Source organism: Channa argus, chromosome 6 (assembly GCF_033026475.1).
Source record: "Channa argus isolate prfri chromosome 6, Channa argus male v1.0, whole genome shotgun sequence".
Taxonomy (NCBI): Eukaryota; Metazoa; Chordata; class Actinopteri; order Anabantiformes; family Channidae; genus Channa; species Channa argus.
In genome coordinates this window covers 17271201-17559558 of record NC_090202.1, presented here as the reverse complement: position 1 = coordinate 17559558, position 288358 = coordinate 17271201, and the positions used below count along the sequence as shown (strand labels likewise).

General features: G+C 38.2%; 11 protein-coding genes across 42 annotated transcripts in view; 7 read left to right on the top strand and 4 right to left on the bottom strand.

The window, feature by feature from the left end:
• The window catches only part of tbrg1 (transforming growth factor beta regulator 1), a 6997-nt gene extending 4812 nt beyond the window's left edge, over positions 1-2185 (top strand). For 7 of the 8 annotated variants that reach the window (XM_067507752.1, XM_067507748.1, XM_067507750.1 and 4 more), the window contains 4 exons: positions 175-272; positions 469-579; positions 940-1085; positions 1730-2185. In XM_067507752.1, coding sequence (XP_067363853.1) covers positions 175-272; positions 469-579; positions 940-1085; positions 1730-1818 — 444 coding nt within the window. In that variant the 3' untranslated portion in view covers positions 1819-2185. The remainder of the gene's footprint in view (positions 1-174; positions 273-468; positions 580-939; positions 1086-1729) is intronic. The other variant, XM_067507753.1, reaches the window with a different exon arrangement.
• A 341-nt stretch (positions 2186-2526) lies between these two features.
• siae (sialic acid acetylesterase) lies at positions 2527-7885 on the bottom strand. Its single transcript, XM_067507754.1, has 10 exons — positions 7683-7885; positions 7304-7465; positions 6769-6923; positions 6263-6401; positions 4859-5027; positions 4662-4747; positions 4454-4587; positions 4159-4313; positions 3447-3633; positions 2527-3241 (listed from the first exon to the last, which is right to left on the bottom strand). The coding sequence occupies exons 1-10, from the start codon at positions 7735-7737 to the stop codon at positions 2975-2977; spliced, it is 1509 nt and encodes a 502-aa protein (XP_067363855.1). The 5' UTR covers positions 7738-7885; the 3' UTR covers positions 2527-2974.
• Positions 7886-82434: 74549 nt separating this feature from the next.
• On the top strand, positions 82435-154227 carry b3gat1a (beta-1,3-glucuronyltransferase 1 (glucuronosyltransferase P) a). Of its 7 annotated transcripts, none has more exons than XM_067508661.1 (10): positions 82444-83080; positions 116841-117054; positions 121467-121493; positions 136339-136512; positions 139365-139507; positions 141429-141500; positions 141606-142117; positions 147378-147674; positions 150664-150764; positions 151053-154227. In XM_067508661.1, exons 5-9 carry the CDS (start codon positions 139396-139398, stop codon positions 150748-150750), a joined length of 1080 nt encoding a protein of 359 aa, XP_067364762.1. In that variant the 5' UTR covers positions 82444-83080; positions 116841-117054; positions 121467-121493; positions 136339-136512; positions 139365-139395; the 3' UTR covers positions 150751-150764; positions 151053-154227. The 7 variants fall into 7 exon arrangements, with proteins under 7 accessions (XP_067364764.1, XP_067364765.1, XP_067364766.1 ...); XM_067508660.1 differs by lacking the exon at positions 121467-121493 and adding an exon at positions 116021-116062; XM_067508663.1 differs by lacking the exon at positions 121467-121493 and having other exon boundaries at positions 82435-83080; positions 136339-136508.
• LOC137129462 (beta-galactosidase-1-like protein 2) lies at positions 153976-174050 on the bottom strand. Of its 3 annotated transcripts, none has more exons than XM_067508649.1 (19): positions 173915-174050; positions 172961-173146; positions 172620-172688; positions 171974-172069; positions 170222-170330; positions 169790-169882; positions 169535-169616; positions 168769-168833; positions 168320-168404; positions 164438-164581; positions 163686-163766; positions 161894-162000; positions 160208-160354; positions 159750-159830; positions 159282-159360; positions 159044-159131; positions 157496-157610; positions 156948-157064; positions 153976-156161 (listed from the first exon to the last, which is right to left on the bottom strand). In XM_067508649.1, exons 1-19 carry the CDS (start codon positions 174016-174018, stop codon positions 156075-156077), a joined length of 1935 nt encoding a protein of 644 aa, XP_067364750.1. In that variant the 5' UTR covers positions 174019-174050; the 3' UTR covers positions 153976-156074. The 3 variants fall into 3 exon arrangements, with proteins under 3 accessions (XP_067364750.1, XP_067364751.1, XP_067364752.1); XM_067508650.1 differs by having other exon boundaries at positions 159759-159830; XM_067508651.1 differs by lacking the exon at positions 172961-173146 and having other exon boundaries at positions 173915-174049.
• Positions 174051-174192: 142 nt separating this feature from the next.
• Positions 174193-182840, top strand: glb1l2 (galactosidase beta 1 like 2). Of its 7 annotated transcripts, none has more exons than XM_067508646.1 (21): positions 174193-174331; positions 175188-175229; positions 175484-175661; positions 175838-175906; positions 176021-176116; positions 176208-176316; positions 176443-176535; positions 176636-176717; positions 176964-177028; positions 177145-177229; positions 177492-177629; positions 177765-177845; positions 177990-178096; positions 178314-178361; positions 178603-178749; positions 178864-178935; positions 179361-179439; positions 179641-179728; positions 179978-180092; positions 182033-182149; positions 182271-182840. In XM_067508646.1, the coding sequence occupies exons 3-21, from the start codon at positions 175498-175500 to the stop codon at positions 182379-182381; spliced, it is 1866 nt and encodes a 621-aa protein (XP_067364747.1). In that variant the 5' UTR covers positions 174193-174331; positions 175188-175229; positions 175484-175497; the 3' UTR covers positions 182382-182840. The 7 variants fall into 7 exon arrangements, with proteins under 7 accessions (XP_067364747.1, XP_067364745.1, XP_067364746.1 ...); XM_067508644.1 differs by having other exon boundaries at positions 175188-175246; XM_067508645.1 differs by having other exon boundaries at positions 174203-174331; positions 175185-175229.
• A 72-nt stretch (positions 182841-182912) lies between these two features.
• Positions 182913-188839, top strand: ilvbl (ilvB (bacterial acetolactate synthase)-like). The gene is made up of 14 exons (XM_067508652.1): positions 182913-183283; positions 183728-183929; positions 184094-184221; positions 184403-184653; positions 184884-184983; positions 185142-185239; positions 185426-185562; positions 185870-186004; positions 186245-186359; positions 186571-186740; positions 186945-187015; positions 187100-187171; positions 187683-187788; positions 187955-188839. Exons 1-14 carry the CDS (start codon positions 183170-183172, stop codon positions 188131-188133), a joined length of 1878 nt encoding a protein of 625 aa, XP_067364753.1. The 5' UTR covers positions 182913-183169; the 3' UTR covers positions 188134-188839.
• An 832-nt stretch (positions 188840-189671) lies between these two features.
• fam118b (family with sequence similarity 118 member B) lies at positions 189672-199394 on the top strand. Of its 6 annotated transcripts, none has more exons than XM_067508657.1 (7): positions 189672-189993; positions 191490-191579; positions 191834-192086; positions 195987-196214; positions 196991-197119; positions 197305-197602; positions 198546-199394. In XM_067508657.1, the coding sequence occupies exons 2-7, from the start codon at positions 191497-191499 to the stop codon at positions 198614-198616; spliced, it is 1062 nt and encodes a 353-aa protein (XP_067364758.1). In that variant the 5' UTR covers positions 189672-189993; positions 191490-191496; the 3' UTR covers positions 198617-199394. The 6 variants fall into 6 exon arrangements, with proteins under 6 accessions (XP_067364758.1, XP_067364755.1, XP_067364756.1 ...); XM_067508654.1 differs by having other exon boundaries at positions 191774-192086; XM_067508655.1 differs by lacking the exon at positions 189672-189993 and adding an exon at positions 190533-190706 and having other exon boundaries at positions 191774-192086.
• Positions 199395-199994: 600 nt separating this feature from the next.
• Positions 199995-209073, bottom strand: srpra (SRP receptor subunit alpha). The gene is made up of 15 exons (XM_067508647.1): positions 208944-209073; positions 208700-208837; positions 208311-208394; positions 208027-208190; positions 207772-207932; positions 207511-207667; positions 204420-204570; positions 204210-204328; positions 203948-204069; positions 203775-203861; positions 203467-203639; positions 202940-203153; positions 202558-202721; positions 200987-201085; positions 199995-200818 (listed from the first exon to the last, which is right to left on the bottom strand). Exons 2-15 carry the CDS (start codon positions 208820-208822, stop codon positions 200690-200692), a joined length of 1947 nt encoding a protein of 648 aa, XP_067364748.1. The 5' UTR covers positions 208823-208837; positions 208944-209073; the 3' UTR covers positions 199995-200689.
• Positions 209074-209856: 783 nt separating this feature from the next.
• Positions 209857-213698, top strand: tirap (toll-interleukin 1 receptor (TIR) domain containing adaptor protein). Its single transcript, XM_067508753.1, has 3 exons — positions 209857-210100; positions 210436-211059; positions 211200-213698. The coding sequence occupies exons 1-3, from the start codon at positions 210094-210096 to the stop codon at positions 211262-211264; spliced, it is 696 nt and encodes a 231-aa protein (XP_067364854.1). The 5' UTR covers positions 209857-210093; the 3' UTR covers positions 211265-213698.
• Positions 213699-217222: 3524 nt separating this feature from the next.
• Positions 217223-239242, top strand: st3gal4 (ST3 beta-galactoside alpha-2,3-sialyltransferase 4). Of its 6 annotated transcripts, none has more exons than XM_067506767.1 (13): positions 217223-217628; positions 222798-222865; positions 224765-224793; positions 226155-226226; positions 227324-227405; positions 227726-227806; positions 229033-229130; positions 229577-229640; positions 229998-230093; positions 231752-231941; positions 232419-232544; positions 236736-236888; positions 237346-239242. In XM_067506767.1, exons 4-13 carry the CDS (start codon positions 226205-226207, stop codon positions 237475-237477), a joined length of 1044 nt encoding a protein of 347 aa, XP_067362868.1. In that variant the 5' UTR covers positions 217223-217628; positions 222798-222865; positions 224765-224793; positions 226155-226204; the 3' UTR covers positions 237478-239242. The 6 variants fall into 6 exon arrangements, with proteins under 6 accessions (XP_067362868.1, XP_067362867.1, XP_067362872.1 ...); XM_067506766.1 differs by having other exon boundaries at positions 224765-224798; XM_067506771.1 differs by lacking the exon at positions 224765-224793 and having other exon boundaries at positions 236739-236888.
• Positions 239243-268202: 28960 nt separating this feature from the next.
• kcnj5 (potassium inwardly rectifying channel subfamily J member 5) lies at positions 268203-286841 on the bottom strand. Its single transcript, XM_067506764.1, has 4 exons — positions 286444-286841; positions 277633-277715; positions 274349-275222; positions 268203-268814 (listed from the first exon to the last, which is right to left on the bottom strand). The coding sequence occupies exons 2-4, from the start codon at positions 277693-277695 to the stop codon at positions 268429-268431; spliced, it is 1323 nt and encodes a 440-aa protein (XP_067362865.1). The 5' UTR covers positions 277696-277715; positions 286444-286841; the 3' UTR covers positions 268203-268428.
• Positions 286842-288358: the final 1517 nt, after the last annotated feature.

The following is a 288358-nucleotide window of genomic DNA, read 5'->3' as shown; positions in this document are numbered from 1 at the left end:
ATCCAGACATCTTAACTGCCTAAAATCCTTCACCGATTTGGAGGAACAGGATAGTCAAGTGCAGAGTCTCCATCTGTCCTGCCGGCCCCCCTGGAAAATAATGTCCTGAAAAGAGTAGGGATCCTGCTTTGATGACAAATGTGTATCATGTTTGGTTTTTTTTTTCCCTCCAAGTTTGAGATTGTACCTGAAGAAGATCCTCAGAATGCAATTGTGGCCTCTTCTGCCCTGACTTGCCACTCCAATCTACTGAAGGCCATCGCATCTGTCAGGTACCAGTTCTCAGAACAAAAGCTTGCTTTGACTCTTCATATTCTGAATAAATAAACTATGATATTTTTTTGTTCTCAGTTAGCTCAGCAAATGTAAACTCTACGAAATATCATGCAGTTACTTTTACAAAACTACAGCAGCTTTGTTTTATATCACTTTAAATACATTTACTTATTCATTATGTCCTTCTCCTAGTTCCAAGTCTGTGGCACCTATCGTGCCATCAGGAGCTGACTTCTTTGGCTTCTCTCACCCCACCATCCAGAATCTCATCCAGAGTTGTCCCGGAGCACGGAAATGTAGCAAGTAAATTCACTCTGATTGCTTAATATGAAATATGAATTGCAATGCACAACACACAAACTCACACGCACTGTTAACGATTGTATGTTGTGGATCACTGAAGAATAGAGATAACATTCCTCCCAGTTTTCTACAAAGGAAAAAAAAAAAACCTGCCTACCTTTTGTGTGAGCTAAAACTGCATATCTTCCTGAATCATCCAAAAAGAAATGCAAATCAAAATATTTGTAGTCTGTTTGAAATTCTTTGCAAACCTTCACTATGTTTTGTGAGGTGGGTTTAAAGTGAGGGTGTATATTTTTGGTCAGTATATGCTACATTCATAGTCGTAGTATTTATTCATTTTTTTACTTGTTTATTTAGCTACAGATGGATCCGTTTTGAGGTATGTCGACCTGGTGATGGCCAAGTTCCTCACAGTCTATCAGAAGACGATGCCTCTGTCAACTTTGACGCCTATCAAAGACACCAGGGATTTGATGAGAACATCAAGACGGAGCACATAACAGGTTGTTAAAATACAGTTGTGATCACAAATTTTACACTCTTCATCCAGTCCTTAAATGGGAATTAAACCCCAATTAAAGTGTTGATTTGATCCACATCCAAATCTTGATGGTTTAGTGCAAAGTATTTAAATTACATAATGTGTTATAAATATGCATAGAGAGTGACCTTTAGTGGTTGAAATGTTAGGACTATTGCACAGAACTTTTGCTATGTGGCATATTGATCTAGTGGCAGGTAACGTGTTGTGGCAGTTATTTGTGTCATAAAACCAAGAAATTTAACTTATTCTGCTAAGTGTGGTGAAATATTCACCCAGAGTTCTCCCAGAAGTTTGTTGATGGGTACCAAAAGTGACTGCTAAGGAACAAATAAAACAAATCAAACAAATCTTCAGTGTATTGCTACTGTATGTATTTTTCTATACTGGTACTTCAGTGACTCTATTAACCATATATATTGTTCCTCTGGGCTTCTACTGTAAATAATTTAAATGTAAACTAAATTTCCTTAAAACTTTTGAGTACGCTTTTAAAAGTGTATGTCCAAAAGCCCAAGTACTCTTTTTGGGCTTTTTCTAACGCAGACATTGTGATTACTTTAGTATCACACTGAAATTTCTTCTACTCTGTCTGTCGTTCCTCAGGACAAACACCTCAGTCTCCAAGCTCATCTCATCAGCACCACCTGACCTCTCCAACCATGATGCCCTCTACCTCATATTTCAGCTCCTGATTGTCTGACTGTAATCTATATAAACTTTCAGGCTTACATTTTTCCTTATTTTAAAATATATACTTCCTTAAATTATCCATGAACTGGTGGTAAATGATAAACGTATGCTATTCATTGTATGCCATCTTCTAGCAAGCCCCAGACAGCAATATTGGGGATGTCTTTTAGCATGGTGAATGCTAATATCCTGGTTGTGACTAATGAATTAGCTCCTTGCTTTATGTGCCAAAATTAACATAAATCCACATTTTCCACAGTGTATGTGTATACAGACAACTGTGCTGGATTTTATAGTCAATAGACACAGACAATGTATACAGTATAATTGCATTGTGTGGAATATGCAGAAATAAAAACTGTAAAGGGGTTATTATGCTTTATTTGATACAGAATGTACTTCATGGCACATTACTGCATCAGTATTCAACAATTAATAACCTATTTAAAGATGTAGTTATAACACACTGCAGTTAACACAGCTTTCCAATTGAACCTGTATGCCATGTTTGAATTAATAATTCAGCTGCATTTTTTTGTTTTACCAGTGCATCAGCGTTGGTTTTGAATATAACGTGTAGTTAAAAGTTGTTGAATGGTCATTTGCAAATTATGCAAGCTGAACTGACTTGTTTTGCAAACTTCAAAATTAGAATTGTTAAAATAAAAACACATTTGTCATTCATTTCTACAGTCACACAGTCCTGTTAGTGATGTTCAGCAGTTTATTTAAAATATGGCAGAAGTATTTCTAAAATTCATTCAACAATTTTCAGTGTTCAGACTGTTCTACTGAAGAAATTCTTGGCCTGACAGACCAGAACTGGTAATTATTCCGCTTATAAAACATATCTGCCTGTGTGTGGGATTTCTTACTTACACACATTGTATAATATTAAAACTATCCAAACAATGCAAAAATCTAAACAAAATATCCCATCTTTATATATCTTAAGGATTGTTTTAAAAACAAAAAACAAATGTTTTTTTTTTTTCAATGTACTAGCGCCTTTTTATCTTATTTCCCAGCAGTACACTTAACTTGCTCACCATCTTTAAAGTGTCACTGGTTGACTTATTTAGCTTGCAGTCTGAAATATCTGCCTAGATACCTGTCTAATCAGGATCTTTCAGTGTAAAGAACCACACAGATTCCTATTCAGTAGCTTGTCCAAACACTTCCTCTGATTGGATACCGGTTGCTAATAAAAGGAGGCGCAGGTAAAACCTTGCTGGCGCTGTAGAGGGGGCAGGCTTTAAAGTCACAGGGCCAGTCTTTCCATGCATATCGGAGGGCAGCTACTTCTGTAGTTGGTGGACACATATTGGCAGACAAGTGGACAGTGGCTGGACCCCATTGTATGATGGGAGCGGGAATCCAAAGTGATTTAGGGTCACATGGAGCTTTAATCTCTGAACAACAGGTCTAGATTAAAAACAAAACAAACCCTTTATTTATTTAACCATTTAAGAAACAAACAAAAAACTAAAGTACTGTAACTGACTTTATTAATTTATTAAACAATAAATTACTAGGCTGACCCAAAACATGTATACTGTTTTTTTAAATAGATATTTTATGTTAGAATTGTTAAAGCAAGCAGGTAAATGTACCCTGCTACCAGCCTTACCTCAAAGATGTCTTTAGATGGTGTGACAGAAAGTTCCTGGTCGTAGGTAATGTTCACATATATTCCTGTATAGAGGATTTGGGAGGGGAAAGGTCCCAGGAAAGGAACAGCCTTTTCATTATAAGCCACTGCCCTCGCTCCCAAAGTCAGTCTGTATGCTACATCTTGCTTGTCTCTGGGATGGATTCTAAAACAACAACAAACAAAAATAATTACAGTAAGTACAGGGAAAAACAAAAAGATGCCCAAATACAAAAGCAGGTCACAATATGACATTTACATTTCTATAATGAAGACGTAACTGCAGTTTTGTTACATCAAAAAAATCTGTTGATGTTACTGTAGTATGCCAGGGACCTAATGAGTCTTGGCAGGATATCCAGGGAGGAAGTCCATAAAAAGCTTTATCATTTATTTGCTTTTGTTTTTTAAAAACAAAGTGGATGCTAGTGCCGAGGGATGAAACAGGAATGATCTAATAAAAAACAATCTTTTCATAAAGCTACAGTGCCTTGGAGAAGTATTTCTAACAATTTTCACAGAAAAAGAGATACATTGAGAAGAGCTGTCTCATGCAATTCTTGGCAGTGTCATGCATATTTCTGCATTTTCTGAAAGGCTAAGTCTGAATCACAACCAGGGGTAAAACATAATACATTTTGGTATTATTAAGATTTTACAAGCTATGAGTACTGATAAAGAGGACCCTTACGTGCCATACGGTGATTTTTTATCGGGTAAATCAATAGCAACGGCCATAAAGGTTCGATGCATCCTGTGGTTTGGGACAAAGCCAATGTCTGCAGTCTGGTGCCAGCGGATGTTTGGAAATCCATCATCCAAAGAGCCTTTTTTGTAGGTTGATAGCTGCAAAGAAATATGTATTAGATCTAGAATAACGTACAGTAAGTGTTATATGCAAAGGCTTTCTGCATTTTATCTATATAGTGCCATAGAAGGAGAATCAACTACTGTATAATTAACATTAAAACATTAAAATAGGACACCTGGACGAATCCAAAAGGGAAGTCCATAGCTGTTTGGCCCCCTGAGCCTTGGTGAAATGCCATCCTCCAGTCATTAATCATAGCAGGGAATGAGCAGTTGTACTTGTCCTGATGATAGTCTGCATTTGCCTCACCTGTAAGTGTGAAAAGCCTGATAGTTTTATCTATGGCTACATGGAACATCGGATACCTGAGGAGGTGGCCTTACCTTGGTACCAGATGGCTCCTTTGAGAGTCATGTTGAGCAGTGGGTGGATCATTGCATTCCACAAGACAGAATTGTTTTCTTGAGGACTACAACATGTAAAAATTTGTAACAGTGCAGGTACAGTAGTGCATGAAGAACAGTGCTTCATGTAGCAAAATTAGAAACGCTTGTTAAAGCAATTGCCATGCGTATCAGACCTGTCTCTCGTTGGCTCTAATCCACACTGCTGCAGTGCTCTTGAAGATGACCAGGCTTCAACAGGTGTGCCCCCCCAACAGGACTCCACCAGTCCAATGGGGTACTTCAGATTCTCATACATGTATCGCCCAAAGAGCCAGCACACAGCAGAAAAATCAGCCACACTTCCTGGAAATATACCTGCCTGTTAATTAATCTATCAATAGGGTGAATGTAGATAGTAATACACACTAAAACAACAATAGTGTGTAGTTTAAAGTATACATTTTACCATATGTGTTACAAATGGCTGATACAGTTGTACAATTAAATAAATTGGTTTGCATTGTCTTTTGTGGAAATGGCAAAAAGATTAAAACAAAGAATTCTTTTTTCTACCAAGATAATATTTAATGCACATTTACCAAATTATCAACTCTTGATGCTTAAAGAGAGACTTCCCCAAATTTCAGCTTGCTTTCCATGGCTTTAGTTTAGTAAATGTACATCAATGCTTTTAAACTTCCCTCTGACTTCCCAATATTAAAATATTTCTCCAATTATAGCTGAAAAACACCCCCAGATGACATCACCCGGAGGAGTTTGTCATCATTAGGAGTTCAGATAATGTCATTCGGGGGAGCTCTGGAAAAGAGGGTTGATCATGATTACAAACTGTGTAGTGTAAGCAAAAAGACGACAAATTTGAACTCAAGGTTCTGCCAGGTGTCATCTGTCATCTTTTTTAGCTAGAAGTAAAGAGATATTTTCATATAGGGGAGTCAATGGTAAGTTTAATGGCATTTATGTACATGTACTACCCCAAACTAGAACAATAAGAAGCAAGTTCAAAATCAGTGAAGGCATCCTTTATTGACTGATATCAGGTGAGCTAAATTGGACTTGCATTTGCACAAATCTGTAAGTGGGTAGATCTCCAGGGGGCAGTTTCAAGCAGTTTGCCAAAAGCATTAAAAACCATGGTATCAGGAAAACAGCTTTAAGAGGATGCCAAAATTAAATATATAAACCTTCATATAGTTGGAGAGGGATATAGCAGTATGTCAAACTATTTAGAGACCATAATCCAGAAATGGTGGACATTTCGAGACTAAGAATTGGAAAACCATGGAAATAACTAAAAGACCCTGGGCAAGACACTGAATTTCCTACCATCATTCAAATGTGGATCCTTGAACATGACAATGATCCAAAGCAAAGGCTACAGAAATAGTTTGAAATGAATAAGGTGAATGTTTTACCATGGCCTTCCCAGTCTCCAGACTTAATATCAATAAAAACTTTTGAAGAAGGATGTGTGTGATAGACAATCAAGAAATCTGGTAAACAATAAACCAAATTGAAACCTTAATCTATAAGTTTTTACTATTTCATAAATAAACAAATACACTTTGTTCACTTACTTGCTTTGGGCACAGACCAGGGAAGCTCCACTTGAATCAGATCAGTCAGCTCAGTTTCACTCAGTTTTAAGGCGGCCATAAAAATCCTGACATGAGGATACTTTGCTGCAAGGGCCAGCTCCTCTGATGCATTGAAAACCTATTGGAGTATGAATAAATGCATTAATAAATGAGAGGTCTATAAACAATTAAATATGAATATATACATACATTGCATAGAAAAAAGAAAGTTCTCTTTTAGTACAATGTTTCTTGTCACTTATCTATCTATGCAAACTTTCTGACCAATGCACCTTTTCAGCTTTTAGAGTCCGATCCTTTGCTCAATGTCATGGATGCTGTCGATCACGTTTCTAGCCCTGATATTGTGCTTAGAGGACAATTCTTTGGTCTCAAACCAGAAATAAAGTAAACTTATCTAAACATATTAATTAAAGATTTCCCTGCAGACAGTCTTATTGCACATTATGTTATCGTAAACAAATGTATGAGAAAAACAAATCTACCTGAGATGTATTAAAGCACATGTTGCTCTGTCCTCCACACAACCAAACATCCCCAAACAGCACATCTGTCAGAGTGACTGTGCTGTTCTGGACAGCTGCTGTCACATTATAAGGACCACCAGCCTCTACTGGGTCAAGGGTGACTCGCCAGATACCTAAATATGCAATAATGTAAATGAAAATGAATTAATAAATACATCAGGGCAATACACAATAAATAAAGAAATATTTATATATACTTCTATGCTAAATGGAGAACATAGTGATTATTTAAGAAGGGGTAATATAAAAGGCAAATAAAAAAAAAACATGATGAAAAAAACATGTTGCTACTGCAGAAAATGGCGACAGACAAATTTAGAAACCCCTGTATTCAGGCCGCACAAATTAATATCCTGTTGGTGGTTATACAGCTCAAATACAAAACTGGCGTGAAATGTCTGCTCCTGTCAGCATCAACTCATGTGATCTCTGCTTCCGCACCCTGAGGATTTAAAGATAAAATTCCAATCTGAACACAATTGGCTGTACTTACCTTTTGTGACAGTGACTGGGGAAGTTTTCTGTTTTATTGGTCCTAACAAGGACACGATGACCTGTGTGCCCTCAGGACCATAGCCCCACAACACGGATCTCTCCGGGGATTTCTGCAGCACCATGTGGTCTTCATAATATGAAGCAAAGTGCAAGGACGCATCTACAAAGCCAAAATATTTTTTTTGCTTCTTCTTTTTCACATCTAAACATTTCTTAAAATGCAAAATCAAATATGTGATAATGAAAAACAAATGCCAACACATACTCATGCATGTGCACTTTGTTTGGACTTTAGGTTTATGTATAATATTACATACGTCCAACATAAGTCCAACACAGTGCAGTTTTACACAGCACACACGGGGAAGTCTACTCACCAGAGAAGTGAAAATAAGCTAAAAGTATAAAAACGATACAGCGTGTTGTTGCCATTACAAAAAGAAACCAGTGTTAATAAAAATCTGAACTTTGACAGACTGTGTGACAAACAAAAAACTTCACAAAACGTCAACCCTGCGAAATTACGTTTTTTTGCCAAACGTGCAGTGAAGATCCATGGAGAACCCTACGGATTGGCGACGTCCCGTTACGACACCCAGAGGCGCTACAGGCGGCGAACCTTCAAAATAAAAGCATTGAAGTCAAATATTACAAACCTAGGCTGTAGAAAATCAAGCCCCTTCACTGGGGCAGATTGGGGACAAACTCCACACTCCTCAAATAAATTCAACCATTAAACTTAACTAAAATGACTCATATTTTTTGTTCTTGAAAACAACAAAATACTACATCAAAATCACCAATAGCCTACGGACAACCACAACATCAATTATACTTATTCCCTCTAAAGATTTTATTAGGCTAAAATAATTACACAATTTCTCAAATCTCCCCCTACCATCCCCAAACCAGATTTCTACTGTGCATCCCTAAGAAGGCCAAAGTAATTAGCTTCCATAGGCTTAAACAACAGCATGAAAAATGAAAGCAGGTGTAACATTAATTATCCAACAGTTTTCCAGCCAGGTGTTTAACCATTGAAGCATTTTATGCAAGACAAATTGACACCCTATGTTTTGTCGGCATGTTATGTAACACAAAACCTATATTTAGATGAAAGATGGAAGGTGAATGGGAAGCTAACATAAATCAGTCAGAAAACAAAAAACTTCGACAGAAATATGTTAATTAACAGATTTATTGATAGATATAGGGTGGCAGCATGTACATTAATATAGATAAAGGGCTATATGAAAACATTTTCCTTTTACATTTGATAATTTGGCCCACCATAACATTTGCACATCTCTTCAGAGGCCAGTGATGACAGCTGAAATTTAAAGTAGCAGATTTAACTAATGGCTTAGGGTATATTTGTTTGATATCCCACTGTAACTCTATCACCATGGATGTACATCAAACTTGATGAAAAGACATGATGAAAGATGTGATGAAAAGGAAACAGAATGCAGATTAGTTCAAGGTGGATTTGTGCTTGATAGAAACATGAATGACAAAATGTACAAATGGAATGTAACTGTTTTTATTTCATTGGCAATTTAATTTTAATATTTACAAAAAACTTGATCTTGAATGCTCATACGGAAATAAATGTTATTTGTTTCTGTTGAACTTTCAGTATTACGTGACAAATTAAACAGCCAAAAAGATCCTCACAGTTGAACCAACACCCTTCTAAAACAGTTTTTTTTTTTTTACAAAAAACAAACATAATCTCTTTCATTCACAATTGATGTATTGCAAGATTGCAGAACAGACTTCATTAGTTTAAGCTTGATCAACCCACTATAGTTGCTAAATACTAGGTAGCCTACTGAGATAAAACTATTATGCTCCTTATGTGTACAATGACATAATGTCACAGTTCACTTAAGATTAATCAGTGCATCACACGCGTCACTCTATTTACAATGATAAATAATAACTTGCAGAACGCCTGCACCTTAACATGGCAGTAAGTAATATAACACATCAAGAAGACAAATGGCAGTGGCAAACAGTGTTTTCTCCATAAACATTGTTTCTACATAAAAGAAACAGCACCTTGTCATGTGCTATGCCAATTAAAGCAACGTCCATATCTTTCTTAAGTTACAAATGAACGCATTGCACATGTACACATACAACACAGCATAAACCAATTGTACGCGTCCAAAAATGTTTCAGTGAAATAAAAAACAAATGATTTGTCATTATTATCTCCTCCAGATAAGTAGTTTGCTCATGTTTTTCAACTTATGTGCATTTCCTTAAAAAATAAATTTTTTTATATTACCACTCTAATTCAGAGTCCAAGCCAAGCTAGATTAAATTGCCAAAATGGAGCTGAAAATGTCTATCCTCCCTCCAGTGATCCAGTGGAATAAGCCATGGTCTTTTCCATCACGTTTTACAGCTAATTTCACGTGGTGAATTGAGAGATGCAAATATGTTTGTGGTTCCATGCATGAACCAAGATTTATGAGACCTGTCTAGGGCACTCAGAGGTCTCTTAACACATCAGCTCCCATCCATCATGTGATAAATCCTTAGAATTAGTGCCCCCCTTTAAGTCACTCAGCAGCTATTAGGTGCATGAGATGAGCCCAAGCATCATCTGTAATATCCCACACTGCGTTGTGCTTTTACACTTTTACACTTGCTGCCACCTAAATCAGAGTACACATGAGACTCCATTGCCCCATTTACACTATGCCAAAAAAACCTGCTGAAGAGGAAATGTTCATGTTACTTTAAATTCCCTCTCAAGGGCCCTAATGTTTAATGTGCAAACAGAAAATGCTAACCAAAATTAAAGCAATATAATTATCGTATTAGATCTTCTTCATGGCTCCCACTTTTATTCACAAAGTGATACGATGCTTCTTTCTTTCAGGGCAGCTTGTATTTTATTTTCGAGTTTTTTTGCATGTGTTGTCAATAAATACATGCCGCCTTGCCTCTTTGTAACATTTAGATATGGTTTAAATTTTTCTCTTTTAGTATAATCCAGGAGGTTGGCTACTGGATAAGGTTTTAATTGCTACTAGTATAGAAAAGAAGATGAACATATCTTATTAATCCACTCTTGGCAGAAATAGTCTCAATGGATGCAGTGCCTTGAATCTAGAGCAGATTGGTAGAGAGCTCTGCAAAAAGGTATCTGAGTCTGCCCTAGATAAAAATCCTGAATTTTCTGGTGAAGAGAGGTGGTAGCGTTGTGATATGATAAAATCCAATGTGGGATGAAGACGGCGATAGAAGAATAGGGGCGGGAATGAATCTGAGCTAATGAAACATCCACAAAAAGCTTTTAACACACACAGCTTTGTTAGTGTCTTGCATGTCTTTAGAATGTTATGAATATATATATATATATATATATATATATATATATATATATATATATATATATATATATATATATATATATATATATATATATATTGCAAACAAATACTGATGCTCAAACTGTGCACAGATGTCAACTTCACATAGTGTCAACCAAATGGACAACATGAAACTGACAGCAAAGCAAAATGCAAATGTCATAATGTTATTAATTACATATTTTGTTTCAGTAGCAAGCCATTAGATCATAAAACAAATCCCACACTGGGGGGCAAAAGCATAGGAGTAACAATCCAGGCTGAGTGTCACTCTAATAAATGGCTTTATCTGGCTCATCAGCTATTGTGATTTTTGCTGACAAATAACATAAATAATATACTATACATTTTCAGGCAGCAGTGAAAGTAATTTAATGGCATTGTTGTATTTCAAAAGTTTATTACTGTACTTATTCTTAATGCTGATATCAAATGAGTAACAATGCTGCACTACTTTTAACACAGCTAGTCGAAAAACAAAGCGCAAGTGTTTTTTAAAAAAAGAAAGTTTGTTTTGTATGTTAACTGTCCAGACGTGTTGCCAAGCAACTCGCCCTCCTTTTCCTATGAGAAGATAAGACTATATTGTCAGAGGATTAGATGCCATGTACAGAGATAGACAATACACAGAACTTTAATCAATCCACATGCAATTAGCTGCACATTTCCTGGGAATCATTAATTTGTCTTAAATACCTGCTGGTCTACACTATACTCTAAATAAAATGTGAATGAGTATCAAGCCGTAAATTAAAATACAAAATAAAGTGTGGATGGAGGTGTGATTTTGGGAACATACAGATATGAAAAAAAGTTTTTCATTCAACATGTGTCAAGATTAAATATCAAATCATACTTTTCCTCTGTTGTGTGCTTATGTCTTGTAGTGCAGCCCCTTACACGGCAACCAATGATTTACTGTATGTGCACCTGTCAATCATGGGCAGCATTAAATTTCTCCCATGGTGACTCCTGTCTACCACATCCTAAAATTACCAAGTGGATTTAGTACTTTAGTGGTTGGTGCACCTCCAGTATGAGAGTATACAGACTGGAAATTAAAGCAATGTGTCAGTTTATCAGTAGCAAATTCTTTTGTCCTTTTATGGAAAACCAACATAACAGTAGGCTGCATCAAATATAATGGCAGTTACACAATTCAGTGCGTTTCGCCTCGAATATTTTTATTTCTCCTCTGATGCAGCATTGTCATAAAATGCTGTAAAGCCTCATGAAACTGCTGTTTACTTTTTAAAAGGTTCCCCCTGTTTACAATTTGACACATGGGGGGTGGTATAATGAACAGGGTCAGAATGGATGCTGGACATGCTACAGATCAGCAGGTGGCACTATCATGACAGTAAACTAAGCATGGCCCTGTGTGTTCTGACAGTATGTGGTAACGGATTTACGTTGAGGAAGTATGCAGCACTGGGGGACCTGATATGTTTGCCTTTCAGTTTATCTTACACATTTTAGACCTTTATAACCCTCTTTATAATGGCTTGAATAAGCTCCTATGGTTAACAATGTGAAATCACTTAGACTTGATTGTTGAATATGGCAAAAGATCTTGAAGCACTGTACTATGAACACTTATTATTTTATTTTCTTCTTGCTTGGCTTCTTATATGAATACATTTGTTTATAAAAAAAACAAAGCAGCATGATGTGTAATGAATAAACTAAAACAATTAGATATTTTTTAAATATTATCACAAATGGCATGTACTAAAGTGAACTAAAGCTTGGACACACCTTCTAATTAAATGGTTTTGCTTTTTTCTATTATTTGTTTTGTTTACATTTTAGATTGTTAAAGTAGCCACATTTTGCATTCATAACACTTTTGCACCCTCCCTGCTTGCTCTCATGCATGTGGGCATAGTTACTTCACAGAAACATTTCTTATTACATGGAAAACTATACAATAATTACCAGGAAAGATGATTTTTGCAAACACACCAACTGTCAATTACAAAATTACACACTATCAATTAGTTGAGACTTTACATTTATGAGATTGCTTTGTAACTAATTCAATATTTATTACACACGTATAGCTGCAGATAGTTATATTCTCTGTTTCCATGAATATTGAGGATGAATAATTAGCTTGAGCACACGTGCACACATCACAAAATCGTGGTTAGCTTATACTGCAGCAGAATGACAATTACAAAATGCATACCACAAATTTTCGTCTCAAGTAGAGTGGCTTTTTCAGCTTATCAGCAGTAATCATAATATGTCTTGGGCTTATTGACCTGTCAGGTGAGCAGAGTTTGCAGTTTACAGTGAAAATAAAAATATGCCACAATTCCCAATTCAATACAGCAGAACAGCTACCAACTGAGATCAGCAGGAATAATTGCCTCCAACTCAAATCCTTGATGAGTTAAAGGCAATAAAGTCCCATTGTGCCAGAGGTCAGGCACAAAAAGAAATTAGCTGAGTATTTCCAATTTTACCTTAGACTTTAACTCCCTCTATTAAAAGTCAGGGTCATATATAGCTCTGCCCCCTTTGCAGTTTCTTCTTGCTTGAACACTCAAAAGGCTGGTGGAGCAGTTTTCTTTACATTTAATCAACATGAGGAAGGTGTTAACAGTGTAGTCCAAAGAAAACACAATACTTTGACTAGCATTGCCTGGACACCTCTCAAAATTAATGGTCTGTGAACATGCAGTTCTTTTATAAAGCAAATGCACTTACTGAAATCTGGTCAAACTCTGTCATCCTTGCACCCCAACAGAATGCCAAAGTGCAAAACTGCATCTAGGACTAGGAATTACATCTAGGGATTAGCAATGACCCTAAACAGTGAAAACCACTGGATTTCAACTGTGTTTAGTTAGGGTTATGCACAAAGACATCAGGGTTAGGCAGTAAAATAACGTAGTTAAGTGATGGTAAAGTCTCATGGTTTGGCTTCAATTCACTGATTTGTCAGTTTGACATTGGACTCAAATACTAGTCACCTGTAGGAAAGTCCTCTGTTTTGTTGACCCATCCTTCCCCTGGGAAGGTTTTCTGTATCTGAGCACTGACTGACTGTGTGATGTGCACTGTGGCCCCTACACACCACAGAAATATGTTTATGTTGGTTGTTTTTCTTGCTTGTAAAACCAACCTACTACACACAGTGGTATTTTATGGGGGCATATGTCTAACAAAGATTGATAAAAGTGGTATTCACACACACTTATTATGATAATGGTGTTTACCTGCTAAACTGGGCTGTCAGTCAAATAAACATTACATTAAAACCACAGTCATTCCAACAACCCTTGTGCCTTTTGATTTCATAACTTAATATTATTATTTTATTATTATTTCTTGTTATTTATTTAGTTCCATTTGGTCTCTCAATGGTAGAATGCAGTACATGTTTTGACAATTTATGTCCCAGTTAGTCTCTAATTTGGTGGCCTTATTAACAGAAGCGTGTACAGCTTCCAAAGAAATAGCCTGAACACCAAATCCATGCTGTACATATTACATATTATACTTTGACTATACAATAATAAATGGCTCCTCTAATGTGTAGATGTTTAACTTCAGAGACCTTTCAGGTTCTGAATCCATCTAATGATGTGGAAGTGGAGAAACAAAACAGTACATACTGGTTAGATATTATACTGGATTCACCTTGAATTATAAAGATGAGAACAGTAACGTGCACACACACAGACACACACACACACACACACACACACACACACACACACACACACACACACACACACACACACACACACACACACACACACACACACACACACTTCCAAACAACGGGCAGACTTACTTTATCTGTTATGAAAAGTATCAAAATGCTATAGTTGCATCCTCAGTGTTCACTGTTTACAACTCATTAGACAAACATGTTCATGTGGAAAAGTATTAGAAACAATTATTTTCTGGGGTTTTTTTTATCATGGACTTTTTATATCACAAAAGACGGTGTGTGTTGGTGTAAATATGTACCATGACAATAGTCTTCCAATGATTCACAAATGTTTTTTAAATTGCTTATACTGATACAAAGAAAAACAGCTTTGCATGTATCCAGAAGTTACACAATGCAGGGAAACACACTGAATATTTAGTTTAGCATACTGGCTGTAAGAATAATGAATGCATTTCCCTTACAGATCTTTGGTTTGATTGCTTTGAACTAAATTGAAATGAAACTTTAATTTTGCTCTTTCCAGCCTTAGTTTGTGGTTTCCAAAGATTGCCTCTTTATTGCTTTAAACTTATCAGGCTCAAATTATGAAAAGAGCTTCAGCCACAGAGCTGCTCAAAAACTCTACAAAGTCAGGAATTTAGATGTTGTGACACATGAATAAGAAGTATGTAGTAGTATGTATGTTAGTTTTGTGAAGAAGTGGATGAAGAACAAATCACACAGACTGAAGGTTCTGCCATTTTAAAGATCCAGTAGAATGGTAATTATTAATTTGTGGTAATTAGAATTAAACTAACATGGCAATTTCTATGTGCTTTTGTATGTTTCACTGGTTTAGTTTACAACTCTGATACTACGTACTGTACATTTAATCACAATCTAGCAGTAACAAAACATAACAATTATATTTTACCGCTTCATATTCACAGCGGAAAGGTTGCCCTCATAGGTATAAACTTTCTTATCTGCATATGCCAGTCGATTTTATATTATCTGTACCACTGGGTTCCTGCATGTAGAGCATGACCAGGACAACGGGCATCTCAAACACTATCTTTAGCCTCTTATCTCCCTGGCTTGTGCTGTTTAGCAGCAATTATGCACTCACCTGTCAAAATTTGACAGCCTATAGTTTACGATGCGGCTGTATTAAACACTGATTGACTTACAACAGTCCCTCCTGTTGTTTACCAGCTGATGTTTTTCTAACATATTAAACCAATCAAACACTAAAGCTTTCCACTAACAGCCAATGATGGCACACTTGAGCGTTCTGTAAACTCTCTCAGAGCCTGTCTAATTTTTCAGGTTATCTTTGGCACTTTGACACTCAGACTTATTTGGCTGTCTACAGTGCAGGGGCAAGTATGGCTCATTTAATCATATTTAAGTCAGAAATATAATTTGCCTGTCCATTGGGTAAAATATGGCAAAAATGCATACCTGCCCTTAGCAAGTGTGTATGGAAATGGATGATGAAGAAAACCAGACCCCTGCACAAATCTCAGTAATGTTTTAGATTACAGCCGCAACTTACTGTGTACCTAAACAGTATTTACAGAGTACATGTTTGTAGCAAAGGTGTCTATACTATACTTAAAAATACATATTTGTAGATTGCATGGGGATTGGGAAGACCAATGCCATTATATATACTTGCACACAAATATCCTAGAAGTATTTTGTAACATATGGGGTGTGTGAATTACTTGATAGGTTTAAGATACCTGCCTAAGAAAGATTTTTCCTTTGCAGGCAACACAATAAGAAATAAGCCTGGGGAGCTAGCACTGAGTGTCCAGTTCAGGGACACACGTGGTGTTTGGACTGAGATTTGAACTGGGAGACTTCTCCATCACAGCATGATACTCTACACATTGATCCTCCATGCTGCTTACTAATTTTTAAGTTGCTAGGATGTTACACATCAAAAATTACCCTGTAAATATAGCCTAATTACATATTACTGTAAGTCACAGGCTGTGATCTAAAGTGTTACCCAAATCGCTCCCTTCTGTTGTTTATTAAAGACAGATAAAGCTAAATCTGAGCACATCTAAGCACATTTTAATCATTTGTCTATAATGACAAATCTCTGGAAGCTGGTGAGCCTTATTGAGACTATAGGTTTGCTGATGAAGCGAACTGCTTTCATGGTCATTAATTTATCAAACTGTGATGCAAACAAATCCATGTGTAAATGGGACATTTCAGAATTGGGCATGTTTGTCAAACTGTTTCCCAGACAGGTCTTAAATTAAAACAGGAGTAGGCCCTAATCCAGAATGGTGGTTCTCTGGACCCTTCCACTCTCCTTCAAGCAACTGTACCCACACCTTTCCCAGCCTTTGCTCAAATTATTATTACATCACATACATAACAGGCCCCTTCTCAGATTACCCTACTGCTTAAGAGGCCTCCTTGATCCCTCCCTTGTGGAGAATTATTGACCTGTCTCTCTTCTTCCATTCCCTGCCAAGACCCTTCAACTAGGACTCTTCCACCAACTGTTGGATTTCTTTTTTACAGAACATCATTGTTGATGACAATCAGTCTGGCTTGAAGAGTGGTCACTCCACAGACACAGCACTTTGTTGGCTCAACGTGGCTTCTGTCCTAATCCTACATGATCTATCTGCGACTCTCACAGTTTCACAATTGGTGTGCTACAGGGCCCAGTCCTTGGTCCTGGTTTGTGGGCTCTGGTATCATCCACTCACAGGGGTTTTCATTCCGATGCCATTGACACAGCTCTTCCTGTCCTTTCCTTGCGATGACTCAAATGTCCCATCACAAATTTTTGCCTGTCTCTCTGACATCTCTGCTTGGATGAGAGAGAGACATCTTTAACTCAACCTCTCCAAGACAGAAGTTCTAGTCTTCCCAGACAGACCGTCAATAGAGCACAGCATAAAACACAGCAGCAGCATCAAGGTAGGATCTTCAGTGACTGTTCCCACTACATCTGTGAGAAATAAGGCGTTCATCATTGTTGACAAACTGAGCTTTACTGACCACATCTCCGCTGTCTCTACAGCATGCAGATTTACTATCTACAGAAAAACCGGACACTATCTTTCTTAATTTGCACACTTTTAATCCCGTTTTAGCCAAACTTAAAGAAGTGAGCTACTCTTGATCTTTCACTGTAATAACCAGCTGTTGATAGAATACAAGTGGCTAAATGAGGCAGATGCTATGATGACAAGGAAAATGACAAAAACAAAAACACTGTCTGCTAGCATCTGTATCAATACTGACCACCAGGTTAAATGAATGCGGACAACTACTACAGAGGCTCATTAAGAGATCCTCTAGTGTTCCACAGTTGTATACAAGGACTGCGCTGTTGTGAATCACTGAATGACTCACATTTAACTTTTTATTGTGGATCTAAAGTGTACATTCACAAGAGTCTCTAGAGTTAAATGAACATTAACACTCAACAAGCTTTGATCATACAGTATATAAAATGTAGAAGCTGAGGGTTCTGATGAATGATAAGCTACTAGCCTTATCACTGAATAACTAACTAACCTTTCGGCTTATCCCGTGAGTTCGGGGTCGCCACAGCAGATCATTGTCCGCATGTTGATTTGGCACAGTTTTTACGCCGGATGCCCTTCCTGACGCAACCCTCCCCAATTTCTACCGGGCTTGGACCGGCACTGCATCGCTGGGGAGGGGGAATGGGCTGTTAGGGGTTCAGGGTCTTGCCCAGGGACACTTCGACATATAGCCAGGGCCGGGGATCGAACCGGGGATCGAACCACTCACCCACTCACCATGTGGTCCGTAAGCAACTGCCTTTACCAACTGAGCTATAGCCGCCCCGTTCTGATGAATGATAAGAAATTTTTGATAATGTGGTAATCCACTTGGACTGTAAGATCAATGGTTCAAATGAAGAGAGTGTTGTGTAATTGTTTCCACACTATTTATTTAAAGTAACATGTTTGTTCAACATTAGGAAACAAATATTACAATGTAATAATGATGTAATAATGTTTACATTTGATTGAATTGATTACCTCTGGATTGCATCAGAGGGAACCTTTAAATTCACAGTGGTTTGAGGGGAATGCTTTAGCTCTGTTTTTTAAGTATTAGCAACAAAAATTAAGACAAAATCTATAAAGAGATATTGATTCTCAGTGAGATGAGCATTGCTATCAAAACCTCTTTATTATAAAGGAAGTCAATGGATTAAATATTGTTATCATGTTATGGATTGCTTTTGATACTTTTAAAACCAAGTGTAACTTCAATAAACCAGGGGTCCATGTTGTAACTCATATTATAGTATCCTGTTTATATTCTTCACGAACGAGGTTTGTTGTCAGTGTATGTGGATACACAAAACAGACACATCAACACACAAAAATAAATGACACGATGTAGAAGAAAAGAATTAGAAGTTAATCTACTCATGGTGTCAAGTTTTGTATAAAGACGGCCCCAAATGAAGAGGCTGCGAGAGGGAGTAAAATACTAAAGGGGTTTATTTAAGGAAAAAAGCTCAAGAGTTAAGAAAGAGTTAACGCTCCTAAAAGGAGGGTACAAAATAAAACACAACAGGTAACAGAACACACTGAACTATGCAGAACAAGAATATTAAACAGAGTTCAAAAAACAAAAGTCAGGAATCTAAAACACATGTCAGGTAAACGAGGGAGCAATTTGTACTGTCCGGGAGTAAGATGGAGGTTCTGGCAGGGGACTGTGGGGAGAGCTAAGTATAAATGAACCAGGGAACAGGTGAAACAGTCAGATGATGGCTGATGGAGTTAAACATGAGGCAGGAAGCAGATAAAAGGGGCTGCAAAATAAAAGGAAGTGGGACTGAGGGCTAGATCATGAGACATGGTCTAAATAATAATATTGAACCTGAGTGAAAGTTTGCCTTCTGACTGTCTGACGTTGACAAAACCATCATACATTTCAAACCTGAAACACGCACTACATAATTCTGTGTGGCAAGAAATCTTTAGAAGTCAGTTGAGTCAAATGACCTTAATCTGTGCAATAACTTAAAGACTGAAACGCTTAAATTGCTGGTTATTCAAGCTCATAAAGAAGTGCTCAGACATTTGATTCCCTGTTCACTGACACTTTGCCTGTCTGACCAAAACAATGAATTGTAATTCTTGGAATTTATTGCCAACATATAAAAACCCTGAAGGCCCATTACTTTAAAAATATTGACTGACAAGTTAAATTAAGTAAGGGCTGGTTTCTAGGTTGGTACTGAGTGGAGCATAAAATTGTAACAAATGGCTTAATAAATGAACTTGTATTATAACAGCTGACGCTTTTTGCCAGTACACTACTGCTAATCTATGGAATTGATAGTGTGTTTAGTAAACCTAAAAATGTATGATTATAATTATTATTATCATAATAATTATGTCATCAGTCATCTTGATCTGCTTCATTGGACTGCACACCAATACTAAGACTATCACTTGTAAATGAAACATAAACTTCTGAACTTAACAAACAATTGCCTTCATACTGTACATTTCCTGATGTAAGTTTTTTAAGGAATTTAAAATTTGAAAGTCATCCAGTGAGTGAGTAGTGACCTTTATTTCTTCCCCATTCACCAATAAATTGTTACTGCTTGAAAATCTCAGCTTTACATTTAATTTAAATACGTGTTTCTAAAATCCACACTGTTATATACTGTATAAGTGAAAACACATCGGAAGGCCTTTGTTTTTGCCGATTGTGGGTTTAGATGTGACTGAGATGTTTCCTTGAGTTTCACTGTGACTGGAGTATCAAATGCTGCCATGTAATATTTAAGAGCAACACCAAGAAAAATCCAAAATTATTTACCCACAGTAACTATTCATTATTTTGATGAATATTTCCGCATTAATTTAGATTTCCAGCATTAGACAGGAAGGATATGTTAGAGACAATGCCTTACATCTTTTATTATTCAAATAAGGTCTACATTATTTTTATTATCAAAATATTACAAAAACGTTTATAGCTGCCTAAAGGTGTGGGTTTTGTGTTTTGCATTTGTTTTACCCTATCATGTCACTTTTTGTATGTGTGCATGTTGTGTATCATATTTCCCCAGGTTGTGTTCAAAGTGGAGGATTATTATTAGATGCAATATCAAAAACTGAGCACAATGGCCGTATAATGGCCGGCCAAACTGAGTGATTTAGAGAGAAGGGCCTTATTCAGGAAGTTGACCAACAACCCGATGGTCACTCTGAAAGGGCTCCAGCATTTCTCTGTGTAGAGGAGAACCTTCCAGAAGAACAGCCATCTCTGCAGCAGTCCACCAATCAGGCGTATGTGGTAGAGTGGCATGACGGAAACCAGTCCTCAGTAAAATGCACATGACATCCCACCTGAAGGACTCTGAGTCCATGAGAAACAAAATTCTCTGGTCTGATGAAACAAAGATTGAACTCTTTGGCCTGAATGTAAAGTGTCATGTCTGAAGGAAACCAGGCACCGCCCACCACCTGCCCAATACCATCCATACAGTAAAGCATGGTGGTGGCAGCATCATGGCAGCATCATGCTTTCATCTGCAGGGACTGGGAGACTAGTCAGGAAATGATGAATGCAGCAATGTACAGAGACATCCTTAATGAAAACCTTCTCCAGAACGCTCTGGACCTTAGACTGGGGCGACTGTTCATCTTTCAACAGGTCAAAGACCCTAAGCACACAGCCAAAATAACAAAGGAGTGGCTACGGAACAACTCTGTGAAGGTTCTTGAGTGGCCTAGCCAGAGCCCAGACTTGAACCCAATTGAACATCTCTGGAGAGATCTGAAAATGGCTGTGTACTTACGCTCTCCATCCAACCTGATGAGAGGTACTGTAAAGAATGATATAAGAACAAAAATAGGTGTGCCAAGCTTGTAGCATCATACTCAAAAAGACTTGAGGCTCTGCTGCTTCAACAAAGTATTAAGCAAAGGCAGTAAATACTTGTACAATGTACAGGTGATTTCTTTTCATTTTTTATTTTTAATAATTTTGCAAAACTTTCAACCAAACTTCTTTCATGTTGTCATTAAGGGGTATTGTTTGTAAAACTTTGAGGAAAATAATGAATTTGATGGATTCTGGAATAAGGCTGTAACATAACAAAATGTGGAAAAAGTTAAGTGTTGGAAATACTTTCTGGATGCAATGTATCTCCCATCTATCTGCCTGCATAGGTAGTGCATTGCCCCTGGAAAAATATCTTCCAGATGCAAGTTTCCCAGAGAAGCAGTCACAGCACTATGTTAAATGATAGCTACTTTACCAGAAATACAGAGAATATGATGCAGCAGATTCTATTTTCAGCCTCAGCTCATGGGCCCAAAATGCTGGGAGGGGTGGCTGCAGGTAGAACAGCTCGGTTAAACACTTGGCCGGTATCCATCGACTCAGTTTAACTAATCAGTGTGCTGGGTAATGAGGACAGATTATATTGTGGTCCCTTAACACAACACAGTGATTTCAATATTTCACCTATGTGTAATGGAAAAACTGCAGAACACAGCAATGGGATGTTGTGTCAGCAAACCAGAGAAAGTGAATAACAGCAGAAACAGGGACAATTTAGAACGAGGAGAGAGTGGTCAATGGATGACAGAGCAGACTAAGAATAGGAGACAACAGGACGAGGTGATAAAGAACAGGACAGTAGAAGGGAAGGCAGGAGAGTAGGAGAGGGCATGAGTGTGGAGAACTGACACAGAATTGGACAGGATGAGGTGGGAGAGAACAGGACTGAGTCATCGTGGTAATAGAGAGCGGGAGAGAGTGCAGCCGAACCATGCTGACTCACTCAAATGCACTTTCATACCACACTGGAATGTCATAGCACACTCCAGGGAGAGGATTATCAGTCCAAGGTTAGAAAATAGACACTGCTCTTCTTTTGTCTATGGATCAGCTTCAGGTCAGCCCCCTTGTTAGAGTCCACAATCATGTTTAGAAGTGCTGGTGTAAACTTTCTCTAAATCATGATTTTCAGTCAAAGCCCTGCACCCCAAAGTTCTTATTAAAATGTCAAGTTATCAATGTGTGGCACAAATTCTGCTTACAATGACAATGGTGGTAAATTCACCCCTCAAATTTATTACTAACTATTTGTGACCTTAATTATAAAATTCTGTATGATATTCCTGTCAACACTAAGCTGCAGTATTCACACGTGTTCTTTACTAAGTTATAACATTTTGCTCATTATTATTTTAAGTTTTACCTAATATTGTCCTCACAGCTTGGAAAAACAAACACATTCTATCTTGAAACACATTTTTCAAAATAAAAAATCAGTGTTTGGAATGTTTACAGGAGGACCAGCTAGGCCCTGCTCCTTTACTGTGTCACCTACCTGCTCTGTGACTGAGGTTAAAAAAGCTGAAATTGTTTTAAATTTGACTTTATGAAACTTTTATTGCTGACAGTGTCAAACACATTATTACAAGTGTTTTTAATGCTTCGTTACAAAGGTCATGTTTGTTAGAAAGCATTAGAAAGAAATTCTAACACAAAGTTACCAGATGAGAACAAGTTTAGCCAGATGTTTAACATGCTGAAAGTAACAAAAACCTTTTTGTTACGGCATCAGTTTTAAACATTTTAGCAATCCTCTACCAACTCTCTTCAAGTATGAATTAATTTAATTTCTCTTAAGAACATTTTAGTAAAAGTTTATAACCTCTAGTTTAGATTTAAATCAGTGAAAAAGTTATAAAATAATCTACATGAAAATATGTTCACTAATATATTATAAATAATAAATTATTGTGTCTGTTTATCTAAGTTAATTGCTATTTTGTGACATGCCTCAGCTAAAGGGAATCCTTATAACAACAACAACAACAAAAGAACCTTCTAAAAACTTTTTGGTAAAATCTGGTAAATTAAAGTTTAATCTGTACATTTGATTTGACCATTATTCTGTGCTCAAATATGCATATCGTTAATTTTTTTTGTTTTGTGATCTTTTTTACAACCACTTAATTCAATATAATCAATAAAAGATAATAGGAAAACAAAAGTTTGTGAATGTTTGTTGCAACTGTTACCCACAAAATGACAAAACCTTTTTTTTTAATATATCATCATTTCACCCATTTTGAACTCAAAATTAATCATGTTTTCATCTTTATGGTTGTTTCATAACTTAAGTTGTAACTTCTACAAGTTCTCAAATGCCAGTACCAGTATTCAATTTCTTCATCCTTATTCATTTCATGTATATCGCTCCTGTTGCTAAAAAAGACACTAAAATTGGAGTTTAAAGGTCTCAACTGTCATGACGCAATCCAATAAATTGATACAAGCTGCTGATCTCTCTTACATTTTAAAAGATAACAACAATCTACAGGATAAAAGTAGTGAAACCAGATTTTTTTAAAGCCCTGATTTAGATGCATCTGTGTGCACTAGTTACAAGGATATTTTCATAATATTTCTGCAAGCTCAGTTGGACCATCACTACTTCCCTAATGAGCTGCTAATGAGTGTGAAACAGAGTGTGGAGTGCCAGATGGAGTGCCCCTTTAACCTAATAACTCATAATTGTGGTTCATACTGTAAATTACTGCATCACATAAACTGATGGTAATTGTCAGTGAGATGCCTTAAGGGCTGTTCTACCCCACTTTGTCAATTAGCATACCTGATTTCATAACTAGATTCTCTTTGATGCAATCAATTTGGTGTCAGTATGCTGTTTTTACATAGACTAATATCAAAGGCCTTGGAGAGAAGCACACATTTGTGACATTAGAAGGATGACTGACTATAAAGTAGCCCAGTTTATTACAATCCATGCAGGTGCATAACCAAATGTAGGCCATAAAAGCTTTTGCAGATCAATCGACCACAGGTCTGTGGCCATTCCACTTAGCTTGTCTACAACTACCTCCATCTACATACCTACCATTTGCTGTTTTCTTCCATGACCTGATTATTAACCTGTTAACCTAGTGTTGCCATGACTTCTGTTTATGTTGTAGAAAAACTTTCATTTTCTTGTCTTTCAGTGATGACTAACCTAAGAGATACACAAAGTACAATAAACAAGACCACATCTCACACGACAATACTGTACACTTAATATGATTGCAGTTCAGGTTGCTTGCAATGTTTGCTGTGGTATCTGGAAACACTACTGGACTGGAAACTGTAGACAGGGGAAACAATAGTACCCACATAATTTCGTATGCTATACATCAAAAGATTCTTGGTTGGGCAACTGTATTTTAATAAACAATAAAAAACAGGTACTAGGTATGTATGTGTGTGGATAGTGTTATGTATTATATGTATGAGATTGTATTAATGTTGGGACCAAATAGAGCTAAGTAGACAATTATATATTGCACAGACTTACTGTTCCTCCCCATCCTCTACCATTCTGCCTTGTTCCTGTTCCCGCTTCCCCCAAATGTGTGGTTGTACAGATTGATGGCACAAGGACCAAAGGAGTTTTTCAGTACGTTTGTGTTATTTGTGGGGAGCAGCAGTCTCTCACTAAACCGGCTCCCCTTTGCACTAATGACTGTATGCAGAGGGCGACTGTCATTCTCCATAATGGCCGGCAGTTTGTCCAAAGTCCTCTTCTCTCCAACTGTCACCAGTGAACCCAGCTTCAGACCGACCACAGAGCCAGATGAAATTATCCAGCCTTTAGGAGTCTCTCTTGGATGGGCTGCCTCTCCAGCACACTGGAGTGTACAAATGTTTCCACAGGTACAGCTGTTTGTGGAAATGCATTTGATTGTGTTTCAAGCTGCTGTACTTAATTGCCCTTCAGGGATAAACAAACTTGTATTGAAATTTGAAACTGAAATTGAACTGAAGTGTGATCTAGAAAATCTGCATTCATTATGACTTTGTTAATGCATGCTGACATTTTTTTTTCAATAGTACAGCACATAGTTACATGCTACTAAGATATGAGCTATAATAACTGTTGGAGTTCACATAAGGAAATCAGTGTACTCCTACTTAGCTCTTGTTTTATGTCACTTGCAGCCATTGACAGTCATGGTGTAAGTCATAATAAGTCATATTAAACTTAAGATTTAAGTCAATTATGGTTCTTTATTCAGAATACAAAACTATCTTTTGGAGAAATCAAAAAGGAAATTAAGCAAATTATGATGAGGGGGCGATGGGTGAAGCTAGCAGGAAAGAAAGTAGTGACTGAGATCTTCAGAAAAACATAAGCAGAGTTTCTAGGGTGTGTTGGTTAGTGTGGCTAGTTCTGGCTAATCTATAGATCCAGTGGACCAGCTGATCCAAAAAATAATTACGGGACATTAATGCTGGTGTTTAATATCTGGGACAAGAAGGCAGAACACGGATTAAATTAAAGGATACAGTGATCTAAAAAGGACTGAGTAAATCATGCTACAACCATGTTAGCATACGTTTTCTTTGATGTGATTGATTTCAAACCAAATGTGGTCAGATAGCTAGTGCTTTTAGTAATTTTTAGTGTGTGTCTTAGTCTGTAACTTTACATTTAGTACTTCCTAAAGTATCATTGGGATTCAAACTGAAGAAGTGAAAATATGTTTTTTTAAGTCTTGACTTAACATTGACAGTCCTGCAATTTGTATTTTCTTTCAGTCTAAATCTTTTCTATACTTGTCTCCTTTCAACTGTCAGCAGCTGTTTCAGGACCAAATTTACTGACAGTGAAGTAATTGGTTGCCACAGCTATTCTACATTTATGCACTGAAATATAAATATCCAATCTCAAAAATAGTATTGCTCCTAATCCATGGAACACAAAAAAGTTGAAAACAACAAATGTAAAAACAAATAAAACCATAAAGACAAGGCATTATTTTGAAATACCGTGGGTGGTGTTATCACTTTTTGGTTCCGACCTGGGAGCTTATCTGGAATCTGTGAGGTCATCTTGTTGGTAACACCAGTGAGCAGGTTGCTTTCTAAATGTCGTTCATCTGGTTTTGTCTTTTTAGCTGTAAAGAGCTCATTTGTCATTAAATTTGCCTCGCATTATCTTGGAAAAAAAAGCGGGGCACTTGTGTTTCCAGTCAAGCAGATGCTGTTAATGTCACATGAAACATATTTATCTGTTTGTGAGTGCCTCCAACCAAGTCACTGCAAACCTTTGATAAACCTTTAATGGCCTTTGTGTTGGTGTGTCTGCAATTGCTCGGGAGCATCAACATATTCACCTGCATTAAGGAGCCTTTACTTTGACCGATAACCTGCCTGCTGTCTGAATAGTTTATGCCATTCAGCCTTCTCAAAATCCCCTCTCTCTGCCATTCTCATTGCCTGTTCATTTAGCTTCTGATTAAGATCAACACATGGAAGCTATTAATGCTACGCAATAATAACAAGGAGAAGAAATTAAGATTCAAGGACAGGGGACAATTAGGGATACAAACAAGGGCAACATCTGACTTTGCTGTTACTTGGTTTAATGCAGGCACAGCTTTCTGTTTTGAAATATGTATTAGAATTAAATGCAATTAACTTATGTTAAATATAAAGCTAACTCTTAGCACTTGACTTTCACATTACATACCATATTAGAGCTTACCTTTCATTGTTACATCGTGATGGATTTGTCTGACTTGGACATGAGCAACATCTTCTCCACATGTCAAGTTGACACATTTTCCATTTCTGTCCGTGTTACAACCAGTCAAAAACTCGATAGAGTTATTTTCCACGTCTGCCTTAGCAGGATGAGGTTATATGGCCAAACATTTGATGTAGGTTGTTTTGATTGTGTGATTGCTTGTCTGGTTTGTACTGTTGGACGTGAGTATACACATTGTTGTAATATAAGTCATACATTATCAAAACCAATTATACCTGAAAGTTGTGCTGGAATTGATCTCAGCCATCACTATATGTGAAAGGTGTAGTACACCGTGGACAGGTCACTAGTCTAATGTTTCTAAGGGCTGAAATTTGGAGACATACAGTGAAGCCGATCACTTAAACTCACACTGACAAATGTACAGGCAACTTTAGAGTCACCAATTAAGCTAAGTGCATGTCTTAGGACTGTGCTAAGAAACCAGACTACCTTGATGTAATCCATGGGGAGAACATGCAAACTCAACACAGAAACAACCAGCCTTAACATCCAACCTTAAGGCCCATTAAGGTTAGGTCATAAAACGCATGCACTCAAAGTACACACTCAAACTATTTATTTATAACAATTTATTTCAACTTCAGATTAGGCATATGAAAGTTCAACAGCAGAAACCTACTATCTTGTCACCCTGGCAGGGGACCTGTGGTGGCCAATCAGAGTGGTGAATGAAATTTAAAATGAAAAGAAATATCATTATAGAATTGCTATATTATTAGCAAACCTTGTTTGTGGGTTAAGAACCCCTTTTATAAATGCGTCAAACTCTACAGATGGCAAAATAAAGAAACCCTCAGCACAACCTTATCCTGTGTCCTCAAAGCACTTTTAAAAAGCAAACACATTAAGCATGAAAGAAATGAGAAAACACCCATCACTTTCAAGAAAGGCAGGAGTGACGAGGTGATCAATACAAGAAAAACGACATTGGGGCAGGGCCTTTAGATCACGCTCGTTTTGACAAATGAACCCAGCTTTGTGAAACAGACAGCAAAAAACAAATACTCACCTCTGCCTCCAGGATCACAACTTTAGAAGTAAGTGACAGTCCTCGGAATGAGCGGAGACAAAAGAAAAGAACAAAAGATAAATGTGTTAGTGCATGGAAGACAAAGCATGGTGTGCTTGCAGCCAAAAGTAACTCTAGAAACGAGGTGGTAACATAAGTGAGAAATGTTTTAAAATGCCCGATCTACAGCACAGAATGAGTCCACAGTGGGCAGAAAAAAGCAGTCTTCTGCTGGGCCATGGTTGTTTGTTTTCATTAAGGAAACCAAAGAAAAACAACCACTACTTCAACCTTGTCATTATCTGACTATCTTTGGCTGTAAAAGAGACACACACAATAGAATTGGTTGTTTGAGTTGTTGAAAGATCCTCAAGCAGGTTGGCCACCATCTTTGCTGCCTCTTTTTTTGACAGCCAAATTAAAAACAAATAAAAACAGCTTGTCAGTAAGACAACATTACTAAGCTGCCTAATTTCATTCCTCGAATCTAATCTCTTCGGGTATTTTGCAGCAATTCAGTGATCCTTCACAGGCCGAACAATAAACATTGGTGCTGTCACTCGAGGAATGTGACTCTCAAAGCAGTGCCACACTCAGGTGATTGACTCAGAACAAACTGCATTACTTCGGAGCTAAACAGTGTTGACAAACAGCGCAGGCTTCCAGGTGGTGGAGACATGGACATAAACCTAATCTAATCATCAACCAGTCCCTTGGCTTGTCCATGACAAAATTAGTACAGTGACACTGAATGTAATGTGCTGATAGGCTTATTTGTCACTTTAATGAGTTTGGACGCAGGAAATGTCTGCACAGCTTTTATTGCCTACAGCTCTCTTGTTGATGCTTAAATCTTTTATTTCTCTCTTGTGCCTCCTTGGAGATTTCAAAGATGTATGTTGCATAATAGGTCCATATCAATTTCTAAAGAAGTTAAAGTGAGGGGTTTGTTACTGGTCAACAAATACGTTTCATCCACAACGAAAGAAATAACAGACAGATTGGCCATCTAAAGCAATAAATGAATAAATCACTTACCGATTTGATTTATACTGGATAAAAGCTCTTTAACATGTTCAAGTTTTTAATTGTCTGCCTCTTAAGCATCTGTGACTGATACCCAGAGGGCCAGCAAACACCTCCTATCTTCCAACAACACCGTCTCATAATGGACTTTTAATGGGTTTTATGGAGTAATGAATTTACTGTAATTGTTGCCTTGGGTGGCAAGAAAACAGCAGCACAGAACAGGAACTTTTCAACTGGTCCCCGATCACCGTCACATTCATATTCTGACTTTTCCAAATGACACGCAGCAGTGTATAGAGAAATCATTCTGCCTGGTTACTGCACGTGGGGTATAGAGTATATTTACTGCACATTATCAATGATCAATACAGAACTATGAAATAGTGAAATGTGGCTGGTCGTTAATTTGGAAGATAAACTTGACAATACAATTAAATTAATTTTCTTTTTTAATGGCACAGTAATGGAGTCACTGGCAGTACCAAATGATCTGTTGATCTTTCTTAATTTTCTGTAAATTGCAAATGAGTTCATCATTTTTCCCATTGTTTTAATCAGCTACACTCGAGATTTTCTTATGAGATCACATTATAATTTGCTTTCATGCTTTTTTAAACTTAATGCATTGAGAGGCTACCTTTATTTTGCAATCACACTCACACATTCACACCTGGAGCAGGTGACATTATGGGCCTCACTCAAGGGAATGACATTGGTGTTAATGATTAGCTCTTATATGTCACATGAACGTACTGTATCAGCCACACAGGGATAAGCAGACACACACATAACAATTCAGGCTATTTGAAAAAAGTAGTTGTAGCTTCTTATCCTTCAAATCTTTCAAAAGTCTTTGCAATGGAGTTGGAGGGCACCATAATGTTTCCTATTAGTGTCCTCCACCAGGTTTGCTATTGGGTTGCTGTTGTTTTCTACACTGAGTGTGTTAATCCATGTGGCAGGACAGATGCTGTGAGAGCTGATTAGACTGTATACCCCCAGTGCCAACATAATACAGTCTACTGACCCTAAAGGGGTTGAAATGGTCACCTGGTTTGGCTTCAGTAGCAGGTTTTCGCCACAGATAAACTCACCGGAGATTAAACCCATCTCTGGATTACTCAGTCCGTAATGCACAAATATTATACTTTCATAAAGCACTGCTGCAGCCGTGTTTTAATATACTGCACATAGTTTTGCTGCATTGCCGAGGACGAGAAAAAAGAAAATCATTAAGGCATGTTTGCAATGATGATGTACAACCTAGTATTTAAAAATCTGATATTTTACTGAAATTGTTTGTGGCCACTTTTTGCTTAGGGTATAAAGTTTGGAGTTTCCTGAAATTACACTGAAGTGTAATTGTTCTCTTCACTGAGAACATATTGCAGTGATCAGAACATAATGCAGCGTAGAGTGAACAAGAGAGAAACTCCACTGGGAGAATTACAAGTATACTGCGTGACGAGGCTTTGATGGTGTTTAATAATAAAATATAAGACTTCCACTGAGGGCAAGGATACTGGAGTGGGTGTGCTCTGAAATGCAATTGAAAATTTAGAGTTTAATTCAGAGCTCAGGCGACTAGCTGTGCACCCATTTGGTTAATGGGGAAAAGGACTTTATTTTCTAGCTGGCTGCTTTGTTTTCACAAAACACATAAATGAAAGCAGAAAGTTTTATCACTGTAGCAGGTGTTGCATTGTCAGGACATGTAACCAAAGTCCAAATTGGACTTATACATACAGTGAATACAATGCAATATATCATAATAAGAGGTAACAGCAGCTGGAACTGGACTTTTGCATTTAGTGCTAAGCATCCATATTACCAAATTTGTCCTTAGTAGATAATTAAAAATGTTACAACGTACCCCTTAGCTACTGCCCAACCACACATCTTCCATGTGCATGATTGTATTCAATTCCAAAATCAGTGGGGCCCATTTAGTTCCCAATTTGCATTACACTGTAGCTGCACACACAATTTTAAATTCTCTTATTCAGCTGGCCCTTTTTCATCTGCAGTAATAAAATTCATGTCAACACAAGCACTGGTCCCTGCGAGGGTCAGGGTGGGATGAGCATATAGATAAATTTGACATAACCTAAAAGTTTCTTTTAATGAAAGCAAGCACCATACTTTGTTTATGACATCACGTCTTGTTGGCACCCAAAAGAAAATGGATGCTTTGAAGTTCTAAACTCCAGCTTATTTTAAGTTATACTTTAAATTGAGGTTTTTATACCTGCAGGAGAACAGATTTCTAGTACAGGTTCAGTTGCGTAGCATTCTGTACAGAACTGAAGTAAGTAAGTAAGTTGTGGTGGTTTGAGATAATGGATGGATGGACTTATTCAGGACTTTACCAGCCTCTGCTAAGCTCCACAATTGAACAACAAATGCAGTACTCTCTGCCATTTGAAAAGCATGATGTCATAACATTTGTGGAAAACCTTCTCTGACAGCGTAACTGACAAAATGATCATAATATCCCAGCCCTCCCAAACTAATTAAAATACGTGTTGTCTTTTGTGCTGCCTTCAATGACTTCAGTGACAGCGTCTCATACTAATCAATCTTTGATAAGTAATTATAAAGTCAGGAGGAAAATGTGATTTTGCATGCTCCACTTTGTAGGCTTCTGGTGTTAGGACAACAAACTTTCAGTGACAGACAGTGCTGCATGTATGTTAATGCACACGTTTAAAATAATAACTCTTAGGAAAATAACAGATGTTAGCTGTTTTCACATTTACTTTATGTTAATATACATGTGAATATTGTAAAATTGAAGATACAGAGGCTTTTAATTCTCACATTGCCACATACAGCATGTGATCACATTAAAATGGTGACAAATTTTTTTTTTGCACATTATTTTTAAAGTTGTGAGAGAAAAGACTTAAGAAACTAACAGAACATTCCAGTCAGCTCGAACATTATTACCACATGATTTGGAAGTCAGTATGGTAAAAATATGCTGTACTGTCAAAGGTATCAGAACACACAGTACATTGCCGTTTGCTGTGTATGGGGCTGCACAGCCACAGTTTGTTCACAGTGCCAATGCCGCCTGTTATTTGGCACCGTCCGTGACGGTGACCAAAAGACCCCACGCTCCAAACTTTTAATATATGGAGTACTGTACTGTAGGTGCATTTTTGCAAGAAAGCAACCTTGTTAATTAATTCGTGTGAGCTGTGGGTGGGAGCAAACATGAGAAAATGTGAGAAAACTGAAAACACAAACAGCTTTTTAAATTAGTTCACTTTTAAATTCTGGTTCAGTCTTGAACAACTTCAGCAGCTATAGCACCACAATAAAGTGCTGTGATTTGCACTTGCAGCCTCCCAGCAAGTTTAATAAATGGGCACATTTTCAAAACAACATTGGGCATTATAAAACAGACAATGTGTGTTACAATGTCTGATGAATATCTTATGGAAGACAAGGCCTAACATACTTACTCTTGGTATCTTTGTTGGTGCCTGGTAAAAAATGTATGCCTTACCCACCTGTGCTGTGGCCTGCATTTGAATCCAACTGCCAATTCACTACAACAGATTTGTCATCAACATTAAACTACTCCTTATTTTTGGTGCTGACGCTGTATCTTTACACCTTTGATAAAGCCAGCAGAACCAAACCAGGGCGGAGAGGCATTTCTTAGGGGGTATTTCTTGAAATCTGGGGCACACCCTTTGGTGGAGCATGGTCATGGAGCATGAAAAAAGTCAGGAATCTTGACAGCGTCCAAACGATAAGGTGAGTACAATTCAATGCATTCTAATGGACTGAGACACTCACAGTACTATCTGGATGTGAACTAGCAACACTATACCAATAATGGCTCAAACAATAACTTACCTGTAATCACTTGAATAGAAGAACGACTTCCTATCTGAACCAATTCTAATCTAGACAAACGCATTTGTTTCACTTACTGTGGAGACAGCGAACTATAAGCAGAACAACCGTGCCATGAACTCACAGGATGACAAGAGACTCACTGAAGCATCACAATATGTGTCAACAAAAGATAAGCACAATATGGAACTTTTCTGTTTACCTTTTGCTTATTCTTCTTTTCTAATATTATTGATAAAAACTGGCACAACCAGCCAGCAGCTTTTTAAGAAATTACTACTTTAGAGTAGAGCTTGTTAATATTGATTAGATTACAGACTGGCTCACCAATTTCCTGTGGTCCTTCATATATAAACTTGATTACTACACAGCAGTCATCATCTAGTTTGATTGGATCAGTTCCCTCCACCCACCCTGGCCCTCCTCTCTGTTCTCTATCAGGCCGATTGATTTCTTTGTCTCCACATCCGCTGGACCTCTCTGTGTGCCTCAGACCAGAAAGCAATGTATTAAGTGCTTGTTTGGATCAATCTAATGTGCAGTGATAGCACATTCACAAACTGCTGAGTGGCCAGCAAAACTCATTAATTTACCACAGACTGTTTTCTAAAGATCTCAGTGCTTCATTATGTATGTGTAACATTCACAAACTGGACACCTGTAAAGCCACAGATGCAGTTTCAATGCTGGGAGAAAATGTAGATGTCTAAAAGGAAATTAAGTAGAATTAAACGAAACATTTTCTTTTGGTTCAATTCAGGAATAGAAAAAAACAGGAATAAAAATGTATCTGTTGGCCCAACTCAGACACAGTTCACATAACATAATTAGAAATAAAATGTAGAACAATCTGTGGACACATGCATAAAAGACCAATCACATTATCATGGGAAAATCTCATGGGTTTTGCATGATTTGTTGTCAGCAGTGCAGTAACTCTGCAGACATGCAGTACAATTTCTTGCTTCTTGGTACACATGTTGTCAACATCTTGTTCTTTTCAGCCCCTACCTTCTTATCATGAGACCATAAAATTAATTTCCTGTCAGATCATTTAACACCATTTGATGCACCATCCAAAAAAAAAAATTCACACAGAAATTCACACAGAAAGTATCCAAGTATCCAGATGTGAACAAGTAAGCAGAGTTTGTGCGCTGCTTTACCTTTTGGTATAATTCATCATAATTCATAATTTTCAAACGATTCCTCAGATGAAGTGCTTTAAAAGCACTGTGCTGCTGTTATGGAAATTCTGGAAAGCCTCTAATGAGACTCTAATCACCCGGTCACCAGGTCAGTATTGTAAAACAGAATTTGTTTTCTGTGCTTTACCTTTTTAAATAACATCAATTTTGGCAGTTTATGTGGTGGAAGTTTAGTTAGATTCTGAATGAGCCCCAGTCAATATCTATCCATCAAGCACAATATCTTGGGCACAAATGATCAGGAGTGTGATAAAAGCAGGTCATTGCTTTGATGATGCTTTGATGAATGTTGGGAATTGAACCAACTGGACTGAAATTAGTTTAATTGCTGTACTTAACAGATAATATCCCATCCTTTGCTGATTGGCTATCATCAAAACCTAATGAAACAATCATCAGATCTACCTCAGAGTGTTTACTGTTCTACTGACCTGAAAGAGTGCATATAGAATTTGAATGCTTTTCATCATGTGACATGCTTGTTGTATATTATATTTTAAAGACAAAAAAATAGCCCTTTTTCAATCCATAAAAAAATGACTCACTTTTGAGGTTCATTTTTGTCCAAAGAGACACATTTGTTTCAAGTAAACACAAAACAACTATGCTACCAAAAAAAAAAAAAAAAAAACACATCAGTTTGTTCTTTTGATCCTGCTGTGCAACTATGTACAGTTAGCATAATATAATTTGACATTATACAAAGACAAAAGTGGGGGTTTTGTTGTACTATAATACTCTCTGAACCTTTAGGTTATAATGATTGAACCTGAACTGAGAACTACATGTTTCTTACAACATTTGGCAGGTGTCTCATGAGATGTATGCAAAATACCAACATTTTTAACACTGAATCTCTTAAAAGGCAACATGCAATTCTCAAAATAAGGCTTTCACAACCTCTTGAACAGACCTTAATTTCAGCTTTTTTTTAAAAGATTATTATGGTGTCTGAACCAGTTTAGCACCTGCATATGAAGATGAGAAGATTTATGTGCTGTGGCAGCAGTGACGACAATGACCTGGGGGCTCATTTATCAGGTGGAAACATGTTATCCGATAATACAGTATATACAACCTAACTGGGGAAGCTGTGCTCGGTGGTTAATAAAAGGTCTACTGTTGCCTAGTATAGCTTTTAAATGCTCAATTATATACTTTGGTGAGACAAAAAGGGAAATATTCATTTTTTGCCATGGTAACAAAGACAGTATTACCCTAGAGACTGTCAATAGTTGGCCCTGAATGAAGAATGTATCTGCAAGTGAAAATAGCACTATACACATTCAGGACACAATTATCCTCTGTGTCTCTCCTGAAACAGAGGAGCACTTTATCACTTTATCTGTCTCAAAAAGACTTTTTTGGTATTTATTGGAGGTGAAATAGCTTTATTATTTCACACATGCTGTGGGTGAAACAAAAAGCTTGTACTTCATTTCACAGATAAAGCTGACTGATTTTTGCTAATTCCAAAATTCTTTTAGTTCCTGATGCAACCCCTATCAAGATTTTGGTTCATGTGCAGATTAACCACTTCTTTCTGTGTTAGACATACATAAAAGCAGGCTTCTTTTTTCCAGCGTAGAACCGCCTATTTTATGTGTGCTGAAATGTGTTAGGTGTAGGTAGACCTGCAGTAATTAGATCAACAGTAGTTAGCTCGAATTGTTTTAAAATAGGAACCTCAAAAGGGGAACACGACTGGATACTTAAGAAACAGAATTGATCTTACAGTGTAGAACTAGTTAACCCCACCCTGCGGTAAAATGTAAGGTCACACAGTTATGTTGTTCTAATATAATCAAGTTTGTATATCAACCTAGAGACTTGGCAAGACACAGAACAACCTATAACCCCACAAACTAAAGTAGTTACAGAAGCTAATGAGCCTTTTTACAGGATAAGTTATTGCTGTACACTTATAGACATTTGCATTGGGACACTTGCCGTCTCTGCTAGAGGAGAAAAACAGACTTATCCATTCATTACATGTTATCACATAATGCTCTGACATGCAACACAAGTACCTTGACATGAGATTCATTTATTCCACAATGAGCTCTTAAGGTCACATGGTAGTAATGTGAGTCTCAAGAGTCATAGTGTTAGCTGGTTTGATTAAACCTCAAAGACATGTCAGGATGACATTAGTGGCCTCACAGTCCCATTCATCGGCTCACTAATGGTTGGTTTAGTTTGAAATACATGATCTGCTTTACTCTGCTTTCAAACCACATATATTTATCATTTCTGTTCACTGTCTTATGTCAATTATAAGGAGTGATTTGCTGCATTTACTTTCTTATTCATTTCTCATGTGCTCACTGTTTATATATGAACCTATTCATTTGTACTCTGGAGATTTATGCACAGATCACTTTACCTTAACTTTGATAATGGTTCTGAGGTGGTACTTTTTAAGTTAAAAATATATTGTTTATTATTGCTACCAGTCTAATGGGCACAATTATAAACAAACCCCATTTCCACAAAAGTTTGAACATTGTCTAACATGTAAATACAAAGACAGTGCCATGATTAACACATGATATTTGATTGCATTAAAGTAGTATAAAGACAAATGTTGAAACTTTTAAATTGTTTTTGAATATATTTTTATGGTGAATTTTATGCCACCAACAGGTCTGGGGATCCTTTACAAAATGTATTCAGCTCTTGAGAACATTTTTCAGCTTGAAATTGCAAAGAATTTGGGGATCTCATCATCTACGGTAAACAATATGAATTCAGAGAGACCTGTGTATTCAAGGATCAAGGACTCAAAACAATATTGAATGTCCGTGATCTTTTGGGCCATCGGGTAGGACTGCATAAAAAACAAACATTCTGTAATGGAAATCACTGCATGGACTCAGGTATAGCTCTGAGAGCACAGTTTGTCACAGTTAAAAGTCCAACTTTGCAAAGAAACAACAATTTTCAGGCAAAATACACAAGACCCACAAATGCTAATGCCTTATTTGAGATAATTCAAAATAGACTCAGGTGAAGTGAAAATATTTAAAGAGGAGAGCGACCATCTGACTTATTATCAATGCATAGATCGAAAGCCTCCATCTGTGATGCTATGGTATTGCAATAACATGGCCCCAGTGAGGGGAGAATGCATCACTCAGTCACCACCTGCAGCAGCTAGAGCAAGCTAAACTTTGTCACACTTTATTTTCAATTCAATTCAATTCAATTCAACTTTATTTATATAGCGCCAATTTACAACAAAGTCATCTCAAGGCACTTTACAGAATAAAGTCCAGACTACACAAGTATGTAGAAGCAACCCAACAAATCCCCCTTGAGCAAGCCCTAGGCAACAGTGGAGAGGAAAAACTCCCTTTAATGGGAGAAACCTCCAGCAGAACCAGGCTCAGGGTGGGCGGCCATCTGCCTTGACCGGTTGGGGTGAGTGGAAAGTGGAGAAAGAAAAGAAAAGAGCAACGAAAAGCAACAACGAAAAGCAACAACAAAACAACAAAAAAGCAACAACAAAACAACAAAAAGCAACAACAAAAAGCAACAACAAAACAACAAGAAAAGCAACAACAAAACAACAAAAAAGCAACAACAAAGCATCGTGCAGGTTGTAGGATATAGAATTAATGGTATACAGTAGTGACAAGTAAATGTATAGAGAAAAGCTAGTTCAGGTTGAGTGAGCAGTTTAACTATAAGCTTTATCAAAAAGGAAGGTTTTAAGCCTAGTCTTAAAAGTAGAGAGGGTGTCTGCTCCCCGAATTTGGATTGGAAGCTGGTTCCACAGGAGAGGAGCTTGATAGCTAAAGGCTCTGCCTCCCATTCTACTTTTGCAAACTCTGGGAACCACAAGTAGGCCTGTATTTTGGGATCGAAGTGGTCTAATCGGGCGATACAGAACTATGAGATCTTTTAAATATGATGGAGCTTGACCATTAAGAGCTTTGTATGTAAGGAGGAGGGTTTTGAACTCTATTCTAGATTTTATGGGAAGCCAATGAAGAGAAGCTAGTGAAGGTGAAATATGATCTCTCTTTCCTAATCCAGTCAGCACTCTTGCTGCAGCATTTTGGATTAATTGAAGGCTTTTTAGAGAGTTATTAGGACACCCCAGAAGTAGGGAATTACAGTAGTCCAACCTAGAAGTAACAAATGCATGGACCAGTTTTTCGGCATCACTTTGAGACAGGATGCTTCTAATTTTAGCAATGTTCCGTAGGTGGAAGAAGGCTGTTCTAGAGATTTGTCTTATATGTGACGTAAATGCCAAATCCTGGTCAAAAATAACTCCAAGGTTCCTCACCGCAGTACTGGAGGCCAAAGTTATGTCATCTAAAGTAACTATATTGTTAGACAGCATATTTCTCATGTTTTTAGGCCCAAAGAGGATGATTTCAGTTTTGTCTGAATTTAGAAGTAGGAAATTGTAGGACATCCAGGTCTTTATGTCTTTTAGACATGCTTCAAGTTTGACTAATTGGTTAGTATCTTCTGGTTTCACAGATAAATAGAGCTGGGTATCATCTGCATAGCAGTGGAAGTTTATGGAATGTTTCCTAATAATTTTGCCTAAAGGTGACATGTACAGATTAAAAAGTATTGGTCCTAACACAGAGCCCTGTGGAACTCCATAGCTAACTTTGGTGCATAAAGAAGAGTCATCATTAACATGAACAAGTTGGAATCTGTCTGACAGATAAGATTTAAACCAATGTAATGTGGTTCCTTTAATCCCAAATCTATGTTCTAGTCTCTGTAATAAAATGTTGTGGTCAATGGTGTCAAATGCGGCACTAAGGTCTAGTAAGACGAGTACGGACACAAGTCCATTATCTGAAGCGAGGAGAAGATCATTGGAGACTTTTACTAGTGCTGTTTCTGTACTGTGATGAACTCTAAATCCTGACTGAAAGTCTTCATACAAATTATTCCTGTAAAGGTGATCACATAATTTTTTTGCAACTACTTTTTCCAGGATTTTAGAAATAAACGGGAGATTTGATATTGGTCTATAGTTGGCTAAATCACCTGGATCAAGACAGGGTTTTTTAAGTAATGGTTTGATTACAGCAACTTTATAAGCCTTTGGTACATAGCCAGTTTCTAAAGATAAGTTAATCAAATCTAATATGAATGTGTCTATTAAAGGTAGAACATCTTTAAGCAATTTGGTTGGAACAGGGTCTAAAAGACATGTTGTTAGTTTTGAGGAGGCGATAGTTGAACTTAGCTCAGTGAGATCTATGGGTGAAAAACAGTCTAAGATGGATTGGGGCCTTATTGAGGATTCTAGAGCTGTTGTACATGAAGATCTATCTGTAATATTTGTAGGGAGGATCTGGTGAACCTTTTCCCTAATGGCTGCAATTTTATCAGTAAAGAAAGTCATAAAGTCATTGCTGCTCAAAGTTAAGGGTATACTAGGCTCAACAGAACTATGGCTCTTAGTCAGCCTGGCTACAGTGCTGAACAGAAACCGGGGGTTGTTCTTGTTTTCCTCTATTAGTGCGGAATAATATGCTGTTCTGGCATCACGGAGAGCTTTTTTGTACACTTTTAAACTGTTTTTCCAGGCTAACCGGGATTCTTCTAAATTAGTGGAACGCCACTTCCTCTCTAATTTTCGTGACGCCTGCTTTAAGCTGTGCATTTGTGAATTGTACCATGGAGGTCGCCTCCTCTGATTCACTGCCTTCTTTTTCAGAGGGGCAACTGTATCTAGTATCATACGCAATGAGGCTGCAGAATCGTCAACTAAGTAATCAATTTGTACAGGAGTAAGATGGCTACTCACCATAGCATTGACACATGGTGGTGAAAAAGATGAAGAAATAATTTCTTTAAATGTATTCACAGCATTTTCAGATAAACATCTGCTGTAGTGGAATTTTTTCCTAACTGCTGTATAGTCCGTTATTGTAAATTCAAATGTTATTAGAAAATGGTCAGACAAAAGAGAGTTATGAGGAAATACTATTAAATTATCAGTTTCAATGCCATATGTAAGTACAAGGTCTAATGTGTGACTAAAACAGTGAGTGGGTTTATTTACATTTTGGGAAAAACCAATTGAATCTAGTAATGAATTAAACGCAGTGCTCAGGCAGTTACTGTCAGCATCTACATGAATGTTAAAGTCACCCACTATAATGACTTTATCTGTACTAAGCACTAAATCAGATAGAAAATCAGAAAATTCAATCAAAAACTCTGAATAAGGGACTGGAGGACGGTACACGATAACAAATAATAGTGGTTTTTGAGTTTTCCAGTTTGCGTGTGAAAGGCTAAGAGTAAGACTCTCAAATGAGTTATAACTATGTTTAGGTCTAGGAATTATTGATAAGCTAGAGTGAAATATTGCTGCTACTCCTCCACCTCGGCCTGTGCATCTAGGAACATGATAATTAATATGACTTGGGGGGGTTGACTCATTTAAACTGACATATTCTTCCTGCTGCAACCAGGTTTCAGTGAGACAAAGTAAATCAATTTGATGATCATTTATTAAGTCATTTACTAACAGAGATTTAGAAGAGAGAGATCTAATATTTAATAATCCACATTTAATAGTTTTGGGTTTTGGTTCAGTATGAGCATTAGTCTTAACTTGTATTAGATTTTTATGATTAACTCCCCTTGTGTTCATTTTTGGTTTAAAAAGTTTAATTGGTCGTGGAGCAGACATAGTCTCTATAGGGCAAATAGCAGTGTGGTTAAGATCATAACATTCAGCAAAATAATAATATTCCCTGTGTGAAAAATTAGAGTCCATAACAGCTGCATTTTGTCTGTTGGTAACGTCAGATTCTATAAATATCTCGGACTGTTTATACCTGTGGATGTTGTCGGGTGTTGGAGCGGAGGATGCAGGAGAGGTGAGCACATCAGAGCCACAGGTGTTTTCAATGGTCAGTCAGTCTCCGGAGACTGAGATGCTGTGGACAATGTTCTCAGTCAACATCCGTGATCCCAGAAAGTTCGGGTGCAGTCCATCTTGCTTGAAGTACTGAGGACGATCCCAGAAAAGATTGAAATTGTCTACGTAGAAGAGTCCGTGTGCGGAGACTTGTGGTTGAAGCCATGTGTGCAGGCTGAGGAGTCTGGAGAACCAGCCAACACCGCGACCCAGCGTGGGAATTGGGCCGGAAATGAAGAACCGTCTGTCGTGGAAACTCTCCAGTGAGTTGAAAAATGACACGAAGTCACGTTTCAGCAACTCAGACTGTTGGCGTTTGGTGTCATTTGTGCCAACGTGTATCACTACTTTTGTTGCTGTAGGATGTCTTTCAATCAGGTTTGGAATTTTCTCCGCTATGTCAGTGACTGTGGCTCCAGGAAAGCAAAACGTTTTAGCTGATTTTAAGCGGACGTCTCTAACGATGGAGTCGCCAATAATTAGCATGGTCGGACCGGGAGGACGGTGCGGTGGAGAGGTGCGCCGAGGAGGAGCATGTGGATTCCTCTCTGGAGGCATGGTGTTGGTGGCGGTGGCACGTCTGGTCTGGCGAGGCCCCGGCAGCAGGCCCCGACCGCGCTGCCCGCGGGAGGTGGAGCAGTGTGGTATCTCACGAGGCAGGGAGTCACAGGGAACCGCCGCCGGGGAAGTCGGACTTTCCAGCTCTTCAAGAACAGTGTAACGGTTCTCCATCTGGACCGGGGAAGGTGGTCCAATGGATTGGTTGACAAGATTAGCTGCAGCAGGTGTCGTCCGATGTCTCCTTTTAGCCGTAATCCAGGCCTCCTGTGTCAGCGGCGAGGAGCAGGCCCGTGTCGGGACAGGCCGTTGGTCATCCGACAGGGCCAGAAGGCCGCGGGTTGGCATCGCTATTCCAGCAGTAGCAACAGGGCCAGACCACGGCAGCGTGTCATCGGTGTCCTGGGTCACTGAACAAACAGCTGGGTGGATAGAAACTGTTTGTTCCATGTAGCTCGAGGTATTAAGAGCTGCGAGGTGCTTCGCTTGTGTGGCGGCAACGTTGGAAAACCCCAAGATAAGTTCATTTTTTTTTCTTAGTTCGTTTTCCAAAAGTGTGATGGTTTCTTGCAACTGCGTGAAAACGTGTACACAGTTTGAACAGACCGCCATTTCGAAACTACGGAAATGACGTCACAGTATCTGTTGTTTAGTAAGATAAACAACTAGTCGACGAAGTGTATTTCTGACATCCAAATTAACCCTGTCAAGTAGCTAAGAGTTAATGTTATGTTTTTATAAATAGGACTCACAGTTAGTGTGGTAACATATATAGTAGGAATTGAGTAGGCAGGTGAAGGCAAACGCTTTGTCTACCATATGTCCAAATTAATGTACATATGGCTATTTCCTTAAGGACGTATGTTCTAGTGAATCAGAAAAAAAGTAGAAAAAAACGTAGCTGTTCAATTAGGTCTAGCACCATATACTGTATATGCTTGAAGCAGTATTAATGTTGGCCATTAGTGAAAGCTCTTTGAAAGTCAAATACAGATGACATAGGCAAGGAAAATAAAATCTAATCAAATGATTTTAAAGTGTTCTAAAAAAAATCTCCTTTAAGAGTTTATGCAGTAAATAAATGATTCACCTGACTAATGTGATGCTCCAGACAGCAGAAGCACACAGGATATGTTTGCAAATGCTATTTCAGCCTGTTCCAAAGAAGGCCAGGGCTTTTAGCAGCTATAAAAGACAGAAAATGATCAACCGTGGAGCTATAACACTGTATGTCACATCATCCTGCACACAGAGATTTGTACCCATCAACTGTGCATGTAATTTCTGGCCAGTCACATCTTGTTCAAACATGAAGTGACTTTCAGAGGTCACTGAAGAGATCTGGGCAATAATATTCATGGTGATACGGACTGACCGTCATTGCCTGATGAGGGGAAAATAGTCTGCACCCTCTGCCTTTTCCGATCTGTGCCAATCATAGGAAATTACAAGCGAGGTACGCCTGCAACAGTGGAAATTGAATAGAAGTGTGTTTTGATTGAATATGCCCATCCCAATTATGTTGTACCTCTCAGGCATCCGAGTTCTCATTACTTCACCTCCCCATCAGAGTGTGTTTCTTCATCAGGGAAAGTAAGTCGAGTGTCACAGTGAACCCTTGAATTTCATTAGGGTCCTTAATTTTTGCTCATCCAATTTCCAAGCCAGTGGTTTTGTGTTTCCAAAATGGAAATGTAGTAGTCAGATAGTGGGTGGTTTACCCTACCAGGCTCATTGATCCTTGATCCAGTTTGTCTTCAGCTGTGAGTCCAGTCATGCAAAATCAGTTTGTTGCTATAGGTGCACCATGGAAATAAATATTGAGCAGCAAATTAATAAATTAATATATTATTTTTCTGTATTTTTTATGTACTTTCTATTTGAATATGTATTAGTGTACACATACGGTGTTACAACATGTCTCATTGGGACCGTCTTTCTATAGTAAAATAAAAAAAAGTGATGAACCCTGACACACTGAATGCTGAATACTGAATAACTGAAATGTGGGTTCTTTAATACATGTGTTCATACTGCATGTAAAGTCATGTTGCATAAGTCATGATGTATAAAGTTGGACCCTGGGTGTCCATTAGATTATGTAAACAGTGGGAATGTAGAAAAGTAACTCAGATTAGATTTTTAATTTAAACATTTTCCTCCATAATTATTACACACTGAGTCAAGTTAAAGTGGCATGGTCTTCCTATATTTAAAAGCAAATATTTAAGTAAGTAAGTGATTTTGATTTTTAAAAAGTCCTTGAGGTTGGTCACATATCTAAGGCGTGTGTTTCCTGTTATGAAAGGGAAACTGTCTCAGTGGTACAGGACCTGTAACATCCCTTCAGTACATAATGAGGAGAGGAAAAAGCATCATTCAGACCTCTCTGCCCTCCATTCAGGACATTTTTCACAAATGCTGCATCTGCGAAGTCTCTTGTATTATCAAGCACCACTCTCACTCTTCCCGCTGCCTCTTTGTTCCTCTGCCATCTGGTCTGAGGATTCACAGACAGGATGAGCAACAGTTTCTATGCCAGGCTTTCAAACTCCTGTGTCCCTTCAGTGTCCGATGTAAGTATTTTTTAGAGTCCTTTCTGTTCCTGTTTGTTTTTTCCTTTATGCTCTGCATGTCATTTTATTTACTTGGTTTAATCACAGTTCATTTATGTGCCTTTTTTAACATGTGCATCAAGATCCTCTGTAAGAAACATATTTTTTAAATTTATAATATACAAAATCTGTTTTTAGGTTTCTTAATGATAAGAAAGTTCTACCAAATGTGCAAGTTGCAAAGAATGTAGATGTAAACATTTTTGCTAATTGTTAAGTATTTAATTTGGGAAAAACTGTGGTCTTGGTAAAATGTTACAATCAAAAGTGACTAGAAGCAAGAAGCACAACATATTTACTTATTTGATTGTCTTTTACAAACCCTAACTATGGTTCTACTGTTGTTAACCTAACCACACATGAGAATCAGTACTTTTTCCCCGGAAGAGTTGAGGTATAAAATGAAAATAAACAAAATCTTTTAAATAGATTTTCATAATTTAGTGTCCGGCAAAAGTACAGTGCCGCTCCAAGCCCAGTAGAAATTGGGGAGGGTTGCGTCAGGATGGGCATCCGGAGTAAAAACTGCCAAATCGACATGTGGACAATGATCCGCTGTGGTTACCATGAACTCATGGGATAAACCGAAAGGACAAAAAAATAAGATAAAATAAGTGTCCAGCAAAAGTACAAAGCTGGCACTGCCTTTTGAAGTGGAGTGTCATTTACCTACCACCTAGTATGTACTATCTAAAGTCCAGCATTTATATTTCCATGCTAATGACAAGAATGACAGCCTGTGTTATCAAACAGGATAGGAGCTCATCCAACAATAAGTACAGTAAATACTGAGTGGGAAGTAAGATTGTGTGGCACTGCTGAGTACAGGTGACATGATGGGATTAAAACTGTGAAAACATAATCCTCAACAACAATTATTATGAAAAAAACATTGTTATTAAATATAAATGCTAAAACATTCAATTAAAATGTAAATGCTGCTTTGTTTAGCTCCTCTTTTATAATAGAAACAGCCACTGAAGGGTCAACTGTCGAACATGCAAAACTGATAACAGTGATTCCTTAATTGTCATTCACATAAAAAGTACACAAATGTGTGAAATGACAGAAATTGTGATTCAATTACCCATAGTGGGCAAACTTTTTCTCAGTATGGGTAAAAGAACTAATGGAATGGAGCCAGCAAATGGAGTATAGCTTCTACTTACTGGCCAAATTGGTCTGGTTTAGAACTTAATCTGTCAGCACCAAGTGGCGATCCTAGAGTCCGTTGGGGCCCTAGGCAAAACTTTATGCATCATAAAGATGCTATGCTTAAGATATGGAAAATACAGTGTACAATAAAATACACAACACACTGCACTGCACATAGTACAATAATTTACACCGTAGTGATTTGTAGTATACTTGTCCAAATTTCTTTGCATCTTCTTTCATCTAAATTTCATAACTTAGCATTCATAGCTTGACATTTAGCTTAGCAGGTCACAGCTCTCATCAGTTACATGCAGAAAAAGTATTGTCTGAGTTAGCTGATCATTTGGAGCCTGCTAGCTAAGCTCCCCAGTAAAAAACCTCAAATATCAAGTAAAAAACCTCAGTTTCCATACTGATTCTTGTGCACTCTCCAACATGAAAAGGAAACAGACTGAAGAAGAATATGTACTGATTGTAATGCAGTGGTGGGGTTTTATTGCACATGACAGTTACTGCTGTGGCCATCTGTAGCACCAGTAGACTACCGCTGATTTATCACATGTAACAGTGTTGTATTTCTAACTCAAACTTCTGCATTACACATCAGAAAGAATGTTGATTATTGACTTACAGTGTTCACGTTTAGACTGACTGTGGCTGCTTCACAGTACAGAATAAAAAATACAATTAACAACATTGACAGACAAACAATGGCTGTAAACAAACAAAACAAAAAAGACAGGGAAACAATGGCTTTAAATAAAAGAAGAAACACCATCACTCAAACTGTGTTTTGATCGAAGTGTAGAGACAATCAAAGTAAGAAGTAAGACAATCAAAATGCCAAAATGATCTGCAAATATATGCTGCGGTTGCCATACAAAGATATTGCCTTTGCCAAAATGTCCCATAAAGATTACGGTGACGTGTATGGATGTGCGATATTTCAACAAATACTGGATTTAAAGAAACTTTGTGTTCCATTTTCCCACCATGATGCTGGCCTTTCATTGCCAACATGAGGTCATCTGTTTAATTTGTTTAATGCATTGGTGCAAATATCTACAAGTCCAATGATAGTTTTTTCTTAACTGTACCTTGTGCTTTGTGCTAATTAGCATGTTTTAGTGTATGCTAATTTTCTAAACTAAGATATTAGTGACACAATAAACATTATATCTCAGCATATTAGCACTGTCATTTTGAGCCTGTGAGCATTTAGACCGAAGAACTATTGTGTCTAATTGCAGCCTCACTGAGTCACAATCATGGGTGTAGACTCTTAAATTCTTATTTTTGCAGGGACCCAAAGTGGTCTTGAAATTATTTCAAGCTAGATGTTTAAATTAAGCTGTGAGTAAACACTACATTTTCTTCACATGAGGTTGTAAGTGACCTATTTGAAACAAGTACTTTGGTATTTGGTGTATATATCATACTGTAATACAGTAGAGCATGGTACTTGTTTCTTTAGGTGTATTTCTGCTTATTTTACTTAAATAGATATTTTTGTATCATGTTTGATAATTAACCCACCAAATTGATCTCCTACCTAATCGTGATTGTGCTTTATGTGCTTGTTTTGTTAAGTTTAAACAGTTTGTAAAAAGAATGAAGTGCTACAGTATTTTTCAAAATCTCATCTTTAGTGAGTGTTTACTATTGGACACTGTATTACAGTTAAATACATTATATGCGGAACCTGCTTATTATCTTGATATTAGAAATGCTCATTAGTGACAATGGGATAATGCTGCAGTTCATCAGGGCAGATTGTCCTTAACGTGAGAACTGTTAAATGAGAATTTAAGATGTGTATTTTAAAAACTGTACGTATCAGTGTTGGACTTTAAATGTCTACAGTGAACACAGCCTCTTGTGTAGCCATATAGCTTTTTGAAGCATTTTATTTGTATCAAACTTCCACACAAGTGACATTACCTTGTAATCTGTCTGTTGCATTTTTTCCCCCAGTGTGGACAACAGTGGAGCAGAATCTCAAATTGCTTATTGACTCATGTACCATACATTTACACCATCATGCATTTCAGGCCACTTTGGTGGTTTTCAGCTGTCAGGAGAGGGTGAGGCTCAGTGATTTGCAGAGTTGAAGTCTCATTTAAATCAAGAAAACCATATAGTAACTTCCTCCCACCAGGGGATGAGTCACTAGTATGGATGTTAGTCTCCTTATGGCCAAAGCCAAATAACTGCAGGGCTGTCTGATGTGTATTACTTTAAGGTTTGCACAAAATGGCAGTTTCATGGTATCAAATTAATGGAGTGAGTGAACCACCTTGGTCTCCCATTGATTCCAATAAGACAAAGCAGTCAAGTGAGAAAAGTAACACAGCTGGCTCCATAAACACACTGAAGAGGGAGTTTCAGCCTTCTTACCTGAGAGATGTTCAGTGTTTACCAAACCCAGCAATAATGTAAAGAATAGCAATCAATTTACAATGAAATGATGACAAAGTTAAACAATTACTGTTCATTATAACCAATTAAGTTACAGAATGCAGTGAACAATAAAAATTAACTGTTACTACACAAAATATATATATATTATAAATTATATCCTCAGCTTAGTTATACACTCAAAGACACTGTGCTCTTGTGGTTTTCATGCATGCTAGAGGGCTTGTTGTGCTGTATACCTGTAAAAGCATACACTCTTTACACACAATTTAAGCAGTAATTTTTCAACATGGTTGAAAGCGCTTACCAAATTCCCTATGTAATTTTTCTAATATTTAGAAAGAAATATACTGCAAATGTGACTAATTGTGACATTAGATAGAAATAACAGGAAATGTGGCAATTCTGGAGAGAATGTAAAGGCCTTTAATGAAATAACTGATGCCAGCTGGCAAAGGGTGTGAATTGTGCAGGACACTGCCAGATTCATCCTCCTGTAGCTATGATGAATAGAAAGTCTCTGCCTGCTCCACCACAGGCAGCTGGTGGTGTTTTGAGAACATGCAGGCTGAGTAGTAAATGTTTCATAGTCCCATTTAATGAGGAGAATGTTTTATCCCCCAGCACTGCAGTTGTCATCACCATGTTTCATCCGAAACAATGTCAGATAAGTAACAGAAAAAAGTTAAATTAAGTCTGAATGAACTATGCTGTAAGAACAATCTGACCACACTGCAAAACATTGGAATTTATTGCCACAGAGTCATAATCAGGGGGGCATTTCTTAGATGTCCTGCTGACTTGGCTGGATCCACATCAGAACTGTAATCTTTGAGCTTATTTCTCAAAGGGAAGTGTTAAAATAAAACAAATATGGCAAAAATAAGTTTTAAAAGGGGACATCCCTAGAAATGTCAAATGGTTCTTTGGACAGATCACTTCTCAGGAAGAAATCTTTAACAGCAACTTCCAAAAATGAATATCCGCTGAATTCTGGTGAGTTTAGTGCAGTAAAGTATAAACAACAGGTACAAAGTATATCAACTGAAGAGCCAATCAAACCGTATTCATATTAAAAGGTTCCTCACAATTGTTTCATTGTTTCTTCTGCCACAAGCTATTTTTTAACATTGCAGCAAATGAATACAGCGAGGTTGCATACCCTTATGACCTTAAAGCTACAAATGTATTTTTTTTTCTATGGAAACTTTTGTGTAGAGGTGCTTTTTCATGTCTCTGCACTGGCAGCAGTTCAGAGACATTTGTTTAAAAAGAAAATGAATGAGGCTTGCTAAAGTATGTTTTGCAGCATTTTTATTTATTGTAATTTAATTGTGACCGATAGTCTACCTGAAGGGCTGTGAGGAGTGTGGCGGAGAGAAGCAGAGAGAGGGAGGGGTGGGCAGAACAGAGTGGATTGATTTCATGTCTAATTTGTTATAGTAAGAACTTATTAAATGCTTTGTTAAACCTACATAAAATTAGTATGTTTGCTTAATAATGGAGCCAGCAAAGATAATGAGACACACTTTAGGATTTTTTTTTATCCTCAAATGTGACTTTCCAACCTGCAATCCTAAGAACACAATAGATTTCTGCCTTCCACCTACACAACTAAAATCAGCTTTCACTGTGAGGTTGCAGGGAGGTAAAACGAAATGGTTCAATTGCTCAGTGTACATGGGAGCTAAATAAAAATGTCTTTTTACTGTAATTGGTCTTCTTCTCATTGTACATCACCATTTCAGTCATAACCAGTCATAGGCACAAGACTTGACTGATCACTGGCATCCTTGTAGCAGTTTTTTCTTACATTTAAATTGGTTGCTACAGTACAAGCAAAGAAGTGATTAAAAAAATGTATGTTTGCCTTTACAAGTGTATGTATACAGGCTCCTCAGTACTTTGAGTCTGTAGTTTAGTCCTTGTAAGTCTGCTGCATGCTGCTATAATTATTATTCAGCCTGACAGATCTGTATCTGTTTTCACTATGAGACTCCATGATGCCATGATGCTGTGTGCTAAAGCACACAACATGGGCTGTAGCAGAAACTACAGTTTTAAAAATATGTATCAAATAATGATCTGCTAATACAACCCCAATTCAAAACAGTTGTAAACGTGTGTAAAATTTAAAAAATAACAGAAAACAATGATTTTAAACCCATATTTTAATTACAAAGGAACATAAACAACATAGACATTTTACCATTTCATGGAAAATATTAGCTCAAAACAAGAAGGCTGGAAAAGCAATTGCCACAAATCAAAAACAAATGGAGGAGCATTTGACAGCTAATGAGGTTATTTGTCAACAGGTCAGTAACATGTCATGGTTAAAAGGAGCCTTTCAGAGAGGCAGAGCCTCTCGAAGGTAAAGATGGGGTGAGGTTTACCAATCTGTGACAAACTGCATCTAAAAATTGTGGAACAATTTCAGAAAAATGTTCTTCAACATGAAATTGGGAAGACTTCAAAGATCCCACCATCTACGGTATATAATATTATCAAAAGATTTAGAAAATCAAGAGGAATCTCTGTGCACAAAGGAAAAATTCAAAGGTCAAAACTGGAAGCACGTCATCTTTGGCAGCTCAAGTGGCACTGCATAAAAAACAGGCATGATTCTCTACTGGACATCACTGCATGGACTCAGGAACACTTCTACAAATCACTGTCTGTGAACACAGTTCACTGTGCCACCCACAAATGTAAGTTAAAGTGTTATCAAGCAAAGAAGAAGCCAAATGTGAACACGATACTGAGCAGCACAGAGTTCTCTCGGCCAAAGCTCATTTAAAATGGTTTTGAGCCAAAATGGAAAACTTTTCTGTGGTCAGATAAATAAAAATTTGAATTTGTTTTTGGAATCTATGGACGCCATGTCCTGCGGACTAAAGAGGAGAGGGACCAGCTTGTTATCAGCAGACAGTTCAAAAGCCTGCATCTCTGGTGGTATGGGGGTGCGTTAGTGCCTACGGTGTGGGCAGCTTACACACCTGGAAAGGCACCATCAATGCTGAAAAGTACATAGAGGGTTTAGAGCAACATATGCTCCCATGCAGAAAATGTCTCTTTCAGGGAAGGCCTTGCATATTTCAGCAAGACAATACTTAACCACATGCTGCATCCATCACAATAGCATGGAGAAGAGTCCAGGTGCTGAACTGACCTGCCTGCAGTCAAGACATTTCACCAGTAGAAAACATTTGGCGCATCATAAAATAATCTGCAACAAAAGTCCAGGATTGTTGAGCCGCTAGAGTCCTGCATCATAAAAAATGGGACAACATTCCTCTCCTAAAACTGCAGCACCTGGTCTCCTCACTTCCCAGACATTTACAGACATTTGTTAAAAGAAGTGAAGATGCTACACAATGCTAAACATCACCCTGTTACCACTTTTCTGAGATGTGTTGCTGCCATCAAATTCAAAATGAGCTAATATTTTCCGTAAAATGGTAAAATGTCTGAGATTCAACATCTGATATGCTGTTTATGTGTTATTGTGAATAAAATATGGGTTATATGGTATGGTAATATGAGATTTTCAAATCATTGCATTCTGTTCTTATTTACGTTTTACACATCCTTCCCACCTTTATTGGAATTGGAGTTGCATAATAATGATTCATTTAACATCAATGCCGAGGAGGATGCAAGATGTTGGGCCAAGAGGACAATATCACCAGTGTGCTTAAACTCACATAATTGACAACATCAGTTAAAAACATATTCAATTAATTTTCCAGGAGAGTTGTTTGTTCTTTATATTGATCTTTTTGACATTGAGGATGGAGGGTATATTATCTATAAGCTAATATACTACGAGCAATCAGCAATACATTTCTTTAGTGCCAAAATTCAGTATTTGCACTCTGCTTGCAAATATAATAAAGATGCTTCTGTGATGTTTCTGGAAATCAAGCACACAATTCTTGTACCATGAATGCTCCTTCAAATGACAGCAAATTGACTGGAGGAAACTCATTGATGTGTATGTTGATAGTCTGCCAATGCAGAGGTCAGCAAACACAAATTATGTCACTGCTACATGACAAGATGCTCAATCAAAAACCAATCTAGCCATTTTTGTTGAATGGCTTTAGGAATACTGAATACTGAATTGTGAACTGTAGGAGTCATTCGATCATGAAAGAGCCCAACTAAGCTCGAGGGGAATACAGCATGCCCCTGCACACTCTCTATGCTGTTCCAAATGAACTGAAAACTTTCCTTTTAGTGATGTTCATGGGTGCATAATGAAAACCATCTTCATCACATGGAACAAGAAGTTCAGTGGACTGAATATACAGCCAATAAAGCCAGAGCACAAGTATAGGATATGAATTATGAATCATGAAAGAAAACATCTGTGTTTTGTCATAAGAAAAAAAGGCTACTTTGGTAGACTTTCCTCCTCACAAATATCTAGAAAACTTGTAGGGCTTTTACTCGCTCTGCCTCGTTCATTGTTGTGTCTTAATAAATGAAAGTAATCTTGTTGAAGCAGGAGAACGCTTCAGACATTCCATCACCCTACTGAATATTTTGTTAGGGTTTCCAGTGTTAGCATGCAGGAGCTAATGATGAGTCAAGCCTGTGCTAAGCCTCCTCCATCCACCCCAAAATATTTTTTATTTTCTTCGGGTGTCCAGGGGATAATAAAGGAGCATCATTACAGGCCCACAAGCTCAGATCAGCACTGGAGAGCTTAGTGGTACTGACCCACCATCCTTTGCTCCTTTTTTATAATTTTAACGTGTGTGTGTTAAGATAAAAAAATCGTTATTAGATTACAAAACATTAGAAGGATGAGATAAGCAATGAGTTAAAAGCCGCTTTCTGTCTCTGTCTAAATGTCAGAGTAAGAGCACCTTAAAATGTACCTGAGGATATCTTTCATGGAATGCATAAAAAAAAGAAAAAAAAAAACCCACATCTTTCTCAGTACCCTGGTACCAGAGTTTGATGGCACGGGGGAAAAAAAAAGAAAATGGAGTGTGAACAATTTACAAACAGCCACCATCTGTCAAGTTTCCCAGCCTCAGGCCGTTCTTCAGCAAGAAGTGATGGGACCTCAGACACTTGGTCTTGTCGTGTATAACAGTTTTTTCTTGAGGCTCTTAGCCAGTCACATCCTCTTGCTTGCGAATTTCTAAACTCTCATTTGTTCTTCTGTTCTTTTTCTCTCTGCAGCCCTCCGGACTGTAATAATATTCAGGGCCTTGTGGTCCTTGTCGGAAACAATCCACTTTGAAACTTCACTTTGCAGTCCTGTCACTGAGTTTTTACACTTTCTCCAGGAGTTGAATGAGAGGAGTGCTGGTGCCACACTGACTGGCCATGAACCCTCACTTACTTGCTGTGTTGGAGATGTGAGCAGCACTGGCGGTTCAGGGCCATGCACACTGAATTTCCATTTTGTGTCAGAAAGATTAAGATCATTGAAGATGATGTTGGCACAAAACCATTTTGTGGCAGACTTAGCATATAAATGGGAAAAAAAAGATTAAATCGCCAGCAACTAAAGAGTTCATTGTAACTGCCTGAAAGGCTATGCTACACAGCATACACAAGAGGAGAGGCAGCTTTTATTATTAAACCTGAAGATATTATGCTGCCAAGCAATTAAAACAGAAACCCTGTGCTTCCTGTTGGTGAATGTCACTGCTGCAGACATCTGAGAGGCTGGTGTTCCCACTGTCAAACTTTTGTTGCATTTTGCAGTCTTCAAAAGCAAAGTTATTTTAAAACAGAATACCTACAGAAAAGTGTACAATGATAAAATATTAAGAACCTCTAAAGTACCCAGAGCATAAACTGTACCTTCATCAAGTTTGCACTTATTTAAGTGTTAGAAAATAAGCCGCAAGGAAAAAAAATGAAATAAGATCTAAATCTTTTTCTAAATCAGTATCTGTATAAAATATACTGTATAGTGATTATTAGCTTATAAAACAATATATATTTGTAGCAAATGCAAATACTGGTATGCTTTTACTGTGACACAAATGTATTTAGAAAGATATTATATTAAAACTGTGCCCCACTACCACTACTGTGGTAGTGGGGCTACCAAAGACTGAGCCTGTCTGGCTAAAATTAGATAGATGAGTACAACAAAAGAGTGAAGTGTACTGTATATGTTTTGAACAAATGTAAATGTATCCACATTCTGTTTTCCATTAACACCTCTACCTCCTGAATATAGTTTGCAATAATGCCCTCACCCCAAATGAAGGGAAAGCTTTTATTGGTACATGAACAAATTCTTAGGAAGAAAAGACTGCACTGGAACAATAAAATCTCATTGAACCTTCCTGGTCTAATTATTTAAGGTGCTAACTATAAACCATCACCGTTCTTTCTTTATCAGACCAATATATATAAAATAAAATGCAGTCACTGAAATCTTCAAAGTTAAAACTGAGATCTAAAATTATTTTTGGTAGTGTTGTTTGGTAATGCTGGGCATCAAAAGCAGCAGCAAATTGGATATATATTCAGATGGGTAAAAGAATACTGTGTCATTTTAGACCTTTTAATGTAAAGCATTAATAATGTGGCATGTCTACCACACGAGACAGCAAGGAAATCTGCAGCATTAGATGGCATATGATTGCACCTCTCAGGAATGTCACCATAATCATCACTGTGCCTTACTGTTGCTTGAAAATGCCAATATTGTATTGCCTCAGAAGATTTCACCTTTGTTGTTTTTAGAAGGCATTTGAAGTCGCTCCTGTCTCTCCCACCTGTAGACAGATCAGTGGGGAATTTATTGGCACTTTAAAACAGCAGTAGGCAGGTCAGTGTGTCTCTCTTTGATGTGCAGATATTTTGCCTGCTCATGCTCCAGCTCCCTTTGTGTATGTGTGCATCTGCGTGTATGTGTGCAAGGCCTGGCTAGAAACTGTCACTAGAGGCTGTGCCTAAGACACCGTTTCCATGGTAATTCTCCAATTTGATGACAGGAATGAAAGACATGTTAAGAGATTGAATGTTTCTGTAAGGGCAGAAACACACATGTTAGTCTCACTCTGGAGACCAACAAAGAGAGATTGTGTGTGTGCGTATGTGTTTTTCCAAATTCAATAACGGTAGTCATTTGAATTTTTTCCTGTACATTTAAAAGATAACCTATGCACAGTTTTTGTTAGCAGTAATGCTAAGACATTATTTAGAAGCCCTTTATAATTATGTGTTAATAGGTTGGCTGATATAATATCAGTGATCTGTGTAATATAGTTAAGAATAATGTCATTTCAGTGCTCAGTATATCTATTGAGTCTGTTTCTGTAATTGATAAATAAAATAAAATCCCTTTCAGCAATATGGCCAAATCCCCCCAAAATCTAAATGCGATCAATAAATATTGACAGGGCATGAATATTTATTCCTTTGACTAAGGCTTGGTTGAAATATATTTGCATTAGATAGTGGGTTTGTGTGGCTCAAGGACTGAATCAATTCCTTTACAACTTAAAAATGAAAACTTAAAATATACGAGAATAGGTGAGAGGTAAAGGCAACAAAGAAAATAGGTATTTAGTGCATTTCCAACTTAAAAACAGCTAAAAACGCATAAAATATACTAATACCAAAGATACTAACACACATATTTAAGTCATATTGTTGAATATAGGAATCTGAACTAAAAGCTAAAAGCCCACACCTACAGTGTAGGACACCATTTGAAATTACTTATAACCTGAAAAAAGAAGCCTGGAAGCTGAAACTTATTGTCATGTCAGGTGAACTTCCTGACAGCATGGAAATTTAAATCGCTCTGGATATGAGTATAAATATGCAAGAGGAAATGTAAATTTGCTATGCTAATTTGAGATCTGCGAAGCTGCTGTCTGTACTTTGAAGAAACCTGAGGTTCAACTGACTTTTAAAACCTGAGCTTAGGCTGCAGACTGTTTACTTCCTGATACTTCATGTGAGCTCATAAAGCTCCATCTCATATTATTGTGTTTCATATGGCGCAGCTAAATCAAAGACCATGACACAAATGTGGTGAGTATGTAGACAAGCAATACTCATATACCGGGGCCAACATTTGGAGCTAATTTGTCACAATAATTATTTTTATGCATATTTTATAGTCCAAATGTAAACAAGATGTGCAATGCAAATTAAATTCATAATTGGATCTGAATATTTTTGGTAAAAAGTCTTAATTCAAAATTGTAAATTGTTGTGCACAAAGTCATTCCCATTCACAAAACTTGTTTTGCAATTACAAACCTTAATGTACGCATTGTAAATCTTGAATTTTATGGATCTCATTCTGTGGATACAAATCCTCACACATGGAACTTGTTTCCATTGTCTTCCTGTGGGGGAAGAAAATTCACGTGTATCAAGTAATCACATAGCTGCCCCTCCAGCCTCTGACCATTCAATTTAAGCAAGATGGCGCTAACAGAATGCTAATTCCATAACCCTTTAAGATGTTTAAATAGTTAAATACAGACTTGGCTGCACAGTAGCTGTAGTGTTCCCTTGAGGTCCTGCTAGCATCTATTATCTCGATCTTGCTTGCATAGAAAGGCCAGAGGTTAAATGTCAAAGCATTGATTGGCGCGGTGGATGTATAGATGAGCTGATACATTAAAATTTTTCCCCCACCCACAGGAAGACAAAAAAGATCTTTATCCAGAGGATGAGATCCACAAATGCACATTTCATTATGTGTTCAAATGTGTACATTAAGATTTGTACTTGCAAAATGAGTTTTAACTTTGCATACAAATTTACAAATGTGAATTTAGGCTTTTTGCACACAAATTCAGATGTAAATTATATTTGACTTCCACAAAATCTTATTTACGTTGTAAATCATAAAGCAAATGCAATCAATTATTCCGTCTTATTGGCTCCATACAAACTGAGCTTGTAGGCTGCAGAAGTCTGAGTCAGCCTCCAATTTCTATAGGGTAATTTAGGGCATTATAAGTGCTGTGTTGGATAAAGTTGCACACAAATCAGACCCAGTGTGTTAAAATGAGTGTTGTTTAGAGGCACACAGCTACACCCCATGTCAAACGTAACTAAAAGGAGGTCATTCTCAAGCTATAATTACTTCACTTTGCTCAGAGACCTCTGGGTAGTGAACAGCGAGAACCTTCAGTTTTCCAGCTTTTGTGAAAATGTGCATTTTCTAAAATTGTAGCCTTGGTAGTCATTATGCTGTATTTTAGTGATTGTTTTGAAGTGTGCTAGTGTCTCAAGGGCATTTACACATTATATATAATACAAAAATACCTAAGGTAAAATGTAATGCAGTGTATTAAAGCATAACACAGGGCTGATTTCAATTTTATGCAGAGGAAACAGACTAAATGTGCGGTTTATTAAGAGGCTGACAAATTGGGGAGGAAAACAAACATGGCTGGATTGGATTTAGATTCAAGAACACTGATGGAGATATAGATTATGATATCTCCATAATATTAGGTTCTTTGAGATGAGCTTATTTATTAATCTGTTCTGCACCTTAGTAGCGAACAACTTTAGCCAGTGTTTGTCTCTGCTCTGCCACAGGTCAAAAGTAAAAATGCACAACTTTTTAAAGGTGAATTTGTACAACTGACAAAAAAGATTTGTATTTTATTATTGTATTTATACATTAGAAATGCCATGACACATACTAGATTCAGCTTCTCATTTGTGGAGATTCAGTACTTTCTCAGATTTTGTACATTGTATAAATATGCATAAATATGCTCAAACTCATAACTAATTTGGCAAGATGCCATATAAGAGTTGATGTTTGATGTTTTTTGATGTTAACTGACCTATCACGTAATGGCACAATTAATTTGTAGATACATAATGAAAAAATCTTAGCCCCAAAATGGCCTTTAAATTTGCACAACAAATGTGTCTTGTATTTTGTTGATCGGTCTGTATTACTGTGCATTCTTTACTGCAAATATTCCTAATCCTCTTCTATGTGGGCAACTCTTTACTACAGGGAAAATCTGCCATCGCTTATGTTCCCAAGGGGTATCACTGCTGGGAAATGCCTTTGTGTGTACCTCGATAAGCAGCAGCCAACAAAAATCATCTGTTCTTTATCTTATGGTAATACATTTACATTACTAAACAGTATTTCTACTTGTTAAATCTGTGGAATATCTTGGTATTACCATATCAAAGTTGGATATGGTAATTTGTAGGGCAGATGACACATTCAGCACTCGATCTATCACACAAGCGAAACAAGTCTCCTCTTGGGCTTCAGTCCCTAAAGGATGTCTGACTATATTTTTGCCGTCTAGTCCCTGTCTACTACTGGATACACTTAGAGTTCCTCTATGCTATAGAGGAGAAATATGGCCACTGATGAGGAGGGAATTTTAGGAATAAAGTTAACATTTACAGGAAAAATATCAATATTCAAGAAAAAGTTTTATTATTTTGAGATATATCCTGTTGAGATGTGTGCAATGTTTGTTTTGTAATGTTATAATGCAACTCTCAAAGTATTACTGTTTCCTGACAGTGAAACACGTTTTAGATGTAAAGAATTAAGTATTTCATAATTTAGCAACCAAATGAGCAGTAAAATACAGGGAGATTCATGTCTTAAATTCAGGAGCAGGAGCACACAAAAACACTCCCCATCCGCTCCATCAACTATAAATGCCCACCTGTCATGATCGTCAGAATGTTTTGGTTTTTCGTACTCCATCTAGCCTCCCCTGTTTAACTTTGTTTTTTCCCATTCTTTTGTCTCCATACGGGCCACAGGGGTCTGCTGTGCATGGAACAATAGCAGAGCCTCCCCAAAGCCTTTACCGGAGTCGCACTTGTCCTGGCCCATGGTTCCATCATCAGATGTTACTCACACATTTTATCCTCAATAAACTCTTTCTTTTGATTTGAGTGCGTGGTCCTTGCTCGTGAAAATACATTATGACAGTATTGATAAATTAATTTGAATGAGCTTATATCTCAACTTAATCACATTTGTTACTGTAATTCAAGGAACTGTTTTTGTTTGTACTAAAACCTGTACACTGCTAGGTCTGGACAATAAAAAACTCCATTGCTAGTATGTTTTTTAATGTTGTGAGAACAACAAAGTCCATTTATACTGGAGGGGTAAAGATCTAAATGATACATGTATTTTCTGTGGGTATAAATATCGTGCTTGTGAACAGACCCATTATTCTTGGTTGCTTGTGTAATGTTCATGATGCAGTCTTGCTCGTGTAATAACATACTGACCTAAAGCTGTGGGTTTTGAAACGGTCAATCATTTATCATTGTCTGACCTCAGTGAGTCTGAACACAGTCTGACACAGTTATGCATGGATTCCTTTTGATGCTCTTTCCCTCTTAGTCTAAAAAGTTTAAAACATTTAACTGTGTAGTATGTTTTGCTGACTTTTATACGAGTCTATTTTTTTTCGTAATTCCACCATAGGTCACGACTGCCGGCTTTTTATTTTTTAGCCTTTAATGCCTTATATAGTTCTAGCAAACATGGCATCTAATTAGCTGTCAGGACTTTGCCAGAGTGAAATGATGGATAATGTGGAAAGGTTGCATTAATAAAACCCAGCCAAGCAGAGTAAAGGGTAGACTTGGGAACAGGGACGTCTTGGCTCTAGGGTACTATTGCATGCAGTGGGGCTTTGCAGATTGAGGGGTGTGCGTTTCAAGTTTAAATGGAGTCGGTGGTTGTGTGAAAGAATACTTGCTCACTGTTGGGGTGCAGCGATTGGGGAAGAGTTTAACAGCAGTGTGCAGTCACTGTCATGCTGCAGAGTCATCTGTGATTTAGGGTAATTGGTTCATAATTTGCCAGCTGGTACATGTTTAATTTGATAAATTATGTTTCCAACCCCTGAAATCAGAGTTGACTAAAATATTTCTTTCCCATCAAAATGTTTGCATCTTTCCAACACTGTAGATATTTAAGCACCCAAATGGGTAATAGCCTGTATAGCTTTTGATACACCTTGCAATTTTATACAATTTACACAAAAATTTGACATCTTTGTTTGAAGAGGAACTCAGTAAATGAATCCACACACGGCACTCATAACAAATAACTTCAAATGTTTGGGGTCATTGTTGGGTCATTGGATTTGACACTAAATAATGTCAATACAATGTTCTGAAGGTGCTTTGCAACCGTAAGGCTCCTTTGGATGCATTTCGTAGCACCAAGCTTAACTGTAAACAAGAACAAATAAAATCAGGATACAGTAGGAAAATATTTCACCGTCTCTGCTGAGACAATGAAGTTTACAGCCACAAATTGAAAAAAAAAAACAGCTTTTGAAAGGAGCAGATATTTGCTGCTCACTCCTACATGGATGTGCGTTTGTGTGTGTGTGAGTGTGTTGCTTTTGAGGAGAAATGGGTGCAGCTGGGTTTGATAACAGTGCTACCCGTGCCCCTGGAGCTGTCACAGACCCAGCTTTCATTTAACATGCCCTTTCCCGTGTGGATCACTCTGTTTCATTTCACCAAGCTTGACGCCCACATATAGTATTTTCTTCTCACCCTTTTCGCTTTTTGTGTCTCCCCTTACTTCCCCTCTATGTTCTCCCCTGTGTGATGTTGCACCCGCCCCCTCCTCACCACCACCACTGCCACTACCATCAGCACTGCCACCAAGTCTGGTTCACTGTCAGGTCCATCTGCTGCTTTCTTGCCTTACCCTGTGTATTTCAGCTCCCACCATAACAACATACGGAAAGAGGGTTAGAAATGATTTAAGTTGTTGTGGAGGATAAACTCAGGGAAAATTGACAACTGGAATGAATTCCCTAAAAGATCAACTGTTGATAAAGTTTAACAAGGACAGTAAAAACTGAGAAGATCTGGTTAATGTCGCCAACTGTAACAACTAATATTACTGTTACGCTACTAAGGGCTGTGATGCCAAATAGTACTGAGAGGAAAGATGGTTATAGGATGTTATGGTACAATTATTAAACATTAAAAGGCATTTTATCACACTTCAGTGTAGTGAAATCCATTTCAATGATAAAGTTGTAAAAGCATAATCCATCTTTTATCTGTGGATGTGTTCTGTACCTCTATAGTAAATTATCATCTCCTCTGACATGAACATACATATACGAGGTCATCTTACTGTATGATGGGCCTCCATCTTTTGTAACGTTTCATAGGCAGTAGTGACCTTTTAGCTGCATCAATAAATCCCATCTTCACAGGAAATATTTAGCCTGTCCCCAAGGTGTCTAAAATGGCAGCTTTGTCGAGTTCTTTGGTGTTACATACTGGCGGTAAAGGTACTCCTTTGACGGAGTATTTCATGATTAGCAGGCACAATGAGAGGGCCCTTGGGCTAGTGTTTCTCTTGCTGGGAAATCACAGAATTCTGTTAAAAGGCAGAAAATCACTACAAAGACACGAAAAATTATCTAAAAAAGACAAAATGAACATAAAGAGAAAAAAAAGCACAGACACACACAAAAAGTGACCATGAGAGACGAAAGCCCCCCAAAATAAATAGACATTGACCAATAAGTTATTTATGTTTCTTTCAGTCTGGGGGTTGTATGTAAGGAGATAGGGATCCTTTTATCTGTCTGTGCCCAGGGACCCATTTCTCACATTATATTCATGGGAGTTAGGGACAATACAATAAATAAAGTGATTTGCTCTGCATGCAAGTTTTTAAAGCGTAGCTGATCTGTACTAGAAATTTAAAAAAGTGAGTCACTAAATACGTAAAAGTGAAGGTGAATAAACATGCAGCAACAGCAACAATAGCAATAGAACTTTGCAACATAGTGAAATGTTTATTCCACTATTTTCAGATATTGCACTAAAATAATGCATTAAAAGCTACTAGTAGCTTTTAAGAGTCCATTATAGGATTTTTCTTATAGGTAAAATTAATGAGAAACTATGGTTGTGATCTTTGGTAAACAACACATTTGGTAAACAAACAATTACAATAATGTACAAAAGATATTTAATATTTAATCCTACAAATAACACTTCAGCCAAATTTAGTTTACTCATCTAACATTTTGCAGCATTAATTTTTACTTTTTGGCATTTGGAGTACATTTTCTCCTTATTTTAAAACAAATTATTCTTTATTGGTGTTGGTAGTATTGAATTCACTTACACTGTCACATGACAACTGACCAAATGCTGTTCACCCCTCCCTCCAGATGTTGAGCCATATGTGCGGTATCACCAAAGCAGAGATAAAACCTTGGGATTTTACAGTATTAAACTTGTTTTATCTCAGCTTTGCTGGGAGATTAAGGTCCACAGAAGAACCCCACCATCTGTTTTCTTGGCCAGAAAATGGAGGACACTTTCCCACCTCTTTATGGATGAAGGGATATGTCTCAGAACAACTGTAGAGCTCACACTTAGGTATGATTCATGGATCAGGAGGTGTTGCATGCTCAGAAATAGTTATGCTAAGCATTTATGTACGGGGCAATATGTGCACAATCCGATTCTCCAACTTTTAACCCGTTTACAGAACAGAATAGATGAGTCTCGGGGCTGCTATTTACAAAGATAGATTTAGAATTTCAATAATCAATCAACAAAGTTAAATAATCAAACATAATAAGCCATATGTTGATCCATTTTGTCCTATGTTCTCTCTGCATGCTTTGATTTTATATATATATATATATATATATATATATATATATATATATATATATATATATATATATATATATATATATATATATATATATATAGGCTTTTACAGTCTTCTGACTCATGTTGATTTGAGGACAGTCATATTATGAAATGTGTTCATTGTGCTGTGCTTGTAGAAACAAAACCCAAACTTGCAACTTTGCAAAAAGATGGCAAAGCGGATGCCAATGAGGTAACACTGATTAAATATTCATCATGTTCCCTCAGATCCCCTGTCTGGTACTATTCCAAAAAAATGATGCTTTTGAGCCCAGAAAAAGCTCCTTGATATTCCTGTTACAACACTGAGCACAGGGCTGTGACATCATTGACTTTCACATACATAAATAAACAGAAACAGATTATTTTTATGTTTGACATATCTGTGGCATTCTGACTAGTTTCACATTTATCTCTTTAAAGCAAATCATGGGTGTGCATTTGTAGGTCATATGTCACAGTCCCTGATCACCTAAAAAAGTGAGAAAAATAAAACTTCTGCAGAGCTCAGTTTCCAGCCTCACCAAAAAGTGTGTTTTTACTCACTCACTGAAGGCTTTTCCATTCATTATAACCCATTGACACGACCATACTCTAAGCCGCAGCCACATTTAAGCTGCTGATTGATGAGTCCACTGTCTCTTTTCTATTCAGTTATCTTTTGAGCAATATTCACAGCAAATTAACCTGGAAAACAATTATTCTCAATGGTAGCAAGGTGAAGAAGTGAATGACCAGAAAATGAGTTATATTTTTCTTTATTTTTATCCCTTCAGTATATGAAAGGATCTTGGTCATCAGTGACGATTACCTTGTAAGAGAAAGGACAAACTTCGAGAATGGAAGTCATGGACAGGGCAAAGTGAAGGCCCAAGGCTTTGGTGGGATGATATACACTCCACAGTCAGTAAACACTGTAACTACACAGTTATGTGTTACTAGGTTGGTTGAATTCTTGAATTCTGGACATCAAAGGCCACTGAGTTTGTTTTAATTAAAGTAAACTGTCTAATTCTGCCAAGATTTGCCTTTTATGGCATAAAAGGATCTCACATCACTATTGTTTTTTAGCATTTAATTTTTCTGTTAACGATAAGTGTAAAGGTTGCAGCTGTAGTCTAGTTTAACATTTGCTGTCATGTAAACTTTTACACCTACCAAAATGGCCCTTTTCGCTTCCTCTTATACCAACAAGAGGTTCACAATTCTGCCTTTTAGCGAAATGTGTCATTAGCTTTTTGAAGGATTATCAATAAAATATGGTAAACGCATTTATATTTCTTAAGATGAATAATGACCATTTTTGAGATGCCTGACTACAAAGACATTAGATGGAAAATTTGGATTAATATATTGACATCCCAACATCATTCCTTTTTGGATGTTACTTTATTTTCATACGGTCTTCCTCATGTTTCCAACTAATTTCTTGTTTTAGCAATACAGTTAAAACATTTCAAACATTTCAGAACTTTCACTGAAATTTTTTTATGTCTTCGCTACAGTTTGTGCAGCCATGGGAATCTGCATCCTGACTAAACAGTGAGCTTTGCTAACTTGAACATGTCATGTTTTTTTTTTAACTATCTTATGATAATGTTTGTCTTCCTTATTTTAATCAGCCCTCTATAGTCAGATGTTGTGTGTCATGAAGGTGTCCAGTCCACAGCAGCCATCTGCTATCCTCAGGGTGCTCATACGGAAGTGATTTACTCCATCTTTAAGTGCAGATGGCAACACTGGAAACAAATATATGCTAACAAGAAATGCCTGTGATAGTTTACACTTCTTTAAATGACTTGAATTATTACTTGTTTGTGCCTGACAGGAAGAAAAGAAAGAAAAAAAGAGAAAGTAATAAAAATAAATAAATAAATAGAGGGGTTAAAACAAGGAGAGTTGGCACTAATGCACTAAAAGACACAACACTTACCTGTGATGTGGCTCTGGCACATGACCTCTGTTGCAGTTAGGAAAAGAATAGTACATCAAAACTAAAGCGGTAAGGTTGAGCAATTAGGCATAGTTAAGAAAATATTTGTCTTTTTATATCATTATATTTATATAACACCCTATTTTTTTTTTGGGGGGGGGGAATCTAAGCACCTACGGGTCCAAGCACCATGAGTGCCCTATTTCCTTATTATTGTTATTATTATTATTAATATTATTATTATTATGGGGGCGCCTGTAGCTCAGTTGGTAAGGCAGTCATCCACAGACCACAGGTTGGTTCGATAGCCAGTCCCAGCAATAATTCTAAGTGTCTCTGGGCGAGACACTGAATCCCCTGCAGCCCATTCCCCTCCCCAGCTGTGCAGGGCTGGTCCAAGCCCGGTAGAGATTGGGGAGGGTTGCGTCAGGAAGGGCATCCGCCATGAAAAAACAGTGCCAAGTCAACATGCGGACAATGATCTGCTGTGGTGACCCTGAACTTAGGGCATGAGCCGAAAGGCCCAAGAAAAATAAATAAATAAATAAATTAATTAATTAAAAAAAGAAAAAAAAAATATATAATTATGTAACTGGCATCTGCCAAATGACTAAATGTAAATGTAGGTGAGAGCAGGTAACAACATTCAGTATTTTCCTAAATTATAAAAAAAATATATTTACAATGTAATACTTATGTTTTATACAAACAACCTACACATTGCTGTTAAACACTTGATCTTCGTCTCTAGCATCTACTGTTTTTGTGTAATTTCTCTGAAAATGACAGGAGGTGCAATGTTACAACCAACCGCATGGGTGGGGTTAATACTGACCGTCACACCATAAGTTATTACATTGCTAGAAATGACTGATAATTTAGTGCAAAGCAACTTATTTTTGTATTATTTAATGTTGTATGAAACATATTTTTCAAACATATTGCATGATTCAGTATAATATTCATCAATGTGACTAACAAATGAATAATGGATACACACACAGGCATTACATTAAATATGAAAACTGATACGAGACTGTGCCAAACAATGGCACTGTATTTTTCGTCCACAGTGTACAACAGCTAACTAAGAAACATCAGAATAACCTGTAGCTTTCTCTTCCAAGTTACATATTCATTTTATACAACTAACTGCCACTGTGTGAATCAGTGCTATTTTAAAGGCAACAACATGGTAATCAGCGTAACATAAGGTTGGATTTTGTGATTTAGACACACCCTTCAGTAACTGAAAAATACTTATGTGGAAAAAACATTCATGCCATAATGTCATAACACTGACAAAACTTTCAGATTTTTGGCTGAAGACAGTGGCTAGTGAATGTGTTAATTTGGTGAGAACCACAGGCTGCTTGATGCGTGTAACAACATAAGAAGTCTGTCTTAGCTTCTGCCCTGCGTTAAGTTTTTCCCTGCACCGCCCTAAATGTGAATGCAAATGCTCTGAATTGTACCAGTGTGCTTGAACCCTGCTAATACTTGCTTGCAGGTCTAATTGTTATTGTTTTCTTTAACATAATAGAGATGAGCTGTGGGGGAAAAGGATGAATCTGTGTCTATTAGTGTTATCTAGATGTATTTTTTTTCTGAGGGATGTGTGTAAATCTCATTTCCACTAAGGGGCATATCTGGTTGGGTGCAGAAATTAAACGACTTGAACTCTGGCTCTTTTCAATGGGATGCTCTGAGAGCTCAAAGACAAATTCAAATCTTTCCCTGCTCATTCCTCCATTCAAATCCAAGCACTGAAGTCATGATGCTAGCTCCTCAGAAACATGCAAATTAGACTGCACTGGCTCATATAATCTGATAAACATCCTCTACTGAATACCAAGTGCCTAAACGCAATTTTTGCAGGAAATTATAGTGCTGATGAGCAGGAGATATGTCGTTATAAATGGAGGTATAAAAGCCCATCAGGGATCTGCAGTCACAGTCTTATTGTCTTTGAAAAATATGCTCATTGTGGCACATCCCCCTATTGCTGAATTACGAAAAACTATTTTACCCTCTAATTAGCCAAATATTCTAACCTAGATACGATCAACTGGATTTGGAAACAGAAGACGATACGCTTGCGGGCAGCACGTCTCTGAGGGCTATCTTATCGGTGAAAGCAGAATCCCAGTAGAGGCGACCCACAATCAGCTTTCTCTCTTCCCCAGACGGATCATAACCAAACTGTGCTGTCTGCTGAAATCCAACCACCAAAGTCCTTGAAAGCACAGCAGGAACCAGGAAAAGGATTTAAAGCCTAAAATTAGCTTTAGCTAATCACATCACTTGATGCAGTGCTAAATGAAAAATGGAGAAGTCGTGGGCCTTGGTGATCATTCTTTTTAAAACAAGGGAGGAAAATATTTCAGTTTGAGCATTTGCATCTTCAGCACAAACTACTTTTTATCTCTTGTTTTCACCTTGAGAGTAATGGTGATGCTGTTCTTGGTGGTATCGATCTGGTCAGAGATGCAGATCACATTTTGAAGGAGTGGCTGTTTGGATAAGGGCTGCATGGCTGATAAGTGTGACTGTTGGCTGACATTGGCTGTGCAGCAGTAGATGAACTCATTAGACTAATGAACGAGGAGGCAGCAGTGAACGATGCTTTAGGAGGAGAGGAGAGAAAATAAAAGGGCAGGACAGACTGACCTCTTTGGAACAAGGTCCAGCAAAGTAAGAATATGGCAAAAGACTTAGTTTAGATAATCCACAAGGAGGTGGAAGACCAATGCAATCAAAAAATATGCATGACCATGATCGGGGGAAAAGGTCTAATATAGTCAGCTCAAGTTGAGTATCAAATCTGAACATGAGCCTGTGGACAAATTGGGCTTCAAAAACTAAGGGTGATGAAAAGCAATATACAGCAGAAGCACAGAGTTGAAAGGGGTACCGCTAGGAAACTGGAACAAAGGGATGCAGAAAGTAACCAACTTGAAAATAAAGAGAGAGGATGATATAAGTAAAATGAGTGCTACTCTACAGTAAGAGAGTTCCCCAAATTTAACGTATGCAGTGTGGGATGTGACAGAATAATTTCCTATTTTAGTTGAGATGCTTATTCATTAATTAAATTATTCAAATATTAGTTTTTTTTACATTTTAGATTATTACACTTCAGACATACAATTTGTATTGGATGACAAAAATAATCCAGAGGCAGATCTTATAGCTTAGGGACATCTAGTAGTCAACATTACACTGTGACATAGCATTTCAATACACATCATGCGACATGTCACATTAAGAAAGTCTATATTTTATAGGAAGACGTATAGGTATGAAAGTTTGCATCCCTTTATTTTGAAGTGGAAAAATCAACGCATATTTAGCTAGTACATATATTTTTTCATAATCAGAAGTGAAATAAACATTTTTATTTTACCGTTTTTGACTTTTCTAAATAAAGGTATGCAACCTTTACACCCAACTGTAATTACCAGCCCCAACATCTTTATTTAGTGCCTTACCCAGACTTAAGCTAACAAAGTACACTGCTTAGGGCAATGAACGAGTGTAAAAATGGGGTCCATTTTTTTTAAATGATGCGAAAAGGGGTGCAGTTTCAGATGGCTGCCTCTGTACGTGGATCCTCTGTTTAAACAAGTGGTTCAATGGGCCGTACAGTATATTGACCTCTGTGAGCATTAAAGTTTGAGGACTTTTGGGAACAAAGCAAGCTACTTCCCAACGTTTCATAAGCAAAGCAAAGTGCTAAAAAAACATATCCAACAAAGTGTACTGTACTCATACTATGATGTAGAAGTAAAGAATGAAAGTCCAAAATTACCAATTAAATAGGCAGATTAAACACATTACATTACATTAACAACAGGAAGAGATGTCTCCGACACCTACGTACACAGTACGTGTATATTCACAGACTGTATAAAGGCACTTTGAGGCTTTGAACAAAGGTGAGCTAAAGGAGTCCTGAGAAGTTTCACAGGGTGTCCTGCCAGAGGCCTGCATGGAAATTGCTTCCACTGGGCAAAAAAGATTGTTAGTCCCCAACTAAAAAGGCATAGACTGCTGGGGAAAAATGCAGCAGAGACAGAAGGAGAAATGAGGGTCAATGAAAACATCCTATCATATCATTTCTGGTTCAGCAGCAAAACTGCACTTTACCCCAATTTTACTAAAAGAAGTAATAGCAATAAGTTGTCTTAATTTTTGGTATAGTTTTTGTTCAGCCTTTACATTAAAAAATGTTCCACTTTTTGGCTGAATGAAAAACAACCCAGCTTGGCAGACAAACGAGAAGACGTTCAAACACAAGATTTGCACTGGCAACCACTCAGACTAATGCCTAGATTCATTAGGTTGGCACACTCCACTGCTCGGATTAAGTATCATTGTTTTTCTCCTAGCATGCTAACCAGTGCATTCTCCTCTGTACTAAACACAATCATTTGGCAATAGCCGGGGAAAATGTCCATAAACAATTTTTGGCATGAGGTGAAAGGTAAAGTACACAAGTGATAAAACAAATGTGATATTAATAAACAACAATGGTGTTACTGGTGATATCATTCTCTGTCAACCCAGCAATGTCCCTCAAGTCCTTTAAAGAAAAATAGCCAGTGTTTGTACTATTTTCTACAGTAAAGTCCTTCACTGAAGTAATATTGCTATAGAGAAATACATCAACCCCTTATGTTACCCCATATAGAAGATGTGTAACATCTGGAAAACTAAAGGCCTCTGTTGCAGTGGCTGCTGCAGAATCTGCACCAGCCGAATCTGCACCAGCCAGAAGACAGATGTCTCCTAGCTGGAAGACAATGTCTTTAAAATGAACATTGTATATTCTGACAGTTTGCTTAAGGCCAATGGGATAAGAAAAATGTTCTTATGACAAATTAAACTACACTGGAGCTTTTAGGATTGAGTGTTGAAGAACTTTATGCTATCCAATGTAAAGCATGGTAGTGACAGTTTTATGATTTGTTCCTGCTTTGCTGTCGCTGGACCAGGATGGCTTCCCATCAAGTATAAAGCTCTAAACTTTGACCTGTTGTTTCACTAAAGAATGGTTCAAGCAGAATAAACCGTGTTTTCAAATGGCTGGCACATCCTGACCTTATTATTTAGAAATGCTGTGAAAAGACCTGAAGCAGGCAGTTCATACAAGCACGACAAACAACAGCCCTGAGATTAAGCTGCTCTGTAAAAAGGATTGGGATCAAATCACTGTCTATCTTTTAAATTATCATTTGATACCTTTGTTTTCATTTTAAATGTCATTTGTTGTTGTGTTCTTTTTGTTATGAAAAAGCTCATCCACAAATGTTCCTCATTACAGTCATAGTTTAGCTTAACAGAAAGTTGAACAAAATAAAAAAACCTTTTTACCCAGAGATGAAAGACATGTATGTATTACTGTTCATTTGAGTTAAAAAACAACCCTGCAAGGACACTCAGAGGTACAGTACCAGTCAATTGAAGTTAATAAGTTGCATGATGTGAAGTGATTTCTAGAAAATGCATCAAAATATAGAAACATGTTGCCAAAGCAAAGACATTTCCCCAGGTTTTGGACACATAGAAATTTAAAAAAAAGGTGCTAAATGGCTGGATAAATTATTTTTTTGATGTTGTGTCCATGTTTTCACCTACCATGTGATAGGTGGTGTGAATGTTTTGTTACATTGAACTTTCACCATACAGTAGACATGCAATTGCGATTTGATCAGTGGCAAATGAAGAAGCAGAGAAATCAATGCAACAATAACCTCACCTTCAATTCTTGACCACATCAATATTAGTCTGAGATGGTTTTCCTTTACACGATTTATTGAAGCAATTCAGCCCCTTATGAGTGAGGAAATGTGGTTTGTCCTTAAGCCCCATTCATCACAAGGTGTGCACAGGGCTCTTCACCATCAGCCCCACAAAATCCCAACTACTCTCTTTTATTGTTGTATTTGTTTAGCATTTATATATCAACAATGTGATGAGCTCATCCCAGTGGAGCAACCTTTAATACCTTCACTGTATTCTTGAGCCATGAGAGAGCAATACTCATTTATTTTCATGGTTTTCCAGCTGGTCTGACCATTTGAAGTCAGTTTTGTTTTTCTCTAGCGTACACCTCACATTTCACCAGCACCATTTTGTTTTGTTTGTCACATGTGGTTGTCTTCCCGTTTCCCCTGCGTCTTTTATTAAACACTGGCATATTATATTGTAGACGCACAACTGCTGCAAACATCTGTGGAGTATGAATAAACAAAAAGTTAGACAGCTGCATGTTGATTTGTTTACCTGGACAGCAAAGTGTTTGAATGCTGACTTGGCACCACTGAGGTTTGGAATAGAGATTCAGACAAAATGCACAAGTGCAAACACAAGAGCGTGTCCACACAAAGACACACACACACACACACACACACACACACACACACACACACACACACACACACACACAGACACACACACACACACACACACACACAAACAGACACACACGCACACATTGGGCAATGTCAAAATAATTTCCAGGTCAATTATATGGCAGCAACAATATTTGTGGGTACAAAAAAGCTGAATCTGTCCTGCTCCCTGCCTAAAATAACATCCAAATTAGGTGCTTTACATATAGTGCCAGACCTGTGCCCACTGTTCTCCATTTCATTTGAAATTCAGTAAAATAATATGTTACAGTAAAAAATAAAAATAAAAATTGCCAGAAAATTGTTCATCTGACAGTGATTATGTAACATTATGAAACCGTTAATCCATCAATGTGTTAGTAACATTTTACTGTTAAATCTGGTTGAGGTGAGTCTAGCCCACCTTCTGTGTTTTGGGCAAATTTAACTGATGTAGTTTTTTTTTCTCTCAAAAACGAAGTTAATTTAATCTCATTGTAATGAGGTTTCAAGGCTTTTTCCACACAAGACATCTGAACACGCAAATTAAATTTTGAGCATTTACAGTAAATGAGGAGTGTGTTATTTAATTTTGGTACAACTGTGGTGTTCCAGGCCAAAAATTACCTGCCATTAGAAATTAATGGATGAGACTAAGATAAGTTTATTTAAAAAAGTCTGGCCATATGCTAATTTGTCAGAGGGTCACAGTTTCTCTTCTAGACTCCTAGACCTTCACACATACACACACATACACGTAAATGGTGAAATGACCATGTGTCAGCCTAAAAATTATCTGATGTGGTAAATTCAGACAAAAAACAGGGAGAATTCTTCAAGAGGAGGCTACTTGTAAGTTATACTGATGCTAGGTTGATCCATGCCATGCCCAAGCGCATTTAACCTCCAAATTCCATTTTGTTTTACTGGTGTGATTGCTCCTTCTTGTGCTTGCAGATGGTTTACTTATCTAGGTAGGTTCAAGAACATTACATCCAGATTATAATACAGCAGAAGATGTTATTTGAGTTCAGTTGGACATTAACAAAATCACATAACAAAATGTTGTTATGTGATAAGAGTGAGCCCACTAGCATGTGGAGCAGGTACTGAATAAACCATAGATATGGTGCTGATAACAACTGATACTGACCGTTGAATGACATAATAACATCTAAAGTGGCTGCCTAAACCTGGGAAACAGATTTAGCAACAGCTAGCAAACAGATTTGTTCAGTGCAGAGATAAAGAACAGCTCTCTGCCTCACCGAAGCTGCTGGCTGACCAACAGTAGAAAATACTTTGATGTGGATCAAGAAACTGCAGGAAGAGGGCCTCATCACATCGCCAAAGATAGATAATAAAAGATGATGAACAAGGAATTAATTAGTTATTAACTTTCATGCATACAGGTATATTACACAATTATGTCAACATGTATGTTGATACTCTTTTATGTGGAGTTTGTTTCATCGCACTTTCAAACACAAAATAAGTTTTGTTTAAAGATGCAGTATTTAAAGGTCCACACAGCAAACTTCTTTATGTGAAACTTGATGTCAGTGATGTATCATATTTAAAGTACAGAAAAATGCATCTTTTATTTAAATGCTGAAACATGGACATCTCCCTCTGAAGAATTGATCCTAACATCAATAAGCTGCATTGAATTACCTATTTAACCTTGCTACCCTTGCCATCAGCAAACCCACAGGAAAAAAGAAGCACTGCATCAAACTGATTCACATTCACAGTTAAGTCACATTCACATTTAACATCTGGGAGCTGCATTTATTAAAACATAATCTTACAGTGTTGGCAGAAGATGCAAGTTAGATGTCTTGCCCTTATGCATTCTCCTCATAAATATTTTCAGTTTGTGCAGGGCTTTAGCCTAAAAGTCACTAGATACATAGTTAATGCAACTTTTTATAGCCTTCCACTGTTCAAGCTGAAAAACACACAAACACAGTTTAAGCTGTTAGGAAAATAGTTTAACTTCTGAGGTCATTATTACTGCACTTACAATATTACTGCAGTAATCCCAAACTATTTAGGGGCAGAGAAGTGATTAAATACGTTGGATAGAGTCCTCCAGTCATACACTAGCAATGGACATAATACATCTGGACATGGTGCTTTTCCATCAGTGGCATTTACCAAGGATCTGAAGTGAGATTAGCTTTTGTTGCTTAATAAAAGAAAATACTGGTTTCCAAGTTTCCAAGTTTTAAAATGTTATTTTCTTAAATAGGCCAGCTCCTTATTGAATAACTAACTAGTTTCAAGGTAGAGTAGCTGAGGATTTTTCTTTTCCTGCATTTTCTCATAGCACTTACTTTAAACCTGCCTTGCAAGTTAATCATGTGCTTTTAAGGCAAAACAATAATCTCCATTATGCATAAGATGAATGTCATTTTACTCTACTGTTGATGTTAAATGCTACATATAATTTTCTGGTCTCATTGGAAACTAAAACATACTGTATAGTGAATTAATTTAAATATTAGAAAGAGGCAATTTAATACATTAAAGAGCAAAATATACTAAATAGAATTACTAATAATTTTTAATTACTTTCTCACTGTATTGATAATTGTAATGAATCAGGTAAAGCTGACATGTTCCTTTTATCAACAGTTAAAGGGAAGGCAAGTTTAAATGAATGCATATACTCCTATTGTACCACATACTGTAAAAACATATACACATATACATACAGAATGTTATTGTTGTCAGAATTAGACTAAATTATTTTGGTTCTTCGGATAAGCAAGTGTTCATTTGCTGTAACTTTAATATGTCTGTTTTTTCCAAGGACTACATAACCCTATAGCTCTCAGGATGGAAGCATCACAGTTAATTATTAAAATACAAAACATAGCTTTGCTGACAAAATCAGAAGGAAAAATACTGCCTTTTTTATCTATTAAAGGGAGCATTGTTATGGAGTGGAAAATCCCCAATAAATAGATATCAGAAAAGAATGATGTGTGGTGGATATTTTTTAGAAAAGCAGGCCTAGGGTCACTGAATAGATCATCTTATATCTGGACCAAATGTGTTGTTGAGTTCAGTTTTGACTGACTCATTTTGCCTGTTTACAGCTGCACTTCCAAACCACCGGCTCTGGATAATAATATTTCTTTTGGACTCACCACTAACCATTTACCAACGTATAGGGCTTAAACTACATGGAGTATTTAACGGACAAAAACAACATGGTTATGTTCTAAATCCTTTGACCGCTGTGATTATTCGATAAATATGTTTTTTGAAGAGTGGTAGTTCTCTGCATGACAATGAAGATAGTGGTTGTGAGTTAATATGAATGAATGATTCATAGGGTTTGATTCATGAGCAGTTGCACAGAAACCTGTCAGGTAATATGGATGGGTTAAGTATGTTGTCAAAATGACATTTGGATTAAATATGCGGAACTTCCTGTCACATTGTCTCATGACTTGTTGAGAATTTATGCTTTCTGGAAACCCAGTTCCTAGTTAAGTTTCCAAGTTTTTATCCGCTTAAGGGTTGAAATGTGCCAACTATTCTTGGCAATTTTTAAAATGGGCTACCTGTGGCAGAGTGCTTGTTTGTACATACAAAACAAATAGTACTGTCTCAAACTCAAACTGTTGAGCTGTCGTAGCTAAATGCTAAAGCCCCACTTTTATTATGATAACGGATCAAACTTTAACTGCAGAGCTTCATGCTCAGTGGTGGATGAAGTACTCAAAAACTGTACAGCTACACTAGCAGACTGTAAATGCAACAAGGACCACTATCATTGACTAAAGAGTGGATCATAAGGACAGATAAGTGTAATCAGTGAAATGTCAAATAATAGATCTAATTTTAAGTGGCTTAAACACTTATATCACAATATGTTTTGCAATGTCAGATTTGTTCCAATATCATACAGCCCTACTGAGGGTTTACAAGCAGCTATTGAAAAAAAGCAACACAGAAAATGAGAATAAAATCCATTTTGTCATGTATTATCCATAGTACATCAAGGACTTCTATAGGGAGAAGGTGATATTTCCTTAATGCAGTGATCTAAATCTGAATCGGGGAAACTGTCATGATTTGGCTCTTTGAATGCTCTTCCTTTTCAGGACTTTTATTTTGTAGCCCTTTCCCCACTTCCTGTTTCCAGTTTCTCCACCAGCTTCACCTTTCATAACTGTTTCACCCATTCCCCTGCCTGTTTAGACCCAGCTCTCCCATCTTCTCCCTCATGAAACTCTGTGCCTTTTGGCTTTGCCTGAGTCTTGTTTTTTTTTTTTTTCTGTTTAGGTTTGGTTTATTGAGTTCCCTATCTTCTCTGTAACACGCTCAGTTTGATTAATTGTTTAATCCTGCTTTTGAACATTTGTTTATATGCACACGCTCTGTTTTGGCTCTTCCTCTGAAACCTTCCCTTTTAGTGTCTCCACTTGTGTCTTGACCTGGTTGGTTGTTAGTGCTTAGCATTTGCCATTTTATTTGGTTAATTTGGTTATTTACTTTTGGTTAGTTACTTTTTAAAATGTTATTACTGCTCCCAGCCTACATTTACTACCCATCTTGTGTATTAGTTTTCACGCTATAGTTATTTAGTAGCTCTAATCTCATGTGCCTTTCGTTGTGAGTATTCTTGTTCTGTTTATTCACAATTTCCAGTCTCAGTTCATAGTGTGTGAATTTGTCTGAGCCATTAGTTTCACCAGTCCAGTTAGCTCATACCCAGTTGCCTTGTCCACTCCTCATGGTTCACCAAACTCCCACTAGTTGTACACGTGCCATATTTAACTGCTTAATTCATCAGCTCTGTCCTGGTTAAAGTCTCTTTACCTTCATAGTACCGTACAGTGTTTGTGTCTTCTGTAAAGTCCTGAGTCTCTTGCCCTCTTGTCTGTATTGGTTTTCTTCCTAGCAGTGAATTTGTATAGGTACTTTTCACTATCACATTACCTCTCACCTGATAGGAAACATTCAACTCTAATCTTGTTAGAACAATTAACATAAATCAATAACTGGTACACTGCCCCTTCTGTTATTACAATCATTGGAAATCTATTTCCTGCAGAGCTGGACAAAGACTGAGCCTCAGCATCAACAGTTCTATTGGTCAAATAAATTTGGCATCAGCCTAACACGTCATCAGCCATTAAAGGAGCGATTTCTCAGCTTCCTTCCATCAAAAAGATCATGTTGTGGAGACTAGCTGCCTCTATCCAGCATTTGATTGTTAGTCCTGTAGGTGGGTCACACATTGGTGTGACTCAAGTCACAGTGTAAAATGCAGCCACTACTTCAACATATAATAATATCTCAACCAGAATCTTTCATCCAGAAAACTGCTGAAATGAAATAGCCTTTAGCAGGTGTGAAGGTACATATCTGGACTGTAGATACAGGAATAACAGACAAATGCAGCATTTTTGTCTGAACTAGAGTGTCAGGAGCTCAGCCTTCTTAGAGATGCAGGAGTGTCAATCTGTGATTTTGTAGCTGTCTAAGGATTTGCCCTTGAATCGCAGGCATCAGACAGCTGTTTGTTGATCCGTCTGAATCGCTTGTACACCCAGGACCCTGTCCAACTCATGGCCTAATTCAATGTAAATACAGTCCCTCCTCAGCCTCCCTGCTGTTGCCAAAGACAGCTGTTCATCGGCCGGACTTGGCCTCCGGCCATCCCTCTCTGAGCTTTTGAAAACACTGTAAACTACTTGTCTTCAAAAAATGAATCAGGATGATTCAGGTTATTTTCAGCATGAATCTTATTTTTATTTGTTATGTTTCTTCATTTAATCATGGTCAAAATGCAGTAGTGGATTAGTACTTTTTAAAATAGAATATAACATGGATGGTAACACATGAATATCAAAGATAGGTCTAACTTGTAACTTACTTGCTTTTCCTGAAATCTTATTTTATTACTACAGATGCTCTATTTATTCCTTTTCAGTGTCAAAGGTAGTCATTACCTAAAGGTTATGTTCAGTCATTCACCTGGACATCACAGCTACACATACAGTAGAACGAAGTGTGAAATTAATTTTTGTGTGAATTAATAAAACAAAAGAAATCAGTGATTAAATAAAGATTTTCAAGAGACATTATTGAAATGCTTTATTAAATGTTTTATAAAATACATTTCAGTAATGTACTGTGGGGATTTTGTGTCAGTGAATGTGTGCAACCACCCTAATACTTTGCTGCCAAGTTCCAACACCACACACCCCTTTGACATCATTTCTTACATAATGGTAAAGTAAACATGATGACTGTGGCTCCCACAGATGCACTACACCCATCTGAACACACAGTATAACAGAGGCTCAGTGATTCTCGTACCCAGGATAAAAAATAAGATGAGACATTATACATTTAAGGCTCTTTCATTTGCTGCTGCTGCTACGGATGAAGCTATTCACAAAATAGAGAAAATAGCAGTAATTTCTTTTAAACACAACACTAACATCATTCAAATGAGGGTTAACTCTTATTTCCACAGCTGCTCTCTAAATTTGGCTCTAGAAATGCTGCTCATCTGTTATGAAGTAACAGGCCCGTTGCACCTTTACTCTCTATCAGTCTTGGCGACTACCTGTGGGGGTCACCAAGCAACACACTCACCTCCAAGTAATGATACAGCCCAAGGCCGTAGACTCAGGGAAGCTATAATGCAGGCTGTTATTGTGCCAGCCACCTGCCCATTGATCAGTTTAATGGTCTTTATAACCATCACATACAAGCCAGGACCATTCATTCACATCAGGGAGGGTTTATTGCAAAGGTGTCTGGCTCTGCGACATGTATGAGTCAGACATTTTGGGAAACAGTCACAAGCTACTTTAGTTTTTGTTTTTGTTTTACTGCTCAGAATCATGAATATTTACTCTCTCGTAATAGCTCCTAGAAATAGGTTAACGCTGTCTGACACAGTCCTGACACGACCCTTTTCTATTCTCATTGCTCTGTAGAAGTGTGTGCCTCTAGGCCATCCCGCAACACATGAAAAACACAATTGTACAACAGCATTGTGCACCGTGGACTGAATCTTAACAAAATTTGACAACTAAAGTTTTCTTTTTTTTACCAAACAATGATTTATTAGAAAGACAAACAGTGTGATTGTCAATACTCTATACTTAAAATTTAGGACACTTAAAAGAATTTATTTCTTTTTGATCCATCTTGGCAGTGTTTGTTGGATGTTTCCAATAAGCTGAAGTAAAAAAAAATAAAAAATACACGACATTGTTAAAAATAAAAGCTTGTCTTTCAAGCATTTAGGTAAATGTTGGAATATTTTTTTTTGTGAACATAATACTCAGTGGGGTGTACTGTATGATCAACACAAGAACAAACAAAATCAGTAATGTGGATTTGATTGGTCAAGATAAAAAAAAAAGAAAAATGTTTTGACAAAATTAATTATCATAATATACCACATAGCAAACAAGTGACATTGTTATGTAAATAAATAATTCAGAGCACATTTCTAAAATAAATTGCTGAAGCTGAAATAGCAGACAACATCAGCCTGTGTCTGGCGAACACTTTAAATGAAATATGCTTTATTTCTGCATCACTGTCTGATGGATATGTTCATTTCAAAATTTATTTTTTAGTGCTTTGAAATACATAACTACACTTATCATCCTCCGAAGAAATGCATTTGTGCAACAATTCTCAAAGTGAGTGTAGTTGGCCTGGCAAAGTAGAGTTCCACTGTGTGGATGATGCTCCCCACTTCAAAGTCTGTGAGAATATTAGATATCAGTGGACCCCCAATGAGGCCGGCGGGGCCTGCCCACCAGGCCTGGCTCCAGCACCGGCCGCATATCAGGGGCCCTACCATCTGTTGCTCTTACACTGTGTGTGTGGGTGTGTGTATGTGTGTGCTGGTCTATCTAACTCCCATCTCTATCATCTGCTGAACCCCAATTCATCTCTTTTTCCCTCTTATTAGGCCTGAAAATATGCAGCAGATGGCTTGTGGGGGAAAAAATCATACTCCTCCAAAACGGCAAAAGGCACTGCTCAGAGCCATGGTAGAGTTCTGAAAGATTTAAGAGATGGCATACTTAAAACACACGCTCATATAAAGACCTCCCTGGTTCGGGCTTAACTTGTGAAAAGAACTTGCTTCTACCCAGAAAGGATTGATAGCAGATAAATCAATTTTATTCTTGACAAACACACATGGCCTTAACTCTGTTGTCTACATGCTATGTCAGAACAGGGTACGTGTGTAATCAAGCTGTGATTGCAAACTGAATGGTTAAAATAAATTAACTTAGTGTTTCACACAATCATGTTGGTACAGATTCAAATCAAACACACTACAAGTCTCAGTCGCACTGATGGTTCATTGGTCTCCAGTAGACCTGAGCTGCATATGGTAGTATGGAAACTGAAGAGAAGCCATGCAGAGATGAATTTGTCTGTGTGGCAACAGTCTTTTTGCCAGTTTGTCATTTTAGGTCACCTCTGTCGAGCAGTGAAATTTGGGGGACAAGTCTGAACTGCAGGATGGCCAGTAAAGCACTTTACCATGGAACCATTCTGTAAAACAAGTATGCATAGTGTGAAAGAGATGTTATCTGGTAGGCAACATACACTGTATTGCTCCAAAACCTGTAGATACAGTATCATTCAGAATTATCGTGACCTTTTCAGATATGAAAATGACCCAACATATCAAATTATGACTCGTCAGACCACACGGGAATTCGACACTTGGTCCAGGCCGCTCTGAAATGAGCTCAGAGAAGGCCTTTCTTGGTATTGTTAATTAATTTTTCTTCACATGGTCAGGTTTTAGCAATTACCAGTGTTCACTGACTGATCCCATGTAGTGATTTCCACTACAGAATTGTTTTAATGCAGTTCTGCCTGAGGGCTCAAAGACTACAGACAGAACTGTCTCCATATTCTATGAATCTTTAAAAAAAAAATAAATTATATACCCTAGATGAGGAAACCCCTAAATAATTTGCCCTTTTACACTAAGAAACATTTGAACTGCGTCAATGCCCATATAATACGAAAAATCCTAAAAGGAAGCATTTCATGTTTCCTACGTAAATATTTGTGTTCACAAATTAGAGTGTTGAGATTGTTTTGATTATTTTGTTCTAGACAAAGGTCTGCAAACTGACCCTGTGGTCCGTGAACGAGCGACTTACCAACTAAGCTTCACACAGAACAGTGTGAAGACATAAGGGTAATTTATGGGTTTTACAACCTTTGCTTTATATTACACTTTGTTAAAAGTTTATTATAACAAGGATTATAAACATGTTTGATTAGTGTTTTGACATAAACCAGATCAATCAACGGCTTCTCCCTTCAGGGCTCACCACAGCAGAATGTGTTCAGCACATTAATTTTGGCAGATACCCTTCCTGCCTTAACCCTCCCATTGTATTTGGGCTCAGGACCGGCACCAGGGTTGTCCTTGGTGGCTGGGCGGATGGGATGGGATTCAAACCTGCAGCCTTCGCGCATCCCAACCCAATGCTCTTCTACTGAGCCACCAGCCCCCATACATAAACCAGATATGACACACAATATTGATAAAGATTTATTTGTTTCTGTTGCATAGCGCCAGGCCAGTTGGGTATTTAGAGACTTTATTCCAAATTTCCAGCTTCACATTACGAAAGTTAAACAATACACAGAACCCTGAAAAGACTGCAGGCTTTTAGCATGTCATGCTAAAACCAGGTGGGCAATAAAAAGTGAAAAACACTAAATCCTTTGCCATATAAATTTAGACGGAATCCTCTTTAGATTAAGAAGTGTGTTATACCATTTAGCTCCAGAATTTAAAATCTCCTTAAAAATATAAAAATGAAAATAAGTTTTTGCATAAAGATTTAGCTTTTGAATGTAACTCACCTAAATCATCACTGCTGCAGCCAATTGGTTTCCAGAGTCAAAGAAATAGTTAAACATAGATCACCTATGTGCAGTAAATGTCTTTAAAGGATTGTAGTATATATACCTGGAAGAACACCCGAGTCATTCCAGTCAACTCTATGAAAATATTATTGAAAAGCTAAAGGAAAAGAACATTTGCTAGTCAGTAAATATAGAGTTTAGTTAATTCTACATTGAGAAATGGAAGGACTATCGCACATGCATAAATCAACCTGGATGTGGTTGTCCTCAAAGTGGATTGCGTAAGAGGAATAACGGAGGCCACCAAGACACCCATGACTCCTAAAGGAATTACAAATTTGTGCTGCAGTGATGAAACAGTCTTTTTTTTCATACATCTATATACCCACTATAAATAGAACCAGGTAGTTGCAGCCAGATGTGATTCTAAACACTTCCTTGATAACTTTTTGTTTGTTTGTTTTACTTGCTATGAAGACGCCCTAGAATACTTATTCAGTTGTTCTGTCAAAGGCTCGTGTCACACCGTTAAGTTTTTTTATTCAGTACATGGAGTCATCAGAGGCCAGGCCGAATGACGAACTAAAGCTCAAAATACCTCATGACACTTTGCAGCGAAATGTAGCACACAGTCCCCAGACCATCGGAGGGCTTTTCTTCAGGTTATCCAGGCTTACAGACACACACACACCATCATATTAGTGACTCTGCTCTTAGCAGCAATTTAGTGATTTCAATTCCCTCTTGGCTGCTGCCTGTTTTTTTCCATCATCCTATAAGGGCAAAATGCAAAGTACTGTGTGAGGTTTAGTATAACAGACAGAATTAAAAACACAAATGTGTAGCAATGTCTGTGTATGAGTAGATTTTCATGCATGTGTCCAGAATCATGGCTCCCTCGGGCAGGATGACCTCTCTGTGTTTCATCCTTCCCCTGGCTCAGCTCCTCTGACAGCCGAGCCTGGTCTCCAGGCTCAGAAGTTGAGCTGGCCGAGAGGATACGGTTTTGACCCTCACACCAGACGCTGTCTCACCTCCACAACAGACAGGCTCTTTATTCAGTGACGCCTGAAATTAGGTGCTGTACTCTTTAGGACGATGGAAATGTTGTGGTGAAACCGGCATCTGCGTAGTTGCTGCCAATAATTGACGCTGTGGCAGCATCTGGAGGTTTTAACATCTATTATCCCAAGCAAAGCATTATTTTTCAGTGCATGCAAAATCTTGTTCATTCCATCCAATTTCTGCAGTATGCTTCTCAGTGTGCTATTGTGCAGTCAGCATGCATAAGGGATTGCGTTATCTGTGACACAATTGCAGCTCTTCCAGAATTAATCCACTGCTGCCAAATCTAACATATGCTCTTCTGTTATACTGTAATTTTGCATAGGTCCAAGCTGTTGTCTTCGTCAGTGAGAAAGGATGTCTACTGTGAGGTCATGTGTGCACCTGCAAACTGCAAAGGCTAGAGCTTGTACAGTATGGCTGTTACTTACATTTACAGTAGTTATCTGACTGGAGAGATTTTATACAATGAGAAAACAGGAAGGAAACAGCTCAGTTTACTGGACTTCCTCTTTCTTTCTGTCTGTGACTATATCTTTTTCATCTTCTTTGCTTCATCTCCTGCCTTCCTTTTCTTTTATTCCCTACTCTCGCTACAAACACATCCCCTTTCCTACTCTCTCCATCCCCCTCTTTTCTTTCAGTGCTGCAGCCCACCCTGCTCCAAGCTTTAATGGTACATGCCATTAGAAAGCCCATCTTTGGAAGGGAGGAGGGGAGGGTGGTCTCAATCTCAGCTAAGAGGCTACTTTAGTCCCCAACATAAGCACATTCACAGATGTCTCTGCACGAGTGCAGCCGTCTCACGACAGAGCAGCCAGCTTCTGCGTGAAGCAACGAGCCACGGACAGAAGAAGAGAGGAACAGAGGGACACAAAGAGAGGTAGAGAGGGGAAGGGAGGGAGGGAGAGCAAGAGAGAGAAGAGGTGAAGAGCCACGGAGCAAAATACATACATCGCTGCCACTCTGACGTCTCCCCTCATGCGCCTGTTTCAGCGTGCTTGAGCACAAGAACAGAAGAGAGGCAAAGGAGGAAAATAAATCCTGGGAGCTTGTGTCCTCTCTTTGTTTTGTATTTTCTTCTGTTTTTTATCTCCATCGTCCAAGGCATGAACACGGGTGTCAGCTGGCACAGCAGAATAAAAGAAAGGGATGCTTTGAATGCTGCCTCTATTTCAACAAGGGACAAGGAAGAGGAAGGGGGGGACAACACACAGCAGGCACAAAAACAGGATTTCTAGAATGAATGGGAGTCCTTCTGCCGCATGCACTGGGAATAGCGGGCTCACATTGAAGTCTCTGAATGAGGTAAATAAAATGATAACACTTTATTATCCTTCTTTCCTGTCTGATTGGCCAGCAGTGTCAGATATAGATCTGTGAAACACTTGAAAGCATAAACATAAGCTTGACAGAGATTAAGCAATTTCTATGCTGATCAGGTTTGGAACAGCAGCGAGGCGATTGATATCTTTGTCCCCAGGTCGCTACGTACAGTACCACAATAGAAGTGTTGTGTGCTGCAGAGAGGGTTTGGAAGCTGGAGGTTGAAGAAATGTCGGTGCCCGATAAAAATTATTTCTGATAATTTTCATGATGAGATTTGGGGTACAGAGAAATCAGAGGGGTAAAAAGAGATTTTCTCTTTTGACTGACCGACAAAGCTGCTGCTACAATTTAGACCCAGTGAATCCAGCTGATAAATGTAAATTAAATCCACTTTTTCATAAAATATGAATTTGCTCTCGTATGCTGTACTTTGAAAGTCCTGTGGAAGAAATAAAATGTTTGAAGACAATCTGAAGAAAAAGAGGGGTTGAAGGAAAGAACAAAATGCAGTGCATGTTTTCTGAAGCCAAGTCTGACAGAGAACTTTCACTGGTGACCCTAGGGAGCGGTACACTACCTTCCAGACAGAAAATAACAACTTGTCCAAAGAAGTGAACAAAAAAGGGCATTGACTTGGGAAAAGAGAAGCTTCAGCTGGAGTTAAGTGGGCTGTACATTCCCATTTCTGACACCTATCTAAGTGGTTAAATTTTAGAGGATGTAGTAATAGTGGTTGTTTCTTTTACTGGCACAGGTGCATAAGACACTCTGCTACTTGATTCTGAAAAAAAGTGCATTGTTTTGACTCACATGAACCTCTTTGATGTTGATGGGATAGTTTGTCTGTGTAGATCATTTGGAGGTTTATTGTATATTTGGAAAAATACAGGAGTAAGTGACCACAAAAGGTGTAGTAGTCTTACTGTGCATGGAAACCTCGCATTGGTAATATCAACGCTGCAGTTTTTAGTTCTTAATTATATAGTACGCATTTCTGTAGTTTGCAGGGACTCTGAGTTGTCTCAGTGGAAATTCTTGCACAGTGTGTTTACAGTGCCAGAGGTCTGGGATCAAAGCCCGAAGGCTTTGCTCATTTCTCAAGACAAATCAACCTGACTGTCCCTGGAAGTTCTGACTGGTCCAGTCACGCCCATGATGACATCAGTGATGCTGGGAAAATATGCTTTTTCTCAAGTTTACATTTTTCACAATCAAGCCACTGTGTCTGAAAAACACAGCAAATGAAGAAATAACAAACCTGGCAAACTTGGTGATAACATTTTTATTTATATAAAAATAACATTAAAATAATTATTTGTCAGTTGTATCCAGTGAGCTTTACCGTGCTGTTTTTGAATTTGTGATGTTCTCCGGTATAATGAGCCTCCATGGCTCCATGTGGAATACAATGAAATGTACAATAGTGTCTTATGGTATCAGATTAAACAGAAATGAAGACTTGTGCTCCTCCCTTTGTCAGTTGTAGAATCCATACGGTACATGATGGCAGCAGCACCTGGTGCCCATTCCTCGGCCTGTACAGTATATGCTTCCATGAAATAAAGCTGTGCGTGTTCCCAGCTGTTTCCCACCTGGGTGTTAGCATGCCTCCATAACACTGCCCTCACTGACCATGTATATATTTAGTTTCTGCTCAGTCTGGCAATGTCAGCAAATAGGATCCAGATCTCATTTATGGAAGCGGACAGGTTGTCATTTCATTCTGTGTTCAGGGTTGCCCCAGACGCCATGGCCATACAATACACAAAGTGCTGAGAGGCCTAAAATATACATACGATGTGAATACAGCTCTGTCAGTGTAACTCGTTGGTTGTGTTCAGAAATAGATAGAAAAGAATAGAATCCAATAGAATATAATGGGGCACATAATATAAATTGTCATTCCTATTCTTTATTGTTTGTTTTTGGCAAACATTCATTAATGCTTTACCAATGTGTTATAAAGTTGTGGATCACAATTTTACTTTGGTGAGCATTTTTTGTGTTTAATCTGTTAGAAAAAGCCATGTTAACATTCTGGGAAAAGGTCAAATACATTGTAACTCGAGAGCTTGGAATGGAGGAATCTGACTGTGGAGATTTTTAGTCCTCCAGGTCCTAGTTATCGCAAAGGTGCTACTGAAGGGTAACTGAGCTTACATGAAGCCCTTTAAAATGTTTTGCCTCTCTTCCAAAAGGCTTCTTCAGTTCTGGAGTTGAGTGCTTTCAGAGACAAAGCATCCCATTGAAGAAGTAGAATAATCAGAACAATAATAATTTGAAACATGTATAAAGCAAGAAAGCTGCACATATTGTCTTTGTCACAGAAAATTTGTTAACGCACCAAAAACTAAATAAAAATAAAACAAAACAGCACAAGTCTTATAAAACTAAATCATTATCTGCTTTAAAGTGGTACCAATATTTACCTTTTCATTTGGAGTATAAAATATTTACTTGGGTTCCCCTGCTTGTTTTTTTTTTTCAGAAGCATATAGACTGTTGCCCATAAAGTTGGAATAAAATATTTTTTACCTCTTCTAATGACATTTTTGTGACAATGTGATTTATTCATCATGGATACATTTACTAAACTTACTTTGCTAAACTTAGTTTGACACCATCATCTTTCCTATTATGCTGAACTAGAGTTTCAGATTATCTTCTAACAATTCAAATCTAAATTGTTTAACAGTGTAGAGGACAAAGTCACACAACATTAGGTTTGTAGCTCGTTGAACTTGGTGCTCCATATTAATAATACTCACAGTTTAGATTTGCTGAGTTTTATTGAGAAATTTCATATTATGAAAAAACAGGAGCTTTCAGATGGATTGAGGGGAGGTGAGGGCCTTCCAGTTCCTACAAAATGTGAAACTCCTGCCTAAAACATGATTTATACGCGGTTTATAAAGAGTGCTGTTGTGATGTCACTCTAACCTGAAATCAGGAACCACAGAATAAATCCATTCCTGCCCTGTGCCACTCTGACTGCGTAACTTCTGTAGTTAGGGTCTGCATTGCAGTCAAGAGCAGAGCAATATTGTTTCTTTCTCGTATTCAGCTAAACGAATAAAGTGTATGTGTGCTAAGGTTATGTTAGTTTCATCCAGGTACATTTAAAAAATGCTTGTCAATGTGTTAAAAAAATTAGACATGATGCTCTGATGGACAATTGCAGACATGATCAACTATTAATGTATTTTGTACTACTTTGCTGCAAATGAAAAATGTTTTCCTGTGACAGATGTACACTGTGGCCCTTAGAGGCCTTTAGACTGTTGACTTAAGCATCAGCAACACCTCGGTGTACAGAAGTTAACGCTGAATTTCCTGTTTCCACTGCTCACACTTAAATTGTGGTGAAGCCTATGTCTAGGAAAGAGGCGCTAACTGTCTATCACATTTGGCTGTGTGAGGTGACAGAGGCAAAAGAAAGTTGAACCAATAGCATTAAAGGTTGAGGCATAATCAACATGTATGCTATAAATAGAAGTTTTTTTCACACATTGAGTTGAGCTTACGAGCATATGAGCCTCAAAGCCACTCATTGCTTTTCTCTATGCTTTGTAGTGCTCCTTTCTTGCAAGAAATAAAATACATAAATACATTTGGATCGATCCAGCCTCTTTATTGATTTCACCCAAGATGTTTTCAGTTTTGACCCGAAAATGTTTGTCTTCTCTTAATGTCTAAGATTTGCAACAACTTTCTTTTCCTTCCTGAGACACTGATTGCATGTAATTACTGTCTTACGCTATAAACATCTCCAAAGGCAGTTATTACTGAGATAAAGATGCTGCGTAAGACAAGAATTTGCATTAGCAGTTATGTCTTATTCTGATGGACTGGGTATGAACTCGGAACCACACTTCCAGCCAATCACAGTAGTTACTTATGAATAATGTTAATTTTATTTAAATAGCTTGCTAAAGAGCTGCTGGAGGACAACGGGGAATCCTGGCTCTTAAGAAAGACAGATTTAGAGAATTCTAAACAACTTTTGGTGAATAATGTGTCACAGATACAAATAAATTCTACTCTGTATTTATAGAAAAATTTTATAAAGGTCATAATGCCACCTCTTAAAGCATGGGCCCCATTAACATCCAAATGATTTCAAAGCGGTGACTCATTTCTTTGTAGACACTTTGTGTAATTTGGTAACCTGAGAAATATTGAATGATGTTTGTTTTTCTGTGCACAAATGTGCATTGGAATAAAACCATTTGGGAGCCATTTGGGCATTTATAGTTTGCCGACATAATAGGATTATGCTTACAAATTTATGTTTTTATTTATTATTTGCTATCGAAACAGGTTCAAACTTTCCCTCCAGACATCAGTAATTCAGTTTACTGTCGTGCTATTTGTTTAATTAGACTTCCAATCTGCAAAATCAAATGTTTCTCACCGACAGATGCGTTTTACACCTCATTGCGCTGTGTAATAATGTGTATGAAGCCTGACAAGATGGAGATTATATTTAGGCAAAATGTTTTGAAAGCTATTGACAAGGCTGGGGAGGCTTTAAAACAGAGGGCTGTGTGTGGGTGTGTGTAAAGCATGTCTACCTACACTGAGAGCTCACTGATACAGGCTTTTGAACCCCTCTCCACTGGGCGAAATGCATCTGTGTTTGATGTCAGTTCAGCATGTGCTATAGGCTTCTCTTTGAAGGTAACTGAGCTTTACTGCAGATTCGGCCATGGAGCTGTCCACCCTTCGGCAACAGAGGGGTTAAGCAGTAGACATGAGAATAAAACACAAACTTTGTCAAAAACAATAGATACTCTATATGGTTAAATAACTCAGAGGACGAAGTGTATGCAGCACAGTATCCACTTATGTGCATAACTGGAAGAAGTTATATGCAGTCTGCTCTGACATATTTCTATTGTAAATATGAGCCCTTAATCTAAAGAACCACTCTGTGCATCACAGCAGAGATGGAAATGCAGTATCTGCAGTGATTTCTGGTGGGGCAGTTATGGTAGATCTTCACTCTAATTACACGGAGCAATGCGACAAGTGTAAAATAAAAGTATTGTATTCTTTAGTTGCTGCAATGCCCAAACAGTTCCGGTATTTAATTTATGTACTTTGAAAAGTACCAAAACTTTAAATTGGAACTCTTACATTAGCTGTCACATCCTGTCGCGTTAGCTGGTGCCACCTTGTGAGGAACGTGGTCTGTGTATCTGTGCCTGCTACAATGGCTAGAATATTTTACCAGCAAAACTTTTGTTTGCTGTTTGTTGTCAAAAAAGTTCATTTTGTTTCAATTTAATGGAGCTGGAAAGACATTATGAAATCAAAATAGCAATCAACGTTATTTGGACACCAATAAATATGCCATCAGTTTTCCAGAGGCTCAGTGTAAGATCTGCTAACTTGTAAGCCAAGGGGAACTGCTAGATTAAAGTCGTAATTAGAAAAGGAAAGGCAGAACACCTCTACTGATCTACAATGACACCAGCAAACTTCAACTCACCAACAGAAAGCCAGGAGAATCCTCACAGGATGGCTCCTGAATCCACTAACAGTTGACACTGCACAGTCTCTTTACCTAAAGGAGCGCAATATTGTAATTAACCTGCTTGTTACAAAGGCTTCATGCTTTTTAGCAGGAAATGCAGTAGAAATCACTGTGACTAGTGGTGTCAACAGCTGAACTTTAAATGTAATGAAAATGTGTGATGCTTTGACTGTGGCTCTGGGGAGTCCCAAAAGCCTGGGCTTGAAATATACTGGCCACAAGCCGTTTTAAATGAACATCTTAGAACCAAAGTTATAACAAACTGAAGACTAAGAACAATATGTTGGGCCTAGCAGCAGTGTTGTTGTACCTCAGTGGATTACACTCCATGGGGCACTTAAAATCTGTCTGGCTGCCCATTAAGATAGCCACTATCCAGGCTCATTAATGTCCTGCTGGGGAATTAGAATAAACTGTGCTCCACAGACTAGAGCTGGCAGAGGCTCGCTGCCTTCTCTCCAGCACCTTTTCTCCCTCGGGGGACAGCAGTTGTTTCTTGCCCAGGGTACATCAGAGCAGCTTGGAGTGACCAGCAATGCAGAATAATTAGATGCTCAACTGCTCCAAACTGTGGAAGTTGTTGAATCCATTCTGACTTGTTTCAGCAATTTTAGCAAAGGTTGCCAAATGTAATCAGACATCTCCACTCACTTACATGAAAAATCCAACTTGAAAACAGGGCATTGTAGGAGGAAGTGGTGAAGCAATAGGAGTTGCAATTGAGTTCATTAAAATCAAAAGAATAGGATGATTGATGTGTCATTAGAGCTGGATTTAATTTTTTTTTTTCCATTTTGCCCACATAGTGCTGAAATTACTAAGTGGAAATATGTAGCCGTGTCTCGATTTCCCAGATTTTCCTTTAAAGTAATGTAGAAAGTACAATACAATTATTAGCAATTTATTCACGTATCTATCTATCTATCTATCTATCTATCTATCTATCTATCTATCTATCTATCTATCTATCTATATATATGTCTATATATATATAGATATATATCTATATATATCTATATCTATATATATCTATATATTTGGGGGTTTTTTTGTTGTTTTTTTTTCCCTGGCATGCTGCACCGACCAATAACTTGAATAAATACTAGTCAAACAGCACTGACTGCAAACTACAATGTTGTTACTTAAAATCTTTGTTCATGTCCAAAGTATCAACGCTTGGTTGGGATTGTATTTTTGGCCTGGCTTCATTTATTCTGAGATGAAAGCTAATATGTTTAACAGTAAAGTTATTGTTCTACAGCAGTTAGCAGCTACACTACTTATTCTTATTCCAGTTCTTGAGGGAAAGAAATACTGAAAAAAACAAAAAACTAAACAAACAATACAAAACCAAAACAAATCAGAAAATGTGTTTTGCATCTGCTGAACAACTCGGTCAATAAAATGAAAAGCATAATTTTCTTTCTCAAAGGGATCTGTTGCTAAGGCTCGTTCTGGTTCAATCTAGTTCTGTCTTGTACTGGTTCTGTCACTAATGCCACACAAAGTTGCCCCTCTACTTAATGATTTTTTTTTTTTTTAATCCCATTATGTATAATTGTGGTTATCCACAGCCCCTGGGGAAAACACTGCTGTGTTAGAAAAAAAGAGCTATTAGGGACAGCTGGCAATGTGGTATCAGTTGTTTTCACATTCATCAGGCCTGCTGGAGATTAGGAGATGGAGCAAAGATGCTACTGGAGGCGTATGGTGTGTGCAGTCACATCGCGTACAGTATATCCACATAGACACACAGTCACGAAGACACACACTGACTACGCCATCTACAGCCAAACACAATAAGCAAATCCCCTGACCTGGCCCTCAAGCTTTACCTTCCTTTCTGTCAAACCATATTTGGCCACAAGACCAGAGAGGAAAACACTTCCTTTCTCTCTCTTCCCTTTTGTTGCCCATTGTCTAATATTTTTTTGAGTGTTACAATTACATAACATAAGAGCAGGAAGAGCCCAGCTCTGTCCTTCATGGCGAAAATGAGCTTAACCTATAATCAGCGTGGTGGAATCAGTGCAGCTTGTGCATTAGCAGACAGGTCGGAGGGGGGGAGATGCTTGAGATCTGACTGTGAGGCCATACTGTCCTGTATGTTCTGCCTGACTGTAGTAGTCTAAGGTCAGGGGGTGAGATGATTATTTCACATAATGACAGAGGTCCTCCCTTATCATCACCCTCTTCACTTATCATGGATGTGACCTGACAGAGGCAGTGACACTGTGGGTGAGGTCTTTCTTAATTTGAAGGTAATGCCATGTAATATGATGTCAAACATCGATGCTGACATGAGAAATATAACAATTTGACCAAGTACCTTTAAACATTATATGCAATTATGTGTTCACACTGAAACCATATCTGCGCCTCAGAGAAAAACATGGTATTTTCAATTATTTGTGTCTGCCTGAAGGTCATTACTGATGCATACTTACACATTCAAAAGTAAGAGTCTATTCACAGCTAAGACTACCACAAATGATCTTGGCAGTAAATCTTCCACAGCGTTTATGTTTTTGTTTGTTAGTTTTTTTATTCTGTCCAATAAACGTGCAATTTCTTCCACAAATCTCTGTTATAATTACTCACAGATTAGGCAACTACGAAGGCAAACACAGCACCAAAAAAAAAAAAGTTGTGGTTTTGAGGCACAAACAAGCTCTCCCAATTACCCTCTTGAGAAAATCTTTGAGGCTTTATCGTAAATCCCTCAGCTTTAATGATAACTAAGTGTCCATCCACCTCTGTAGAGGGAAAGGATCACATTATAAACATGTTGGGAGATCATTTTACCAACCTCTCAAAAACAATGGCCAGTGAAAAGATTACCATACTCCACAGCATAGTAGTGTAGTAAGTGTTGTTTAATACAAACTATTTTATATTTAAATCTATCTATACACAACCAATAAACAAGGCTGTTCTTCTGGAATATAAAACCCTGTAGAAGCAGAAAAAATGACCAAGTTGGTTGTGTATGGATAGATTTAAATATAAATATATGTAGACATAAGCCTACAAACATGTTGGGCAACGTGTAGTGGCTGTAGCAAACTTTGCATTAACTTTGCATACACAGAAAACACTTGCAATGATGAGGTGGTAGGATGGGTCAGCAAAGTAGAGGACTAATGTGGAGCTTAAATCCAGTGTAAAACAGCTTTCTCTTTTATGTTGTAACCCTTTACATGACAAAGCACAACTTTTCTATTTGCAGCTTTTATTTTTTTCTGTTTACAACAAAAAATAAAGTTATGCCAGCTTCCATTCTGGCACCATAGTAAGAGATGTTTTAGTACACGGCTTCAGTTTAAACTGAAACCAGCCTCCCTGTGTGGGAGCTGTACTTTTCAGCAGAAACAAACAAATATGGGTTTTAAGGTTGAGGTATTGCATAAAACACACAGGGATTGGCATACTGGATTAGCTACTGATTGACATACCCAATTACCGAAAGCCAAAAAGTGAGGTGGACAGCAGAGGGACACGCTGCTTATTGCTTTGTTCCCACAAAGTGTGTTGTCAGTAGAAATGTATTTTTACAAATATAACAAACATATAAACATATAAAAAATTCATTATGAAATCCCATTTCTGCAGTTCTTGATAACTTTATTAATTGGTGTAGTAACACACAGAGAAACAGACCTTTGTCAGTCAGACTTAAGCCTGTGCCTTATCCGACCTGGAATATTCACAGTAGGTGGCTTTTCATTGACTGAGTCCATTGAGATGTTGAAAGGGGCCCATCATACTCCTCTTGAACTGTATGATGGTGATTGCTGTGAACCTGTTGTAAAAAGCACATCATTGACTTAAACCCCATTTCACAGTGAGGGAAAATTGGAGAGACGGTTTTTGCTGTTGCATTACTTACAAAAGGCCTCTAATTTCAGAAAAAGGTACAAAAGCACAATGTCTAGTGTATACTTAAAACGAACGCTCACGTGAGTGTGACCAGATGCTATGTTATGTTTTCCACTGGCTTATCACATTGATTGAATGAGTTGCTAAGGATGCTCATGGGATGTAAACTATGTTATAATGAGTGATGGATCCAAATACAACTGTACACCATCCGCCTCTGCAACTCACTCCAGCAGTGTTGTGTAACCTTAAGTTCTGGACCAAGTAAATAGCTGACGAGTGCAAAATCAGAAGAAATTCCAAGGGTAGTGCATCATGGTTGCCCATTTCTAAATGCTTTTCTAGATCTGAGACCAATCTGATTTACTAATCTACCTCACGAAAACACAATTAAAGCCATGACTTTTTTTTTCATGCTCCGATGTTGAACTCATTTTCTTCCATGGTGCAATGATCCTCGTCACACGGTATGAAATAGGATTGGCACACTGTCGGTCTGGTTTGCCTTTTCAGAGTTACTAGAGGTAATGTAGGCAGCAGTTGTGACTTTTTTGACTGAGTGAGATGAATAAACATTCATTTGCAGCAGGGAATTAAATATAAATTATTAATAAGTGTTTTTCCTTCTGTGTCATATTAACATATTTCCCGACTAACAATAACAACACAGCAAATCATAATAAAGAGCAAATGCCTACATCAAAGCATTCATACTGTAGGCCATGTTTAATATGTCCAACCTGAACTTAATTGTGTTTAAACTGTTTAAGGTGTGTGACTGACTAGGTGTGAGGCAGCAGAATTTAATGTGCAAAAGAACCATCTCAGCATTAATTTTTTCAGTTCAGAGCTGCCAATCTGAGTCATGCTGAGGAGTGAAAGATGACAGGCTTTCGCTGTCTTGTCATTACTGTTCTTGTTGTTGCTTGTATGACATTTCATGTGCAGTGGGTGCCAATTACCTCTCACTTATAGTGCTGCATCTCTGAATCACACGGGCACACTGACAATGAAGGCAAAGTGTTCCTGTTTCCCTCATGGATCCTGAGAAGTTGTCACTAATGTTCCATTAAAACCAATGCACTCATTTCTGTTTTTACTAAACTTCAGCTAACAAGAAAAAATGTTCTCTGACAAACCCTGTCGATCCCTCCAGCACCTAAAGAGAGGAAGCCTCTTGGATGTGGCTTGTTATGAGTGGTCTTCAGAAATCCCCCTCAATTTCCAAACTGATTTAACGTCAAAAGTTTCAAAGGACACAGTGACCTGTTGGAGCATACCATGCACATTTATTGCCTTACTACTTTGAACTTTAATTAATCGTTTTCTAAGAGCAGTGAGCAGCAAGTCTGACCTGCCTTGCACCAACATTAATTTACTAATCTTCTCAGCTATAAGAATTAATTACCGTGAACAAACTGTAAAATACAGATACAAAAAAAGAGCTTAAACTGTTCATGCTCATAATCTTTTCATAAGTGATGTGTCTGTGCACCAAAAAACTTGGCAAATTATTATTTTAATTATAATGCTTTTTTTAAACTCTATTGATGTACAACTCCAATTAAAAAAAGTTGGGACAATGTGTAAAATGTAAAATTTAACAACAGAATGCAATGATTTGCAAATCTCATCAACCCATATTTTTTCACAATAGAACATAAACAGCATATTAGATGTTGAAGCTGAGGCATTTTAACATTTCATGGAAATATTAGCATGTTTTGAATTTGATGGCAGTAACACATCCCAGAAAAGTTGGAACAGGTCGATGTTTACCATTGTGTAGCATCCCCTCTTCTTTTAACAACTGTCTGTAAACATCTGGGAAGTAAGGAGACCCGTTTCCTGTTGTCCCATTCTTGTCTGATGCAGGATTCTAGCTGCTTAACAGTCCTGGGCTTTTGTTGCTGGATGTTTTGTTGATGCACTAAATGTTTTCTATTGGGGAAAGGTCTGAACTGCAGGCAGGCCAGTTCAGCACCCAGACTCTTCTCCTGCAAAGCCATGCTGTTGCAGTATGTGGTTTAGCGTCGTCTGGATGACGTCTGGATGGGAGCATATGTTTCTTTAAAACCTCTATGTACTTTTCCGCATTGATGAAGCCTTTCCAGAAGTGTAAGCTGCCCACGCCGTAAGCACTAATGCACTCCCATACTATCAAAGATGCAGGCTTTTAAACTGTCTGCTGATAACACGCTCGATGGTCTCTCTCCTCTTTAGTGTTCCTGAGCCCATGCAGTGATGTCCAGTAGAGAATCAGGCCTGTTTTTATGCAGTGCAGCCTCAGGGCCTGAAGATCACATGCATCCAGTTTTGACCTTCTGCCTTGTCCCTTGTGCACAGAGATTCCTCCTGATTCTCTGAATCTTTTGATATTTTATACTGTAGATGGTGGGATCTTCACAGTCTTTCCATTTTTACATTGAAGAACATTTTTCTGAAATTGTTCCACAATTTTTAGATGCAGTTTGTCACAGATTGGTGAACCTCTGCCCAGCTTCACATTCGAGAGGCTCTGCCTCTCTGAAATGCTCCTTTTATACCCAGTCATGTTACTGACTGATTCGTTTTTTATTTGCAGCCTTCTTTTTTTTCCAGCCTTCTTCTTTTCCATCTTCCAATTTTTTTGAGATGTGCTGCTGTCATCAAATTCAAAATGAGTTAATATTTTACATGAAAGGGTAAAATTTCCCAATTTCAACATCTGATATGTTGTTTTTGTTCTATTGTGAATAAAATATGGATTGATGTGATTTGCAAATCATTGCATTTTGTTTTTAAATTCAGTTTTACACATCATCCCAAGTTCTTTTGAATTGGGGTTGTATATTTTACAACTTTATCAAATGAAGTACTATCGCTGACAGATGCCCACCTTCAGTCTTCTACTCTTAATGCTAACCAACAGGTTTGATATGCAGTTTGCACAGTCCTGAGGGCTGCAGCATGATGCCCCTCGGGCTACACTGACTGAGTCTGTACATACCATCTGACTACAGATATCATAGCTTTGAATATTATCACTCTGAGGACATGTGATAATTTTTAGAGGATAAGTTGGGCACTAAATTGTGCTTTCATGGTATGCAATCTGTAGTCTGTGTCAAATGGTGCATTAGTGCCTCTTCACAGCATGTTCATTTTACTGTGAGGTAATGTGTCACATTGAAATGCATGAAATTTTCTCTAATGAGAATAAGGCATCTCCTCTTGAAGCATGCTCATGCAGGATTACATACATTTCAGCTGCTGTATACAAAAATCTATGCAAACCTTTAGTCTAGGGTGTAAATTTTTGCCATTTGCAATTTGGAATAACAAAGACTGAACTCAACAATTAAGTTGAATATTTTTAATAATCAAAGGTTTATCACCAGTAATTAAATATATTTGCCTTAAAGGCTTTTGCAACCCATGCAGTATACAAGAAACTGTCTTTACACCGATAAATCAGGTATTGCTGAGCAACTGACAAAGACTTCCTTTTTCAGGACTTCAAACTTAAAACGCAATCACATAACCAATAACTATTACTTACTTGATAATGTGATAGTAACTTCTCTGTTAGAAGAGTTTTTTTTTGAATGGCTCAGTCTTCAACAGAAAAGTGCACAGTGGGACTTATTATGTTCCTTATCTCCAAACTCTAGTACAGTTTGAAAGCATTTCAAGAATGAATCGGTATTGTAGTCATTTTCTTCCCATGAGGGGCTCAAGTGAATGTCTTGTTTATGTCTGCCTCATATTTATGAAGTAAAGACGGAATGGAGCAAAAGTGTGTTGCCAGAGACACTTCTTGCAAATTACTACTGTGAGATGCTGCTGAGTAGATAAAGTGGTAGTTCTATTAAATACCATCTAGGCATGTTAGACTGTGTAATAATTGTTTGTGCTGCCTGGTGATGCACATGTGTGATTAGGTGATTTGCTGAAAGCGGTGTATGGTTTTTAAAGTGGCTAAGGCAGCATGAGCTACTTAGGCTTGGGTGGAGTCCCCGCTGTAGCTAGTCACAGTGTGATGGAGTTTGACACTCTGAAATCTGTCATCTTCATATATTGGAAGTCATGTACAGAACAAGTTGACTTAAACCAGGACTATTTTCCTATTTTAGTATAATGAAAGCCTCCTTTTGCTTTCAGTTAGCAGTCAAGTTTGGTATGACATTACCTCATTAAATGTGGATAAATGGATGTTACCTCAAGCTTTTTGGGATATAATTAATAGAATAAAAGAAGAAATGAAAGCAGGTCATTGTTGTAGGCCACACAGACAATGAACACCTTGTTCATTACTTTTCTGACAATTGCAGAGAAAAGTCTTTGTAATCAAGTGTGCAGGTGTGTGTGTATAAGTGTGTGCTATTACAACAGGATTATTTGAATGAATGCCAAAAGACGGTTTTCAGTTACATGCAGCTCAGTGTAGCATCATGAGTAAAGATAACTGTAGACAGAACAATGTTCACACTGATAGAATACGAGTTGCGTTATAATATGCAGTGGGTTGGAGCCTCGAAACAAATGCCCTTGTGTGATTGATTACATGCTACAAGGTAATGAGATAAACAGAGCCCGAATCGATTCAGTCAGGGAGGAATCATGCCAGAGGGGTACAGGCAGCCACGTGCAATGGCTGCATTGACACACTGATATTAAAATAAAAAAATAAAAATAAAAAATAAAAAATAAATAACAGAGACCAAACTATGCTTTTGGCTGAAAACAGAGCTGTGTCCTCTTCTGCAGCACAGAGCTGCTTCGCCCACCACTGCAATCAGGGTCAATGCTGCTCAAATCAAACAGCAATGAGATCTGACAAGTTGGGTACTTACTGCTTAACAATCACTGCTAAAAAAAGGAAATCTTTTTCTAGTCAAAGACAAACAAGACAGGGGCTGTGTAGCAGGCAGTCCTGCCGTGACAGATGGGCCTGGAGAAGAACCTTTTACTATAGTTGGTAACAAAGCAAATCACACTGTGAGTATGTATGAGTATCATACTAGATGATGCCCAGGCACTATTTGCAGTCCTTGGCTCACTGGCTGATCACATAATCACTAATACTCTAAGTGCTGGACGCCATGTGTGATGCTGAGCATGTCTAAGGAGCATGTGTTGAATCAAGATAAATGGGGGGCAGATTAAAGCACAAAAGTGAATATCTGTCATTTTGTTCTTTAGCCAATCAATATTGTAACCTTTTTTTTTTTACTGTTTTAACCATTTTGCTACTTCATTGTCACATAATATGCAATGTTGTTATTTTGTTAGAGTTTACACATGATGTTTTTGTGCAGGGTCTTTGTACTAATCACTTTTGTTACTGTAGTCTCATCTTACTGTAAGCCCATTACAGGTTTAGGCAGTGATTTAAACCTGCAGTATTAGGCATTCTTAAATTGCAGTATAAAATTTAGCAAAATACAAACAAGGTGCACCGTGTCAAATTTGTTTTACTGTTTCATTTCATTCATTAAAAGCTTGTTGGCAGGAAGGCAACACAGGAGCAGTGGGGCCACAGAAAGAGGCCAGTTTGTTTTTTTTATGATTCCAGATTTGCCTTGTGAGGATGACATTTCCCTTTGCTGCAGAGGAAATAATGTGTGTAACTATGTTTGCCATGTTTACACATTAGTCTTAATTTTTAACAATGTTTTTCACACAATTAAATATACAAGCACAAACAATGTTCAGTCTCTGGCTGAAAATAGGGCTGAATAAAAGGGAAATGTAAAACATTATGAAACCCATGTTGCCTTTTGTTCAACAGTGCTGACATGTAGTCAGGTTGAGTGGAGTGGAATCAGGTTTTTAACATTTGTAATGAACTCTAAGAGTCCATTTGTCAGAAAAATTCTAAACAACATGCATGTTCATAGCGGTAAACACTGGTCTTCTAACAACATCCTCCTGACAATAATCAAACAGCATTTGAGGAAAATTACTTTCAAATAACACAGAAATCGTCGGAGATCCTCGGATCATTGGCTGTACAACATGTTCACCGCAATCATAGGTGATTTAGGATAATTTCCCATTATTAATAGGTACTGTCCAAACGGGGGAACCAACCTGCTCAGTTCAAATACAGAGAGAGAAAACAAGGTTTTACACAATGTACAAAGCAGAGAAAAGTGTTAAAAATCAATATGACCCCAGCCACTTCACACTGCAAATGAAAAGCACACATGCCACAATAATGGATATGGATTTCTGGGTGTGTGTCTCATTGTTTTATTTCTATGCACTGCTAAAATCTTCATACAAAATGGTCCAAAGGATTATAGTGCACTGGGCAGGGAGTATATTTCTTAATACTGTGACTTCCATAACAAGATGTGAAATCAGAGGTTAGGGGGCACAGAGTGCTTTGTTTGGGTTAGGCATTGTGTTTTGAGTGGACCTTTCCTTTAAGCAAGCACAGCTTCATAAACAGTATATGCATTACATAAAAGACTAGAGCTGCCTGCTGTTATTCCTCAGTACTGAACGACTGTCACAGGCCAATTTAGGTCAGCGAAGACTGTAGATGATCTTTAAACTTGTGGTCAAAAGGTGGATGAGATGTAGCAAGAGAGCCAAACACACTGGCTACAAGGCAGCGAGGAATAAAGTGAGAAACAGCAACACCACAGTATTTACCATGCTGAGAGGAACAGGATAGCAGCCTTGAGATGTCTGTCATTGTTTGTAATCAGTACGACACCCGCTCTGCATCTGGCTTCCTGGTGCGTCTTTGCGTGTGTGGGCCTTTCACGGCTTTATGTGTGTCTCTGAGGGTCACGCCGTTGTATCAGATATATTTGTCTGGTGAACAAGTTATGTGATATTTCTCTACGATGCTGTTACCACGGTGACAGCCTGTGGTTGTCATAGAAGTTCATAAAAAGAAATATAGTCAGGTAATTTTTTATCCTCCTTAGATCCTACAATGGCTAATTTTGTAGATACAGTATTTTTACATATTCTTAGCTCATCCTTAAATATTCGCCCAGGAGCAACAATAATGTACAATATATGCTCCAACTATGGGCCTTGAGTAAGAGTGACTGATGATACACAGACAGAATACATATCTATCAGTCAGATTGGAGCATATTTATTAGCTAATTGATATTTATGACACCTGGCTGGCTATAAATATTGGTCACACCTGCCCTAGTTGAAACATGGCTGTTGTCGCTGCTGCTGAGAGAATAATAATGAGTTTATAACGTGCATGAACTGGGCAATTTTAAATCTTTGTACAGAGACTCATTGTAACTTTTAGACATAACACATCTTCTCTAGTCACTGCATCTGGTTGAATGTGATGTGATGAATGTGGCATTAACCAAATCAACACTATTTCAAAAGTCAAATCCCCCTGCATTTTAGAGAGAAACCTCAATTTTGAGCATTGTGGCATCATAAGAAGAAATGTAATACTACTTTTCCCACACCACTTCTTCCCTAGTTCTTCTGTTCATTTTCAAAATCTCATCAACTTGAAATACATGAAGGAATTAGCTTTTGTGGTTTATTCCGTGGTTACAGAGAAAAGACTCACAGGAGAGCTGCCTTCTGGACGTCAGTACATCTTTACATTTTATGACTTCATCCATCTTTAGTGATTTCATTTAGAAATGTGTTGTGTTGTCTGTTAGGGAAAAAATAGCAGATTCACCGGTTTTCATGGTGATTTTCTGTGTGTACATTATTGTTATCTTTTAGTTATCCAGGAGACGGTCCTATCAGTGCAGCTGGTCTATTCAACAGAAAAACTATAGAAGGACAATGTAAATACTACAAACCTTATATCACAAACAAACACCCAGCTCAAAGCATATAATAACCTTACGATACGTGAAGTAATACAAGCTGAGATTTAATAAAAGCTAAACCTCTCACAGGCTCAGGTGCAAAGTGAAGAACAGTATAAAAGGGATTTTCAAAAACATTTCAACAATTTGTGCCTCATCTTGCAAATATCATAGAAGTTTCAAAGTCAGTTTCTTCAGAATAAAATTATCAAATCAGATTCCCTCAGTCCATAATTTTAACATTAAAACTCCATGTGTTACAATGTGATGACATTGTCCATCTGAGCCAGTGGCCAACTTTCTGCTACTATTACAATTGGCTGCAGCTGCCTAAATGAAGCTATCCTGACATTCTGACTGAGTCTTCTGCGTTGGATTTATCTGACCAATGTGTCATGAGAGGTTACTGAGGCCGTGCCAGGACTAGTGGCATGCTTCATCAAACAAAGAGGTAAATCTAAGAAGATTTAAGTCATTCAAATGAAGACGAAATGCGTTCTCTTAAAGTGTGGCTGTTAAGTACACAAACGTGATAAGTGCATTGTGCCTGATGTCACTTCGTATAAATCGATGATAAAGCAGCAGGCAGGGTGAAATGCTATATACAAAATGGTTTGTGAAAAATGGTTTTCAAAAAAAGGATTTCAAAAACAAGTCAAGTCATCACTAGAGACAAACAAGAACATTCTGCTTTGATAACCACCAAATCAATACGGTTCTTTTCACAGTTTTTTTTTATTGTTGACAGACAAAGATTACCTGTATGGCTGAGACCTCATTCGGATCCGGCCAACAGAATACTTATCAGCAAGGCTGGAGTCACAAATTATGGGTTAAGAATGTTTCTTATGCAGCTATAGTAGCACTTTGTTGTGTCAGAAACCAGGATTCAGTTTTGTTCATGTGTAAGTTGAACTACGTCTGTGAACTTTGTGCATATGAGTCACTCGCTATTGCAATATAGCATTTTGTTTTACATAAATATGGGTTTTATGTCCAAGAATATGCTTTAATGCTTTCTGACATATTTAATCACTGATGACTCATATTTAAATAAGCTACTTCTTTGCCCAATAGTTGTTTCTATTCATCGTCATTAGGTTTGTGTAACCTCTTCATTTAACAATTGTGTAATTATGAGTCACTAACACCTACATAAAGGTGATAAAAAAATAAGTAGGTATAGAATAGACAGTGAAATGCACACCTACATCCCAATCAAGACAATAAAAACTAACAAGCCTTTAAAGCCGTTATTTACTCGGGGGAAATGATTGAATTTAAGCATGTTGTGTGAGCATGGCAGGAGAGGATGTGGCATTATCAAAACTCGCAGATAGCATAGAGGAAGGAGAGACACAAAGACTGTGGCTCATATTAGCTCACACCGCACGTAGGCTGAGATACAAACACTGAGTTTTCTCACAGCTGAATTATGACAAGAAATGCTAAGTCAAATCAATTTTCCCAAGGTAACATGTTGAGGTTAAAAGAAGCCGTTCACAATGTCTTTATTCTGTGAACTGTGTCTTTAGACCACCTGAGCAGCTTCTTGTTTTGTTTTGTTTTTTCACATACCTATACCTACATCCACCCATCCAAAGAAACCAACAGTCTAAACGTATCTGTATGGGCCTCCATTCTGCCTGAAGGCACTGAGTTCGATTCAAGACAGTGTTAACTGTGGAGCCCCACTCACACTGCTACTAGCTGGAGGTCATAGTGACCACGCAGGTGTTTTCCCACATGGCATCACTGTGACAGGGGTACACTAGGTCACAATGTAATTGCAACTTCCATGTTAGGAAGACAAAGCTGAAGAAGGGGGGTGTGCTGACAGGATGGATGGAGTGACAACATGCCCACACTCTTTTACTGTTAATTAAAGTTGGAAAAGAAGGCACTGAAAGACAGAGTGGGAAGAAGGGGAGATAGAAAGAGATGGGGACAAAAGGAGAGAGGTAGAGAACCTGCTGAAATAGTAATCTTATTTCCAGATGAACCTTTGCTAGTGTGTGAGAGGTTAATACAATGTCATGCAGGGAGATGGACAGCCTCATTTGGGAGATATAGAGGTAAGATGGTATCTCACTTCATCTGGGTAAAGAAGGCAATGTGTAGCTAATTGCCGATGCTTAAAAAACAAAAGAAAGCTTATGCATTTCAACTTGAAAATGAAGTGGGATCCACAGTAATCCTCTGTTTGAGAAGTTTCATAAACAAGCTTATGAAAATAAATATATTTTTTTCACTGCTTTTTTTTATTAGCGCATTGCCATGTGGTCTACAGATTATGGTGCATTAATCCAAATTACATTTACAGTACGGGCACTAATTTCCCAAAGGTGTGAGGCACAAGCAGCTGAGCTGGGATGTTCTGCAAACTCCAACTCGGAATGAGGAGAAAAGGAGTAAAGATGAGAGCTTCATTTGTGCTCCTGTGTTCCTGTGAGATCAGACTGTATGTGTTAGGATTTCTGAGACAAATATCAGCTCTGTGCCTGCAGTGTGTAGAGTTGACTTCTCTTTAACACACGAAGAAAGGTTGAGCAGGTCCAGTGTGTCTGCACAGGCCTGAAAAAGTTTGAGCTGTCAGAAAGTTTCCATTCAGTAAACATAAGCCTAATGGATTCTGTTTTATTATTTATTTACTTTACTGAGAACTTATGTTGCTTCATAGTTATTTTGAGCGACTTTGCCCTAAGAAAATCAATTCCACTCAACACCTGACAAAACGAATAGATGTAGAGCTGCTGCACAATCTGAAAAAGAATTAATTTTTTTTTTCACAATATGTATACAACTGATATGCTCTTAAAATCCTATAGCTAAAAAAATCTGCTGTCCTGCAACAAAGGAATCAGGAATTAAAAAGTGGCAAGTGGGATGGTTTTCCATGTGACATTTTGAATTCCCACTGGATATCATACAAGTGGAGCCTTGAGTCAGTCGTGACATAGGCAAGGGCAGTCTGCATTTTGTTTCATCTCAGACAAACACATGGAAATCTAAGCAGGTGAGCATTGATAAATGTATCGCTTGGGCTGGCATGGCCTTTGTAGAAGCCCAAAAAGAAAGCATTGGAGAAGTAGCTGATAAGAACAGTGAGCAGGCCCCAGTATAGATGAATGTAGATATGGTTTAAAATAAAATAAAGTGCAAAATACAAGTACTAAAATAGTCCTACTTTAGCCAGAACACAAGCTGAATCTTTTACGAGTTCTCACTGATGTCAGACTGTGTGTCAGAACTCTATGGACCTGGAGAGGCTGCCCGGTAAAGTGTTGTCACCTTTTAATTCTGTACACCCACAAAAGCTGATGGATGACAGCATAAGGACAGAAGCTCCCGCTCCATTCATCAAAACCAGACAACCTCTTCGGGGCCCAGTGGCCCCGCTGACAAATGAGGACCCGAACCCCTGCTGGGGGGTCAGAGGGAGCTTTAAAGGAAGTCCCAGCTTGACAACAAAAGTCAGATACAGCTCATTTTTGATCCACATATAGTCTCCTGGTTGAGTATTATGCCCAGACTTCATAACATTCCTCTAAATGTTTTGTCTTGAGCACTGAATTGCATGACATATTGCTCTTTGGACTTTAATCTGGGTTCCGTAAGGCCACAAATTTGTATTTAAAAGACTGCATCGAGAATGAGACAGATGCACCTGAATAAGGCTGCGGAGACCACTGTAGTCGTAAATCACATTTTGAATTTGGAAACTCAAGGAGGCAGGCTGCAGAGAGAAGTGATTCTATTTGAAGCCCCTTTCAACTGGAGGCTTCAATGCATATTGTTAGGAGTCTGTTGAAATGAAAGCAGAGTGTGCAGGTCAGAGAGGAGAAAAGACACATTAACTTGAACATCTTAGCCAAGAAACAGGGATAATGCAGATTGCTGTCAAAGCTTTGATACACCCTCTGAAAAATGTCTGCCTTTCAAAACAACCGTATTCACCTATTACTCTATGTGTGTGTACACTAAATGGTTACTGAATTCAACTCCAGTGGAGCCACATTAACAAGTTTACTTAAAAAATGAATTGAATATATTTTTACACCCCCAGAAGCCAGCTCACTGTATTGAATTAACTGCTCAGCCTTGATAAAAAGTCTATTCTTAACATTTATCCAACAGCTTCACAAAGCCCATAAATATATTTAGCTAAAAAAGTGACCATTCAGGGGAATTTATGGCTTTGACAAATGTGACTCTCCACAGAAATCAGGGTGCAGTGTATACTACAAAACAGTAACAGTAGGAGCAGTCCAGGTGTCACATTCTGCGAGTCTTCAGCACAGCTTTATTTAGCTGAGAGAATGGGACTGAAGACTGAACTGTGAGATGTTCAGTTTAATCCTTTGTGTGGGGACAAGCTTTAACTCCAAGTGATGGGCTCCGGTTCTCAGTATTAGAGAGAGCGTATCATTTATCATACATCTTTGGTCTCATCAGTGCTGCATCTGGATTAGAAACTGAGACCTATAGCAGCACAGAATACTCAACACTATGTTATCACTTTAGGTGACTGTTTTTATTTTTCAAGGGCACTTTGGCTGTGATTGATGAAAGAGCAGTCTGTTTATTCATCGTCCCTACTATAATTATTACTGCTAGTCTCATCATTCATTTTTAGTCAAATTATTTATTATTCTGGCCTTTTACATTTTAAAACATCTAAACTAAAGGTTTCCATTGTTGGGGCATTTTATTAAGTCCCGTTTATCTCTTTTTCTTGACAGTTATCTCGATATATTCACAGTGTGACAGCATTTCCATGATGACTCCTGACAGCTAATTGCTCATCCAAGCCTGCATCTATTGCATTTATATAAGTTATCATCTCAAGAAGCATTTCTTTTATTTATTTAGTTTCAAACCAATACAGCCACCACTGTATTGCTGAGCGTTCCAGGTAATATGTTGCCTACTTTCACCTCCAGCAGACACAATTTTTGTTTATGTTTGACAGCCTGGGCAGTTTTTCTGAACACATTTTCTTTTTTCTTTTTTTTAGTTTGCTATAAAGAGATTTTAATAGTGATTAATCAGAGCAGCTCAGATTCACAGTAAATGCAAAATGTTAACAATGAGATGAAAGAGACTACAAAGTTCCAAAGAGCTGCTGGCTCATAACTCTTTCTTATTTTGGCACTAAGAATGTCCCTTTCACATAAAGTCAATTTACTTACTGTCATTATTTAAAGGATTGATTAATGGAAGTTTAAATTTGGATTTGAGGGTTAAAAAATGTGTTAGCTTCACAAAGCCTGAGCTGATCAGTCCAATTTTACACGTCAAAATAGAGCAACAGAAGGGCATACGCTTGCATGTACATACACACTTTGTGTCGGCTTAATTATGAAGTGACTTTCAATCTGACTTTCATTTTCCAGCTTAAACCATCAATGCTCCAAATGCAAAGAAATCCATAAAGCCCTTAAACTTCCCAGGATAATTCTTATCACCAGTGGCTCTTTGATGTGTATAAGTTGTGGTTTAGAGGACTTTTTTACCCTCTGCATTTCTTTTATGAAGATTGATTTACAAATCTTGTTTGGTTTGATGTTTGCACAAGTTATTGATTTTTGCTGAGCACTCAGGATGGTAAATAATCACCGTGAATGTATTTCCTTTGATGCAAGTTTAGCTGTGTTTACTGCAGCAGAGCTGTTTAATTACACATTGTGTTTAATGCTCAAAGCAGAGCAGTCTGACATGGAATTATATTGACTGAAAATATTGGTTGGCTTTATTGTTTAAATAATTATTAAGAAACTGCAATATTATTAATAATGCATTGAAGTGCATTTGTCTTTTACCTATCTGACCATACAGGTTTGCGTTTTTCAATAAACTGAAAACAGCAGATAATGATTGTTCTGGACTCAATCTAAAGTACTAAACATGCTCAAGTTTTTTAATACTTTGTAAATACTGTAGCAGTGCTTTTACAAGGCAGCAGGTGGCGGAGTGGTTAGCATGGCAGCCTCACAGGTTGAAGGTCCCCGGTTCAAATCTATCTGCCCAGTGTGGCCCAAAGTTTTCATGTTCTACAAGACATCCTTGTTAGGTTAACTGGTGACTCTAAATTGCCCATAGTGTGAATGGTTGAGATGGACATGTGACCTACTGGGTGTACCCCAGCTCTTGCTCAGTGACAGCTGGGATACTCTGCAGATCCACATAATCCTGAACTAGATAATGGATGCATGGATGGTTGGATGGATGCCTCAAATTTATAGTTGCATTCAACCAAGAAGACATTTGACAGAGACAGGTTTGAAATCAAAACTAATAACTGCACTAGCTTCGAAACCTCAGCCTATCAGTTGTTTTCAAAATCATGGTAAAACATTCAAATTAGGTTTTCCAAACCTTGTAAATATGCATTTGACAACAGAAAACCTCAGTTGCAAGGAATTTAAAGTACATTTCCCAAGCGTGGATGCTAATAAATGTTCCTGCTGTGTGCTGCAGACACAGAGATGTCAGAAATGCTGCAGGCCATATCTGCCCCTTTGAGATCAGATAAAAGACTAATCCTCAAACCTCCATGCCCTTCAATTCAATGTCAGTCACTCACACCGAGGCCAGTTTTTCTGCAGCAACACTGGAGAATACCAGGTCTCACACCCACCTCTACAGTACTGTACATCTTATCAGTCACTTTATACTCCCTTCTCATTTTGTTTTTTTTTGTTTTTTTGCCCAGGGCAAAAGTTATGCATGGTTGGGTGTCTGTAGGGAGGCTCAGTGTGACAGGTCAGTTCCCAAATAGAGTTTAGCCTACTACTACATGTATCAACATTAGTACAGGAGACTTAATGTATCTCCACAAATACACACATATTGTGCACTATGTGCCACAAAAGAAAAATAAGTTTGATGGGAAATGCATAAGGACATACCTTAGGTAATTGGATTCTGCTTGATAATCAAAACCTGGAATCTCACCTACCATTAATCTGATCATTGAAATGTGTAGATCTGAGGATTTATCTTTCCTAACATCTACGCTTGGCTAATAGTATCCATACCTCAGAATTATATTTAACGACACACACCTTCTTTTTCATCCCAGTCAGCAAATAGACCACAGTTCTTGTTTGTAATGTGATGTGCAGTGTTGGCATATCCCTCCCTTCATTAGAGCCCCTGTCTCACAAAATGCTTGCAATTAGAATGAGGGTGTTCTTAACGTCAGGAAAAGTCATCCAGCAAGTGAGACAGAGGCAGCTTCGTTCCTGTGGACTGAGCTGACATACTGAAGCTCTGCAGCAATTAAGTGGAAAGAACAAAGAAATGGATACCGAGTCATTGTCCTTTGCAGGCTCTCCAGCAAAGACCAGCAAAGGAGAAGCATTTCTGGGCTCAAATGAGGCTTTGTCTCCTGGATGGATCACTTTGAGCTCACAGTCCAGAAATTTCCCATCTGACAAAAACCTTTATGTTAATGCCATGAGCAAAGTTCTGGTAGTCCTGGGAGTGTATCAACAGTGCATTTTTTATGATTTGTTTAAAGATTATAAAGAGTAGAAGACTTTGACAGGTTTGCAAAATACTTTTTACAAGACTTTCAGCAAATAGAGCCTGAGGGGAGCTTAAATGTGCTGGGTTCTGCATTTTTAAATATTTTGGGGTGAAGCTTCTCCCAGTACTGTTGAATCAGCTATAATCTTTCAGTTTCGGTCTGGATTTAAGCACGTCCTTTCTGCAGAGTATGATGTTTTACTTGCTCCTCCATCAGTGGATAGAAAACCTGTCCTTCCCGAGTGACCATACTACTCTATCAAATCGAGATGAAATGTCACTGTAACTGTCAATGTGTTCAGCTCCAAACACCCACTGTAGTCACCAGGCCTGGCACTGTGTTGTTGTCACTATGGAGGAAGTATCATGTAATAGGAATGCAGAGGTCGAAATCCCCTGATTGAATGTGAAGTTAGTACCTGAAAGTTCACCAAGTGAAGCAGACAGTGCTCTGTCAGGACTGCTGAGGGCTGATGGGGGAGGATGCCTCATCATTTGTCTCCGTTCTGATCGGACCTGTCAGTAGAGATTCATATAGTGAGAAACACGCTGTCTGCTCATGCAGTTTTTGTCACAAGTGCTGCTTCTATACCGAAACTTGACATAAGTTAATAATACTAAGATGTATAGGCAGATAGGACCTGCATGTTGCTGCAGTCGAGCTCTACGTAAAGCTCATTGTTATATTTAAAGCAGGTGCAGGAGTCATAATTTCCTTACACTGCTGCTTGTCAGCGGATGCCGTGAGGGAACTGTTAACCATGTCTTTATCCAAACATGGCAGGTTGTCCAAGCTATGCAGCAGCACTGATCCAACAAGGACACCCATGTTCTTCTTAATGCCTCCTCTCTCACTAAGATTACTCAAAGCCCCAGTTTTATAGGTAGTGGAGCCCTTCAATTTCCCCAAGTCCCTGTAATTATGCAGACTAGGAGTATGAACCGTGTAAATGTGTTCAACAGCAGAAGGTATATTACCGTTTTAGGTTGCCAAGGAGATTACCTCAGGGAGCAATGCATAATTGCAACTTGCACAGGATTCAATTGTTCAAGAATGTTAGAAGTAGTTTCTTATTGTTTTCTTGTCTGACAGTCTAAACACAGCTGGGGCTGCAGGTTCAGTGCTGCTGTGGAGTAAAACATCTAGGTAATATGATCCATGATTGGAGGTCAGCTCCAGTGAAGAGTTGTCAAACACCAACAGCAGCTATAAGTGTGTACTTGAAATGTTTGGCTAAATAAGATGCATTTATTCACATCATCAAATTTGCTGTATTTATTCACACTTCCCAGAAATCTATACAAAATAGAAAAAATTATTTAAGAGGAAATGTTGATAAATGGATGTAACCATAGAAATCAGGAGTATGCTTCATACAGGCCTCTAGAAAGCCATTCACCTGCATTCATAAGTTACCTTTGTCATTGTTATACAAACTATCTTTTCATCTTGTAAATAACACCTATGTTTTTTTAAGTCAGAGCGTATATTTAAAATAAAATTGTATTTATTTAAAAAATAATTATAGTTTCTACTCATCACTTAAATTAAATTTGGTTGCTTTCTTCCCAAATGTGGTGAAAAGCAAGGCATGCTGGGAAATGCAATGAATTCGTTTAACTAAGCAACTTGCTCCTTATTCCTTCCTTGCACCCCTATCATTGATACAGTAAATTAATTAATTATTATTAATTAACAGCTTTTTTTCCTAAAATTCAACATTTTATCAATACGAAGGTTTTCTTCTTTTAAGCAAGTAGTTACTGTAGAAGTATAAATCAGTGGATTTATACAAAAAAAACAGCAGAGCCAGGAACAAGAAAACTGAGCACAGGGTCCATAGGATGAGCTTCTAACAAGATGCCACCAAGATGCCATCAAGCATACCCATAGCGGCAAGTGGGCACGGCCAAAGCTGCTGCTGTAGCCGCAGTCACAGCCAGTCATAGCCCATCTGCTGCTGTAGTCATAGTCATGGCTACAGATTAGTTTGACATTTATTATTGTTGTAAAAGAAAAGTTACAAATCATGCACATGCTCACACAGGCAACACAGTTAGCAAACCACCATTACTAATGTACATAGAATAACATGCCTACAGTATTATACAGAGAAATGGCAATGCATAATCTTCTGACTGGAAGTACAGTTAAGACATTAATTAAAAAGCAAATACAGCAGTAAGTTAATAACCTTTTGACCCCACTTATACTAAAAATAAATATATATTTAAGCTCTATTTAGTTGTGCAATTGAGCGGCTTATTATATAGCGGCAAGGACGGGGAGACCTCTTCAATGTAGTGCAGGTGGCACATGAAGCAGCTTGTCTGATTTCAGGCTGATCTTCATCAGATGGTAAATAAAAGATTACATCTTAAGTGATTATTAATGCTTTAGTGAACATCTGAATTTCCATCTAGTGCCATCTTCAGAACAAAAAAAAAATGAATTTGCTGTTCTTTACAACAACCACTGTGCACTTTTTAATATGCAATAGAAAATGTTAGAGTGATGCCCAGTTCTGAACTCTTGGATGCAAAATCCAGACTTTTAGAGTATTTGGAAAGAAAAAGAAGAACTAAACTGTGAAATTCGTCAGCTTTCATGTGATGCATTTGGCAACAGCTCCTTTTTTTTGATCCAGTACCTTGTGAGAAAAAAACAAAACACCAACAAAAAAGATGGTTAGTCAGATTTCATGGGACAGAATTATTCAGAATGTTCATTTTGGCTCGAGAAAGCACTGGCCAGTTGTATCATTTAGATAAATACACTTTTTAGTTATATTAAAATAAAAAAGCATACATTAATAACATCCTTCTAAATGTAACATTAATGTTACATTGAAGAAAATTGATAACAAATTATTACAAAATACTTTTTATAAAAATCAGTATTGTCATAACATAATTAACAATAATTGAACTCCATTAAAACAAATGTGATGTTTGCTAAAGTGCTGATTTTTGCAGACACAAGCAAATAGTACAGTAAATGCATATGTTATATGTCACTGAAAAACATTAGATGAAATAAAGTGACAAATATTATTGGCAGCATAGTCATTGTCAAGACTCAATGTCTTTCTACAGAAACAACCCTGGTTGTGATAATAGCAGATCATAAATATTCAGTACAGACAGGGGACTAAAGTGAGAGCCTGGAGCATGTTGTCATCTCCACAGTTAGCCAGAGTGTCAGGTGACCATTCTCTGACCATTCTGCAAGGGTAATGCCTTAAACCAAACAAGAGGGAATGCTGCGGAGGTCAAACAGAAGCTGTTACCTACCTACTAGCCAAGAGGAAAAATGATCCCCTCATTGCCTGATTCTCTGGGATCAATTGAACCCTTGCAGAAGCTTAAAATGACCCTGGGAGGTTGAGCGACAGCTGTGAAGATGAAAGGCATCTAGTGAAAGGTTGTAGTTGCTTCGCTTTGGAAGTGAGTGCGCTATTAGTTTAATGGTACTCAGAACATCAACACTGGCCTGTCATGTCTGCCACTCCAAGGGTAAAAGACTATAGGGATGTACTGCAATACACAGCAGCTGTGAGGCACATTGCAGACAGTTTCTATTCACACATGTTCAGCACAGTATTCTCCATATTTTTGTGTTGTTAAAACAATACAAAATTCTTGAAAAATTCTAATAAATGTAGAAGTAAACAACAGTAGCTCTTGTCAGTATTTGAAACAATATTTCAAAGTAGGGCAGTGTTCCAATAGGACCCAACCAGGACCTATTATGCGTTTGTACCAAAGAGACAGACTGAGATTCTGCTGTTTTACCCAGCAGCACCCTCAGGCAGCTCATGTTATTCCTGTATGGCTTCACAGCTCTGGCTCAGACTGGAAATTCTTCACAGGGATCAGTGTATTCCACAAATGGTGTGTGTGTGTGGTAGAGGGGAGAGAGGTAATATTATAGGAGGATTGCCTATAAAGCCACAACCTTCTCATGTCCTCTGTCTCTGTCAGAAGTTCTCCCTGTGGGGGATCAGCAGGTAATGTCAAAGGGAGGCTCTTCAAAAGTATTTGCCAAACTCTTGGAGGATGAGCGATGATCTTAGAATCCACTGCCATGCAAAAAAGTCCATCTGAACAAGTAATTGAACCTTTCACTCAACAGTATGAAAAACAAAGTCACCAGTGGGGTAAGAAAATGAAAATTGTATGGATTTGAAATTTGACAGTACAGATAAGATGGCTCTGTACATGGAGACGTGTTGGTGCACTCAGACCCACGTGATTCGATGCAGCCACACTGTTGCTGGTCACAGAGTTGACACTCTACAAAATGGCCTGGTATTTCCAGAGAAATGGCTGTCACTTGAGCAGTTTATTTATATTTAATAAATTAAGGTTGATGGAGAGTCTGTTGGAATCTGCTGAGGACTGTGCATGTTTTCATCAATTTTAACATGAAATAAGTAGAATGATATATATGAGAAGGTTGACAGAGTGAGGCAGATTGTACAGTATGTGTTGTATTGCAAAATATCACTGTGAACCGACATTTTTGTAGTTAAAAGCTTTTTTAAAAATTTGCTTTGGTTGTTGTTGCCAGCATGTTGGAGTCACCAGGTCCCTCTTAATATAAAAGGTAATGTGCGCTCTGACAGTGATAAGAGTAGGACATTTCCACAAGGTAAATAAAGTTCTTTTTGATTTAACCTGTGCCAAGAATTTCTAACATGCCATCAATCCAGGTTGCTGTGTGTCACCATGGCAACCAATAGTCAGGCTGAGCTCAGCACACTACAGTTTTGGTCCTAGGAAAACTATAAACAGGAGGACAAACAAAAGAGCTGTGATGAGAAAATGCAGCACAGTAATGACACTGGGCTGTGTATTGCCACGCATATGCAAATTATCTTGCTTGTGTGAAGTCTCTGCAGCATCCATCATCCACATCTCATGTTATTTCATTGTGTCACTGCGCACAGTGCGTGATTAAATTGTATACCACATAGAATGTATGAGGCCGTCAGGAGATTATTGCTGTAAAACCTTTCAAATAAATCACCTCAGAGATAATTACATCACATCATCACTATTAAGCCTCTGACATTTCCTTTATTCTTTAATGTGAGTCTAATGAAAGGCTAACATTAAATTCAACATGCTTCTACCCAGCTGATAATTGACTAAATGGGTAATTATGATTTAACTGGATGGCTGTGAGTTCTGGGGGCTCAAGGTTGACCTGCATGCCTGATGATTGTTCTTGTAAAAGGACATCTTGTGCACTGCGGCTTGGCCTTCATTGAGCTGTCAGGAGCTGTGGGGGATGCAGCACTGTCAGGCTGCCTGCCCACGTCCACCATTCATGGGATCGATCATGCCACCGCCTCGCAGAGAAACCCAGCCACCACAGCTCCTCCAATTACTGATGATGGGCTACATCTTTCGATCAGAATAGGCATCAGAGCCATACGGCGCCTTTCAGAGCCAGGCACAGAGTGAGGAGAGAGATAGAACGGATGGAGTGGCAAGCTTGCCATGGCAAGTGAGAGGCACAAAAAGAACGAGAGAATAAGAAGGGATGTGGTGACAAGCGTGTGCAGCTGGTGAAACCTTCCATGTTCAACTGCCAAGACGGATGCTGAACTTAGACCCGCATGTGCATTATTAATATTGACCACTTACATGAGAATAAAGAAGCATTTACTCACCAACTGACATGCCTGAATTAATCATAGAGCTGTACTCAAAGGCATGATGAATTCTCTTTCATGACAAACCTGGAAAATTTCACTTAAATGACAGATGTCTTGAGAATAAAAGGCCACCCGCTCTGTCATTATCTCTGGCAATATCTGATGCACCATCAAAGATTCAGCAGGGGACAGGTTGTTTTTACTTTTTTTCCTCTCTCAGCAGGGCATTTTCCACTCACTGAAAATTATTCCTCATCAGTTATCAAACAAACTGCACAAAAAAAAAAAATAGAGTAAAAGGGACAACCTTTACTTTAAAAAAGGGATGTACGGAACGAGAGATGGGATTATTGTATGTCTGTGGGATTTCTGCAGGGAATCCAACAAAAGCCTGACCCTTGGCAAAGATGTAAAGATATATTTAAACAACACAGTGACCATAGTGAATTCTGCTGAAAATACGCTTCAATTGTCCTTTCTCATAATGCAGTGATTGTCTTTCTTGCAAATGAGGCAAATTAGTCTGTGTCTGCACTGTATATTGTTAAGGGTCCATATATTTTAACAGTGTGTACATGTTTTGTCCGCTGCTGCCCTATATATAAATCCCAATGGGTCCATCAGGTGGAAGAGAAGTAGAAAGGATTGTCCCTGCAGGGTTCTCTCAGCATCTCCTCTAGACTCTATGTGAATATGGAATGTACATAGTTGCCCATAAAGATGGAATACAGTATTTGTTCTCTTCTTCTCATAAAGTTATTGTGACAATGTGATTTTCTCAAAACTTTATTGATCAATCATTTCCAAACATCACATGTCATATCACAGTGAACATTAAAATACAAAAATACAAAACACACTTTCAGACTTAAAGTGTAAAAGTGCATGGGGCTCCATCTCTCCAACTGACAATTTACATTACCAGCTTTCAAATCAATCATTACCGCTGTTGTTTCTGGTCTCTCTCTCTCTCTCTGCTTCCTTCACCCAATTCTCATGTAACATGTTCAGCCTACATTAGAGCCAGGGTGTGAAATTGTGTGCAAACTCATACAAAATTACTTGTATATTGGTGTGTGTGTGTGTGTGTGTCTGTGTGTGTGCGTGCGTGTGTGTACCTGTAAGTGTTTGTTGTCTGGTCAGAAACATATGACCGAGAGCTGTCTGTTGCAGTCCACTCACTTTGAAGTCTGGGCTTTGTGCTGTGACCACATCATGTCCTGTTGGTGAATGAAACACTTTTGTATCCAGAATGTGAAATTTACATAACCCAAAACAAATATTAAATTAAACTTTTGAGTTTTATCTATTGTATTTGAACTCAAGATAAAATGAAAAAACTAAAGTTTGGTGTGTACATTGCAACTGCCAATTCACCAATATAAATTTAGAGTTTTTATTGGTACTTAGGGGGGGTTTGATTGAATTTTATTTCTTAAGTATTATGAAATGATGGACCTGCTCCTTTCTATTGCTTTATGTGATGTAACAGCAGTCCTTGAGGAAGCCTTTTGAAGCTAATTTTAATGTTGCTTTTGGGAACAAATAAACACAGTTTTCACATAGACCCCTTCTCCTAAATCAGGTTTTGGGATCTGGCTTTCTCTTTCAAAGAGCCATTGTCTTGTCGGTGGTGGGGGTAGGGACAACAAGAGTGCCAACCAATGACAGCTATAGCTCATGAATAATAATGTTATACATGTAAATGAATCCTAAACAGCCAGTTTTATTGCACAGTAGACATACATGGCAGCATAGTGACTGGTTTTATGTCTGAGCTTGTAGCTTGGTAGCTTGGCATAGAATGGTGATTCTATAGGAATAGCTTCTTCTAGTTCTTTGGCCTCAATAGGAGACCAGCTCATACTAATCATCATATGAAGTAGAATCAGTGTTAGAAAATTAATTATTATTTTCTGCTATGCAGAAGGTTATGCAGATGAAAGAATAGATATGACACACAAGATGCACTTTACGTGCAACTTTAACTATTCATTGTAACCTCAATTTACAAGAATATCTTCAATATGCATAGTTACAGTATGTCTTGTTCTAAAACACAAGAGATCCACAAGTCTCACTCTGAAATTATGACAAATTATGATACTTACATTCCTCCAAAAGAACACATTCTTGTATGTGTACCATAAGCACAGTATGGCATTGCCCTCATTAAAATCTATGTGTGACCCTCCAGCTTGTTTTCCCTAACTTCACTCTGTGCCTATGTTTCGAGCTTGGTACTCTTGTTGTTTTAACTTGGTACCCCAGAGCATGTTTTAAATACTGGGGCTCAGGTCGAGTATCTACGAGTCAGCTGCATCTACAGAATGGGCATTCCCTGTGGTTTTGAGATAATTACCTTCTTCCCTTATGACAACCCTATTGAATTTAGATTAGGCTAATAACAAACCTGTGACATCGTGTGCCCTTTGCATTGCATCTTGTCAATAGGCTGTTAATGTGCCCGACCCTTGTCTCATTTTTCCTTGCGTAGCATCAGCTGGTCCCTCTCTGCATCCACGGCGGCTGCCCACAGGCGAGTACAACCAACATTGTGGCAGATGAGGCCGACAGAGGAAGTCTCATCAATAATGGAAAGCGGTAGCTGGGGGTGTCATGCAGAGGAATTGTGGTGGAGTGAGTGAGAAGTGCAGCTGGTGCATTTGTCTCATTTCTTCCAAATGGACATTTTGAAATAAAACTCCCCAGAGAGCATGGATAAAGGGAGGGTGGCTATTAATAGCTGATAGGCTGAATAAGCTGTTGTGTTTTGGATATGCGTCTGCCCATGTTTTATCATTTGTGGACATTTTTCTTTACTGCCATTGTTTCCCCATGGAGCAGGACAGATGAGCTAATTAATAGCACAGGGAATATATAAACATAAATGCACTTTTTTTCTTATTTTATTTTAAAGACCGTGCGGGTGGTTGTCATACTGTATGACAACATTTTCAAATAGTCCAAAGATTATCCAGCTGAAGTCAGCTACATACAGTGTAGTCCTTGAAGGCACACCCTATTAAAGCAAAAAAATAAAACTCTCATCAATTTACTGTGTGTCAAGAAGTGTACAATTTAATGTCAGAGCCTACGGAGAAATAAGTTCTCCCTATAATTAGCTTTTCTGACAGCTGTCCAGATGCAACCAGAAATTCCATCACTGAGACACTAAGAATGACCCAGTGGTTGTTAGTGTGGCAGCGTCTCCTCCCAGCTGCCATCCTGCTCATTCTCTTTCTTCAATACCCCTCATTGTATTAGGAAGAGGAGGCCCATTCTTACTCACATCTCTTGTGCTCTTGTCTCTCCAGGGACGAGCCCTGAGGACGTGAAACTTGTTGGGAGAGTTTGGATGTCGCTGGAGACAAAGCTCCAACTGCGATTGACCACCTTCAGCTGTCCACATCTCTGCTCTACCAAAGGCCTGGCACAAAGGGTTGTAAAGCTACCTGACCACACGGACACAACCAGGAAAGGAATAGTCTGGAGGACGGGTTTCCTGCTGCAGACAGGCAAAGACGGCTTGTGAGTATCCTATTGTTCTCATTGTTGTGGGTGAACATATTTCCATACAGCTGATTCTTTTGTTAGGAGCAGTGGATTTCTATCTAGACATTTTTATATCAGGATATGCTTTAATCTCTGTGTAAACTATCTGATGCACAGCCAGGCTGACCTTGACAGTCTTTCTTTTTTACTGTCACTTACATCCCATCTGAACAAATAGGCAGCTCTCTCTCGCTCTCCTCTTTTTTTTTTTTTGTACCAGGCAGCTAAATTTAAAACTCTCTGAGCATCAAAGGATGTGGTTAAAGGCAAAAGGAGGATGCAGCTGATAGAACTTCCACCCACTATCTTTCTTTCTCCCATTTTCACTCTATCATGGTTGTCTTCGTACTTTCTACCTGCTCAGTAGATGTTTCTTTTATACAAGAAAATCCAGTAGAGAAATTAGGTGGAGGACAGGGGCAAAATGATCTGACAGATCCACTTACCTGCACTGTCTGTGACCCCCCCCCCCCCCCCCCCCCCCTCCCCGGCCTCTGATATTATTAGAGAATGATATATACTGTATGTAGGCATAGCACACAGGAGCATGGAGAGAGAGGTTGAAGTGGGCAAGGAAGTGGACGTGTGAGAGCTCACAAGCCGATAGTGCTGAAGTCAAAACTGAGGAAATAATCTTAAGGTGTAGAGGCAGCAAATAATGAAATAGTGAGGTGAGGAAGAGAGGAAGAGCAGGAGAGGTTTGGCTGTTATAACGCTGGTAGGCTTTGTTGTCTCTTTACTGAAAACAGTATCTTGATATTCTCATATTGCCTCTCGCCCTGGGGCAAACAAACCCAGCTGAAGCAAGGCACGTTAGCACACAGATCTATAGGACCTACATAACCCCTCAGTGCCCGGGGGCCACTTCACCAGTCGATAGCAGAGCTCCACACTGAACTACTGTACATATTAATTTTCCATGTTTGATAATCAGATTAAGAATTTATTTCCAAGAAAAAATCCACTAAAAAAATCACCACCAGTAGTAAGACAGTAGTAAACAGCATAACGGTGAACGATGCCTTTGTTAAAAAGCAGAAAATAAATATAGTTCTTAGATGGTCTGTGACAGAGGATGGCTTAGTGGCTTTCTCACCGAAGGATATTTCACTCACTTTTCCTCTAGCACCATCCATAGTTCAAAGTTTTATCCTGTGAAGTGTACACTATTTCATTAACACTGTTGTCCTTAATAATGTCATGAAGGTGAGTGTTGGCCCGCACCGGTGTATGAGTGTGTGTGTGATTGTGAGTGTGAATGGGTAAATAAGAAGCAGTGTAAAGCGCTTTAAGTGCCAATAGGTAGAAAAGCACTATATAAGTGCAGACCATTTACCATTTACAAGGGTCAGCATGGCCTCTCTGATAATATACAGTATACTGATTATATTGACAAAAGGGAAAACGTGTACAATGGTTAAGAAAAATAAGGTTAATAATGATACATAAGCATTTATTAGTTCATGATATTTGCATAAAACCCGCATAATATTTTTAAATAAACTACTGTGCTGTTAATTATACAGCTGATTGATGTTTAATTAATGTATTGGCACAACGTTTTGTACAGAAATTCGTGCTTTCCACACGGTGAAACCTAAAATCTGGTAATCGCCTGATTTTCCTTTAGCACTGGATGTTTGTGATTTTAGGTAAAACATCACCACATCACTGGAAAGAGGGCCATAAAATTTAGTTCATACATTTGTGTCAAAACATTTGTTCAATGGTTTGATTTATGACTGAATCCATGCAAAGAATGACTTTCAGTTTCATGATAATTAGCAAGCTGTAGCTTGCTAAAAGGCTACATTAACAGGATGAACACTAAACGCTATACTGTACCTGCTTAGCATGTGCAAGTTAGCATTATTCTTTTTAGTAATGTAGATGTTTGCATTTGACTTCACAGAGCTAAAGCTGTAGACTCTTAGCAGTATGTTCAGAGCTCACTACACATCCTGCATTAAATGTGTACATTGAAGCAAATATTTGTCCAAATGAAAATGTTTAAACTGCGATCAATTTAAAAAATAAATGTCATATGTACACAGTCATAAGAGATGTTGGACAAAGTAATGGCAATGCCTTGCAGGGATGTGCACTCTAGTGCACGGCAAGAAGTCTTGTATTTCTAAGGTGTGCTTTTGTTGAGACTGGCAGAGCAGCATTGATTCAGTCCAGTGGTCATGTTCGAGGATGCAGCTTGTGATGTTGTTTACGTAACTGGGCTGCACTGTATTGCAACTGTATTGCGTTACAATAAATGTTCCTGCATGCAATATTGCCATTGGCACCCGTGGTTTCGGCAGCTGCCAGACAAACTACTTGCCTCATGTCTTACATGTGAGACAAGGCACAATAACGTAACATATTCATGATCATAGTTTTATTTACAACCAAGCATAGAGCAAATAGCATATGTTGTGTAATCATTTAGATAGCACAAACCCCTTTAATTGGTGTGAGCTGAATTAGCACTGACTAATCAACATAGCAGCCTCTCATCAGATTTATAGACAGCCATGATTGCTGCCAGGGTGAAATTAACTCTTTCAGTCTACTGGGAAATATTGAAAGATGTCTGCCTGAAACACATCCCACTCTTACACACAGACACACAGTAGCACACGAACATACACACACATGCAGATGAGACTTGTCTGTTCCTTCTGGCTATTTCTGTAGAGCTGTCACACATGCTGCGTCTTGGAGCACCAGGAGACTGGGGTTGACTTGAATTAAACTGAGAGGATGTCCTTTCTAGATCTGCAGAGGACCACAGAGACACATCCGCCCCCAGAGAGTGCCAGTCAAAAAGGAAGAGAGAGAGAGAGAGAGAGAGAAGGGGGGGGGGGGGGGGGGGGGGGGGGGGGGGGGGGATGGGGGGGGGGGGGGGAGTGAAAGAGAGAGAGATGAATGGATGAAAAAAGAAAAGAACTTGAAGATGGGGTGGAGAAGGGAAGGAAGTTAATAAAAAAGAGGCAGGCAAGGACTGCCGGCAAGAGAGGGATAGTAGATGAGGTGGAGAAGAAGGAGGACACTAGAATAAGTAGAAGAAAATACAATTGTGTGTGTGTGTGTGAGGGGGTGCATGCATGACAGAGTTTGACAGAGAAAAAAAGAGGATGAGAGAGAAAGCTCAGAGAAGCTAAGGCCACCTGACACACCTAGAATATAATTTCCTCTTTCCTCTGCTCTGGTCAAAAAAAATCCTACAGACAAGGTTAAATACACGTACGTAGAATAATAAATATGTGTTTGTACGTTATTTTGTACTGTATTACTGTAATAGCATATTATTAGATGAGTTAGTTGTTTAAATTCTGCAAACTAAGTGTGTTAACTCACTCTATATAAAAACATTAAGATGATGAAATAAATAATTGTGAATAAACTAATCAGCAATCACAGCTTTGCTGCACTGGCAGACAAGCAATCAATCAAACTTCTTAACATCACTTGGGCTTTTAGGAATTGCAATACCCATTCCTCACCAAAGTCTGATGCTTTAGCTCAAAGAATAAATCAATAAACTGAGGAAATAAAGTCAATATCCTAAAAATAAAAATACACAGGGGCAAAAATAACATGTAACAAAACCTGTAATTGTGAACATATGCAGGGAGAACAACATTTCATAAAACTGCCTTAAATCTAAAAAGTCCAAATAATACCCTAAAATTATTAAAATTAAAGAAAATGTGTAAAGTTAACAGCCACAAATCTTTTTTTAATTTATTTTTTTATTACATATTTTAAAATAAAAAGATAGAATGTAACACAGTGCTTAATAATGACAGTAATTTCTTTCATTTTGGATGTCTTGTATCTATGTATAGGCTGAATACGGTTTAAACTACACTACAATAGGGTGTAGTATAAACCAATGTCTCACTTCTACCTTATACAATTTCAGCACTTTTTACAATATCAGCACCTGCTCATATTATGGCTATGGACAGTTTGAAACTATAAAGTATCAGGATATTGGTAACAAACACCATTGTCAGCAATTATAGGTAATAAAAGACCATCTGCATATTGAAAAGAGAACATTCTGATGTTGCACTCTGTGCTGGATGTAAAAACAACAACATTACTGTATGTGATAATCTGCCTCAATCTTAATCACAGCTGCAGCATTCAGACATAGCTCCCAAATAGAGGAACCCTGTAGCACTGTCTAAACAGTAAAGCATGTACCAGGCAGTGCACTGTATGTTTAGAATCAATTACAGTAATACATTAATTCCTGACCTGAGCCTGATTTGGAATAGACCATCATTTTCTGTATCACACTTCCAAGCATTAATTTTAACTGCATGTCTTTTCTGTTACTGTCCTGTGTCACTCCTTTGCCCTGGATCACTGGATGACAAACACAGTACAGACCGAAGAGCAACATAAAATAAGTGAGAGAATACGTCCCACAACACACACACACACACACAAAACATTCTTTGTATTTTCTCCTTATATCTGCAAACTAGGCAATACTTGAATTCCGAGTCTGGATTTCAGCTCGGTAATACAGGATGAGCTTGTTACTTCTAATAAAGGAAAGACATTGCTCATCGCTGTCGTTCCCCTAAATCTATGGTAAGCCCTTTGCAACATTTCTTTTGCCGTTTGTCGTACAAGCTCTTTGTTCTGTAATGACACACACCTACTATGCAGAAATTCTACAGGCAGTTATTTCTCATTTCAGTTTCATTTCATTTCACGGCATTAGCTGTGGAATTATTCTTAGATTAATGCTGAAAGTGCAAGCATGACACACATTCATTGTATGTGATTACTTACATGGAGGGGAAATGAGCAGTTCAAAGATAATAACGCATACATTTGGTGGTTTTTAGCAAGCAGTTAAATGCATCAATATTTACTTGTTTAACCCACTACACGATAATTACATTTGTGCCTCTGGCAGGTTCGCGTCCTAAAATGCAAGCATATAAATGGCTGACCTAAAATTTTATGGTGAGAAACCAGCTGCCATGAAAATGCTTTGTGAATGAGTTTTTATGTTTCTTATCTTAGTTGTTTCTAAGTGGTTTTTAGACCGAGGGAGACCTTTGAACTTGTAATTAAATCTCCAACTAATTGCTAACTTCAAAAAAATCCTTAGCCACTTTTGCAATATGCAAAACAGAAGACATTCAAAAAACATTATCAAATGTTTAAATGTTTCTAATATATGTAACTACTGTGTGCAACAGTACCTTTCAAAATCTCTGAATTTGGATGCAACATGCTAAGCACATATACAAACATGCAGATTTCACAGACATGCATAATATTGGATTGTAAGGTTAGAAAGAGTAGTTGTGCCATGATGTAACTGTTTGCAATTTTATTGCTATCATGAGAGATGTTTCTTAACAATTCCCTCCTAAAAACTGAATAATTCAGTGCACAGCAACCTGGTTTTAAAGTTTAAATCATTCACAGAGGAGGTGTAGAGTACAGGTACTGTAACAAATGCACTACATGCAGGATGCATGCAAACAGAATGGAAATCTTTTGGAGTCTTTTAGCTCAAAAAGGGCCAAAAAATATGCACCCTTCCAATTTAAACTAACATGACCCAAATACTGGTTCCACAGCAGTTTGAGATTTATCCACGAGTCAGTTGGGTGCAACGCTCCATGGTACCTGCACATAGTGAGCTCCTGCAAGATTAGATAAGTAGAATTGTACTACGGCTCAGCCAGTTCCTAGGGAATTAGGAAAGCTGGGGTTGAGTTGTCTGATGAAACCCACAGACAAATAGGCAACCTACAGCCATAAGCGCACACACAAAAAACACAAACACAATTGCATCCTTTCAAAGACACAGACACACACAAAGGAACACCAAAATACAACTGGAGGATTTAAACAACACAAATCCCCATAAAGTCCATCAGTGCATGAATGTGTGACATTAGACAGTCTAGGTCAATCCCAACTAGCACCAGTTGACAGGACAACAGTCTTAACTAAAGCAAAACCAGATTAGCATCATCTCATTGTCTTGTACTGCAGTTGTACAGCCTTGACAACCCCCTTCAGGCAAGCTTTGTGCTCTATTTTTCTGGCCCAGTATAGGACCAGAGTGTGTGATGTTTAGGCTTTGGTACAAAAAGAACAAAAGTATTTTTACTAAAAAGAGTATTTTTTTTTGGTAGCACATTTGTGTGTACAAACACGTACAAAGCACAGCTACTTAAAGTCTCACCAGGTTAAATTTGAGATGATGATGCAATTAATTGTGATTGAATGCAGCCATGGTAAGACACTTTGAAAGTAGCCGTTTATTGTACAGTAAATACAAAACTGCATAGAATGTATTTTTTCAGAGGGTGCAATATGGCCTGACAATTTTATTTAGGAAGTGATTTTTGTTGGTCATCAAGAACAAAAGTGTGCCAGCATGTTGCTGCCAGAACAGCTGTAAAATGAAAAATGTGACGTTAATAACACTCTAGCAGAGTATAGCATGTGGTGCACATTCAAGGTAAACAAGTCATCATAGCTAAAACAGCTTGTCACTGAAATCCAAAATGACTCGTGCAGTATGGATGCGTTGCTCCTCTGGCTGTAAAACTGCTTGGTAAATGGACCACTGGGAAAGACAATTTTTTCTTACAGTTTGTTCTTGTATTAATAATTTTGAATTGAATGATTATGGGAAAGTAATGATGTACAGCATTTGTTTAAAGCCCAAAAAGCGCACCACCTTATCCCAAGGCTAACCCACGACTAAGACCCTCGTTTCCATGGTGACAATCAGTGACATTTACTGACTAGTGTTTCTATGGTAACAATAGGTGACCTGCTGACTAGTGGTACCAGATGACAAAAGGGCAAAATATAGATAATAAATTCCACAGCAGTTGCAATGGCATAAAAGTAAAGAGACTTTTAATTTTCTAACATAGACTGCAGTAAAACATTTGAAATATTTTTAATTTTCAAAAAAAAAAATGTTCCTGAAAAGAAGAACTGAACTGTACCATTTTAAGAAGATATACGATCAACAGCCACTTTATTGCTAGTACCGGTCTGGACCCTATTTTGTCTTCAGAACTGGCTTACTTCTTGGAGTATAGCGTTACCCAGGTGCTGGAAACATTTCTTTGACATTTTGGTCCATATTGGCATCACACAGTTGCAGCAGATTTGTTGGCTGCACATCCATAAATGTCTGCCAGATTCTGGTCCTGTCATCCAATGGTTACAGCAGAAATACAGACTCATCAGACCAGGAAACATTTTTTAAATTTTTCTATTGTCCAACTTTGGTGAGGCCTTTTTCACCTCTGTTTCCTGTTTTAGGTGACAGGAGTGGCACTTGGTTTGTGCTCTGATGTTGTAGTTTGGCATGTTGTGCGTTCAGAAATGCTTCTGCATACTTCGGTTGTAACGAGTGGTTGTTTGAGTTTCTGTTACCGTCTATCAGCTCAAACCAGTCTGGCCATTCTACTCTGACCCCTGGCATCAACAAAGCATTTTTACCCAGAGAATTGCCGCTCACTGACAAATTTCTCTTTTTCAGACCAATCTCTGTAAACCCTAGAGATGATTGTGTGTGAAAATCCCAGTAGATCAGCAGTTTCTGAAATACTCAGACCAACCAATCTGGCACAACAATCAAGCCACGTTCAAAGTCACTTAAATCACCTTTCTTCCACGTTCTGATGCTCAGTTTGAACTTCAGCAGACTGGGTTGACCATGTCTACATGCCTAAATGCTGCCATGTGATTGGCTGGTTAGATATATGTGTTAACGCATAGTTGAACCTAATAGTAAGAATAACACCTTATAAAGGTGCAGGTGAGTGTAGATTATATGTTTTTTTATTGTTATAGTCACTGACACATTTTCACAGTATGAATATAAATCAAACATGCTCTGCAAAAGGAAAGGCTTAAGAAAAGTTGTGATTTACCCAGAATGCAAATTAGTCTTAGTTACTATAGCCCAAATATAAATATGTAACTTTTGGCAAGGCATGAATTTTGATTTGAATATGAAGTCTTGTTAGTTATTGAATATTTGTGAGACCATCCCCTGATCTCCAATGTGATAGTCAAAAGCTACGTTGGTGTTTTATTTTTTGTCCGGCGAGGACAGGAGCTCTCCGTCAGGAGTGCGAAGCATACACATCCACATTAAACCCATCTTAAAAGAACATTTACTGTACTGTATCAGACCAAGTAATATTGAGCTTTACTAAACATCATGTAAAATAGAAATGGTAGGCAGGCTTTGTGATGCTAAATTATACTAACATAGCTGCTGGATTTCCAGGCAGGAGAGAACATGCCATCCATCATGTATGGTGCCTCTGGGCCAATCAGTAACACATTGTTTTGGTTGGTAATTACTGCGGCCCCCTGCGAGGGCAAATCATTATAGTTTTGAAAATATTCCTGGAACCTAATGCATAATTTTCTTCTAGTTTTCAGTGTCTGTAAATTGTGTGTGCGTGCACAAACAAACGGATGAGTCGATGAAGATTAATAGTTGTCCTCTGTCCTCTGATTTTATCATAAAACATAATCCAAGCAAGGAGGTTGATAATAAACAGTGACGTGAATGTATGCAGTTAGGTTTACAAATTCAAACACACACACACTTAAAATATGTACACAGACACAAATAGTGGGAAGATTTATGAAGCTGCTTTCTCATGTAGGATTACAATCTGGACACACAAATGAACTGTATGTTTGAGTGGGCTTTCAGTTCCTAGTTCTGCCCTAACTCAGAGCTTCATAAAAATCTTTTCACTCTGAATTGGATGAAGGGGCTAATCAATATAGAGTCAATGAAAATCTGCGCTGGTGCTGAACCAGAGGTTATTACATATCGCAGCCACACGGACAGAGAATGGGTCAATTCTTTGTTCTTTTGCAAATATTTAAGACAAACTGAGCACAAGAAAGATGAGGAAATCAAACTGTACTCAAAATTAGATTCAAAACCTGTTTTCAAAACAATTTTAGAAAACCTAAAGTGCTTTTGCTGTTACTAGACTGATTTGTGGTCTTATTTATGAAGGTAACCATGAGACATTTTGTCTGCATCACTACAACAAGGACAGTGAGCAATTATGACTGAACAGAACATCAACAGATGATCAATGAAAACTCAATCAAATTATTTTAAAAAAATATTGAAAAGAAAATTAAGCTAACAAATGTCAAATCTTCAATAGTAGGAAAAAGGAAATCTTTCATACACATTGTTAGGATGCAACATGATAACAGCAACAGTAGATAGATGGTTGTGGGGTGACAATGGCCTTTCCATTGCTTGTTTATACTCCATCCATTCAAATCGAAATCCTTGTGCTTTCTTAAAGGTCAAAGAACCAGAGGGGAAAGTCAAACATTCATCAAACTCATGATGACGTCACCTCCAAGAACAAAAAGTTGGGAATGCACTTTCATTAGTCACCAACATGAAATCAACACAGTGGAAGTGGTACATGATGTTGAAAGGCCAAGGTTTCACCTAAGGCTAAAAGTATGATCATGGTGGAGATGGTATAAAGATGTATCATGCGTGCATTGACATCTGTGGAGAAGCTGAGACTGTAAAAACAGTCGATGTTTGTTGGAATCTCTGTGCAGCAGTATGGATCCTAATACTGGAAGGATCATGTGGGAGGAAATAGCCTTTGATTTGTGCAATCAGCAGACATTTTAAGCAGTGCAAAAAGGCACAGGCTAGGAGCAGAGTGATTGAATGCAGGTCTGATAACACCTGATTGTAGCTCAGTTCCTTTCACAACCTCGCCTCTAACTTTGTTATTGTCCAAGTCTTTCTTTCTGTGGACTTTACAGGCCTAATTGGAGCCATTTCCACATATTATATAGTAGTCCCAAGAGGGCTCATTATAAATATCGGGCTGACGCACCTATTTTCTTCAGATACCCACTCATTAAGGTCCTATGGTCTAGTCTGGTGGCAGATACAGTAGTGATTCCTTCAGCCTACAGTCTATTGATCCCCATCAGGAGGTGGGAAAATTACACTGGCATTGGTTTGTGACTGCTTTAGCATGTGTCTGTATCAGTACTGAATGGGCACAGAACCAGGGATGACTCACCTCTTATTGCATCAAAAAACTGAACTTTAAGCGACTTTAAGCCTTTTGTAAAGGCTGCCGCAGATGTTGATAGAATATAACAATATTATACAAAGCTGGTTCCAGTACTGAGTATTTGAAAATGTTGCTTCCTAATAAGTTGCAAAGACACTATTTAATGGTTTGTTTACTATTTTGGTAACAGTCCCATTTGCCCTCTTGATAACAGTGTCATTATATTATTATTATTATTATTAACAACAATAATAATATATGATCTGGTACACTGTCTGCTGCTTGTACAGCATTCGTGAAGCTGAAATGGATTTGGTGACGTTGTTGTGAAGATATGCCGTCTGTCACTGCCATGGTGCTCTTTATCTCGGCAAAGTCATTCCTCCGTTGAGTCAGTGACACCTCTGTAATGTAGCATCAGCAGACGCACAGTTCCTGTGTCAACACTGTTCTGTTGGTGTCATATTTCTATGCCCCTGGGTACTCTTAGAATGCGACTGTGCTTAGCCGCATGCAAGCAAAGCAGGGGAACAAATAATAGGAGTAGGTGATAAGCAATGACTTGAGAGGCCAGCATAAAGCAGATTATGAAGGCTTGGGTTGAAATGTCAAAGGCGTCTTGTCTTTACATTGAGCTGGAAACTATGCTGACTTGAGACTTTATTAGGCCCACATTCAACACCATAACTTATCTGACATTTCACCGCTGATCTTTAAATGTCAATGATTTTATGATGGTATTCAAGAAATACCATTTGTGTGGCGTATGCACGCTAAACAATAATAAGGAAAACCTACCGTGTTTAATCTGTTGCTAAGAACTATTCTCATGCAGAACATTACGATATGCTTGCATTTGTAATATCACGTCTTTTCTGTTTTTGGCACTAGTAAGAACCAGATACGGATATGTAAACAAAAATAATTAACAGAAAACATTGTTATTGTTATTGCTATTGCTGGTATGATTTTATTAGTGCTTGGATTGTAACCAGTAATGTGTCAGCACATGAGTGTAAGTGCATCCTTTGTGACACCAGAAGTATTGGGCTTTTAGGATATCAGTGTGCTACTAATATTGTGTAAAGCATTACCAAATGGAATGACTCACATGTGCAGTTAGCATAGGAAATAATGATAATGATCATGTATCTACTAATTACCAAAGCTATTGAATGAGTTTCCACCACAAATTGGCTCTCTCCTGAGGGCCATGCTTTACTGGAAGGTTCAAAGCTCATGACACTGTATCATTGAGGGAGATCACATATACTGACATGACTAATTATGTAATTTAAAAAACACCAGAGATGGACATGAGCATACTGGCAGCTGTGTTGAGCTCATAAGTGTTAAGTGCCAAGTTCATCTGCCTTTGCATCAGACCTGACTTTAAAACCCCTACTTATCCTAGGGAAGGTTTTGCTGAGTGCATACTGTCCTTCAGCACTTGTGATATATTCACATTTACACATGCAGACACTACACACTCTAGACAACACAGAGCCACCTACAGTAGTTGTCCTATGTTGGTCATGGAACTGCTTAGCTCCATTTCCCCCACTGGCTTGTCTCTCCAACCTGATGCTAATGCTGTTTATGTCATTTTTTATGTCATAGAGTTTGGTTAATTTAACCTTTGTATTTTCAATTTACAACAGTAGCTAAATGTTTCTGATCTTTTGTCAAACGAGCGGCACATTTTCTTAGTGAACACCATCCATAAGGAAAGCCTTTACTAACCTCTTAATTACTCTTCTCTATTTGCACCAATTATTTTCCAGCCCAAACAAAACTCTCCGCTGCTCTGTCACTGCATTGGATCAAATCCCCTAGGTTTAATTAGTGATGATCAGATTCATAATTATATATATTTTCTCTCTACAAGGGCATATAATTGGGAGACTTTTACACTTGGGAATCTTTCATCTGGAAATCCATGGTCTAACCCTCATTAAGGAGCTCAGAACTCAGCCAAGTTAGCAAGTTGAAGTCTGAGAGCGAGAAGGTGCAGAACATAGTCGAACACCCAAACTCACCTTCAGGAAGCAGCCTTTGATTAGTTAATGAAACAGGGAGCCTGATTTGCAAAACCTTTAACCTTATGTTTAGTCATAACAAGCAAGTTCACAGCGCAAGACATGTCACATGCAGTTGAAATGAATGCCCTGTACATCAAAATGGGTTTTTACAAAAGTAATAATAATTTCATTGTCCAATTTCATTATGAATGACTGTCCATAAGTTCAGATTCAAATCATTCTTGAAACTCTCCAAAGTCTTTGTTGCACTGATTAAGTGTCATTTGCAAAAAAAATCTCTGCTTCATGATTTATATTTTTGTCATGTTAATAACACAAGACACATTTTCTATTTAATGTGCAACCAAATGCCTACACTAAACACCTAAACACCTTGATTATGTTATGAATTTTCTTGGGTGTGGGTGAAAGTATGGCTGAATACTTGTCCTATAACTGTCATAACTATTTAGGCAAAAAGCCGTTTCGGCTAGTTTTAGTTTAAACCTTTTATTTACTTTAAAAACACAAGATTCGTATAAATCTTCCCATTCTAAATGTAACATTTATTGATATTTGCAGATGATTTTATCTAAAGCAACATACACAGCAGGTTCTGGTTCAGTGTCTGGAGATTTAAACACTAGACCTGCAGTTGCAATTGAAAAGCCTGCTCTACTGCCCAAGCCACAGCAAAATAATTTTTAGAAGAGAGAAGTTGTAATAATGTCTTCATTTATATATGTAAGGTAATGTATGTAAGATCAAATAGTTAAAGTATTTAGAGATATAAGTGAATTTATGTTTAAACTATTTCATTCACGTATAATAAGGTCCTCACCAGTTCAGGTTAGTATGAGTAATAGTTAAAGCTAGAAACTTCTAGGGTCTTGAAGTTTTGTGTAATGAATCAAATCACACGAGTAAACAGTGTCCAGCACTGCAACATGAGCACATGGGATATATCTATAATCAAGATAAATTTGCAAAACTCGCAATTCTAAGCTAATCCATGTCAGATCTATGACTGAGTAGGAATCAGGTAGTAGTCAAAATAAGAAGGATCTCCCTCCCTGTGGTCTCTCCAAGATTATATATTTTTTGACACTGTTCTGATCAGAGCAGAGCTGTGCTGACCCAACATGACAGGTCCAGGTCTCAATGGCAGCCTCTGCAATCCTGGCAGAGCTCCTTTAGTCCGCTCAGCCAGCTGCGAGGCTGCATCACGTTCCCAGGTCGAGCATTGGAAATGTGCCCTGAGTGAGCCGGACCATAAATTAGTCAGGATACGTTAAGGGCAGTCCGCGCCAGGCTATCCCCCATGGTTATCAGCACAGGAGAACCTGCCTGAAGGTTGGTGCTCTTAAATCTTTTATCATTACTGAGGTAGCCTGATCCAAGCATAGACCGGGGCAATCAATCAGGGCCTGTGCTCAGAGTTAATGGCTTCTTCAAGTTTCCCTCAAAATAAAACAGCGTCCTAATATAAATCAAGCATGAGAAACTGTCACACAATGTTAAGTTTAATGTATGAAGCAGCATTTACATAGTTTGAGCTAACAACTGCTGTACTCTAGCAACAAGAGAAAATTTGTTTGACATCAGCTTTTCAACCTACAGCTGTTATTTGACGCTTAGACACAACAAGGACCCACTTACTATTTACTATTAATTATTATCATTAAAAGTTCATACTAAGTTCCAGTTGGTAGTTTAATGTAAAATTTAGATTATGACAGTCCTGTAAACAGCATAGCTGTCATTCCTGCGTTCTTACCACAGTGTTTATACAGTAGCTGCCTTCCCTGCATTTCTATTATTAGCTCGACTTAATGCTGGCACTTGTTTCATGAGGAGAGGATCAAATTTTGAAGAGAGTCGCTGCATGACAAGTGTGAATTGGATTGATGGGACAAGTAACACAAAACTAGCATGAAGGCGACCTTTGATTGAACCCACATCTTTTAATATGAATGGTGGCACAGCCCCTAGCAGCAGGAAAATTGTCCATCCAACACAGGGCACACAATGAGCCTTGATAGTTGTATGCTTGTTTTAATTCCAAGAACTTTAAACACTCTCGTTCACATTTGAAAAGCAAAATAATTACTACGACTGTTCAAAACAACAGTATGCCATCAGTTCCCTCTCTGCCCACTAATGAGTTTAATTAGTTTTTGAGAAAAAGACAAGAAAAGATTCAAGCTGTCTCAGTGCACCCAGGTCTTTAAAACACAAAATTGTTCTTCACTACATCGTTAATTGTAATAGTTTTTCATGTGTCGCATTTTACAGTTTGTCTTTCTGAATAAAAAACAATTTGAGTCTGAATTGTTAAATATAATGTACATATACAATTATGCCACTTGGGAATTAGCATAGAAAGTACAAAGACATGTTTATTCAGTAACCTATAAATTCCTGTTTCTCATTTAAGTCTGTTACATGTAAATTTCCGTTAAAATTTACCACTGTCAACAACCCAAATGCGTCTACATATATGACTTTTGGTAATAATGTTGATAACAATTCGGTGAGAAGCAATATGAAAACCTAAACAGATCACCTACATCTTCTTTACCATACCTCAAAAGCAATTATGTCTGTTTGGATCAATACCCACAAATTTAAAATTCACTTTTAATGACACCTGTAGACAGAGCTGAATTTTAAGGCTATGACAGAAACATCAATAATGATCTATTGCAGCAACTTGTCTCCCAAGGTTCCCCAGATATTCCTGAAAACTGTTCTGGGCTTTGCCAATTTGGTCAGAGACCAGTGAATTCATAAATGTAAGCGAATGATTGGACACACCAGGACACACTATCTCCAGAGAGCCTCTCCTCCATGCTGGCTGGAGAGTACATAGAAATGATGCCACGGCAAAGCAAGCAAGGAAAAGATGATGTTATTATTGGTGCTCAGGAAATAGGAGATGCTCGGGCCAAGGGATCTCAGAGAAGTCAGAGGCAGACTCGATTACAAACTTGGAAACTTGCCCCTGCTTGGTTTTGTGAAGACTCAGCTTTACAAAATCTGAGAGAGAAGGGGACAATGTGTGAGCAAGCAGTTCTGACCTGATGGCTGTGACTTCTTTCTCACTGTGAGCGACTGAGTAATTAATTATTAAAGGTTAATGTTTGATGTCTAATAAAGCTTTTTTATGACCCAAAGTGCAGTAATGCACAACAACATATTTCAAAAAATATATGGAGAGTTTAAACATTATATAATGTGAATGTTAATAAAAAGAGCGCATAATTAATTGGGGTGATTCTGGCTCTGTAGGTGGGGTAGGCTGTCTGCCAATCACAGGGTCGCCAGTTCAATCTTGACTCCTCCAAACCATATGTCAAAGTGTCCTTTCAGCATGACACCTAACCCCAGGTTGATCCTGGTCTGTGTTTGTGCTCGGTAGTGGCTTTGGATAAAACTGCCTGCCAAATGATCAAATGCAGAGAAAGTAAAACAAAGGAACTGGGAGAGGCAGAGCGAGTGAGAGACACAGAGGGATGCCAGTGGAAGAGAGCAGTGAAGATGAGTGTGTATGTGTGTGAGGCACAATGCAGATGATCAGGCAGGCAGCTGAGAGACAGGGTAGACTGAGGGCTGGAAAGTGTAATTATTATTCTTATTACATGTATCATTCTAAAATATGGTTTATAACAAGACATGACATATTCGAATCTTATATGACATGCCCATCTTTCTGACTGTTTTTGTGTCATTCATCACAACAATGTTGACCTGGTGAGACTCTGAGCCTGTACAGAGAAATACTTACAGACAATAGTATCAGATACAGTTCCATACTTGGCAAGAGAGACCTGAGAAAATAAAACACAGAACCAGTAACAATATTCCTACTGTTACTACTTCTTCAAAGATAAGTTGTGTAGACTTGTGTATTAATCCTAAAATAAACCCCAGATGTACAATGTCAATTATCAGAAGTCAGATCATCTGCATTGTTTTGTAAAACACGAGATCTTATTAGAGATACATTTTTAATATCATACAAAGCCATTTTCTCTGACATACTCTCACCTAATAGTAGGTGAGAGTAATATATTTAATATATTTTCACACCTCCTGTTTAAATTTTGGGAGTAATGGTGTTAGTTCAGCAATCAGTACAACAATTTTCAGACGTGGCATTGTTGCAGTGATTCTTTATTAATCAGCGGCAGGTGTTCCCTTCACAGCTGGTTAACCCGTGCTGATGTGAAAGGCTGTCAAGCTTCATTGTCTGCCAATGGCTCCTGCAGTGTGCACTATGGGACTGACTTTCTGTATTCAGCCTGGTATCCTCCCATCCACATCACACAGGTCAGATGCCATTGACACAAACAGGCCACCTAGGTGTTTATGGGGCCTTGTTACCCACAGTGTCACCTATTTGTTAGCAGAGATTAAAGAGAATAGAAAAAAGAACATATAGTGTACATTACTATACTGTACTGTACATTTACAACCCCAATTCCAAAAAGGTTGGAGGATGTGTAAATATTAATATAAACAGAATGCAATGATTTGCAAATCTCATCAACCCGAATTTATTCACAATAGAAAATAAACAACATATCAGATGTTGAAACTGAGACAATTTACCACTTTATGTGTAGCAGCAATACATCTCACAAAAAGTTGGAACAGGGAGATGTTTACCATTGTGTAGCATCGCCTCTTCTTTTAACAACTGTCTGACGGAGTTTTAGGAGAGGAATGTTGTCCTATTCTCGTCTGATGCGGGATTCTAGCTGCTCAACAGTCCTGCGCTTTTTTTGTGGGATTTTTTGTTTTATGACGCACCAAACGTTTTCTATTTGAAAAAGGTCTGGACTACAGGCAGGCCAATTCAACACCCTGATTCTTCTCCTGCAAAGCCTCTATGTACTTTTCAGCAATTGATGTTGTCTTTCCAGATGCGTAAGCTGCACATGCCATAGGCACTTATGGCCCCCCATACCAGTTTTTTAGTACAAAGAACAGGGCGTCCATGGTTTCCAAAAAGAATTTCAAATTTTTATTAATCTGACCACAAAACCGTTTTCCATTTTGCCTCAGACCATTTTAAAGAGAGAGAACATGGCAGCATTTTTGGATCGTGTCCACATATGGCTTCTTCTTTGCATGATAACGCTTTAACTTACATTTGTGGACGGCACAGTGAACTGTGTTCACAGACAGTGATTTGTGAAGTGTTCCTGAGTCCATGCAGTGATGTTCAGTACAGAATCATACCTGTTTTTAATGTTGTGCACCTGAGGGCCCAAAGATCACATGCATCCAATTTTGAGCTTCGGCGAACCTCCACCCATCTTTACATTCGAGAGGCTCTGCCTCTCTGAAATACTCATGTTACATACCCGTTACCAATTTACCTATATTGTTTTCAAAAGCTCCTCCAATTGTTTTTGAGTTGTGGCAGTTATTTTCTTTTGATGCCCCTATTTCAACCTTTTTGGAATTGGGGTACATTATGATCCTATATGACCTTTTTAAACACTAATGTCAGCATGCAACATGCTCTTTATGGAAATGCTAACTTGCTGTTTGGAAGTATAATGTTTACCATCATAGTTTGGCATGTTTGCTAATTAGTGCCAAACTTGGAAATGTCATCTTTTTCATTAGTCATAAAATTAAATACTTGACCGAATATAATTTTGTTTAAAGCAATGACCAAAGCTATTATTCATTCATAAATCTATACTGTTAGCATTGAAACAAAAGGTAGATTTTAAGTCCTTTTCTGTATATTTGGTACACACACAATTATGACTTCGAGCTCCCTCTGACTGGCAGTACTTGCCACATTGTTTGGTTTTCCTAAATATTCTCTTTTTAAAAATGTTTAGTAATAAGATGCTTTATTGGCCTTTGGAGGAGCTGAGATTCTGGCATGTTGTTATACTATAATGCATTCCATTCTGTTTAGCTCCATCAAAGTAAGTTGAAGTGTGTTATAAAGACATCAGAGCGACAACACTGTCATTGTGAGCTTGCATGTATGACAGTACCTGGCAGCAATTGTAAAGCCTTTGTATTGCTACTGTTTAGTTATTTTTCTTTATTATATTTTTTCTTGCTTGTCACTGTCATAAGAAGCAAATACTGCAGAGGCTACACTAACCCATGAAGACCGTTTTACATATTCATCTTTTATTTCCGTGTTTCACACATCTGATGTGAACCTTCAAAAGCGTGAATCTTCACTTTGAGGAATGGGACGATGAGTCAAGGCAATCTGAAAATAGATTGTTTTGAAATTTGGTGCACGTCTAGCACAAACACCCCCCACTGCATTACTGGGTCACAGGCAGTTTAAAAACAGTGCATTTCAGTAAAATGATTCTGGGGCTCCTGCTGTTCAACCTCCCAAACCCACATTTTTGCAGTTTATGATTTGCTTTCATAAAGTCCCTAAAAAACAGTTTTCAACCATTCAGTTGTGGAGCTGATGCAGCATGCAGACATCACTGAGTGAAGCATAAGCCTCCATAGAAGCAGCATTCCCTCAGATGTGTTTGAATAAGACATGATGCCAGTTTATTTTTGTAGCATCCCCCACCCCAGACTGCTGGCAAGCAGCAGAGTTGTGACTAACCTTCTTCCAATTTCACATTAGACATGAATAAAAAATGAAAAAAACTGAGTCTGTGTCTGTGCAGCTCACAATGAGTCGATTATGTCAAATTACATACAGTATCGAACAATATTAGACTTTCTATACGAGAGCAGAGACACTGCCTTATACAGCACAGGACTGGTAAACCACCAGGAGACAGATTCCTCATCTGAATCTGAATGATGTGCATCCAAATTAGAGTTCATTACATTTTACTGACACGTTTCTGCTCTGCTGCACTTTCAACCTCAGCTTTTGATGTTAAATAATGAAAAGACGTCCCCCACATCCACACTGCTCATTGAGGTGTCTATAACCAAGAGCCTCTGTAATGCATATGACTCTTAGACCCCGTCCAAACTGCTATGTTCAAACCCGCCTGATTGTCCTTAAATGTCTGTTGCCAGCAGATAAGGTGAGGTGTGGAGGGATTCATGCACTGTGAGAAATACTCACGATCTGTCATCACCAAAATGATATTCACTGAAATGTCCTCATCTTACAGTTCTCGACTCGGTGTTGCCTGTCTGCGTGAGTGGACACGGCAGAGAAAGGAGACAAGGGAATGGCTGGCTGCCGCATCATGAAGGATGTCACCACTACAAAGCTTGTCCAGTATGCAGTGTGGCTTTCCCAGCTGCGCAACACTAGTGGTGCCATGATCCAGTCATAACTGTGGGTGAGCATCCCAAGTATCTTTAAAACTCACATTTTTACATTATTCATCTGCAAGCAGTGATATTAAAGAGGCATCCCCAACAAATTTACACATCAAGGTCAGGTTACTGGTTAAACCGTTTATACGGCTCCATGTGGCTCCGGAGGAGATTTGTCAAATACCCCGGATGTTATCATACTGTAGCAATGTCATGTGGCTTAACTCTGCTCCTATGAGACAATAGTTTCAGGAAGCGACATAAACTAGAGGTGTGATGTTTGAATGAGGTGGCTTTTAAGTTGGCAGTAAGGTGCGAACAAAGGATTCTATCCTGCTGCATTTTGGGAAATGTAGGAAACAGAGTTGTTGGTGCTTGAGCCATATTAGGGGCTAAACTTCAAAGGTTTGTGCTGCTTTAATATAGATAGTTAATTTGCTTTTGTGGGTCCTCATGGCAGCAGTGCAATACTAAGTTGTTATACTCAACACTGTGCTTGCAGAATCATAACTGACTTTGAATAATAACTTGTTAGCTGGTTTTGGTGGACAGGTAAAGGCTTGGGAACAAGAATCAATTAGATCATTTTTAAATGACTTAACTTTGGCTACATTTACAAAGTCAAAGAATCTATTTCACCAGCAATGCTATCTAGATGCTCACCAGTGCTGGGAGCTTATGAGTGCCATGCAGATTATATGGTGAATTATATGGTGAATTACTGATACAGGAGTATGTTTTCCCTTTGGAAATGAGTGTATTCACTCCCCACAGAGTAGACATGGGAATTTACATATTTATAGGATTTAAAGGGATTGTTTGCATTTCAAAAGTGCAAAATAACTGTATAACATTTGGTGATGAAAAGGTCTAAAGGTCTTATTTTTCTTCATCTGTAGCATTTACATTGTCAACAATCTTTTACAAAGCACCCATATTGCATTTTTTGCACGGTGTGAAGGATTGTGTACTTTTGAAAACATGCCTTAAAGAGAAACATTCACCGAATTTATCAGTGAAATTCTCATTCCATTCACTCAAGGACTTACAATATGTGTAATTTTATTTTTTTACATAACTTATAATACTACTGTATTTCAGAGCCGTGCAAAGTTTTTTTATTTCCAGAGAGGACTTTAGTCACTGTACATCACCTCTCCAATGAGGCAGAGAAAAATGCAGTTCAATATGTTACCTTGTTTTGTCAGATTAAAGCACATACTGTTCCGTATAGGGTGTGGGATTTGCTTCACACACTTCACATTTAAGCTGTTTGCACCTGATGGTTTGAGCATTAATAGCATATTTATTTACAGACCTCAATAAACATAATTGGTATGTACAATTATGTTAGGTTTCAATATACTGCCACTTTCCTCAGCGGTGGTAGCAGAATAACTGTGGGAAATGTGATGGCTTGTTTTCTCATGTGTAAAGCTGAAATTAATATACCAAACACCTGTGCTCACATTGTGTCTGTTTTTCTCTGTTGTTTAATTGAGCAGATCAGTTAATAACTGTATTTTCCAGCTTGGCATAATGCCAGAAGCCTATTAAGGAGGAGGGCAGAAAGACCCCGGGAGAGATGGGGAGGTCTGTTGTATTTAAATTAAAGGTAAATGAGGTATATGGGAATAAAATAAAAGGATTGGTCACAATATTATCACAATTTAGAAAAAACAAAGTTACTAAAGTGGCAGTGGCTCAGTTGGTAGAGTGACTGTATCAAGATTTCAAATGCAAATCTTATTTTACCTAAATATTTTTTAGAACCACATAAATTTGAGTACAGCAGACTGTTGACCATAACCACAATTAGTGGCAGATAGTGGCACCATATTGCCATTTAAAATAGCATTAAGACATTTATATTGAAGGAACCTGCATCTGTTTTACTGAGACAGGATACACATTCAGTGTTTTTAATATGATTGTAGGACTTACAAACATAGGGCTTTGACCTTTATAGTTGAAAGTTCATTAGATCGGCTCTAGAAAGATTATTTACAGCTTTAAAATAAATCAAATTGTCATGAAGCATAAAGACAATTTAAAGAGCCAAACAATCCTGTTTCTTTGGTTAATGTCTAGTTCATGTCTTTCATGCTGTAATTAGATTTTTCAAAGGGATACAAGGCTGAACCAAATGATCTGGACTCCGAGGGACGGGCACATTTGCCAAAGCATCAACCCACAGCCTGGTGACACGGTTTCCTGCCATTTGGCAGGTAAATAGTTAGAGCACTGGGCATGAAGTTGCAGCCCTGTCCTCAGTGATGGCAGCAATGAGCTCATCGTGTTGGCAGAAGACACAAACTCCTGCTCCATGGCCTCCTCCAGTGGCTGTTTCCTTTTGTTGGCTGTTTCATGCTTATTTCTAGTTTTTTTGTTTGTTTGTTTTAAATAAAACAGCATCCATCTCCTTCAATTAGCGTCTCATTGAGGCAGGATAGTATTTTAGTATCTGTGACGAGCCTGGTGCCTTGATGTGTGTGTTTTTTGTCGGTTTTTGCTGGGCAGATCTGAGCGGAGATGTAGTTAAGTTAAGTTAAGTTTTCTCATGCTTAGTTCCTTGTTATGTTAAATAAACTTGCAATGTATCTCCCTGTTTTGTTGTAGCTGCTGTGCATCTTAACACAGCACTGAGTAGACCATTACACAGTTTCTGTCACTATTGTTTTTCTTTGTTCAATGCCATTTTGATGAAGGTGCCTAATAAGGTTTTTCAAGTGTAATCAATGATAATAAAGATCCTATGAATGTGTTTCCCAATCATCAGCAACATATGTGTATGTATTTTTTTTTTACAAAATGATTTGATGTGGTTCATCTTTGTTAAGTGTAGAATGATAATATACCCATTTTTCTTCTCCAGGTAATGCCAAGCCATATAACCAATCCTGGAGATGCCGAAGAGAAGAGATATTCTTGCCATCGTGTTGATTGTGTTACCCTGGACTCTGCTCATCACTGTTTGGCACCAAAGCGCTATAGCTCCACTCCTCGCCATCCGCAAGGGTAAGCAGTGCACAATACTCCAGTGGCAATATCAGACCTGAAGTGGGTCCTCAAATGTAACACTGCACTTCAGGTTTAGACAACAGGCCGTTCGTTCAAAGGCACTCACTAACCATGACCATCAGCTTCATCAGATCTCAATAACACTTGTCCAGTCATTGTAAAGCTCATCAGTGCAGACTGTTTATGCACATACACATACACACTCCTAATGCCTTTGAAATGTACATTATTGTAATATCATATACGATTCTATGATTCACTGTTCATCCATTACTTTTATGTTTATTTAGAGCTCATGGACTCTCATGCCTTGGCTCATCAAACCACGGGTTTCTCCTGGTGTGATGCTTCACTACACACTGCATGCTGTACACAGCATCACGTCAATCGTTTTATCCATTTGGGTCCAGACTATTCCCCAATTTCCGTCATTCAGATTCAGTGCAAATTAATTTCAGGTTGTCTCATCAGCAATTTGACATAATAAAAATGTTCACTCAATTAGCTTCATGGAATATCTTGCATCCACATGTAATATCACGCTTGCACAGCAGTCTGAGTCATTAATACACACTCATGAGCCCCCCCAGTCATCCCACAGAGACCACAAACTAACACTGCAAAATGTCAAGTGTGTTGCAGAGTAAACAATCCCAAATTAGACCGACAGCAAATCAATAGAGCTCTTTGCCCTCCTCTTATAATGCCATGAATCCACATCTAGGGGTTAACAAACCAAAGCAGGTTTAGACAAACGACTCTAGGCAGTCTGTACTAAAGATAATTTACAAATCATTTCAAATAATTAGTTTTTGAAGGTTATGTAAACACTTTACAAAGTAGGCAAAGTAGTAGTAATCATTAAAAAGAATACATTTCCACAACATTTTATGGTTCTGTTAAGGTGAATGCAACTAAATGCATAAAATCACTTTAATACAACGATGTTATGCTGAACTATATGGGACACAATAATGGGTAAGAAAATAATAACAATATTTTTGATAGTGCTACAATATCTGACCCAGCTCTACCCACCAGCTTCCTTTTTGTGCTCTTAAAAGAGAAGCTAGAGGTTTTTTGGCAGTGTGCCCGCTGGCAGCTTCTGTTGAACATCTGGCCATCAGCAGATTGTGTTAATCTATGCGCTGCAGAGAAATCCTCTTTATGTTGGAGGTGCGAATGGATCTCTGGAAGAACAGTGACGACAATTGCCATTAGCTGTTGCACAATAAAAATTTTGAAAATAAAAAATTGCCCAACCTTAATGATTATACATATTCTATCCATCAAAACCAAGCTATTGTGGTTGGAATACCAATACTGGTTTTACCACAGGAGTTAACTTGGCTTGATTCACCTGTTTACATTTTACCTTCTTACACAAAGTAATAAAAACAAATAATCCATATACACTAGATACTATACCCAGACATTCTCAAGACATAAAAACCTATATAAATGTCTGCTCCAACTCTTACAAATAATTATAATTACTAAATCTTACAACTTGCAAGACCCAGTTCACAATTAATATGAATTATAATATGATTAAAAATACAATGTGACTGAAGATGCCTGTGTACGCATAGGCATCTTGGCAGCAAAATACATTTTTACTGAAGACTAACACTACGAAAAACAGTAACTTGTGGCTTGCATTATTGCAAAAAAGTCATGTAGCAAACTGTAGAAATACAGAGGTGCAGGCAGAGGATGAAGAGTCTGGTGGAGTCTGAACAATAAAAGAGGACATATACTGGATCCACATACCCACTTTTTCTTTCTTTATAAAGAAAAGCCCAAAAGCGATGCAGGGGGAATAGCAAGGCGCATCTCTCCCCTCCCTTGTCTTGCGCTGTCTCTCTGTCCATCAGCTGTGTTACCCTCTCACAGTGCCTGCTTTCACTTTTTGCAGCCTGTCACCACCTAGTAAAAGAGATCTTTATCATTCCAGAGAGGCTTGCAGTTCGCCATCACCGGCTCTCAGGTACACTTTACCCCCTTTGGGTTTAAGTCACCTGAGGCAAATATACAAAGGGCAGCTCAAGGTTGCACTAATGCCTTACATGTCTTCTTATCCCCAAATCTGCAGATGATGGTGTTGAAGGCAGGAGGGAGGCAGGTGGCCAGGCACAGGACTCCAAGGAATACTGTGCTTCAGATAGAGACATTGTGGAGGTGGTGAGGACAGAGTATGTGTACACACGGCCCCCGCCATGGTCCGATGTGCTGCCTACCATCCACATCATCACCCCCACGTATAGTCGACCAGTACAAAAAGCAGAGCTGACACGGCTGGCTAATACTTTCCTCCACATTCCCAACTTGCACTGGATCCTGGTGGAGGACTCCCAAAGGAGAACGCCTCTTGTCACGCGGCTCCTTCGAGAAACAGGCCTTAACTACACCCACCTCAATGTAGAAACGCCCAGGAACTATAAGCTGCGGGGTGACACTCGGGACCCTAGAATTCCTAGGGGGACAATGCAGAGAAATCTGGCACTGCGATGGCTTAGGGAGACCTTCAACCCCAACAGCAGTCAAGCTGGAATTGTCTACTTTGCCGATGATGACAACACATACAGCCTGGAACTGTTTGAGGAGGTTAGTGCTAATATGTAGCAATTTTCACAGTTGTTTGAACAAATCGGAATAGTAGATAATTAAACACGGACCCTTATTGACATCTAGGGGTAGCCAAAGAACAATACACTGGAAAACATTCCTTTGATTTTAGCATGACTTTTCTATTGAAATTTCGATTACAAATTTGGCAAAAGCACACAATGATTTGGACAAAGCGGTTTCCTTATATTCTCTGTTACTAAATCTTTTTAGTGTGTAAACCCACTGGTCTACATAACATTCCTAGACATAACAATTTTGAACTCTGAAACCTGACGTTACTGCTTAGTCATAGTGGGAATTCTTTCACATCCTCAGCTGTAGCTTCTCAGTAACAAGTCTGCATCACTGTAGCCATTAGATGATGTGGCCTTTGTTATCGTGGCTATGGCCATGCCCCTTCTTTGGTTGTTAGGATTTTGTTTGTTATGCATCAATTTATGCTGGGTGATATACTAACTACATGCATGTCTAGGCAGAGTAGCTGAAGCTGTCCTCATAGTGCATTTATACGGAAAGGACCAGTGAGCAACAAAAGCATTCACAACTCTTTTTAGTAGAATCTGCAGAGTGATTGACTAAACTGTCAGTGTTTCATGACTGGACTCACACACTAACAGCTCCTGAGAATCAGGAGAAAGAAACACGAGAGAACAGAATAGTTCTTTGGGTCACAGTGAGATTTCATATAACTACCCACTCTGCACCACTATTTCAAATTCTCAAAGGCCATCTACCTTTTAAATTTTGTTGTGCTGATGCAAACTTGAGTTTTAGAAAAACAAACCATTTACAGAGAACGCGGTGGGTAATTCAGGGAGCCTGGAGACTCGACAATCTCAGTACAAAGCACACAGAGGCTGGTTCTATGTGTTCCGAAAGCAGCTATTCAACCAACAGACAACTGTTGGTGTTTTAAAGAGGTTATAGAGAAAGATCAATAGTATATTTTGCATTTCGTACAGAATTAGTTTGAAGACGTATAATGCTAATAATGTTCTGTCTGCACATGCATGTATTTACCTTTTGGTCCTATATTGCATGATGTAACGTGTAAGTATAAAACGTTTTTAATGCTTAATTTTTGATCCATCCCTATCAATTTTGTTCCATATAAACTGCAGGTGAAGTGAAACATACGTATCATAATGGTACCTCCCAACCATACGAACTGCTGTGGGCAGGTACATTTGTTAAGGGGACTGCAGAAAAGTTTTGGCATATAATCAGTACATCTCAGACCATCCATCTTGACATCGGTTAAATTACCTCAGTGGACACGGTCTAGGGCTCTCTCAGCCGTGGCCGCAAGTCTTGTTAGTAGTGCGGAGGGGTCCATAGTAAATGAAGTGCTAGGTATTGACGGGACCTGTCATTACCTTTCTCTGGGAATCAGCCGAAGTTTTCCGTCTCCCTCAGAGGCCCTCCATCACCTTCAGCAGGCCTATTTATGGGCCCAAGTAACGGCCCTGAGGGGTTGAAGGGAGACGGCAGGTGAGGGAACGACAGAAAAACAATGAGAGGAAAAGAGAAGGTGACAACCAGACCTACAGTAAACAGAGAGTTGACTGCAACTACAGTATAGTTTGCTGACACCATGATAATAATTCAGTTTGCTGACAGCAAGTAAATATCCGATATCTCCGTCACTGGAAAATGGGTACAGAAAGTGACTCCACCGGTGTCAAGACAAGGTTGAAAGAATCTGCACTGCTTTGTGTGTTGAAAATGGCCCATTGTTTTCTTTGAGAAATTACAATATATTTAAAAATATTGCTGTAACAGTAACACAAAAAAATACATTTAAACTACTCAACCGTTTTTTCAATTTTTTTTTGTCTATCCCATAATATTTAGTCTGACTCCTACCATAACACAAAAGAAGACATTCCAGTTTAAGATTAAGGTGGAGCTTGAGATTTGACGTGCTGCCTCATCGATCGGTCAAGCTTATAGAATAAGGTGTAAAGATCATTTATTAAAATGTGTCAGGGGAACAAATTCACAATCCTAATTTTGGGCAAAATTTAATTAAATTAAATTAAAAGCTTCAGCGGTTTAAGTTAGGACTAATTTCATGAATCCTTTTTAGCAACAAATGAGCTGTTTTTGTCAGCATCTTCAGCAGCTTCAGCACATAATGAGATCATAGCTAAAGTAAAGACAAAACATGGACACCCTAACTAGTAGCACCTTCAATGCAGTAGCTGGACACAACAATTTCCACATACACACCCCTCATAAAAGGAAGGATTTAACCCTAAAATCAATGTAACTTTGAAAGATACCAAATTAATTTAAATGACTCAGACAGCTGAAGCCAAATGTTCAATTCAGATGTTCATCGTCATTCAAGCCAAAAAGTCGTTAATGTTCAAATTTTAGTGCGTTTCAGTACTGTATTATCTGTATTGTCTTGTAAATTAAAGACTTTACGGTAATTTTACAGGGTGTTAAGTTTTGATACATTTAAGATGTGTAAAATGTTTTTTTTCGTAACGGAGTAACTATTTAGTTTGTTTTGATTTGTTTTGTTTGGTTTGTTTGTCTGTCCGGGGCACTCTTGAAAAATAGATGTTTAAAAGGTCTCAAGAGGTTTCCCTTGTAAAAATAGGAATACATTTGGAAATATTTTGGACACAACAGATCACAGATAGTTTTTGCTCCCTATCAATTTTATGAGATGTGTATTAAACTGATTGGAGCAAAACCTATTTTTAATCTTATGTGATACGTAGCAAATGTTTTAAGACGCATAATTTTAAATTCATCCTTTGAGATATAAATTATAAAGTGTAAATAGACTATATTTCATTGCAGCAGCTGTAGCAAATCAAATTTGCCACACGTTTTTATTAAATGCATAATTTTTGGTCAGGCCTAATGAGTAGTGAGGAACTTAATGAAAAATTAATTTGCCACTGTTAAAGTGCATGCCTGTAAAGAGCTGCATGAATTATTGAGGCATCATTAGGAATGTTTGTGTTTTATTCTCAAACCACAAAGTTATTTGTTGCATATACAATTTATAACTAGCATATTCTCTGTTCTCCATTTAAGCCTTTAGGAAGACTTTTAACCACTTAAATCCAGGAAAATGAAAAGAAACCCATATTTTCCTTAATAAAAGTAGATGATGATAAATTAATATTTTTCTCAATATTGACATTGTATAAAGGTGGCCCAGTGACCCGGTGGTAGAGCATTCAGGTTGGGATGCGGAAGGCTTGAATCCCACCACAACAGGTGTGGCCCCACCCAGCCACCAAGGGCCACCTTGGTGCCAGTCCTGAGCCCAGATTAAATGGGAGCGTTGCGACATGAAGGGCATCCGGCTTAAAAACTCATGCCAAATCAACGTGCCGAACATATTCGGCTGTGGCAAAAGCTGTTGATCTCATCTTTTTTGACATTATACATTAACTACCATCTGCAATGCAAATTGTGATATCAATATGTTTTCCTACTTTATTTTTGCTTAGTATGATCAGTCATTATCTGCTTTTAATTATTATTCCTTAATAAATAAAAGAATTTGAAAACTATACTTTTCTATTGTTTGTACAAACGCTACCTAGGTTCCAGCCTTCTTTTCCCTTCTTTTCTTTCCTTCTTTCTGCTGTTCTGATTATTCTGAAACACAGGCACTTCATCTCTGCAGGCCCCTCTCTAAGTGGAGCAGGAAATAGCACTTAAATGCACACATGGGCGTGCACACAATAACTGTAGCACAAATGAACAGTGAAACTCTGTACAAACACATCATACTCACCAGAATGGGGCAAGAGGAACTTTGTTGCATTTTCATTTGCTTGGCTGGCGGCAGAAGAGGGATTTGTGCTGTTTTACTCTGGCTTATACTATTCTCCCAACAGAGGCAGCAGGCGGAACACTCATTTTCACATTTTTAGTATAGATGGGAAAGTGACAAGCCTCTTGACATTGCCTGCAGAGCGCTTGATTTATGCTTCCTTTTGATTTTTAAAGCACACATATATCTGTGAGGGAAGCAGGCAGGTGATGTTTGAGCTAGATGGGTGCTAGATTCAGATGTGTCCTTGCGACAAGAAATGTGGTAACAGTTAGTAAAACCATGTGGATGATACTTTGTGCAGCTCCTTGGCATCGAACAACACCCCAGTGTTAATGAAGGAAACAGAACAAGAAAAAGGGATAGCTGACAAAGAACATACTGTAGACAGCCCCGTGTAGAAAATTTCAGAAGCAAAATCACATGGACACACGCTTATAAGCATTCGATCTCTCTTCAACCATTAACACCCAGAGCTCATTAGGACTGAACATCCTGCCAAATCTGATCTGGGTGCCCTGCACAGTTATTTTCCCTAAAGCTAAAAATCCATGGATTCCCATAAGCCCCCAGTCTGCTTCATGCTGTTCAAACTCTGTTACTCTCCGATTCCCTGAACTGACCATGTAGCCGCCCATCTAATCACACACCACATACATCAATCTGACACAGCAGCTCATATGCAAATGGGTATTTGCAAGTTTCCTATGCATGATTTTAATGTATATGCATGGGAGCAGTTTATCTAATAGACACATACTGAATTCTGTACATGCACTTGAACACACCTTTATTTTAAATAAACCTTCCACCTGAAGCAACAGCATCATTATTTCCACTGCACTGCACTGCAGTTTGATTAAATGACTCTGCTGTTTCTAGACCTTCCTCTTCCCTCATTATAAAAACTTACCTTTTATTACTGCAGCAGCTTTTGCCAGAATGGCAAAGAATCCCTGAGAGGCAGACAAAGGAAAGGGCAGCATGATCATTTGATGATGGAAGATTAAAGGACAGCAAAACAGAAAAAATATCGGAAGGAGGATCGGTGTCCTCCACCTTACGGAATTTCTACAGCCAACCAGCAACCAGAGCACTTGCTGTAGTGGCTCAGCTCCTTTAAACCCTCTTGGCAATGTCCATGTTTACTCCCATTAAAGATGGTTGTGTCTAATTATCTCGTTGTACGGCAGCAGTTGAAAACTTTGTGTGATCCACTTTTATCTGACAGTGTCAGCTGCACATAGTTCTTGGTGTATTTAATGTCTTTCAGAATGAATAACAGGAGCCACTGTAAAAACTCTGCCCATGCTCTGTTGTTATGCTGGCAGCTGATGTTCAAATACTGTGTCCCACTGTCATGTACACTTTGTCAGATGACTAATTTTCTCTCGTCTCTCCTCCATTTCTCTTCTCTCCACTCGCTAGATGAGATCAACTCGGAAAGTTTCAGTGTGGCCCGTAGCCTTTGTGGGTGGTTTGCGGTACGAGTCTCCTAAGGTCAATGCAGCTGGAAAGGTTTACGGCTGGAAGACCGTGTTTGACCCGCATCGGCCCTTTGCCATCGACATGGCCGGCTTTGCCATCAACCTGAGGCTCATACTCTTTAAGCCGCAGGCATATTTTAAACTCCGTGGGGTGAAGGGAGGCTACCAAGAGAGTAGTTTGCTTCGGGAACTTGTCACACTCAATGACTTGGAGCCTAAAGCAGCCAATTGCACTAAGGTAATTTTCCTCCTTTTACTGTATGTTTACTGCTGTTAAGCAGCTTGATTTGAGATGTTAAAAGTCAAAGGATTTGATAAACTGTTTGTGGTAATGCCTAAAAACTGTTTGATTGTGATAAAAGCTCTTGAAGTCAGTAATGGCAGAAGTACTTTATATATTTTACTTATGTAAAAGTGCCAATGTAAAAAAAAAAAACTTTTTAAGAAAACATCCTGTATTTTAAAGCTAACAAGTACCTGATAGATAAGTATCCTTAGCAAAATGAGCCTCAAGTTTCAAAAGCAAAAAAGCTGGATGCTGCAAGTATTAATTATACATCACAGTATTAGATTGTGAATACAGATTTTTACTGTTGCAGCTGGTGGAGGTGGAGGTAGATTTTAGCTCTTTAATACATAGCTAGCACTAGTACTACAGCTACTAGTAAGTTAGTTCAGACTCCATTCAAAATGTCAGTAAAAGTTTTTGAGGGCTTGTGAGATTTAAGGTGTGTAATGAAGAAAAAAAGAGCAACAATTTGGACATTTCTATAATCTTAGTTTGGTAAATATTAGCCTTCTTTAGGCTTGTTCTTAAGAGAATATGAAATAATTCTCTCCTTCTTTCTTCATACATACATCAAAAGAGATCACAAGTCAAAAGGTTGGGACCCACTCTAATAATGATACATTGCATTTTAAAAACGTATCATACTGTATGTGTTTTTAATTCAAATCTTAATCTGTAAATAATAAGAAATCATAGCTGTGAAAGAAATATTACATATATAGGATATTGCATACAGTATTAGTAAAAAGTAAAATGTACTATACAATTTTGTAAAGAGGTATAATGTGCCAGAATTAGAAAATAAAACTCCAACTAGCACAGGACGAGATGACACAGTGAAAGCATCTTCATAAAACTGTCATGTTTCCAAGTGCTGAACCATCTTGGTAAAATACAGTTTTCCAGTAATTCAGATTCAGAGGAAAGAAAGTGGAAAGAAATCCACTATAGTTATTTTCATTGTTCAGATCAGGCCCCCTACTGAACATCACCCTTAGCAACAGAGAGAATTATTATGTCTTTATACATTATGTAACAGAAAACGTTGTAGCTTAATACTGCTACATGTAACATCATTGCAACACTGACTTCATGATGTGAGAAACAGTGAAACTCGTAACCAAAACACAATGAGGATGTGTGAAACCAAATTCCTACACGCACACGAATCATGAAATTAGGAAAGACTGCTTCCTACAACTCTACACTATGCGTCTCTCCAATAACATACAATACAATTGAATCATTAAAGAAACAGCTTAGCATTTGGAATTAGACAATAACAATTAGGGGTGCTAGAGTCGGGCTGTTTCTCTGTTTCCAGTCTATACTAAGGTAAAATTACTTTGTCTTGAAGCTTCATAGTCAAATTTACTGTAGATGTTTCAATGTCAAATGACTCTGAACCACAGCAGTTTAATTACGATAAAGAGAAACATTATTGGAACATCACACATAGTAATTAGTGTTTGTTAGCAGTAAAGTGAAGCTTTGCCCTATATGTTCGTTGAAAAGAAATCAACATCTGTGAGGATGATTTGTTCATCCACCCCCTCAACTTATTTAGTCATAGGGCCCTCTACAAGATATACTAGTAAGGGAATCTTCAAACTTCTTGGCAGAAAAGCGATGACAATAGTTTTTAAATGGTCAGAACTGAACTAGTTTAAATGTGGATGTGGCTCTGAGAAGTTGAAGACCATTGATTAGGTTTCTCACTCTGCCCACACTCACTCTTGCACTCACAGACATAGACACATTTGAATAAGAGGCTTGAGGGGAGCAACAGCAGCAGCAACGTTCTTCTCCATGCCCACTCCACCATTCCTGCTTATGGCCTTTGGTCTGGTTCACTTCACTAAGCCTCTCTCTGGGAAAAGTGGAGTCAGCCAGAACTTTAGCTAGCCAGTACACACTCTGATCACCTCTGCACACACACACACACACACACACAAAGAGAGGGAGACAGAAAAAGAAGAGAGGAAGGGAGAGAGAGATACTTTCAGCCAGCTTTTTCTCCTGCCCTCCCCCAGCCTTTCAGAGGGGTAAATGAAAAGAGGGGATTCAGGGAACGGCTAAGAGAGCGGAATTGGAGTTGGGGGGGACAGGGAGTTAGGGACGTCACGCTGATTACAGATGAGCGCAGGGACAGACAGAAGGATGGGAGTGAAGAGAAAAGAGAAATGGTTATGCATTGGCATCTCTCTTCCTTATAACCTACTGCTTCAGATGCAAGCATGACTATTAACCTCACCTGAGCAAAGTGGGGGTGGGCTCCTGGCACATTTCAAACACGCCCTATGCATAATTCATGACTGCTGCCATGGCGAGATGAAAGAAAGGAAGGTTTCAACAGAAAGGCGAGAGGGGAAAACGAGCTTGACACTTCTAGTATTTTTTTCCTTTTCTCCCTTGTTCCCCTTGCCATCCTTTTCTTGGATGTATGTCCAGTCTCTGGGGCCACATCTGGCCAGTGTGAAAGCTTGATAGCACAACAGCATACCCAGAATAACTGTGCAAAGAACTGTAGTGCTACTGGAAGGGCAAAAGTCTCACAAATGCATACTACATCCTACATCGAAATATTTTCAGGTAGCTGCCATTCGAAGGCAGCCATTATGGTCAGCAGAGGACTTTGCACAGGCTGAGAGGGCCATGTCATATTTGTAAGATAACACACTCCTGCAGTCCCTCTTCACTCCTTTCTAATGCAGAGTTCACGCTCAACTAGCTCTTTATACACAGGCAAGCCCTGTGGCGCTGCGGTGTATGTGCTGTTGGAGCTACAGTACAACAAGAATTTAATGTTTTGAAGAACATGAGAGGTAGAGTGGGAGCTAAAAGGGGGAGCGGACTGAATACTGTAAGTGCATTAAGGGAACAGCATTTCAATAATGTTGCTGTTTTGTTTTCTGTTTCCATGTGGTTTTCTCACCAGATACTTGTTTGGCACACGAGAACGGAGAAACCTGTTCTTGTGAATGAGGGAAAAAAAGGATTCACAGACCCTAATGTGGAGATCTGACCATTTTCTCCACAGTGAGTAATTATGTTTTGCAAAATCTAAAAGAAATACTTTCTATTATTGGGACAAACAATTTGTCTATCAACAAATTTCATATCTGAAGTGAATATAAGATGAGGAAATTGAAATGTGATCATCACTTTTACCTGATCTTACCAAGCTGCAGTATAGCAAGAGCTGCTATAGCTTCCTGTTCAGGTGGCTTGTGTTATTAAAAGTCACCAATGAAATAAACAGGTTCTATTAACCCAAATGAAGCCTCAGTGCTCTTTCTCAGCATATCTTAATCCTTTCTCTTGCAGGTGGATGGCCTTGGACCTGCATAGGAAGAAAATGCCCGAGTCTCTTGATAATTGCAACCAGCGTTCGTCTTAGTCATCAGAAAAAAGGAAGTGGGGGGAAGGGGGGCTTTGAAGGGGTGTTTAATCTTCTTCACTGAATCTGACATTACTCAGATATAGACTAAAACAGTACAAATGTATCCTATAAAGCACAGATTAGTAAGAGGTGGAAGTTATTTGCCAGGAGTGGAGTGCGGAGCATATGACATAAAGGACGCCTCACAGGGTCGGCAAGGGAAGTCGTGACCCGTATCTTAGGCTGAGGACAACCTAACACAAAAGACAGCACAATATGAAAAGCATTGAGCTAGCTGAGTCAACCATATGAGCAGGTTAAAGAACATCCTTCACCTCAAAAAAAAAAAAGAAAAAAGAAAAACCCTGAGTAAATGAAACAGAAGTGGCTTTGGATCTGCACATGGAAAAGAAGTGAAGAGAAATTTCTCTTGGATTTAAGGACACAGCCTAGATCATCAGCCTGGACAAAAACACAACTCCAAGGACAAATATGTCTCTTGTGGAATTTCCTTTGAGCAAACTCGAACCTAGCAAGGGAAGGAATGTTATTTTGATAACTATGAAATGTTTGGTTTAATTTAATTTAATTGGTTTGGGTGTTTTGCAAGCACTTGACCTACTTGCTAGTTCAATACTACTGACTCTTACCGATGTTTACTCTTGTGTTATCATTGTTTATTTTATAGTGTCATTATAAATCATGCATTTAAGCCACCCATACATTTGATGAGAGGCTGCTAGTTGAGATTTACCCCTTGTTGTGCTTGGGCAATGAAACATACATGTAACATATGAACACACATCAAAATCCTAACACTTCTTAGCACTTAAAAAAAATACACAAGTGATGTTCCTTTGTACCAAGATGTGTAAATAGAAATTTAACATGAGAGCAATCAGTGGATTCAGGATAAATTGGGATAAAATCAGTGAAATTACCTTTTTTACATAAACAAAATTGTCTTTGATCTTCCAGCTGCTGAATTGCTTACAATGACACAAGGCACAGGTTCCCTCCAGCTTCAGCAAAGGAAAAGCGTTATAGCACATCACCAATTTCATTTGGTAACAGAAGTTCTGGTTTGTGACACAGTCATAAGGCAAAGAGAACAACATCAACACAATGACATGCTAGCTTCGAATCACCTTTCTGACAGTTGTAAAACTGTAAATGTAGAACTCCTGGCAGAGCTGCTGTAGTGGATTGAATTCGATTGTACATGTGTACCTAAAGAAGTGTCCACTGATTGTGTGGACACAAGCCACTGAAGAGCATGGCAAAACATCATCACAGCCCAAGAAATGGTTTTATGAGGTGCCTCCCCTGTCTAGAAATGTCTAGAAAACACTTTACTGTGACACACAAGATGAAAGAATTACTGCCCAAAACATACATTTAGAAACAAGTTTGAATACGGTTCACCTTTTAACAGCTGTTATGTGTTATGAATAATAGTTTTCAGTCATTTATGCACTGTCCTATTCTTTTTTTCAAACAAAACAAAATTATCTTTCCCTTATAAAAGGCGATCATGCGTTATACACTGAAGTGGCAGCAGGCTAAAGAAAAGCACAACAAACGAAATTATTTTTTGTCTAGTGATTTGGTAGCAATCTTGACATCTTCAGTGTTGTGGACTGATGTTGGTATGTCATGGTTTCATTTTGCATGATTATCCATCTCTTGTATATTAACCGGATGAGAGAGGGGAGTCACGGCACCTCTAATGATAGGCATCAGTAGCTATGACGCTGTGTGACTGAACACGTTAACAAAGTTATTCTACACCTCATATAATAGATTCTCTCCTCGACTTGATAAATCATCCATCTAGTGCAATACACAGCGGTGGCTCTTATCTAACTTTGCCTAGCAGGAGTAGCTGGAGATAATTCAAACACTGAGCCTCTGTACTGTTGCCAGATTATCTCTCTGCATCCCCCCTACCCCACCCTACTTCAGCACACATAACCCAAAATGCACTGAAAACTTACAAAGGCGTAACAGCCTCTGCTCATCAGCAGGAGAAACCATGTTTCACATAACATATTTCACTTGAAATATGATCAGATACACAGTCAGACAATGGCTGTACTGTATCTCTCATCAAGCCGTCCGTTTTCATTTATTGCCTGATATTACACTGCACAGGGAACACCCATGGAGACTATGTTTGGATCTGTGTTTAAATTACCTTACATTATTTATTCAAAACTAAATTTAATATATTTATGAATTTATTTCAAGTGTGGATGTGCAATCTAATCATAGTAGTGTTGTCCCTTGAATCTGCTCTCTGAAACAGCATGGACACATACAGTATACTTTACGCACATATCATCTAGATCTATAATAGGTTAGTCTTACCGGCAGGCAGGCAGCCCCACACACCCACATACACATATAATCTTCTTTACAGCATTGCTGTTTATTACATTTTACTTGAATGAGCGTTTTTATCTTTTAGCCTAAATGAATGATGAATCCAGCAGTTTTTACACTGAAACAAAGACAAAAATCCAATGTGTAGCAGATTTAACTTGCATAATTATCAAGATTTCCTCAAAACTACTATGTTATGATTCAATTTTCAAGATAGATTGAAATCCTGTCATTTTCATTGCTAAAAGTCTCATGTGTCAAACAGATCAGCATGTGGTTAGAGAAATATGATTATGTGATGCTACTCTCTGTGGTGTGTCATGAAGCATCAGAACTACTCAAAAGGGCTGAAAGTGACGTTACCACATTGTCCGATTGTCTTGATTTGAAACTTTCGCTGACCTAAACAGACTTAGAAAGCAATATTTCACACGCAAAAGGAATTAGTCTGCTACAACCAGTTTCATACATCAACATTAGCAGTGCAAGTTACTCAGTGTTTAATGTCAGTTAGAGAGCATTACCCTCTGAGCGCTTCTTTAAGGCACAGTACACTGTACACACACATTCTCCCTCTTTCTCATCTTCACTGTGATGTTCCAGCATCATACGATTCACATTTTATGCATGTGACTCTTAAGGTTGTTTATTTGCCACAGAAATTCTGTCTCAGAGAAAGATGTTAGTTGAATCAAGAGAAATAAAACAACTGAGAAGAATCTCATCTGATTCTGAGTGTTGTGTTCAATGGATGTTTTTACACTGTATGTTGTAATATGTGTTTCTATACCGAGATCTGACACATTTAGCCTGTGGGCATGCAAAAAACAAAAACAATTACCACTACTAAATTGTGAATCAATTCACAGTTCTACAAATGCATTCAATAAAATAACACTCAACAGATACAATATGATTGCGCTTGTGATATTTTTTGATTTCTTGAATTCACCAGTGGTTTTATAAATCATTGACTGGATTGTGTTGCCAAAGCAATTTGAAACAATTTCTCAGAAGATAAATTGAGATTTAAGTTTTAAGGCACTTTTTTGTTTTAGGCACTTACAGTATAAAGCACCTGCTACAACATTTTAGTCAAGGGTCCCTGCCAGAGCTCTACTTATGGCAAAGTCTGCATACATGAATCCCTCCTCTCACATTGCAACTTGGATGGAAGCTTGCAGAAATACAAACAGCAATATTTATTTTCAATGTGTATTAAAATGCTGGAGGTGAAGGACATAACATTTTTATAAATAAAGCACAGGTGAGAGCTACCTAATAGTTAGCTGATGATAGATCCACGGATTGCTTCAGCATCACTGTAGTCATTGCTCCAGATATTATTGACAGGCAGTGAAACTTAGTCAGGTTAACACAATATCGGACGGTTTAAGTCTAGCTAATAAAAAGGTTTTACCAAAGCCAGGTAAACCAATCCTACAGCTTAAACGGCCACAAGTGACAGCCTGGGTTACTGTAAAAAGAAAAACTGGTGCGGTTCGGCCAGTGCACTTGTCTGGCAGGTTTAGGTTTATTCTAACAATACTGGTGCAATATTTTGTAATTTATATAAAATGTTAATCAAAATCCTACCAGTTTACATCTGTATCACACAGCATTTCATCAAGTGTCAGGTCAAATGTGCTCCATATTTCAGTAGCCTAAGCAGCTCATACAATGTCAAGCTAATAATAAAAAGCTAACATTTCAACAATAGTAACAGCTTATTTCTGTGTGAGAGCAGCCACATGTTGTAAAAACATGTTGCATTTAGCAATGCATTACTCCACTTAAGAAACATTTGGATTATAACAAGACTAAGTTTGAATGTATCCAAACAGCTGGTGCAACACTGAATAGTTTTCAAATGTGACAGCACAGCTTCGCTGTGTAATCACTCTTCTGTTGTTATCCTGATTGGTTAGCACCACATACAATGAATGAGTTTTTCAAAAATACGCTCCTGAATCATCTGCACAAGCTGAAATGAGATTACAAGAAGGTGAATTTGAAAATCAACCACTGTTTAACAGACTCCCAGTGTGCACAATAAAGTAGTCCAAAAGCTTCCTCTGCCTGGGCTGCTGACAGGGAGGTCAAATCAGTCTTTTTTACTCGATATCATTTATAAATTAAGTCAGTGAGAGCAGGAGATTTTTCAACACTAATAAAGTCCATTGTTCGTCACAGTCCCAGATTTTCATGGTCTCCAATTTTGTACTCTACTATAGGGGTTCAGGTTAATGATATTGTTAGTAAGCTGAGAAAAAAGGACACATCAGAATGTCATGAGTCACTTGATGAAAAACAACTGTGAGGAAGATGCTTACACTGCCATGTTGGTGTCTCTGGTTGGACATAAACTGTCATGTTCATTGTCAAATAATTTTTGACCGCAGCCGAGCTTCAGAGCCTGGGTCAACAAAGTTCACAGCAGTCGCCGTAGGTGTGTCCTCCCCAGCTACTCTGCCATCATCATCATCATCATCATCATCATCATCATCATCATCATCATCATCGTCATCGTCATCATCGTCATCATCCTCTCCTCGTCCACCCTCCCCTCTCCCCTGCTGTCATCACTCAACGTCAACAGTCATGCCATAGTCAGGGGTGCTGGTGAACTGGATCTTACCATCTGTTTCCTGCTCCTCAAACACAATGACCTGTAAAGAATCAAAACTAACAGCTTAGCAAGGCCAGGATAAGACAGTGAGAGAGGGTGGTCGACCAACAATGTCAGTACTGCATGCACAACTCACATCAGTGATCAGTGGATGGAGCTCCATCGGTACGCTTTAACTGTGTAACTGGTGACCTTTGATCTGCTTTGTTGTATTACTGAGGAGCACATGACCAAAGACACACAGTGCCTGCACAGTGCCTTAAATTTTTTTTTGCAATGTTACAAAAAGACTGAAGTCATTTTTTTAAATTTAATCTAAAAAAATTAAATAATATATTTTAATATTTGGCAATATTTGGCATATTCTTTCAGTCTGTTATCACACAATAATGCAAAACATTTGCTTGCTTAGTGTGAGAATTTGGTATAAAATATTCTGCCCATCACAATATGCTATTCATGCAGTTATGTGCAAGAAGGTGTGACCTACATTGCAGTAAATATCAATACATTTTAAAACATTCTTCTCGAATTATTAGAGGATTTTTTTTAATTACTAGAATTAAAAAATTCTATAACTCTCAATTCAAAAGAAAAGAGTGAGAATGTAAAAAAAAAAAAAAATTACTACGCTGTAATTTATCAGGTGACCTTTAAGATATTTTGTTAAATTACAAATACAACAGGAAAGCGCCTTTTGTGAGCAGTGACAAGTAAAAGGAATTTTGGTAACAATGTTAATGTGAAGGCTGAACTTTTCTTTGTGGCCATCCGTGCTAAAAGGTGACTTCAATAGTAAGCACATGAATACAAAATAAGACAGTACCTGGTTGTCCCCCCTGCGAAGCCAGGGACCTGGGACATAGAGAGTCTGCTGAGGACCGATGGACCAGTAGCGTCCAAGATTCTTGCCGTTGATAAACACGACACCCTTGTTCCAGCCCTGTGAACACAACAAGTTACTGTTCACCATGACAACAGGCAGGTTCATCCAATTAAATGCTGAAAAGAAAAATGGTGATGACAGCTAACAACACTTGGTAAGCCTTCCTTTCTTTGCTTCATACACGTTTAAAAAAGGAGACATAAGGAGGAAAGTATCAGTCCTGAGGCACTTCAATTATTAAATAAAAATAAATAAATCATTAAGCAGAGTTGCATAAAATGACCAGCATCTTGTTTTTAGTAAAGAGCCTTCCAAAATCTTCTCACTCTCAGACTAATTAAAAGAAATATTATTATGTTCATAAATCGAATTAAAGTGAGCCAGTTCTAACTAGATGTGTAAAATAAAAGTTCAAACAAAAGATGCAAAATAAAAAAATCACACTTCTGGTGTACTGGATTGAAAACTCCACTGATTGTCCAACTCACAGGGAGTTTGATGAAGATGTCTTTAGGAGAGCTGCTCACATAGAGTCTGGCCTGGAAAAACCCTGGAAATGAGGGCCGCTGACGCACAGACACCCAGTGGGCTGAATTTCCAAGTCTGCAAAATAAGGAACACATTGCACTTTTTATTTCATCCAAACCTTACGTTACACGTTTTTACATAATGCTATAAAGGAATATATTTCAATTTTGTGCGCCATATACAAATAATCTGTCTTGGCTTTTAGGAGGACTGTTTGTCAGACTACAGTATATCATGTCCTTGATGCAGTATTTGCCCAAAGTAAATGTCAAGCTTGACAGGAGAAATATTCTGAATTACTGTCTATGTTTTGGCTATAGCTTATATTTTGCCTCTAAGTAAATTCAAAAGGTTTTCATGATATAAGACCAAATTTCTTTTCTTGGTTATACATTTTAGTATTCCTTCATAAAAACCTTCAAGCCTTGACATTTTCAGGCTGGTGTCTTGGTAGAGAAATTGCAATTTTGCAATACAAAAGAGAGATCAAAGTAGCTTGAAAATATGTCTAGACAGTAGGTATATGTATGCATTAACACAGATAATACTGGAAACCCTGATATGTACTATTTATGTAACCTATATGAGTTGCAACAACATAAGAAAACACCAGGAAAATATTAAAACAGTTTCAGGTTGACTTCTACCTGGTGTTACTGATACAAAGATAATTAACAACAAACAAAGTAAATCAGAACCGTTTTATATAAAATAACATCATGAAAACAGGTGTTGACACTTTTGGGTGCACTTGGTCCTGCAAGCTAAACTTGTCTGGTGTACTGCAACACAAAGTTTGTATCTATGACAGCCATCAGCACCAAACTAATTTACACATGTCCCATTATATTCACTCAGAGCGTTTTACATTTATTTTTTAGCACTCCATGTTCTGCGCTTTTACCTGGCAATTAATTTAAGCATACTGGCTGTGAATGGATACAGGCCTAGAATGTAGTTTCCACAGTGACAGTGACATTAATCTAGTGCTTAGGCAATTTAATTATGCTATAAATTCTTTATTAAATGCTATGTTGTAATATTTACCAATATGCTGCATCTTAGGCATAAAGCTATCATTGTCATTTTTAGTGCCACATTGAGGACTTTTCATATTTGTGTTCAGCTTGTCTGGAATGTATTAACAGGCTTGCTTTTAAAATCTTAAAGAGATATGCTACTAATTTACTTTTTTATTTAATTGTTAAAGGAGAAAAGCCCACAAAGGTTCTCAGTCAAGTTGGGCCTTTTGAACATAGACTACAGATCTCTAGTAATTGCAGCTGTGTAGCAATCTGCTTCCTTTAACTGCTTAGAACTTATGATGTTCAAAATGAGACACTGAATTTGAAGGTTCTGATTTAATTTTTGAATTTTGCCATCATCGTCCAATAGTGATTGTGTTTAGCAGGGAGAAAATCAGCTGGATTGAATCAGAGGCAAGCAGGTGTAGTGACAGGCAAACACAAACATGGAGGGAAACTGGATAATAATTGAAAGACACAAACCTGTTTACAAAGCCTGGCTTCATATCCAGGCTACGAATAATGAAGTCTCGGAGGAGCTGCTGGTTTAATTCGATATCTCCAACAAGACCTGAAAGGTGAATCAAAGCTGCTTTCAGATTTCTCTCTGTATCTTAAGAAAATTCTAATTAGTTTCTTTCAAGGTCTTTAATGAAAAAGATCATTTGGAAAGACATAAGCTGACTGGAACATCTACAAAGCCATCAGTTTGTGGAACAACCTTTGCGCTGCTCATCCAGGGTTTTCCCATAATTCACTCTTCCGCAGTTCTCCACTAGTAAACTTAGGGTTCTTTTTCCCTTCAGAGGGAGAATACATAAAACATGAGGCATTACTGAAAGACAGCAGTGTTCCTCAATTGAGAGAATTAACAACATAACAAGGAAAGCAAAAAAATATTTCAGCTGCTCTGGTTTAAGTAATTGATCAAGGCTGAACTTACACTGGATTTTATTTCTGCAAGTTTGAACCTGACTATTCAAATTTGTTAAAATAAACATTCATTTGAAGATTTGCTGTTGGCATAATACCAGGACCTTGCTGCCAAAAACATCAGGATCAGCATCCCCTCAAGCTTTAACATGCTGCATCTTGTTAAATATTAAAAACCTCATTCTTTAGAAAAAAGCTAGCAGCAGGCTGGGTCTAAACTACAGAAGGACACAAACACACACACACAAACACACACCCACGGTACCTTCCCATCAGGGAGTGCAAGTTCTTGTATCTTATAATCGAGTACACCAACAAAATGTTTGTCCACAAAAACCTGAGAAGGAAAAAAAGGAGACTCAAATGAGGAACATCCTACAGACAATATTTAACTATATTTACATACTTTTATGTCACTAATGGCAACAAGGAGAGAAAGGGTTGAGTAATCTTAATGACTCTCAACATGAAGCATATTTGTGTTCACCCTGCACTCAAACTTTCACTAAAACTTTTGGACATCAACTTTTGAGAACTTATAACTGACACTAATAACACAGCAACTGGTCGCAGTTTCAGCTCATTAATTGCACTTTACAAGTACACTGCGATTTGTAACAGACAAATTACAACTTTCCGAGTGCAAACATTCACACTAAGTGTAAATGAGTGAGTGTGGATGCATTATGTCGATGTCTGCCTTCCTGTCCTCACCAGTGCTCTGTCTCTGATGTTGTTCCTTGAGTTGAGGGCTCCCCCACTGGTTATGGTGGTCTCATACAGTGTGTAACCGTATGATTGACCGTTTTTATTATTGACTGGGAGATTCTCCATGTTTACTGGCCTCTCTGATTTCAACGGCTGAAACGAAAAGACAAAAAGAGAGTGTTTGCTGTATATACAGTACTAACCTATAAAAACAAGTGCTTCAATGTAGTGTGGACTTTGGTCGTTTTTAGAAATATTTTTGAAGTGGTTACATAAAATTTGTTGCATTTAATGTAAAACCACTGCCAGTGCAGATGGTTCCTGCCAGACAATCTCCCACTTGCAACATGGCTTCATCCAAAGAGAAGATTTATCAAACCTAATGAAGCTTTCCTTTCAGAGCAATTGTTTTGTGCAGCCACATTCTTTTCACATACCCTTGGGAGGTGCATTTGCACTCTTCAAAAGACAATAAACACTTCCTGCTATGACACGATTAACCACCTACCACTAAACACATTGATACAATATCAAACTCAGACATCCCACTCAGTGTCTCTGAAGCCACTGAGGAGAAAACACTCTTTTTGAACGAGGGTGTGTGGCTGGTCAGGGGCAAAGTAATTGTCGTCTCAGAGGGAAGCAAATTGTTGTGACGCGGAGTGAATAATTAATGTTGTAAGCAACTGCCAGACATGCTGCATCTGGTTTGAATATAAATTTTAACTGAGGAGCACGGTGTAAAAGGTTGAAATAGACTGGTGGACATGAAAGTAAGCAGACATGATGACACCCTCCAAAAAGGTTGTTAAACCAATCCTTTTTTTTGCTTAGCACAGGGAGGTTTTATGTTGCATTCATACTTTATTTCCACAACAACCTGCTTTACACTCGTAAAGTGTTGCACAGTTGATTACTGCAGGTCCCTGAGCAGGCCACTGGTGCAGTTAGGAGAGAATGTCTTGCTCAGGGGCACCTTACCAGCAGTTGTTCGTTACAGGAGTGTTACTCATTTACTTCCCCTATCACATCATCTTAATTAGTACAGGAAATCAGGTTGTTGATGGCTGTTTGTTGCAAGTTCAATTATTACAACCACATCTGTACTTTAACCAGGTTTGATTTAAATCAAAAACAAAACATATTAAAAAGGTATCAGTATTTGGTATTATTTGGATAGGACAAATGACTATATAGACCATTCTTTGTTCACATATGATACCAGATTATCATTTTCAAATCCATCTCAACAGATGTGGAGGTGCAGTAAAACTTTTGAGACAAGCTGCACCTTTGACACAAATGAGATCATTAAGGCAACCAGACGTTTTACACTGAGTAGGCAGATTGGGATAAGGGCCTTGTGCTACATTACAGTAACTGTAGTTATTGAAAACACAACATGTCCTCAGGCTGGGACAGTGGGAATCTCAGCTGAAAGCCTTGCGTGCAGTGCAAAGATATTTCAGGGGTACACACTTTTGAATAGTTCAGAACAACAACGAAGTGCACATGCACATAACTCCCAGCATATTTTCTGTGAGTTTATTTAATTGTTTTTTTATGTATAAGTTATGTATTCAATATTTTATTTGTTGCTGTTGTATGTCAACAACCTTGTGGTCCTGCTTTGCTCCACAGATCATGTTTGTTTTTTCTGTGTCTCTAATTTTAGCACTGTCTGTAACTTACCTTGTCAGTGAAGTGCAGAGTGTCCCACAGAGACAGGTGCCGGTGGACGAGAACAGGCTGGTATGCACTCTTGTCCCGAAGAGAGGGCAGTTCAGGCAGAGGCTGGGCTGAGACACAAAGAGGAAAATTGCTGCTTGATTGACTGTATATCCATGACTATTTACATTCTTTATGCTTTATTTACCCAGGGCTTCCATGAGTACCATGATTTACATGATTAAATAAGCACTTAGGGAGAGAGATTTCTAATTATTAGAAAATCCTTTACAGCATTACAAGGCTGAAACAAATACCTTTGCTTCTGCACAGAAAATAAAAAGATTCCAACATAAATAAACATAAATAAATAAATAAATCCATAGTATACGATTTGAAACAGCTAGTAATAAACACGGAATCAAGTTTAAGTTTATTTACAACAATTTATGCAAACAGCTATTAGACCTGCTTTTTGGATATAATAGTCACTAGCCTGTTAAAGGCACCACAGCCTTACTGTCACATTTTCCCTGTTGTTGTAGAAGTCTTCATATTCCCTGTGAGTGTCTCATTGCCAAAAGCAATGTGTCTCTTAGAAACTGATTTCTAAGGCTCCTTTGGTGAGCCATTTGCCCTCCACAGCAGCAAACAGTTTGCACTCCATGTTACACAACAGTCACTTTACAACGATTAACAGTAGTCACCCATGCCCTCTAACCGCTTTTAAAGGTGTTAAAGCAAACACACACAGCAGTCGACCCTCTGGAAAAAGCATGGCAGTCCAAGGAAAGCTTCAAGGTTATAATCACCCACACCTTCAACAAAATGCTTACAAGTGTTTAGTAATGTATAAATTGTATATTATAAAGGAGGGGGGACGAGTGTGCAGTAAAATGTGAAAAGAAATTTAAAAAAACAATCTGTGGAGCTTTATTGTAAAATTTGATTTATTTCTCAAGGTATCTATATGATACTTATCTACTGTATGTGTTGCTTGATAGGAAAAACTTACCCATATTTGACATATGACTTTCTTAACAGAAGACTGGTGATTACAAGAATTAATACTTCTAAATGCTTTGACAAGTTTGAACTAATGAGAAAACCCAGAAGCAAGTAAGTCTATTTTAAGCAATGTTTGTCTCAAATATCAGTGTCAGACCTTTGACAGATCAGCCTGAGTCTATTACATGTGCAAAAAAGACACCACAGGGCAAAAGCAACTGACATAACGTACATGATTTGACGATACTAAAATATCAAGATCAAGCTGATCTAATTAAAGAATTAGGTCATGTGTTTGTGGTTGCTATAAAACACAAAGCCTTCTCAGTGTAACTCCCATATCCAGGCCAATGCTCATTGTTCAGCAGACTACTACACATCATGCACAGGCAGCCTTTCAAACAATCCTCAATCACCGCAACATTGGATAAATTATGACTTTGTTAGGCTGGATCCATTCATAGATTGCTTAAAGCTACATTTCCACTGCTGGCTAACACTTGTAACTTCTGCCACAAAACCCTTGTTTTACAAATATAGACAACTGCATAAGCAATACACATGATACAAGGCCCATTCTGTCATTTTGACAATAGGATGTAATTGTAAGTGTTTGACAGGAATCTCACACGCATACACACCCGTATCTAATCCATTCTTGTAATCATATGCAGAGTTATCATGCTCCAGCCAACAGAGAACAGGTTCTACAAGAAGAATTAACTTAAGTGGGGGGATGAAAGGAAGCAGGAGAGAAAGGGAGACAGAATATGTGGGGCCCATCGCAGCAACAATGTACAACACTCACTGTGGTAGCGGCTGAATACATTCCTCAGAAGATGGTACTTGGTGGTGTAATCCCCAGCCTCGGATAATGGAGCATCGTAATCTGAAAGATAATGTGCTATCAGAACAGCAGGTTCGGGAGCCAGAAAGAGGCAACGATGCCTCTTACTGTGGCAGATGCCTTCACTGTGCTCCCCTATCAAACATCTTGAGACAGCTGCGGGACACATTTCAGGTTATCTTGACAGAAACTGGAGCCTATTTGTGGCAAAAAAGGTAAAAGGCAGTCAGAGGAGTAAACACAGGTAGAAAGAGTGCTGAAGGTCAGAGGTGACCTTCCCTATTGCAAGAGTTTTCAGAATTCCCTCAAGAATGAGGTCATTGCAATGTTAAATGCCCAAGACGAGGATATAAAACCCAATCTACTATCTTTAATTTACATTTCCCATGCATTTTCATGGGTAATGAATTCATTAGTCTGCACTACATATTCAAATTTATTAGCCAAGGAAGGTCAGAGGCTGCAGAGTACCGATAGCACCACCTACAGATATTTAAAATATCCTGTTTAAATCTTCCTACTGTATCTTGACCACATTTGTTTCCACACAACCCAATGAAAGAGATCAGATTCTGGTTCAGACTCTATTTCCTAAGGTCAGTGATTGGTGATTACATGCATACCTGAATTATAATCATTTTACATTTTCATATTGGATTTTACAAAAGTAAAACCAGTGTAATGCTGGTCATAAGCAGGATAATTACACCTACCATAACTTGTTACCATTGGCTTAGGTGCTGGTAGGCCCACAGCAAGAGCCCCATTCATAAAGCCAAAATTTGTCCCTCCATGGAACATGTAGAGGTTGATGGAAATGTCTTGTTTAAGAATTTCTGTGACCACAGATACCATGTCTGTTAAAAAAGTGAAAAAGAAATCACAGTTTAGCTTAATTATTCTGAAACTGTCAGCAAGTAAAACGGGGAACAATAAATACAAAGATAAAGACACATGAATAACAAAAAGGTAAAGAAAATAAAAGACCAATTGAGTTTAATTTTACCAAGCAGGACCCACTCTTTCAATAATCCCATTGAACTCATTTCCACTTCAATTGAAACACGGCCAGACCCCAGCCACACATCCTATTACAGGTTACTATGATTTATCATGGTACGATGCTCACGCCCATGAAAAATCACCTACCTCCCTGCACAAATTAGCTACATATCTATATTTTGTAGGGATGAGAGCAGAGCAAGTAATTGAGTATTCAAATTGGACTTTAGTAATCAAATTGAACTGACTTTAATGATTTGAATCAAGGGCATGAGCCGTGGTGAATAACAATTGAGCAGGGTGAGTGACAGAGTCAGACTCGCTTGGTTACGTGTTTGTGGCGCTAGCTGTGACCAGCTGCTGGGTGCGTTTCAGTCTGCAGAGCACTGTACTGTCAAGGACATGAATCCCCTCTGAATATCGCAGTGTTCATTCTGAAGCCATGACACTTTCTGCATGGTGAGGGTCTCTTTCTTACCCTTCACTGAGGGGAAAATACATGGGGAAGTAAGACTTGTGGCCCTTTTATTTTCAGAACATTTCTGTTGAGATGTGGAAGGCTACTGGGAATGACAGGCTGTAAAGCTTTAGGCTCTGCACTGTGTGTTAAAATAAGACACTTCTGAAAGCACTTAAGCAGTGAAAGCAATGTGAGACTGCCATTAAACATATGCTATTATTTTCATGACTGTACAATATACTACAAACCTTCACTAGCCTGGCTCCAGCATGTGGACCAACTGTTGCTATATGAAAAATATGGTGTAATACATAGGAGTTTAATAATAAACTGTTTGCTAAAGAGAAAACAATACATTAATTAGCCTTTTTATCTAATTATTTATTTTATTTCAAAGTCTAAAATGACTTATTCTTAGTTTAGTCCTATTAAAATGTTTACAATCTAAGCTAAACTATGTGCCAATATATAGTTTTAAAAAAAAATCGAATATGAGCATAAATGCAAAATAGCACACACTCAGTTGTCGAAAGTACTACTACTCTCCTTTCGGCTTATCCCGTGAGTTCGGGGTCGCCACAGCAGATCATTGTCCGCATGTTGATTTGGCACAGTTTTTACGCCGGATGCCCTTCCTGACGCAACCCTCCCCAATTTCTACCGGGCTTGGACCGGCACTGCATCGCTGGGGAGGGGGAATGGGCTGTTAGGGGTTCAGGGTCTTGCCCAGGGACACTTCGACATTTAGCCAGGGCCGGGGATCAAACCACTCACCCTGTGGTCCGTAAGCAACTGCCTTTACCAACTGAGCTATAGCCGCCCCACTCAGTTGTCGAAAGTAACTAAGGATTTTTTACTTCAGAAACATATTTGCTGACACACTGCTCTTGAATATTTTAGTATGCTTCGTTTTTTAAAGGTTTCATATTGTTCCAGATAATTTTGTGTACATTTTCCTCATGATTTCCTAGACATTTGCTAATAGCTCACTGTTAATTGCAAAGAAATGGCTGCTGCTCAAAAAAATATACCCTATTTATTTCTGAAATTAAATGAAAGAGGTTATTCTTTATGAATTTTCTCTCCCATTTGTTAAACAGTAGTTCACACAGCAACTCATTAATGCTGCATATTGGTTGAATTGTATGCTTACCTGTAAGTTTTAGGCGCACTGGAAATTATTTTGTTTACTTTTGTGTTTAACTCCATACAAGAAAAATTCAAAAACTCAGGATTGATACAGTACATCCAAAAAGACTGCATTGTTAAATTACAAAGAAAAAAATTGGGCCCACATCCACAAAAGCAGAAACTTAAGAGGATGATAAAAAATAAAAGGCCTTTATGAAATATGTGCTAACGCATTGACACCTCACTTTTAGCATATTTATTTCTTTGTAATTTTGTTATTGTTCCACCGGTGAGCACCAGTGGTAGTGGAAACTAAGGCTCTTCTGCTTTTTATTCTTTTTGTTCATACTAATTTTCTACCCATTTTCCGCAGACTGAACTTATAGAATAAGATTTTCTGTCAAACATTTTCTGTCAAAAAATGATTCTGTTGGTCTTTTAGACAAACTCTGATAGATAGTTAGCAGTGTTTAGAACTGTTTTTTTTTTTGTTTGTTTGTTTTACATTATTGTGATTATAAACTGCCCAACAGTACACAAAGTAATTAAAACTAAATCTCAACCATCTGCAAAAATGTTGGTCACACATTAACACATGGGCAATAATAATACAATAATGTAATACATAAAGCACTGTTTGATACAATACTTTTGATACGATAAGTTAATTAAGCAGAAAACCTTTTTAATGTTATTTTTACTTAAGATTCTGAACATTGTACTCGTACTCGTAAAGTATTTTTGTATGTTTTTTTTTTATATTGTTGTATTAAGTAAAAGTTCTGAATAATTCTTCCACCACTGCACATCAGTGACACGATACACAGTCCTGCCAATGGTTTCACACTATTTCACTGATCAGCAGTTGGTGCAATTGAGAGCCAAGAAATAAAGGAAGAAAAGCCAAAAAGAGAAAGACTGCTACAGAAGATTGAAATGCAAAAAACTCAATTCAGTAATTCTTTTATCATAATGAAACTTCATTCTATCCATTTCAATCCATTTTGTGTCAAGGACAGACAATTTGCCTTTTGGTGAGAAGCAGTGAATATGTGTTTTAAAAAAAAATCAACAAGGTATTTGGCATTTCTTATCCTGTAGTGAAGTTAAATATGGGTTTCAAACATGCATCCAGTGGCTACTGTGTAAGACACTGTGGTACACATAGAGAGAACTAGGAAAATCAAATAGTGAAGTGTTCCAATTAACTGAAGCATTTAATGCAGCAAAGAGCAAGACAGCTGTAGCAAATAGTTGAATGTGGATACAGAGGAAATGAGAGGGTATAGAACACATCACACCTGAGTTCAGTACAGTCAGTGAGAATCAGTGGAGCACATCTCTGAAAAATCCTGTACATGGAGGTGTTTGAAAAATCTGGCTTCTGCCCTGAACATCAAATTTATAGCGCAGAGATAAAATTAGGAGTATGGACATACACACTTCCAACCTACCACACGTGAAAAGTATATAAATCTCTGACAAAGCACTAAACAAGGAAGAAATGACCATGTGCTAAGCTGTACATCCCAGCGGCTATGAGTGAGATCGGTGCCTTTGGTAAAGAAGGCTGGCTCAGACTCACTAGCTTGGAGAATTTATTTTACCCGCACACACAGCAGCAACTCTGTCCTTACCCTGTTTCTCCCCTGGCTAAGAGATGAAGTTATTCACAGCTAAAAAGGTTTGGCTTAAGCCTTTTTCACCCTAAGGCACCAAGACTGCGTCTTACCCACAAGACTGTCTGTTTTACTTTCAGAGATTCTGTATTGACTCGCAGCACAACACCTGTCTTACCCCAGTCTCAAATTAGCCAGTATTATCGACCCTCTGTACAGAAAGAAACTGTTTCGCCTTCAGCAGAGAATCCATCTGCAGAAATCCTGTTTTGCCCTCATGTGAATACCTGTCTTAGTGAGCCCATATGTCTCGCCAACAAAAAGATTTCTATCCATCTACTGTAAGTGGCTGTTACCTTTACAAAAACAAAAGTATCTCTCACCCTCAGCTTCGTATACATGATGAAGGTTCCCCCAAAGATCAAACCAGCCAGACCAGTACTCCATCACCATCTTAGGCTTCTGGGGCTATGAGAGAAAATGCTTTACTTTTGAGAAGAGGCACACACTAAGCAAAACAAAAGAAATGCCTGACTTTTTAGTTTCTTTCATTAACTACGCTGTTTCTACAGCACAATCATTGACTGAAGTTTTAAAGATTTAATTTATTATCTCCCTTTTTATCTCTTTTCATACAGTGAAGCAGAACTACATTTTCACTGACATTTGTCCGGATGGTTTATTTATTGGAAAGAGCGAGGACTAACAATGTGTTTATACCATGTAGAATTTGATTAGACCAGAAAACTAGTAATGACTGACTCACTATATGAATAAATACAGTATATGAAAAAATAAAACCCTTAGCCAGTGACAGACAAACACCACTTACTTGGATTGCATCCAAATACTTGATGTCATCTGGGTTCAGCTTTTGAAAATTGATGGTTTGTAGTGCTTGAGATTGAAACAAATGAATAGTATTATAAATATGCTTTTATTCTTTGCTGACTTGATAAAGGATAGAATAATAATTGTGAGAAAACAAACATTTACGCATCGTGAAGAACTATTACTAGTTTCACAAAGCAACTGCAGCATTCATGTTGAAAAGCATCTTTAAATGTAAAGGTTCTGTTGGCAGTGAATCACAATCATTCTTATTTCTGTGTGTGCAATATACATATCAGTGTTGAAAAATATGCACAGAAAAAACAATTGACCATTTTATGAGTTCCCACAGGAGGAAGGTTTATCATTAAAATACTCTGGTGACTTGTAATTAACTGAATAATGTAAATCGTTTGAAGTGATAATAAATAATTAAAATAAATTAAAAAAAACACCTAATCTTATTATGGCTTTAAACAATGGCTACTAATGCATAGACATTAATTTAAAATGTAGCCCCTTACTGCTGCCATCACAAGATGTACACCAATGTACATTAAAATGAGCATTATTTTGGTACTACAGTACACAAAATCCTTTGTGTGTGGAACTTTGTTGTGAACTGCAGCTGCCTGACACTGAGCCATCCTTGGCTCAAACCTCTTGCCATTGTTTGTTGAAACACCAACCACCATATTGTCTACGGGTGTTTGTTTGTGTGTGCGTCAGTGTATGCACAGTCTTGTTTGTCTGTCAGCAGACAATACCTCCTTTCACTCCTCCAAGCTTTAGTCCTTCCTTGTTGTCTGAGGTCAGCAGCAGCTCTGTGATGCCCCTTGATAATAACGCCTGAAGAGAAGGGGGATTATGGAGGTAACTAAACAAAACAGAAGAGGTTCTTTCTGAAATTTAATTGCGGAATTTTAAAGACAGTGGGTTAGTGAAGGACGGCAGGGAAAACATGAGTAAATAGGTGACATATACCAAATACTGCTGAAAAAAATTATAATTTAGTTTCTTACCTCCTTGATGAAATGCATGTAACCTTTATCTTTGGCATAGGAGCCATACTCATTCTCCACTTGAACTGCGATAACTGGGCCACCCCTGGAATACTGGGCAACAATTAGCCAATGAATTGAACACATATTAGGGCTCTGTACCAGTTCTTGACCACCTCACATGACCTAAATACAGCGGATTTGTTTAAAACACTATGAACTGGAAATCAGAGCTTGGTAAATGATGCATAGAGCTTATAAAAATAAAATATGGCTGGGAGGACATAAGTTGAACATTTCAAGTGCATATGGTGCACTGGTTACCACTGCTCAACAGCTGATAATTGCTGCAGGTTTTTATTGAGCTCAAATTAAATAGCTGAAATTTGTATTATTTAGCATCTGTGTTTCTTAAATTGTGTGGATTAGTGACACATTAAAAACAGAAAGTACCTGATGTGGAACAACCTTCTTGATAAGTTGATCAAAGAAGGTGTTGACTGCAGCGGTAAACCCTGGATAGGTTGTCCTCAGTCTCATGTTCTTATCCCGTAATAGCCAACTGAAAGGTAATCGCAACAAAACTTTCAGTCCAAACAGTCCAAAAGGTAAGATGTCACACACATTCCTCAAGGTGCTCTGGAGTGAACTCTATAGGTTTTTTAAAACAGTTGCACCCAAGCATGACTATCATAAAATGCTGTGTAGAGGAAGTCATGCTTCACTGGATGCCTCTCGAAACAATCTGTTTTGATGAATATCAAATATATATTACCTCAGCTTCGCATTCCTTGAAGGCAAAACTCCTCCAGTGCCTATTCCTACTTTTTTCCCTCGAACTTATTTGTCTAAAACTTTTTTGTTTATACAACTATATGAATTCATCCATTAAGGAGATGTGCATGCCAGATTTAATTATTATCTGCTGTAATATCTCAACAAAAGTCTGGTCCCTCCAGGATTTCACAGACATTTTTGAGATTGTTGCAAACTAAAATGCCCTGATTTCGCAGGACCAATTTCTCTAAGAGCAATTCTTTGTTTTACTTAATGTACAGTGCATCCAGAGAGTATTCCCAGCACTTTACTTTTTCCACATTTTGTTATGTTACAGCCTTATTCCCACATTGATCCAATTCATTATTTTCCTCAAAATTCTAAAACATGAAAGAATTTGTTTGAAATCTTTAAAATGTAAAAACTAACTGTTCACAACCTGGCCAATACCATCCCTACAGTAAAGCATGTTGGTGGCATCATCATGCTGTGGGCAGGAACTGGGAGACTAGTTGGGATCAAGGGAAAGATGAATGCAGCAATATACACATACATCCTTGATGAAAACTTGCTCCAGAGCGCACTGGACCTCAGACTGGGGCGACGGTTCATTTTTCATCAGGACAACGACCCTAAGCACACAGCCAAGATAACAAAGGAGTGACTACAGGACAACTCTGTGAATGTCCTTGAGTGTCTCAGCCAGAGACCAGACTTGAAACCGATTGGACATCTCTGGAGAGATCTGAAAATGGCTGTACAACGATGCTCCCCATCCAACCTGATGAGAGGTACTGCAAAGAAGAATGGGAAAAACTGCACAAAAGTCGGTGTGCCAAGCTTGTAGCATCATACTCAAAAAGACTTGAGGCTGTAATCGGTGCTAAAGGTGCTTCAACAAAGCATTAAGCAAAGGCGGTGAATAATTCTGTATATGATTTTTTTTGGTTTGTTTGTTTTTGTTTTTTATTAAACTTGCAAAGATTTCAAACAAACTTCTTTCAAGTTGTCATTATGGGGTATTTTTTGTAGAACTTTGAGGTAAAAAAATGAATTTAATACATTTAGAAATAAGACTGTAACATAAAAAAATTTGGAAAATGTTAGGCGCTGGGAATACTTTCTGGATGCACTGTAGCACACATGGTGACGCTGGCTACATAGGGACAAAGACAGCACATTTAATATAATATAATAATTCAACTACCCTATGAATAATTTCCAACAGTTTAATGGATTAAGCCTTCAGCAAAGATATCGCTAACTACTGGAACAGACTACCTGACTGAACAATTAATTTCAAAGCCCATTTAAGGGATTAACTGAGAACCCCTGCAGGCTATTTTAAAACAATGCATTACAACGTGTCTAGGGCTGTGAGACAGATGCAAGATATGGGCAAAGGTAACCCTTTATTGTTATTTTTACCTTGGCAGTCCCCCTAAATCCCACTCAGCACAGATGTATGGCCCTGGTCGCAGAATCACCCAGAGGCCCAAGCTCGCTGCAAGGCGGAGGTAGGCTCTAAAAAAAGGATACAAAATTTGCAAAGCTGCTAGTTGGGTCTAGTTGTCATTAAAATAATTATTAAATACAGTTAATACATTTTTGTAACAAACATATACCAATCAACCACAACTTTAATTTGACCTGGTGGTCTTAATATTGTGGTGGAAAGGGCTCAGCATTGGAAAACTTTTATGCTGGCCATGATCGGCACGTGTCAAAACGTGTCCATGCTGAACCCAGTCCATCACAACATAAAACCACCGGGCTGTTTTAGTGCTGGGGCTGAACACATCAAGTGGGGACAGATAATCATTATCTGTAGGCAACACATTTGAGAAATCAATGCAATCGCTCTCTAAAAATCAACAATCATTGACATGGGCAGTGGACTACTACTTAATCAAGAGCATTTCTTCAGGGTAGATATACTCTTCTCAGCAGTATTAAGTGATTTCTGTGTGAAGAATATGGCGTATTGCAGTGTAACACCGCCCTCTGCAGGAATTTATCTGCTCGTCAACAGCTTCTCAGAATTGCCTCCAAGTCTTTCTCTATAATTTCTTACTCCAAATCCAGCTGATCCTCAAAATTAAACACCCCTCGTTCAGGCTCATGGAGGTTCCAGGGCACATAGCTAAAAAGAAAAAAGAAAAGAAATAAAAGAGGTTGTTTTTTGTGCATTCAGTATTTTATGGAAATGAGATTCATTTTAAATAATTTACAAGACTGTATTTGTTTCTTGAAAATCACATTACTACATCCAAACTTATTTTATAGAACTCTGACTTGTGACCTCAGTGTAATTGTGAACAATCTTCTGCAGTAAAACAACTATTTGACACTGGTAATTTTAGTGCTTTGAGATTCATCATATTCAGCTAATTCTGCACCACGGTGTGAGCCTACGTTGTGACAGTATTGAGGCCACAAGCTTTCATCTTCTGCAGCCGGTCCATCCAGTAGGCCCTGGGGACCCGGAAATAATGGATGGAGCCTCCCAGGATGCGGAAGGGTTTTGTCTCCAGAGTGAACTGTGAGGAGTTGGCCCTTAGACCCACCACATGCCTGTTTTTTCTAACTTCAGTGCGACTCCTATAAGGGACAAAACACAGTTCACAGCAGAGCAGGAGCATGTTGATCTAGTGAAACTGTGTAAGAAGATGAAGACATGGGACTTTTTGATAGCAAGCAAGCATGACTAATATTTGGGCAAATAATTTAAGACCAGTTGTACCTGTTCACATTTTCCTTCATGATATCCTACTGGTAAAAGGTAGCTGTTGTGCTGGGTGTGCCCCTCTTGTGTTATCACCTACAATAACCTGAATGTAACAATATGCACAACCTGCTAAAAGCACCTTGTGAGTCAGCACGTGACGTGTAATTAAAGTCGAATATCCTCAAACTGATTGTATGAGCCAACCAAGGGGGTTAGTTTAGTTACTTGTTTTATGTAATGTTTGCCTGTGTGTGTAATGTAATTGTTTATGTAATGTGTGTTTCACTCTGGAGTGAAGTATGTGCTTAAGCGTCAGGAGCGTCAGATTCGAGTAAGATCACCTCTACACTGATACTACACGTTGATTTAAAACACCTCCAAAACAGAATGAACTTAGATGTCCAAAGGCCAACATGTGATCCGGGTGAAGGTTCATTGCAACAGAGCTGAGACCTATGCAAATACATTCCGTCATAAGCTATGAGAAGATGGTTGGACAATAAAAAACTGCTCTTAACACATTTAAGTCTCAGTGGGTGTAGTATTCATCCACAAATGTATCTTCATGTCTGACTTTTATAAAGATCGGACCAGCGTTTGGATATTGACTTGTTAATCTGCCTGAAGTGTTTGTCTCGTACCTTGTAAATCGATAAGCAACCACGGCTCCCACAGCAAAGCAAAGCAATAGAAAGTATCTCTGCTTCAGAGACAAGCGAACACAAAACCCTGATGAACTTTCCATTGGCAGCAACACAGCTTCAGTAACAACGGCACACAGAAAGTTTCAAAACGTTTCTCCGGCTTGCGTTCGTGCTTTTAGATCAGACGGACGCAGTCTGTCACTACTTCGGCAGATCTGTCAAAGTGACAGGATCGCAAGCTGCGCTAACCCGTATTCACACATGATAATCCTACTTCCGGGATTAATACTTGAAAAATCAAAACTTGGTCTATGGGAATTAAATTAAGAGTAGTTTTCTTTTGTGCTAAATAATAAAGCCAATGTGTGTCTCAGAAGAAGCCAACGTGGACCAAAGCTGCACAAACAGCCAGCGGTGAGTTATCCGGACAGTCACTAAACCAAACCCCTTCATACACTAATGGAACTAATGGAAGAAAATATGTTTTTTTACATTTCTTTTAACCACATTGAAAGGGGTTATTCTGTCTTATCCAGCTACATTTTGGTGAATACACACTGGCCCAAAGTCTGCTTCACATCTCATTTCCCAGTAAGCGTCAAGATGCAAAGCGTTCACTTTACATTTCTTCTTCTTCTTTACACAACTCAAGTTGTCTTTTAACCTACAGTCCTTTAGTTATATTTTAAATAATAGAATTCATTTTCTGAACACACGTGTAATGCACTAGTCCTGAGTCTCTAATAGCTAGTTGAGGTTAAATAGAAACTGATAGAACAGCTAAATCATTATTTATTATTTATAAACCTTATGACTAATTGTTTCAGCCCTACCTTTTTAACATTGTTTGGCTCATGCTATTATTGCTTAATAATAAGTAAACACACGTTCAACACACTGTAACAACACTTAGAAGCATAGGCAAGAGACCCTACAAAGACCTTCTTGGCTTTAAAATGTATTTGAGTTTGTGCGGATTGTGGCTTAATATTTCTTTACCAGGTCGAAGAAAATATAAGCTGTAAAGCTGAACTCTGCATTGGCAGAACGGTATGCAACAGGTGTGTGTGTGTTTTTCTATTTACTCCCACTGGAGGGGGTCATTACTTTCAAGTCTGTGGCCACAAACTACCACAAGGCCAACATTAATGTGTGATGTCTCCTCTCTGTGAATGAATGCCGCAGAGAGAGAGAGAGAGAGAGAGAGACGCAGAGACAGAGAACTATTGTGTGTTTGTTCTGAAACAACAATTGTGTCCATTATCAGCAGTGTTGGAGGCCTTGCAGCACAGTCCTCCTTTCAAATGCTCTGGTAAGCTCAGCTCTAAGGTAGGCAACAGCTTTGACCATGTTTTTCTGTAAGTTGGATTTTCTGTAATTCTGTGTAATTCTGTGACTTTCCATGTTAATTCTGCCAGGTATACTTTTATAAAACACGCGCATCACATATGCAAGCAGAATGTATTACTCATACTGCAAAAGTTAATGTTATTTACTGCTGTAAAACATTTTCAAATGGTTTAAAATCTTTACAACTTTCTTATCCAACTATGACATGACCTAAAGAAACAGTGAGGAGAATGAGTCATTTGGAGGGATTGAGGGCCAGCTCCTCTCAGTTCAGTCTTATGGGACAACCTTTCCAAATCCTGGGAGGCTCCATCCATTACTTCCGTGTCCCTAGAGCTTACTGGAGGGATCGGCTACTGAAGATGAAGGCCTGTGGTCTTAACACTCTCACAACGTAGGTTCACACTTTAGCTTAATTATACCTCAGTTCACACGAATCTCATTATTTGTTGCTAAAGAAAGAAAACACTAAGATGCATAAAATGAGAGAATCATAGCTAATGGTGAATGTTATGAGCCCTAGGACCTTTTGACGGATGCAGTGAAATGTTTTCTTACTTCCTTTTTCAGGTATGTGCCATGGAACTTGCATGAGCCTAAAAGAGGAATATTTAACTTCCAAGACCAGTTGGACCTCCGGTAAGGTTGTCACATCGCAATTCTTTTTTCCTCATTGCAAAATTGTTAAATATTTCCAACAAGCATGGTTATGTTTTTTCTAAATAAAGAATAAGTTGTCCTTGTGCTTCTCAGGGCCTACGTCTGTTTAGCAACAGAGATAGGTCTCTGGATGATCCTGCGCCCTGGACCTTACATCTGTGCTGAGTGGGACTTGGGCGGATTGCCTAGGTAAACCCATATACCTATTACTTCAAAATACAACTTCACACTGTATGAGCCGTATGTCCCTAAAGTTTTAATGTTGCACTTTTCATTTTAGCTGGTTGTTACAAGATAAAGACATGCAGTTGAGGACAACTTACCCTGGATTTACAGATGCTGTCAACCTCTACTTTGATAAGCTTGTCTCAGTTATCAAACCTCTGATGGTAGTGTTCGTCAAATTTTACATTTTGTTATTACAAAATACATATTACAATACTTTTATGAAAAACTACATTTCTCAGTGTAATTGTTTTATCAGCATGTGACTGTCTTTTTGTTTGATTTTCAAGTTTGAAGAAGGAGGCCCAATTATTGCAGTCCAAGTTGAGAACGAGTATGGATCATATGCCAAAGACGAAAAATACATGACATTTATAAAGCATGTGAGTTGTTTAATGTCTTTCTTTGTCACTAAAATACAAGATAGTGTGGTTAATTTGGCATTTGGCTTAGTGTACCATTTCATTTGTCCTTTTCCTGCAGGGTCTCCAGTCCAGAGGAATCAATGAGCTTCTTCTGACTTCAGACAACTGGGAGGGCTTGAGATATGGTGGAATGGAGGGAGGTAAGATGTCAGACTGAAGTATTGAATTATAAAAAAAAAAGAATATATATATATATATATATATATATATATATATATATATGTGTGTGTGTGTGTGTGTGTGTGTGTGTGTGTGTGTGTGTGTGTGTGTGTGTGTGTGTGTGTGGGTGTGGGTGTGTGTGTGTGTGTGTGTGTGTTTTAGTACTATATATTAGCTTTGCTCTTGATGGTGTATTATGTTAAATGATATGCACTTTTTAATTTTAGTTCTAAAAACAATAAACCTTCAGAGACTGTCATTTGGAGCCATCCAGCACTTAGCTGACATGCAGGTAAGTTATATGGTTGGCCTTCAGTGGCCATCATTGTAGTACATAAACGCATCAGCTAAACAGCAAAAAGTAAAATATGTGCTTTTGTTTTACTGACATGTATTCTGCTTGTGTAGCCCCAGAAACCTCTGATGGTGATGGAGTATTGGTCTGGATGGTTTGACGTCTGGGGTGAGCATCATCACGTGTTTCACGCTGAAGGTACAGAAGTGCCTTTTAACTTTTTTTTTTTTTTTACATTTATAAAGCATTATTGACCGTGTTACTCTTGAACTGTTCAGTTTAGGTTACAGAGTAGCTATTTACCAAAGACAATCATCACTTCTAACTTAACTAGTCTTTCACTTTTCTGCATATTGGTCTTTGGCTCTCTTTGTCTGGTCTTACAGTATATGCTACAGTATCTTTATGATATAGTACAGACTGCTGCTTTCTTAGTGAGCTGTGTTTTGCTCTCATACAGATATGCTTGCTGTTGTGGACGAGATCCTGAAGAGAGGTGTTTCCATTAATTTGTACATGTTTCACGGTGGAACCAGCTTTGGCTTCATGAACGGAGCAATGGATTCTGGAAGCTACAAACCTCAGGTCACCAGCTATGGTTGGTAGAAACTGCTTTATATTTCACAGACTAAAGAGCAGATTGTATTTTAGATACTCTCTCCTAAACAAATAGTAGCAACCAAAGTAGCTCCTAATATTTCCAATAAGGAAATAAATAAACTATTCATTGCAGATTATGATGCTCCTTTATCTGAAGCTGGAGATTGCACCTGGAAATATCAACTCTTGAGGGATTTATTCAGCCACTACCACTGTAAGGTCTTTTTAAGCGTCCATCAATTGCATGATACATTTTATGGAACATCATGTACACATAGCAGTTAATTTGACTTAATTACCCAGAGCAACTCTGTCATAATAAATCGTAATTAAATCTTTATTCTTACACATGTTCCAGCTGAGCCTCTTCCTGAAGTGCCTTCTCCTCAGGAGAGGAGAGCATATGAGCCTGTAGTCATCCAGGAGCACCTGTCACTGTGGGACAGCCTGCATTTCACTGACAAAGTAAGGTACAAATGGCAAACACCTGTCCAATGTGGCAAACGATTACACGCTTTTTTAAGTCGTGTTGTTGGCAGCAATGGAATTATTAAATGCTGCCATGATTGAAAGGTGTCAGCACACCCAGTGCACCATATTTTCCTGTGTATGGGGCTAAAATGGTCACATAATAACCCCCCTGTTAGAATGTTATGGCTGATAATCTGTTTGCAATCTACAGAAAGGAAAATGTTTGGAACTACAGCATACTGCGCCTGCTGGGATGAATGTAAGAATTGGGAAACTCCAGACTGACATAGTCTCTTTTTTATCAGCCGGTGTAGCTGCTGCTGTTTCTCAACTTTTTATTGAGATTCAGCATTTGCTGTAAATGCTTAAGACAGATGTGTCACATCTGGCAGCTTGAGTTTGTTCGTACACCAAGGGGTCAAGATTCCTGATTTTTCAGTATGATGTGTACCATGCAGATATTTGCATGTATAATGTAGCATGTTTGACTATTCCTCTAGCCATACAGATCAGAGAGGCCAGTGAACATGGAGAATCTCCCTGTCAACAGTAACAATGGTCAGTCCTATGGGTACACGCTGTATGAGACCATCATCACCAGTGGAGGAGTGCTTAACTCAAGGAACAACATTAGAGACAGAGCGCTGGTAAGGACGAACAGACTGACTATTAGAATTGCAAAGGATTTACAAAGGATGTGGCTACATGTGTGACATATTGTATTCTTAAAAAGACACATCATTGTAATTATCATGTTTTAGGTTTATGTGGACAAACAATGTGTTGGTAGTTTGGACGTCAAGACTCATGAGCTGATGCTTCCTGATGGAAAGGTACTGCATTACTTTTTTTCTGTTATTATCTACATGCCATCGTCCCTACAACCCTTTTTTGATTTATACTCATAGTCACATAGAGTAAAGGGATATAAACAAACATTTGGTATTGTTCAGATTTAAATACTGTATATGTAAATCTGTCAATACATCTGTTATAGATATTTTATATTTTTTGCTCATTGTTCAATGAGAGGCCAGATTTTCAGAGGGTTGTTGAGGGTTTACCAGTTTTGGAGCATTTTATTGTGCTGAAACAGGATTTAGAGGAACAAAGGTTTATTCTCTGTTATTTGCTGTTTTTAATATTTCACATTTGAATGTGACATGTTCAAACAAGCAGTGGAAACTGCTCAGTCACACTGTGATCACTATTTTTTAGTAGGGAATGTTCCAAATGACCAATGTCTTTTGCATCAAAGGGAGAGAGAATGTTGAGCTTACTGGTGGAGAACTGTGGAAGAGTGAACTATGGGAAAGCTCTAGATGAACAGCGCAAAGGTATTCTTCCATCCAACAGTGGTGTCATGTGTGCTATCTGTAAACTGGACAGTTAAACCTCACCTCAGGTCACCCAATTAAGTCAAATCACTAGTTTTCATGTTTAAGCTCATGATAATATCTGTATTTAAGATAAAAAAAAACATTATGGCTTGATATGCTATGTTTGCATTGCTTTTTTGTTTTCCTATTGTAAAACAGGTGTTGTGGGAGATATTCTGCTGAATCATGCTCCTCTGAGAGGATTTACCATCTTTTGTTTAGATATGAAGCCAGAGTTTATGAAAAGGTTGGTTAAACAAAATTAATTTAAATGTTTAATAATTCACTTTCAACATGGAGTCTATTACTGGTTTAATTAAATGTTTTCAAAAACAGCTCAAGATTCTTAACAGGAAATACTGTAAACCACAACACCTCATCACATTACCTATCAGAAAATCAAGGCTCAGCTATCTTGTTTTGATGAAACTTTCTTGCCTCATAATTTCCAGATTAATGTTGTGTCATCAGATTATAATAAATGTTCTTCTTTCAGATTAATGAATTCTGGTCAGTGGAAGTCTGACTTCAAATCACCCTCCATTCCAGGTTTTTTCCAGGCCAAACTGTTTCTGGACAGTGCTCCTAGAGACACATTTATTAGACTCCCTGTGAGTAAAACAACTACATGCATTAGAGCTGGGAATTGCTGTAATGCTATGTACTCTTTTTAATACTTGCATGTACACTGCACTGTATTGCAGTTTTTATGTTGCTCAGAAATCCTTTAAAAACTGCAATTCCAAAAAAGTTGTGAAGATGTGAAAGTGTAACTAAAAACATAATACAATGATTTGCAAATCTCATCAACCCTTATTTTATTCAGTAGACCATAAACACCATATCAAATGTTCAAACTGAGAAATTTTAGCTTTTCATAGAAAATATTAGGTAATTATGAATCTCAAAAAGTTGGAAGAGGGGCAACAAAAAGCTGGAAAAGTAAATGCCGCTAATCAAAAATAAATGGAGGAGCTAAAGAGACAACTCTTTTGGTTAATTTGCAACAGGCCAGTGACATGACTGGGTATAAAAGGAGAGAGCCAGAGAGCCAGAGCCTCTCGATTGTAAAGATGGGCAGAGGTTCACAAATCCTTGATAAACTGTACCAATAAATTGTGAAACTTAAATAATTTTTTGGAGACTTGGAAGATCCCACTATCTACAGTATATAATATCATCAAAAGATTCAGAGAATCAGGAGGAATCGCTGTATGAAGAGGACAAAGTTCAAAACTGGATGCATGTGATCTTTGGCCCCTGCAATAAAAACAGGCATGATCTGTGAACACACTATGTTGTGCAATCCACAAATGTAAGTTAAATGTATCATGCAAAGAAGAAACCATATGTTCTCTGGGCCAAAACTCATTTAAAATGGGCTGAGGCAAAATGGAAAAATGTTCTGAGGTCAGATAAATAAAAATTTGAAATTCTTTTTGTAAACCATGGACGCTGTGTACTGTGGACTAAATCAGGAGATGGACCATCCAGCTTGTTATGAGTGGACAGTTCAAAAGGCTGTATCTCTGATGGTATGGGGGTGCATTAGTTCCTATGGCATGGGCAGCTTACACATCTGGAAAGGCACCATCAATGCTGAAAAGTTCATAGAGGTTTTAGAGCAACATATGCTCCCATTCAGACAATGTCTCTTTCAAAACATTTAGTGCATCATAAAATAAAAAATAAAAAACAGCAACAAAAGCCCAGGACTGTTTAGCAGCTAGAGTCCTGCATCAGACAAGAATAAGACAACATTTCTCTACTAAACTCCAGCAACTGGTCTCCTTACTTCAGACATTTACGGACAGTTGTTAAAAGAAGAGAGGATGCTACACAATGGTAAACATCACCCTCTTCCCACTTGTTTGAGATGTGTTGCTGCCATCAAATTCAAAATGAGTTAATATTTTCCATGAAATAGTAAAATGTCTAAGTTTCAACATCTACTTACTGACACTTGCAAACATACACTATTCACAAAACGTTATGAATATTCACTTTTGGATCAATTTTATAGAAAATGTAAAAAGTTCATGCTAGAGTGATATTATCATAATAGAAACCGAAGCATGCAATGGTAAGTTCTTCATTTCAAACAATTTATTGAAACAAAAGCTTACAACAGTGGTGGGTATACCACAAAAAAACTTATTGTCTCAATAATATTTCCATTTTTAGGTGTCGTCTTGGTCTCATGAGGTCAAAATGTGAACAGCATGATGATAGAGGACTGTTTAAATACAAATTGTCATTGATCCAGAACATTTAGTGGTTGATTCATGGATAAGACATGATACATGAATCACGTTATGATTTTTGTCGTTAATCACCTTGTTAGAGAACAGCATGTTATGCAATAAGTACTGAGAAATTGAACAGCTGGACATGTGTATTTAGCTTTAGCGAAGGTCTAATTAAGTTCACCTGTAAAGGTTATATTGTATTTTGCATGCTGAAATTTCAACTGAAAGTCAAATATCCCTAACTTTTTGTGAGTAGTGTACATCGTTGTCTTTATTGACCATAGCAATGCATTCATCCACAGGGTTGGGGAAAAGGAGCTGTGTTTGTCAATGGGCAGAACCTTGGACGCCACTGGTTCATTGGCCCCCAACACTTTCTATACCTCCCAGGACCTTGGCTTAGAAGTGGAGAAAATCAGGTATACCCAAGTTGGAGCATGAATCTGGGGTTAAATGTCACCTCTGCGTCATTTGTATCTTTTTATAAATCATTTGTGGCAGATTGTGTGTATTTAATGTAATTTTTATGTTCTCTTTCAGTTGATTGTTTTTGAGGAACAAAAAATCGATGACAAAATTGTTTTTGCCGAAAATCCTGATCATGGAAAGACGATTGACGTTTACAAACTTCCCTTCTGCACGCTGCTGTGAAAAAAAAAACAGGAAAATAAACATGAAAGAGAATGCAAGTGCTATAAAGCTCTTCATTTAATAAAAAAAAATGTATGCACTTGCACAGTTGAGTGTTTTTTCCACAATAAATTATCACTATTTGCCTTTAGGTCGGCTTTTCCTTAACTTCAGTGACGCTCGTATTTTAACAAACACAGCCATGTCCTTTTTGACAGAAAACTAAACAAAAAAACGCCTAGTTACCGGAAAGGAAGTCGCCGTTTCCTTCACACTATAGGACTAACATTTTTAGAATGACAAGTGCATAATCAGTATTCCAGTATATGGCAAATAAAATTCATACAACAGCGGCCTACATGAATATGGGTATGTAACTAGTTGTGGATATATACAATGAAAACAAAATATCAACACGTAATCAATCCTGTAAATTGTTCACTTTGTACGTGTGTGTTTATTGTGAAAATAAAAACCGGAAACCCCGGAAGCCGAAGCTCACTTTTTTCTCACTTATATCCGCTTAAGTTCCTGTTACGGTCTAGCAGGCGCTCTGTCATTCGAACTCACAGAGGAGCGCTGCATGACCTTTAGAGTGTGTTTTCGTGTAACTTTGTATGAGTTCATTTCACAGTGACTGTACTGTTAAATGTACGACTTTTCAAATGGAAGTGTAGCGGCGTTAGCAGCAGCTTCACAGTATCTTAGCCTAGCCTGAACCAGAAAGCTGCTCCGCTGAAGAGTGGACTATCGAGGCTCCAATATTAAGTGGAGCTCACACAAGTAAAGGTTCGCCTCTGCATGATAGCATGGAGTCACTGGGGGTCGTTGGCGCTGTTCTGGGATGCTCTGCGGGCTTTGCGGTGTGCGGGCTTTTGTTTGCAGCCTACAAACTTGGCTTGCTCTACCAGTTGTTTCATAAGGTATGTCTGACACACCTCAAAGACAACTTCCATACTTTCAAATGTCCTAAGGGTGCTATGTTGCACCAGTCACTTACGGTACATGCACCTGCGTTTTTTGTTGCCATGTACTTGTACATGAACGTATTCACAGGTGGAATTTCAGCTGGGCACCATTAAGATAAACTTTGACCAGCCCCGTGGTTTTCTAGCACAAAGGCTATCACAAATACCCTGGCTGTTACCGTGATAACACAAAGCCCACAGGCACATTACCACAATACGAGGTTATTGTGAAATATGAAAAGGCTAGTGGGGTGAAGAGATTAAGGGCCATAACTGACACTAACAGTTTATCTTTGACATTCTCTTTATAGCTTAGTTTGTCCAAATAATAGAGAGGATTGATCAGAATATTCTGTTTTCTGTGGCTAAGCTTTTCTTTTGCCTTCTGACTCACTTCAGACTGAAACCAAGAGTCCACGGCATGGTGGTGAAAGTGTTGCAGAAGTCCTCCGTGCCCATGGGGTCAAATACGTTTTCACTCTTGTTGGTGGACACATCTCCCCTATCTTGGTGGCGTGCGAAAAGGTGGGCATCCGTATTGTGGACACCAGACACGAGGCCACCGCTGTCTTTGCTGCTGATGCCGTGGCAAGGCTCTCAGGTGCAGATTTATGATAGAAGAATGGTCAAAATGTATGATCCGCAGTCATTTTACCTCATGTCATGTTACCAGCCATTTTGGAGAGAATAGAAAATGGGTGTTTGGAAGCTTGTTAAGGTGTCTTCTCGTTTCCCGGTTTTTCTTTTTTTTTTTTTCCCCACCAGGCTCTGTTGGAGTAGCAGCGGTGACTGCAGGCCCAGGCCTCACTAACACAGTGACCGCTGTAAAGAATGCTCAGATGGCTGAATCTCCATTGTTACTCATTGGAGGAGCTGCTGGTACACTACTTCAGGTGTAGTGGATTCATATACTGATATGAATATGATGCGACTGCAGGTAGATTAAAGTAACAGAATATAATTGTCAGTTTGAAACTCTGATTTCTGCTTCTGTTGGACATGCAGAAGTAGACATTTTCACTTTTCTCAGCTTAAATTCTCCATTCCTTCTATTAACTCTGTTTGTGGTTACAGGGCAGAGGGGCCCTGCAAGATATTGACCAGATGTCCCTTTTCAAGCCATTGTGTAAGTTCTGTGCCTCCATCAGGACTGTCAGAGAGATTGTGCCTACGGTTAGAAAGGCCCTGGCCATTGCTCAGTCAGGAACTCCTGGACCTGTTTTCATAGAGTTTCCCATTGACACGCTGTACCCTTACCACCTCGTGTCTAAAGAGTTCGCTCTTAAAAACCCACCCAAAGGACTGATTGGAAAAATTGTCTCATGGTATGTTATCAGCATATAAGAACATATAAAATAAAGAATAAAAATATAGCTGGAATTGAGCTAGCTTAACATACAAGTTTAACTTCAGACAATTATATACAACAATATAATGTACATAAATAAATGACCTGGGGTGTGTCCTGGGAGCCTTCAAGCATGGGACGCATACCTTGTAAACATACATACTTTAGTTTAGCTTGACGGTATAATTTATATTTTTTAACCATAAGGTACCTCAATAACCATCTCATGAACCTCTTTGCTGGAGCCTGGGAGATCAGAGATGTTTCTCCTCTTCCTGTTGACATTCCACAAGCCACAGACAATCAGGTATGGCTCTTAGTAAGTTTTGGTACTATATGAATTGTTTACATACATGGCATTATTTTACATCAGTCAAATATTTTTCTTGTTGTAAAGAGTATGCAATTAAAAAGCCAAATCCAATGTTTAAGCGTTTTGCAATTGTGTTTCTTAATATAAACCAGGTACAAAGGTGTATTGAGCTTGTCAGTCAAGCCAAGAAGCCTGTTATTTTGCTGGGCAGTCAAGCAACGCTTCCCCCAACGCCAGCTGATTACATCAGGTTTGCACCCTCTCTTTTTTTACTTTTCCATCCTACATATGTTCTTACAGATTTTCTGGCACTTTTTACAACTGATGTTAGTGTTTTAAAAGTTCTAAAATAACTTAATACATACATTTCTCTGTTGTATATTAATATCAAAAAGCAATACTCATCAGGATACAAATGTTTTTTTCTGTTTAATAGAAAGGCTTTGGAGGACCTTGGCATCCCCTGCTTCCTTGGAGGCATGTCCCGTGGCATGTTGGGTAAAGACAGTCCCATCCACATCAGACAGAACAGGCGAGATGCTCTGAAGGAGGCTGACTTGGTCCTCTTAGCAGGTCAGGCGTACAGGTTGAGTCATTCTAATTTGAATGTTTTATAACTTACTGAAAATAATAAAATTTAGGTTATTAAAAAATAAATGGTAATGTAGTAAGGTAAAGCAGTAACTGAGTAAAGAGATTTTTATATTTTCATTTAATATCCAATCAGGTACTTATTATAAATAGTTGAATGTTTTCTATTCGTCACAGAAAAAGGATATCTAGCTGAAATGATCTTGTTAATGGTTGCCATATTTTCAGCTTGTACAGCCAAACACTGTCCATAATTCCTTAAACTATACACTGGGTGCTGCGTTTGCAGGCACTGTCTGTGACTTCAGGCTGAGCTATGGCAGAGTCCTCAGCAGACGCAGTAAGATCATCGCTGTCAACAGAGATAAAGCACAACTGCTGAAAAACTCAGATATGTTCTGGAAACCAACTGTTGCAGTTCAGGGTATGTTTCCAAAATGCCCCCATGACCCAGAATCAGTCTGTCATTTTAAATCCCTGAAGATTTGTTTAAGCATTATTTCACTGGCTCCAGTTTCTATACTCCGTATAAATACAGTATATACAAAGTGCATTGTTTCAGCCTTATTCAGTAACTTCAAACATACATTAAAATCAGTTTGTTCTCTTTAGGGTTGTCACAGTATAAAGTAGTTTTAAAATGGTAATTATCTGTCTCTTTTAGGTGATGCTGGCTCATTTTTAGTACGGCTCTCCAAAGGCCTGAAAGGCCATCGCTGTCCAGAAGAGTGGCCTCAGAGCCTCAAAGCAGGGGATGTGACCAAAGAAAATGCAAACAGGTGAGCAGAGGTTATGATTCCTGGTGCCTGCTCCATGTGATTCAGCATTTATAAACTTAATTAACTGTTTAGTTAAAACTAAATGAAAAGGCAACAACGATTTTGTCAATTTAATATGGTGTTAATGCAAATGCTGATTCAACAGTCAATACAAAATTATTTCTCCATCATGAAAACCAGAGTATTTTTTATTATTTTTTTTTTACTCCAGGGCAAAAGCTGATGAGAAGACAGAACATAACTTAAATCCACTGAAAGTCCTCCACTGTGTGGATAAGCTAATGGCAGAGGACAGCATCATTGTTGCAGATGGGGGTGATTTTGTAGGAAGTGCTGCTTATATAATGAGACCAAGAGGACCTTTGCGCTGGCTGGATCCAGGTTAGATACCCTCAACAAAACAACACTTTGTTAATGAAATAATCAGAACCATAACTGGTAAGCTACATGTGATTGGAGTGTGCTTGTAATCAAGCTTCATAATCACAAGTCTTCTGTTTTTCATGTTTTTGTGTGTTAAACTAATCATGCTTTCATTACTGTCACTGAGACATACAGTAACCTTACTGTTCCTTGTTTTCAAAGGGGCCTTTGGAACTTTGGGAGTTGGAGGAGGATTTGCCCTGGGGGCCAAACTGTGTCGACCTGAATCTGAGGTACAGTGTTGAAGACTGGTGCATTTCTGAAGGACTTCGGTCTGATCGTTCACGGATCACTTTTTACCTCCGTGTGTTTTTCAGGTGTGGATAGTGTATGGCGATGGCTCCTTAGGATACAGTGTTGCAGAGTTTGATACGTTCACTAGACACAAGGTAAAATTGTATGTACGAATGTGAATCAGTCATTACATGCAACACATAGTTTGTGATATCTGAAACCAATATGTCTAGCTGTTAACAGGTAGAACATTGTTACTGCAGATAAATGCAAACCTTAAATACCAGGTAGATATGGTAATTTAGTTTAATAATTATAAAACTCGAACCCGTAATATACCATATGTTCAAATTAGTAATATAATGAACAGAAATGACCACAATTCAGTATGTATTTGTTTTATAGTTGATCTTTTTAGAAATTATTAGTCATACTGTAGCTTGATTGTAAGCCATTCAGAATAGATTTTACACATTTAGTTTTTTATTTTATTTATCAGAGGCTATTTTCCCAGCATAGAATAGAAGTATGTAAAAACTTGCTTGCTCAATATAACCTATATTATAGAATTCAGCAAACGAATAAACATAACTAAACACTGTTTTTGTAGCAATAACATCTACAATTCAATGTTTTTATTTCTCCTACATGTTATTAACATCACAGACACCAGTCATAGCTGTAGTGGGAAATGATGCCTGTTGGAGTCAGATCTCTAGAGAGCAGGTTCCCATCCTTGGCAGCAATGTGGCCTGTGGCCTTGCATTTACAGGTACATTTTCTGCATAACATGCTGTGAGACTACTGTGATAGCTTTCTTAAACATTTGCCCAGACATTGCATATACATTTAAACTAGTGTGTGTGATGTAATCTGCAGTTACTAACTAACAAATGTTAGTTTGTCCTCCAAATGTAATTTTCTCCTTGTTTTTGCAGATTACCACATAGTAGCAGACGGTTATGGTGGTAAGGGCTACCTTATAAGGCGTGAGGATGAGGACAGGTTAAGCAGCATCATCCAACAGGCTCAGAAGGAGACGCGGGATGGAAAGGCTACACTTCTCAACGTTCTCATAGGCAAAACCAACTTCAGAGAGGGCTCAATCTCTGTGTAGATGAACTGTATTTAACAGTGTATTCTTTTATTTTGGATGCATTTATATACTTTTACTATCAGGTTCTTTAGAGGGTTACAGAAAAAAGTAGACTACTGTTAAATACTGTTTTGAGCCCAGCCCTAAAAAAAAAATCATTTGTGCCCTTAATGCCATTTAAATTAGTTTGTTTTTTGATAAGGTTCAAGGAAATAATTTCCTATAGGAGCTCATGGACTGTCAGCTGCTATGTAATTTTAAGTATATTCTCAAACATTGTTCCTCAACCTGCAGTTATTTTCATTGCCACAGCCACAAATAACTATACATTTATTTGAGTAATTTACTTTTGGGTTCTACTCAGTCAACACAGACACTAAAGCTTGTGTAAGTAAAGGGGAAAATCAGAAAGGACGAAGGAAATGAGGGATAAGCTTTTTGTTTAGATCTTTGTAATTTAAACATTGTTTTAAACTATTGTTTTCCCTTGCAAATTAGCCACAGACTGGTTGAGAGAAAGCATTAGTTTAAACTATCTCATATGGCCAGTATATGCCTTTCCTCCAATTTTGTAGTGAACACAGCCTTTTTGTGGGGATACATGTAATATTTGATCATGTGATTGCTGGGGTGTTTGTTTGTTTTTTTTTAAATGTTGAAGACTGACAAATGATATGCCTTTTTAATGTTTGTTTGTGTCCTCAAATACATTAACATGCATATATTGCATATATTGAAACATGTTCTGCTGATTCGGTCATAGTTTTAAATTTATAACTTGTATAAAGTGATGTGGGATAATCATAAAAACTGCCTATTACTCATCAGGTGAACATGTGTGAGTCAGCTGATGGGTGATAAAGTACAATATAGAGTAGTGCTGTTTTATTTGGTACTTTGTAGAAGGTATGTTTTTATTTTTATTTTTTATCATAAAATGTTGATTTTAATGTAGTCACAAATACCTTTAAGAAAAAAAAATAGTTGTAAATGGATTTCCACATGTAAGCATAATTTGAATTGCATCAACTTATATAGTTGAGAAAGAAAGGGGGGTCTTTGTTTAGACACCCAAAAAATAGAATTTCACATCAGTGAGATTCTATGCAACATAACAAATACAGATTTGTTTAACATTGCTAGAACTCCCTGCAGCTTGATTTCTGACCAGAGCTGCAACTTGCAGACCTGAGTATTTTATAAAGCTTGGGACTTTATATTAATATTCATTACACTGGGATCTCTACTGTGCCCTGCTTGATGTTGAAAACCTCAGTGTGTATTCAGGCCATCTACACCCGTGGGGCAAGTTGCTGCAGCGGTAATTATTTTCTGTACTAATTAACAGTCAGCACTTAGTAATAACCTAATAAATGACTTCACCTGTATTTGTTACTGTGGTATTGCTGCACATAAAGATACTGTGCATCTGTCTCAAAGTAAAAAGTGAAGGTACATTTATACAGGGGTATATACAATGTCTGCATTAGTTATCAGTAAGAACTGACACAATAATATTAGCTTATGTGTATAATTTTACATAAATTGCAAATGTGTTTTTCATGAGGGGCTTTGACCTTTGCGCTTAATAATTAAAAGTGTAGTATTCCTGTTAAACAGGAGATGGCAGGCTAGTAGTAGTTTTTACAATTACAAAACGTAATCTGCGCAGATGTGTTCCTGCCTGGCCTAAATTAGCAAGAGAGAGGAAAACCTACCGGTCATATGGGAGGACGTCTACTTTGGGGTGTTTCTGATATTGCCAGCTTAACTTCAACAGTGTTTTGACCAACTTAGTATTTTTCTTTTGAGGTTTGGGATAGTGAAAGATCTACCTTTTAAACGTCAGGCCTTAGATATTAGTGTGTATAAGACCTTGCTGTAAGTTCAGAATCTGTTTATTGTTGTTACATAAACGATGCCTTTAAAAAAAGTGATATGATTTTTATGATTATTTAACTCCCAACTAAATGTCTTTGTATCATAGTGATTAGAAAGTCAACAGTAACGTGTCAGTAGCTCCAGAAGGCTTTAATTTGCGCAATCACTCGGAGCAGTTTATATATAATGTACTGAGTTTGTAGGTCGATGGCCGCAGACCCAGTCTCTCTCACTTCTGAGACATAACAGAAAGTATCCGGCTTTGTTGTATTCACGTACTCTTAGTAAATTGTGTATTTTAAAAACCAGTATAGATATACTTGCGATACAGTGGATACGTTTCTGCATTTAACTACAGATTTTTGGCTTTCATAGGTTACCTCTGAACACTGTTTAAAAAAATACGAGATATACAAACTTTACAACTGTAAATTCACAAAATTACTAATACGGCATAATATATTATATACGTAGTTAAAAATAATATTGCATTGTTTAGGTTTACTAACACCTCTATGCGAAAATACCTGATGGTTACGTAGAGCACTTGAACGTATCATAAGACGTATCCTAAGACAGCTACCCTTCCACAGGCGGTGATTACAACATCCCTGCTGAACATTAACGTAAAGCCGGACAGTGTCAGACAAGTTAACGTCAACAGGGAGAGACACGAGCATTTCTGTGTGTAATAACGCTGTGGGAGAAAATAGGTGCCGCCTTTGATTTTTTTTTTTTGGCTAACAGGTGGCTACATACCGAGCGTTTTAAGTAACGCCATCGTTACTCTGCCTTCAGAATGAGATGTAGCGTTAAATTAGAGGCGGCTCTGGCTCTTGTCAACCTCGGAGATAACGTTAACTTGGCATAAGGCAAGAAACTAACCGTAGCTTAGCAGTGGCTGTTACCGCTAGTTGGCTTTAGTTTGTCCGCTATGCTCTGCTGACACTGTCTAGCTTGTCAGCAGGTAAACTGCAGTTGACACTGTCAAAGTCAAGCCGGTTTCCACGTTGTTACTGTACGTGGCGCACGGTTGTGCAGAGTCGTCTTGCGCTGTCTTCGAGTTAAATTTAGGATTCGTGTTTTACACAGAAACACACACTGGACTTTAGGTATCTTACGTTCATCAGGTGAGTAAGTAAGAGTGATGATGGTACTGTAACGTTTTTTTATAGCACGGTTTAATTAATAGTTATATCAAACAATAGCAAGTTGTGTTGTCAGAAGGCAATTTATTAATTATTCAGCCAGCTGCCTTATTGCAAAAGGCAGATCAGCTGGAAGTAATACCTCGTTTGCATGAAAGTCTTGTCTGACCTGATTTTCATGTGATTTGGTTACTAAGAGTCACGGTTCACGAACGACAGCTGAACTAACGTGCATGTGGCAGCCTTCACTATCCAGAATTGTTGTGTTCTGTTGCCATTTGTTAGCCCTTATTTATTATAGCAGGCCTCGCAAAGATCGTATGTGGTTTATGATGTTTTCTGTTACAGGAGTTGAATGGCATCCGTTGTAGCAGTGAAAACTGAGAAGCGACCTGCGGTGGATTCTCAGGATGCCGACTCAAATGCAAAAAAACCCAGGTAAGGACAGGTGCCGCTTCTGATCGGGCTGCTCACTGCTCCTAACTCTGTCATCGTTTTTGTTGACAGGGATGATTGAAAATTAAAACTTTTTGAACTGATTTTTTTGTGCCAGTCTTCACTCTAAGGTAGGTTTTTTAGTTTTAGACTGCATGCTTTTGTGAAAATGGTTTATTTAACCATTATGCTGTCAGAAGGATGTGGGAAGCTCCTTCTTTGGAACCATCATCACTCAATCTCTGCCTGCCCCAAAGGAAACTGCTGCCCAGCCTGAAGACCAAGCGAGCCCCTGAGCTTGTCCTGGTGATTGGCACTGGGGTAAGCTCTGCGGTGGCGCCCCAGGTCCCTGCACTACGCTCGTGGAAAGGCCTTATCCAGGCTCTGCTTGATGCAGCCAATGACTTTGACCTACTAGAAGAGGAGGAGAGTCGCCGTTTCCAGAAGCACATGCAGGAAGATAAGAATTTGGTGCATGTGGCCCATGACCTCATTCAGAAACTTTCCCCGGTAAGTAACTGGGTAACCTTTTTCCCTGCTTTTGCTTTCTGCATCATCCCGTCGCACATGTACACACACATGGCAGAGAGACTGCCAGCTTCCTGTCCTTTTGCTAGCCAGGGACATTTAGTTTCAGCTTCCATGGATTGAGATAAGACACCTCAGCCTTATCTCATTAAAGACCTATAGATAATGACATAAGGCTTACTTGTGGAACTTGTTCTTAGAAATGAATTTTGGTCACATTTTAGTCAGTTGATGTTAAATCAATCATACATGCAATGAGCACGCTGTTTATTGGTGTTTAAAAGAACCACCAGGGCTTTCTACAGAGTTCTGTGAAAACAAATTCCTGATTAGGGAAGGTTAGCTGAATGACAATTTTATTTTTAAGCTTCCTTTGCACTACTTAATCAAGTGCTACTTTATTTACAACTTACAAACAGCATAAAAAGCTGCACTGCACTGATTTGTTCCCGGCAGGCAGTACAGAGGTACAATTATACAGTAGAAGCTGTCAGAGTCAGCAAATAACAGCTTGCATCTAATGTTTGTTCTTTGTTGTCAGTAATAACTAATAAAAAGTTATTTAAACAAGTAGAACAAGACATAAGCCTCTAATTATAAGGGACAGAACCCAACCCATGTTTGTGAGTGAGGCTGCATGATTGATTATAAGTAAAATCCTCCTTTTACCTCTGTGCAATCAACTTTCTACATATTTGTATCAAATAGAAAAATAAATAAAAAGAAAGCTTTTGGGAACCAGAAAGGCTATAAGTCAATGTAATGTTGCTGGTAGACAAGCAAAATCTGCCAAAAACAGTTCTGATAAAAGTCCTTTTTTTAATCACAGGAGAATCACATACAAGTTTAAAACCATCTGAAAATTTGATGAACCAATGAAGGCCACCAAAACCACCAGAAAATCCTTATACGCTGACTACACAAATATTACAAGATCCTTACACTTCACCATGCTTGAAACAATTTCATGGTCTTAGGATAACTACAGAGATGATGTTTGTTTGAAATTATTCCTGATAATTCAGACAAATTAATTCAGTGTGAAGATACTGGGGTTCCACCTTATTACAAGACCCTGAAGTTCTAAATCAGTTGGGTTGTTACAAATGATGTTGGGAAAAACAATGGCAAGAACACAAATATTTTAACATTTCCCTGTATATATTTTCTTCCTATTGGACTAATCTGGTCTAGAGCAGGGTGGCAGATGGGAGCCTTAATACCGTTTGCCTCATGTGTTAGTCATGTCTCATCGCACCTTTGACATTGATAAAACACGCTTTGTTTCAGCTCTCAGCCTGTTGTCACAAAGGGAACAAACAGTGCCTTTATGGCTTTATCCATCGTGTTTATTTCAATCCACAGTCGTGCAGACACCAGGCCACTGCTGTTGGCTACAGACACAGCAGGATCTAGCATGCTGAGGAGAAAAACAAGCATAGAATAATGTGAACCAGCAGCCCCCCTCCAGCCCAGTTTTTCCATTCAGACAGAGTTGAAGCACAACACTAACAGCTACCACACAGCAAGTTATAGTAGATGACATGAGCATAGTGTGATTCCATTCACAACAACCATCAGCAAATATTTTCCCTGGTTACAGTTAAGCACACGTTAGTCCTAGATTTAGGAACTTAATTATAAACTGTGATATACTTTGATATAGAACCTGTCTTCTGTGCTCCACTAAAAAGGAAATTTCATCATCATTAGGGTCTCATTAAAAACTGTGCTCCTATTGCAAAAAGGCTCTAAAATTCCTAAATACTCTCTGAAAATCGAGGTCTACTGTTTGCAGGCATGAGAGACCTCCCCGTTAATTCCAATAAGAGTGGGGCTTTGAGAGTTTAGCCCACTTTTCATAAAATTGTGTATCAACAGTATTATGGTGGTTTACGTAGCTGTAATCTTACGTCAAAACTCAGAGAATGTTTTTGTCGTAAATCCTTACACACCTTTGACCTTGGTGAAAACTAGGCTAATTAAAAGTTTGCTGACTTGCTTATTTGCTCAAATCAGGTGAGAAATGCTTTTGTCATTTGTTTTCCACAGGGTCAGTGGAAGAAAAATTTCAACATCTGCTGATCTTTTAAAATTATAATTTCTATTTAAATCCTAATGTATCCTTGAAACACACGATATACAGACATGTATACAATTTATTTAAAGTTTTTTATGTATCTTGCTGGAAAATGCTATGTGTAATTACATAACAGTCAGGAGAAACCACAAGTTTTCTGACAAACCTGTGCAAAATCAGCATCTTTTAATGCTGCTGGTGCTATTCTGAGCTAACTGTTTGCATGTCCAATCAAGGCAGTCTAGTGCTAGGGTAAGACTTATATGAAAATAATCTTTCAACTTACGTTGAATATCTAGAGAACAGAGTTGTTTACTTGCACCTTATTTTGTTATTGCATAACTTCTGTGACAGCCCAAGGACACAGTGGTCAGGATGGGTGCCGGAGCCACTAGATGAGGATAATGAGATTCTTCCTGCGGAAAGGACTCCCGCTGTTTAGCCCATTAGAGCTGTAATCTTTGAAAGCCAGCAGACCATATTCCTGTTCTAGGATCACCTTGGTCACTGCATCTACTGCAACTACCCTTTGCTATTCTTAGCTGTCCAACACTTCCCACCTCTATTGAGTTCTCTTTCCGTCTCTCTCTATCTCACAACGGGCTCTGCCAGGTAAAGGAGAGACTGTGTAGTAACAGCCTTTATTCTATTTTTTAACAGTCTCACTGGATATGAGAGTTTATACTTGTAGGTTTGTGGACAGTATCAGATAGAGCGTGGTGGGTGTGTTGACCTCCTAACCCCCTAATTGGCCTTTATTCCTAGAAATGAATAATAGTGTTTTCGCTCTCTCGCTCTCTCTCTCTCTCTGTCTCTCTCTCTCTCTCTCTCTCTCTCTATCTATATCTATATATATATAGATATAGATATAGATAGATAGAGAGAGAGAGAGAGATATTTAAATTTTTTTACACTAAAGTATTATGATATAAACAATAAAAGTAGCAAGAATTGTATCTACATTTTCTTGTTTGTGTAAATGATGACAAAATAATTTACAAAATTATAAAATGATGCTAAGATCAGCCAGAGCATCAACACCACAAATATGGTTTTAAAGTTGGTGCTGGTCGATGCACCTCACAATACTATTGTATTGATCACTCAGTACACACAAATGTTTAGCTTTGAAATATTGCATTTTTCTTATTTTGGGAACATGTGGGTTTAGTTTTACTGCAGATTAATCACTCTTTTTAGTCTTTACCTGTCAAATGAAAAATCGTGGACAGTAAGCATTCTTTTCTACTGTGAAAAGGCATAAGTCGAGCTAATAAAACAGTCTTTCGTTGCAGCAGTACGACAACATGAACATCAATGGAACATATTCAAGTATCAAGATCAATGCTCCAGTAATAATTATTTACATTTTTTTAATCAGATGAGTTTTACTTAGATAGATAGACAATTACAATAGATCAGAGTACACCTGTTTTTTAGCCACACCTTTCTTACCAGCTATTAATTAGTAGAAGTACTACTGGTAGAAACAGTTGGTCTGGTATTTTATCTTCAGTGTATCATGCACTGTATTAAGTCTTATTGTATAATGCATATCAGTTAGTACCATGTAACTTAGTTATTTGTTAGCATACTTGCTGCAGTAATATCTAATATATATTCCTCACAGGGAAATTCAAAGAATTTGAATTAATGAGATGTCAGACCTACTAAGAAGTATGTGGCCTACTGTATGTATTGTATATTGTACAAAATAATTACAATTGTCAAATTCCTCAATTAAAAATATCATTATTCTTAGCATTTGTTGTCTTTTTTCTTTTGTTTGTGTGTTGTTACAGAGAACAGGCAATGTGCGGTCCACATTCTTCAAAGACTGTCTATACGAGGTGTTTGACGATTTGGAATGCAAGATGGAGCATGCAGGGAAACATCTATTACGTTCAGTGCTGCAGTTGATGGAGAGTGGCGCACTGGTCCTCACTACTAACTTTGACAATCTGTTAGAGATCTACGCAGCTCACCAAGGCACCAAGCTGGAGTCTTTGGACCTGACAGATGAGAAAAAGGCAAGAAAATGCTCAGATTGTGTTACAGCATTGTTTGAGGTTTTCTGCCACAATACATCCAGTCAGCTTTTTCAAGTTCAAAGGTCACTTAGTAAGCAGGCACTTTGTGAGGCCAGGATCAGCATGTAGGACTTTAATAATCCTGCCTGTTTTCTTTTTTTTCTCAATTCAAGTTGAATTTCACACATCCGTCCTTCTTACACTACAAACATATTAAAATATGTCTCTCACTTCTGGAGGTAGATCTGGTGGAATGGTATCATGTCTAGGTTGAACTCACTGTCTTTCAGTGAACTTCCTCGTTGACTGGTTGAGAATAATAGATAATGCATTCAGAAAATATTTTAGAGGGGAGAGAGGTTAAAGTTCTGGTCGTTACTCAGCTGCTGTCAAATTTTATGGATTGAACAATATTTGCTTTTGTTTGAAGAAAAAGCTTTAAAGTTTCTTTCGCCATTTTCTCTACAAAATTGGCAGTTCTCAAATTGCTGAGTCTATATTTTTGTTTGCATGTTTTTGAAGTTTCTTTGCTATATGTTAAATGGAACATAAAAAAATGAAAGAATTTGTCAAATGGTTTTTGTGAGACCAGGTTCTTGCCTCTCAGTCCTGGTATTTATGTGTTGTCTCCATCAGGACTAATGGCCTTTCATTGCTGTTCAGTGATTTTACTCCATGTCCGGCCAGAACTGGATTGAGTGCAATAGACTGTTAACTGTGTGTGTGTGTGTGTGTGTGTGTGTGTGTGTGTGTGTGTATGTGTGTGTGTGTGTTAGGTGTTGGAGTGGGCTCAGGAGAAACTGCGGTTAAGTGTTTTGCATATCCATGGTGTTTACACCAACCCCAGCGGTATTGTGCTGCACCCTGCTGGATACCAAAATGTACTGAGGAACACTGAGGTTATGGTAAGCACTGAAACTGTTCTCAGTTTATGTTATAATAATTTTGGAGTTGTGTCTATTTACTATTTACAATATTATGGTGCTACACTTAAATACAAGTAACCACCTTTGTGGCTTGGCTTTGGTTAATTAGAAATGATAGCCTTTGTATTAAGTAATACAATTATTTTACTGCTTTTTTCCAATAGCGTGAGATCCAGAAGCTGTACGAGACCAAGTCATTTGTGTTCCTCGGCTGTGGGCGCACAGTAGACGACACAACATTTCAGGCTCTGTTCTTGGAAGCAGTCAAACACAAGTCAGACCTGGAACACTTCATGCTTGTGCGACGTGAGGATGTTGGCGAATTTAAGAAGCTACGTGACAACATGCTGGACAAGGGCATCAAAGTCATCTCCTATGGAGATGAGTATGCTGACCTGCCCGAGTACTTTGAGCGGCTGGCCAATGAAATCTGTAATCGTGAAGTGTCTACCAAAGGCTGGGGTAAGTGAGCTGAAATCCAATCATAGTTCATTTCTATGCTTGTTTGTAGTAGAGGACATTTTCTGCACATCAGTTCATCTGTGGTGTTGCTGCACTGTCCAGTTAACAACATAAAAGTTTGATGTTATTTATCAGTATACTACTTGAACTCAAACCTGACACAAGTTGACTGCACAGAAAACGCCTCAGTCTATACTGTTATTTCTTCAGACTGGCTCCCAAATTCACAATCCAGTCGAAAATTCTTGTGATTACATTTGGAGCCATGTTGAGCTCCTGTCTACATTACAGAACTACTGCAGCCACAAGTAGAAATCACAGGTCCTCTAATCGCGTCTCGTTAGTCCCCCGCTACAAGTTCAAAAAAAAATTAAAGACCATCCTTTTGAAGTTGGAGCTTGTCAACTTTATACCATTGGGCTTGAGATCAGTGGATACTGCAGATGCCTTTAAAAAGCAGCTAAAAACTGCATTTGTTTAGAATTTTTAGAGGTTTTGTTTTGATTTTTATTGCTATTAGTGTGAAGCACTTTGGTACATTCTGCTACTTACATAAAAAATAAGCAATGTACGCATGGCATGTACAACTGTCTGCACTAGATTACAACGTTAATTTGTGTGTATGACAAGCTTTTAGGATAGTGTCTTTAGATAGTGTCTGACATTTTTCTGGAGAAAAGAAGGGATTTATTTCTGTCTGGTGGATATTCTATACCACAGCTGATCTGATTTAGACATGGGAACTTGCCTGGAAAAGACACCAAATACTAAGTTAACCTGTTGCGGATTAGTTTTAGGGCATAAATTGCCATTTGACACACTTTTATTAGCATAGGCTTTAACATCAGGTTTGTTTCCAGGGTAAAGTTTTCTTACATGCCAGTGTAACAGATTTGACTACCTTACTATCTCTAGTATTTAGTTTTTTGGTTTTTATCTACAGGGTGTCCCTCACAAAATGGGGAGGAGCAACAGAATGGCTTCAACACACAGAAAAGCCTCCTACAAGGTTAGGACTGAATTCTTCTTCGTCCCCAGTCTGTGGACACTCGTTAAAGATGTTTCAGAAAATAACACAATAAAGCCTTATTTGAGACTCTTCATCTCTCACTGCACTCTGGTAGATAGAAAATCCAAGTCGGTTCTTGATTTTTGCAATCAAAAACCCTGCTGGCATTCCTTTGCACAAAGGTACAGCTGACTGCAGTGCAGCATGTATAGCAAGTCAGTGGCAATGTTTTACTTAATGCTCGTTTTTTTTTTAGCTGCACACTCTAGTCGCTTCCTTCTCTTTTTGCCCCAGAGTAGCAATTGTAGATGGGCACAAAGTAAGGATCGACCTGATCATTTTCCTCAACAGCTCTGGTGAGGGGATCTTGCTACTTCGAGTAGTACAGATCCAAACCTAATCTACAGTAGAAGATAAATCTGAATTCACTTACTGGGCTTGAATTTGGGAATACACTAACAAGATTAAAGTTAAATACACTACGCCACCTTGACCTACATGCCCTGTAAAGAGAAGCTATAGTTGAAGGCTTCTAATAGTTCATGTTAGAATTCCATCACAGCTCTGAAACCAGGAAAAACTTGATTTGGACACTACTGGGTGTCGAAAAGTACGGTGGACAGTTCTTTCAATCATAGATGGTTACGTGGTTTTGCAAATGCATAAATGTTATGACTGTATCCTCAACTGTGTGTCATAGCAGAGCAAGAGTAGGAATCACTTGGCCACTTATGTGCTGAAAGTTTAAAAGAAGAAGTTGTTCGTAAGCCTTTTTTGTATTTTTAATACTCATGTGTTTTCTGATCTAGTATTTATATGTACTATTTTCAAAATAAAGCTTTTGGCGTTTCCATTTGTCTGGCCATGTTTAATTTGTGACCATAACTACAATAGACCATCTATATATACTGGGGTCACATTCCTTGTGCTTTAGCAAAACATGACAGAACAAGTTTCACTTTATCGTCATCTGTCATAACATATAGCAGCTTTATTTAAAAATGTTTACATTCTCATAAATAAGCTCAAATCTTTAGTGTAACTCTTGATTCTCATTGAAATAACAAATTGAAGTGGGTTCTTGTGTCGTCTTTTAAATAAAGTGTTAAGAGAAAGGAAAGGATTAAAAAAGGCCCATAGTTTAACTGACAAATCTGAAATTGCAGATAAATGCAACCCCAAGAAAAAATAAATACATTTTGTGTGCATTCTTTAAATTTTCTTTTTGATTTCCATCAACTATAAACTGAGAGATTAAAGTTTCCTTTTTGTAATGAAACTTAACTGTGTGTCAGGCAGGGGCGGAGCTCTGGGAGACAATAGACCTGAAACATGTACCAGTTTTTTCATGTACTGTTTTACAGAGGATCAGCCTTGATTGAGCCTGGTCTTTATGATTCCATTTATTTTTTCTTTTCTGACAGGAAAGAACAACATCAACTAATCTGATAAGTGCTGATATTAATACCCAATCGATGACTGACTGTAAACCGATTCAGAATCCACCGCTAGACTAGTAAGGGTGAGACATTTGATTGCTGTAGTACTGCTGATGGATACCCACCCACTAAGTAAAAGTGTTACAAAGAAGACAGTAGACAGATAGGCACTATGGTCACTAAACTTTCCACAGGCACAGGCAACTGCTGAAATGTGACTTTAAAACCTGACCTTGCTTGCATGAAGAGGGAAAAACTGACAATATGCCAGGTGGGAAATGTTGAGTCTTTAAACGTCATCAATTACTGGTTTGAAACATTAGTCAGCTTAAATGTCATTTGGATGATACTTCATAGTTTCAAAGCCCAGGCTGATTGAGGTAATTTTCTATTTGGCCCAAAAGTTTAAAAATGAAAGCTAGGCTCTTCTCTCTTTGTAAAATGTTCTGTCTCTCAAAGTGCACACTTGTCTTGTACTGGAAGAGCGAAGTCCTGTGCGTGGCATTTAATGCCAAGTAGAGAGGGAAGGACAGAAGGACGAGAAACGCAGGCTAGCAGGGCTGGGACATCTCACAGCAGCATGGCAATTATTGTTGGCTTTGTTTGCGACAATGAATAAACAGCAGAACATGCAGCTGCTTAAGCCTTCATGAGGGCGCTAACCACAGCCCGGGCATTAAGGCTGCGCAGGTCATTGTAGGTCTGCCCTGTGCCCACAAACACAATAGGCTGGCCGGTGATGTAGGTCATGGAGATGGCAGCACCAACCTGTAAAAGAAAGGATGATAGTTATCCTGATGTGGTGATGTGAGTTAGCCATCTGACTGCTAAGCACTCATAAAAACAGTCACAGACAAACATCAACTGCCTCAAAATAATTTTCCAAAGCCACAGAAAGTATTAAAGCCAGACAGAAATGTACAAACAGTCAAATACCTTGTCGTCAATTGTGTCAAACTTTGTCAGAACAATTCCATCTATGAGACGAGGCTTCTCAGACATGGAGTGGTCAGCCAAAGCTTGATTGAACTTTACCTGAGGACATGTGTTGGAGAGGGATGAGTCATTCTGTGGAAAACTGATTACAACAAAGTTAATATGTATGACACCAGCTTTTCACCTCCCTATTTACAAAGTGGAGAGAGGAGGGGGGGGGGGGGGGGGGCTGTTTAAACATGACTGTTCAACTAGAGAGAATATTAATAAACGAACACTGACCTCTGTCTGCGAGCTTAAGAAAAACAGAAACCCATTTGACCCCACATCTTATTTATTTCTGTGAATGACTGTTGATTAGCCAAGAAGCCCCTGGTCTTATAAATCCTGGCTCCACCTAATGATCTTGTTTTCCAGGTCAGTATATCCATAAAGCTGAAGTCGTTTAAAACCCATAAAATCCTGTTTTAGTTTGTACCACATCGTAGCAGCTGATCACATACAGTATATAACAAAACATATTTATTGATCTAACCTCTGCTTTAAAATGTCTTAAAGATGTTCCACTGGGTTCCAGTCAGAGGGCACATTTGGCCAGGTTATAGTTTTCATATTTTTTGTTCTTTTTTTGAACTGCGTTTTAAATCACTGTTATGGCAGAAAATTCCTCTCTTGCTGTGGGAGTCAGTTTTAATCTTTTATTTAGTGTGTCTCTCTACATGTTTTGCATTCATGCAGCCCCATATTGGCACATTCCTACCTCCATTTTTCATAACTAACACAAACACAAACATTCCAGACTTCTGTACCCCATCTGATCCATTACATTTCTTGTGCTCTTCTCTGGTATTCAGCTATAATCTTGCAGTTTTTAAATCGACAATTTTCCCCTTTAATGGCACCTGTAAAAGCTGACTTAATGCAGTTTCCTTAACATTCAGTGAGATTTCTGTTGGAGAACCCCAATTTCTTTCCTATGTATAGGCACAACCGGGTTATTTATCAACTGCGCATGTGCAAAACAAAATGTTGCACATGGGAACTCAGGGCTTAGTGAAAGGCTGAATGAAAGGAGAGATCATTAATGGAGCAATGCTGCCTCATTTTTAAAACAAGGTCCACCTAAACTCCAACAATTTAACAAAAGTGCCTTGTAGAAAACTCTGTAAATATAAGTCACTTCTCCTCACTGATTTTTTAAAATTTAGACAGCTCCCATAGTTGTTCAGGTGCATTTGTCTCCCCCTTTCTGTCCCTCTCACTCTGCTGAGAATCGAACACAAAAAAAAAATCAAAAAGCAGCATTTTCTGTCACTATACAGTTAAAATCTGGGTACTTCACAAAAGGCTTTGCAATGTGGAGCCATATTGCACTAGACACAACCCATACTTTTCCCTACAATTTAAAAATGAAAAATTAGCTGTAGAAAATAGTCTGCTAGAATTTAGCTGTGATTTTCTGGATTTAAAAAGCTTCTGGAAAACTAATTTTCAGAGACTAATTTTCTCTGTGTCAAAATCCCCGTTAGTCCATCTCTCTGAACAAGAATGGAATCTGTAGGATGTCTTACCAGCTGATCAACTGCTTCATTGCCGACCAGAGCTTCCCCAACAAACAAAACCAAGTCAGGCATGTTGACTGCAATAAGTTTTGCCAAGGCTGTCATTAGGGGGGCATTGTCCTGCATACGCCCAGCAGTGTCCACCAGCACCACGTCAAAGGCCTGGTTGCGGGCTGGAAGCATAAAAGGCTTAGTGACATAACAATGCAAAATTCTACAACTTATTATTACAAAAGCATCATGAGTTTAATCCTCACTTTCACCTCACATCACAAGTTACAGATGGTGCACACAAGTGGAGTTAAGAAACCACAGCTCAACGTTCTTCTAAAGAGCAAATCTTACCTATTAATCATTAGTCAACTAGCATTAAATAGCATAAATATTTTACCATAAGCAATGGCCTCCATTGCAATCCCTGCTGCATCCTTCCCATAGCCCTTCTCATAGAGCTGAACTACTGGCCTTCCTCCATGCTGCTCTGGAGGGTGCAGCGAATTAAGGCGGCGCTGATGAGTACGGAGCTGCTCTACTGCCCCAGCACGAAATGTGTCACAGGCTGCAATCAGCACTGTAAAACCATTTTCGATCAGCCAGAAGGAGATCTGGATCAAGACAAAGAGAGGTCTGGTTCAAACACACTGAGCTGGAGAAATGCTAAATATATAATCTTTTATTTAATTTTCTAATATTTAATCATTTTTACATACAAATAACCTTTAAGTCCTTAATCCATTGACAGTCAAATTGGCCTGAGTGCAGACATTGTAACTCAGGAAGACGCAGAATGAACAATGTCATGTTCTACCAGGAATTATATCTGACCACAAACTCACACACAGCAAAGCCACAAGCCTAAAGTATAAGACATATACAAAAAACGGGGTACACGTCATTATGTTACAAGTAACAATTCACCTTAGCCAAATTGGTGGACTTTCCAACTCCATTGACACCACAAAATGTGATGACAAATGGCCTTCGCTGGCTCTGTGCTTCCATGACGTCTCTTAGAATATCCACCCTTCGCTTGGGTTGCAGGATCTGCACCAGCGAGTCCTGAAGAGCCTGTTTCACTGTTGAGGCCACAGCTACAAACATAAAGGCAGACATGAGGAACACGCCATAGTAACTAATCATTGTGCCAAACATAAAATAATTTGTTGAATTAATGATGATCTATAGTCTATTGTTAGTATATGAAACAAATATTAAAGGTAACTTACTGGTGAATGTGCCCATGACTTTGCCCTCCAGTTTTTTGGCTACAGAGTCACAGAGTTGGGAGGAAATGTCAGCTGCTACATTCTTTGCTGTGGGATGATAAAAGAAGAAGAATGAAAATCTTCACATTTTGCAGAATAAAGATGATGAATGAGAGGTACGGATGACAGCATACCAATGAGGTGGTCCCTCATCTTCTCCAGCACCGGCTCCATGTCCGCCCTGGTAAGGCTCTTGGAGCCCACCAGGCCCTTTAGCATCCCAAACATGCCACCAAAGCTGCCACCCTTTTTGGAGCTAAAAAAAAAAAAAAAAACCCAAAACAAAAAAACAAAGCTGGGCTTTGGTTTACAGGGAAACTTTCATTTAAAACTGATTCAGAAATACACTTAAATATTACAACAATGAAGTAAAATAAAATAAACTTTTTCTCTTACCTTGTCTTGCTCATTTCATTGACAACCACTTTCTCCTCTTCCTCCTCCATTTCCCCTTCTTCACTGGACTCATAGTCTACAGGCAGCAAGTCTCCCTCCATGGAGCTTAACAGCATTCCCTGAAACACACCCAGGACACCCTTTGTTTTCATATGATTTGTGATTAATATATGTATTTCCGTATTAATAAGGGGAGGGAAGGGGTCATACTGGATCAATTTGTTCTTCCTGGTTTTGACTTCCACTGTTGGAGGAACCATCTCCATTCCTTCCACTGTAGTCCAGGTTCTTGGTGCTGCTCCCACCCATATCCCAAACACGCATTTGTTTCCCCTTTGGTTTTTGAGGCTTTGGAGACTTTCTACAAGTAAGATGACAGAATATCAATAATTTGCAATAAAACATACTTTTATGCTAGTAGACTGACAAACCATCTTAGCTATACAAGTAAGGTCATATTTAGCTGTTTGAGAGTTTCCTACATCTTAGTATAAGAACTCTGGTTCTTGCCAAAAACACTGTATTTAACCTGCACCTATTTGCAACACTAGAACTAGAAAATGTAATAAGGTAATGCAATAAAACATTTGGTTATTTCTCAGCTAAGACATACATTTCAGTTAGTAATTACCATGTAAAGTTCAGGTAAAACTAATTACTTAACAAAAGAAGCGAGAGCTAACATAAATACAAGAAAAATAATTTTTAAAATTTCAAATAAACGAACAATCTCAAGTTAGTTCAAACTGCAATTTGAACTCCTCACCAATTTGAAATAAATTGCTCACTTTCTCATCATGAACCATGAACATGAATTTTGTTGCACTTAATTTTTCTTGGCATTGAAAAAAATATGTTATCATGGCGTAGAAAACTGTATAATGGTCCCATAAAGGGCCCATTTAGTAAAATTCTCATACCAGCTCCCAAATTCTCTTTTAGCATCTTGTTATATCCCGAGGTCTGTTCTGAAAACTGTTTCTGGCTGAGCATTCCTTGTTTTTTATACTTAGGTGGTGCCAGGCCTACATTACCCCAGAACCAGCCAAACAACCTGTGTTTAACTAGTGTTAGCTGCATTATGCCAAATCTAGTGTTTACTCAAACTTCATCACAGCAGAGATTGGCACCGTGATAATTAATATTTGTGTTATGTTAAACTACTATACCCACACTGATTACTGACACATCCTAATGTTGAAAGTGAGAGACAAGGGGCAGTGACATTGCGGTTTCGCGAGATATTTTCACAAATTTACCATTTATAGTGAAAAATCAGTAGAAATCAGAAGATAACACCTTGCTTTCATACACCTTGATGTGCCAGTGAACGTTCTATTCTCAAGTCACTCATTCATGTTTTGTATTCCCAAAGTTTGTTTTTTTTATTAAAAGAGGTCTCAGTAGCAAATCAGACCGAAGCAGGGAGAAGACATGGATATTGGCACCTGACAGGGACTCCCAAATACAAATGTTTTTTTCCAAATGAGTTGGCCAGTATTAGATTTTTAACAATCTTTGTCATGTAGGCATAGTGAAGGATCTGATTAGCATGGCGGGCCGACATGCCTGTACTATTAGAGGGGAAACACTGATCTCTGTATGTCTCCCTCTGTGTTGGCCCAGAGATGGACTGGCGAACTGTCAAGGGTGTACGCTGTGCATCTCATCAAATGACAGCTTCGATAGGCTCCAGACCCCTGCAACCCTGAACAGGAGAGGTGTTTAAAGATAATGGATGGAAGGATGAATAAATGAACTGTGGACCAAAGGCTAAATTCACATTATAGGACTTATTGATCAATTAAAATTTTAGTGAGATCAAATCTTTCTGAGTTGACCTTTCACATTTGTGTTTGTAAACGACGGGTGAACAGCACCTGCGCAGATTCATCTTCGTTTACAAAAATAACAAGAACATACATTTTTGCAGCAGTCAAACTGCACAGTTTCCTCATAAATGGCAAAGTACATGTTTCTTCCAGTTTGGGTTGAAGAGAAGAGAAGAGATTGACTGACACCAATTGGTAATATTCACATATGTCAGACATTTAAAATTAAATGTCATCGTTTCAAAAATCAGATATGAATCGGATTGAGGACTACGCATAAAAGTGGCACAGATGTGATTTGAAAAAAATAACAAAATCTATATTGTTTGTTCACATTATTAGCTACGCGTTGGTAATTAAAAAAAAAAAAAAAGTAGTGCATTCAGAAAGTATTGAGACTCATCACTTTAAAATTTTGCTAAGCCCAATACAATTGTTTGTTTTTTTCATCATTAAGATACACTCGGTACTCCATAATGACAAAGTGAAAACTGAATTTTAGAAATGTTTGCAAACGTATAAAAAAGGAAGAGGTGATATATCACATTCGAATAAGTATTGAGACGTTTTGCAACAAATTTTGAAATTTAGCTCAGGCGTCTTGATCGTAGCGGAGATGTTTCTACACTTTGACTGGAGACCAGCTTTAGTAAATTAAATCATTTGGACATGATTATGAACGGCGCACACCTCTCTATAGAAGGCCTCAGCTGACAATGCATACTGAATCACAGCAAAAGCCATGAGCCATGACGAACTGCCTGCAGAGCTCAGAGACAGGATTAAATCAAGCCAGGAAGTCACAGATCAAGGGAAGGGACCAAAAAATTCTGTGGGGGGGGCGGTCAGCAGCAGGGACTTGGAGACTGGTAGGGGTTGAGGAAAAGCTCAGGAGTAAAGACATAAAGGTATATCCTAAATAAAAACCCTTTCCACAATGCTCAGGGCCTCAGACAGGGCTGAGGGTTCACCTTTTAGCATAACAACAATGCTAAACACACAGCTAAGACAACACAGGAGTGACTTACGAACGACTCTTTGAATATCTTCGAGTACCCCAGCCAGAGCCCTGACCGGAACCCTACTGAACATCTCTGGAGAGGCCTGAAAGTGGTTGTTCACCGACAGTCCCTATCAAACCGGATTGACCTTGAGAGAATTTGCAAATAAGAACGGCAGAAAATCCCAGAATCCATGGGTGCAAAGCTTGTCACTTCTCACCCAAAAAAGACTCAAGGCTCTAATCGCTGTCAAAGGTGCTTCACCAAAGTACTGAGTAACGGGTCTAAATACCTATGTACATTTTTCTCTTTTTTAATACATTTACAGACATTTCTAAAATTCTGTTTTCACTTTGTCATTATGGGTTACTGACTGTAGACATCTGTAGTATCAGGCTGAATTGTAACAATATTTTAAAAAGTAAAGGGAGTCCTAATATTTTCTGAATGCAATGTTTTTTTGCTTACATGGGTTTTTCAGTAGTCGCCATGTGCTTGCGAAAGAATTTCTCTCTGTTCTTCTGCATGACCTCCTCCGGACTCAAGCCCTCGTTACCATTCTCAACCGTCTTCTGCACAGACGACGACTTTCCTTGATCACCTTTGGCAGGCTCAGCTGCAGGAGCTAGAAAAGATTAGTATATCAAATCAAGTTGGGATAGAGACTATAACTACATTATACTGATTAGGACCAACTACTTCTGAACAGCCTCCTAAAACACAACATACCCTCCTTTTTGGTATTTTTATTCTTCTTGCCACCCTGCTCCTTGCCTTTGTCACCACCCTTCGTCTCAATCATAGACTTCACAGTTTTTTGGGATTTTTCAGACTTCTCAAAGGATCGCATTGGGGCGGGGGTCCGAGCTTTGCTGCTCTCCTCCGCCTTTCTTGTGTGAAAAATAACATTGAAATTAACTTTTGAATCTCACTACTTCACTGGTTATTCAGTCATTACTCATTATAAAAAGAAATTATCTTTACCTAAGAAGAATCTTGAAGTCCTTATCAAATTCAAAGCTGTTGTTGAGGAGCTTTGAAGCTCCCTTTTGCTCAAGTTCATTTTTATAACGATCCCTGAAATTAAGCTGAACGTCATCTATGAACTTGTCCACATACGTCAGCGTCAGGATCTTTTGAAAACCAACCTGGAACGAGTCGTGGAAAAACAATATGAGATTATCAGCATGGACAACATTTAAAAATGGCAGCCCAAATTTTACTGGTGTTTCGTTTTAACTAATTTAGTAAACAGTTAAGATACTTACCACAAATATCAACTCAAACTCATTGTCAAGCTTGTATTTAAGACTTAGGGCTTCATGATTGAATGAATTGTTTCCGCTGCGCTCCTGCAACGTCACAGAAAATGTCAACGGGACCAATAACGTTAAAACTCGTTTTGTGTCTGCTAAAAATAGTCAAAGACTTCATTGTTGCATAACCTACATCAAACTTTAACGAACAAAAAATTAATAAGCTTATTTTGACTCTGGTCACAGAGCAACACTGGGTTACATGGCACATCAGCGTTACGCAATAAGCTAACAGTTGGTAACGCGACCTATTAGCGTTAGCATTAGCTGACTGAGACATACCGAGATTTCGATAGACACAAGCATCTGTCACATGATTTTACTCTGTTATTAAATCTCACCTGGAGGATTACGGAGCGAATCAAAGCGTTGACAGGCCCCGTAAAGGATTCACTGACACCGGCTCCCTGGAAACACCACAACACTATGCCCCCTTTGCTGAAGATGGTGAAAAAATCTAGCATCTTGCCACCACGTATCTGAATTTAAAGCACAAAAAATATCAAAAGAAAGCCCAGAAATAAAACATCGGTGATGTGAACCTTGAAATAACTAGTGCGTATGGTTTAAACAATCCATTCTTACCAGATAATACTTTCATATATAATAAATCCCACACGAGTAGCTTAAATCCTACCACCGGTAGAAAACTGTTTTAGACACGTCAGATGCAGAACCCGGAAATTCCGGCGTGTCGTCCCATAATTTTGCGCTTGCGCAGTTTTGTACAGAAAGAACGTTTTGAACAGCCACTGTTTAAAACTTCATGCAGATAAACATTACGCTTATAGAACCCTACCAGCTATTAGTTTAGTATAAAGAATTTCTGCACTTTGTTTAAAGACTATTCAAATTTAGATTTAGTATACGACTACTTCAGATAAAAATACTTAATACAAATAATACGTACTGGGATACTTATACTTTGAGGCTACTAGCAGTACTGAGTTCCACTGATGTGGAAAATGCAGTGGTTTTATTTTCTTAGAGGGCATTAGTGCAACTGGTAGTATGAAGTGGCTCCAGAACAGATGGTTTGTCTTTATGAAGGAGCTGCAAAATCACAGCTCACTATGAGCTGGCTTTCCAGATTTATACATAAAATACAGGACATTAATATATACAGAAAATTAAAGTGTGTCTAATATAATCAATTTCTTCAACTGATTATGAATGTATATAAAAAAAAAACGTACAGCTTTACTGACAAACAAATGCATATTTTAAACATATAACTATACATAAAATCCAGACACTGAAACCCCTGTGCCATCATCTGCTGTATGTGCAGCAGTCCAAAAACAATTTCCCCATGGTGATCAATATTAATTGAGTAATAAATAAAAACAAGTAGAACAAAATCATGAGTTATGGGACCTTGTATTGAATTCAATAATTGCATGTACGGTATATGTTGTTCAAAATTTAACTACATGCTCAGTCAAGTATAAAGTAAGGAGCTCTTTTGGTTTGTAATTTGACTGCACATGTTGAGGTTTCACATTCAACAGTCATGAACTTCCCCTTTTTGTGATGTCAGTGACACTCGACAAAGTTTTTACTTTGTATTTGTTACATTCAGTTGCTCTCACTGGAGTACATTGCTGCAACATGTTTTGTTCAGGTTGCTGAGTAACTAGAGAATATCTTTATGGAAAATTACACTTTTAATCACGTTGCCAGGTTACCAGAGGGTTTTGGAAAAGAATGAACAGAGTGTGAAGATGTTGACAACATGCATGGTAAGTTACAGCTTCGGCCATTAAGTTTTAATGTTAGCATTATTTTAAGGTTTCAGTACTTCTTGGTTTTTAATCTGCAAGTACATACAGTATAGTTTTTATCTGTAACTATTTCTCTTGATTTGTGATAATTGTCTAAGAAAATATTACCCTGTTGTGGAAAAGATACGATATAAATAGCAAACAAACACACGTTGATGATTGTTCTTTACATATAAATGTTCACAATTGTATAGCGTTTGTAGACTCTAGCTGGACTGGCAGTGTCCTGTTGGCATCAAATGGTAAAATCAAGTCAGAAATACAGTGTAGACAGATTGTCTTTCTTGTTTCAGGTTGGTTCCAAAAGCTCTTGAAATCAAGAGTATCTTTATCAACACAACCAGAAAAAGAGGATAAAGAAACAAGTGTATCAACATCATCTGTATTTACATCATCATTTTGTTCTTCATTATCATCATCATCATCATCATCATCATCATCACCATTGCCACAGACAACGCTTTCTAAACCAAAACAGCCCCAGTCTGCCTTAAGCTCACCAGAGAGATGGAATAAAAAATATGACTTGCTTGTGTGCCATAGTGATGCCGATAGCGACATTGAAGAGGCTAAACGCCTGGCCTCTTTCCTGGAGTCTTCACCTCATCGTCTTAGATGCTTTCTGTGGTATAGGGATGTCTGTCCTGGAGGTGCAGTGCCTTCAGAAATTTCTGCCGCTGTGGAGGACAGTCACTTACAGGCTCTGCTTATCACTCCTAACTTTTTAAAGGATGATTGGTGCATGTATATGATGCTTCAAGCTCTGGCTGAAGGACCTATGTCTAATCGACTGATACCATTGGTTAAGAACCTGCAACACTCTCAGTACCCTCAGGAACTGAGGTTCTACTTCTACATTAACCTGAGCAGTAACACTGACCATGGTTATAGTCAAATCCACAAGACTGTTCTTCAGTGTGAGTAATGAGAGAATGTGTCTCCTGGTTTACCGGCTTCAAGCAAAAAAATGCATCTGTTAAAATATGTTTTCATGACACAAAAAATGTTTTTGGTGTAAAATCCATTCTTAATAATGTCCTCCTGTTTTCTTCTCCAGACTTGAAAGACCTGGCTAAAAAAGCAAAGACCAAAGATGGAAGTAATTCACTGGAAGTACTTTAGATAATGATGAAATGCCCAAGGTTCTGGAAAAAACATTGCTGCTGTTGACTGGATTCAACGTTTTTGAGACTCTTATCGCAGCCTGTTGTGATTAAAAGGAAAGCTAAGTTTTAATTTCAAAGACTTTATTGGGTTGTTCAACACTCAGTGTGTTGTGAGGAGATACTAAAAAAGGACCATTTTATTCTTAGCAGTGCAGAGGGTTAATTCTTGTGTCAGAGAGAAGTACAGTTTGAATGACCTAGTTAATTGCTGGTAATAGGCCCATATTGTGGGATTTTGTTATCATATTGTTAACATGGCCTACACTATGGTTTAATTGCAGGCCCTTAATTTAGGTTTACAGTAAAGGGAAGTGAAGTGCTAATGTGATCCTCCTTTTCACAGGTCACACCTAATGGGATTAACTTGTTGAGAGACAGCTGGTGTTTACCACAAGGTGGTGTGTTTTCCTATATTATTTGGTGCTAGAAAGAAAATGCCAGTCACATTGTGTGATATCTCTGGTATCAGCACCTTGTAATTTTACTGTATTTTACTTTAAACATATACTATAAAGCATATATTTATGGGAGGAGGAGAAACACCCACCCCTTTTTCTGAGCTGGACAGAAGCACACATCTGTATATGTCTGTTAAAAACATATCAGCCTGACAACTCCGTTCTGCTAGTGTTATTATTTGTGACTGTGTGACTTTTAGTTCAGTTAGACATCTGAACATGCTAACCAATTGGAAGGAACACGCTTTCACCTCCATCCAAAGAAAGACTTTCAATTCTCTTTGAGGTATGAGTGAAAGTCCTTGGCAGTATCTTCCCTTCTTAATCAAGCATACTGGCACTGTTGATTCATTTCTAATTGTTGGCATTTGGATGAACCACTCACTGTACAATATCAGGTATTCATTTAACCAACTGGAGCATAACATTGGAATCCAATTGTATTTTTTATGGAAGCATTTTTTTAAATAAGAGGCACTATAATCCTCCCACTTCCCCATCCCCCTAAACAACACCAGACATTTAGCTCCACCATTACTGTAAATACCTTAATAATCACTTATTTTGAAGCATGTCCTAACAAAAATTCAGACTAATCTCTGAAAGGCACAGATGTACTACAAAGGTTTTTTTTTTACCATATCAAATCCTCACCTCAGATGACATACATACACAGAGTTAGCCGTCTGAATGCTTATTGACTTCAGAGAGAAGCAGTTGTGCTTTAGGAACAGTTCTAGGAGGTGGTCAGGGTGGCTAATGCCCCCTAAAGTCAGTACTGGCCCCTGTCTTATCACCCCAATGCAAAACATCTGTATCTTTAAATTTTAACAGGGATGTTTTTAATCTACAATTATTCTGATCAATATTTGTGCTACATATGTACTAAATTTTCATTCTGGACTGGTTTCTCAAAACAAAAAATATATCAACGATTTCCCAATAAAGTCACATAAAGTTTTAATGACTTTATGCTCACTAAATGTAGGTTGATATCTACTAAATCAGAATGCACTGCATGTTTCGATACAATCATCTGGGCAGTTGTATCTCTAATACAATGCTTCCACAATGATGTCATTTTATATCTATATTTTATTACCAGCTTTAAATCAGTAGGATGATTACTAACGTGGAAGATGTCTGCTGAAGTTTCACTAAAATGTTAGTGTTTGGTATATACTAAACACATTTTTTCCATTTTTTTTTTATGTAAAAGCATTTTTGATGACACATCAAGCAAAACTTTTCACAGATTCTTATGAATACGATGAAACCAAATTCTCAAGACCTTCATTCACTAAAACAAAAACACTGTCAACGCCAGATTCACTAGCATTTACTTTGATATCAGAACACTGCTTCAGTCTTGGAAACCCCCTGTGCAGGCTGGATATGTGTAAGCATTATTTTCATAGTGAAGTCAAAAGTGAAAGTGAGAAGACGGTACTGGGTACAAGCTGGTGTGCAGTCGACCACCAACAGCTTGTGTTGGTGTTAAGCAAATTTGGCCTGCCATGCTACAGTAAAGCACAGGCTGGAAGTGAACAGGAGGTCCAAACATCTTATTTAGTTTTTAGTTAATATACAGTACAGAGTAATGACATGAGAAGATCAAATGCCAGATCAAATAGATGTAAATGAGTATATTTTCTGTCTTCGGTTGTCTTATTGTTGTAATACCTTGTGGTTTTATGGATATGATGCTACAAGACCACAAAGCACAAGATGTAAGATGAGGACTGAAGGTTTTATATATTTGGTTTCCATTTTTTCTTTGTGTTTTTAAATTTTATGGTTTTGTGCTGCTTTGTTTATTGTATAAGACAATAAACAATGTATGGGACAATAAGCAATAAATCTGTGTGTAAAAATGACACATGATATTAAAAACTGTACAATAAGCACACACCTGAAAAAAAGAAAGTAATTTGTCTACACTATTTGCCTGTACTATTTTTTTTTTTTATTTCTGTCATGTGGTACATTGAGCCCTACCCACTTATAGACACCACAACTTAATATTGAAAGGCCGCTTGCCAAACAGTGATTCACCCTTTCAGACTCTCTCAGCTTATTTACAGAAAGTCGATGTTGTCCTTGATCCAGAGTGACAAAACATTTGTTTAACATGCAATCTTCAGTTGGATGTGCACATACAAGCTGTTGCCAGCAAATACATTAGAGGCGATACACAACAGTTATTTAAGATCTAATCAAAGATTTACAATTCTGTCCAAAAGTCTTTGACCACCACAAAGTTGCTGTGACTAAATAATAATTTTAAGTCTTTTTTTATTAACATATAATCAGGCGATAAAAAGAAAAAGTTTTTTTCAGAACAAAGCAGCAAAAGGCAAAGTTAGTATTTGGTGTGATGTCCTTTAAAATAGCCTCATTTAGCTAAATTGGCTTTGCTTACAATTTTATTATTGCCTAACTGTCACCATTGTGAAGAATTCTTATGTTGTAGTTAGGGATAAATCATTACCTGTATACGGTATACAGCTGTGTACTAGTACTTGCGGAAGTATCTGCAACCTTTTCATTTGTTGGTGGCCGGTATACAGCTTGTTCTTAAAAAAAAATTACATAATACATAAAACAGCAAAAGCCATCGTTATGGTAAAACATAAGCATGTCGCTGTGTTTCTCAGTCTGATATTGCATTTGCAAACTAGATTTTCTACAATTACAGCAAACAGTAACAAGACTCCATGAATGATCATCCCCTATACAGAGTTATAAACCCACATAATTATTAGAACATCCCTGACATGGAAAGTTTTATTAATGCGCCTCGACAGAATCACTTTCAGCTTGCAGGCAAACCACATGTATGCTTCCACAGAATATGGATGTGTCTGGATTTGCCTTGATCAGTTGGTGAAGTATATTATCGTTGCTCACATCACATCGCTGGCTCCCTTTGTGGATTTGAGGACAGAACAACCACAGTTCAAACGCTCCTCAATGTAAATGGTTGCTTGACATAATGAAATGCCGGCGCATGTTGTGCGATACAAGATTGCTCCCTTTGATAAATGGTCCACTTATATTGGGCTTTATCCAAAGCTACAGCTGCTACAAAAGTACTACACCCTAAATGCCTACATCTGTACAAAAATATCTTGTTATTAGGCTAAGAGATACCAATTTATTGTTCAATATTTAATATTCAAGAAGAAGAAGACATACAACTGTTTAAACATAGATGTGGCTTAATGTAGGCAAAACAAAACTGTGGGTTGAGGATAAGGCTTGATAACAGGCAACAGGTTATCTTTGTCAGAGTAAAGTCTGCCTGGGAGAATGTTAAGAATTTATTTACACAATGCATTGAGCTTTTTATTTGAAATACTTCATAACTCAGCATGAACAAATACAGGTCATATGTCATGTGAGCAAAATCAATAAAAGATAAAGTAAAAACTCAAAACAGTTTTGTAAAAATATTAGGTGGTGAAACTTGTCCGCAGTAGTGGGAAATAACTACTAAAAGTACTTTATCATGTAGACTTTCTTCACTTGAGAAATTCCATTTCATGCTTCTGTTGACTAAATTACACATTTTAAAACACCTATATACACACCTATCTACTCACAAGTTTATCTGAAACATATATATGAAGATTTCTTTAAACTGAGGTATTTAGCAGTATATAAATACAATCCTCATTTATAGAGAAATATGAACACTGTGTAAAATGTACAATGCATCCAGAGTATCCAGTAAGTATTCACAGCACTTTGTTATGTTACAGCCTTATTTCAAAATGGATCAAATTTATTATTTTTCCTCAAAATTCTACAAACAATACCCCATAATGTCAACATGAAAGAAGTTTGTTTGAAACCAGGCACCGCCCACCACCTGGCCAATACCATCCCTGCAAAAAAGCATGGTGGTGGCAGCATCATCCTGGAGAATGATTTTCAGCTGCAGATACTATGAGTCTATTCGGGATGGAGGAAAAGATGAATTCAGCAGTGTACTGAGACATCCTTGATGAAAACGTGTTCCAGAGCGGTCTGGACCTCAGACTGGGGCGACTGTTCATCTTTCAACAGGACAATGACCCTAAACACACAGCCAAGATAACAAAGGAGTGGCTATGAGCCAACTCTGTGAATGTCCTTGAGTGGCCCAGCCAGAGCCCAGACTTGAACCTGATTGAACATCTCTGGAAAGATCTAAAAAATGGCTGTGCACTGACGCTCCCCATCCAACCTGATGGCGCTTGAGAGGTACTGCAAAGACGAATGGGAAAAACTGCCCCAAAACAGGTGTGCCTGTAAAGCACTGTACTCAAAAAGACTTGAGGCTGTGGCTGGTAGTATTACCAATAGTAAAGTATTAACCAAAGGTGGTGAATAATTCTCTACTTCTGTAATTCTGTTAATTATTTCATTTTTTACATTTTTAATACATTTGCAAAGACTTCAAATAAACTTCTGTCACGTTGTCATTATGGAGTAATGTTTGTAGAACTTTGAAGAAAATTATAAATTTGTTCCATTTTGGAATAAGGCTGAAGCATAATAAAATGTGTAGAAAGTTAAGTGCTGTGAATATTTACTGGGTGCACTGTAAATAAAAAAAGATAATGCAATGGTTTTTAATTCATCAGAAGCTGAAGAATATTTCAGAAGAAGCTTTAAGAATCTGTGAAGGTACTGTATTGGGGTGTATTGATGCACATGACATAGGTTACTATGTCAAATGATTCACTTGTAAGTCGCTTTGGATAAAAGCGTCTGCTAAATGACTAAATGTAAATGTAAATGTAAATGTAAATGAAGACACTGTGAAGACACCATTCATGCTAAGTGATGTCTTCAGTTTTTGAAGCAAAATATGCTTCTTTCCCTATAACATCTCCTTCAGGATTTGGCCTTTAATTCATCAGCAACATAGTTTCAATATGACAAAGGAAGCCACGAACTATTGAGTAGCTAAAGTCCTATCAGGCAAGAATGACAACATCATGGTAAACACCGTCCTTTCGCAACTTTTTTGAGACTTCATGCCCCAGATTTAACGACATGTTTTTGCACTTACAGCCTAAAATACGTGTTTGCAGAATTTGCATTCCTTTTCCATGCTACCATCTTTTCCTGGAAGTAGGGTTGTTGTTGAAAGTCATCCCAATTTTTTAAAATGACAAATTTAAGGCTATACCATTGGGGTTATAGTCCAGTAGTCATATATATTTATTCTGAAATTTAATTTGTCTTTTGCTAATGTTATTATTATATTTCTACACTGTGGCGATAATGCAAGAATTGAGTACTTTTTGCACCACTGTGTTTCAATTTTATTTGTTGCGTTTAGCTCAGAAAAAAAAAAAAACAACCAAACAGCAGCTAAGCCTGTCCAGAACTTCCCTTTGGAATAAAGGTCACGTTTGAAGCGGATCGATGAGCTACAGCGCAAACACCAAGCTCATTCCCGTATCCTGCGTACTTTAGTAGCACCGCAACATTTCGAATTGTACATGTTTGGATCAGCTCACTACAGCAAGCTCACGGTGTCAACACGCGCATGCGTCCCTGCATTCAGAAGAAAACGGGGACCTTGCTGGAATAGAGAGAGATAGCGCTTCAGTAAACCGCTATAGCTTCTCGAGGACTTCATGGCAGCAAACCGACCCGTCGTGTGTTTGCTCCACACGAACTTTAGTGATCTCTTCACGCCACTGCTTCTTTCCCCGTGCGTGTGAGCGCGCTGCGAAACGCATATTTTTCTTTTCCCACGCATTGGACACCACCAAAGGCAACGTGAACTTGGTTGCAACATCAGCGTACAGTACAACAGGCGCGACCCTCCGATCAGACTTCATTTGTCCCACAGCACTGCTGGTAAGTACCACTGTTATAAGTCTTTTGAGCAGAGGAACCTACGTGACATAGCAGGGAAGCACTGGACGGCACTGATCTGTTGTAACTGGCCTCACTGAATCACAAGATGTTTTAATTTGGGTGGTACAAGTCTTGATTCGTACATTGATGTCATTGTGATGGCTTTGATTTTCTGTTTAGGTGGATGGAAGGATGGCATTGCGGATGGAAAATACTTGGCGCCGTTACTTTTGTGAAATATATTTTTGGAATGAATTCAATCACAGACAGTCACTATGTTCCCTAAGATCACTGGAACAGTTTGAAGTAGAATTTACAGTGAAACAAAAGCCGCTTGGTTCTCAAATGATTTCTAATGATTTCAAATGTTCTCACCAACAAGATGGCAAATATGTTTGTCCAGACCTTATGGAGCAACACTGAGAGTAGTAACATCTGAATAACAAACTTTTTTTTAAAGCTTGCTTATTGCTGCAAATCCAGTTAGTGTTAGACATGATTAACCGTTTGCATACAGACATATACTCATAAACTTACTTGACTAGAAGCTATCTTCTTAATTTCATATCTAAATATGACCAGGCTTTGCCCAAATTTTAACTCTTTTGTGAAAAGTCCTAGAATTGGGACACATTTAATCATACACATGTATGTGTTTCTGTAGAACAAAGTAAAAAAAAACTGGTAATTACATCAATTTATGTCTGTCAACCATATACTGCACAGGCTTATTCAACATTTAAAACATTTGACCTCTTGATCTCAAACTGCTTTAACCAACTAGAGACAATGGATGAACTATATAATGAGCGCAATTCATCCAGGCTTCTTAATGTCCTCTCACAGTAAAGTCCACGTGTCTGATAGGATCCCCATTCCGGTCTGGCCCTGTGCCACTGAGCTTCACAGCTGTATCAGGACAAAACACTCTCTACCAAAGTTGCAGAATGGAACGCAATTTGTGTCTAAACCTGTTTTTGGGGATGCATCTCTGAAATTTGAGAAATAGGCACATTGATGGCAGGTCTCCCAACACTCAGAAATTTTAGTGTATGTTCAAACTGGATACAGAAATTATGACTTTACATGTTTCAACAGCTTTACTTTATAGTCATTAGGGATTAGAGGGTATTATATGGATTAGTGATCCATTACCACCATTACTTTTCTTATTAGTGCTGGTACTGTTGTGTGTACACAACTCTTACAAATATGCGTGAGGGTGGTTTAGAAAAAAAAAATACAAATGTTGTATTTGATGGGTTTTAGAGATATTTAGCACATGGCAACTTGTAACAAATGAGCTGAAACACTGTGATATTCCCTCAGCAGTTATGACTCACTCATGCTTGAATCTATTGGTCCAGCTTGACAGTCTATAACGAACACACATCTGCTTTCAGATATTAATCTCAGGCAAATGTAATCATCCTGCCGTGAAAGCCCAGAGGTATCCATGAATCCTGGACCAGGATTTCTATGGATTTATCAAATCTAGCCCCACAAGAAGACAGAATAGCTGTAAAGCTGTAAACCCATCTGGGAAAAGCAGGACACTGGCCCTGGAATCTTGGGGGAGCATGTTTGTGTATTGTTAGTGGTAATGTAATTTTTGTTTTTGATTATGCACAACTAAATTACCTTCTTACCTAACCTCAAGGTCCACAGTCCTAAAGTAAACAAGAGACACATCTGCTTTACATATCTCCCAAATAAAGACTGAATTGATTTCAATAGGTATTGTTCATGTTCTTCATTTGGATCTTATACTACTGCACACTCAGATCAGACCTCCCAGATCATACTCCCATAACACTGCACACTATTCCAAGGTCAACACCAACAACAAACAAGGCTTGTTGTTAGAGCTGCCAGATTATGAAACAGACAGTCACTGTCTGCTTTAAACAAGCCATATGGCTAATTTAAAAATGTTTAAACAGTAACTTCCTCATGCATCTTACACTTCCAGCGTATACAGGCTCATCAGCTGTTTTACTAAACTTTCTCTATGTGATTAGTAGACTTCTTTCTTGTTTGTGGGATACCAATAGAAACAATAAAATGCAAATAATTACCTCCAGATGCGGCTCATTTTGCAGTCGCTTACAGATGGTAAGGACTAAAGAAACATAACCTTGGTCCAGTATGTCAGTGTGGGAACAGTTAGCAATGACCAACTGTGCAAATTTTCTGTTCCATGCAACTAATTAGAACCATGTTCGTTTCCAAAGTAGTGAGGAAGATGAACAAACTGAGTCACCAAAGTGTTTACACACTGTGCAGATACACATTCACACAGAATACTACATGGATTTACAGTTAAATAAATTGCAAATATTACAGATTACATTCTTGTTTTAATATCTAGCTGATATCGCAGCACACAAAGTTTTATTCCATTTTAATTTAATTCTAGTTACCTATAGTTGGTATTTTCTAAACATTCTTTAATGTAACAAACGGGCTTGACTGCATGTATGAAGGATATGCGTCACGATAAAAGGATTAAGTAGAAAAATGTCGGAAAAAACTAACAATAACTAATAACACAGGATGGGTAGTATTTTTTCACTTTGAAACTTCTCCTGCTTGGCTCATGTAATGTAGTGTAATCAACATATAAAATAAAATGGTTCAGTTCACATATTTTCACTCTCCCCTACATGTTTCTATTACAAAGGTACTGTTCTGGTCAACAATGAAGCTAAAGAGTCAGAAAGATCAACTGTTTGTTTCTTTGCAACTATGAGACATAATACACCCCTGTCTCACACTCACATACGCACACACACACACTCACACCCACACACATACACATGCATATGTATTCTCTTGACTTCGTCTGTGAGAATGCAGGTGTTGACTTTTGACAGGAACCTTCTCAGTTCCCGTGGACATACTCCACCCATATTGAGTGCCCATTCAGATGTGTATTTGGGGACGAAGACCACTGAATTTCACCATGTTGTGAATGTGAATGTCTTCAAAGACGAGGTCAAGAGAATGCATGTGTCTCTGTGTGTGTACTTATTTTTTTTAGATTGTTAAACTTCAATTTGACCCTGAACATAACAGGAGGGTTAAGTACTTCTAAACTGACACCACTTAATTTCTTTCATTGTCCTGTTCATTTGATGTAATCTCAAACTGGATGTTCCTGATAAAAGCTGATATGATGACAGGACTTGAAACAGTTAAAGTCTCTATGTTTTGATTAGTTTGTTGAAACATTATATTAATGATTTGATCTGTTTAATTATTATTTTTAGCTGACTACTTTAACTGTTTATTTTGCGGATAAAGCGTTTATTACTTTTACCTTAGTAACTCAGCCATTTATACTGTAGCCTATATTTACCTGTTTCTAGTAACTAGTTCACTCGTTTTCAGAAGGGAGGGAGGTTACCCATTTAGCCATGCACACTCTTCATACAGGGCCAGTGGTTTGTTCCCTGGCTTCTTCTGTCTGAAGAAAGTATTTGATTGTTTAGAGATGTAGGTTAATAGTATCTTTACCAGTATAGAAAATGAATCCTAAAATCCAAGCGTACGGAAGTAGAAAAGGAGAATCCGAATACTGAAGAGTCATCATAACTGCCAGTGAAAAACTGTAGGAAATCACCATGTGATGTATGGTGCATTCTACACTTTCTCCCAGACGGTAGCTTCACATGTTTTAAGTAAGCAAAAACTGGTTAAAGCTTTGATTTAATATCAGTCAAAATGTTACAAATGGATACCAGATTTAGGTCTTCTGACTGGATTAAATGCTGGGATTATGTCTTTTAGAGGTGATTTTCTATTGTAAGCAAAAGGCACATGTAATATTCTTTAGAGAGTCTGTCTGTGGTAAGAGAATTCAGCTGGTAGGTGAATGGGGATTAGAGCGGAGGGGCATTTTGAGTCATTTCCACCTGCGCTGTATGCTTTGCAGAGACTTGTAATTTATTTAATTACTGTAGAATATAGAACCAGTAAATATCACAATGAATAGCAATTATACTCATATTAATAACACCAGGTGTAGTTACATGAATATGTATGACAACATTACCTCAGTTCGCTATTAATGATACTATAAGCACCTACTGTAACACACAGCATTAGCCTTAAGAGCTCTGAGGAATTTGGGAGGAAGATACTTTAACCAGTAAATCACTGACAGCATTTTCCAATGGAGTGCCTTTGCCGGAATGACTTTCACTGTGCCGTTGTAGCTCCCTGATTCATCCCTAATCACTACATTGTATGACTAAGCTCTTTAAGTGGGCTGTCTGCATTTCTTTAATGATCCACGGTTAAATTTGAAGCAGTGCTTTAAAAATATTTGTGGTGAAGGGCATTTCTGAGAGGACTAAATCTAACTCTGCTGTTGCTCTTTTGGTCTCTTACATCTTTAGGACTTCTGCCAGCGTCAGTCAGCCAAGCAGCGTGCCTCATGCTATCACACAGTGGAGTGCTTGACCCTCCCTCTACCTCTCCCAGCCAATGCCCCCACCCCCTTTCCCCCACAAACTGTATCAGACACAGCCAGCAATTGTGCTGCCTGGGTCTTGTGTTGCCTGCGGTGCTTTCTGTGCCTCCTGTGTTTCATGATCTTGTGAGCTGCAGCATGTCAAGCTGCTGTAACGTCCTCAGTTTTGCCCCAAAAGTCAAAAGGTCTTGGTGGCAATATATGGTTGGAATGGCTATTTTTGTAATGATTGTCTGTCAAAAAATCTAGTAAAAAACAACATATTAAAATGTTTTAACCATTTGTGGCATTAAAATGAAATAAAAAACACTTATGTCTAAATAATAAAAATTATTAAATGCCTAAAAATATATGTGTATATTTTATATGTTATAATCTATATTTATAACACAAGACAATATATATACTGTATATATAATATATAATTATATATATACAGTATATATATATATACAGTATATATACAGTATATATATATATATATATATATATATATATATATATATATATATATATATATATATATATATATATATATAATTCCTTTACACAATTTGCACAATTTTTACTTCTGTGCATGTTTCCTGTCACTTTTATTTTAGCCAAGTTGTTAAGGGCGACGATAACAAGACAGCAAACAAGTTACAGTACAAAGCTTTGCACAATTGTAACATTTTATGTTTTTAACACAGGGAGAAGCCCAGACCCATTACTTCTTAGCCACTGAGGACACAATCTTTTCAAATGAAAGAGGGAAAAGGTAAGATGTTCTGTATCCTTTTTGTGGGTTGCCAATATTCCAGCCCCTTGGAAACCATAGGCATTAGTTTATATTAAGCCATGTTAGGTTTGCGTTAGGGTCGGCTGATGGCCATAGGGCCATTGGTGAAAGTCCGTCTGCCTAGTTTTTGCGATGTGCTTGGTGTGTTATTGATGGTAGTTGGGCCCCTGTTGGCGGTTTAGGACCTTTAAATATTCAACAATTTGAATTAGCTATGGTCCTGTTGCTGAGTGGGACCACTTTGATCGGTTATCCAGCTTAGAAAATTAGTGCACAAGAAGGGAACATAATATTGAAAAAGCCAGTTTAAATCTTAACTTTTTAAGGGTGGTGTGAAAATGATAAGCTTACACTTATTTTAGTTTCTATATCTTTGGTGCCAGTTCTTCTGCTTAATCTTCCTTTCACACATCTGCAGAGTGTTACTTGCTTGTTAGCTTGGCGAATTAGTGCACACAAAGTGACCATTAATATATTTAGTCATTTAGCAGACGAGTTTATTAAAAGTGACTAACAAGTGAGGTACATGACAAGCAAAAGTCTAGGAGAAAACATCAAAGCAAAGTCCTATCAGAAAAGTGTTCACATTTCATGAGATGCAAGTGCAATAAAGAGCAGAAAGGACATTTTTTATTTTTTTTATTTATAGATTTAAATAAAAGAAGGTGCAGAGTTTTCAGCAGTTTTTTGAATATTGGGAATGAGTTTGCTGAGCGTGCAGAGTTTGGTAGTTCGTTCCACCATCGTGGGATCACTGAGCTAAAGAGAATTCCTTGATGGCTTCTGTGAGGTGCTGGAAGCAGCGGATGGGAAGGATTGTAAACCTGAATGAGGGAGTTGAGGTATGCAGGAGCTGTTGAGTTGCTGACCCTGTAGGCAAGAGACAGAGCTTTGAACTTGATGCGGGCAGCTACAGAAAGCCAGTGTAGAGATCTGAAAAGTGGTGTCACATGAGTTTTTGGCTGATTAAAAATGGGGCATGCCACATTTTGGATCATCTGCAAGGTTTTGATTGTGCAGACCGGTAACCCCATTAACAAAGCATTGCAGCAAGACGAGATATGACCAGCGCCTGTACAATGAGTTGGGTTATATATTCCGTGAGGTAGGGTCTGATCTTTCTAATGCACAATGGAGGGGCCAAGAGAAGGCTTCTTAAGCGGTTGGGTAATCTGGGCCTGCTTGAATGAGGTCGGAACAATGCCTGCTGTGAGAGATGTGTTGATGATTTGTGTAATAACAACTGCTGTAACAACTGCTTGAAGGAGAGTGGAAGGGATCGGATCCGGAGAGCAGGTGGAGGAGGGTGGTGGATACATCGTCCTTAGTCAGAGTTGAAAATGAGGAGAGCGATGGAGTGTTGGAAGAAGCTAGCAGCATGCCATCATCTGAAGAATAGAAATGTGAGCTGATGGCTGCCGCCTTATTAGTAAAGATGCTGGCAAAGACATCGGCAGTGAGAGTGGTGGATCGAGGGGGTGGAGGTGGGTAGATGAGTGATTTGCATTTCAGCTTAGCGAATTAGTGCACAAGAAGTGACCATGATATTTAAAAACCAGTAAAACTCGTAACTTCTCTAGTGTGGTGTGAAAATGATAAGCTAACACTGCTTATTATACGGTTTTTATAATTGTGCTGGCAGGTTTTCTGCTTTTTCTTCCTCTTACACATTTGCAGCGCGTGCATGTTACATGCACTTGTCGCCCTACACAAAAGGCAGTTTGAGCCGATGTAGCAGTTGGTGTTCATTGCCGCTATTCCTTTAAAAACGACTCACTGTTTCTACAACAAAATGAAAAAAGTAGGTAAAGTACCTTTTAATTTTTAATGATTTCCTATAAGGTAACAGGAGTTTTCTTTGTATTTTTTCTACTTTAGTTTCTCCTGTCGTCGCACTGTCTTGAAAGGTTAGGTAAATGAATGTGCATGTATAAGCGTATTAATGATGCAATCAATTACATCACGCAATTGGCTTTGAAGTTTTGCCTAACCAATATATATAAAGGAGGAGACTTTTTGTTTCAGCTTTTTCAGCAAATGGCAAAAAAATTGTAATGTGTCGCTGTGGAGGTATAAGGCTTCTTACCGTGTTCTGTGGAATTATTTTGTTATAAGCTCAATTGTGGAACGTAAAATTCAATAATGTTCAATGACCCCGAGTGGATAATTGTTGGACCACCGGACAGAAGTGAATCTTTCTCTACACTGCTAGTGACATTGTATTATAATATTTGGTCAATATAATTGTTTTGCCAAAGCCAAAGAGACTCAATTTCCAGGGGTTTAAAATTTATATGAAATATTCTTATGTATTTAAATAGCTTGGACTAGAATTTAATCTATTATTAAAATTATGTACAATTTATTGTCTGTCAATTAACAAATTAGCACAAGTTAGCTTCTAAAATGTAGAAATCCTGTGATACTTCTCTATACTTTCGGCAGGACAGAGACCTCCTAACCCTTTTTGATGTTTAGATAATTTCTTAAACATTAACCAGTACCTCCAGGAATTTGGGATGTTGTGATCACAACAAATAATTCAACCAGTGCCCATGGAGTCTGCACGAAAAGATCATAAAAACATCTCAACATGCGTCACAATTTCTTTTAGAAAAGCTGTCAAGAATTTAGCCATTTTACGCTGCAACAAAATCAAAAACAAAAGATCTGCCTCCATCCTGGAGAAAGGGATTAACACAGTCCAACCTCGTATCTGGCTCAGGATAACAAAACACCAACTCCCCAAGAAACAACAATCATACTCAGGAGGCTGTGCCCTTACATTCTTTGTTAAATGGCATAGTGTATGACAGGGAGGGACATGAGTGTCCACATATTGTGGAGTTAAAGCCGAAGAAAGTCCCTGTGGTGGTGTTAATTAATCATGTGACTTTAGATGGGCATGATTTACAAGGAGATTTACTACTTTACATTTGCTATTGTTGCTGGAGCAAAGCAAGTACATCTTAAAACAGATATTCAGCTGTAAATGGTAAACGGTCTGTGCTTTTCGACCTATTGGCACTCAAACTATTTTACGCTGCTTCCCATTCACCCATTCACCCTCACAATCACACACACTTACACCAGTGTATTATTGTAACCTCATTTGACCTCGTCAGTGGAGCTTGTTTCTAATGTGTGTATTGTGGGTTGCCAAATGTGACCTTGATCGGTGTGTAATTTATTGTTAACCCATGATGATATTCAGAAGGTAGTTTAAAGATAATAATCTGGACTTCCTTTTTGCTGGATCTGTCCCCAGGATAACCCCATGCCCTGTGTAGACATGAGAGGACCAATGAGCACGTGAAAATGTCCCAGAAGGCAACTAAAAGTAAGTGGGTGGGTGGTTTAGAACATTTGTACATTTTGCCACAGATTATTAATTACATTTATTAACATAATAACATGCTATGTTTCATTTAGTCCAATCTGCCTTGTAACTTTTCTGTTAACGGAAATACTATTTTAATATATACATTGTTGCCCATAAAGTTGGAATAATTTTCATATCAGACGCATTCCTCTTTTTTGCAAAGGTTAATTGTGGTTTAATTTTTAGTTTGATATGTTTGGAAGAGATTGTTTAATACATTTTTGAGAAGATATATCTATCAAGAATAAATCACATTGTCTCAATAATTTCATGAGAAGAGATATTAAATATTTTATTCCAACTTTATGGGCACCAGTGTATATGCAAATAATCCCTTGTCCTTGGACAGAAAGCGCATTACTTTATGCATTAAAATAGGAGGTGTTGTGGATAATTGAATGTGGGTGTTGCTTGATTTTTTATTAACAAATCCCTGTTGCTTAAAATTTGACAGGTATTTAAAGAGTGGTTTTAGTGCTTTTGAAATAATTTAAATAGCTATCGTTAATTTGTGAGTTTCACTCTTAGTTATTTGAGACCATACAGGTTGGACCATTTCCTTTGCCCTAATCTCTAAACAGCGAGTGGCACCTGCCGGAAGGTCCTAATATACATTTCAGTTACATTTTTCAGTAACAAAAGTGGTACTGATACTACACCTGTAATAAATGAGATGACAGCTGTTTTTATTGAATTGAATTTTTAAAGGGGAAGAAATCCACTAGAAACAGGTTGTTAGCAAGGTCTGTTTCATGGTTATTACACAGAAACCACTATGTGCTTTTGGCTTCCTATTACCTAGAAATATTCTATGCTCACACCTAGTTATTACCTTGTTAGGTCTTGTTTTTACCATGATTTTATTTTAGTAATTTTCAAATTATTGAAATTGAATGCATTATTATAACAAAATATTTCCCTTACTAGTCCCTTGTTATTACCTTCCCTGCGTGTGTTTGAAAGAGTAGATTATTTGATATAATGGCTTTGTATTATTTTTTGAGTACCCTCTTTTTTAATTCTTATATTTTTTCTTTTTTCTTTGCTGACTTCAGCATGGTGCCTTAGGCTTTTGCCAGTTCTTCTCTTCTTCATCTCCTTTGTCACATACTACTGGTTATATTCCATACTTCGAAGGTAATCACACGCACACTAACACAACCATTATTTTTTTTTCTTCTTTCTGTCTCCATTGCTCAAGTACTGAGGTCACAGAATTACAGAAATGCCCATTTCTGGTAAAGAATTAAGCTCATGAGGTTTGTACAGTGCTGAGTCACTAAAAGTTGAGAAGACATCCCACATTCTAATCATCCGGTGGTCTGAGCTTCTGGTCAATTTAGCTCCTCGCACATGCCAATTTTTGCACTTTTCCAAGTGTTCTGGACCCATTTATTGGCACAATATGGCTTCAGCAGTAGTTTTAATGCCAGTTGTGGTGATTTTCTTTCTTTCAGCTATTTAGGCATCAAGCCTCTGGACAGTGGCAAGTCACTATGTCATGGCTTGCATAGGAAGTGGGAGAACCTTAACTTTAAGTGAGTAATGGCATGTCTATGTTTTCTTTATAAACTGGAGGGAGTGGACGGCTTATTGAAGGAAGGACGAATGCCAACATTTTTATTTAAATGCAAGGTGCCAGGAGTCTTGAAAGTGTTAGGAACGGTCTTTACCAGTCACGAAGGAAAAGCAGTTTTGAGTGAGAAAGAAAAGGGCTGTAGTATGAACAAAATGTATACATATCATCACAGAAGGTTTCACTGACACATTTGGAATCTCCTAATGAAATGCCTGAGAATGAGGTGTTAATAGTAAAATCTGTGCTGACTAAGAATGAGCTCTCTATAGTCACATTTTTTGTAAGCGGATAAAGCTTGTATGTCCACATCAGATTTTCTGTCTTGTTAAGTAATTATTGTTTAACAGGCCTGAACCCCCCCTCTCATTTTTTCTCCTGTCTTATTATCAGTTAATTTAGGTCTATGTTTAGTTAGTTATTATTGTGGGCCCAGTTCTGTTACAAAATAAGGATACAGTCTCCTTTCATGGCTTGTCCAAACCTCTTTGAAGGTCAATGTTTATTTCTTTAGTTAAGTCCACCTTTACCCTTTAACCATTAAAACTGAGTTATAATCCGCATAAAGAACATGATTTGCATCAGCTTGTCATCAGTCATTACAGTCCCAGGGAGGCCTTCCAGGCAATCACAGTGACATTTCTCTAATTAGACCCCTCCCTTGGAGATTCATCCTGATCCCCTGTGGAGGACTTGCTGGCACACTAGGGTCATAAATGTCTCAGAGACTCACTTTCAAAGATAGTAGGTCATAAACAGTTGTAGTCTGAAGCAAACTAACACGGAGAAGCAACTGTTTCATATATTACAGCTTGGCACATATGTCTCACTCTAGAGGCTCTGTGAATGTTACTGCTTTGTTTTCTCTCTCCTCGGTAGATAAATGCCAACAGATGATTTTAATGAGGGGAATTGCTATTGTATGACATCATGTAAATGGCTGATTTGCCTATAATGAATCTGGTATACCTGCTTAATACATACCAGAACGTTTGGGAAAGTTAAGGCATCAGTCAGTCATATCAGGCCCTTTTTCGTGTAACTTTATAAAAGCATTACTGCTTGGCAGCACAGTTTGTATCCTCCATTGTTTTTATCCTCATCTCTGTCTTGCACTACATTCACATCTTTCAACTCTGTTCACTGAAGTTAAAAGTTTTAATTTCTTTTCTGATGTTTCTCATGAAGCATTAGCAGACGAACGCAGCTCTTCCTGAAATTGGAGGATTTCTTCTGGCGGGAGTATATATCAAAGCTGGCATTACCTTATGGCGTCAAGGGCAGTGGTATGTTGACTTAACATCATCCTCTTCTCTTTCTGCTCAGTTTACTCAGCACATGTCTTACAGCCTGCTATTGGCTGTGTGTTATATATTTTCTTCCATACTAAATATTCAGAGTTGGAGTTATTTGGACCTATAATTGTTGCCCCCCTCACTTTAGGTTTGAACACCCATTACCCTATTAAATAAAATTACAGATAAAAACAACAAATGTAATATTTTAGTTAGAATTTTGTTTATTTTATAACTGATAATGTGTTTAATTTATAACCTGACAATGAAACCCAGAATGTTGTGTGCTGCTATAAAGGCAAACCTTCTCTGTTGTTTTTGATAATGTATCTATTCTTTTTAATCAGACCTATTATCTTATACGGGAATTGCACTTCTGTATTCAAACTTCTCAATTGCATTTTAAGCTGCTCAATTTTTTTTTTCTTCCTGCCCAGAGCTGTTGCTACTGAAAGTTCTTGCTGTATCGACACACTATCAGTTGCCAGCTGACATTGAAAAGTAAGTATGAGAACACTTATATAGACAAAAATATCCAAATCCCTTTACCTCATAATACAAACATTTATTAAATATACTATATTATAAAATTGAAAAGTTTTGAATTTTGATTTTTGATTTTCAACTTTCAGGACTCACTTTTGTTGTGGGCTTCATTAGCTTCATAGAGGAAGTGGTAGGGATGTTTCAAAGCCTTTTTTAGTCAGCTATATGGGTTACACAGTCCACAGCACAATACAACTTCGTTATTTACATCGAAGAAAATATGTTGCAGTTTTTACAGTGCTGTGGAAGGGGTGGATGAACATACAGTAAATGTGCTTCAGTTAAACTTGTATGTGGTGTGTTTCTTCCCAGGCTTGAATGCAGAACCTGTGTAGTCATAGGAAATGGCTTTACCATTAAGAACAGCTCCTTGGGAAGCAAGATCAACAAATATGATGTGGTCATTCGGTAAGCAGGGATGACACCCCACAGAAGTGTTAGTGCGGTGGATTTACTGCACCCGTTGTTCGAGCTAAATTTCTTACTACACTTCATCTAAGGGCACTTCTTCATGTTGTCCTACCATCCTTTGGTAGTGAAAGGTTTTAGGTATAAACACTCAGGTTGTTCTCCCATGTTTTATTTACCAGAAGGGAATTTAGCATGTTGCTACCTCTATTACAGTCGCTGGTAAAAGCAATAACCAGAAGTCACACCTATAGTTAATGCAAGGAATAATGGAGATTAGTGATAAGGATATATGGATATTATTGAAGGATAAAACAGGGTAAACATGAAACAAGGCAATAATTAGGAACAGACAGCTCCTTGCTAGATAAAAGTGAGTATGGGGATCCCCCTCTTACTACTCAAAGCAAAAAATAACTTAACTGTAGACTAATGCACAATATCTGACCATTTGACCCTTCAAAGCTGTCACCAAAGGGATTAGCAAACTCTTTTACCAGTTTACTCAGGGACAAAAGCACTTTGTAAATCTGACTTTACAGCCTTGGAATGAACACATGCATTCTGAATTTTTATAAGCCTCTTTCAAACAGCTTGAATTTGGCCAGGCCACAATGCATTTTTCTACACCCCACCCCCCCACCCCCCACCACCACCTTCACCACCTAGTTTCCCCACATTCCCACCCCCCTCTGTTCTCAAAAGCTAATCATTCCCTAACCAAGTAGAGTAAGGTTATTAAAATTCAGAATTCAGTGCATCCCTTGGAGTTTGACGTCATCAGGCTGTTTCTGTCACAGAAATGCAGCTAGACTCGGTCAAAGCCTATCAAGATTTACGTTCCTAAAGAGAAGGCTTAGCATTCAATTGAGCAAGGTTTCAGAGTAACAAGGAATGAGGTATGATGTGGTTTTTAAAGGTGTGCACGGATATTTTTAGAATGAAGCATGTATCAAATAGTGTGAGTAAATTTTGCTTGGATCAAATTAAAGGCTACGTTCACAATGTCTTTCTTATGATACCATTAAGATGCACATATTACCATTGAACCAGATTCCTATTGCACATAATGGACTTTAGTATATCGTCTTCTGATGACCTTACAATAGGTGAAGGTAGACAACATCAACAGTGTTTGTCATAAGCAAAATGCATTCTAATGTGTATCTAAAGCTAATATGAGGCTTTAGCAGTCCAAGTTAGATTATACTGTATCCTCCTTTGTAGAGAGACTCCCCCTTCGAGTTTCCAGGTTGAGTTGCAATGACAGGTTGGTAAAAAGAAATAATTATTAACATTACAAGATATCCACACATTCAAACAGATAAATCTGATTTGCAATGAAGTTTTCTGACTTGTGAAACAGAATCAAAATATTGTACAAACTCTAAAACAGGTAAAATAACTTTAAAAGCTTTCAAGCTTTTAGGAGGGTCACTGTTCTTACCTTTCTTCTTTCCTTAATTTCTTAAGCAGAGATGGCAAGTGCAACATTAGCATGGCCCAAGGTTGTAATGCTGAGAATAAATCACAGGTTGTTCCCTTTAATGTTGAACAATGTTTCAAACTTGTGATGGTTAAACCAAAATTCCTTTATTTCTGTATGCTTTACTGAAAAATGTGTTTTCCTAAATGTAGTAATGTGCCCCCTGTCCCAGGTTGAATAATGCCCCAGTGAAAGGCTATGAAAATGATGTTGGGCGGAAAACCACCATGAGGTTCTTCTACCCCGAGTCGGCGTCCCACGAACCAATAGTGCACAACGAGCCCACAACACTTATGGTCCTAGTGCCTTTCAAACCTCAAGATCTACGTTGGCTCAAAGAGATCCTGTATGATGAAAAGAGGGTACAGAATATGTGTGAGAATGCAATCTCTCACACACTAACACACACTCGTACACACGCTTGCCATCTCACACACTTTCTTTCTCTTCCTTTTCTGCCTCAAGTTGGTACTAGCCTCTTAGCTCCGGTTTCAGCCCTTGTCATCCATCCATATCAAAAACAAACACTTAAAAGGTTTAACTGCGCTGATCCTAGTACCCTCCTGAGTTAAATCTAGTTTCCACCACAGACATTCATTACTCTGTTGCTCCCGGCACCTATGGTCTCCTACTGCTAATAGTTGCAGGGTCACCACTTGCTAATTTCCACATCCATTTAGTTCACTTCAAACACAAGGAAGTCACAGGTTCAATTGCATCTTTGTTTGTGTAAGGGAGCCTGTGAACTAAAAATAACAGAATTGTACTCCTTTTCTGCCCAGTTCAGTTTCACAACATTTACTCAGTTTTTTTCTCTGTTGTTTATATGTGCATTCCAGCTCGGGAAAGGCTTCTGGAGGCCCCCTCCTCAAATCTGGAGGGTTCATTTTCAGAACATAAGAGTGCTGGACCCCCACTTTCTGCACCAGACGGCACAGATGCTTCAGATCCCCACGGATAGGCAGGTAAGAGATCGATTTCACCTCATAGTTCTGAGAATCATAAATATTCTGACATATGATATTAGATAACAAATTTACAATAGATCATAAAAAATTAAAATAAAATAAAATGATAATAATCAAATCTTTTAATGACTCAGTTTTGACTTAATTAGTCAAATTTGTTGGTTTATAGCTGTAGTGGCGATGCTTCTCCTCAGCTGAAGCAAATTGATATTGACCATTTCTGGGATCCCCAACTGCCACTTTCCCACGAAAACATTCTTTCTTGTCTGACCTCTTTCTTCCTTACGTTTCTTTTTTCCCACTTGCCCTTCACTGCTTCCCACATGAATGTTAACAAGGTTGGATGGAGCATCCACTCATTAGCCACAGCTCCCCGAGTGATATGTCTTGAGTGCTGTGATAAACAGTTTACTGGAAGAGGCATTTCTCTTGAAATGTAGCCGGGTCAATAGTGATTTTGTGGATCCAATTACAGCAAAACATGATGATTAGGTCCTGCTTGGCATTCTGGCATCTCATTACAAGATAAGCTCCTCATGTATTCTAGGCTGCTCAGTGAATCTGTGGAAAATAATTGCCTTTTGAGGGAAACTTTATAAATTTTAACCAGATGCTCTTTTTAATAAAAAAAGGAACAGTTCTCAGAGTTTCCTCTTCACAAAAGGAAATATTACTGTTTTCCCAGGAAAATGTTTTGTCACTTTTTAAGTATTTTAAGACTTTTTCTCTGTTGAACAGTTTTCAGGAAATATAACATACTTTCATTATATGACAGCAAACTAAAATAGAAAAATACACATAATATAAACTAATGAAACTGTGGCAGAACAGTGATTGTGCAATTGGAAATGATGACTCATGGCATTTGTACCATTGATGTGTCTTTGTTTTACAAATTGGACCTTGACTCCATCTTTGGCTGAATTTTGTAACAAACAAGATTCAAGTTTTTTTAATTATCTCTTTGCATTACAATATCTGCTAAGTGGGACTTCTTGTTGTGTTTGGTGGCAATTGTCCCTGCGGCGGGCCTAGGCCAAGTTTTGTTGGTTATGCTAGTCTCCTCCCCTGAGCTCTCTTTCCCTGAGAGTGACAGGGGTGTGGGACTGCAGCATTAAAACAACTGGCTAATGCATGTGAGGAGGGATCAGCTTGGAAACGCAGCAGGGTGGGAAGGATTGGAAGCAGAAGGCGAAAGATGGGTCTTACAGGCAGGTAAATTCAGCTTGCTTTATTATTGTTAACACATCTGAAAGTGAAATAGCTTCACTCATGGATGCACGTACTATTGTCTATAACAATAGGGGTTTTGCATACTAAAAGCTACATTTCTCTCTTATGTCTAATTATTCTCTATCCTAAGGTATTCCTCGTCCTGATGTATAATAGATCTACTCTTTGCTCAAATTCCCACACAACCAAACATTTTTCTTTTTCTCATCTCATCCCTCCCCCCTCCTCCCTGCTTTTTCTTTGAACTGCAAAGTACTGCACTCCAGTATTTACACATATACAAAGATTCTACTATAACGCTCACAGTGTTTTCTCATACACAGGCTTGTGTTGAGCTCTAGTAGGTCTGGTTTGCAGTGGTGACAATATGCAGCTCCCCTTGCTCCCCTCTCACCAAGGCTCAATGGGCCTATGTCCAAACTATTTGCTGGGCTGCTGCACAGCTCTGGTGTTCGCCCATGTGCTGGCGACCACATGAGGCTAATACACACAGTATGTCAGCTGTGTCTCTTTGTGTGGTGTTCAACAGTTTCTAAATTCATGCAAAGTGCATGATTTGTCAAATGGGTCTTTGTGAATGTTTTAGACATGAAGGAGTACAGAAAAGAGGTTTCATATTGTCAAGGTCACTGTGGACAGATCACCTGTACCACTGCTGCAGAGCTCATATTTTTAGTTAACCTCTATGTGAGTGTAGTTTATTCTAGCAGCACACACCTGTTGTACAGATAGAGCCAAGTATATATTCAAACATTTCCTATCAAAATGAGACATAGACAACTTATCTGTCTGAGAGCTGTGGCTTATAAGCTGAAGAAATAAGTTAGCTTTTTTTGGCTGCTAACTGTGCTTGGTATAATATTTGTAATTTGCAGCAATATTGTTTTTTGTAGGTTTTCAGGCAAATGTGCATGTGCAGATGCCCCACTAAACATCACACACGTGTACAGTACTTTATATGAATTTATAAGTGTGTTTGGACCACAACAGGACCAGATCAGGTCTCAGCTCTCATGCAGAACTGGATGAGATGATAGTCTAAGCTTGTTTTTTTCCCCATTTTTTAGTCCTAATGTAAAACTGAGCTAAACAGGAGCTCTCTATACCCTACATTAACAATTAGTCATTCAGCAGTCAATTGTATCCCTTTTTATACTTACCAGTGAGAAGCAGGCACTAGGGCCAAATTTTGGGGTTCAGTGTATTGCCCTTGGACATTTTGACATATAGCCAGACATGAACTGGGAGTTAAGCCACTGACCATCTAGTTTGTGGATTCTCTACCAACGCAGCTACAACCACTCTGCTTCACATTGAATAGACAGATATATATAGTCAGTTGACAACAGAAATCAGGATTCAGAAAGGTCATTGTAAACATGGGTATCTGCAGCAGATGGGCAACTGGTTGGTATACATGTCACTGCAAAAAAAGCCTTTGCAGAGAAAAGCTAATGATAACATGGAAGGATGTAAATTACGTAAGTCTTTTAGAAAATGGTGCTCTATTTTGGGCGGAGGAAGGACAGAGAGTTTCTTGTTTCTCTAGGTCATGTGGAAGTGTTTCTCCTTTTTGTCTCTGTTAACATGGGAAATTATTGACAGCCACATAGCAAATTGCTAAGACTACAGAGAAATCTCTCAGCACATGAAGAGCCCACCAGGCAGAGAGCACATCACGACAGTCTTAACTCTTCATTACATTAACTCACACTACATTTCCTTAATAGAAGCAAAAATATATTATTGGAGTGTCATATTCTGTTTTTATTTATTTTTGTAGTATTTCTAAGGCCTTTAGGGACACTTTTTCTTAACACAAAATAAACCATAGATGCAGACATAAAACATAGGAAACAGAGAAAAATGTGCAGCTGAGGCCCCCTGCTGGAATCCAACCAGGGAAGTTACTTGGCAGGATTTGTGGAGCAGTCAATCCACTAAGATGCCCTGTGATTTGTAAACTATGGAGTTAGTAAAAGTGTTTAACATCATTAGGTTTGGAGTATGATATATAATATACAATATAAGCTTGAGTTTGTTTGTTTGTTTGTCATACTTTGATATAGACTCAGTACCTGATAAGTTGTTTGCATAAGTGTTGTAACGTAGACATCGGCAGCATACAGAACTAAGATGGGGGAAGGTTGAGTGTGCCTGCTGAATTAGTCTGAGGAAAAGTTAAATCTGGTGCCAAAAGAGTGTTGTCTGCCATTTGGAAATGGTTCAGCAAACCAAATATGAATCAAACATAGATTTGGAGTCAAGTTGTTTGTGCCAGGTAACAGTGCAATAATGCATTCAATTTGTTTTACCCGCTTAAACACAAACACCACACATGCCAGAGGTTTTATCAGCCAGTGGTTCCCCTATAATAATTTAATAAAAAACACCGCCATCAAGTTGTGGTGCCATTGTAAAGAGACAAAGACATGAAGGAAATGTTTTATCCCTATTCTATTTTTAGCTGCCTAATTTAGTATTTCATGATTTTCAGGCTTTTTTTTTTTATCACTATTGTGTTTGAAAAGCTCATAACACTTTTCTGTGTGACTTGAGGCCAAAATAATATTGATGAAAAGGATTATCATATCATTCTTTTATCAAAAATACTGGAAAATACAGACATTGGCTCAGAGTTGGCTGAGTGTATGTGATCAGGACATAAACTTTCCGGAGGTCTGAATTGATGTGAAAACAACAAACCTCTTAAAAGCAATGATAATGCGCACTCAGTTTAGTCTGAATTCTCTCTGCAGCTTTTTAGTCACTAATATCTGAAAAATTGTGGGGAGGTTCCAGTGACATTTAGCGCACTCTTGTTTTTAGCTTGTGCTAGTAGGTTTGTGTTAAAACTACTGTTTTTTTAAACTATAATATAAAGAAGTTTATTCCATTGTTGCATTCTTATATGCATTCATTGCAGGAAACTGTCATTAAGTTTCTTTGTTACAGAAGCCAGTGCATCCTACCACAGGTATGCTTGCTGTGTTTGTTGCTCTCAATTACTGTGATGTGGTCGACATTGCTGGTTTTGGATACCCAAATTTAAAAAGTGGAAAGGACCCCATCCATTACTACGGGAATGACAATATGAATTCTATGAAGGTGAGTAGGAGTTATGGTACTTGTTGACTTCACCACTAGCATAAGAGCAGAAAACCAAATAATTAATAAGATTATTAATAATTAATCTTATGACTGCATATACATTTTGTAAGAGCAAGTTATTAAGTGCACTTTCAGGAAGAGACTTTGCCACAGTCTTTCCTTTAAATCCCGGGAAAATTGATGGCTTTCATCTGTAAAAGTGTCTAGAAGTTACAAATATCCTATCAAGCATGTTATTTTCTGAGACTTGTCATCTATTACCAATTCACTTGTTACCAACTGAACTGCTTTGACAGTTTGTGACTACAAGATGTGTCTGTAGACTGCAACTATCAAGGAAATGTAGTGGCTAAACTTTACTTCAAATCTGAACACACACTGGTTAAAGCAATTTGATTACTTGCGGTGCATTTAAAGTTTCTGAATACTGACCTTGTCTTTCTCTCTGTTGCAGAATTCTTACCATGACCTCACAAATGAGGCTAATACCTTGAAAAAACTGGAGAAGTCTGGTTTTATTTCAAAACTGCCCGACATTTATCACACAACTTATTCAAAGAAAAAAACAAACAAACAAACAAAATGAAATAAAAAATCTAATAGTATTTGTTCATCAGGTCCATTTCAAATCTAAAGTGCCTTCTGCAGCAGAACTGAAGATATCTTGCTGGCATACTGAGTTATTACTTATTTGGTGACACAATGTCAAAGATGGAGCTCTAACGTCCCTGGCACCTTACAGTGTGTGGAACTGAAGACAAGAAAGTTTTTTAACAGCTTTTTAAATGGTTTGACTTTTGTTACTATGGCTCAGTATCCTGCATAATTTTTTAAATTTTGTAACTTCTTTCATAATTTGGCCCGTAACTGCCACATGGGAAGAATCAAGCATTTCAGATATACAGCTCGGATGTTTTATGTTTTTTTTCCTGTAGCTTTCATATATATCAGTGAGCTGTAAAACATATTTCTTATACACCAACCATTGTTTGAGTTTCATTTCCAGAGTCATTGTGTCACATAGAGTCTGTCTCTGAAATCCAAACGTGTTTAACAGATCAGGATTTTTTTTATGAACTTCACTTTCTACATACGCTTACACATAAGAATTAAAGGACAAGGAATGTGTCTGATACCATATTTACTCAGTTCCCTGAATTAGGTACTTCATCTTTAAAGTGCTGCTTGCAGTTTGCTCCATTTATAGTTTTAAGTACATTTGTAGTTTTATTTCATAATTTATTAAATCTTATTTCTGTTCAGAAACAAATGGTACCACTGGATATTTTTATCGTAAAAAAATGAAAAACATTTTTAATTAAAATGAAATCAAAAATAAATTTGACATCTTCTCTATCTTTATAGCACAAGCCATACTTTTTCTCACATCATTATGACTCGTGTATTGTATGCCTATCCCTATACTGTACTTGCAGAAGTGGATGTGAATGAAATTGCACTCACATGTCATTCGTTTGTTTTACAACAACATAACCTTATTATTATATAATATTATTGTTCACCACTAGATGGCATGCATATTATATGGTACATATTCTACTGCACTGCACGTGGTGCAGTCATGCAGCAGCCCATCCTGTGTTACCTGGGGTAATGACAGCATAACTCACATGTGCTAGGAAGCAGAGGTATAGTATGAACATCAGGAATACCAGAGAAATTGCCAATTTTTGTGAGAATGGTCAGCATACACGTGTGACAAAGGGCAGATAATTTTGAATGTTCACAAGACCTACTATGTATATGTATAATCTCAGGCAATATGCTTGGGAGTGCTGTGTTGTATCTTTTGAAAAGTGATGTCCTCAAGGTGAGAAGGGTACCTATGTATTATATTAAAAGTACTGTACTGGTGGCTATTAAATTATGATATATTAAATTATGTGATTTTGTAGCCTGACAGCAAAGAAACCATAATTTTCTGCCCATTCAAGTCACAAACATCAGATTAACTTGCTTAATTGTCCCCTTGCCATCAATGACATCCCAAGGAAAACCTCTGTCCATCCATCTTTTGCAGCTTTCTAAGTTGGAGAGATACTCCATCTGACATAACAACTAAAAACACCACGTCAGTCCTTATTGGACTGATTTTTAGCATTGATTAATCAGCTAAACACGTAGTAGTGAGCTCTTGTCTTGTCACTTGCAGCAACAGTCAAGGTGTATGTCATGAATGATGTCACTTACATTTTCACTTTGTGTTTGAAATACCATATTGTTTTCCGATAATGGAAATGGGGAAAAAACATCAAAAAGAAATAAAGAGAAGAGATATCTGAAGTGGTCCTGATAATGCAGCTTGGGGAAAACAAGGGTCAGAATTAAGGCAGAATTAAGACAAAAGGCAACTGAAATGATTAAGGTAAGGCCAGTTAACCAGAGGGACGGTACAGGTATGTTAGCATGTTTGTTGATATGTGTGTTTAATAGCTTTACAGGTGTACAGTGGTTACTGGGTGAATGCAAAATTGCTGTTTTCTGATAATTAGCCATGTGCCATGGGTTTAAGGCAAGTGCAGATGTAAAAAGAGCCTCTATGTTTAAACAGCTGAAAGGTAAACAGAAGGCTACTTCTGTTAATTTCTGTTAAGAAAGAATATTGAAAAATGTGTTTTGTTCTGTATAATGATTACTATAGGGGCCAGCATGGTGATGGAGTGGTTAGCGCTGCCGCGTCACAGCTGGAAGGTTGCGGGTTTGTGTCACAGTAAGATGTGGCCTTTACGTGTGGAGGTTGCATGTTCTCCCAGTGGTTGTGTGGGTTTCCTCCGGGTACTCTGGTTTTCTCCCACAGTCCAAAGACATGCATGCTAGGTTAAATGGTGAATCCAAAATTTGCCCCTAGGTGTGTGAATGTGAGTGTGAATGGTTGTCTGTGAATGTCTCTCTGTGACCCTGTGATAGACTGGGGACCTGTACAGGGTGTACCCTGCCTCTCGCCCAATTCCACCCCCCCCCCCCCTGCGACCCAAATAGGATCACCAATAAGTGGTGAAAGATAATGGATGGATGGAGGGATGTTTACTAGGTTTTTGCTTTATAACAACAAAATATTTTAGGCAGGTGTGGAGGCTGAAAACCCCAGAACACTTGACAGTACTGAAGCCAGTACTGTGTACTCTAGACCCTGTAATGTAAATTATGTTTGTCATTTCTTGATCTGTCATCGATGAACCTTTGACAATTGCTTCTAGACAAACTAAACATATTGACAGTCAGTGCAATTTCTCCTTGCTCAAAAGATTCACCACGCAGGTGGACCTGTTTACAGTTTTTTCATTTCCTTTTGTCCTTTCTGTTTATCCCGTGAGTTCAGGATCGCTACAGCGGATCATGTCCGCATGTTGATTTGGCACAGTTTTTTCTGCACAATACCCTTCCTGACCCTTCATTGTCCGCTGTAGCGGACAATGATTGTTTTTAATAGTGGTAATAGTTGTGAAGTAGCCCAAAATGTGGCCAAAATGGGTCTTTTTTATCTCAGTATTTCCACTTTCCATTATTATTTTCCATCATAACTCATACATTTACTAGCCAACCCTTAGCCACCTTATTCAGAATTTTCAGCAGGCAGCACTGTCTGCTGTATGAACACTGATACACATTTTAGTGTCTTATCTTCCTTTCAGTTTTCTGCAGCAAATGACTGGAATCATTTCCAACAAACTGCAGAGCTCAGCTCTTTTATATCGCTCTTCTGCTTTAAAAATTCAATCCAAACAATATTCCAAGACCATTGCACTTGCTTTTAACTATCCACTGCATATACTTTACATTCATTATGAATGTTTGAATTTGTTAGATTTGCCTACATTTTTGTGTTGTTGTTTTTTTGTAAGTCTTTTGTTTAAAATTACTGTTTTGCATCTGTCCTTCATGCTGCCTCTTGGCCAGGTCATTATTGTAAATAATGAGAAATGGTTCTCAATTAACTCACCTGGTTAAACAAATAAATAATAAATAATAATTATGTCTTTAAGGTGGGACTGAACTTTTAAAGACATTTTTGGCACTTGAAATGCATTTGTTTTTCAGAGTCCTGTCACTTCACACTGTGGCCTGTGTTTACTTCTCTTACACAACAGGGAATTACGTAATTAAAAAGGATTTGTGTGAGTCTGTGGCCTGTTTACATGACAGTTGAAAACCGGGTCAGACTTTTCAGGAGAATCTCTTGCACTGTAAGCACACCTTTGAACCTCCCAAGTCCACACTGTGCATCAATATGCTACAGAAGCAAAGCATCTTATGTTGCACTGTGTGTAAATGTAGATTTTTGCCTCCATAGCTCCTGTGCGAATGAAGATTCTAACCCTGGAGGTGATCACACTGTGGTGTACAAAGTGTGTCTGTTTCAGCACACTACAACCAACATAGCTGCACTAAACAGTAAGCTTCTTTTAAAATGCATAGCTTTGAACTTTCCAGCAGATCCCCAGTACACTTTGACCCCCAAAAGCATTTGTTTAGCGATTTCACAGAAAAATATATGATCCGTGATGATTGCTGTTCTACTGTCTATAGGAAGCCTAATGCTGGCAGCAGCACTGACAGTGTGATTGTTATTACAGTATGTCTCATTACACCATCTGCTCTCTGCACGGTGCTCTCAGTGCTCTCAGCGTACCAGTGCAGCATCTTACATTAAAGCAGTTGTTTCCTATTTAGATGTCATGATACTCTCATATCTCAGGATGAACATAGCAATATTGTGTCCCATGCATGTTTTATTTTATTTTGTAATGGCTTAAAAGGATGCAGTAATGGTGAAAAACACCTTGCTAACATAAATATGCAGTGCAGCATTGCACCAAAAGGGTCAGGATCTGGACCTTGGATAATTTATTTTACAATGTCACATGAGTCAGTGAGCTGATGATGTCAGGTAGTCAGGGATCTAGAGATGTCACCTGACACCTCCTTTTTTAAAGAACTGTTTAAAAAAAGGAACATACACAATGTGCCTCTATGGTGTATCTGTGTAAGGAGTCCAGCTTATGTGGAGAGAGGCAGAAGAGGTACAGTATGTAACCGGCTACCTAGAGAGAGGGCATCTGGTTTGGCTCATGGAAAACTCCCCCACAACCCAGAGAGCTGCCATGAGTCAGGTGCTCATGCAAACACAACATTAACACAGGAATGGTGAGAATGTGTAGGCAATAAGAAAAGTGAGGCAGAAAAAAGTGTTAGTGTTAGTGCTAGTGTTAGTTTGGCTTGTTCCGCCTTTTCTTTGTGGCGCCCTTTCTTGCTGACTGTCCTGTGGGCACTGCCTCCATGTGAAGTTGGATTGTCAGTATGATTTATCCCATCCCCCCCCCCCCACTGAGACGTGCTTGGCTGACAAAGCACTGTGTAATGCATCATTTCTTGAAAAGGACAAGTGTCAAAAATAGCAACAGACTAAAAAAAAAAAATTTACAACACTTTATGCTCACTGGTTCCATGTATCTGTTGCACATCTCAAAAGGTCAGCCAACTCAGCTGATTTAAAGGCTAACACACCATTATTGTTTCCTCAAAGGCAGCATAAGGAAAATTTTATGTTAGCTCAGTATTTTATTTTGCACTAAATGAATTAAAAGTATATTAAAAGTATAAATGGGCTGCTAAGATATCAGTTGAATTAGAATGAAGGCTGAATCTGGACTCTATAGAGGCTTAAGTACAAGGAAATAAAAAAACTGTTGCATAAACATAGAAGAAAAGAGGAACTGTTTGGAGTCCAGTGTCCAATGGAGTCAGGCATGTTTCGTACACAAAAAAAAACTGCAAGGCAATCGATAATTACAATGACTAAGCAGTTCTCTCAAAAAAGAAAAGTGTCAATTTGAAGTTAATAAAATGGCAACATACAAACAGTTTATCCCTTGAAATGGGGCAACAAGACCCAGATGTACATATGGCACATGTACACTTGAGATACTTGATACTCAAACAGTAATCTGATTCTCATCATAGCTCATTTTAAATATGAAATTGTAAATGCTTGCATTACATGTATTCCATTAATGTTATTTCTTTGATTAGTTTTCAGCTCCATGTGCAGATTTCCAGGTTGTTTGTATCAATAAGCCACACAGTGTAATTCAGTTATCTCGCTCTGCACACGGCTTGACAATCCTGTTCTCCCCCTGTTTTGCCATAGAGGGTGGAGTTTTATCCTGGCACCACTCTGTCTGTCAGTCTGTTGGTGCATCTGTCTGCCTGTTCTCGAGGACTGGATGGCTGGAGGCTGTAGAGCGCTCTGTTCCTATGTAACACAAGATTCAGTGTTTTGTTTTATGTCACTGGAGAAGGCAGAGGACTTCACGTGCCGCATGACCTACAGTAAATGCTGCAGCAGGCACCTTCACACTACATCCGCAGAGTGCTGTGGATATACAGGGAGGTGTGTACTGTATGTCTGTATGTCTTCTCATGGCAGCCTCCAAAACAATGTTAAATCCCTTGAGAACTAAGAATACCTCTACTAATTCTCAAGAAAATCCATCAAGAAATCTTAGAAAAAATTGATAAACTATTCAAGTAAAAATATTAAACATATCCAGCACATGTTTTAAATGTTTCAGTCTCAAAGAATCAGCTAACCTGCCCTATTCATTCCAAACAAATGAGCCACCTATTTTGCAGAAAAAGGCAAACTCAGTCATTTTTATTGTTTTGTGGCTCCGTTTCCTTCTTTATGTCTTTTTATATGAATTAAGGAAAAGTAAATATTAGATTGCAACTGGATGCCAGATTGAGTTCTGTGTTCATTGGCACATTGTCCAAAAATAAATAAATAAATAAAGTAAAAAGCACAGTATCCCCTTGGGTTTCAGTGCACCGGATTGAGCTCTGATAATAAAAAAAGGCAATTTCATGCTCAGAAATATGTATTCACTGTTTTACAGTCGCTTTTTCAGTGCAGATGTTATGGAAAAGCAGTGTGGCTACTAAGCCAGAATTGCTTTACTGCCCAGGACCGTTCCTGAGGGCTCGCTTTTAGCGAACCATTGGAAAGCTGCAACATCTGTCACGCTGGGGTTGTGGCTTTGCCTCAAAAAGCTTGTGTTAGGCTTCAGCTCTTTGGTTGTTTAGCTGTAAGAGGCAGCAGAATAGGTATTTCTCTCTTTCCATCTATATCTTGGCTGCCCAATGTTGTGACTAGCGTACCACACACCTCTCTCTCTCTCTGCTGTGCCTGCGCAACAGCACACGTTTTGAGGGCATACAATGGGCAGACTACAAATTTGAAATATCAGTTGTGGTGCCAGAGAATTATGGTTGTATCCTGACTCCTGTCTGTGGTTAGCTTAGGGCACAAACCCACTTTGGTTAAAATTAGGAAAAGATAAAGTTTAAACATGTTTGATGTGTCTCAAATCATTCTTGATTACCACAATAATTTCCTAACACTAACCAGCTGCTGTGAGAAATAAAACCTGTACAGACAACAACGCACTTTTACATTGTTCTGTATTGTATGGATTGAACCAGTGTCCATCAGTGAAGAAACACCAGCCATTTGTGATTATTTTTTATGTTGAATTTTTGATGCCATTAAAGCAGTTGTACTAATTTGCTAACAGGTTTCCATTCAACAAATAATTTCCTAATTTTCTTCATACAAACTTATATGCAATAATGATGAATAAGGAAAAAGTTGTATAACTGACTGACTTTACTTGCTAAGCTCATTTGTGAATTGCTGTAGCACAAAAAGCAACTGCTATGAGAAATGTAACCTTCATGATTTTAGCAAAGTTAAAAATGACTGTGAGCACAGAAAATAAATGTAAATAACACTCATATGAAAAGTATAGTGGCACAGGTACTCACAGGTACACAACTTGGTTTTGTCCATGACTCATGAAAACTCATTTGTTTTGTTTGGTGCCTTTAAATATGAGGTGTCCTTGACCACTGTGTAATCACTTAATTATTGGCAGTTAAAATGTAACAAAAATGAACACATCTGAGTGAACGCATGCCTGAATCCTGTAGACATTTTCAGGCACCAAACAAAACAAATGAGCGTTCATGAGTTCACCTTATTTATGAATCAATAAATATGTCATATAAAGGAGTTGATTACTTTTAATCAAAACTTATGAGTATTTTAAATGTGTATTTAGTATTTCTGCGCACAGTACTGTAAGGTGTTACCACAAAATCTGAGAAAAAAAATACATTGAGACATCTTCTATGCAGTATAGAGGCAGGTTTTTTACCTTAAGTGTTACAAGTCCTCATGTTAGGTGTACTGTACCTTATACCTTGATGCATTTTCTTATGAAAGACATTTTGTATAAATTTACGCGACATATGTGGCTTATGACGTAAAACCAGGTGGGCACAACAGAGGCAGTCTGTTATGTTTCTTGTTTCTTTTTGGCACACTAACAGTATTTGTTTTTTCATCAGATTGTTTGCTGACACATGGGAGCTCTTCACTCATCAGGTCGTGTTGACTGTAAATCAAGACAAAGGGTAGGAAGGGAGTGATGATGAGATCTGTCACACTGCATGGGACTTAACTGTTATTGTACTATACAGATACATAAAGGTCTTCATCTGTGCCAAAGTTGTAAGCTAGAGGCAAACTTTTCTGTCTCTCCCCTATCTGTCTCAGAGCTGATATGTATAATTGCATAGCAGATTGAACTCTTATGGGAAAATGCTTTTTGGCTTGTAATGTGCTTTTACATAATAATGTGTTGTCGCTTTTTCAATATCTAGTCGACTTTTTTTGGAGTAAACTGAAGCCCTTTGTGCCTGTCAACCACCTCTCGATGTGGTAATGCCCACCCACATTATCATGGGGTCAGTTCTCTCTTTATCTCTCTCTGTTTGATTCTAATAATAATAATGACTGTACAAAACTATGTAAAAAAATACTATCACAAGTGGACGGTTTCATAACACCTCAAATGGCCTTTTTCCTGTCTAAATGATAGGAAGTGTGAACACTCGGCTCCTTTTCAGATTTCACTCGTCAGCACTATCATGGTATTTACAGTGTTTATTTTGTATACAGGTTTTAGGGGGTTTTGGTGTTTGGCAATGCAAATGTCATAGGACATTTTTTAATGAACTCCCATGCTTGAGACAATGGGACACACTTTAAAAACTGTGAATAAAGTGTTTGCACATGCTTTAGAAAGCTTAGGGTCTAAATTCATATACCACTGTTTCTATATATTTATTTTCCTTATTCCTGTCTCAGTTTTCCACATATGGCCAGAAAACAAGACTTGCACTGTACTGTACAGTGAGCTAAGTTTCAGACATCTGGGCACGACTTGAGAATGATTCAAACTTGTTCTCCCTGAGCCCCTAAATGACAGTGATAGATTATGCTGTCAGTAGAAGCAGTAGAGCTCATCTACTGGCCACATTTGCTGATTTCTGTGAACTTAACCCCTTTTTGCCTGTTTCATAACAGGCGCAGGCTGTCGCGAAGCAAACGACCGCTCCTACTCCAAGGCAAGTCAGGACATCTTTGAAGTAGATCTTACACAGTGTATTTCTCCTACATGATTAGGCAGGAATCAAAGGAATTGTAGAAGGAAACTCTTTGGGGCCCAATGATTAAATAAAATTCTGGGTCCAGGGGGTAACATCAATGCTCAAAACATAAGGCCACACACGTACTCAGCTTGTTACAAGTCATCAATTCTCATCTGAGTGCCTATTTTTAAAGAGTGCCTCAGTCAAAAGAAGTCCATATTGGACACGTGAATTAATTTCTTCCTGTTCAACGGGGAGGAAAAGTGCTGCTGTAAGCAGATGAGGCACGAGACCTTGATTAGCTGGCTCTGCGCTAAAACATGCTAGTGGCAATGAAAAGGACTGTAGTGAAAAATTATCAGTGTCCCACGAGCTGGGGAATCTTTACACCATAAGGCCATAACCAGAAGCAAGGCACCACTGAATAATGCAGGTGTCTGTAAAACCGCTTTTGTTTTGTTTGATTCTGGGTCATGACACAAGGGTGACTTTCTCTCTTTATTTGGGCCAATTGTTTTTTTGTTTTTGTTTTTTAGTTGAATATTGAACGTTACAAACAAACACAAAAAAGGTAGAGAAAAGGGGAAAGAAGAGAAAATGACATACATCTCATCAAGCACGGTAAGTGGACACTGCTGCAACAGCCTCACACTTGGCATTAATATTTCTCTCTGCAGCTCCATGCACACAGACGGTGGAGGGGTCCAAGTACAAAATGTCCAGGAAAGACAGAATCTGTTGTCTAATGGTGAGGGATTGTGCTCCACTTTCATGAAGTACAATGTGCACAAGAAAACATTAACTATAGAAAAAGAGTAAGAAGCAGGCCCACCTCCTATGACTAGCATAAGGGAAACAGAGAGTGTCATTGTCACAATACAGTATGGTGTGATTCACTTAAGTGCCAGAACTGAATAATGTATGAAACTGTGGTGTCAAAGTCGAAGCTGCTATTGTTTGAGTGACAAATAAAATCCTTATGTCTCCAGGGATGCTAGCCTCAAGAGGGCACCAGAAGACAGAGGCATAGATTGCACTACAAAATTAAGGGGCAAAGACCAAAAATTAAGTTTACAGTTGAGTACAGAGATTCCCTCATCCTAAGACTTTCTTATTATTCCAAATACATGTGGACATAACAGACTGGAGATTTCCAGTACTAAAGGGAAAAGTGCAGACAAATTATAGAACTAATGAAATTAATTGTGGGTAAAGCATTTATTTTTACACCGGCAACATGAGTCCGTGCTGAAATTGGAAGGGCTGAGCAAACATCTAAGTCTGAATAAATCTTTTGGAATGATGATGTTCAAATAATTATGTCTAACAATGGGTTTTAAAAAGAGGAAGATTTTAGTGGCCAGATAATGAAAAGTGAGGACTACAAAGATGTTAGGGTGTTAGCAGAGACATTAACAGGGTCATTTAGAGGTAGGAGAGCAGATTTAGACCATTTAATTTGAAATTCTGCTAGTGAGCCAAACTCTTCACATATGGATTATTGATGTTTAGTAAATTGAGACGGGTTCTGGATGAAGGCCAATATATCATCAGCACACAGAACCTGTTGGTTCTGGCAACCGATCAAGGCCTAGTCTAATAATTTTACCCCAGCGAGAGGTCTGCCCTCAGAGTGCGGCTTTGATGTGAGGGTCTGGTAAGGCTCGAGACCTCCTATTTACCCATCTGTACTATGTGTAGACAATAGAAGTGTTAAATGCGTCATTTTTCAGTACTATCTTGTAAAGTTTGTCTATTTGTTTGGAGGTTAGCCACAAGGGGCAGCCTCAGCCCTAATCATTCCTGACCGACAACATTATTTTTCTTTCTGAATTTATGCTTCTCCACACCATAAACAAAACACTCAATGGTATATTTTGAGATCACAGCAGAAAAAATAGGAATAACACAAATGGCATGAAGATGCATGTAGTTGTGGACAGACTCAATACGTTTTCTCCCTAAACTTTCTACTATTATAGTTATAATGTGGTACTGCTGCTGACATCTTTTGATACAGGATTTCTCCATGCTAGGAATTGTGCCAATATGCACAATATGCACAACCGTCCAAATCAACACAGGCTACAGAAGGGCATTTTGCTTAGGTGTATGCGTAGTTAACACTGCTCACTCATATGAAACTGGCACTGATCTAGGTATACAGTTCTTAGCTCGAAAAGTAACTAAACTGGGTCCATATCTGTGACCAGATCTTTTTTGTGTCTTACGTTTGTTGACTGATCCTTTCAGTTGACAAACTTTTGATTAAAAACAATCTTGGCTTTACAAATGTGTTGTAAGTGTTGAGCTCATATTATATAACTTCTTCATTCTCTCTTGTCCAGCTGGATTTTCCTCTGACAGCATGACCTTTTTAAGCAGAAATATTGTGCAAAGATGTTCAAAGCCTCCCTTTGCCACACGAAAAATCCTGTGACCACCACAAATGATATTTTATCACGTCACACTCGTATCGGAGAGAGTTGTAGAGCTGGTTTTGAATACTAGATAGTTTTTATTCTCCTTGTTCAGTTTCAGAGCCTAGAACCTAACCTGAGTCTGATATGGTAAGGTTTGTGCTGTATTTTTCGAGGACGGCCCTGGATCTATTGGATTGAAAAATGATCTGCAACATTGAGAAGGTAGAGTGTAACTGCCAGCGTCTGACTGTAATGATTTATTTGTTAGTTATCGTAGAGGAGGAGGATAGCGCCTGCAGAGGATATATTATGTGCTGTCCCACTGTATTCAATGGTTCTTTTAGCAACGCTAAAGTTCAGTTTGTTGCTGCTGCTGCCTCTGCTGCTGCCACTGGTGCTGCCGCTGCTGCTGCTGGCTGGAATGGACAGAATTCTCCAAGCAAGAACAGCTGTCTTCAAAACCTGTGGTGTAACTCATTTCTCGTCACTGGGTAACATTCGAAGCTTGGAGGAATTCAACCAGGAAGTGGAACATATCACCAGTATCAATTCCAAACATAGGTTTTTCACAACATTCTAGCTTTTCATGCAGCTCTTTGTGCACCTCAAGAACCAAGTTTAATCTGAGAAAAATTGCGCTAAATCATGCTTTTTATTTGCCAAGCACGTCTGCCTATGTACTTCAGCAATGATTTAACAGCTTGCAGCAAGTTGGCAATTCCTGGAGTTTCCTCTGCCAGCTGTGTGAGATAGTGGACATGCTACAGCACTATGGCGTACAGATAATTTTAAGTAAAGTTGTCGTTATGGTAGAATGACAGCAATTGAGTATATGAATGTTTAGTCCATACTCATTTAGTAGAAGTCCTATTATCTCTGTACGGTATTTTACCCAGTGGTTAGGTCTTCTGTCTTACTGCTGTTGTCAGTATTTTGCTTCTCAACTAAAATGTTTTAGTCAGAAAGTGGCACGTTATTGTAATGTGGTTGTAATTTGTTATAGTCTTCAGTCCACATGTCAGTGGTCATTCGAATGATTCTAACTTTACTAATTGTGTTGTTTGCTGCTGAATCATATCATGACGTGTGGGATCCTGCGACTCTCTTTTTCACCATATTTTTGGCCATTCACATGTAATAGCAAGTTTTTTGTCCTGGCAATATCACCCTTTTAAAACTGTGTCAAATGTGTTGAAATAAAAACACAAAATATGTGACCTACGTCTTTCTGTGTCCAGTGACAGTCCAGGAGAGTTTTGCCTATACATTACCGAGCAGCTGTAGTAGTATCCCAGGGGCAGTTTTTTTCAATAAGATTCTCACTCTCCTGTCTTGAATGTGTGCATGTGCATGTTTGTATTGGTCTCAGAGGAGAGAGTTAACCCAGGGGTACACAGACAAGGTGGAGCAGCTGGAGATCCACTCTCCCCTGGTTCCTGTCCCAATTAATTAACACCAATGCAGACGTATATACACATAACCATGCACATGCACACAGTATGCGTGCACACACACAAACATGCGCACACACACATACTGTACATGTACAGTACACATGCATGCCCAAACAAACACACAGAAATCTTCAACCTTTTTTTTTATTTTGGGACAGAAAACTACTTTTAAAAGTAGTTTGAAACTGCACCCACAATCAACTATGAAACTGCATAGTTAATTGCTTAGATAATCTAAACTTAGATAAGTTTATTTTCAACTTTTCTGAACACCTGGTGAGCGAAGTTAACACTTGGGGACATTTAGAAAACCATTTTCTGGGCCATAGACGTTATTTTGCTGCTCAAAATATTGCAGCGCTTTTCTAATTTAAAATATCTTTGAATTACCCCCCTTATCTATCTATCTAAACATATCTAAACATGCGTTATGCACGCACGCACACACGTACACACACACACACACACATACACATATGCATATGTATATATATATATCCCATCCCTCAAGCGCTTTGGGAGATGGGATGGCAGATTACACGCCAGCAAAATGAAAGATAATATGGATGCGTCGCATTGATAATGCAGAATCTTTTTTATACAACTTTTTAAAAATGTATTTTTAATAAATGTATTATAAGTACCAGGTCCAGAGTCAGGCTCAAATGTCTAAAGTTGTCCACAGACCACATGTTGTCAGCATCAAATGAGTGTACTGTTCTTTTTCTTATATTCATTTTCCTTTTTGCTTGGTAGCCACCACTGTAGTCTGACAGTCTGCATTACAGCAGTGTCCTTAGTTTAGTTTTTTTTTTTTTTACAGCATTCTGGCAACCCTTCCTGACTATAAAAAATAGATATACAGAGGCAGGCGGATCAGTAAAGTATTTTCCCAGACAACTTTCAGGCATGTGGACCTGACCAAGCTTTGTTTGGCAGTAAAAAATCTTTGCTGCAGGAAGCAAAAATGAATTTCACTTTTACATTTTGGTACAAGCAGATATTCCAGATGAGGAACTAAATAATATAATGTATCAGCATGATTTTTTCCATAATTCATTATCAGAAGATGGCATGTTTGAACAACTTTGCAGAAATCACCCTTGAGGATAATATTAATTTGTCTGGTGCATAATAGTCTGTCGAAATACACAATACAATTATATTAGACAGTCAAAACATGTCAAAATGATTCTTATTTTTCTGTGCACTGAAATTTATTTTTCACAGACAAATCCAATCATCTTAACCTACAATTTTTTTTCAGTTTTATAAAAGGTAGATTCATTTGCATTGATGCACAGTTTCAGACATTTAATATTTCTGTTTGGGATTAACATAAACTACCATCTGTCCGAATGTGATTGACAGCAGCTGCAAAAAAGATCTGCAGAGAGAAACAAGCTGACTGCGTATGTAATCGGACTAAGAACTAGTCAAAATGGGCGGAAATACATGTTGACAATCAACAGATAAGGTTTGTGTGACTAGGATAGAGTGAAAATCAGGCCAAATACAGTAACCTTAACCTTGTAGCTCACCTCACTATATCAGACACTGGCTAATGAAAACTCTGCCGCAGGAGCACATTATGTCAAGACAACCCATATTATGTTGTGCAGCTGGTTTATCTATCAATTACAGTAGGAATTGGAGAGCCAATATTTGAAAAATAGAAAAATGATTTTCTTTGGCCAACTGACTTTCATTGAGGGATCCCGATGTCAAAAGGACCTCTAAATTCAGAGTTCTTGGGCTCAAGTCCAGATAACTATAGTGTCATGGGAAATTAGCCCTTTCCATGCTACAGTTCAACTCAGCAAGAACAGCAGATTTGCTGGATGGAAACCAAGAAGCCAATTATCTACTGTATTTAAAAGAAGACAGCAGCTTCTTAAGGGGGATGTAAGAGATCAAGTTGTTTATTACCTTAGAATATACATTATTAAATAATCACACTTTTACCCAAACAGCTTCCATTTCAATTAGAGGGGAAAGTGTGATACACAGTAACTCTGAAGTAGTGGAGTGTCAGAGTGATGCTGTACACAGTGAACTGCACAAGAGTAGCTGTCAGTGTACATTTATACAATAGGACCTTGTGGAATGTCTTTCCATCTCACTTCGATCCCATCATTTTTCTGAAATTCCCATGAAGTAAGAGGTGTAAAGCAGACTGCCTTGTTAGGAGAAAATATGTTATTCTTGATTTATTTCCGTGCTGCATAATAAGAAACAGTCAGCTGAGATAAGAAAAAAAGCATGAATCAGCGTATTATAACATAAGGAGTTTAGTGGGGGGAAAAAAAGAGCAGAGTGCCAGTTCCTCACTTTCTCAGGGCTGAACGATTGTCACTCATCTTGATGAGCTGTCCATCTTCATGTAAAATGTAACTGTACTGTTCTGCACATACTGCGCCATAAAAGGCTGTTAGGGTACAGATGACTGATGTGCTGTACATTTATGCTTGACATTGCTGATTTTCATTGATTGATTTGATTTGCTGATTTTTTTGTACGTTGTTAATCAGTCAGTGATATTTCCTAATTCCACCTGCATGCGGATGTTGCTACAGTTTGATACAATTAACTTTACTTATTAAATATAATAATGTTAAAATTAATTGTTGTTTGGCATTTTCATTTAAATTCATCTTCAGATTATTTTTTATTTTTAATTTCTGTTCCTGTCCTACCAAATACATATGTGTTGCCTTTTGCCCGAATTGAGTTCAACATTAAGTCCTCTACTTGAAGATTACTTTTACTTCAGAGGTTCAAACTGGGTATAAAAACACATGAATATGTTGTCAGGCCTACTGTCATCTTTATATTAACAAATGATAATCTATGATATTTATAGTTTATTGTTATGCTAATGTAAAAAAAATGAAATAGTACCTCTAAGAGAAATTGCAGTTTGATTAAAATTTACTTAGGTTATTTCTACATACTACATATGTTTTTTCCACAGAATCTGCACATTTTAATCTGGTACATACATACATGGTACATTTTGCAGTAAATCAATAAATATTTTGAATAAAATGATATTTCTTTGATGATGGAGCCTATTTAACACAGATCGCAGCAGGGGTATAGGTGGGCCTGACTTTCAACCATTTACAGCTGTCACACAGAGTGAAGCAGGCTGTGTTAATGGTGAGCATTAGCTTTTCAGCTGAGAAAGAGCTGAGTCTGTTATGCGATGAGTCTGTAGGTGCCAACAGGAACAAGTCTGGTGCCTCAGGAACATGGCCTGTTTCATGCAGCATGAAACAGGTCACAAAACAACCATTGCAACAAGCTTTGTATCATGTTACCAACATACTATTTCTAAAGAGCTTACCTTTCAGATCCAGTCATAAAGTATCACTGATTGTAACCAAGACCTTACATGAGCTTGTCAAACATCTTTTTATCATATTGCAGATGGCTGATGATCCCTTTGCGCATAAAATCTACCCAGTGGTGATATGTGTAAATTGAGAATGGGATTACCACAAACCATGAAGGGGCATATGTCAAGCAGATCTTTAGTATTTAGGAAATTGTAAAATCCTGCGACACCATCGTTGCTTTCTCATTCTAAATGCCACCTTGAATCACTGATCCTGAGGCTTTTAACCATGTTGTATGACCCATTTGCTTTTGTTAAGTTGAACGGTCACAACATGGTCCCTGATCAACGACATGTGATGGCAGAGGAAAATATGCCCTTTGCTCTTTTAGTTTTATAAATAAATGGAATAATATAATAAATTTTAGTTAAAAAGAGTTTTGAACCTTAACTTTAAGAGCACTTGACCCTTGATCATCAAGGATACAAAAGGAATCATCTAATCCCAATTAATAACTTGTGTCATATCTGGTTAGGTTCATGGAAGAAGACCACTGGTTTTAGGGTTAAAGGAAGATTGTGGATGTGTTTAAAAGCGATAAAACATGTTTTGTGTAAAATAACTGTTATAAAAAAGTTTGAAGAGAGAAAAGAGAACTAAATAATTTAGACTGTGCTTTGCCTCATCAAATACAAGTATTAATCAAGAATAAAGATAATATTCCAATAACATCCCAATAGAAAAAAAGCTGATTTTAGCTGATCACAATTCGAGTTGCAATCTAATCAATGGTGCATCAGTAGGACTGAAGGATTCACATAACATTATCCATCATCTCCTGAGAGCCATCATGAGATTGCCATCACAAGGTTTTTGCTTGATTAGGTAGTGTAGAGTGTGGACACAGGGGACATGAAAGATGAGATGTCATTATGCAACAGACTTGAAAACCTGGACTTTTATGACTTAATGGGCCTACATACTGTATGGTTTAACCTGAAGAGCCACCAGAAAACTGCCCTTGAAGATTTTCAAAGATCTTTTTTAGCATATATTTTATCCACCTTATTTGAAAATCAGGAACATAAATTGCACTACACCATCATAAAAAAAAAACATTGGAAAGCAATCAAAGTTTGACTCCCAGTAGTCCTTCTCAGGGATATCACTGTTGAAGCTAAAAACCCATTCTTTAAAACCACGTAAATCCCAAATTCTGATCTCTCGATGTATTTGAAGTTGCTGGGAAAAAGCAACATTAACCTTTTATAATCTAACAAAGCATGCCATAATGTGGAGCTTGGAGATGTTTAATATGTTAACATTTAGAAACCCAGGGAAAATCAATGGCTAGAGATTGAATTATTTAGAATACACAAATGTTAGACCACAGTTGCATGCTCAATTTGCAGCATTGTATAAGACTAAAAACTAAATGAGTACCGTGCAGTTAACTCCAGAAGTGAACAATCTTGCCCTATTCCTACAACAAAATTACATTTTTAAAAAGAAATAAGAACTACAACTAATGAAAAATAAATTGCAAGGAGGTCATTGGGACTGGTGGTGGACTTACAGCACAGGACTGTTATGCAATAGACCTGCATTGGACTCCCATGTGTGGTTAGATTTAAGAACTTTGGTTAATGTTAGTGTAAGATCAGGTTATTATTGCTACTTTCTTGTACTGCTGGAGGATTATGACTCATAGCACTCACTGACATAAAATCTTCAAAGAAAATTGTTCCTCTTTTACGACCTGATGTTGACCTGTACACAGATTCTAGCAAGGAAAATCACACTGTATAAATATGCTATATGATAGCTCTGTGCCCCAGGGATGTCTATGTCACGAAAAAATAGTGCCTGAATTTCCAATACAACATTTTGATGATGTATGTTTAATCTCTCTGAATTTGTACATCTGATGACTTCTGTTGTGTGTCTTGTGATTAAAATGTAATCAAAAGGAGGGAATTGTGATGGAAAATCAAGTATGATTAAATAATTACATTTTAATCTAAGTGTTTTGCCTAGTTGTAATGGCTACTTGTACTCAGTGTACTTTTGAAGGATGTTTAAAATATTGTTCAAACGTTGTCTCATATACTTTCTGTCATATATATTGCGTGGAATGTCAGTTTAGTTCTACTGTATAGCAGCAAACTTTTTTGTAGAGAAGGTTCATAAGAAAAATACATTATTCAAGTATAATGTTTAAACCTTCTTGTTTTATATTTTACCTGCAGGATCTGGGGTAGGCAGTAGCTGACTCCTCATTCAGATTTTAGGAGCTCAATGGGCTTGACAAACTGCAAAGAAGGAATTCAACCGTCTGGGAGAACTGGACCTCTTGCTCAGAGCTTGCTTTGTCAACAGTTTGAACCTTGAACCTGAACCTTCAAATGAGAACTGAAATCATGTATGATCATTTTACATCTAATTGTCTACTCTAATTGCTTTAGAGCTTGAGGAGGAGGAAAAGGGCTGCCACGAGTGGGAACTCAGAGATCTGAGAATAGATATCCTCCATTTGCCTACAAATGGTCAAAGTGTTGAAATACAGCTGTGACCAGGAGCAGGAACTTCATTAGCCCCATCTTCTGCCAGTTTTTTTGCCCCATCACCACCACCAAGCAGCATCATAGCCCACCCTTTTACATGTCTTTGGAGAAAGAAGTAAATAGGTAAATGCTTAGGTTTGAGTTAGATACCAAATAAAAATGGTCTGGTGTTGTTAAAGGGTCATGGTTTTCCATCAATTCATGTGAGTTATTACAAAGCAAGTGTCGTTTCATATTTGAACTCTAATCTCCTGTAGGAGAGTTTTCTGCCCGACTTTAACCCCTTTTTGGCCAACGTTTTACTAGGTGATTGTGTTATGTTTGCACCAACCACTCCACCTCGGTCCACAATAATACATTTTGGCTTTTACAAACGACCTAGTCATATTTTATACAACAGTCTCAGTAATGAGCCCTCACAGGAAAACTTGGTTAGGAAATGCCAAATTGCAAATGATATGAAATATGAAAAATGAGCCCATACAACGCCTTACTTATGCTTCCTCGCAAGTAACCATGTTGAGAGAAAGCTTTTTTATCTGTTCAGTAAAATGGGGCCAGACTGATATACACTTATGGATAACCTTGACTGGAGAAAAGAGCCTTACATTACCATTTTTGTTGTGCATTGCTGGACTCTAATGCTGAGCCTGCTGCAGTATAACTGATAATGTTTTCGGGAAAACACAATATATTCCCATCCAGTTCCCAGGGCATGCCCCATCTATTAATAGTAATACAGCTTTTTCCAAAATATTGGAGAATCATTAAACTCATCTGCAAACAACTTATTGAATCCTTCATTGAAATCTGGGTTTTTACGCCTCTCTGACACAGGATTTGGCAAAGAAATAAAATGAGGATGTGGGAATGATTTAAACACAAAATAATCCCTTCTTTAGAGAGACAATGAGTTTTAAGTTAATGTGAAGCGATTTCACAGATATGCATTAAGTAGAAGGAAAAATAGTATTTTCACCATGTTGTTTTCTTGTTCTTTGGCTTCTGCAGAGTCTGTCCAGCTATGTAGCTAGAAGCAATGCTGCAAAAGGAAGAGGGAGTTAAGAAATTTGACATCTCCTGTGAACAGCAGAAAAAAACAAAAAAGACACGACAGACTTCTGATCAGATTTTTGGGAGTCTATGTCACTGGGAAACAACCAAATCCAAAATTTCTCATCTTTGTAGTTAGACCAGAAATAGGGGCCAGATCAGAAAGAGTTCTGCTTTAAAGTCAAAGGCGTACTTGTCAGTTTTGTTGAGGTCAGAAAGACCCTAGGCCAGACAGGTTAGATATGAAGCAGCACAGTCCTGTAATGAGTTTTCTCCCTTTCTTAGGTGCAGACAACCTCGGGGGATCCTTCAGTCTCAGCACAGTCCCTGCAGTAAAAGACCGGTCTTGACAGGAGAATGACCCTATCACTAAACACACTAAGATGACGTCACTGACTAACCCACAGGTCAGGGAGATGCTGGAATAGCCCTATGCTGATCTCAAAGGACAACACAGGGACAACAACCAGGCAGACTGCGAAGCTGATCTCACTAATTAAAAGAAAAGTCATCTTTTCATACCAAAGATAGTTTGTGCTTAAACTCAAAGCAGTTCCAGAATAAGAAAGGCTGAGGCTGTACCAACTCCTCTTATGGTACAGTGAGATTAGGTGAAAATTTGATTTCATATGCTTTCAGTGTCTTTTAGGCTGGTGAGGGAAATTGATCGATTTGCATCGATGGTATTAGGGCTTTGACTGGGTTTCAAATTCATTATTCTAAAGTCCTGTTTTATTTTTTCTAATTTACCCAGTTTTAATTTGTGCATTTACTTATATTATACTATTACATTATTTATTAACAGATAACTTTTCTAAATTGATTCATTGTCACCGGGTGCTTAAACAAACATTGAACTGTCTGTACTCCGCCTGGTCGCCTGTCAGCCAGCAAATTCTTGTTGTCTAAAAGCCATTAAAATCCTATTGGTAGTAAAAGTGAAACAGAACAACTCGTGAATAAATACAAAACATTTGCACACATGCTGTACTTCCATGTATATACAAAGCCTCTGTCAGTGACATTATTCAGTTATGCAAAAATTTAATCCGATTTCATGCAACCAGCCTGGATGCTTTTTTTTTTAAGAGATGCATTTATATTATGAAGCTAATAGCACTTGTCCCATATGTTATCCACAGATATCACATGTTGGTAATGTAAGTGATGCAGCATTTTTATCAGTTTATTCTTCCCAAGATTCCCCTTTTCAGACTAATCCAGATGCTTACGGAGAATCAATGCAAGAGATTTAAAAGCTTGCTACTTAAAATAACTTCCATTGATTTTAAAAATACTGTCAGCTCCATTTAATTAGAAGCAGTGAACAGCACTGTCTTTCTTCCTTCACCTAACACCTCATCATTTCAACTTTGTATGGATGAATCTCACATTGGTGACAACTGTCCTTGATTGTTTGACCCATTTCTTAGCGTAAATAGCAAGTCACAACTCTGATTGAAATTGCTCTGAAAACAACATGGATTATTTTTAGATTAAACAAGAAAACACCTCTGCTATGCTGAAACGTGTTGAGGGTAAGTAAACATTGAGGCTTTATGTTTTCCCAGCTTGAAAGGATTGCGTGAAGGAGACATGGCTTAACAGCTCGATCTAGATCACTGAATTAGCATAAATAGGTATTTGAGTGTGATTCATCAGCACAGCCCTGACAGGGGACAAATGTCTTATCTGTGAGTGGACAGTTTTTAAAAACATTTCTCTTTCTCTTGGGGCGTGCCGGGATGTCAAATTGAAGTGCACGAAGAAATAGAAACCAAGAAAAAGGGATTTGGGGTAAAGATGATGGACTTGGCAGAGCATGTGGTAGAGGGTGTCAGCTATGCTTTCCAGAAAGCGAGGTTCTCATTAGCATACTTCATTTGTCTAAACATAGTCCTGCTCCAATGCTGAAGGCCAAACAAACAAATAACAGTATGTGTGTGTGGTTGTGTGTACTAATCCATGAAGTACTATATGTAATTGCAAAAATAATATGAACACCTGTGTTAAAATCATCCAATGCCTACCTCTGCTGCTTGACATACACTTTAGGACACTTCTGGAAATGTTTACTATGCTGCTTGTGACAGAGAACACTGCAAATGACTGCAGGCTGCAGCGATGCCAGGGGAATCTGTTAAAAGGTCACAGGCAAAACAACTGGCTGGAGGGAGGACATGCAGTGACAAGGAAGCACGTGTTGAAGAGGCACAAAGCTTCTGGGACAAATTTGAGTCTTTAAGTCTCATTCACTTAGTTTCCATAAAGGGAGCGAGATGTAGGAAAATTTCTCTTGGCATTACACTGTGAGTGGCCTGGTGTGAATGGATGTGTGACAGCAGCAATGTATGTGATGTTCTGTATAAGCTTGATGCGATTGTAGTATGATTCATTAGGGTGGCTGCCTCATGCATGAAGAGAGATACAAAGCAGTTCACAGATGAATTTAAATGCCAGGACCCAAATAAGAGTGAATAGCCTTGGTAAAAATGCTTCAATCGAATACAATTGAACACAGCAAAGTTTAGTTACATCTAGAATATTTGATACTTTTCACAAAACCCAAACAGCCCTCAGAAGTTGAGGCAGTGTTTATACTGTCCAAGTGATGTGATTTGGTAGTATGAGTAATAACTGAGGATGTATTTTAAGAGGCAAGGATTTGGCTGGTGGTACTTTCACTCTGTCAGCTAGCAAAATGCTCCATTTTCTAACACCGACTTTGATCAAAAGCATTAAATATGTGCTATTTTGGAGCTTGAGGAGAAGATGATGCTGCATTTTTCCCTTTCATATGATGTGTTATAGAGAAATGACAGAGCTATAAGGCAAAGAAAAGGACTGTACATAACTTGTTGTCAATCTGCGACTGTGTGACAGACGCTCTGATGCTTTAGGTATATTCAGAAATTTTCAAAAATATTGTAATGATCAACTTTAACTACCTTTGGATTTTAATTATGTGGGTTTGGGTTTTACTTGTGTCCATATTTCTCTGTGTGCTGCAGTGATTGTTTGCCCTGAAACAGGTTAGTCATCCACAGGTAGGTGAGATTTGGACAGCACTCTTTCCTGTTCTAGTATTGTTATTGTGCGTAGGAGAGAGAAGAGCTATAAGGGTTAGCTACTCAATGAGTAAAAGAGATGGGTAGAAAGAGAAATGGAGAGTGAGAGTAAAATGAAAAGATAAATATAGAGTATAAATGTATCTCCGCATGAGGTAATTTGTTTTCCCAGTGTAGCCTCTTACACGCAAAACTGGTTAAGTTCACAGTAAAATATTTATTTGATTTCCTTTGATTTACTTAAGATATTCCCTATAAACTATATTTTGAATCCACATTAAATCAGTTATGTTGCATTTGAATTGAATTCTAGAAATAAACTCATAGTTTGTTTTTCATCAACATTATACCACACTTGTTCAGTACTGCAGAGAGAACTGAAAACTTGAATAACCCTAATGTAATTTCAGTCTTAAAGTCCTTACAGAAAGGGGGGCCCGCTGGCTCAGTGGTAGAGCATTGGGTTGGAATGCCAGAAGGTTCAAATCCCATCCCACTAGGTGTGGCCCCGCCCAGCCACAAAGGGTGACGTTGGTGTCAGTCTCGAGCCCAGACAAAATCAACACATGGAACATCTTTTGCTGCGGCGACCCTGGAAGGGGCAAGCCAACAGCCGCTGATCTGTTTTTAAGGTTTTCACAGAAACCTCATTGGCTTTGTTATTGATTCAGACACTGTTAGCTTTTGTTGTTACTATAACCCCTTAAAGCATCTAAATGTATTCATCTGGTAATGTCTTAGTGTAAAATATGACCAGGTAGGTTGTTTGTACAAGCAGGCCAAGAATCATGGCAAATATTCCAGGAAGTGGGAAGTAATAAAACCATTGTCTTGCAATGATGCAACTGTACAAGCACTTATTGGTTACAAACAAAATGGTTTATAAATAAAAGGTTTTAACCCGACACATCTTTACTGTATGTCTCTAACAAAGATATTTGAATAGGCCAAAATCAAAACTAAAATACATAGAGCAGCTGTGTAAAATCCCTGCCTATTAATATTAAAACATTCTTAGACCATGGCAATAGTATAGTTACATCCTGATTTTTTCCCTTTTTCTCACTGGTTTTACTAATATGCTCCACCACAAAATTAATCTCTTTTTCCCAAATCCCAACATGCCGCATTTGGGAAATGGTAAGTAGCCACTTATATAGCGTTTTTTTCCAAAGCTTGCATTTGCTGCATTGCTCTGTGCAGCACCATGACGATGAGTCAGTAAGTTTAGAAAGTGGCAATGGATTAAAACTTCTGCCTCCACCTCATGCAAAAACTCTACATTCAGTTCATGTTTCACTGCAGTAGTCATGTTGAAGCAATGGTTGACTGTGATGCTAAAAGGTCACTATTAATTAATCCAATGCTGTATGCTCTATTGGCTTGTACACTATTAAATGAAGCCTGTGGTGACAAAATTGGCTCCCAGTGCAATGAAAAATACAAAAGTTAGTGACATGAAGTAAAGCAAAAAATAATTAGATTCATTTTATATTTCCTTAGTGACTTTTTACCTGGGAGACATAAGCAACAGCAAATACACTTTTATAGTTTCTTGGGTGGTAAATACTGTATGAAACTACTGTATAGCCAGCAGCAGGTAAACGAAACCTAGAGTCTGGAAGTCTGGAAACAGGGACAAAACAGCTCTGTGTAAAAATGCAACTCTGTTTTTTTGTCTGAGTTAGAATAGATACAGCATGAAAATCTTGGAGCCTAAAACGTAAAGAAGGTTTTTGTTGTCTTTAGACAGAACCTGTTGTCTCCTTCCGTGTTTACAGTCTCAATGTCATAGCTGACTCATGAGCAGTGTTGGGAAAAGGTACTTGTTAAGAGGAAAATATTACATTTATTAATAGTCATTCTAAGAAATAACTTGAGACAATATTAAACTCTTAGTTAGCAATAGTTACGTTTGCATTTTTTCTTTTGCAAAACGGCACATAAACTGACCTTTGGTCAAACATTAAGTAAAATTATGAAGGCCCAGTTACAAGGTCAAAGTACTTGTAATTTATCAGCCACACCTCTAAATGACATTTCTGCTTTTCATGACTGGTTACATAATGTCAGCAGGTCTGCACCATCCTGTTGTACAAACACATAAGCCTTTCTTCACAGTCTGATCAGAAAAGAGATGAGACATTTGAGGAGATTTACTTTATCCATCCAACATTAATTCACACAATATGATACATAGTAATGCACTACTGCATAAAGTAACTGATGAGATAACATGCTATATTACTGTCTTACTATGACATGTAATATATACTCTGTTACCAAAGTAAGGTGTTAAACCCAACAAATTTGGAAAACATCCAAATGAAAGTGGTACCAGTAAATAAAATCTCTGCAAAAAGAAAGAAAAAGAAAGAAAGACATAAACAAACAATCAACTTGCCCTGCTTGTGCTTCCCAGCAGATGAAGCTCAGCCATGTCACTATAAATCCACAGCCACTCTGCAGCCAAAAAAAACCCTCATCAAAGGGTGTCATCCAAAAACATCAAAGGACAGACCTGGCTGAGAAAAGGCAAAGGTTTCTCTTTCTTTGAAACTGTCTGTTCTCATTTTTTTCCTTTTAGCAACTGTCTGTGATATGTACAGTATAGCCAGTGAGACAGTAAGTCCTAATTTAACTTATTTAGGTTATAAGATGGGGATCTTCTAAACTACTAATGCTGTCAGCAAATCCCACAGTGCTCTATTGTCAAAAAACTAGTCAAATAACTAATTAAAACACATCGATTAAACAGACAGTTGCAGTAAGTGATGCATTTCTTAATTGTAATAAACAAAGGAACTGTATTTAGAAACAGCTCTGTAGATCAATACCAGCAATGACTTTCACAATCTTTGGAAAGAATATTTCTCATGATGTAATCAATTACATTTATACTTATATGATAACACAACACCATGTAGCACAACAAGCTAGTTAAGGCGGTGAAAAGAGCCAAGAACGTGTGTCCAAGCGTGTGCAGTGACCTTTGCCTTACAGAAACTGCACTTAGAGATTGTGAAATTGCCATTATTAGTCTGCGAGGCTGTTTTTAGATAAACTACCCTGCTCATATTTTCCATAATTCAGTCATCAAGTGCAATACTGTGTTTTTCATAGTTTTTAAGCAACAATCGAGTGGTATAGCACAGATGAATAAGTTGAACTATCTTCTTGATATACACATAACCCAAATTTTTAGTAGGATAATTTGTATATACACTCAATCAGGCCTTGGGGTCCAGAAAAATATTGGATAGTGGGAAAAAATCTTATAATAACATGTATTGAGAATAAGATAACTGGCTTTAACCTTTAAGAAAGGCTAAAGTCTCTGTATTTAAAATCTGTAATTACTGTGGAGAACCTTTACTCTGAGATTTTATATGAGTTTCATTTTTAGATCTTTACAATGTCCTGAGCACAAATCAGTGGGGCGGAAAGTCTGTGGCATCACGGTTCTACCTTTAGTTTCATGATAAAAAAAACAATCAAAATTGTGTTTAGTTTAGCAAGATCATTTTCACAGACCACTGTTTTTTTTATCTTAAATACATTTGCCAACTGTAAAGGCTGTAGACAAACTACAGTCTCATAAATCCAATGTCACTACCACTGAACTTCCAATTTTTCTTGGATTTTTTGCAGTCACCTCTTTTACCAAAGACTCTTTGTATAGTCATTGAGTTATTATCTCAACGAAGCAGTAAAAGTGGACTACTGAGTACATGATTCTCTGCTTTCAGCCCGATGATGTTTAATGTTACTGACAACCACTGTATAGCCTAATTTATCCACTTGTTAGTTGCTGCCTTTTTAAGACAAACATAGAAAGATGGAGTGAGTGCATGGGGTAGTTACTAAATGTTATGTTGTGAAATAAATCATTGACATTCTGTTCAATTTAGAGCTGATTTCAGACTTTCAACCAAAAACCTGCAAAGCCATTAGATTTACGACAAATGATCCAGGAGTAAGAAAAATTCCAACAAGTTTACAGATTTTATAACTCATTCCAACAGCACCTTACTGAAGTATCAATAACAGAATCAAAATGTAGGAATTAATTCGTGCTACTAAACTGTATTTTGAGAAACCATTTCACGATTCTTTCTGGCTGCTGATTGGTCAGCGGAACAAGCTGCTGCGATCCCCCCCACCCCACGCTGAACACCAGGTCAAGGAGGGAGAAAATTTACTGACAACTAGTAGTGGTAGTTTTCCTCAAGAAAAGTAGATATCTGGCAAAAAAGTCGCCAGTTTTGCAAATAGCCTATTTTGACACAATGTTGCTGGTCTGAACAGTCACCATAGTGACAGTGTCACTACATTGGCAACACTGCACTGCACATTGGAAAGTCATGTGACTGCACACAGAAAGTCATGTGACCACAAACGCCAGATGCTCCTCTGCTCATCTGCTCATCTCTTTTAGCGTCACACAAACAAAGAATAGACTGTCACATTCACGTACATAACATACATATTTTGTTTTACTAATTCATGGCTTTTTGCGGTTATATATTCTGGCTGACATTGCGATTGCGATTAGACAGATTAGACAGGACTAATGTATACAAAAGACTGAAACACATCACCTCAGAGCTTTTTGGTTCACTGGCTCTGTATTTTTAGCTGTGTTACGTAAGGGTTTGTAATACAATTACAGTGGGAATCTAAAGACTCACAGTGTAGACTGAAATTCTCCAGCAAACTGCAAGGGTTTGATGGTTTTACGAAAAAGCTGCACATGAAGAAGCCTGCAGTATATGGGCCAATAATTTACAAGAGGTGAGGTGAACTTCAAAAGCGTCAAGCTTCAAAAAGCAAATAAAACAAATGACATACATAACCTGCATAGGAATGAAGACAGGGGAATCATTAAAATTCCATGTAAGAGAAGATTTAGGTGCTTAATAAGGCATAATTGCAGCAGAGAGTCACAGTTACTAAGGAGGGGACAATGGGGTTTCTTTTTTTATCTTTGGGTGATGGTCTGGATGGTAGAACAAAGTCATTACCAGGCAATCCAGGGAAAGTCCTTGTTCAGTGGAAAATAACACACTTCATCCTTCATTGGATCTGCGTGCGTCAGTGTGTGGAGTTTTTTGATTGTATAGTTTGTAAAAGCAAAACATGAACAGTCGGAGACAGATGAGGCCAGAATGTGAGGAAAGAAAAGCTGCCTCCATTTGCATTAGTTCTGTGATTTTAATTTTCTGTCTTATGCAGGGTGTTTTTTTCTGATTACACAGTTGGTAATGGCCTAAGTGATGCATGCATTATTTAAAGCATAAGGGGAGAGTATTAGCCAGCCATGAGAAGAGACAGTCAATAGCTAGTTAGTCTGTTGATGTGGTGCCATTTACCAGCTTTAGGAATTTTAATTTTCTTTATTGTCTCCCTTTCATAATTTACTCACTGTAAGGAGGGTCTAACTCAAAAAAGTGTAAATAAATAAAATTGTTGCATGTCTGTTGGTTTCACTGTGTGCACATGTGCTGCTGGGTTTGTCTCTCTCGCTCTCTCTCACACACAAACACACACACACACCACACAGATACACCCACATGCACCTGCCTTGGGTACCTATTTCAATGAACTATTCAATGGATGCATTATATTCATCATCGTACATTATTCAGATTTGAATCAGGGGCTGTCAGCTTGCTGACGATCCAGCTTCCAAATTTAATAGCTTGGACAAGAATAGCCGTGACAGCACATTGCTGTGATTCAGTGGATTTCTATGACACACTGGCCACTAAATGTAAAATTTTATTTAATTTTCTGATCGGTTGTACTGTGAGACACTGGACAAATGTGATTACCCCCGTGCCTCCTGCAGTATTTTCTCTGTCTCTAGTTAATAGCTATGGTGGCCGTTTTAATTAGTCAGCCAGCTGTTTCATGTGATTGTGTTTGTGCATGTCTGTGGTTATACACAAAGCTGACTCAGGGAAACTATTGGTTAACTTATTGACTTGGAAACAGTTTAGTTACATGGAGGGGCTCCAGCCATTGCTCCTTTGCAATATATATATTTAAATTCAGATTTTGAATGCGGCTGAAGTTCTTTATGTTATCCTTTGTGCATTAAGCAGCTTTGCCCTCAAGCTTTAGATCAAGGCTACTCTGTTTTTCTTTCATAATTAGTTTTGCCTTCATAATTTGATGCACAACCAATCCAGTTTTCAGGATGCTTGCGTAGTTTTACCTGCGACTGCATGTTTTCTTCACCACACAGCTGATAATGCAGCATCCAAAATGCTAAAGTAAAGTAGTTTCCAATCCTTGGTTACAAAGATATGTGCTAAATGACTACACACTCCCACATACACGCGCTCATGCATGCACACATTATCTAACAGGAGCATGTTGTTCTTTTGGCCATATTGTTTATTCCCATTAGAACACACAGAAAAGAGATGATATTCCGGCAATGAAAGATGATTTTTCTCCAATGACAAGTCTTAGCAAATTGACCACATAATAAGATGCTATGATGACACATCGGAAATAAATGCAGGTTGGACAAGCATCTGTAAAGAATAAAAGTGGAGCCGTTGACATTAAACCGCAGTGGGAAATTTTTTTTGTTTACACTTTTTAGATGTACAGTATCTGATTTCCAAGCCTAGAAAACACCCTGTAATTTGCATTGTATTAAACATCCTCAGCAACAGAGGGCATGCAAACTCTGACATGTGACCTTTGAAAGACAAGTCAAACAATACCGTGTGCTTTGGCCTTTACAGGTCAGGTGACAGATTCCAAAACACTATTCACACAAAAAAAAAGACAGAAAAAAAAAGGGCCAAGATGGAAACAAGCACGTGGACAAACAAGAGCTGAAATCATACTGTGAAAACTAAAGGTGGAGTTCACAGTAAAGAGTTACAAAAAAGGAAATTGTTTCAGTAGGTGATGCATGATATTAGATGGAAATCTGCTCCCATCATGAATTTACCAAAGCTTTTCGTGCATCAAATATCAAGGATAAATATCTGTGAAATATTGGAACAAAAAAAGATCTATAGAGAATTTCATTTTGCTTGTGGAGCATGTAAAATATACAAAAAAAAATCAATAAAACTTCAAATAGCAGTTGAGCTTGAATATTTCAATCTACATTTGAATACCACTTTTACTCAGGATTGACACGCATCATCTAGTAGCAGCAGCTAGGTGGGTGGTCAGGTCAGTGTGGAGTCCCCTCATGGGAAATTGTGCTTTGTGTACCAAGAAAAGGGCTTGGAAAGATTTTTTTAGTTGCTGCAGGGGGAAGGGAAATTCAATTGTGGCAGGCAAAATGTTTTCAAAGTAAACCAGCAGTAGCATGTAGAACTTATAACGTACGTAATCAAAATTCGAAAATAAATATAAAATGAGGTACCATCTAGCCCCTTCTGGGTCAAAACCCCTTGTGTGCTAGCAAGACAGTCAGACACAAACAATAATAGTATGATTGACAGCATGGGAAAGGAATGAGGAAAGAATCTCCCCCACACACCTACACACACACACATACACATTCACACACAAAAATCAATAAAAAGGTTTTATTACAACCTAATAGCTGCTGCCAAACACATTAGCTGAATTATGAAACTAATACTCTGCATCCAGTAAATGAAGGTCGTTCAACACACTCAAAAATGAGAAAATTAGAGTATCCATAATAAGCCCATGGTACTCAGTAATGGCTACCAGCTTGAGCTCAAGTTTACATTATAGAGCTCAAGCTGTTACAGTAGTAAGTGGTTGTTATGATTATAAAAAGATAATCTGAACCACCAACCTTTAAAGTGTGTATCTATCGATCTATCTATCTATCTTTATACATATATATATTCATACATATATATATATATATATATATATATATATATACACACACATACTGCACGTGTGTGTGTACTTGTGTCTACAAAACCAATCTATACTATAGATTGACAATCTACTAGAGAAGTATTGCATGTGTTGGGTACTGGAGACAAAAGTCTTGTGTCCCAAAGCATTGTAATGGAAAAAGCTGGCCAGTTACTAAATTAAGCATTATATTGTCCTGTCCTCTTGTCCAGACTTTATTGGGTTTTTAGCTGATGTTTCCAATCACTCTGGCAGTCCATCAGCAAGGGGTGGCTCCTCTAAAGCAGCAGCTGGGCCATTAGTCTCTCCCCTGTCACCCCCTGAATCTCTCTCCTCCGTGTCCTCCTCCGGACTTAGTGGGCCCTGTTTGGAAAGGCGGTTTATGGGGTCAAATGTATGCATTTTAAGCTCAGGACTGAGAAGCGAAAGCTGAGGCAAAAGTGCTTCCTCTCGAAGCTTAGCAGCAAGCTCCTTGGCGCTGCACGTGGGTGTGTTGGTCTCATAGACATCGTGGAAGTTGTTGTAGTCCACCTCATAGAAGCCCTTCTCCAGAGAGAGAACCGGTGTAAAGCGGTAACCCCACAGTACCTCTGTGTCCAGATAGGAACTCCGTGCTTGACATGTCATCCCTGTCACGGTTAAAGAAAGTCCACATGCAAACAAAGACACACACACACAGATGCAGGCAAACACCCAATCAAAGTGGACAGACAAAAGACACACAGTAATGGAGAAAAGTAAAGAGAGACGGCATCATTAATGATTATACAGGAAATACACATGTAAAGGAAATTACAGTACAGTACAATACAGTGCCTTCTTTAAAACTTTAGTGTGTGAAACCAGTGAGCCTGGAAATCCCAGTGATATAAGTTTTTTGTTTGTTTTTGTAAGAGCTGGTACATATGCCAATGAGATGTGTGATGCCAGTAAGAAGAAAAGAACACATTTGGCAAGTTCAGTGAAGATTGAAAAGCCCTTCTTAATTGTACTGTACTGAAAATGCAGAACATACAGCTTTATTTAATTATTAATATTAACTGCATTGGTAGTCTGAGATGCACATTTTGACATATTACACAAAATCACAGGTTTAGTGGAAACAGTGCAAGTAAGCTGTTCTCTCTGGTGTATTCATCCTTATCATACTGTACACACCATATGATTCAACATATGATTTGAAAAATCGTGTGCTGAATATTGATATATTCCAACAAATCAATTTTTGATTTGAAGAGAAAATCTATGAAGAAATGGAGCCAAATACAGAGCTAGCATCCAGCCCTACATACTCCCATGCAGGTGTTTCACGTTTAACTCAAACACTCAACCTTAAAAAGTGTCCACGGGCTAAGCGAGCCATTAGCTATCTGTCAGCCATCTAACTACAGGAGGGGGAGTGTGTGGTACTCAAAAGGCACATTTTGGATAGGGTATCGCTTTAAACTGCATCCGACTCTCTCACCCAGCTGTTCAGTTATGTAAGATGCTGTTTCACTTATACTTATGCAGTTATCCATAACATTGCCCATAACACAACCGAATGTGCTCTAAAATAGATGTAGATGCTAAATTGATATGGTGCCTTATGTCACAGTGAGAAGAAGAGCTTATGCTTCTTTTCTTCAGCTTTGACCTCTGCATTAGTGGCTTAGTTTCTGCATTTAACTTGTGACAGGTTTGTTTCTGTATTTCTGTAACAAGATTATCAATACAGCATTTTTCAGCTCATAATAGAAAGGGTTTCCATAGTGTCGAATAAGGGCTTTGACATGTTGTTTGATGCGTTGATCTTAAATTTGTTTGAGTTTGGCTGATGCAGTTAAAGTCCATAAGAGTGCAAAAATAAATTTAAATCTGTATGCTGTATGAGATGGCCCATATATTTTCCCACCTTGAATGGTTACAGAGATTCTGAAATACAATCTGACAGCTTTGCCAGATTTAAGACCACTCGATGATATATTATATATTGTTTTGACAGTCAACAACAAAACAATCTTTTACTACCTTCTCTTCTTTCTAAAGTAACTGTAGATGGTTATGAGTTGAGCAGGATAAGTTCGAAAAAAGCCAGAAATTGCATGCCAGTGCTCACACATACACAAATGTCTCCTCTTTTTTACATACGATCCAGAAAACCACACAAACATCAACAGACATCATACTGTCAGAACCACTGACCCTATGGAACAGGAAAACACAATGAAATAGATGATGTCACAGGAAAAACCTTTATAGCCTTGAATGTTAAGATCACACAAACACTACAGTTTGTCATGTCTATCTGATAAACTTGTATTCAGATGTGTTTATGTGCTTCACAGCTTTACAGATTAAAACAAGCAAGCGGTCTCAGAAAATCAGTTGCCTACTTAAAGATGTTTATATTTACTCTTTTCACGGTAACTATGGCTTTTTACAGCAGCCATGGTCCTATCCTATGGTTCTTGAAAGGCATAATGTTGATTCTTCTTGCATAAGAAAGCTATAGTTGGTGTTTTTAACATAATAAAACTGTTCATACTGTACAACCAAGCATCACCAAAACAATCAGAGCAGCCAGAACACTTTTCAAGTGAAATGTAGCAGACAACAAAATTAAACGCAAGTAAAGAACTGGTAGATCAAATCACTCCACTGCAGCTCAGGAGAGGAGAAAATGGTGAAACAGAATTAATGTGTCATGCAGAACATGCAGAACGCTGTTGAACCAAAGAAAATCACAATTAATGATACAAACTTTTAAATATAAGATGTCAGATTTGACCTATGGAAGCTGGGACAGTCATTTGTATTTTTCATCTCGAGAAAATAAGAAAAATTACCACGTTACCACGAGAAAACAAAGTTGTTATCCCGAGATAATGAAATAAATATGCCTTTATCACAAGATAACGGCACAAATAATATAACCTTTCTCAGCTTCCGTACTATACCAACATTAAGGAAATATACAGCTTGTTCAAAGAAACTAAACTTAACCTTTAATGTTATAGTTTCTTCTTTTCCTTTCGGCTGTTCCCTTTCAGGGGTCACCACAGCGAATCATGTGCCTCCATCTAACCGTGTCCTCTGTATCCTCTTCTTTTACACCCACTAACTTCATGTCCTCTCTCCCTACATCCATAAATCTCCGCTTTGGTCTTCCTCTAGACCTCCTGGCTGTCAGCTCCAACCTCAGCATCCTTCTACCGATATATTCACGATCTCTCATCTGTACATGTCCAAACCACCTAAATCTGGCCTCTCTCTTTATCTCCAAAACATCTAACATGAGCTGTCCCTCTGACGTCCTCATTCCTGATCCTGTCCATCATCGTCACTCCCAAAGAGAACCGCAACATCTTAAGCTCTGCTACCTTCAGCTCTGCCTCTTGTCTTTTCTTCAGTGCCACTGTCTCTATGCTGAACAACATCGCTGGTCTCAGCTCCGTCTTAAAAATCTTTCCTTTCATTCTCGCTGATACTCTTTTATCACACAACACACCTGACACTTTTCTCCACCCGTTCCAACCTGCCTGCACTCGCCCCTTCAACTCTTTTCCACACTCTCCGTTGTTCTGAACCGTTGACCCTAAATACTTGAAGTCCTGCACCTTCATCACCTCTGCTCCCTGTAACCTCACAGTTCCAACTTGGTCCCTCTCATTCACACATGTATTCTGTCTTACTGCGGCTAAGCTTCATTCCTCTGTTTTCCAGAGCAGACCTCTACCTTTCTGCAAACATCATAGTCCACGGAGATTCCTGTCTAACCTCTGCTGTCAGCCTGTCCATCACCAGAGCAAAATAGAAGGAGCTCAGAGCTTATGCTTGATGCAGACCCACCTCCACCTTGAACTCCTCTGTAGACCTCACCACATCCTGCACCACTCTAACATACTTCTCAGCCACATTCACAATACACTCTCCCCTAACAATACTTTGCACTTACTGATCTCTTTCAAATTACAATGTTGACATAAGGTGTAGTCCACCTGAGTTATTCTACCTACCACTTCTCACAAGATTTTGATTTCTACTGGGAGCGCTACTAACTTTAATATGGCTTTAATAATAGTTTCAGGATCCCGCTATGATGCATGCTGCCTTACTGGGTAAATAAAAAATAGGCCATCATAAATGTGAAACATAAAGTGTTTTATCTGTAAACTATTCAGTAAAGGAGCCATCTTTGTTTGTGACAAGCCAATAGCAAGGTTAGAGGATATATGTTATATTGTAGCATAGCATGGAAACATTTGAGAAACGATTTGCCGTCCAAAAACAGAAGCACTAATAAACTAGAGTATAAAAATAGAAATAAAAATGCTTGGACAACTTTAAGACCTGGGCAGCAGAGAATGTAAGAAAATAGGGAAAAAACATGTTATATTGTGATATCCCTGCCACAGAGCAAGAGAAAGGTCAACACCTTAAATTGCAATGAAAAGCTAACATTTGACAACAGATTATCAGCAGTTTGATTGTTGCCTGAAAAATATGCCCATTGCTGCTTCTCTCTGTTTTTCCGGATTTTCTCAGAAATTTGCAAACAAACTACAGACTACAGACACTATTGTGCATGTAACAACAAAACTGATGCCAAATGCTGTATGAATTCTGAGAAATTGGATAAAGCATATTTTATACATAAATAAAAATCACAGACAATAAAAGAAATAAAAACTTAGTTTGTTGTCGGCAACACTGACACACATGACTGGGCTTCCGGCACAACAAAAGAGGTCCCAGAAACGTTACAATAAATTGCAGCATAATCCAAGTGTTATAGTTTCAGTTGGTGGCTTTATGGTTGAAATATATGGGACAACATGCAGGGAAAGTACATAAACATCACTATTCTCGTGATCCCTCAGCTAACTGTAGACAGCTGTGATGACAGGGAATTTGGTTTAGTTGTTAATTTGGCACATTTTGCAGTTTTTACATTTTCCATATACTGTTCAAAAATTCTTAACAATCTTGAGAGGTTAGACAAACAGTGGTCAGTTTTAGTGGTGAGTATATTAAACTGAGCAACACAAAACCAAATTGCACTTTTAAGTTAATAGTCGCTATGCATTATTTACAGTCCTTTTACTTATATTTCCTGTCTCAAACTGTACAGTTTTAAACATTAAGCTTACAGCTGTATGACCAGGAAGCATGATGAATTAAAAAAACAAAAAACAAAATTGAATTAGAGATGAAATGTTTGGATTCATGCAAAGACATGTCTGCTTACATTAGGGAGCTTGGTGGTTTGTTTGTTTGCTTTTTAAAAAGTAGTTCCTCAAGTAAATCCAAACATGTCACAAGTACTAAAGCAAATGATTTCTAATAAGGTCAATTTGGATATTGGTTGTATTTAAACGAAAGCAAATAAACATTTTTAAATAATACCTGATTTAGCCAATATACAGAAAACTAATTATGTCAAATAAAATTAACAGCTAACAATGCCATTTTTCCTTGTTAGACATTTTTTAATCGAGTGTTTCTAAATGTCCCAGCATCCAAACATAATGTACTTTTATCTCATATTGATTGTTGAGATGAAGATTTTTCTTTTTCCCCCATTGCTGTGAATTAACAATGAGGAAACAAACAAACACCTTGTGACAACTGCCTCATGCAAATAACCAGCATAGAGCACTGTTCAGGGCTCCTTGACCTTTAACAAGTACACAGAGCAGTGGTGTGGGTAGCTACACTTCATTCATTTAGAACAAAACAATATCAAAGATATAACCATGGTTTAACAACAGTAAAATGCGGGATGCTGTGAGTACAGAGAAACATTTACCAGACACTTGTAGCCTGATCACCTTTGAATCGTCTGTCTCAGCTGAAATAACAAATACTTGGAAATGTGTGGAAGTCATTTGCTGATGAAGACAGAATTGTAATGGCAGCGGTTTAGTTTTTATGATATCAATCACATATGTATTCATTAATATGAAAATGTGCACTAGCTTTGACCTAAAATTGATTAATATTATGTACGCCTCTCTTACTCGATTATCTGTTCATTTTAACCTCCATGTCTCTCCATCCATTACAATTTACCTTTTTTTGCCTTAAACACTACTTACAAATTAGCACTCCTGATTCTCATCTACTATATTTTATCTATGTGCTGTCAAATCCACCCCCCCCCCCCCCCCCCCCTTTGTACCTGTAGCCTCCACCATGCCCTCAAGGATGACCACGATCTCAAATTCCTCCTTCTCCATTTGTGTCAGTGACATCTCCCAGAATGGACTCTTCTCATTGATCTCATGGGAGATGATAAGCGGGGACACCAGAAACAACCGGTCGTCTCCTGTATCGAAGCCGATGTTGATGTCCGTCTGGTTGAGTGGGATAAACTCCCCCTCCTTGGTCTGCTGTGAGCGGATCAGCTTCGCTCTGATTGATGCCTCCACAATGTGAGAGTTCCTCAGGTCCCCCACACGAAACATCAGGCACATCTTGTTGTCTCGAACTGATATGACAGCATTATGTGAAAACATGAGTGTCTCGGCACGGTTCTTTGGCTGTGAGATCTTGACAAACATGCAGCCCACCATCATGGCATTGACAATGGATCCCAAGATGGCCTGCACCAAAAGCAGTATGATACCTTCAGGACATTTTTCTGTGATTACACGATACCCATACCCAATGGTGGTCTCTGTTTCAATAGAGAAGAGGAAGGCTGAGACAAAACTGTTGAGGTTCTCTACACAAGGGGTCCAGCCCTCCTCGTCTGCATGCACCAGATCGCCACGGATGAGTGCAATCAGCCACCATAGAAAGCCAAAGAAAAGCCAGTTGACTACATAAACAAGTGTGAAAATGAAAAAACTAAGGCGCCATCGTAGGTCCACCAGCGTAGTGAACAAGTCACTGAAATAACGGTAGGTCTCTTGAACATTTCCATGATGGACATTGCACTTGCCATCCTTCTGTACGTATCTTTGACGTGGTTTTTTTACCGGGTCGGAAATCAAGTGGGTTCGCTCTGTGGAGATCTGTGCCTCCCGCAAGTGTTTTGGAAGCTTCTTCACCTATGAAGAAGAGGCAAAATAAAAAAGAACAAGGCAAGGTCAAATAGCTGGACTGTAAGAAAGCACACATTTAGCAATTAGGCTTTTACTCCAGGTGGGCTTACTTTTCACTAGCTAATGCGGTAAGTTGTAGTTTTGTAGTGAAATTTGAGATAGATACTATGTTCTAACCTTATCATTCAGATTTAATTTTTTCTGTTCTGCTGGTGGAGAGGCTAATAAAATTATTAGCTGTTATAAGTCAGTGCTCTGTGCTGTTCCTCAATGACATTGTCAGTATCTGTATACGGTTGGCAAAGGACAAAGAGGAATAGAGAGTAAGGAGACAACAAGAACACAAGGATGCCCAGGTCTTTGTCTTTGTTGGCTCAACTCCAGTGAGTCGATCTGGCTCCACAGCTGTGCCCTGCCTCTCTCTCTTTACCCTGTGCCCCCTTGCTTTCCACCCTGTGGGACAATGTCAGGCCCGGATAGGAACTGATCTTCCATTCTTCTCCAACAGAACCTTAGTTTTTAAAAAACTGGCACAACTGCCTGGACAAACATTTCACTTATCTATAAAGAGTCATCATCACATGTATGTAGGACTCAGTTTAGGTGCACATATGGTTAGAAAAATAAACGAATGCCTCACGTTTTGGCAATGTATAGCTGCAGGGGCTGCATACAGTGTGTCCAGCTGCTTAGCCCTTTCAATGGACAGACACACTATTAAAATGATTCAACCCCCTTGAGAGACATACTTTAAAAGGATCAATTGTGTGTTGGTATCACACTGACACTACCTGAGTTACCAACTGAAATGCATTGTGTTGAGACAGGAAAACATCTCATGTGCCCTCTGAATCTATCACTGCTAATCGGACACCTGCGATCCATCTCTCCCCAGAGTTGTGCTCACATCACCGGGGAAAGGTACATCCTACTGTGCCTACGCTGACTACCCCTCTGCTCTGACAAAGACAATCACTCCCACACTTCAGCCAGGGAAGGACATAATCTAAGGCAATAGAATTTCCTTGCAGTGCTTTCGATTTTAAAGCCTGCACAATCTGTCAGACAGGTTTATTCAAGGTGGTTTCATTATATCAGATTCTGTTTTAATGCTATCCTGTGTGTATCCACACTCAGTCAGACCTGGATGGATTGAGTTTATAGATTGATTCAAAGTGATCCCTGTTTGAAGAACAGGTTGACAAAGAATTGAAAGACAATTCGTATTGAGCCACACTGCAATTAGTGGCTTGATGACATAGTATTCACTAAATGTCAGTGGGTTCATTTATTACAGGCTGCTCAAGGATATATCTGGCTGTATGTGCATATTTGCAGTCACTGGCTGCTTCATTGGGTACACCTTTTATCATCTAATGCAATCCAATACAGCAGCTCTGCCATGAATTCTACTATTACATGGTCTGTTTAAACTGCCAAAAAGGTGATAAAATGAGTGTGTGTTTAGCAATGAGCTCATAGTGGGTGGTGGAGATACATAAAAGCAACTACTACACTAACTGACTAGATTGTCAGTAGAAAGTTTAACTATAAGAAAAAACAGATTGACTTGAAGTCAGAGAGAGAGACTCACAAACCTTAGTTAAACGTATTACTGACAAGATTAGTCGATCTGGTACTTGTCTTTAGACTGTTGCTAATCACTACTACACTGCTGTTGGGATGAAAGACAGCCGAAATCAGCCCATTAATTTTCACACTTTGGGCTGTGGCTAATGGCGTGATAGATGAAGCCGTCACAAGTGGTGACACCCAATCTTTGGTAGTCAGTTTGGTCCCTGGAGGTGATGGTCCATAAACAAATTCATTAGTTCTTTGTGTGGCAGTAGTAAGTGGTGGGTGTTTTCTCCCATTGAGTTTTTCTGGCTGCGCTTGGCTAGACAAGATAAGTTCCAAACAACTGAGGAACATGACAGATAACTAGTACAGTTCAACCACCCATTACCGGGACAGAGTACAGTGCTTCCCTTTATTTCCCAATCTCCATTGCCAAGTAAACTGAACTGCAGTATACAGTAATTATCATAAGTACAGTATTGTGTAATTCTGATTCGTATATACTGTGCAGTTTGGTTATGCGTTGTATGGCTTGATCTGTGCTGCTTTTTAAATCCATAAAGGATTATTCAGCATATCTAGTGTATGCCTAACAACCTTTTTATCCTCTTCATTCCCACTATTCTTGAAAGCCATCTGTCTGATTTTCTGTCTCACAACACACCACAGTAGCTTTGTCCCTGTTAATCATTCCCATCTTTTTTATGTTTTCCATCTGTTTTTCTTCCCCTGCTCTTACTCTCATATTCATCTCTCTCATGTACAGTATAATGCTCTCTTCCCCGTTGTGGAAGACAGTAAGGATCAGTGTTTGACCTGCAGTTGTGGTGCAGATTACCTGTGCAGATGTGACTCCTATCTCCATGTTGTGGTCCATTAGGACTTGAGAATCTCCTGCCATTCTCAGCTGGAGCTCCACACCTGTAGATTATAAGAAAGTACATAAAATAAATAGATAAACTGTAAACATGCATACAGTCCTCTTCAAAGTGTTGTAACATCAAGGCCAATGTATGTTTTTTTGGTTTAGCATCAAGTGTAGCATCAGTGGAAGGTAACAATTTTAGCATATCATTTAATTGTATATACATCTGTGTTAAATGTTAAATGATACAGAGTAAAACACCTTGTAAAGCAGATGTCAGATGAGATTGTCATTAAGATTTTCTGTTGGCAAAAGTACCGGAAGATGTAACTGTGAGATCAATATTTCAAACAATAAAAAGTTCTAAAGTGCTCTCAGTTTTAGCCTTGGGTTTTATCACTGAAGATTGTATTTGATGTTAAAAGGGGATAAATCAAAATGAAACCTGGGAGTTGTCTGTGGGAGAAAAGCATGCCATATTGAATCTGACAAAAGAGGAAAAAATAATCAAAGGCATTGCAAAAATATTGGACATAGCCAATACAACAATTTGCAATGTCCTGAAAAAGAACAAAACCATTTCTGCAGTGAGCAAAACACACAGAACAGGTTGTCAGAGGAAAACAACAACAACAACAGCTAAAATCAGAAGCATTGTGAGAGCTGTGAACAAAGACCCAAAAAATAACAGTCACTGACATCAACAACAAAATAAGTTCGGAGATTGCATGGAGACATTTTATCTGCAAATTTACAGAGAAATGCATCAAAACCAACAGCTGGGTGATGCCAGTTAGACACAGGCTGAATCCAGCTGTAAATAAAGGATTTGCAATAGATTTTATTTATCTGTTCCCATTTTGCTCATCTGTAAAATTAAATTATCTATAACATCAGTTCTGAACTTTCGTCTACCTCTTTATCCTAAACCCACGGATCTTCAGTGTTCAACTAAAACTAATGAACAGGCCTGTATTTGCAGTTTGATGGATTTCACTAACATTTGCATTGAAACCTGCAATTATTGATCACCAAGATAAACTAAAAAAGAGAAAATAATGGACAGCACATCCTACACACATTTACAAACTTTGTTCATTAGTCCTTTCACCTATTTAAAACAAACTCTTTTTGAAAAGGACATATGTTATGTCTACACTGATGATGTTAAGTTGATGTATAGTGCGACGTACCTCCCCCAGGGTTAATATATTTGTGTAATTTTTAATAAGTCAGTATTTGCCACCTGGTGTAATTACAACACACCACCTAAAAGGGATGTTTGAACCAAAACCATAACAACACATATTGTAAACATTAAAATGCTGATTAATATTTAGAGTTCAATTTGAACAGTATTAAAACTCAGCATACTGTATATGGTACAAAATACTTAAAACATTGAGTTAATGACTAGAGAACAGAGCTGTGTAATAAACGTACATGCTGCATGTTGTGTGTACAAAGTGTACACATATCAAATAATGAATGTGGATGATGCAGGTGCAGATGAAGTAAAGAATAGTCTGTTAACATCACATGGGAGATTACCTAGTGTCCACTGTTGGCTAATTTGCCTGTACAATTAAACAGGCACAGCTGCAGCATTTTTAACAGCATTATTTTCCCAAAGAGCAGCCTTGTCATTACCAGCATCACCAGTTGCTTTGGCTACATGTGCCCACATGCAGGCAAATTAATGCACAGAGACAACGTCCGTCGTAAACACACTGCTCACACACAGGCCCGCCACGACAGTATCATCTTTCAGATCAGGGGCAGTGATTTCTTTCTTAATCAGCTGGGGACAGAGAAATGAGGGTTTGTTTTCACGTATGACCCAGTTGCCGCTGCTAAGTTACATCTTAATCTTACATCATCTTGGGGTTGTTTTTAGCAACACTGGAGGGACTTTGTGATGTGCTGACAGTGTTCAATTAATGTGATGTGAATTAGTATTTGAGTATTTCTCTGCTCTTAACTTGTATGCCATATTTTTAAACATCTGTGATGTGAGTTTTAAAGTGACAGGAGAAGTACAAACGAAGTACCTACAGCATGTCCTGAATTATGTGGGATTTAATTACAGCCACTGCTATAGTTCTAGGAGTGTGGGTGTGAGTGTATTGAGGAAATCTCAGATAAAGTCCTAATTTTAGAACCAGCTTTCAACACCTTTGGATCTCTAACTTAAAGAGCCCTTGGATGTAATTTGAAAATCAACTACTTTTAATTTAAAGAAGGAAAAACTTATGCATAGGACCTTATAACCAACTAAGCAAAAAGTAAAGTAACGAGTAAATTGCTTTTTCTGTTTTTTCCTGACCTTGACAACATATGACATCGCATCATCATGTGTCTTTACTCTATTTGATTGCTCACAAGCAAAGGCGAGAGTAGAGAAGTGAAAGGACCACGTCAAAAATCAGATCCACACAGGAATGTAGTGTTGACATTGATGGTCCAAAGCAAAGGGCAGAGTGACGTGACAGGCATTTGAACAGGGGGAAGAAAGACAGACAGACAGACAGACAGACAGACAGACAGATAGATAGCAGAGGCGTTGGACACACACAAACCTTCCGACAAAACCTTACTGAATACATTAAAGGGGTTGCAAGGTCTGACTCATTTTAGGTTTTCTCATGAATTAAACATGACTCCCTGGTGATTTGTGAACTGCAGACGCGTATATTTTCAGATAGGGTGTGATTGCGGTGGCTGTTCACAGCAGCAGCGGACTCAACAAGTCCAAATGAGAGGTGTTCGAACATGGATAGCAGCTAGGGTGTTTTATCTTGGCGCTTTAAGAGGGTAACAAGCATTTATCTTGTTGCAGAGAGAGAATGACAGAATGCTTTGGCTGAATTGTATTTGTGTCCTGATAACAAGAGCACTCATCTATTGTGCTTAAAGATGCGGTATATTACTAAACCAGGGAAAATGCTTCCTAAGGGATATCTACAGTACATATGTTTTTCTTATTTTCTGTTGCTGCATGCGATGAACAAAAATCTTTACAGAGCACAGCAGGATGTACCTTTTCCTCCCTTAGAACCTGTGATGAACTTCGGTATTTTCCCCTAGGCCTGCATTGAAGTATATAGCACCTGCTTCGTGATTCAATTTTCTACATTTTCAAAACTTTAGAAACCTTTTTTATCAGCTCTTTGTGTAGTTCTTAAAAGTGAGAACTTACTTAGCAAAATGTGGTTTTATATCAATTCTAATCACATCTCTAATAAACGTCCCTGCAAAAAAAATGAATAACATGAACATGAATAACATTTTTCACTACAACAAAATTGTAAACGGTTTAATTTCGTAAACTGCTTTTTATTTACATTCATACATGGGTAATTAATTAGGCTTTTGTACTCCATGGAGGAATATTGTTTCCTGCTTAAACTTTGTAGAGATGTGCTCGCTTTGCAGATATGGAAGTGGCAGGTTGCAGGTTTCAGGTGCAAGGTATGCATCTCCAAATTGTTAATGTCTAAAGAATAAAAATCAGCAGTATTTTATATGCATCTAACATACTGTATATGCATTTCAGGCTCTAGTGCTTATGTTTTCATAGGTTTGCTTTTATAGTAGGTTGTACCTCTCTGCTGCTGAGCTTGACAAGGTTACAAATGGCAGAAAGATGTTGCAAACTCAGCAGTATCATTTATAATACAACTTATTAGTGGGAACTCATCCATGTATTTGAGGTCACAACGCACAATTTTCTGTCAGCTCATCAAATCCAATGCTGATGCAGGAGGCAGAAAAAAGGCACAAAAAAAGGTGAAAGAAGAAAAAACACTTACAAGGGAAAAGGAAAAGTTGCAGCAGTGTTGAGCTTTAAACAATATTGAAACAGCAGCTCTATTCACTGAACTACATCAGATAGATATACACACAGGTAGAGTTCTTTCAGCTGCCCTGCCCTCTCTGTTCCTTAGCCATTGGAGTGATAGAACTTTCTATTCCCTACTCTCCTTTAGTTCTCCCCTGAGTGAAAGCAAAGAGTCATGGTTACTGGACCTGTCACGATTATGTCCCAGGCTAAGATTGGCCCCAAAATAACATGGCTTCATCCTTATCTCTGCTCACTTATGACACTTTGAGGTCAGACGGGTCAAATGACTAAAAATGTCCCCAGCTAGCTTTGGCTCCAGGGCCAGCAAAACCAAGAAGTCACACACACACACAAAGCACACACAAAGTTCATACCGTTCCTCCCTCCCTTCCATTTTCCATTATGCCCCGTAGTGAGCTGAGTGTCTTCACTTGTGTCCTTCTCATGGGTGACCTTCTCTGGACTGACACTGCTGCACTGCATGTTCGATTCACACTTGAAAAACAATTTGCTAATGATATGTCTCTCTCTCAGACACACGAGCACATACAAACAGGCAGTCCCTTCCTCTCACTGTTCTACATTTAGTCTCCCTACTACAGTACATTGTAAAGACATCCTTGATAGAAAGGAGAGTTGTTAAATCCAACAATACAATACCTATTGGTTTGCTGCATGTTTTCAGGTCTGCCTCTCTCCTCCACTGAGGTTATTATTATTATATTATAAATGTTGCTGAAGTGGAAGTGGTGTCTAAACCCATGACCTGCAATAAGCTACAATACACCCTTTTCAGTCAAGCTGGCCTCAAATGTAAAAGTGATGAATAGAGACATGAGATTTGTGGGGTTGGATGGGTCGGCATGTTCTCCAATGCCTTCTTCTCTGTGTCAGACATTTCTGTCAAGCTCTTACTGTGATTTATGGCTTTAGGACCAAGATCTGCTTTGCCACTGCTCTGTGTTTGATTCCTAAGCAAAACACTAATTGGAAAGAAGGTATGTAGTGACAATTAATAAATGCAAACAGCAATACGTACAGTATCAATTAAAAGTAATATTATTACAAATTAATTGATTCATGGATCATAATTGATCTTTTTATTGTGCCTCAAACATGATCCTACTGTAATGGTCGTGGCTCATTAATCTCCTACTTCACCTCACTGTAGAGGACAAGGGAGGATGGGAGATTATGAGCAGGGCAGGGTGGGGCTGCAAAGCCAAGCAGTGGATGGCAAATCCTAGAGGAGCAAAAGGTCAAACGGTCTTGATTGTAATTCCTGACATGCATCATCGTGTCCCCACGCTCGTCCCTTTGAGGAGCCTCCTTCTCTATAGTCAGCACATACCAAGTCAGAATTAAATGAGATTATTATCCCACAGTTGCATGTTAAAAATTCACACAAGAGCTTGTTTGGAATAGTAGCTGACTAACACACCCCCTGCTATGTGCAGTTTCTGTCAAAGCATCCTTAAGTGATGGGCTTAAACCTCTACTGCTGACAGCAAATGTGAATGAGTCTTAGCTGCTTAAATGTAAAACAAGTCGGTGTTGAAGAAAATGTGCAGCAATACATGTGCATGAAACAAATGCATGAAGCAAAAATAAACATGTGCAATCATTCAGGATTTATTGACCTATCGTTGTCATCTGTGCTAATGAGCTGCCAAAAGTGCTTGAAAAAGTGGAGATGTGCTTCACTTGGGGAATAGATGCTCATGTTTCTTCAAATCTTACTTTAAACCTGCAAAAACTTCTTTCCATGTGTAAGGTACGCCTAGATATGTTTACTTCTTACATATTTATGATACTCTGATTATTCTTGAATTTTAATTGTGTGTGAAGCTAAATGGCCTTTATTTATTTTATTTAAATCAAATTGTAAATGATCTTCACTAAACGTTTTTTTATTTAATTGATACCCAAAGCACTTTTACACTGCTTCTCATGCACCCATTTGCATTCACACTCAGACACAAACACTGGCAAGTGTGGGAATCTTGCACTAGGACACATCAACATATGACAGGACGAGCCAGAAATCAAACCAACAACCCTGGGATTTTTGTATTAAAGTATTTATAAGCATGTGTACTAAATATTTTACCAAAACAACTGAACCTAGCTCAATAACATTAGCTAGTTTGGTCTGCTCCGAAGGCTTATCAGCTGAACACTGCAGTTGTGCCATGATCTGCTTGCTTAACAAAGGAGTCCTCATTAAAAAAATTTACTCATGAATAGTAGGAGTGATACTCTTAGTACTAATTAAAGTCTGGATTAGCCCCACTGGATAAGTCAGAAGCAGGCCAATGTAAAACATCCATTACAGACAACATAATAGGGTGCTGACAGAAAGATACTGTACAGATGAGACATTTAAAATGTTCTACGAATATTCCATGAAGGCTAACTTTGATCTTTTTCATATTTTAATCAGTCTTCATGCAGACACTAAATTTTTGTCTGTCAGTCGGCAGCCTGGATCTGCGTCTTCATCTCTGCTCTAGACCTGTGTTGTTGTCCAAAGAATAACTAAAAAAATAAAGCCCACATTAGCTACACTGTTAAGTTTTCCTTCATTCCTAAAAAAATGTTTTGGAGAAATGTTTGCAAATGTTGCCCCAACTTGCAATAATTCAACTTGGAGACATTTGTGGTCTAAGAGACACATAGATACATCCTCTGAGAGCCAGTTAATGTAGACATGCATGTTATTACACTTCATATAGTCTTACAGTCTTACATCAGTTCCCTCCAACCTACCACTTGAATGGTATCATTGTTGCAGATGAGCTCACTGACAGACATCAAACACAAGGTGAACTGGCAAAACCAGCTATTTTTACTTATTTGTTGATAGTTTTCTCGAGACAGAAGCCAGGAAACTTTATTTTCTGCCCCTATACCTATGATCTGAGACCGTGGCTGTGTATGTATGTTTTCACTTGCTTTTCTTTACACTTTTGCTGCTGTACTGACTGTACACTGTATCAACTGCATGTGTGACTGTGGGAGAAATGTATGCACTGTAAAGTCAGTGGCAAACCAGTGAGTGGATGGTACCATTAATCTGACACTTTCAAGCACATTGAACACTAAAGCTCGAATTTGCATTTGTTATGGACTTATGAAGCCATAAATAGACCAAATGTATGCTGTCTATCCATTTCATGCAAATGTCAAGAGTTTGGCTTGTATCATATATGGTATACAAAGTGCAAGGCTAAGACTTTTAAATGATAGACAAAGAATAACAACTAATACTTTAAACAAACAAACTAAAAAACCTTTACGCCTGGCTTAGCTCTTGACACAAATGCGCTGCTGCGGCATTTGAGAATGTGTATTTGCTGAAAGTACAGAGCACTGTCCACATTCCCAAGAGACACAAGGTCTTGACTAAATAAACAGATCCAATTAATAATTCACAGGGTCTTCTCTTCTGAGTGTCTCTTCTGATCCTACTGAGAATTACTCGTGCTCTTTGCACTATTTTGTTCACTTGTTATACAGATCAGGCCATCATAACTGAGCGGGAGAGGAGCAAGGTATGCTGAGGTGTAGCTGCAATAAGGCCATCTATCAAAAACCGTAACATTTGCACTTCCGGATTTTTTTTTGAAACAGCCAACCAGACTTCAACAAGCTGCGAACAGGGTCATGGTATATTAAAGCGCAGTTATAAAAGTGGCTTGAAATACAGCAAATTGGTTTTGTGGCAAAGCTATTAAGGAATCCTTCTGTCATCCCTTTCCATCAGCAGAGATGACTCAGGTTTAGTTATCCCTCCTCAGTGCGCTACGGAACAAATATTCTTTAAAAATGATGATTGAGTTCACACACTGCCTTGATGCTGTCTCCCTGATGAGACAATACCAAGCAGAAGCTTTGGGAAAACTGTGCTCTATTAATGTGGCTGCTAAGCTCACTGCATTGTCATCAAAGTTTTGCATCGTCAACTCTTGAGATCTCTTTCCTGCAGACTGCGCTAAACTGGAACTACAGTGAGGAAGAAATATTAGCGTACTTGAGAGATTAAAGCCAGCAGCCTTAATCCTCAGCCTTACAGAGATTTTGTCAAGAGAAAGAATGAAAATATATGGTTTGCTCTTTTGGGGTGGCCTATAGTGTAGTGATCATCACTATCCGGCATCTGTCACTTTATTTTTGTATCCACTGTTACTGAATGTTTAAGAATGTGTAAGGAGCTGAAACATGCTTTGGTGTGTGTTAGTTCAAAGCCCACTCCTCCACACACACATGGGATTACAATGACACAGACTGATACATATTCACTCCAGGTTTGCTGCTGCTCCTGATCCTGCTCTGGCCATTGCTGCTGCTGCACTTGTGAAACTCCTGCATTGCACTGAGAAAACTACAGAATGGCACACGAGTATGCACAAACAGTAGGGCGCTGACAGGCTTTTCTCTACTTGCGTCACATTAATCCATTGCCTTTTTGATTACCCTGCCACGGGAAGAAGGTAATGCATGGTGATGATCTACGGTACATTTCTCTGCAGTGACATATGATGAATGAGGCAAGATGTGATGATAAAGGCTGTAGCCGATGAAGGAGGATAATGTTTTTCCCATCAACACTTTCCTTTTCCTGCTCATGCTCTTGAAGTGTCATACATTGTCTTCCCTTGCTATATGCCCTTGTGTTTGTAGCTATCTGACCATGATAGTTTTCAAGTAATACGCACTCTTTTTATTAGGCACTCTAGATGGGATTTGTAGCTGCTCTTTCAAACACATAATACAATCACAGCATGCAATGCTATCTACATACAAACTGAGATGAGGAAGCTTGGATGTGGTGGCACGGTCGTATCATGCATCGGCAGCTTTAAAACCACTTCTCTTTTGCCTTCCTCTCTCTGTCTCTTCCTCTGTTTTTTTCTTGATCAGCACTACACAAGGCTTACCTTAAGGTTTCTGCAGGAGTAGCTGGCAGACTCACTCCGAGGCATTTCACAGCAGCTCTTTTTCCCAGGACTGCACACTCGTTTCCTGGCTTTGTTCAATCAACAGCAGCCTCCCTGGTTCTCTCCTGCCATCCAGCTCCTTCTGCTCTTCACCGCTCTCTATCTACTACAGTGTGAGTGGGGGTCTGTCTGTGCATGTATGTGTGTGCGCGCGTGTGTGTGTGCGTGTGTGTAAGTGTGTGTGCGTGTGCATGTGTGAGAGAGACGGGGGAACACAGAAGAGAGAGGGAGGGGCAGAGTGGTTGAGAGAAGTGATGGAAAGGATGTAAACATACATTCCCTCTCTCTTGAATGCTCCATTCATCTCACTTTCACCCAGAAATTGGACCTCTTGTCTCAGGATTTGTCTTTTATAAGAGTGTATATGTTTATTTATGCCTATTTGCACATGCACATCTAGCACATGGCTCCGTGTCCAATGCTGCAAATGCAAGTACAGTAGGGTAGCAGTGGGAGGTAGGCAAAGAGAGATGAATGTATGTATGGGTGTGTATGTGTGTGTAGACGGAGTGCAGACAGGGAAAGAGCAATGGTGAAGAGGAGTGTGGTATAATCAGTTGCTCTAAAACTGCAGTTAAAGAAATAGCCCTAAGGGCTTGAGGGAGATATAAAGTAGAAGCAAAGAGTCTTCGAAAAAAAAAAAAACACCGACCAAGAAAAAGCAGAGACACAAGAACATGGAAAAGAAATACTAGGAGCAAAGGAGCATTTACAAATAAAAAGCAGTCAAGTAGCAATTTGATATTTCCTCCAAACCAGCTTTAATGCCACTTTTCCTTCTGCAGTTCTTAACAAACAGTAAGTGGTGCTTGAGAAATTACCAACGTCAGTTTGACCAATTTATCATCACATCAACCATAATGGTGTGCAGTGTGCTCATAAGGCTAAGTTCAAGAGTAAAATAAATTCATGTAGCAGCAGGATGGAGTCAGTGTGCTCATTTAATTCTTATATTTTAAAGTTCAGTTCAGCTGTCACAGGGAAGTGTGTGATTTGTGCACATAAAAGGGCATACAGTGCAGGCTGAGACAGATGAATGGATACGTGACATTGAGATGTCATTAGGCATAGAGAAAATGGAATGTGACTTGACATAACAGAGGAGTAATGAGAATGAGAACAAAGAGAGAAAGATAGGAAGGTGATGATGTGTGGGGGAGGAGCAACTGAGGAAGTTATCACCAGAATGGGACTTCATGTACTTCCTGCGTTGAGTCTGAGAGAAGATTTATGACTCGGCAGCCCCCTCTTTTATTCCACATGTACAGTATCTCTCCCCATCCCCTGGTGAATCGCAGGGAACACAGTGAGATGGCTCGGAGACACTTCTTTTTTGGAACTATTTTGGAACTTCAAGGAGTGAAGCTGTAGCAATGAGAAGCTTGGGATTTAGCAGTTTACATGTTCTGGGCAATGCTCATATTCGCTCCTAAGGTAGCAGTGCTGCTCAAAGCCGTGATCATAAAGTGCTGTTGTTTTTATTTGTATAAACTCAGGTCCTTCGGCCTCGTACTAGATGGATTCTTGTTGATAATCTGTTCTTTGTGGCTCCCAGTGGTTTAGAACCAGGACGTGTGCAATTGTTCCTCCTCCTGGGGTTTTACTGTTATTGATCAAAGCCAAGCCCCTTCCACCTTATTACCCCCACTATTTATCATGTGGAGGAATCCATTCAGGTGACTCTACCACGTCACATTAATGACACATGACACACAATAAACCTTGGAAGAATCTGGTGTATATCATGCAGAACCATTTAAATGTGTTTTAACACAACATCATTTGATTGGTCCTGTTAACTTAGGAAATATTCAATGTTGAAATAGCTAAGATTTATATAAAGTATGTTCTAAGT

Excerpts from the sequence above, each read along its gene's own strand:
- siae (XM_067507754.1), bottom strand. The coding sequence starts at position 7,737 with ATGGCAACAACACGCTGTATCGTTTTTATACTTTTAGCTTATTTTCAC. Across the intron at positions 4,314-4,453 it reads TCCCTTTTGGATTCGTCCAG|CTATCAACCTACAAAAAAGG; the intron begins GTGTCCTATTTT and ends ATTTCTTTGCAG. Across the intron at positions 3,242-3,446 it reads CATCTAAAGACATCTTTGAG|ACCTGTTGTTCAGAGATTAA; the intron begins GTAAGGCTGGTA and ends TTTTTAATCTAG.
- b3gat1a (XM_067508664.1), top strand. The coding sequence starts at position 139,396 with ATGCCGAAGAGAAGAGATATTCTTGCCATCGTGTTGATTGTGTTACCC. Across the intron at positions 139,508-141,428 it reads ACTCCTCGCCATCCGCAAGG|CCTGTCACCACCTAGTAAAA; the intron begins GTAAGCAGTGCA and ends CACTTTTTGCAG. Across the intron at positions 142,118-147,377 it reads GCCTGGAACTGTTTGAGGAG|ATGAGATCAACTCGGAAAGT; the intron begins GTTAGTGCTAAT and ends TCCACTCGCTAG.
- LOC137129462 (XM_067508649.1), bottom strand. The coding sequence starts at position 174,018 with ATGGAAAGTTCATCAGGGTTTTGTGTTCGCTTGTCTCTGAAGCAGAGA. Across the intron at positions 168,405-168,768 it reads AGTATTTGGATGCAATCCAA|CCCCAGAAGCCTAAGATGGT; the intron begins GTAAGTGGTGTT and ends TTTCTCTCATAG. Across the intron at positions 157,065-157,495 it reads ACATCTTCATCAAACTCCCT|GGCTGGAACAAGGGTGTCGT; the intron begins GTGAGTTGGACA and ends TTGTGTTCACAG.
- glb1l2 (XM_067508640.1), top strand. The coding sequence starts at position 175,094 with ATGCCGCAGAGAGAGAGAGAGAGAGAGAGAGACGCAGAGACAGAGAAC. Across the intron at positions 177,230-177,491 it reads TCACGTGTTTCACGCTGAAG|ATATGCTTGCTGTTGTGGAC; the intron begins GTACAGAAGTGC and ends GCTCTCATACAG. Across the intron at positions 177,630-177,764 it reads ACCTCAGGTCACCAGCTATG|ATTATGATGCTCCTTTATCT; the intron begins GTTGGTAGAAAC and ends TATTCATTGCAG.
- ilvbl (XM_067508652.1), top strand. The coding sequence starts at position 183,170 with ATGGAGTCACTGGGGGTCGTTGGCGCTGTTCTGGGATGCTCTGCGGGC. Across the intron at positions 183,284-183,727 it reads TCTACCAGTTGTTTCATAAG|ACTGAAACCAAGAGTCCACG; the intron begins GTATGTCTGACA and ends GACTCACTTCAG. Across the intron at positions 184,984-185,141 it reads CACAAGCCACAGACAATCAG|GTACAAAGGTGTATTGAGCT; the intron begins GTATGGCTCTTA and ends AATATAAACCAG.
- fam118b (XM_067508654.1), top strand. The coding sequence starts at position 191,497 with ATGGCATCCGTTGTAGCAGTGAAAACTGAGAAGCGACCTGCGGTGGAT. Across the intron at positions 191,580-191,773 it reads TCAAATGCAAAAAAACCCAG|AAGGATGTGGGAAGCTCCTT; the intron begins GTAAGGACAGGT and ends TTATGCTGTCAG. Across the intron at positions 196,215-196,990 it reads ACCTGACAGATGAGAAAAAG|GTGTTGGAGTGGGCTCAGGA; the intron begins GCAAGAAAATGC and ends TGTGTGTGTTAG.
- srpra (XM_067508647.1), bottom strand. The coding sequence starts at position 208,822 with ATGCTAGATTTTTTCACCATCTTCAGCAAAGGGGGCATAGTGTTGTGG. Across the intron at positions 207,933-208,026 it reads GACTTCAAGATTCTTCTTAG|AAAGGCGGAGGAGAGCAGCA; the intron begins GTAAAGATAATT and ends TTTTCACACAAG. Across the intron at positions 201,086-202,557 it reads ATGAAGCAGTTGATCAGCTG|GTAAAGTTCAATCAAGCTTT; the intron begins GTAAGACATCCT and ends ACATGTCCTCAG.
- tirap (XM_067508753.1), top strand. Across the intron at positions 211,060-211,199 it reads CCACAAGACTGTTCTTCAGT|ACTTGAAAGACCTGGCTAAA; the intron begins GTGAGTAATGAG and ends TTTCTTCTCCAG.
- st3gal4 (XM_067506769.1), top strand. The coding sequence starts at position 226,205 with ATGTCCCAGAAGGCAACTAAAA. Across the intron at positions 227,406-227,725 it reads TTATATTCCATACTTCGAAG|CTATTTAGGCATCAAGCCTC; the intron begins GTAATCACACGC and ends TCTTTCTTTCAG. Across the intron at positions 229,131-229,576 it reads TTATGGCGTCAAGGGCAGTG|AGCTGTTGCTACTGAAAGTT; the intron begins GTATGTTGACTT and ends CTTCCTGCCCAG.
- kcnj5 (XM_067506764.1), bottom strand. The coding sequence starts at position 277,695 with ATGGCAGGAGATTCTCAAGTCCTAATGGACCACAACATGGAGATAGGA. Across the intron at positions 275,223-277,632 it reads TAGGAGTCACATCTGCACAG|GTGAAGAAGCTTCCAAAACA; the intron begins GTAATCTGCACC and ends TCTTCTTCATAG. Across the intron at positions 268,815-274,348 it reads GGGCATGGTGGAGGCTACAG|GGATGACATGTCAAGCACGG; the intron begins GTACAAAGGGGG and ends TAACCGTGACAG.